Genomic DNA, 274,900 nt, shown 5'->3' with positions numbered 1-274,900 from the left:
TATTTTATATGCAATAGAGAAATTATCACTCCCCATTGTGCTGCTATTATCCACTTCCCCTTCACATGTTCTCCCTAGATCTCCTGATGCCAGAGTAAGGTCTATAGCTGAAACAGTATTATTATATAGATTCACTCTTGTTCTGGAACCATCATTCAAATACATGTAAGATTTCTTTTCTGGGAATGTTTATGTCACTGGCTCATTTTAATCTGTGCTACTACAACCCCACATTGTTACAGTACTATGAGCATTACACATTATGAGCAAGTCTCCACACTATATATTCTTAGTTTTCCTATTTCCACCCACTTCTTCTAATATTTCATAAGTCCATTTTCCACATGGTTTATAATAATGTACTAGCAAAATACCCGCGCTTCGCAGCGGAGAAGTAGTGTGTTAAAGAGGTTATGTAAATATATATATACTGTACATACAATATACATATATACATATATATATATACATATCTACATATACACATATCTACATATACATATATATACATATATACATATATATATATACATACATATACACATCCACATATATATATACATATATATATATACACATATCAACATATATATACACATACATATACACACATACATACACACATACATATACATATATACATATACACATACATACATAGTGCGTTGTAACACGGGCTGTGATTGTTACATGGGAGGGAGACGACAAATCACAGCTTCCCGCTTTCTAATCGGGCCTGTGATTGGTGCTTTGACTGATGCCCAGATCCCACAGTATCTCCCCTTAGGAGAGGCGTTAGGCAAGTGTAATTGAATAGCGGTGCTGCAAGTTTAGCTTTACACCTGTTTTTAAGGTTTATTGACTGAAAGGGGCTTTCATGAAAAAAGTTAGGGCTTTGCTACAGGATACACCCTCCACAAGTTAAGGAAGTAAAAATAAAGGTATATATTTCTGTTTTATTTAAACCTTTTAAGTTTGTATGCGGGCAGTATGGTGGCGCAGTGAAAGGTGCCAGTTAGGAGACCCGGGTTCGCTTCCCTGCGTGGAGTTTGAATGTTCTCCCCGTGTCTGTCTGGGTTTCCTCCAGGTACTCCGGTTTCCTCCCACAGTCCAAAGACATGCAGGTTAGGTGCTTTGGCGATTCTAAATTGTCCCTGGTGTTTGGGTGTGTGTGGGTGTGTGCGCCCTGCGGTGGGCTGGCACCTTGCCCGGGGTTTGTTTCCTGCCTTGTGCCCTGTGTTGGCAGGGATTGGCTCCTGTATTTAGGATATAGCGGGTTGGATAATGGATGGACATTTGTATGCATAGCCCCATTTGCCCGTTTTCGTTTTTTTTCTTTCTTCAGTAATATTTCAGCAAACTCGGAGCTTGTCAGTTCAAATCCTGGTACTGACACCACTGTGTGACCCTGAGGAAGTCACTTCACCTGCCTGTGCTGCAAAAAACAAAAGTAATGTAACAAATTGTACCTCAGATGTTGCAAGTTGCTGGAATAAAGGCATAAGTCAAATAGATAAATATGTATTATACACATAGGAACTATTCATTTATTTTTGATCCAGTATACAGTATCTGAATGCACCCAGCTTATTTATTTTACAAGTTGTCGTTCCATATATTATTTACGATGATATTATTTTGACAATTCCAATATAGTATCATCCTTTTTACAAACCATGGAGGGACTATTGACTGAATAATTGGTGAGATAACAACTCTCTTATAATATCTCTTTTTATAGATTTAAATGTAATTTAACTCATTTTCCCAATACGGGTAAAACTTATTTTATAATTTTGCTTCCAACTGTTTTGCCACAGTAGAATCCTAGGGTGATACTATTCTCCCCTTTATATTCAAACAACAATTGCATGTACATGTTGCTGGATGACAATTACCATGGCCCTTTAATCTTTCTCAAATGAATAGATCTAGCTGGATTCTTATATTTCTTCAAAGCTCCCAATGCATACCATAAATGAGACTGTAGTCTTTCCCACATTTTGGACATTTTGACTGATTTACACCAATAGGTGCAGTGTTTCCACCTACGGTACAGAGAGACAATTATAAAACTCTCATATATTCCTTATCCAAATAAGGACTGTGGGACACTGCAGCCTAGCCCTGGAACAAGAAACACAAGGCAGAAACCAATAGCACATGTACAAACTCCTTTTCTTTTATGTATCATAACTGACCACAGAGCTGTGGGCAGAGGGTGGGGGAGGGGGTCAATACAGGTCCGTGCTACAATGAGATTATTAGACCCGCTATATCCTAACACAGGGTCACGGGGGTCTGCTGGAGCCAATCCCAGCCAACACAGGGCTCATGGCAGCAACAAAGCCCGTGTAGGGCGTCAGCCCACCGCAGAACACACACCAAGCACACATTAGGGACAAGGTAGAATTGCAAAGCAGCAGGGCTACCACTGTGCCACCATGCTGCCCTTAGACTTGGTATTATTATAGTTTAATTTCCAGAGGAAAATTCACAGAGCCAGAAAGTAATAGCATGGAGTCTGTTGCTCAAGCATGAAAATGAGAATGTTATTCTGCTCGTAACAATTTACAATAACTCTGAACACTGCTGATTACATACATTACATTTTTTTTATCAAAGCAAATACTTACATTTTTCAAAGAACCAATGCCATTGCACATCTTCATGTGTACTGGGTGAAAAAGTGTTTTTTTTACAGTTTGTTAAATAAGAAACATAATATTTAATTTGTGTGAGGTGTTAAAATATAAAAAAAAGAGTTATTTAGGTAAGACATGACATTTAACTCAATAAACTGTGTAAACTAGACTACATTGTAAAGCTCACTGGGGAAGGGTAGCTGTTCTGTCAGTGAACTGGCAGATAAACATTTTGGGCAGAAAATGGAAGATGCACATAAAAAACATAGCAAAGTTTTAAAAAGGGATAAAGTAAAACAATACTGAAGCCCAATATGAGAGACAATAATCATGGTCAAGAGAACAAAAGGGTCAAAGCCAAAAGTACACATGAGAAAAGAGCACAAGGATAAACTTTGAATACTTATAAGATCTGGTATCCACAGATCAAATAGGATCAGCACTCATAGCTGTAATCCTTTTATCCTGTCGTTATCGATTATGCAGGTGTCTCCACTTCAGAGGCCATGCCCCAGCAAAGCTGAGAGCGGACCTAATGATGGAAATAAACTCTAGCGGCATTAGAGGACCCCAAATCTTACTAAATCATGACATAACCCCCTATTAAGCTTCCTGGGGATACTTGTTATGAAAAGAAGTGAACAGGCGAAGGATATGAAGTGCATGAAACTGAATCCAAAATAGGTCCGTAGCCTTCCGATAGACAAGATATTCTACTACAGGGATCTCAAACACGTGGCCCCTTAGGCAATTATCTGCGACCCGCAATGACTTACTTGAACTGTGTAAATCTACAGCTAAAATCTGTTTTACTTTGCAGCATTTTCCTCACAATACTGTTTCCTGTCCAACAATTACAATTAAAATACTATTCTTCTTACTTACATCAACATTCGGTGTTGATACTTTTACTTCTAGTGACATCAGTTAAACATAAATAGTCGATGTAAACAACTTTTGTAAATTACTCTGTATAGTTGTTCCTGTTAATTGTATGCCTCATTGTTGATTAAAGTCATTAATGTCATCTTTGTCATCGAAAAAGCTCAAGATTGCTGACGAAAAATTAATATTCTAGGAGAAATGGGAAAATTTATATTTTGTCATGGAGGTCGGAGACAGAGCCCAGTGTATCATTTGTTTGCAGTTTATCTTGGTGTTTAAGGAGTACAGTGTGCGTCGACATTACAATACACTTCATAGAGAACAGTATGGTGCATTATCTGGCAAACTGCATGAGGAAAAGGTTCAGCAACTGAAAGCATCAATTACAAAACAGCAAACCTTTTTCTCGAATGTTAGTTAAGTCAAGCAAAGATTCTGTAAAAGTGAGTTTTGTCCTCTGTAATATGATAGCAAAATCTTCACTGAAGGCCAGTTCATAAAAGATTGTTTTATAAAGTCATGTGAAATTATTTGCTCCAACGAAAAGAAACTGTTGCTAGCAGAATCACTGAATCAGCTAGTACTATTCATCAGCAACTGATTACAGCAGCACAAGGTTTTGAAGCATATTCCATAGCGCTTGACAAGAGTACTAGTGTAACAGATACTGCATACTGTGCTGTGTTCATTCATGAGGTTGATGAAAACCTAAACGTAACTGAAGAATTGGTAGTTTTATTACCAATGAAAGGCACAACAACTGGAGCCTCATGTATAACGGCATGTGTAGAACTCACACTATAACATAGCATAAGCACAAAAACAGAAATGTTCGTACGCACAAAAAAATCCAGCTGCATAAATCTGTGCGAACGGCAGCTTCCACGTTCTTCCGTTACATAAATCCTGGTCTGCGTGAAAAGTAACACACGTGCACGCACCTGCTGTCCTGCCCCGTCTCCTCCCAGAATTATGCCTCTTTGAATATGCAAATCAATATAAATAGCCCTTAAGCTCAGCATTCTATGAAAAGGCAATGGCAAAAGCACGGGGGAAGTAAAAGAATTTCAGCGAATACCAAGTGGAGGCAAGGATAAATATACTATTTATTGGTTTAAACAGTGGTATAAACAACAAAAGGAAATTGATCGAGTGACATAGAGTGTCGGAGAAACTCGAAAGGTCAAGTTCACAAAGTCGCACAGTGCCCAAAATAAAAAAGAAGTTGTCAGATATCAAAGTTGACGTGAAAAGGCGAGTCGTAGCCCACCATCTGAGTGTCATATGAAAGCTTATTAGGGTACAGAGAAAAAAAAAATAGGGACACAGTGGGAAAAAAAGCACAAAATGTCAACTTTAATCCCTAAATTTCCACTTTAATCATGTAGTTTATTTTGTCATTAAAGTAGAACATCATAAACTTCATCTTAAAATCATTTAATTTACAAGTTTCTCAAATCCCATCGTAACTAAAGCAGCATGTTAAATGCTTTGTTTTGTATTTGATCTTCTGTGTGCTCTATGTGTGTGAATCACTACGTGCTTCTTAAACTGGCTTTTTTCTTCCTCCGACAGAACACAGAATCCATTACATTCGTGATATTACAGCTCTCTGAATAATTAAATTACTGAGATGTATACTTGATATCATTTTCATGATGATAGGAGTTAAAACATGAAAACACGGTGGCGCAGTGATTGTTCATGCCTCACGCAGGATGCTTGCTGCGCTGTGCACGACCTTCGATGAAATAATAATTTCAAATGTACTAACCCCCAATTCCTGTCCTTGTTTATCTTTCTCCAAATACCCAATCGCCACACAATCAGCTCTGTAATAGACATTAAGCCATCTGTAAGCTTAGAACACCGATTCTTCAAAACTTTTAAGGAACATTGAAAAATCTTCGTAGTACATGTTAAATTATTCTATCCATCCAGTGTCGCACCAGTCCTAGCAAGAATACAGCGCGAGACAGAAACAATCCGTGAACGGAGCGCCTGCAACACCGTGTCCACACATGTTTATTTATTAACAATATAGATTATGTAGAAGAAGAATGTTCTCCTCAGCACCATGTATTTTGTGTGTTTAGTAAATTAGAATTTTTATAATAACTATTTTGTAACTTGCCAGTGAGAGACGCTTTGGCTTATGAACTAACAATAATATGTTATTCCAGGGTTCAGGAGAAATAGTGTCCACATGAATAAAATCTAAGCTGTTTCTTCTTTTCCCTTTCTCAGAGTGAATGTTTCAGGGACAAGGTCACAAGGCTGCAGAAAGTACATGTAGTTTATGCAAAGGCGTCTCTCCTGTGCTTAGCTTTGAAAACACAGATAATGCTTAGCTCAACAGACATATTGTTTAACTTTACTGTTTTGATAAGGATGTTCTTTCTGTCTTATTAATCATGAGATGCTGAAGTATAAAAAGCCCCTCCTGGCTTTTGATCGGGGTTCAATTGAGCTTTGCGACAATAAGTTATGCTCTTTTGAATCTCTATTTACTGTGACTCCGAATGAATAAACAAGAGAATTGAGAAAAAAATATTATCTGCCTGCTTTTCAGTGTGCCTTTTTCGTCCACAGTTTTTGGCGCCCGAACGTGGGGCAGGAGACGGGCAGACGACTCCCTGAGCGGGTTCGTCCAAGTGGACCGATTTCCGCGGATCAAGGACCAGCTCCGGTAAAAGTTAGGACTGGCCTACCTCAGGCGTTTTCCTGCGTGGGGAGTCGCTGACCTCCTCCTGACCGAAAAGAAAAGCAACTGGATGGGATTTTTCCAGACAGGCAGAAGGAGTCGCGGTGAGTAGATTCGGGGGATTCCCGTTGGTTTGACTGGTGTGCTGGGAGAAATAGACGTATACGGGGAAAAGGAAAAGGAAAAAAGTATGCGGAAAGAATAGAGAATCATACCGTATCGACATAGAAGGGTTTTGGGGATTCATAGAGAGTGATGGCACAGTGTGAATGTTAGTAAGTCACCCCTTAGGATTTCGAGTAGAAAGGACCGAGTGGCACGTTCCTAAATAATAAGAGGAATAGGGGTGAAAGGGGCAGTTAGAGTACGTGTGAAATTTGGAAAAGGGGAGGTCGTGTTTTCCACTTGTCGACTGGTTGGACGACAAGTGGGACGAGAAATAATCGGGGATTGAGTTGCTCTCTGTTGAAGGCCTGCCACTTACTATGGGAAATAAATAGCAAGCCAGTCAAACAGGTCCCCCAGGGTCCTCAAAACCTAATGTTAGAAGGATTATTTTCAGAGAATCACCAGGCTCCTAGTACACCGTCGGGATTGAAAGGCGGGTCCCCTAAACAGTTAATAGAGAAGCAGACTGGGTTGGATTTTAAAAGGCATGTAAGAAGTGGAATAAGCAGAGGCGTAACAACCTGCTGGCTGCTGAAGTCAAAACACAAAAAAGACAAGGAAGAATTATTGCTAGCGTTGCAGAAAATGAAGATAGAGATAGCACCCAAGCCTGAAAGTAAAAGAAAGCAGACCGAAAAGAAAGACCCCCTATACCACCCCCTCCTTACCAAAACTCCCCCGCTTCCACCTCCTGCACCCTCTCCTCCAACTGCACCCCTGTTAACAGACGAACCGTCTGGAGCAGGTTTTTACGATGAACAATATCATTATGACCCGTCCTCACATATTGACCCTGAGGAAGATAATTCAGATCATTCACAAGGTGCTACTGGGTTGCAATGGCAGAAATTAAAAGAGTCATCTGTCTCCCAGCGCACGAGCAGTCGGTGGACTGCAATTTGTGGAGCCATTACAGCAGCTGGATAACATGTATAAAACAAATGCTGCAGAGTGGACACAGGTGCTCCGTCGACAGCTGAGCACCACATGGGCAACTGTAAATCACGGTGATCATAACGGTGTCCCTTGGCGTTGGAATGAAGTCCTTTCCTCGCCGAGTGAGAGCCTTTGAAAGGAACCCTGGCAGAAAAAATATATAAAGGGCACAAACTAGTCACTAATTTTAGCCAGCTCACCGATTGCAAGATCTGATGGCTAATCACTCTGGGCTAGACAATACAAACGATAGAACTCGTGATGCAGTGCCTCCTTTCATCTCGAGACTGAGAAGTGCCATTCAAAGCAAAGTCTGCACGTCCTGCAAAAAGGCTGGAAGACCGCAACGTTCGAGGAAGACAAGCGTCATGCAGAGCATGCTGACAGACAGACTAAATTAAAAGAGTCAGAGACACAGACCAAACTTTTGGCTGCACAAATAAATTACTATACTGGAAGAACTGACCTGGCTAGGGGGAGAGGACGCGGAAAATTCTTTGGAGGTCGAGGGCAAGGGCACGGAAGAGGACGCGGCTTCCATTTATCAAACCCTAATAATACTTTTGCTCAGATGCCTAACCCTTTGGAGCAGACGCCAGCGTCATATGCCTGTTACGGCTGCGGTGAACTTGGACATTTCAGACGCAACTGCCCACACAAGCACCTCCGTCACCCCCTCTCCCTGGGCCTAATGACATTCCTTGGTCCTAAGAATTATCAGGGACCCCAGCCACTTTTTCCAGTTTCCTTTGCTTACTCGTCATGCTGAAACTGATCTTTTATTGACTTTAATGGCAAAGAAACTGTCTTTGAAATGGACACAGGAGCCACGCACTGAAGGAGGTTCCTGCTTCGACAGATAGTGTAAAAGTGCTTACTGCCTCAGGACAGCCTCATATTTTGCTGGTCTAAAACCTCTGCAATTACAGCTCAGCACTAACAGTTTCATTATTGACTCGTTGTTTTCTGTTAAATCATTTGTGCCCTGTGAAACTGCTGGGATGGGATCTTATGACTTAATTGTCAGTCTCAATTTTCTTTAACTGAACAAGGATCTTTGCTGCTCCATTCCTAAGCTCCTGTGCCACACTTCACACCCCAAGCCCTCTTTTACACCCTGGACCCTGAACATCTCCCCGCACACCTTCCTCTTGAAAGCCCTTCATTCTTTCCCCTCATGCCTATTTTCCTCACTTACAAGTCCCGGACACCCTGCCTTGTACTGCCCAGTATTTCCCTACTGAAGTGGACACACCTTGGTTAGAATCTTTTCTTTCCTCCAGCACTTGCCCTGAAACTTTGCACATTCCATGTATTTTTGTTGTCTACTAAAGCTGTTGCTTCAGTGCACCTCACAAATTCACAAAGCGTTTTCTATTTAGGAGATTCGGTTCCCCATGTTTCCTTAGCACTGTGGTCCCAAGGGAAAATGATTATGGAAGGATAGCACACTGTGAGCCACTGGTGATTTTCTCAAAATCTTCCTTCCGCCCGTACCGTGTCTAGGATCCTCTGTCCCCAGAGGCTGGCATCGCTGCCGTACATTCTGATCTCGTGAGGCGAGGAGCGATTATTCCAATTACATACTCTCCAGTCAACTCCCCCATTTTACCTGTAAAAACGGCTGACGGGTCCTGCCGTTTTGTTCAAGATCTACGACAAGTTAACTCTACGGTTTTTCCTAGAACACCTATTGTTTCTAATCCTTCCACTATTCTTTCCACGATACCCCCGTCTGCCCGGTACTTCTCTGTTATCGACCTTGCTAACACTTTCTTTTCCATTCCCGTGCACCCTGATTCTCAATTCTGGTTTGCTTTTACCTTTCAAAACCGCCGATGGACCTGGACCGTCATGCCTCAGGGATATACTGAAGCCCCTTGTGTTTATGGCCAAGCTCTTGCTCAAATTTAGAAGGCTTTTGGCCGGATAAAGATAGTATATTGATACAGTATGTAGATAAGAAAAAAGAAAAGAAAAGAAAAATAAATAAACAACAAGTGCACATGACACTCAGAAAATTGCTATTCTTTTTAGGTGAAAATGGCCATAAAAAAGTGTCGAAAAAAAAAGAAAAAAAACTGCAGTTACTTCAAGCTATCATTAAATATATTTAGGTCATGACATTTCTTGCGATACAAGAGCTCTCTCTAGCGGCCGTTTAACCATCATTCAAAACCTTTCAAGACCGGTCACAAAACAACAGGTTAAGTCAGCATATTTCTCTGTGGCTGCATAGCTTTTGATGGGAATGTTTTCTTGTTATGGAGTTGTGCTGTGTGTTTCCCGAAATGGATTGTCTTTGTTTGCAGCTGGCACTTGGGTCGCCACGGAAATTAGTGTTTCCTTGTTGTCGCTGACCCGGTTCAGCCACAGACTTTTCCATGATCTGGAAGCTAGCATGTATGGCACCACGGTAAGATGAATTCCTAATTTAAAAGTAGTACCAGCTTGCGGCCTGAGAAGTTGTTTGATTGTAAGTTTTTCAGGAGGAGCACAGCCTTTACAAAATCTAGCGAACACTGCCATCTGGCTGCATGCAGTGGAATAGCAGGCTGACAAGGCTCTATGTGATTTAAAAAAAAGAAAATAATGCATTACTCTCACTGACTATTTTCTCGTCCATTCACTCTGTTCGTGGACGGAAAGGGGGGATTTATGAATGCAGTTTTAACGCAACCACATACAGACAAAAAAAGTGCTCATGAGCCACCTAACAGTAAAGGTACCTCACGCCATTCATTCTATTTTAGTACAGGTTAAGAACAGCGCTGGCAAACCGATCCAACATCAAAAGCCGATTGAAACCCTCTTAGAAGCTATAACTAAACCATCAAAGTTAGCGATCGTTAAATGTCAAGCTCACATAGGAAAACAAGATCCTGTCAGCAAAGGAAACGAATTAGCTGATCACTTTGCTAAACAGGCTGCATAAAATAACACACCAATCTCTTTATTCCAACAGAGAAATAACCAGGACCCTGATAATCAACTTGTTTCTTTACAGAGTGCAGCCACGGACAGAGAAAAAAGTAAATGGTCCAAAGAATGGTCCCTCTCTTATGGAGTCTGGACCCATAGGCAAACTAACAAACCTTTCCTCCCAAAGGCTTCTTTCCCAGGTATGGCAAAAATCGCTCATGGGCTAGACCATGCTGGAAAGGACGCCATGATTCAAGATGTTGAAAAACACTGGGAAGCTGTAGGCTTCTCTATATATGCAGAGCAGTTCTGCAGATACTGTGCATTATGTCAAAAGTCTAATGTAGGAAAGGGCACCCAGGTAAGTCCAGGTAAGTCCCGCCGTTACACCTAATCCAATGGGTCCGTTTGAACACCTCCAAATGGATTTCATTGAACTAACTCCGTCTAAAGGTTACCGTTATTGTCTAGTAATTGTTGATGTGTTCTCCCGATGGGTAGAACTTTTTCCTTCTAAACACGCTGATGCTAAAACTGTAGCCAAAGCTTTAATCAAAGAAATTATTCCTAGGTGGGGCATACCACAGAAATTACAAACTGATAATGGCACCCTAAAATCTAAATTAGCAAAAGTCTGTGAGCAGACAAATTTATCCTGGCCGGATGCTTTGCCTCTGGCCTTAATGGGATTGAGGGGAAGAACACACCGGCAATTAGGACTGTCGCCTTTTGAAATTCTGACCGGACGACCCATGCCTGTGGGCATGGTTATGGGAAATGTTAACCTGCATACTGTGGACAATGATCTTCTCTCTTGTCTTACAGGTCTCCGAGCTTCTCTGAAAGAAGTCCACGAGCAGGTTAACCAGGCCTGGAGGACTAATCTTCCATCTAAAGACACGCCGATTCCCTTAGGCACTTGGATCCTCGTCCGTGACACTCGGAGGAAACATTGGCATCAGCCGAGGTGGAGAGGACCGTTCCAAGTTCTTCTGTCCACACCACATGCAGTGAAAATGGAAGGATTGCCCACCTGGATTCACGCCTCACATTGCAAGAGATGGCACCCTTGATTGCTGTGCTACTATATTTTCTTTTCCCTTGTCTACTGCCCTGGTCACCTTGACTTTCCCGTTAGGAATCACCACATCAGTGCAGGTTGATTTCTGCTCTATTATCAACTGTGGGACTGGTCGACAAGTCCAGTGGACCTGGTCTGACAAATACGTGTGTATGACTATTACGAAGTATTATTGGGGAAGTAACTGCGACAACTGGCAATGGGTTTTTGCTAACACTGGAACTGAGAACTGGGGTTATCAACCCTTTGAGGCCCAAAAATATGGTTTGAAAAATCGATTTTCTATCATAAAAGGACATGCCTCTCATGAATGTGCTGACAACCATTGTAACCCCTTGATTTTCACTTTGAAGAACCCCTCTTTACATGACTCAGGAACCTATATATTAGGGGCATATGTATCTGGAACAGACCTTTTAGGGAGATTTCAAATTAAGATTGACAATCCTGTTATTAACACCTCTCATTCTCCTGCACACACACCTGTCTCCCCAACTTCTGGTTCAGACTTTTCTCCTGTGACGATTATGAATATTTCCACCCTTTCATCCATTTTTTCAATTGAAACTGGCTATGGCGATCAGAACCGTTGGTTGCAGTGGGTATTATATTCGGCTAAGCAAGTAAATCAATCTGATTGCTACGCCTGTGCTACGGCCAGGCCACATTTGACTACCGTCCCTTTCCCTCTTTCTAATAACTGCATTACACTTTCTCTCCTCTTCCCCCCCACTCCTCATATGACTCCCCCGATGTTCCAGTCTCATGAAGGCAATTATACCTGCTTCTCTAGTAATTATAGTTCCCCCTTCATGCTTCTCGCCGGAAAGGGGGGTGTATGTGCTATGTTTGGTGATGCGTGCTGCACTTGCATCCCTAATAATACGGCTCCCGATGGCTCAATCACCCGTGCTTTGCCAGGTTTAACTAGACATATTGTGTCCCAGTATTACACTGCCTCCGTGGCCAAGGCGTATATGTTACACGTAGAATGCATGCTTCCAATTTCTTCCTCCTTTTCTTCCACTCCTTCCCCTTCTCCTACTCTTTCCCGCGTTACTCCTATGTCATCCATATTTTTGTTGGTTCAAAAAGGGGGGAATGTAGAAGAAGAATATTCTCCTCAGCACCATGTATTTTGTTTGTTTAGTAATATTAGAATTTTTATAATAACTATTTTGTAACTTGCCAGTGAGAGACGCTTTGACTTATGAACTAACAAAAATATGTTATTCCAGGGTTCAGGAGAAATAGTGTCCACATGAATAAAATCTAAGCTGTTTCTTCTTTTCCCTTTCTCAGAGTGAATGTTTCAGGGACAAGGTCACAAGGCTGCAGAAAGTACATGTAGTTTATGCAAAGGCGTCTCTCCTGTACTTAGCTTTGAAAACACAGATAATGCTTAGCTCAACAAACATATTGTTTAACTTTACTGTATTGATAAGGATGTTCTTTCTGTCTTATTAATCATGAGATGCTGAAGTATAAAAAACCCCTCCTGGCTTTTGATCGGGGTTCAATTGAGCTTTGCGGCAATAAGTTATGCTCTTTTGAATCTCTACTTACTGTGACTCCGAATGAATAATCAAGAGAATTGAGAAAAAATATTATCTGCCTGCTTTTCAGTGTGCCTTTTTCGTCCACAATTATTTAAATTAAGTTAAAGTTTTATCTATATAATATAATAAACATATTTTGCTGCATTTCATCTTAAAAATGATATTGTCATCATATGTAAATACGTGCTTTATAAAGTGGCTCAGGTTGTGCAATATTATAACTGTATCGCAAGTTTACAGTGAGATAATTGTACTTATAAGTACAAACAGTTCTACAAGGAGCACTTGATGGACTGATTGAGTGCGTTTATGGTTCTTGGGATGAAACTGTTTCTGAACCGCGAGGAAAGGCTCTGAAGCGTTTGCCGTATGAGAGCAGTTCAATAGACAGCATGGCTGAGGCAGCGTGTGCTTGATGCTGGATACCGATAATTCTCTTTCCGATCAGCTGCTGTACAGCTGTGATTCTCTACTCAGATACAGTGATACAAATGCTCTGTGTGGTGCAGTGAGGGTAATATGGAGAAAGATGATCCCCTGTGGCAACCCCTAATGGGAGCAGCTGAAAGAAAAAGAAGTAACAACACTAAAACAGCTATTGTATTTAGAATAATTTGACCATTCTGTGGACCATTATATTGTTACAGGTTAATTACAATCAGATGCATTAAACTAATAAACAATATGTGGATAATTTCAGTGTATTTATAAAGCTGCGTCAGGGATGTGGATCTAAAAAAGAAAGGGAAACCAAACAGGAACAATAGCACTGCTTTGACACTGGGTTCCACCAGTTTGCAAAACCGAGTGGAGAACTTGCGTACGCCAGGGTTGGAGCTACCTTGAAAATGTGCGTGGCTTTACACCAAGTTTAGGTTTTATACATAGCGATTTGAGCGTGGAAACATTCATACATAACATTTTTGTGCGTATGCACCGTTTATACATGAGGCCCCTGGTCATGACATTTTTCAAGAATTGCAAGGTTGCATTAACAGAGCAGGACTGCCATAGGATAAACTCATGTCCATGGCAAAAGACAGGGCACCAGCAATGTATTATGAAAATGTTGGTGTTGTGGGATTATTGAAAGCAAAATGAAACCAGCTTTCTTTGCCGGGTCCTTTTACTGCAGTACACTGCATTCTGCATCAGGAAGTGCTGTGTGGCAAGAGTCTACAAATGAAAGAAGTTATGGATGATGTTGTTAAGACAGTTAATTTTATACGAGCACCACAGGCAGTTCACTTCATTCTTGTCTAATATGGACACTGAATATGGAAAGTTGCTATATCATACTAAAATCATATGTTTGAGTCAGAGAAACGTGTTGAAAAGATTTTTTGTTTTAAGGCAGAAGATTGCGCTTTTTATGGCATTGAAGGATACAAATATTTGCCAACTTTCTGATCAGTCTTTTCTATCAGATTTGGTGTTTCTTACACGGAACACCTCAACGCACTGAACTTGAGGCTCCAGGGTCCAAAGCAGGTGATTATGATAATGAACGACAGTGTCAAATCATTCAGATGTAAGCTTTGTTAAGCCAAACAGCAGCAGTCTGGCAATTTGGCCCATTTCTCAGCTATGCAGTCATTGGTACTCATCGAACGAGAACGCTTGAAATATTACTCAGATATCATTTCTCCATTACTTGAAGATTTTGATCTACATTTTATATGTTCTGGGCTCTTGAACCTCAATTTGCACTCATTGTGACTCAGTTTGCGGTGAATGTTGCTTGCGTTTCAGAAGATTTACAGATGAAGATTGTGGACTAGATGAGCTTATGCTTGCAACATTGCAATTGGCTACTAATCTTAACATTCCTGTGTCTGCCAAACGCAGCCAACTGCGCAGTCAGACTGCATTTAACGACATTTGAACTGGAAAACTGGATTTTATAATAATCACTTCGAGTAAACTCATAAACCTAGCTGTATTATTGTAGTAATAGGATTGTAGTTCAAATAATTGATTAACAATAATATTGTATTGTATTTGTATTGTTTAGAAATTAATGCAGCCTGCCGACTAGCACTTTTTACAATTTGTGGACTATATATCCCGTTGAGTTTGAGACCCCTGCTCTACTGTAAATCCTTGTAGACTAGAATCAATGATATACTGAACCTCATAGTCCTCTGTTCTATCTAATGAAGCAGCCTTTGGGGGTTGGCAGGGAGTATAATATGGACTACAGTTAACTGCTCCTAACTGTGACACATGAAAGGTGGACTGGATTTTGAAGTTTGCTGGAAGGGATAAGCTGTATGATACTGGGCTTACTCTATGTCTGATAACATAAGGATCAAGATTGGCGTGATGACACCTGAAGGGGAATGTCCTTGACAGCTAGCCATACACTCTGACCCACTTTTAGGATGGAAGCTTTTATGCACTTTCTGTCAGAGAATTGCATGACCAAAATACCAGATGTCTTTAATTTCCTTAATAGCATGGAGGTCATTGACATAATTGAAAACTCTAGAAATAACAGGTAGCAGAGATGGGAATTCAAAAAGGCTTGGACAAAACCAACAAATACACTCAGATAGGCACATCTTTAAGGCTGAATGGGTTAAAATGTTCCTAGAAGACTCAACTATAGGCAACAAATCCGCCAAATCATCTTGATTTGAATTTCCTACATAAAGGAAATTTTTCTAGACCTTGGTTGACGTGTTCAGTTAGCCCATTCATTTCACGGTCAAATTCATCTTTGCAACCAAACCTTTCACAAAATGACTTCCAGAACCTAGAAGTAAATGGTAGACTTATGTCCAGTATTATGGATGATGGAACCCCATGGAGACATATCGCTTTCTGCAGGAAAATGTCTGATAATACTTTGGCTGATGGTAGCCCTTTAAGGAGAACAAAGTGGACACTTTTAGAAAACCTGTCCACAATAACTCAAATGGTGGTATTACCCTCAGAGCGGGACAGATCTGTGATAAAATCCATAGACATACGCTACCAAGGGCAAAAGGGCTGATTTTTAGACCAACAACAAGTATTGCAAGCTGCAATATAACATCTAGCATTGTTAGTCATACTCGTCTACCGGAAGGTTGTTTTTATAAGATTCAAAGTTTGAGCTACTCTATGGTGATCAAACATAACTGACGTAAATCCAGCATTTGGGCTCAAATGTCATTGGGTACAAATAGCTACCAATAAATGTATATTTCCTTTATATCCGGTATAGTAAGCATACCAATACATATACAATACATACACCTCAGGTATGATAGGTACGGGACCATCCCTACATTCATTCGGCTCAAGAACACAAGAAAAACCATCACCCTTTCCATTCTTGATACCTAGGCGATTAATTACAGAAAAGTTAAAATAACCAAAGAACAAAGCCCACTTGTCTTGTTGTGCATTTAAGGAAGGAAAGAAGGGAGAAAGCCTTTATTGTCATTGTACCAGTATAATGAAATGGTAAAAGGTACAACTGTAAACAGTGCAAGTACATCAAAAAATGACAAAATAATATACATAAATAAATAAGGGACAGGAAATTATTATTCACTAAAGTAATTGTCATGTGTACTGGAGGAAAAAAAACAATTTTAATAGTTCTATGAGCTCCTAAAATTTAAAATTCTGATGGCCCAAGGATACAGGCTATCTGCAGATCTTTTTGTTTTACTTTTATTGCTCTTATACTGCCTGCCAGAGGGCAGTAGTATGAGCAGTGAATGGCCAGGAGGGTATTTTCTCTGCCATGGATATTACTCTCTGCAGAGCTTTCCTGACTGCTGCTGTACATCCAACATACCGTGTTGAAATACAGTATGCTAAAACACTCTCGATGGCTGAAGATCAACAGTAGCTTCTCCTTCATTTCCACTTTCCAGAGAAGTCTCAAGAAATGCAGTTGCTGTTGGGACTTTTTGACCACCACCAGAGTGTTTGCTGTCCAGGACAGATACTCAGAAGTGTAAGTTCCCAGGAACTTAAAGGAGATGACACTCTCCACCAGGTCGCAATTGATGTAAAGAGTTCAGAGAGGGTCATCTCTGCTCTGTGCCTCCTGAAGTCAATGACCATATCTTTAGTTTAGTGGGTGTTGAGTGAGAGTTTGTTCCTGGAGCACCACACTGACAGCTTCTGCACCTTATCCATGTATGCTTACTCATCATCCCTAGTTATGAGACCTACCACTGTGGAGTCATCAGTGAACTTGATGATAGTATTGCTGAAGTAATTAGATGTACAGTCATAAGTGTACAGGGCATAGAGAAGTGAGCTCAGTACACAGCCCTGAGGGGAGCCGGTGCTAAGTGTGAGGGTGGAGGAGCTGTGGGGGCCAATTCTGACAGTTTGTTGGTGCCCGGTGAGGAAATCCTTTATTCAAGTGCAGAAGAAGGGAGAAAGTTCAGGTTATCGATTAGTATGCTAGGGATGATTGTATTAAATACCAAGCTATAACTGACAAATACCATCCTTACATAGGTCCCTGAGTGTTACAGATGGCTCATCACTGTATGGAAGGCTGTACAGAGAGCGTCTTCCGTGCATTTATTTGATCCGTAAGCAAACTGGCGAAGGTCGAAGGTGGAGGGAGGCTGGTTTTAATGTGCTGAGCTATAAGTCTTTCAAAACATTTTGTGTCTGTTGACATCAATGCAATCAGTATGCTATCATTAAGGTTACTGATGACTATGATCAGTGTAAATAACAAAAGGAAACTTGGTTCCTTCTAAATAGTGATGCCACTCCTCCAATGCCAAAATCATCACCAATAATTTGCAATCGCCCATGTCATTGCTCACCTCTGATTGATTTAACATTTTTAGGACATCATTGTTATAAAACAGCACCAACACCAGCACTAGATGTGTTTCCTTCCACACTGAATGGTAATTCTTCTCTCAAACTAAAAGCTATGAGTTGCCCCTCCTTGGACAGCAAAATGTGGGCCAGAAGCTAAGACCCAGTCTTTCACGCCAAAGCTGTGAGCCAGTAGTCTGACAAGGCTGAGAATCCATGACTTCAAGAAGTTAACTTCAGAATCTAAGTTCATGGGCGAGAATGAGTAATATCTTTTCCCTATGAAGTGGCAATAGACAGCAGAAAGCAAGCTGAGGAAGCAGCAGCGCAACATTGACAAGGATCATACAGCAAAGATAAAGAGTGCTCTCCAATGCATGAAGAATCTTCCCTTTGAACTTCGAGAAACAACAAAGCAACAACTCCACACAACATTGGACATCATCCATAAAGACCTGGCTTCATAAAACTATGTATCTGTGCTTAGAGAAAGTAGAACTCTCAACACCAGAAAACAGCCAGCCTATATATTATATGTTTGTCCGTCTAGTCCGTCTGCATCCAGTCTTATATGCCAGCATATATGCATTTTCCTTACTTCTATAATTCTTACCAATTATTTGTATTATTCTTTTTCTTAAAATGAGTGTGCCTAAGTTACCTTAATATAAGTGCAAAGGCTGGAGACACATCTTTTGCAACAGAGAAAGGTAAGATAAAAAAGTAGAATCCTTGCTATCCATCCATCCATCCATTTTCCAACCCACTGAATCCGAACACAGGGTCATGGGGGTCTGCTTGAGCCAATCCCAGCCAACACAGGGCACAAGGCGGGAACCAATCCTGGGCAGGGTGCCAACCCACCGCAGAGAATCCTTGCCAAATTATTGAATTAATTACCGGTATTGCTGAAGGCAAAAGAGATAATTAATTAACCAAATTAAAAATTGCCTTTTAAAATCCCACATTAATATGGTGTCTTCCTTTGGGGATGGCCTTGAGTGGCTATTTTATTGATTATTAATCAATCAAAATTCCTACAATGTTCAAGAAAAATAATTGTCAAAGACTCCTGTCTTTGACAACTTTATACCAGTGTGTAACCTGCCCTTCTCAAGTGAAATACTAGAAAAAGCAGTTTTTAAGCAGTTAAATGATTACTTGAAAAAACATTCTATTCTTGATAAGTTTCAGTCAGAATTTAGAACAAATCACAGTACAGAAACTGCACTGGTTAAAGTAGTAAATGACTTGTGGGATAATTCTGACAGATGCCATATTATCTGTTCTTGTTCTCTTAGACCTGAGGGCAGCATTTGACAAAATAGATCACAGTATTATTATAAATCACCTCAATGGGTGGGTGTGTTATCGTGATATTTCCCTCTGCTTACCCTTTACCTATTTTCTTCAGGGATAAGTTTACTCATCAAGTTCATTACCAGGTTGGTCTACTGTTGCACCTTAAGATTAACACATACATACATATGTATATGCATACACACAGACCCTAACCACAAATGTACCGAGTGAAAGATGTATATACATGCACGTTATTCCCTAGCACTTTAACCCACACAAGTACCGTATCAATAACACATGCACAGTCCTCTTTCTCTAGTATTCCAAAAGGCTTATTTATTACAGACACGAACAATGTGCAATGTCTTAGATATATCTCAGACCTAAATATAAGAAGAATATATTCAAACATACAAAGGCTCAACATCCCTGCCTATAGGCCATTTATCAACAAGTGAATGTTTTACTTTAACGCACTGTTCATTATTGGACAGAGCTCTACATCCTCAGCTACAGCTTAAACCTTACAGTGTAAACCTTACAGCTTGGATCATATGGCACTTCCTCACTGCTCCAGGTACTTACATTATTATTTCAATCACTCTAAATATGAAGAGAACGTATAGAAAGTTAAAAGCAACATGGTATTTATTAAAGATCAATAATACCTGTAGAGAAAAACATAAAAGAAAATGTGGATAGGCTTACGAAAAATTAAAGATGTCAGAGATTAATATCCCAGGGCAGCATTGATTTAGCAATCAAAGTTGTTCATGAAATGCTTTAGCTGACGATCAGATGAAAATGGTCGCACGTTGCTGGTGCCCTCTCTTGTCTTCTCCTCTTGATGTCACTCTCACCCTCTTCTAACATTGCTGCTCCATCCTGTTGTGAGGTTGCAGCTCTGATGAGGCATATTTATTATAAAATTCCACAGGGATTTTGCAACACGTAATTGTTACACACTCTGATTAGCTGGCTGTCAATATGATGGATGAATTTTCTTAAACTCTTTAATATGATTTAGTAGTCAATTTCCCAAACAATAAAATTTTTGAAGTTTGAAGAGCCTTCCTATTCCAAGTTGTAAGCGGGTTTGGCCATTTCTAGTCCCACGACATCTCCTTCTGTTTGCAGGTTGTAAAGTAATCGAATACAGCTTGAAGCATCTGTATGTCTTCCTTTCCCAAGCTACAAACCAATTTAATCCTGGTGCCACAGATGTTACTGCAATTGATACTGGTACAATTCAGAAAAACAGAATGCTTCGATGTTAACACTGCCCATGCAATTGTCCTGTATTTAAGTTCATCTTATTTTGACTTGAGAAAAATATAATGAAACTATAAACAATAATTTGCAGATTTTGCACACCACAACAGTGCTCCTCTCTGGCAGTGTCCTAAATTTGTTTCAGTCTTATTTAATAGGTAGAAAATGATTTGTTAGTTGTTAGTAGATCCATGATATTATATATGGTGCACCACAAAGATCTATTCTGGGTCGGCTGCATTTTTCAATCTACATGCTTCCATTAGGCCAGATTATCTCAAAACACAAGGTGAGCTCCCACAGCTATGCAATGACACACAGCTTTATTTTTTGATATCTACTGATGACCCTGATGCTCTAGGCTTTCTGACCCAATATCTTAGCGGTATTTCTGAATGGATGAGTAGTAACTTTGTCAAAGTTGTTAGTTGTTAGTAGATCCATAATATTGTAAATGGTGCACCACAAGGATCTATTCTGGGTTGGCTGCATCTAATCACTCCTGAACAGCCTTGATTTTAGTATCATCCATGGTTAAACCTGTCTAAGATATTTCATATCCCAAAAATAAGATTTTTTTCCCTGATGACACTCACATTTTTTCAGTTTAATAAATTAATAATTCTGATGAAGTTTTTTAAGTACTTCCTTAACGTGACTAATAATAACCATTTGAACATATCAGAATGTCATCAATATGCACTAAAACACAACTTCCCAATAAGTCTTTAAAGATATTACTTACAAAGGACTTGTATATTGCCAGTGCCTCTGCTAACCAATAAGACATTACCCTTCATTCGTAATGTCCTGTTGTATTAAACGCAATTTTACATTCATCCCTCTTGCGAAAATGGAGATTATAAGAACTCCACAGATCTAGTTTCAAAAAAATGTTGAACCAGTCACTTGATTTAGTATTGAGGAGCTCTTTATAATCTATAGAAGGTTGAAGCCCCCCATCTTTTTTTAACCTTGGCCTCCTGTTCAGGACACGATAAAGCGTAACTCTTTTATGATGAGGAGGCAGTACCTGGGCTTGTTGTACATGAAATACATTAATAAATTCAGAGTACTCGGGGGAAGAATAGAGATGGCACTGCAAACATCTGTTTTGGTGTTGACTTTAAACAGTTGTGAAAACAATACAGACTAATAACAACAACAACAACATTTATTTATATAGCACATTTTCATACAAAAAGTAGCTCAAAGTGCTTTACATAATGAAGAAAAGAAAACTAAAAGACAAAATAAGAAATTAAAATAAGACAACATTAGTTAACATAGAAAAGGAGTAAGGTCCTGATTTCTTTAACCTTCCAGGTGATAGTAGGTTTATGTTTTTTAAGCCAGGGGTATCCTAAAATGATTTGTGGAAGGGGACAATGAATAAAAGGTAATCTTTTCCTCATAAAAGATTCCTATTTCAAATGAAGCAAAGGGATAGTGTAGTCTAAGTGTCCTAAAATAATAGACTGACCATCCACAAATAGGATATCAGTCTTTGAGGGGTACAGAAGTAATAAACAGTTGTTCTACCATGACTAAACCAATATAGTTTTCCGCAGCCATGGAATGAATGTTCTTTTTTTGTTAATAGAACAATAAATAACAAAAAGGTTTTTTACACTGGGTTTGACTACAAATTCTCACCCTACCAACCCAAATGTAAGGTGGGGACACTAGTATAAAACATCTGTACACTAAGTGCCCTGCTTCACCTCAATAGAAACACAGGCACTCTTCTAACAGGTGCTGCCATACTTTATTACTGATCATAGTTTTGCCTGTTTCCATTGGCTCTGGAGTGGTTTTAGCTTTGAGGGGATGATAAATGGGACCCCTTTTCCATCTACATTCAAGTCTTCTTTCAGACAGTCTTGTGGCCACCTTTTGGGCTACTTCTATAACCTCATCAAGAGTATTTACTAAATTATGCATAGTAAGCTCTCAAAAATGACTATTAAGCTCCTTTTAATCTTAAAACGTTTAATCTTTACTTGGAATCAAACACAAACATGAGGCTTTTAAAACAAAACCCCTCCTTGAGACGGGGATCGTGGGGCATCTTCCTCCTTTGTACTGGACTCCTCTGATGTTTGATCATTCTCTTCATTGTACTGGAGACAAATCTGATCATGATGTTGACGCACTACCTGTCCTTTGTTTGTTTGTACTCTCCAAGACACTGGACCTGTTTGTTCAATATGAACCCCTGGCATCCATTTGTCTTCTCCCATTTGATACCCACCAACAAATACTGGCTTTGATTCTTTTAATTTTCGTTCTCCTGCATAATAATCATGGTGCTCCTTTTGCTTAACCTGCACCTTAGTACCTTATGGGTTAGCAATGTGCGAATCAAATCCAAATATGTTCTCATTGGGCTATTCATGAGTAACTCTGCTGGGGTTACACCCTTAATGGTCTGGGGGGTGGTCTAATACTTGAGTAGAAAACATGCCACTATACTCTCCACACAACCCTATCTTTTTTACTCCCTCTTTAAATGTTTGCACTTCACGTTCTGCTAGGCCATTGGACACTGTATTGTACGGAGCTCGAGTTATATGTTTGATTCAATTTCTCTTTAAAAAAAACTCAAACTCTGCACTGACCAAACTTGGACCATTATTGCTTACTAGCACTTTTGGAATTCCATGGGTGGCAAATAAGTTCCGTAATCTTTCAATGGTTATTGCTGCAGTAATTGAAGGCATGGAGAGTGCTTCTGTCCACTTGGAGAGGGCATCATGTGATTAAAGGTCTGTGGCACAGTGCAGGTTTTAAATAAATAATAACGTCCTGAGATCATGCAGGCTCAGATCGGATGCAGGTGTATGCATGACGCCGCCTCTCCGAGGTTGATTGCGGTGCTTGGCTGATTTCACTCACATGCAAATGCATCAGTCAGGTGACTCATTCACACCTCGAAGTGGGTGAAGGGTCACATCTGCTCATGATCAGGCCACAAAAAGAAGCCTGCATGGCAGCGAGGGAAGAGAACAGTACAAAGGAGAGAGGAGCTAAGCCAAACAGTCACACATCAATAACTATAAGAAACATTTTCCCTAAAACTAGAACGCAAAAATTGATATGCAACCTTACCTATCGTTGCCCTGACCACTCCCAATGATCCATTGTGTGGCAGTGTTGCTGCACAGACTCTAAGTCTCTATCCATGGGTGGCCACCATATAACTGCATGCCAAAGCCTTCATGCGCGAAATCCCAGGATGAGCATCATGTACTGTAGCTCTTCCAACATTTTCTGCATTCCCCATGGTAGAATAACTACTCTACACCCCTACAGCACATACCCTTCCTCTATACTCCTTCATCTTTACATCTAACATAAGGCTATAGTTCTGAATCTGTGATTTTAGCTGTCCTTCCTGCTGTACCAACTGACAGACTCATGATAAAACCTAGTCCTGATGAGTCTAAGAATGAATTTGCTGTACTTGCACTGGTGAAATATTTAGATGTTCCAAACATTACTTCCATCATTGTAGTGGTTACTGTTGGTCTCTCTCGAAGGGGAGTCTACTCATTACATCTGCATTTCCATGTTTAGACTTGTTTTAAGGCTAAGGTATACTCCTAGGCTTTCAGCATTAAAGCCCATTTTTAGATTTGAACAACTGTCATGTATGGAATGCCTTTCTTTTCTCTCAACAGCCCAATTAGATAGATAGATAGATAGATAGATAGATAGATAGATAGATAGATAGATAGATAGATAGATAGATAGATAGACACACACACACACACAGACACACAGACACACACACACGCGCGCACACACACACAAGCACACACACACACACACACACACACACTTACTTTATTAATTCCCAAGGGGAAATTCACATACTCCAGCAGCAGCATACTGATAAAAACATTATTATTTAAAGAGTGATAAAAATGCAGTGCAAGTTAAAAAATGCAAGGTGGAGAGTACAAGGCAGGTATAACAGTCAATAACCTTGTATTGTATTCCACCCCTCGGGTGGAATTGAAGAGTCGCATAGTGTGGGGGAGGAACAATTTCCTCAGTCTGTTAGTGGAGCAGGATAGTGACAGCAGTCTGTCGCTGAAGCTGCTCCTTTGTCTGGAGATGATACTGTTCAGTGGATGCAGTGGATTCTCCATGGTTGACAGAAGCCTGCTCAGTGCCCGTCGCTCTGCCACAGATGTCAAACTGTCCAGCTCCATGCCTACAATACAGCCTGCCTTCCTCACCAGTTTGTCCAGGCGTGAGGCATCCCCAGCACACCACCGCATAGAAGAGGGCACTCACCACAACCGTCTGATAGAACATTTGCAGCATCTTATTGCAGATGTTGAAAGACGCCAGCCTTCTAAGGAAGTATAGTCGGCTCTGTCCTCTCTTGCACAGAACATCAGTATTGGCAGTCCAGTCCAGTTTATCATCCAGCTGCACTCCCAGGTATTTATAGGTCTGCACCCTCTGCACACAGTCATCTCTGATAATCACGGGGTCTGTGAGGGGCCTGGGCCTCCTAAAATCCACCACCAGCTCTTTGGTTTTGCTGGTGTTCAGTTGTAGGTGGTTTGAGTTGCACCATTTAACAAAGTCCTTGATTAGGTTCCTATACTCCTCCTCCTGCCCACTCCTGATGCAGCCCATGATAGCAGTGTTGTCAGCGAACTTTTGCACGTTTCAGGACTCCGAGTTGTATTGGAAGTCCGATGTAAATAGGCTGAACAAGACCGGAGAAAGCACAGTCCCCTGTGGCGCTCCTGTGCTGCTTAACACAATGTCAGACCTGCAGTTCCCGAGACGCACATACTGAGGTCTGTCTGTAAGATAGTCCACGATCCATAACACCAGGTATGAATCTACTCCAATCTCTGTCAGCTTGTCCCTAAGGAGCAGAGGTTGGATGGTGCTGAAGGCACTAGAGAAGTCCAGAAACATAATTCTTACTGCATCACTGCCTCTGTCCAAGTAGGAGAGGGATCGGTGTAGCATGTAGATGATGGCATCCTCCGCTCCCACCTTCTCCTGGTATGCAAACTGCAGAGGGTTGAGGGCGTGGCGGACTTGTGGCCTCAGGTGGTGATACAGCAGCCGCTCCATGGTCTTCATCACATGTGACGTCAGGGTGACAGGCCTGAAGTCATTCAACTCACCAGGACGTGATACCTTTGGGACTAGGGTGATGCAAGATATTTTCCAAAGCCTCGGGACTCTCCCCTGTTCTAGGCTCAGGTTGAAGATACGCTGTAGAGGACTCCCCAGCTCTAACGCACAGGCCGTCAACAGTTGTGGCAATACTCCATCTGGACACACTGCTTTGCTGGCAAGAAGTCTCCTCAGCTCCCTACTTACCTGGGCTGCTGTAATTGTGGGTGAGGGAAAAATCTCTCCTATGCTGGTATCAGCAGAAGGATGGGTAAAGGATGCAGTACTCTGAGGTGAGAATGAGAGTGGGTTAGGGTGGTCAAAGCTGCTAAAAAAGTTGTTTATCAGGTTTGCTTTCTCCCTGTCTCTCTCGATGGAGGCACCCCGCTTCTAGCTGCAGCCAGTGATGATCTTCATTCCATCCCACACTTCCTTCATGCTGTTATTCTGCAACTTTTGCTCCAGCTTTCTCCTGTACTGCTCCTTCACCGCCCTGAGCTGGACTCGGAATTCTTTCTGCACGCGCTTGAGCTCATGCTGATCACTGCCTTTAAAAGCCCTTTTCTTCTGGTTCAAAAGGCCCTTGATGTCACTTGTAATCCATGGCTTGTTGTTACCATAGCAGCGTACTGTTCTTACTGGAACTACAATGTCCATACAGAAGTTGATGTCAGTAGTGCAGTCAATAACGTCCTCAATGTTCTCACTATGTGACGCCTGCAGGATATCCCAGTCCGTAGTTCCAAAGCAGTCTCTCAGAGCCTGCTCCGCCTCAGGGGACCACTTCCTGAATAGATAGATAGATAGATAGATAGATAGATAGATAGATAGATAGATAGATAGATAGATAGATAGATAGATAGATAGATAGATAGATACTTTATTAATCCCAATGGGAAATTCACATTCTTCAGCAGCAGCATACTGATACAATAAATAATATTAAAAATAGAAAAATAAAAGTAGAAAAGTACACATACATAAGCGTGTGGTTGTAGGTAGCTCCCTCATTCTTGGTTTGTAGTGAGGCTGAAGCAGAACCAGGTTATGATTTGCTTTCCCAAGCGCAGGCAGCGGGGTGGCACTGTATGCGTCCTTAAAGTTTGCATAAAGTAGGTCAATAGCCCTATTTCCTCGGGTCTTACAATCCACATACTGGGAGAAGGCAGGTAATGTTTTGTCCAGCGTCACATGGTTAAAATCTCCAGAGATTAGCACAAGCGCCTCGGGGTGCTGTGTTTGTAGTTTAGCAACAGTAGAGTGGATGATGTCACCCGCTATCTCCACGTCCACGTGAGGAGGGATGTATACAATAACAACAATGACGTGTCCAAACTCTCTGGGCAAGTAATAGGGATGCAGACTTACGGCCAACAGTTCAATGTCCTTGCAGCAAGTGGAGATTTTGACGTTTACATATCCAGGGTTGCAATACCTTGTGTTCACATAGAGAGCGAGTCCTCCTCCTTTCCGCTTCCTGCAGGTATTTGCGTCTCTGTCCGCTCTAACTGTGCTAAACCCAGGTAGCTCCACGTTAGCATCTGGGATGCTAGTTGTTAGCCACGTTTCACAAAGACACAACAAATTGCATTCTCTGTAGGTCCTGACATTTTTCACCAGCGCAGCCAGTTCATCGATCTTATTTGGTATTGAGTTCACATTTCCCATGATCACAGAAGGCACCGAAGGCTTGTATCACCATTTCCTTGCTAGCCGCTTAGCCTACCAGCGCAGCCAGTTCATCGATCTTATTTGGTATTGAGTTCACATTTCCCATGATCACAGAAGACACCGAAGGCTTGTATCACCATTTCCTTGCTAGCCGCTTAGCCTATAGTTTAGCACCGGCTCTGCTACCATGATACGGCCTTCTTACCTCATCAGGTAAATAGGGAACCACACTGGCACGATCCTTTGTTCTCAGTGCTAGAAGTTGACTACCTGAATAGACGAGTCTTGGCGTGTAAAAATCCATGTCCAAGTAGTAAAAAGTGTCCGGGAAACGAGTCCACATAAAAGAAAGTGGTAGGAGTGATCAGAGAGATAGAGAAAAAGGTAGAAAGATAAAGAAGATAAAGTACTACATGGAGCTGCTAGAAAGGCTGCCACTCATGGCAGCGCCTAACTAACTAACTGTTAGGGCTTATGATCTGTCACATTGCCACAATGGTGAAACATGTCCTTTAGAGTTACTGGTGACATCTCTTTAAACCAAAGATAACGCCTAGAGCCTCTTTTTCCAGTTGTGAGTAGTCTCTTTCTGGTTGTGTCACTGAACTTGACGTGTATTTAATGGGCTTTTCTAGGCCACCAGGGAACAGGTGGGACAAAACTGCACCCAAATCATATGGTGAAACTTCACATGATAGTAGCAGAGGTTTTGTATTATCAAAGTGTAGCAGAAGAGTTTTGACTATCAGAAGACTTTTGGCTATAAACAAGCCTTTGCTTCCTCAAATGCCATTTCCAATTAACCCCCTTCCTCAAAACAACATGCAAAAATTCCAAAAGAGTGGAGACATTTAGTAAAAAATTAAGCATGCCTAAAAAAGCTCTTAGCTGTGTGGTTGATATGTTTGGGTGCCCCTTTGTTCGCCATTACCTTACCTGAAGCTGGATGGATCCCATTTCGATCAATTTTGTAACCCAAGTAAGTAACCTTTACCTTAAACAGAGACCAGCTGTTTCCAGTCTATCAAGTACCATATTCAGATGCAGCAGATTTCCACTTGGGATTAATAAAGTATCTATCTATCAGATGACTAGCATTATTACTTCCAGTGACCAAAATGTCATCCACTCTCACCACTCCTTATGGGATGCCTTGTAACAAATTGTCCATTGTACGTTGAAATATACCTGGGGTTGAGGAAACGCCATAAGGCAGTCTAGTATACTGGTACAAACCTCTATAAGTGTTTATTGTAGTGTATTATTTGAGTACTCATGTAACTTTAGCTACTGATAGGCTTGAGACATATCTAATTTTGAGAACTTTTCAAAAATCGCATGTCACTGCCAGTAATTTGTCAGTTTTTTTGCAATGCGATAATTGTCCAGTTTGGAAACTTGGTTTATTTTGATCTTGTAGTCCTCACATACTGTATCAGTATAGACTGGTCCTGCATTACCAAGGAGACAATTAGGGCAGCCCATTCAGAGAATTCCACTGGCTCAATAATGCCCTCAGTCTGTAATCGTTTCAATTCTGTTTTTTAACTTTATCTCTCAAAGCACATGGGAGGGGCTAGGCTTTAAAATACTGAGAAATGGCATTTGACTGAACATAAATTTTTGTCATTGTTCCCACTATCGTGCCTAATTTGCCACTGAACACTTTTTCATGTGTTCCTAATTATATATCAAGTTTTGAAGAAGACACTGTATTTACGCTGAACAATGCTCTCCAATCTAGTTTGATGTCTTGCAGCCAGTTTCTGCCCAACATGTTGGGACCTGGCCCTTGCACCACAAGCAAAGGCAATTGTGTCTCCTGGGTTTTGTAATTAACCACACTTTTAGCTTTCCCGGTATTCTAACCTTTCTCCCTTGTATATGTTTTCAGACTTACCTTGTTGTGGTGGAGTTTTGCACCTCTAATGTTTCTGTATATTTCTTCATTCACCAGTGTCACACATGCTCCTGTATCAACTCCATCTCCACTCTGTCCATTAATGTTTAGCTCCACTTTAAGATCTCACTTTATCTTTAGGAACTTCAAACAGGTTATATGTATGTTCTACCTCCTCTTCCTCCTCCTCCAATAAATGGGTTCCACTCACTCTTTTCTCTCCAAATCATTGTTTACCTGCATATGTTGATGCAGTGCTGTGACTTTTTCTAGCTAAATGCCCTATCTTGTGGCAAGAATGACACACTGCATCACTAAACCTGTACTCTGCGAGTACTTGATTTCCTCCACATCTATAACATTCCTCTGTTTGCTAGCATTGCTCCCTTGACTTTTGGAGTTTGCGTACTGGATATTTTGGCACTGACCGTAGCTGAAGGTCTGCCATATCTTTAGTGGCTGCCTCCATAGATCTTGGATAGCTCTACAGCCCATTAATTGTAGTTAACTGTAGTTCCTAGAATAACTGCCTTTGAATGCTCTCATTGTTTATTCTGCACACTAGTCTATCTCAAACTATGTCATCCAGGACAGCACCAAAGTCACAACATTCAGTCAGTCACTGCAGCTCAGCTATGAATTCCAAAACTGTCTGCCTAGGTTGGCACTTTTTAGAATGAAATTAAAACCTCTGAACTATGATGATTGATGTCGGAGCATAGTGATTATTAACTTTATCCAAACTTTCAGAGAGAGAAAACTCGAACTGCATTTTGAGCTGGCATACATCTTTTATAACTGCATACTCTTTTCCTGTGCACACACTGAGAAAAACTGTTCTCTTTTGTTCATCCAAATCAATGTTATTGGCTTCAAAATCAATCTCCACACGTTCCATATACTGCATCCAGTTGTCTGTATCTGGACCTAAAAAATTACTCCGTGAAGCTCCTGGTACCTTTTATATTGTTTAACTTTTAATTGGCATCAAGCACAGACTGAAGGCTTTGCAACCAAAAGCGCTGAGCAATTACTTTCTGGAATGTCTTTTTTTTCTCTTGCCCCTTACCCCCACCTTGTTTCTCATACCTTCCTTTTTGGTTGTCCCACACAAATGCCTGCACCAAATGATATAGCTTAAACCTTAACATTGCGGCTAGCTAATTCATACTTAGTTTCATTACTTTAAACCAATTTTAAATACAGGAATTAGAGGCACATCATCCCAACCAGCTTTTGTATCCAAAATTCTGAATTCAACAATTCATTAATTGATTTTATCCCTTGACAGCAACTTAATAATCTATTAGCTGCTACTTCAGAATGAACTGGCACATCAAACATTTTTTCTAAAATCTTTCATAAACAGTTTCAAAGAAAAAAACACAGGTTGTTGTTGTCATACAAAACCGATGCCCATTGAAGCCTTAACAGTGACATAAGAAAAACAGTACATGTTTTTGTCAGGATAAGTTTTGGGTTGAATTTTGAATGCCATATGACACTGATTTACGAATCCCCTACATTCATTAGGGTCCCCTGAATAAAGATCGGGATATGTGGCATGCTAGTGTGACTGCAACTCACCGAAGGGGCTGGATTAGACATGGTGTTAACTGTGTTTGTTAAATTGTTCACAGCTCTTGCTAAATGCTCCAACATTGCCTGCATTTCCATTTGTGTTTCATTGCTTTCAGCTGCACCCTACAAATCCTGCTGTGATGGTGCGGCACTACTCCACACTACCAGGTCCCACTGGGAGGCTCTTCAACCCGCCACCTCAGTCATAACTGTGATGAGCTGAACAGATGAGGACACCATATAAAGCAAGGGGATAGTGCAAAGTGCTCAAGTGCTTTAATTAAAACCATTCAAAAAACAAACAGTGTTGAAAAGTACAGTGCACAGTTCCTAAATAAATAAATAATCCAATTAAAAAGGTAAATTTGTGGAGGTTATAATTCAAATGAATAAATAAATACATTAAAAACGAGGTTAAAACCATCTAGCAGGAAACTGTCCTTTTCTAAGAGTCAGGCGCATCTTTCTTAAAACTGTCATCTCCTCTGCTTATCATGTATGAGCCTTGCAGCAGAGGAGTCACCTTGTCGACAGACACAGCTGACTTTCCACAGGTCCGGGTCCCTGCCATTCCAATGGCTACAGTAAGGCTGCCTTCCCGGACCTATTTCTCGGGTCCCCAAAGGCCATGACACTCACAATAGGGCTCTCAGTCCAAACCTCTGACTCCCGCTGCCTTCCAAGTCTTCTGTGGCCACCTGATCACTTCAGCTCTCCCATGTTGCTCAGCTGGAGCGATACCACTACAGCAGCACCTGGCCATTGACCACCAGGGGCTCTCCAGAGCGCTGCCTGTCTCTACTGGCACACTCATTCTCTCTCACCAGCTCCTTCCGCCTCCTATCTTCTTCTTTCACTTTTTGCCTTTAACCTCTGTTCTCCTCTCTTCCTTACACAAGTTTCCTTTTAGAACTGGGACTTGGCACAGCTTGCAGCAATCAGCAGCTCCTGGCATCAATTTGGGTCACAGGTGATCCTACACCAGCATACTAAGTGCAGGACCGTTCACTCCTACATAGCGCTGGGGAACCACTCTTGCCTGCTATCACGCCCCCACCCGAAGACGCAAGTCTGGCGATTATTTATTTTAAAGATGCCAATAAGCCACGGACCTCACTTTACCACACTTGCATGTCCCTAAAAATACAGCACATCACACAAAGTGATCCAATCTATCAGTTCACTGTATCAGTGAACTGGCTGATTAACATTTTCATCAAAAACTTCAAGATGCAGGTAAAAAACAAAACAAAACAAAACAAAACAAAAAAGGTACAAAGTGAAACAAAATCAAAGCCCAATATAAAAGACAATAATTGTGGTCAAGAGAGAAAGAGGATTAAAACTGAAACTACTTGTAAGGAAACAGCTGAGGAGTGTGATCCCTCTCTCTGGAACATAACAGCTTGTCACTGTTTTTAAAAATGAACCTACATGTAACATATAAGAGGTGTTTTAACCAAAACATCCCAGCATGATCCAGAATTTGTAACATTTCAGGTTAGATATTATCCACCCAGGTGATTTTGCCATTACAGAACTTTTCAAATATAGTTGTGACCCCAGTCACAGAATTAGACCCATCCTCAGCCAATGCTTTCTGGAATTAAATGGTTTTAGAAGTTTATTAAACAGCTCCTTCCATGTCTTTGTGATAATTTCAGTTGAGGTTCCACCCATTCTTTCTAAATGTTGGAATGGCTTGCCAAGACCATTTTCAAGTCTATCTGACAGTAACTCTCCCAGGTATCACAAAACTCTCCTATACATGACCCTTCAATTCACCCATTGCTGCAGCTGCACAGAAGCACTCTGTCTTCAGCTTCACATCTTCTGGAGGTAGAGTGGAACTTGCCCCCAATCAATGAATCATTAACCATTCTCAAAATACCCTCTTCAATCATTATGTTGTTTTCTTGTCTGGCCATGACCAAATGATGATTAGTTAGCAGTTTTGCACCTCTCTTTACCCAAGTGTCGAGGAAATACACCCTTAGGTCAGATGACATCTATTAATCTTATTTTTTTAAATAATTTAAATAATTTTTAAAGTTCTTTTTAGTATTGTTTTAGTTTTTATTAATATTAATAAAATGTATCTATTTTAATGACATCATTTAGTTCCATTTCATTGCAAAAGAAGGACTTGCAAAAGAAGGAGAAGTGGCTGAGAGTTTTTGTGTTTTCTGAGGTGTGAGAGTTAATTAGAAAATACATTTTGTGCCTATAAAGTTTGGGTTTTGGTTGCCTCTAAGGAGCTGTGTGTGAATTTTTTAAAGGTTTTTTCCACTTTAGAAGGATTTTTTTTTTTTGCTTTTTTCAGCCCGCAAAAGAGTAAAAGCAGCAGTTTTGAGGAGCATTTGAAAAATGTATTTGTTGCTTGTACTTGTTATTTATATTCAGACTAGTGTTGGTGAGGCAGGGCAGTAAGAAGTAGTAGCTGACAAAGGCATCTCTGTAAGTAAATAACTGGTGTCCTAGTAAGTAACATAAACAATGATTCCTTGGTTGGAAAAAAGCAGGCAGCTGACTTCAAAGAGGTAAAGAGAAGGGCTTTACGACACATAAGCAGGTGGCTAGCGTTAAGGTGCCCATCAGGCACAAGCTGCTGAAGGAGCAGACAAGACAGTAAGTACTTAACTAGCAGGAGAATTCAGTTAGCAAGTTTATCTAGATTGAACAGTTCTTAGCGGTCAGGAAAGTAGAGCATTTGAGGGTTCATTAATACAGTATGAAGAAATAGAAATGGTGCGAGTGGAGAGATTTTAAATAAGGAATAAGAGGGGCACAAAGTTAGTAGAACAGAGAGAGAGAGAGAGAAAAGTAAACTTCATAGAAGAACAAAGCAGGGAATCAACGGGAAGAATATTATACAAGCTTAAGGGGTCAGAAGGTGTAATATAGCAGCAGTTCTTTAATCATTTTTTGGCTTATTATTTTTTTAAGTTAAATCAATTAATTTTAATAATAAAAAACTTAAAAAAGCAGTTTTGGTAAATCCAAAGTCAAATTTTATTAACCCTTTAACCGCCAACTCCCTAAATATTCCCCAAGCCAGGCGAAATCTGAACAATTTTTGTTTTTTTACTTTTTTACATTTTTTTTACATTTTTTACATTTATTCAAGCAGTATTGACCACTAAATGTTGTGCAAGTTGCCAGTGTATACACGAAATCTATAAATGTAACCTGAATTCTCAGCTAAGCAAAACATCTTGATACCAAACCGTGCCCTTTTCAATGGTAGATACTGTCGAAACTGTAAGCGGCCCTTCCACGACAATAAACTTTCATCAACTGCAACTGACGGTCCTGGCATGTAGGGCAACTGAAATGCTTCAAATAAATGATCAATCAAAGGACGTAGCTTGAACAAGTGGTCGCGGTTTGGATCTTTCTTATCTGGCTCGTTTCTGTTGTCATTCAAATGAAAGAATTTCAGCAGCAAAGAGAATCGGTTACGTGTCATGACAGCTGCAAAAATAGGTGTTGCATACATAGGATCTGTAGACCAGTACATCTCAATATCTGGTTTTCTGATTATTCCCATCAACATCAAAATCCCAATGAATTTTTTCATTTCGTTTTCATCAGTCTCAAACCAAGCACGAACACGGGAATGTGGAGGTAAATTGGGATTTTTCTCAATAAACTGTGCTGCATACAGATTTGTCTGATGAACAAAATGTCTAATCAAATCAGGTGACACAAACAGCTCATAAAACTGCTCAGCAGTGTAATTGTTTACATCAACAATAAAGCCACACGTTCCCTCAAACGAATGCAGAAAAGGTAGTTCACCACGGGCAGCAGCCCAGCTGAGATGCTGGGGATACACCCACTCAGCGCCGTCATCCGATGCGTCTTCATTCACAGTATCATGCAGCGCACGTTGCTGCTCATCACTGTCGCTAAAATCTTCTTCAGAACTGCTACAATCATGATCAGAACTGTCCAAAATCGCCTGCAAAGCCTCACTTGAAGTCAGTTTACGTTTCGCCATATTCACAGCTGTTACATGCGAATCACGTCACATGACCGGCCAAAACAACCACAGACTTGTTGAAATACAACGTAGTAATAATACCCACGCCAAACCGTCAGTTATACTACTTGCCAGGCATTCATATAACCACAGGCAAATGTGCCGGATAATTCCGGCAGTATGGCGTTAGCATTAAAACAGCGGTGCCGGATATATCCGGCAGAGGGCGGTGAAGGGGTTAATGAGGCCAGTGCAATGTAAGTCTTGTTGGATATTGGACTTTTTAGAGAATGGCTTAGAGAAGCCAGTCTTCTATGAGGGTTACATCTGCAGAAGATGCCAGCTGATCGAGCTCAGGGTAGCTGAACTGGAGGGGGAGTTGGGTGGTGTACCTTTCTCAGGTGTCCTTTAGAGAGAGTTAGTGTGCACCCCTAACGTGGTATGGGAGGAGACTCCAGACCAGACAGGTAGAGATAGGTAGAACACAGCCACAAGGTACAAGGTAAAGGGTGCACACTATAAGGGGACAACAACCCCAGAAATGGAAGTGTCAAATCATTTTTAGGTACTTTCAGAGCTGGACGGTATCTCTGAAGATTCTGTGGTGGTATGCAGGGATAATAAGCCTCAAGGTGCCACCTCAAAATCAATTCTCAGAAAGTGACATATAGTGATAGTTGGGGACTCAATCATTACGGGGACTGAAGTGCCGGTTTGCCCCAGAGCACATCCTTCTGGGAGCACAGGTGGGAGACCTCCCTTGAAGAGCTGATAGGCTCTTGGTCAGTGCGGGAGTGGATCCAGTGGTCATTGTCCATGTTGGAACAAATGACATACATAAGGGTAGTCTGTCCATTCTGCAATTCAAATTTAAAGAGTTAGGTGCCAGGCTGAGGAGCAGAACTGACAAGGTAGTCTTCTCTGAAGATCTGCCTCTGCCACGTGCCAGTCCAGGTAAGATGGAGGAGATTAAAAGGCTTAATGCATGGATCAAATCTTGGTGTACAGTAAAAGGGTATAGGTTTATGGGGCTTTGGGACTGCTTTTGTAATTTAAATGCAAGTCTTCTTCAGTTGGATAATGAGCACCATCTTAGTGAGGACATGTGGATTTATCTCAAAAGCATTACAGAAAAAGGCCTTATTTTAGGAGTTTGTTATAGACTGTCCAATTCAGACAATACTTTCAATGCACATGTTTTTAGGAATATTAAAAAGGCGTATTTACAGGGGGATATTATAGTCATGGAGGATTTTAACTACCCAAATATTAACTAAGATAATCTTACAAGTAGCAGAGCACAAGAGCAGGAGTTTTTAGACATAGTGAATGAATGTTTTGTAACACAGTATGTTAAAGCACCAACGCGGGGTAAAGCCTGTCTGGATTTAGTACTTTGTAATAATCAGGTGAAGGAGGCACACAAGATGGATGACTGGCCTAGCCAGGAGTCCAGAAGATCCCTTACACGGATGGGAAGCCCCGAATAAATGGACAGGTTTTTCGACTGGACATGGACTTTATACTTTCCCTGGCCACAACAGAAGATGACAGGGAAATACTGTCCCTGGGAGATGTTTTCCCCCCAGGTGCTAGATGGCAGCAGTCCTCTGTATCAGTGCCAATTCAGGAACCAGCAGGGAATGCTAGGAGTTGTAGTCCAGCAGCACAGTCCTGCTGGGGTCTGTGGGTGCCACAAGGGGGTGTTCCAGGGAGATGTGCTTCCTAAAATAAGGGACTTCCATATGACCCAGAAGTGTTTCCATTGGGCAGTTGCTCTGGCACCGGAAGTACTCCCAGGTCCTTAATAAAAAGGACTGCACTCCCTTATTCAGGTGAGTCAGAGCTGGGAGGACGTGGAGCATCACTCGACTGAAGAAGGGCAGTGCGGTGGTGAGAAAAGAAAGAGTACTGTGAGAATAGAGAATCTGTTATTTGTGCTTGTGCTTTGCAACTCTGAAAGTCATTTTGGTTAATAAACCTTCCATTATTTGAACAGATAAGGTGAAAGATGACCCAAAGAGATTCTTTCAGCTGTTTTAGAACTAAAAGAACAGTCAAGAAGGAGGGGTAGTGCAACAGGAATAGTAAAGGACAATTAAAAATTCATACAATGAAATAGCAGATGCTCTCAACACACAGTTTTCTGAGGTCTTCACATGTGAGGAGGTGGGTAACCTCCCATTGGCAAAAGGGACTACTGAGGTATTGAGTGATTTGGAAATTGTAGAGGGGTAAGTAATGCCTAGAGCAGGGGTGGGCAGATTCAGTCCTGGAGGGCCGCAGTGGCTGCAGGTTTTTGCTCCAACCCAATTGCTTAATAAGAAGCCCTTATTGCTCAAGTAACACTTCAGCTTCACTTTAGTTGTCTCGCTCGTTAAGATTTTGAACCCTTATTGCTTATTTTAGTCTTAAACAGCTGTATTCTTAGTTTTTAATTGCTCCTAATTAGCAATACCATGCAAATGACAAAAGAGACCAGCATTTCTCCATTTAGCTTGTTTTCATTTACACCTGTGTGTATTTATCATGAACTATTTGGTTTAATTAAATACTTGGAAGGAAAGTGAAGAGAAAAAAGTGAAGCACTGAGAATTACTCATCTGTTTTAGACTTCAAATCATTTGGATGATATCCTTAGAAAGGAAAATAAATCTAGGATATGAGAATGACCTGACATGGCAGAGTTAAAGCACTAGAAAGCCATGCAATTAAATAATTGACAAGGATTTGTTTTTAATTAAGCAACTGAGTTGGAACAAAAACCTGCAACCACTGCGGCCCTCCAGGACTGAATCTGCCCACCCCTGGCCTAGAGTAAACAGGTTGAATCAAACAAATCACCAGGACCAGATAATATTTACTCTTGAGTTCTTAAGGAGGTTAGAGAGTACATATATAAACCCTTGACGGATATTTTTAGGAAGTCACTTTGCACTGGGGAAGTTCCATAGGACTGGAAATTGGCAAATATTATTCTGTTATATAAAAAGGGTGACTGGGCAGATCCAAGCAAAAATAGGCCAACAAGCTTAAGGTGCATAACAAATAAATTAATGGAATGAATTATTAAGCATAAGATTGAGCAACATATGACAAGGACAGGAATTTTAATGAATAATTATCACAGGCTCAGAAGAGCTGGGTTATGTTTTACCAACATATTGGAAATCTATGAGGAAACAACAAAAGGATGTGAGCAAAGTGGAGCATATGATATTATGATATTATTATTGATTTTCAGAAAGCATTTGATAGGGTACTACATGAGAGGTTGGGCATCAAACTAAAAGAAGTGGGAGTGCAGGGTGTTGTTTGTTGATGAAACAAAATTGGGTCAGACACAGAAAGCAGAGAGTTATGGGGCAAGGAACCCTACCAAAATTGGCTGACGATAGGAGTGGTGTTCCTCAGGGGTCAGGGCTAAAGGAGGAGGTTGGGAGCATGCACTGATAAAGCACGTTGCCACACCCACCACATGACAAACCACCTCAGGATGCCAAATTAGGACCTGAGTACAGCCATGCAATGTGTGACACCTCAGCACCACACTAGTTTGAATGGAATGGAACAGTGTGAGGTGTTTTACAGTGGCTGGAGTGCCAATCCTGCCTCAAACCTCAGAGTTTTCCCTACAATTTGGAGGACCTGCTTCCAGGGCTGGATACAGGCTAACGTCATACTCAGGATGGAGCAATTGCAGGCCACTGCTATTTCTAATATCTATAAATGATTTGGGTAGAAATATAAGTAATAAGCTGGTTAAGTTTGAAGATGATACCAAGCTAGATGGATTGGCAGATAATCTAGGATCTGTTGAATCATTACAGGGGGACATGGACATCATACAGGCTTGGCCAGATTTGTGGAAGATGAAATATAACATAAATAAATGTAAAGTATTATGTGTAGGAAGTAAAAATGCTAAGTTTGAATACACAATGGGAGGTCTGAAAATTGAAAGTACACCTTATGTGAGGGATTTAAGAGTAGTATTGGACTTGACACTATCAACTGCCGGAGAGTGGTCAGAAGCCGTTAAAAAGGCTAACAGAATATTGGGTTATATAGCATGATGTGTAGAGTATAAGTCCAAGAGGTTATGCTCAAGCTTTAAAATGCACTGGTGAGGCCTCATCTCGAGTACTGTGTACAGTTTTGGTCTCCAGGATACAAAAGGACATAGCAGCGCTAGAAAAAGTCCAGAGAAGTGCAACAAGGCTGATCTCAGGGCTACAATGGATGAATTATGAAGAAAGATTAAACAAAAAGATTAAGAGGAGACATGATTGACATGTTTAAAATTATGAAGGGTATTAGTACAGTGGATCGAGACTGGTATTTTAAAATGAGTTCATCAAGAACACAGAGACACTGTTGGAAACTTGTTAAGTTTAAATGTCACACAGACATTAGGAAGTTTTTATTTACAAAGAGAATGGCCTGTTCTCATGTAGATTGTTCTAAAGTTCATTATGATTTACAGGGTCTGCCATTTAGAGTTTCATTTTCTTGGCATTGGCCATAATGCTTAAAGAAACTGTGTATGTTGCTGGGCATGTAGTTGTAATGGTTTTACACAGAACCTATTTTAGATGATGATACACAGTATCTTATATCCATGCTATTACATAATTCAAAAAATTAAATAAAAATATAATTTCATACCATCAATTACTATATTCAGGGAAAAATATTTTGATGATCTGATTGAACCTTTGCTTTGAATTTTGTCCTATAAGTTTAGTCTACTGAAACCTGCTGTTTGTGTTTGCCGCTACTTCTGATATTAGAACTTTAGCTTGTCCCTGAAGGTTCTTTTTTGGCTCTTCTCTGTGGTATCCTTCATTCCTTGGTCATCTATTACTCATGCCTAATTTAAAAACCATGGTTACTTTTCTCAGTGCTCAAAATAGTTAATATGTTACAGGAAAGCAAGGCCTATCCAATTGGCTTACTTCACAAACAACCTTTGATAATGCACAAGTCAATAACAAGGCAAGCAACAATCTACACCTTAAGAATTGCTCAATTTAAAATTCCCTGATAACCTGACAAAAAACATAATATTCTCAGATCAACTTAATCCAATTTAGAATTGGGAGCTGCTAAAGCCTACCATAACAGCATTGAGTGCAAGGTACTGCCTGATTCCAAATTAGATTTAGCATCTTTGAGAAAGTTATGTTTTAATGCAAGTGTTATTCTGGATTAAATGCATGAATGTGAACCAGGAGGCTAATGCTTTCTTATAAATAAAAAGCACAGGCATTATTATTTTGAAATGTAGGAACAGTACATCAGTCTGAAGAGGCCTTACACAGATCACTAACTACAAGAAAAAAACAAACAACTTTGTTGATTACAGTCTGGTGAATCAGTTAAATCAGTTTTATGGTTGCTTTGAAAGACAATGGGACATACATCTACCTGATACAACAACAACAACATTTATTTATATAGCACATTTTCATACAAAAAGTAGCTCAAAGTGCTTTACATAATGAAGAAAAGAAAAATAATATGGTCTTACTACTACTACTACTACTACTACTACTCTACTCTCCTCTTCATCTTGGCTTCCCCTTCCTGTCATTATTGCAAAAGACACCTGCAGTTTATTCAATAAAAAATATGTTGCAAAAGCTGCAGGCCTGAATCTTACAGGTATTTATCCTTCTACACTAAAGCACTGCACAAACCACTTGTCTATAGTACTTTCTGACATCCTTAACCAATCTTTAGATCTGTGAACTGTTCATGCCTGCTTCAAGACTGCCACCATTATTCCAACAGCAAAAGATCAAAGGTCACAGGCCTGAACGACAACAAACCAGTAACTTTAATCTCTGTAGTAATGAAGGCACTTGAATGCCTTATTTTGAATTATCTCAAGAATGCTACAAAAGACTTCTTGGACCCATTTCAGTTAACATACAGAGCCAACTGTTCTGTGGATGATGCAGTGAATTTAGGTACGTGTTTTATTTACCAACACCTTGATATGCCTGGGGCATATGTGATGATCTTGTTTGTGGACTTTGTGACGATGCGGGTTCTACTCCATGTTCCCATTCAGCTTCTGGGAGCTCTGAACTCAACACCATTGGTAATGTCACCGATGAGCTAGGCAGTGAGGCACAACAAAGCAAGGGGATGGTTCAAAAAAGTGCCAAGTACTTATATTGAAACAGCAAACAAAACAGTGTTCAAATAAATAGTGCAGTGCTTTAAATATACGTCATCAAATAAATAAATAATTCCATAAAAAGTGAAAGGTGGAGGTTAAAATCTGTAAGAAAAAAAATCCATTAAAAAAACAAATGAGGTTAAAACAATGGCTGGAAGCTGTCTTTGCAAAATCAACCCGGTGCCTTTCTACTGGTGACTCCCCTGCTTCTCCCGTCCAGTTTATGCACCAGGGGAGTCACCCTACTGCAGCTGGCAGCTGACCTTCTTCTGCTCAACTGGTCTGGTGGCCTCCCGATCCCTGGCTTCGTTCAGCCCCTGCCAGCCCGAGACTTGGCTTCCCCCAACGGCCAGAACGCTCACGCTGGGGATTCTACTCCAAATCTCTGACTCCCGCTGCCTTCACTGCGGCGAGCCAACCTTCTCTTGGGGGGGATGGGATTAAACGTTAACGTTATTCAAGGTTATTGTCTGTTTTTACTTGCATTTTAATCCCCTTGGGATTAATAAAGTATCTATCTATCTATCTATCTATCTATCTATCTATCTATCTATCTATCTATCTATCTATCTATCTATCTATCTATACGTTTCAGGGCACTGTTTGGTCACAACAACTTAAGTGGGGCAATAATATGACATATATTATTAAGAAAGCCCATTAGAGAATGTTCTTTTTTTGCAGCAGCTGAGGAAATTCAATCTCCCCTAAACAACATTGGTTCAGTTCTACACAGCCATCACTGAGTCCATTCTGACCTCATTTATAACTGTCTGGTTTGGTGCTGCCTCTGTTCAGGCTAAAGCTAATCTAAAGTGCATTATCAGAAACTGTGAAAAGGTCATAGGCTGTAACTTATCACACATTCGAGTCTTGTGTATCCGGGGTAAGGAAGCGTGCCACAAAGATTACCTATTCCAGAGACTTCCCTCTGGCAAACGCCTTTGTGTAGAGAAAGCTAAAACAACTTGTCACTTAAACAATTTTTTCCACATGCAGTTAATCTGCCTAATCAAGTCTGAACCTTTACTCAGTATCTATATATACATGTGCACACAGTGCCAGTGCTTGGTTATTTTGCACCCTAGGTTGAGTTTATAAGTGCACCGACCAACTATTCAGAGCTAACACGTGTGCCTGAATGCCCTTATGATCTGCACCCTAGGAGAATGCCTAATTTGCTCTAATGTGTGGTGCAAGCCCTGCCTGCATACTAGACTACCTGGACTTTTTAAATCCTATATTATTTATTAATATTTTAAAATTGCTGTTGTGTGCTGCATCATATTTTATGATTTTATATATTTTTCTTTTTAAATTTATCTTTTGGATTACATTGTCCTTGTATGTTGTACCAATGCTTCCAAGACAACTTCCTAGTGCACATTAGTGTACCTAGCCAATAAAGTGAATACTAATTCTAATACCAATGTATTTGGAGTAAGGTGAACTACATAACTAAAAAAAACTTTCATTCTCCAATTTGTAATTGCCAGCTAACAGATCTGGGGGATGCACGAGGAAAACCTGAGTACCCGGAGCCGACATGGACACAATGTACAAATCTCACATAGATAACCACTTCGTACTGAATTAGAGTTCAGCATGCTGTAATAGCATTAAAGTAAATACACAATATAATTTATTTTTAGCTCATGATTGTAACTTAATCTCTATACCTCTATACTAGATCTCCGACAACAATAACCCATGTTTCTTTTAGGAAACGGGATAACTTAAAGATAAACTTTTAACATCTCATTACAGTACCTTTTATGTTATTCGAAATTAAAGAAAACAACCGCATGTCGTCGCTCTCCCGAAACAGCACACCTTGAATTGACATTTTCAAATTTGGCGCTGGAATGTGACGTCATATTTAAGCGTCACGCAGAGGCGTTCAGTGGCGCGGGTTTGATCAAATTGATGGTACACGGTGCTGACCGGGTTGTGACACTCCTCACTTGGAAATCAGATACAAATATACATATATATTTTAAAGTGTCCATTTAATTTCTGATAGCCGCAAGTTTAGAGGACGGTGTTTGCAAGATAAGTATCTAAAATGTTTCCACAAAGAACACCTTTGGGGGCATCACGCAAGTCAGTGACCACGCCGGGTTTACAAGTTAGCGGTCGAAAAAGTCTTACAGCCTCGGGGTCGCCTGGTGTATTTTCCCCTATACGCAGAAGTGCAGTTCCTGCAAGGTAGGTGTAATGTGTATCTTTATAAGTTTTATCACTGAAACTGTACTTCTGTTTAAATAAGGTTATGGTCATTAGACGTTTTACCGTGAAATGCCATTTACTGTGTTGTGGAACAGTTTACGTTAATATTTATTGACAGCTAACACTTTACATATTAACATCAAGGCAAATCTCATAGTGTCCTGTTTTGCTCCCTTTCCTTACCATATAGGTCTCTTATTAGTGTTTCAATGGGCATACATTCGTTCTCGAGTGAATCGCGAACATTTCGCGGTAGTAAGGTTGTTTCCGATTTCGATTACAGTAGTGTCATAAATGTGTCAAATATTAAATTATGGAAATAGAAGCTAAGAGACATGGTTATTCGTGTGATTTCTTTTTAAATTATACAATATAAGTTTATTATCCCAAAGGGCTTGGATTTGTCAGCAGGTTTTTTTTAAAGCGTAAGGTATCACATTAAAAACACAGCAAAAGAGCTCAGCCATCCATTATAACTTTGAAATAAGTTAGAAAACATGCATGCCAGATGTTTTTGGCCTGTTCAGTGACAGTTAGCTGATTTGAGCATTATATATATATTACTTACATGTAAAAGGATGTTTGGTAGTGCAGTCAAAAAATTGCTATCGAGTTCTGATTCTGATTCAATACAGTGGCATAGCTAGTGCATTAGGGCCCCCAATGTAATACTAAGGAAAAGAACTATAAAGACAAAAAGGGGGGGGGGGGGGGGGGGGGGGAGTTTAATAAAATGTAGGTACATTTACTTGAATGTTCAGTTTCATTTAAATAAGTTTTGGAATGTCAGGTATTTGATTTTTGTGTAAAAAATATGACATTGTAATTTACATTATTTCAGAAACAGGTAATTTAAAATACATGGTAAATCACTTGTAGGTTATTTATTTCATTGCAGGGACATTTAATGCAATGTAATTAAAACTACTGCAGCATGGAGTTTTTTTATTGAGTGGGTACCACAGGGAGAAGTGGACGTTTAATACTGTATGCTTTCATTAATACTGTATGTATGGTAATATTAATGACTGAAATAATACATTGAATTGCATGCCAGATAACACTGGTATTTGGTGTGTATTTAGTGAAGAAGACAACTGAAGACCTGAAAGGTGTTTTGTTTCTTAAACTACAAACTCTGATGTCTTTATCTGCTTATGCATTTGTACATTTGGGCCTTCCCTTTCATTTTCTATCCTGGTTAGACCTAGTTAGCATTTTTCTTTCAAGACAATAATTAACATCTTTTGTATGAAATCTTAAGTTTCATGGCAATCTTTTAAATGGGATAACCTTCATTCTGCAAAACAAAAAACGATAGTCTGAAATTTTTTTTGAGATAATTGTTTGATATTGGTCATTTTTGAACCCAGAACTGAAATTTAGGAATGCCAGTACAGTACTTTGAAACCCAAGTGAAAAAAGTAACAGGTTTCAGTGGTGCTAATGCATTCAGAAATTAACCTGTAAACAAGACAAAGTACAAGAAAAGGGAGATTATCATTAGGACAAGGAATGCTGCTGAAATTATGTCTTGGACTCGCATGTGAATAATAAGTTAAAAATAAGTAATTTCAAGCAGTAATAGCCATTATAAATACAGGAAATGATTTGTCTATATTTTAAAATCAATTTAATGGTATCTTGATTATAAAAGGAATCAATTTTTATCAAAAACATGAACATTTCTGGGTGGCCCTAAACATTTGACAAATAGTGTATATCATGTCAGTTATTATTTTCTATATTTGATACAGTGATTTACAGTTACTGTAATTTCACACAAACTAGAAATTCCTTGTCAATCATAGTTTCATGTTAACTGTTCTCATAAATGTTAAGTCGCATAGGAAAAGTAATTATACATTCATGTTAGATAGTTATATATTATTATTTTTTTTTGTTCTTTATTTCGCCTTATACAATTTCTTGTATTAGGAATTTGTTAGTTTTCGCATACTCCTTGGGTTCAGTGCGCAGAGTCAGCAATTACATGTTAATGGTCTTGCTCAAGGGCCCAGCAGAGTAGGATCTCTTGGCAGTGACAGGGATTCAAACCGGCAACCTTCTGGATACTAGCACAAATCCTTAGCCTCAGAGCCACCACTCTGCCCTAATTCTATTTTGTAGAATTCCTTGATGTGGCTTACTGTTTTTTTTTTTTTTTTTTTTGTTACTTCTAGTTTCAAAAGAGAGAATTGCCATCAGTGGTAGTAGTATTCTAAACCTAAATAACAAGAAAACAGAAATCGTAGTTATTGGGAAAATGGATATAGTGAGGATGTTAGAAATAAACTTGATCCATTAGGCTAAAAAGTCAAGATGGAGGTAAAGAATTTAGGGGTAATTGACTCTGACCTAAACTTTAAATCATATATTAATCAAATTACCAGTTTATCGGGACATAATTGTTTCACCTAAGGAATACAGCAAAAATTAGATCTCTTATAATTTTGCAAGATACTGATTAATTAGTTCATGCTTTTGTTTTTAGTTGACTACATTACTGTGACACACTCCTTTCAGGATTACCCAAGAAAGACATCAATCGGTTGCAACTAGTGCAGAATGCAGCTGCCAGAATCTTAACTAGGAAAAGCAAATCTGAGTTTTGATGTCATTGCATTGGTTATCCATGCAATTCAAAACTGAGTTTAAAATACTGCTAATAGTTTATAAAGCCTCGAATAATCTCGCTCCATCCTATATTTTGGAATGCCTGTTACCTTACACTCCAAATCATAACCTTAGATCTTTGAGTGTCTGCTTATAATTCCAAGAGCTAAACTTAAAAGAAGTGATGAGGCAGCCTTCTGTTATGCACCTAAAATCTGGAATATGTTACTGATTAAAATTCACCAGTCTAATACGGTGGAGCATTTTAAAAAAACTGCTAAAAACCCATTGTTTTAACATGGCTTTCTCATATCTACATGTTAGTGTGTCCTTGTTAGGCTGTATGTACATTGAATTATCATTTTCACCAAGGCTTCACAATCTATACTAATTCCTGCTGTTCTCTGCTGTTCTTTTCTCATTTTTCACCACCTGATCAAGGCACCATGCAGTTCCTGCATTGATGGATTGAAGGCAGTACCCCAGATGTCCACATGACTATCATCAAATTCTTTCACATGAAGCCTGAAAACCATTAGGACTGATATAGATCATTTCTGTTAGGTGGAACGTCCTTGGGGGCTGGGCAGTCTGTTGGCCTTGGAACTCTGCCGTTTTTTTTTTTCCCTCCAGCCCATCTAGAGTTTTTTTTTTTTTTTTTTTAAATTATGTCCTCCTGGCCATCTGACCTTACTTTATTCTTTGCTACTGAGTATTGCCTAATTATTTTTGTTTCATATAAACTTTTGTTTCTTCATCATGTAAAGCACTTTGAGCTTCACCATTTGTATGAAATGTGCTATACAAACAAATGTTGTTGATTTCCCATCAATAGTTGCGTCACTGATTTCACAGTGTTCAAAACGTCAAGAAAAGCTGATTTTTAGCATGGTTCTGCTGGATCTAATGTTGCTATTCAAGTATAATTGAAACTTATTTAAAAAAAAGTCTTATTTGATCACAGGTCTTTTTTTGATCTTTACTTCCAGAATCATTAATTTCATAATTTTGAATGGTTATTTTGATCTACATTAGTAAAACGTACGTTGTGAAGGTGTCTTTCTTTGTTTTTTTTCATAATCCCACAAGTGTACTTTGAGCAATTTTTCTAAACGCTTTTCTGGTGCCCTGAAAGTATCATTTTGCATCTTATTGTGAATTATTGTGAATTATTGTGAATTTCCCCTTGGGATTAATAAAGTATCTATCTATCTATCTATCTATCTATCTATCTATCTATCTATCTATCTATCTATCTATCTATCTATCTATCTATCTATCTCTGTCCCACTCACACGTAAATTTAAGTATTAAACAACGGTCAGGGATCCAAGACCTTCTTATGGAAGCAAATAAAAAATAACTCCATAATTCTGATTTCTCTTTTATGTCAATGCTTTAAAATCCCCACTTTAAAGAGCCAACATGCTGTGTCCTTAAATTAGTCTTTGTCTTATACAGCTGCCTGTTTGGAACTCAATGCCTAAAACAGTGAGGTGTAATTAAAAATATTCAGGCCACTTGTATGACAATGTTGCTGCATCTTTAAAGGGCAAAAAAGGAGACAGATTGTATGGACCCTGACTTGATGCTGTGGCGATCCCATTAGTCACATGGGAGCCAATTTTTTTTCCCACAGGTGCCGACGGGCTTTTTATTTAAAATATCATGATCGTAACTGTACATTTCCACTGCCCATTGGACACCTCCAAAATAATAAAACAAGCCTGCCTTTGACCTGCTTCCCTCTTGACATCTCTTTTACTTTGCTCGCTATTCTTGCCCTGTCATGGTCTTAATAACTGGCCCATATTCCTTATGGTCGTTGTCACAACAACAAAAGCAGCCACGAAAAGGAAGTTAAATCAATACAAGCCACATGTACTGGTACTGCTCTCTGTTTCATTTTTGTTAATAATTTTTAGTTTGGTCTAGTACTCATCCCCATATCCTTTAGAAATGGTTTGACCCGTGTTCAATGATAACTGCCATAGAAACCATATAATTTAATTGATTTTTTTTGCAATTCGCTCATTTTAGTCATAGTACTAGGCATATTGATTTTCAAGAGTTTTGCACAAGTAGTTTTTAAGATACATAATTTTTTTAAATATATGCTACTGTTCTTGTGTTTCCATTTACTGCTGCTGCTCCACCCTCTTCCTTCTCCTTTTAGACCGACCATTATATTCAAACCTAATATTTTTACTTCCTATTTGTAATACTTTACATTTACTGACCTTAAGTTTCATCTGCCACAAATTTGCCCAAGTTTTATATGCTCTCCAAGTTCCTCTGTAATAATTTAACAGATTCCAGATTATCTGCCAAACCACCTGTCTTGGCGTCTTCTGCAAACTTAACCAGCTTGTTACTTATTTCTATCCAAATCATTTATGTATATTAAAAATCGCAATGGCCCTAGCACTGACTCATATGGAGCACAACTCATATCAACCAATTCCGATGGGGTTTCTTGCACGATAGGCCTCTGATTCGTTTGAGTGAATTTTGCACCCATCTACAAACACCCAAAACTCCCACTCCTTTTACTTTGACGCCCAGCCTCTCATGTGGCACCTTATCATATGCTTTCAGAAAGTCAAGGCAAATAATAACATGCTCCACTTTGATCATATCCTTTTGTTGTTTCTTAACAGAATTTCAGCATGTTGGTAAAATGTGTTCTTCTGAACCCATACTGACTGTTCAGCTAAACTCTTCTTCCCATGTGTTGCTCTTTAATTTTCCTAAGATTTTCCTTAAGTTTACTGGACTATAGTTGCTTGGATCTACCTGGTCACTGTTTTTATGTAACTGAATAATATTACCCATACCAGTGCACAGTTAATAAATAAATAAATACCTGCTAACCTCCTTATAACTCAAGGGTAATTATTATCTGGTCCTGGGGCCTCATGTATAAACGGTGCATATGCACAGAAATGCTGCATAAGAACGTTTCCACGTTCAAATTGCGATGTATAAAACCTAAACTTGGCGTAAAGCCACACACATTTCCACGGTACCTCATACCCTGTCGTACGCAAGGTCTCTGCTTGGTTTTGCAGACTGGCGGCACCCATCGTCAAAGCAGTGCTATTGTTCTTGTGTGGTTACCCTTTCTTTTTTAGATCCACGTCCCTGACGCGGCTTTATAAATACACTGAAATTAACCGCATATTGTTTATTAGTTTAATGCATTTGATTGTAATTAACCTATAACAATATAATGGTCCACAGAATGGTCAAACTATTCTAAATACCATAACTGCTTTAGCATTGTTACTCTCACTGCACCTTCTTCTTCTGTCAGCTGCTACTATTAGGGGTTGCCACAGCGGATCATCTTTTTCCATATTTCTCTCACTGCACCACTCGGAGTATTTATATCACTGTATCTGAGTGTGAATCACAGATGTACAGCGATCGGAAAGAGAATTATCGGTATACAGCATCAAGCACACGCTGCCTTAGCCATTCGCTATTTGAACTGCTCTCATCCGACCAATGCTTCAGAGCCTTTCCTGTTCGGACGTCGCGGTTCACAGTTTCATCCCAAGAACTATACACGCACTCAATCAGTCCATCAAGTGCTCCTTGTAGAACTGTTTGTACTTGCAAGTTACCTTGAGGTAATTGTACTTATGATATAGTTATAATATTGCACAACCTGAGCCACTTTATAAAGCGTGTATTTACATATGATGACGATATAATTTTTAAGATGAAATGCAGCAAAATATATTTATTATACAGATAAAACGTAACTTTTAATACACATTGCTGCAGCGCTAGCGAGAAACTTGAGCTTCGTTCACGGTTTGTTCCTGCCTCACGCTGTGTTCATGCTGTGGCTGGCGCGACACTGGAAGGATAGATGGATAGAATAATTAAACATTGTGAAGATATTTCGATGTTCCTTAAAAGTTTTGAAGAATCTGCGTTCTAAGCTTACAGATGGCTTAACGTCTATTACAGAGCTGATTGTGTGGCGATTGGGTATTTGGAGAAAAAAAAGTAAGGACAGGAATTGGAGGTTAGTACGTTTGAAAAAGACAGTACTTCTGTAATAAAGCATTTCATCAAAGGTCACGCATGGCGCAGCAAGCATCTTGCGTAAGACATGGACAATCACTGCGCCACTGTGTTCCCATTTTAATAACATGCTTTAACTCATATCATCATGAAAATGATATCATGTATACTTCTCAGTATTTTAATTATTCAGAGAGTTGTAATATTACGAATGTAATGGATTCTGTGTCCTGTTGGAGGAAGAGCAAGTAGTGATTCAGGCACACAGAGCACATAGAAGATCAAATACAAAACAAAGCATTTTTGCTACTTTAATTACGATGGGATTTGAGAAACTAGTAAATTAAACGATTTTAAGATGAAGTTTATGATGTTCTACTTTAATGAAAAAATAAACTACGCGATTTTTTTTACACTGTGTGCCTTTTTTTTCACTGTACCCTAATAAGCTTTCATATGACACTCAGACTGTGGGCTACAGGTCACTTTTTCATGCCGACTTTGATATGTGACAACTTCTTTTTTTTATTTTGGGCACTGTACGACTTTGTGAACTTGAGCTTTCGAGTTTCTCCGACACACTATGTCACTCGATCAACTTCCTTTTGTTACTTATACCACTGTTTAAACAAATAGTACGTTTTTCTTTGCCTCCACTTGGTTCGCTGAAATTCCTCTATTTTTCCTCGAACTTTTGCCATTGCCTTTTCACAGAACGCTGAGCTTAAGGGCTATTTATATTGATTTGCATATTCAAAGAGGCATAATTCTGGGAGGAGTTGGGGCGGGACAGCAGGCGCGTGCACGAGCGTTACTTTTCACGCTGACCGGGATTTATGAAGCAGAACAACGTGGAAGTTGGCGAACGCACAGATTTATGCATCTGGATTTTTCTGTGCGTAAACACATTTCGGCTTTTGTGATTATGTCATGTTATAGTGCGAATTCTACGCACGGCGTTATGCATGAGGTCCCTGGTGATTTGTTTGATTTCAGCCTATTTAATCTAAGTAGCACTTCTCCCCTTTACATTTTCCAAATCCCTCAGTACCTCCTTAGTAGTCCTTTTTAATGCTGGGAGGTTTTCCACTTTCTCACATGTGAAAATCTGAGAAAAATTAAAGTTTAGAGCATCTGCTATTTCACTGTCTGTATTTTTAAATTCCCCTTTACTATTCCTGATGTACTTCACCTCCTCCTTTACTGTTCTTTTACTATAAAAATATTGAAAGAATCCTTTGGGTCATCTTTTGTCTTATCTGCTATAAAAAGCAATTAGAGAGAATTGCCTTTTTAATATCCCACATAATGGTTGCCCTCATAGGCCAATTTGTGATGAAATTTAGGTGAATTTTAAGGTTTGAAGTTTTTACTCTAAATGTCTACAGTATACAACATATCCAGTTCCAAGTCAATGTGCTTACGAATAATGCCTTCAATATTGTATTTAAACATCTCCCATACTGGGTTTTGTTATTTTTTATATTAGCCATGTTAATCTCTGATTCCATCTCAAGCACATACACTTTATAGACAAAATTTTGCCACCTAGAGAGAGAAAGAAAAAGGGAGGTTGGGAGCATGTGCTGATTAGGCCTGAAAAGATATCAACAATCAGAAAATAGATTCCGCAGTGTTCTGACAGGTGTGATCATGAAAATCATGGGGGCTTAGGTAGAACAAGGCTCTTAGGTTTGAATCAATGTGCAGACCCCACCTTGCTTTATTAACGGAATCAAGTAAAACAAGCATGTTGTGTCAAGTTTAGGGGTAGTGAGACTTGAATAGCACATGCATAAGAACACTAAACCCTTAATAAGCAGAGTAAGAACAGGTAATAGGAGCATGGACAGCCACAAAACCACAGAAACAGCACCTAAGATTAGGAGCAATATATACACTTTCTAAACTCCCATTATCCAGAGCAGGATCACAGGAAACCTGGAGCCTATCCCAGCAGCTGGTCAGGGTGCCAGTCTATTGCAAAAATACTATGATGATGATCCCTCCTTGATCGCAAGGATTGCGTTCCAGAACCCCCTGCGAAAGGTAAAAATCCGCAAAGTAAAAACCATATGTTTATATGGTTATTTTTATATATTTTAAGCCCTTATAAGCGCCCCCGCACTCTTATACACATTTCCCGCACAGTTATACAGCATAAACCCTTTGTATTCTCTTAGATATTAGGTAAGATTCGTTGAAATTATGTATGTAAACACAGTTTATATACAGTAAAACCTAAATGTTATTTTAAAGATAATGAGCGTCTCCAATATCACATATGTTACAGCCATTACGATAGACAGGCCACCAGCAATAAATACGTACAATGCAAGAAAAATTGTATACAGTAAAATGTGTGTACAGTGACACTAAACATGCGTACATGTACTAAGTACTGTACGTAGAAAATTAATTATGGTTACTCACCAACAATGACATGACGACTTGTCTGATAACGATGAGTTTAACTTTACTGCACAACAAAGAACAGTGTTACAGCTGTTCTAAAGGAGCCTCTTCAGGCGACTGTGTAGCAGCGCCGTCGTTCTTCTTCAGGAAGTCTTCAGTCCAAAAGCAGATTCCATCTGGACTACCGCCTTATTACGTCCACTTACAACTCGTTTTGCGCCCTGGTTAAAGGACACTGCGGCTGTAGATCTTTTCCTCCTTTTTAAACAAAAAGAACCGTGGACTCATTGATGCCGTAATGGCGTCCTACAGCGGCGTAGCTGTTCCCTTCCTTCAACATATCCAAAACTTTTACCTTTTCGGCAATCGTTAGCATTTTCCGTTGGCACTTGGGCATGGCCCCTGAAGCAGTAGCAGGAGCAGATCGTTTTGGAGACATAACGAAGGGCCTGACTATGCACAAAAGTTAACTCTTTACACAGCGAAACACGTTGATGCTGAATGAGCAAGACGAGATTTCCTGGTTAACGCAAAGCGGAATCGAATTCGGCGCTCCATTGCTGAGCCAGTCAGCACCCAGGAACTTAACTGCATGCTCTGATTGGATAGCTTCTCGGCCATCCACCAATAGTGTCCCTTGTATGAGTTCAACTGGGAAAACCAACTGAGGAAGCATGTACCGCAGAAATCTGCGAACCAGAGAAAAATCTGCGTTATATATTTAGATATGCTTACATATAAAATCTGCGATAGAGTGAAGCCGCAAAAGTCGAACCGCGATATAGCGAGGGATTACGGTATACAGTGATCCCTCGCTATATCGTGCTTCGCCTTTCGCGGCTTCACTCCATCGCGGATTTTATATGTAAGCATATTTAAATATATATCGCGGATTTTTCGCTGCTTCGCGGGTTTCTGCGGACAATAGGTCTTTTAATTTCTGGTACATGCTTCCTCAGTTGGTTTGCCCAGTTGATTTCATACAAGGGACGCTATTGGCAGATGGCTGAGAAGCTATCCAGCTTACTTTCTCTCTCTCTCTCTCTCTCTCTCTTGCGCTGACGTAGGGGGGTGTGAGCAGGGGGGCTGTGTGCAGCTGCTTCCTGAAGGACATGCTGCACGGAGCTTCGCATACTTAAAAGCTCAAAGGGCACGTATTGATTTTTTTTATCTCTCTCTCTTCCTGCTCCTGACAGAGGGGGTGTGAGCTGCCGCCTTCAACAGCTTTGTACCGGCGGTGCTTCGCATACTTAAAAGCCAAAAAGCCCTATTGATTTTTTTTTTGACTGCTTGCTTTGCACTCCTTTGAAAAGGAAGATATGTTTGCATTCTTTTAATTGTGAGACAGAACTGTCATTTCTGTCTTGTCATGGAGCACAGTTTAAACTTTTGAAAAAGAGACAAATGTTTGTTTGCAGTGTTTGAATAACGTTCCTGTCTCTCTACAACCTCCTGTGTTTCTGCGCAAATCTGTGACCCAAGCATGACAATATAAAAATAACCATATAAACATATGGTTTCTACTTCGTGGATTTTCCTATTTCGCGGGTGGCTCTGGAACGCAACCCCCGCGATGGAGGAGGGATTACTGTACAGTATATGGAATATGTAGGACATGGCTGATGTTAAGAATAAAAAGAGTATGATATTTCAACTATCTATTTAGAGAGAGAGAGATTGAAAAGAGGGGGACAAATATTTTAAAACATAATTCTGTCACTGAATTATTTTCACAATGTCAGATATTTTGAGCTGGGAGTGTAAAACTAAAAAAAAGATTAATTAATTAATACTGAATAAATACAAAAGCACATTAGTAGGTTTAGTCTCTCTTCACCTACTTACCTATAGTTCAGTAGAGACTTTGCCAACTCAGGGATTTTACAAGATTTGTGTCGCTTCATTGTTGAACAGCCTTTTTAAAGCAAAAGTGATTGGTCAGCATCAATATGCTGATATGGTATATTGACCGAGTCAGTCTCTGAAACAGTGCAATTGTATTTTCAAAAAGGATTTCTCCTGTGCAAAGTGGCATGTGAATTATTGTCAACAAAATGCAGACTCCTGAGAAATAAACTGAAGCATTACTCACTCATGATTTTTCTGTCCATACGCTAAAGCACATTCCAACTTCAGGCGTTTGAAATTACATCTTGATAAAGAAGAAGCACAAACAAATGTGGCAGCTCATCATAATGGACATCAGACTCATGCAGCCTGGAATTTGACTTTGTGTATGCTGCTGTATTGGTTGCTGTGTACATACAGTATCTAGGGCTCAATCAGAATTACAGCTAACGTGCTGTCATTTATGAACAGACTAAAATTCTGTAAGGAATTATCTGCGTCTAATACTTCTCTCTTGAGCCCTGGAGATGCAGTGAATGGCAGCTTTGAAAGTTGACAAGCACATTCAAAGCAATGTCATCACCTTGGTATTCTTCACTAACACTTGACACAGAATCTATCATGCTGTCACTATCTGCTTCTGAAGAACTTTCATTACTATCACACAGTAAATCCCTTTCTTCTTCATACGCCTGTATTCAGCTTGCTCTGTCACTACAAACGCTGTGTCAAAACCCACCCTCCGTCACCAGCCGCCGTTCATTGGATGAAAATATGCGGGCAGTAAATTTTTTTATTTCAGTTAGCCTTTTCAGCTACAACCCCAATCAAATTTAAAATGAGTGAAGATTTGCAAAACAACAATAAAGTTTATCAGTTTGAACATTCAATATCTTGTCTTTGTAATGTATTCAATTGAAAGTAGGTTGAAAAGGATTTGCAAATCATTGTATTCTGTTTTTATTTACGTTTTACACAACGTGCCAACTTCATTGGAATTGGGGTTGTATTTTAATAGTTTTGTTTAGTTTAATTTTTCATTTCGGTTAATTATTTTATTTCAGTTTACGAGAATGTTCTTTTTTTATTAATAGTTTAACTTTTGATTTTATCTTTTGTTAATTATAATAATCTTGCCTCTCTCTTTTTGGGAACTAGTTTTGAGGTGAGGCTCTTCATGTCTGCCTAACTACCTCAGAATCTTCAGAGACATATTTCAGCTCCGCAAGGACTTGAAAATGGTTTGAGACTTCCAGTTTAGGTGTTGATGTCACGGAAAGTGTTATCTGCATTTTCTTCCACAATCTACATTTGTACTATTTTTAGTTGTTAGTTTGGACAGATTTTTCTACTGCACTGCTCTGCTTTTTGGTTTATGGGTGTTCTAACAACATATTTTAACTTTGTTTTCTAGCACCCTAGAAGTACGGTGATCCTGTTGCATTTCACTCTTGAACATCCCTAATATGCTATTGTAAAACCTTTACTCATTGATGATAGCAAACAAAAAGCTGGTTTCTTATCTCATTAAACAAAATTGGATATAACTGATTTAATGGCTTTAAAATCCCTATATTAAACACTGTCTTCATTGTCATTGTCCGCTACCTCAAACAATGCATGTCCTTTGGAGACTGCTGGCTTGACACAATACCTAAAACAAAGGCGAAATACAAAATTAAGGTTACATGTATCAAATTTTGGTGAATCTGTAAAGGGCTGAAAGAATCTCATTTAGCTTAATCCTGTATGTTATTCTTAGATTACCAGTGCCTGCTCTGCACACTTGATTTATATTTTAAAAGCTGTTTTTTTTTTTTTTTTGCTTTTTTATAGCTATAACTTATACTTCATGTGAATTGTTGTAAATTTTGCTATGTATTATTATTATTATTATTATTATTTTTTACTGGGTAGAATAGTTTTTAAATTGTTATAGATAGTATTTGCCAAATAAAAAGAATATGTGGAGGGAATACTTAAAGATCATTACATGTAGTACTTTCATTAAGTCATTTTGTGTACAGTAAAGCAAATTGACTCACTGTACCATGACTTATGCACTGAAACAGCCCATCTATATTTTGTACAAGTCATAAAGTGCTCCAAACAACACACCACGAGTTTAAAAAAAAAAAAAAAAAAAAAAAAAAAAAAAAAAAAGAAGCAATAATGGTGAAGCATACAAGGGCACTTTAAATACAATTGCACCATATGTTGTAGCATATGTTGAATGACAAATGCAATACATATTACTAAAAATGTTTGTAATGCACCATCTTTTAGAATAACTGGTTCGTTGCAACCAGACACACAAATAGACACACTTACCTTTTTATTAAGGTGGATTATTAGATTTTATGTTACAATTTTACCTTTTTCACGTTTTACTGCTCTTTCATCTGTGCTAGTGGTCCATCGAAATGGATTTCTTAAAATAATGGCTTGTATTTGTACCATGGTACTTTTTTTGTAACTTTTGTTTTGTGATAATTACACACCTATTTGGAGATTAATCACTAATACAATAACTAACTATTGTCCCAAAACTTCAATATTTTAGAATGGACTTTAATAGTTAAATTGTTTATTTAAATAGCAGTTAGATTGGTCTATTTTAATCCAAAAAAATCTTATACAAAATCAAACTGGTCTAAAAAGAATATTAAAATGTTTTGTGGTATGGTAGTTTAAGACACTTTCCTAAAGTTACATTGTATCTAGTCATAATCTGATTAGTAATGCTGTTGGAATCCTTTGAACATTAACTACAGAAAGATGAAGAAAATTATTATTTTTTTAATTACAGAGGCAACCTCACAAGGACACAAAATTCTGCTGTCCGTGAAACTTTACATTTTGATGTTCATACTTTTGGATCTGCACTTCCAGTCAAAGTTCTGGAAACTCTGGCAGTGGTTGATGGTAGGTGTTTTAAATTCTTTTTGAGAAGATACAAGCAAGTAACAAGTTTACAATTCCTTCATTATATTTATATTTGTTAGGGAGATGTTTTTTCCCCATTTGTATATACAGCTTTTTCCAAAAAACCATGGTTACTTAAAAACTTATTTCCATTTCCCTTATGTATTGCAGTGATTTGAGCAATAGAGCATTTTCTTCCTATAAGCTGAAGATATGGACTTTTATTCAGTTAAAGAAATACTCCACCCAAAATATTTTTTTTCTATATTATTTACTGGTGTACTTTGTAGCAGTGGCTGAGAAGAATTTTTAATCTCATGTTTTCATGGGGAACTTAGATATTAAAGATTCAAACTCTGTGGAACCAGTTTTGGAAAATGGTAAACCAATGTGAAAACATTCATGGAAAAAATAATTCTTACATAGCTTATGTTACATAATCCACATGTCTCTTATCTGTTTGTATGATCAAAACACACAAAATGTTTGAATTTTGTGTTAAAATACAGTGTTATTAACAGTGTTATAGGAATCACATATTTCCTGGAAATGAAATATCATTTTTGGTGGAATATTCCTTTAAACTTCAAGAATTCCAGTGCTCACAAGACATTTAAATGTCATCATGATCTTTTTCCCAGGCGAGAAAGGCAGAGTTCATAGCAGGGCTGTGGAGTCAGTAGATAAATCCTTCGACTCCTCTGTATTTAATATGCTAATGTATTTTCCATGTTGATTGAAGGAAGGCAACATGCACGTCATTTAACCACAGACCTACTGGCTAGAAAGCTGACTCTCTACCGTATTGGCCAGTTTAAACAAAAGACAAGAACACCTGAACACACATCAGGCCATAGCACACACCTCCACCTACATCATTACACTTGCTTACACTCAGATTAACTTGTTAAACACATTATATCTGAAATAAAATGAAAATGCATATGTGAATGTCAGGTTGTATAATAGCTCAGCTGAACTTCACACTAGTAGTAACACGACTATAACTGTACACTGGGCTTTATTCTTACATCAGAGAAGTACTTAATTATGACTATTGTTTGTGAAATGGGACATTTGAATTTGCTGTATTTTTTTTCATTACAATTTAAATTTATTAGGAGTTGGAGTCGGTACATTTTTGCCGACTCCGACTCCAGGATCAGTTATAGTTTAATGTTAGCTTGGCATCACTTTTCTTATTGAGGCTGTTTAGAAAACTTGAAAGAGTGCACAGAGAGCTTCAGAAAAATTCTTTTATGTACTCCACACTCTCACCGTACATGCTCACCATACGTGTTGTTTCTCAATGAAGTACCGTACACATGGTGCGGAGGAGGAGTGCAGTTTTATATAAGGCAAAGTAAATGAGGTAAGGTTAACTTGTTAGCCCACAGTATTCCTCATACACACACACAATTATTTGAGTAATACCAAATATGGTAGTTAACTTCTGCCTAAAACCCACTTTTACTGTGCACCAAATTGTACATTTCTGTTATGTACATCTGATTTTTTTTTTTGGTGCACAGAAGTATATACGCATTTAAAGCAACAGAGCGCTGATCAGGAGTTGCATAGTGTGATTGTTTTTAATTTTTTATATTAAATTTTATGTTTTGAGAGAAAAACCAGAAAGGTAAAATTGAATATTTTAATCAATGATTAAAAAGCTTGACATACACCCTTGTAACAGTTCGATTGTAAATTACTTTTTCATTGCTTTATAAAACATTGATGTCTCGTTGCTACAAGCTACATTGTTTCTTTGGTTTTGACTATGAAAAATTACTAGTAAGATACACTTAATCAAACAGTTTGGCAGTTTTTCCATTTTTTGAGTTTACCTCCAGCGAGAGGCCAAGAGCTGGAGTGGCAACTGTGCAATTCTCCAAACAGTAATGTCTGACTAATGTGGAAAATTGAAACAAAACTCAGATTTTTATATTGGAATTAATATATGAGGGGGAACCCAAGAATACCCAAAATCGGCCAATAGCAAAGGGGTAGGATGTAGTTATTGGATACGCTGTTAGGTATCATGTGCCTAGAGGGTGGTTGATCACTTCATCAAGTGGAATGTTGCAGTATTGATCAAATACATATTTCTGGCATTTATTTATTTTCCTTGAAGTTATCAAGAAAGATTTTGAAGAGACAATAGTCATTTGTTTTTTGACAGTGACAGACTTGCTCATAAAGAGTTTATGAACAGAATGTTGACCAGTAATGTTACACTGAAGTGCTGAGGCATCTACGGTAAAGTATCAGGGAAAATTTGTTTGGAGCAGTGGTGCATTCAGGATGTGTTTTGCTCCATGACTGCACACTTGAACACACTGCATTGTCAGTCAAAGAGTTTTTAATCAAAAACAATGAGATTATTTTTTTGAATCTTTTGTATTCACCAGATTTTGCTCTCTGTGACTTCTTTTTGTTTATGAAATTGAAATCTAGACTGATGGGAAGATTTGCTATCATGGAAGAAATATAGGGAAAAAAATGCAGGAGACTTCAGACACCTGTAACAAAAAATGAGTACAGGAAATGTTATCAGAAATGTGACTTGACTTAGGAGTCCCAAGACATGCAAGTCCCAAAAAAGCACTAACAAAAAAATGTCCACTACAGAGGAAAACAGCCAAACCTGGCTAGTAACAAGGGCAAACACTTTAAATTTTTTCTTTACATAAGGTTTTACTTCCAGAAGAAAATGTTCTGAAACAAAAGCGAGCTCCTTAGAGCATAAACGGCAAAATGAAGGTGACTTAATCAAAACAAAATCCAGGCAAACAAGGTCCTAATACAGAAAAGCAGAGTTTGAAAATTCAGGAAGTCCAATAACACTGGTCTATTAAAAAAAAAATATAATATTTGTACAGGGAGCTTCAGACCAGCTCTTTCCTAAGTTTTTACACTGATTTCATAAGTGAAATTGGAATTAAGATAGCACATTGTTGACGTTTAGACACTTTTGAATATCAATATATCAACACGATATCTGGAGTTTGAACTATGTCCCACCAAAATTGTTTTGATGTGTTTATTCTGAAAACAAACCAGAAGACAATACCAGAGACACGTTAAAACATGTTTATGTGAAGTTACCTCAATATGAAATTGAGGTTTTCGTGCTAAAAAAATGTTCGAGGCACTTGCTTTTTGCGCTTGCACTGCACATCCGTCTCTCTTTTCAAGAACCAACAGTAGTTACCCATCATGCTTGGAGTAAATTTTCCCTTTTTCCCTTTATAACTTGATGAAATCTTTTCCCAAACAAACAATATCTGTCATACAAAAATAACAATTTGAATAATGGTTTGTTGGTTCCTGCAACACCATGGGTACAGCAAATGTTGTTTTCTTCCATTTGCCATTCAGCCACAATGTCAGACCCAAATAGCAAATACTTCAGCACATGTGAGCTGCTCATGCTTTATCTTGGTCTCCAAGTTTACAACAAAAGTAATGCTTTTATGCAGCTTTAAGTCTGCTGGAAATATTATTTTGCTGGTCTTGTGGCATTATGCACATCCGAATCTGTTCCTCGGAGAGTCGCAGTCAGGGCGGCTGATGGAATGGTCCTTACGGATGACACTGAAGTTGTGACCCGCTGGGCTGGCTACTTTAAGCAGTTGTTCAAAGCTAATCCTCCTGCTAGGATGTTGGATATCTCTGGGTCCACGGTCTTTGAAGCTGATCCTGCAATTAGTTGTGAACCACCCAATCTCACTGAGATTGCACAGGTGGTGAACCAACTGAGGGGAGGAAAGGCTGCAGGAATCTGTGGTATCCGGGATGAACTTCTTCAGGCTGGTGGTAAGGCTGTCCTCCTGGCATTGCAAGCAATCTTTGCTTCCATTTGGGAGACTGGCATCACCCCAACTGACTGGAAAACGGGACTTGTCATCCCTATCTGCAAAGGGAAGGGTGATCGCCTAGATTACAGCAACTACAGGGGGATAACACTGCTCTCTGTGCCAGGTAAGGTCCTTGCTAGGGTTGTCCTCAATAGGATCCGTGATCACTTGCTCACCTACCAGCGACCGGTACAGTCTTGTTTTACGCCTAAGAGGTCTACCATCGACTGCATCCTGGCACTAAGAGTTCTCGTGGAGCGCAAACGCGAATATTGGCAGAGTTTCTTTGCAGCCTTTGTCGATTTTTGTAAAGCGTTCAACTCAGTTGATCAAGCTGCCCTGTGGGACATCCTGAGGGTTCGCGGGATCCCCTTGAGGTTGCTGGATATCATGGGCTGGCCTGTACACTGGTACTGTGAGTGCTGTGCAGAGTGGAGGCAGGACCTCTGTGTTTTTCCCAGTTGATTCTGGGGTTAGTCAGGGGTGTGTTCTTGCTCTTACTCTGTTCAATGCTTGTGTGGACTGGGTGCTGGGCAAGGTCGTGGGGTCCAGCAGCTGTGGGCATCTGTTGGTGAAGAAAGGTTCACGGATCTTGACTTTGCTGACGATTCTGTGATCTTCGTGGAGTCAATGGAGGCTCTGATTGGAGCGCTCCAGAGACTGAGCGAGGAGTCTGAGTGTCTGGGCTTGTGAGTGTCCTGGATAAAAACCAAGATCCTGTCCTTTAACACTAGAATTACCAAATCCTACGATAAAACTTGTAAATCCGGCCCACCTTAAATCCCTTCGCACCTCTCCGTCAGCTTCTTTTGTCCTGTAAATGTGCCGATAAAGACGAGCAGCAAGCAGCTATTCCATCTGCCCACCGCTGCAGAACATGCACAAAGTTCTCCCAGTTCATGCCTTGATTATCTGGGAGTGAAGTGCTGGAGTTGTGAAAATAATAGATCGTTATTTGGAACACATGCATTTCATGTATGTTCCATTTCTACAATAATCTGTGTAAACACATTGTTAAAACAGAAACGTTTTTCATATTTTAGTAATAAATGACAACATGTAGGCATAAACTATATAATGTTTGAAGCCTGAAGTCCAAATATCAAATAAACACTTTCACAAAAGGTTCATGGATGAACAGCTTCCATGGCGAAGCATTAAGAATTGCTGACTTGTAATCAAGAGTCTCCGGTTCGATCCTGACTGCCGCCTATATTTACCGTTTTGAGTAGTGAGCTGCTCTTATTGTTAATATTATACAATAAACACATACATTTGGTTTGTGTGTGTAACAGCCGGTGTACATTTATAATACTTGTAAAAGTTAGCATTTTTTTTCCAGTATTATTCTCTCAGTCATGATCACGATACATACTACCACACCCCCCCCAACACACACCGAGGGATCTGCCGTTGTTAGTTTTTATTTGAAACTGGGAATAACTGTAGACGTGAGTGGTGTTTTGAGGCAATTGAACTGGACATTCTCTGATCTGGATGGATAAAAGCTGACACACAAACGCTGGTGAATCTGCCTTCTTCGTATCTCACCGTCACTTGATTTTTTTTTTTATTCAGTTTTATTGAGTGTTCCTGCTCACGCTGAATTAGTATGCACCTTATGGTCCATGATGTCAAAGCCGCACTGACAAAAAAAAAACAGAGACATAGGTATACAGTAATCCCTCCTCCATCGCGGGGGTTGCGTTCCAGAGCCACCCGCGAAATAAGAAAATCCGCGAAGTAGAAACCATATGTTTATATGGTTATTTTTATATTGTCATGCTTGGGTCAAAGATTTGCGCAAAAACACAGGAGGTTGTAGAGAGACAGGAACGTTATTCAAACACTTTAAACAAACATTTGTCTCTTTTTCAAAAGTTTAAACTGTGCTCCATGACAAGACAGAGATGACAGTTCTGTCTCACAATTAAAAGAATGCAAACATATCTTCCTCTTCAAAGGAAACAGAGAGGAAAGCAAACAAATCAATAGGGCTTTTTGGCTTTTAAGTATGCGAAGCACCGCCGGTACAAAGCTATTGAAGGCGGCAGCTCACACCCCCTCCGTCAGGAGGAGAGAGAGAGAGAGACAAACAAAGTAACAAAGTCAAAAATCAATACGTGCCCTTTGAGCTTTTAAGTATGCGAAGCACCGTGCAGCATACTTAAAAGCTGCACACAGAAGGTAGCAACGTGAAGATAATCTTTCAGCATTTTTAGACGAGCGTCCGTATTGTCTAGGTGTGCGAACAGCCCCCCTGCTCACACCCCCTACGTCAGGATCACAGATAGCCAGCGCAAGAGAGAGAGAAAGAAAAGTAAGTTGGGTAGCTTCTCAGCCATCTGCCAATAGCGTCCCTTGTATGAAATCAACTGGGCAAACCAACTGAGGAAGCATGTACCAGAAATTAAAAGACCCATTGTCCTCAGAAATCCGCGAACCAGCAAAAAATCCGCGATATATATTTAAATATGCTTACATATAAAATCCGCGATAGAGTGAAGCCGCTAAAGGCGAAGCGCGATATAGCGAGGGATCACTGTATATGATATTTGGAATAACTCATTTTATGACCTGTATAGTACATTTTGGAAAACATTGTGGCACAGATGCAATATTATTCACATTCATTCGCAGAATATCTTACGGTTGTAATCAGTGACAGCCAGGTCACCTGGAGATACAGACCTGGCTACAGTCAGTAGTCTGTCTCCATATTGCTCAATATTAGTCATTGTGGAAAGAATACACCTTGAAACAGATAAAAGGTGTGGGGCAGCCTCCTGTATACTTGAAGTATGGCTGTAAAAATAAATAAATGCGAGGACATCTACAGATACGAGTCCAAAACAGAACTGATTGGCAGATGGAATATGACAGTGTTTAAAGTCAGGCAGGGGAAATTGCATCATCATCTGAACTGAAACCAGAAGTGACATCATTGAGTCCAGATGGGTGTTCCTGTGTTTGGTCTGTAGGGACAAAAGAGAAAGGATTAGTGCACTCTGCCATCCCCTGGTTTGGTATAGAAGTACCTTCTTTTGAGCCCTTTAACTGCCTCACATGCACATGTGTGACATCATATACTGAAAGTAATTTTTCTTGCAAAACGACCAATTTACATTTTTTTAGCATGTGTACATTATGTATACTTTGTTACTGAAGACTTTTGCCCGTTACTACTGATAAACTGTTCTGAGGTTGAAATATTACATCTCCAGAAACATGGAGTTTGTCCATTACAAGTCCAATTTTGCTGTTGGCTCATTTTCTAATATGAACTTTCCTTCACCTACTTTCTTCAGAGGAGTCTATCACCCCTGGTTTGAACACTGTGTTTTCCTTCATTTAGGTACATGTTGGTCCATGACAACTTATTCTCTATTGTTCGGTGGAACTCCTCTAAAGAGGACAACCCTCACATCTGCCACACCTTGGGGTTTACCTCAGTGCCACATAACTTCATTGTGAGGTACCTCCTTACTTTAGTCAGCTGAGGTGCAATTGTTATGTTGCATTATTGTGCAATCAAAGTATTCATTACGAATTCACACCAAATTAGGGTAAAACATACATTAGCAAATGTATTTTTGTTTCTTTGTACAGAAAGGACATTGGTGCTTTTCCCACTTTACTAAGTTAAACTTTGTGGAGTTTTAAATAAAAATGTCTCATCACTATAACCATATGTAAATTCAAGCTCTAAGGCAGTGAGACCAGAGTATAACTTGGCCCATATTTCTATTTTCCAAAAATCTTCAATGGTCAGTCAGTTTTGTACGATTGTCAGGCATTGTTTTAAAGAAAACCTTGGAGATCAATCAGTCCACCAGTTACGGACATTAATGTTTTTGGTATTTCAAATAAAATGTTATTATTGAATATAATTTTATATTTGGAATTACTGTAAACAAATACCAAAAATCTCTGAATGTGTCATGTGCAAGTTTTGACCGTGGTAGCGTTATGGTATCATAAGTATTAATACATTAATATTATGTCATTTTAAAATGTAAGCTTTTTTTGTGCATTGTTGTATTTTAGCCACTACTTGTACCAGCCTAGTTTTTTTTTTTTTTTTTATATGCAAGGTAATTTTTAAATATGTTGAATTTTGCAAATCCTTACAATTATTTACACCTTTTTGATTTAACCATTTCAGTAAAAAATATTTTTGCATAAAATCATTCTGCTCAAATTTTAAGGTTTGAAAACATTTATAATTTTTTTTATTTTTCCTCCTGCTTGTTTTTATTTGACATTAAATGAATAAAAAAGGTTTTTTTGAAGATGTTTTTATTGTTTTCATAAATGTACAGTAAATAATGTAGACAAAAGAAATAACAATGTAAATTGTACTAATGGTGAACTCTTCAGTTGAAAATCAAGCATTTGGGTCTCAAATTCTTTTGGTATGTGCAACACCTGAACTAAGAGGAAGTTTAATGATCTGATCCCCTCTCATCAAATTGACTAATCAATATGCCACTTTCTTAGGTTGAATTATATAGCTTTGTGAAAAAGAGTAACCGGCTTTCTCTTTTTCCTTATTGTAAATTTTAAAATACACAGTTTAATCATTTATATTCATATTAGTATTCACTATTTAAATTTACAATATAAAAATACTAAACATTTTTTGCAGTGCTATTTGTATATCATTACCATTTATTTTTCTTTTGTAGCTGACCATCAGATTACTGTTCATGTGGATGAAAGTGGATGGGCATGGTTGGTCTCTGGAGAGAAACTTATTATTTGGAGGATTTTACAGACCACAATGGCCAAGGTACATGACAGCATTTCATCTTGCATATTGCACACCAGATTGTTCACAACCTTTTGCCCCAGGAGTAGTTCAATTTTATATTTACACAGTTGTTTTCTTTATTTCAAAAACATCTACATACAAGAGATAACCTAAGTTAAACAGAAGCTTGGAGCTGCTTATGTTTTAGAAAACTGGTGTTCTATTTTCACTAAGCACATTTTTAAAGCAGAAATTTTCACAGGGCAATTTCCACAGTACGGCACCGATCAGGGGAGACATGGTTGTTTGTTTGCAGCTTATTTGTCTTGTGTTTTTGTCTGTTAACTTTGCTTTATGTAATAAAATGAGGATTGCTTACAGTTGAGATCAGCTACTGACTGTTGGTTGTAGACTTTGAACAGCTTCATGTGAACAAGTACTCTTACTCATGGGATCACTACTTGTGAACCATCTGATGGCAAACTCTAGGTCCTGTAACGTGCTTCCGAATCAGAGTGGGGGGAAGCACGTAGAGTCTCTCATGTGCTTCAGGAGCCAAGGGTTTTGAGCACCTCTTCCTGGTCTGTTGTTATCCAATATCAGACCACTGCAGTACAAAATCATGAAGTTAATTTTCTCACAACAAGTAAGGATTATTTTCTTGTTACTGAATATTGCTTTGTGTAAATGTGGCTTAATGTACTATATCCCTGACTCTGCATTAGAACTGCTGGCTTTCTTGCTTTACAGAGCCCCTAGCAATGCAAATCTTTGCAATAAGTTGAAAGGTGTTGAAATTTACTGCTATATTAATAAAAATTGTTGTGTTGCTATGACATTTCTATATGTTTGAGGCACTGCACTGAAAATCTGGACTTATTTGCTACTAATTTTAAATTATTCTATTCACCATAAGAATTTTCTTCAATAATTTTCATGAGAGTTTGCATCTTGCCCAAGTTCAACACAAATGATGCACAGCAACAGTTGGCAGAATACAGTACAAATGTGGAGAACATTCACACAAACTCCCTGATTATAGTGATGGATAGGGATGTTCTAATCAGATTTTTTTTTTTTTTGGTCCAATACTGATTTCTTGTGACTTAATTGGCAGATTCCGATATTGTTTCCAATTATTTGTTTTCTTCTTTATCCCTTTAAACCACGTAAGCTCCTGCATAACCAGATAAGTAGAAGTATTATGTTCTTTATTAATGTTAAAAGAAAAGAAAATTGCTTCTTCTAATTATAGCCTGCCACATTTTATTTCGCCATTTATCTTAAAAAATCTATGTATATTCTCGCACATTGTTTCAGTTAATTGATAGTGGTATTTGAACAATGCTTAAATTTAAATATACATGCACTTATAATTTTGAAATTATTTTTAAACATTAATTGCACTACAGCTTTTTTTGCTGTTAAAATATACATTCACTATATTTATATGGGTGTTTTTTTCCATTGTACCAGCCAAACATTTTTAATTTTTGAGGCATAAGTGTAAATATGAATTATCATTTTAATTATGCAGTATTTGTTTCTTACCAAAACTTGTACTGTATGACACACACAATAAATAAAACAGTATAACCCCTTAAAAAAGCTGCAGATCTATCAAATGTTCATAAGATGTTTATCAAGAAGATACAAAGCTATCAAGTTTACAAGTAAAATATCTTTTTGAACTTATCCCCTCTTTGCTGTGCAGACTCCCTGTATACTGCCAATTGGGTGCAGATGCTGTCCTCCACCTACTCTGAGGTGTGAATAAGGCACCTGACTGATCTGCTCACATTTGCACATGAATGAGCTATCACCCAAGCACCCCAACTGACCCCTGAGTGGCCAGCATACCCATACCCATTTGGAGTCTGCACACTCTGGGACTCAATTATTTATTTAAAAATCTCTCTTTGCCACAGACCTATTACATTAATATCAGTTGTCATTGGTGGCTCAAGGGTGTTAAAAGGGGATGAATATTATTTACTTCAGAGCATATAAAGGAATAAATATATTTATAAAACAAGAAAATGATTTTTTTTAATGCAATTTAATGACATCTGAGCATTTTGTCAAAGATCTCCAGAGGTTTACTTGCACATGTAAAATAGAAAGCAGGTTTCTGCCTTAACCAGGTTACACACCAAATCCTGGTTTTCTGTGTGCATGTAAGCATACTGACCGTAACATTTTATATCCTCTTCTGTGAAGAGATATGCATTACCAGCAAAACTATCATAATTTATAACAATGAAAAGTCTTAGTTCACCAAAGAAATACAGGTTCTTCACCAAGAAAAATAAACAGGCCATAAAACTGATGATAAGGAAGCCTACAAACTGGTCTGGAATAAAATTACCCTTACAATAAGATAAACTGAACTGAGGGGTCAGTTTTCAGCAAACAATAGCTCTTCTGCATGAAAGAGACTTCAGTCTATCCTCTTTAATAAAACCCCTGTGTGCGTCCAGTGTCCATGTGTGTGTGTGTGTCTTCTGGTGAAGTGCGCATGCGCGGGGCACGGTGCGATGCTTCAAAGGCCGTCTGACGCGTCATACAAGACAGAGGATGGGACCTATAAAATATCGCACGGAAGATCCGATCGGATTTCGGTAAATGAGGTAAGACCTAAAACAGAAAACACAAAAAATCCAATTGGGTACTCGAGATGCGGAGACCAGCTTCCCCATTGTTGTGCAAGTGTTCACTCTGAGGATGTCAGATTTGCAATTAAGAAGCTTGACCCGGTAAAGTAAAAGTAGATCTATTTTCGCGCACATTACATCAGTTGCTGGGGAGAATCTGCTGATTGCCCACTGTTGTGACAGAAAATTAAATGCATATTATGGACAGCAAAGCCAGATAAAATTTCAGGCATTTTACGGAAAAAATTTAATGAGGTAAAGGGTCCCTTGCCATTTAATATAGACTGTTCCTACTAATGTTTATGGACTACTGTTCTAGCGCCTGTTATTGTAACAGGCTTAATGTCTAGTCTATATATATAATTCACAAAGTCGACGCCAGAAGGGGAAGACACCCATGAAAGCACGCACACCAAAACAAGACACCCATGAAAGCACGCAGGAAGAGGCGTGGATTCACTAAGCCGCCGACAAGTAGGAAAGAGCCTCGCCCACCAACTCTGACCATTGGATACGACGACAACTCGAAGAGCCACGCCCACTAACTGGGGCGAAATAAACGGCGTCATTTATGTTCATCTGTTGTACGCTACACATCGACCTCTGAGCCACCTTGAGTTGGGGGCAGCAAGTCTTTGATAGGCTGCAACAAAATGATGAAAGTACGGGCACATTTTTTTACACAAGCTGTGTGTGTGGGTGGGTGTTAGTTAATTTGTTACTCGAAGGATTTCAAGATTTAATATGCACAGGCGGTAACAATGCAAATGCAGCCCAAACGAACCAAAAATCTTCCACAGTCTCCTTACTGTAAAGCAGCAACACTACCACTGCGCTACAAGACAGAGAATGCAGTTACAGAATGCACCAGGCTCAATTTTACTTTCACTTCTGTTTGGACAACTGTGTCGTTCAGAAAGTGTTCACCCATCAATACATAATTATGCGACATATGATACGCCGTGAGTTGGCAAGAGCCACGAGTGTTCAGCAGTGTTTCCCAAACTCGGTCCTTCTGAACCCCTGTGGCTACAGTGTTTTGTTCCAACCAGATTCCTAATCATTAATGCCGGTGAAACTCATCTGGGATAAGTCGGTTTTTCAAACGCAGTCATGTAGCAGATTAGCTGGATGTAATAATCCGAGATGAATGCGCACCTCCGCGCTGAGTGAAAACACAATGTATATTGCTGCAACAAAATGATCAAAGAACGGGCGCATTTTTTTCACACGAGCTGAGTGGGTGGGTGTTCGTTAGTTAATTAGTTACTCAAAGGAATTCAAGATTTAATACGCACAAGCGGTAACACTGCAAAAACAGCCCAAACCAGGAAAGACAGCTGGCAAAAAGTCACCAACAAACTAAACTCGTGTGCATTGTACTTACTGAAAGCAGCGTTACGGATTTTGCAAATGTTCATTTTTTTCCCTCTGCTTAAAAAACATTGAAATACTACGCCGTGGGTTGGTTTCCAGCGTGTAAAACAGTTTGTTTGTCGCGGATAATTTGCTATCCACACAGGGAAGAACCAGGAAGCGAACCCACAATCTTCCACTGTCTCCTTACTGCAAAGCAGCCATACTACTACAGCGCCACAAGGCAGTTAAAGAAGTTATATTTATATTTTTTACACATCACACACTAGAAGCTGCTGACGAACCCTTCTCTTCGTTGTCAGTCTGTAGCTGCGAAAAAATAAAAGCAATATGAGTTTTAACAGACGTCATTCAAGTGTATCATAAGTTTCTGTAACGTTAATCAAAATGGCCAGGAGGTGTCACTAGAGAAGTGAGTGTTAAATGCTTCGAAGCTTCGATACGATTTCCGACACAATTGCTTCAAACGTGTTGATGCTTCGCGAGGCTTGACCCCGCCCATCACTACTCACAGGTTACTGAACGAGAAATCAGCAGACTAGCATGACGGATGGGGCGTAATGGGCGTCCTTCCCCTCTCCTCCGGATTTTTCAAATGTTAATTTTTTCCCTGTGCTTAAAAATCATTAAAAACCCAGCCTGATTATGCGGCGTATGGTATGCCACGGGTTGGCTAGTTAGCTATAAAAGCATATCTCTCTCAGTATTTACTTGAATTCATTCCTCCTTGACAAAATTAGTACTTTTTATAGCAGATCTGTAAAACAAGAACCTGAGTATCTGCAATTCCTTTGCTCTTGCCTTCCTGAAGTGATTCTTATACTAGTCACTTCTTTGCAAAAGCCTCATATCTCCTTTTTTTTTTTACTATCATGGGATACAATGTCTGGAAGCTGTTTCTAAGACAGAAGAATCACTTGCAATTAACACTGTAGGCCATCTTGTTTCTCTCTTCACTGGTATCTTTAGCCAGCCTCATGCACTGTGTACTGTTCTAGGTTGCTTTAAATTGTATGTTGTTGCTCTAGTTTCCATAAAAGATGAAATAAGCCTCCTCAGTGATTACAGGCCCATTCCTCATGCGTCAGTTCTAATGAAAATATGTAAATGGCTATTTCTAATCCATCTGATGTCTGTTACTGCTCCTCATCTTCACTCACACCAGTTTATATTCAGGGGCCAGTAGATTTCTGGATGTTTGAGACATTAGATTAAATTTATTTATATACTAGGGGGTTTGCCCTCTGCTTGCTTCGCTCGCCAACAACCCCCCACCCCCCAAGCCTGCGCTACGCAGCATCCACTTTGCATTTCTGCCACTCATGTTGTGAAGAGGGGGGCTGAACGCACCCCAAGAAGACATGGTCGCTTCTCTGAAACCCCCTCTTAAACAGTGATACAATGAGAAACAAATACAGTGTTTTTTTAACCTCCTCTTTGCTCAATCAGCTGCTGGTTTGCTTTAAAAATTTAAAAGCCTGTACAGCAACTGTCCTACTCTTTTTGTCTTTTATCTCCAGTCCCGGGCGTGGTTAAATCTCTTGGCACAAAGTCTCGTCTTGCGGGACGTGAGTTCTTGATATTTTTTAGTTTATAATTTAAAAATGGAATAAGAATCTGAAAATTTAACATCACATTAAAGTTCGATAAATTATGTAGGATTATGTAGGTATTAAAATAAGCCGATTTAAAGTATGACAAAAAAGTCATGTAAAATTGTTGCACAACATCGTTGCACTTTTAGGCTTAGGATTTTATGTATGTAGAGTGTGTGTGTGTATGTATGTGTATATATATATATATATATATATATGTACAGTGGTGTGAAAAACTATTTGCCCCCTTCCTGATTTCTTATTCTTTTGCATGTTTGTCACACAAAATGTTTCTGATCATCAAACACATTTAACCATTAGTCAAATATAACACAAGTAAACACAAAATGCAGTTTTAAATGATGGTTTTTATTATTTAGGGAGAAAAAAAATCCAAACCTACATGGCCCTGTGTGAAAAAGTAATTGCCCCCTTGTTAAAAAATAACCTAACTGTGGTGTATCACACCTGAGTTCAATTTCCGTAGCCACCCCCAGGCCTGATTACTGCCACACCTGTTTCAATCAAGAAATCACTTAAATAGGAGCTGCCTGACACAGAGAAGTAGACCAAAAGCACCTCAAAAGCTAGACATCATGTCAAGATCCAAAGAAATTCAGGAACAAATGAGAAACAGAAGTAATTGAGATCTATCAGTCTGGTAAAGGTTATAAAGCCATTTCTAAAGCTTTGGGACTCCAGCGAACCACAGTGAGAGCCATTATCCACAAATGGCAAAAACATGGAACAGTGGTGAACCTTCCCAGGAGTGGCCGGCCGACCAAAATTACCCCAAGAGCGCAGAGACGACTCATCCAAGAGGTCACAAAAGACCCCAGGACAACGTCTAAAGAACTGCAGGCCTCACTTGCCTCAATTAAGGTCAGTGTTCACGACTCCACCATAAGAAAGAGACTAGGCAAAAACGGCCTACATGGCAGATTTCCAAGACGCAAACCACTGTTAAGCAAAAAGAACATTAGGGCTCGTCTCAATTTTGCTAAGAAACATCTCAATGATTGCCAAGACTTTTGGGAAAATACCTTGTGGACTGATGAGACAAAAGTTGAACTTTTTGGAAGGCAAATGTCCCATTACATCTGGCATAAAAGGAACACAGCATTTCAGAAAAAGAACATCATACCAACAGTAAAATATGGTGGTGGTAGTGTGATGGTCTGGGGTTGTTTTGCTGCTTCAGGACCTGGAAGGCTTGCTGTGATAGATGGAACCATGAATTCTACTGTCTACCAAAAAATCCTGAAGGAGAATGTCCGGCCATCTGTTCGTCAACTCAAGCTGAAGCGATCTTGGGTGCTGCAACAGGACAATGACCCAAAACACACCAGCAAATCCACCTCTGAATGGCTGAAGAAAAACAAAATGAAGACTTTGGAGTGGCCTAGTCAAAGTCCTGACCTGAATCCAATTGAGATGCTATGGCATGACCTTAAAAAGGCGGTTCATGCTAGAAAACCCTCAAATAAAGCTGAATTACAACAATTTTGCAAAGGTGAGTGGGCCAAAATTCCTCCAGGGCGCTGTAAAAGACTCATTGCAAGTTATCGCAAACGCTTGATTGCAGTTATTGCTGCTAAGGGTGGCCCAACCAGTTATTAGGTTCAGGGGGCAATTACTTTTTCACACAGGGCCATGTAGGTTTGGATTTTTTTTTCTCCTTAAATAATAAAAACCACCATTTACAAACTGCATTTTGTGTTTACTTGTGTTATATTTGACTAATGGTTAAATGTGTTTGATGATCAGAAACATTTTGTGTGACAAACATGCAAAAGAATAAGAAATCAGGAAGGGGGCAAATAGTTTTTCACACCACTGTATGTGTGTGTGTGTATGTATATATATATATATATATATATATATATATATAATATAGTAACCCCTCCTCCATCGCGGGGGTTGCGTTCCAGAGCCACCCGCGAAATAAGAAAATCCGCGAAGTAGAAACCATATGTTTATATGGTTATTTTTATATTGTCATGCTTGGGACACAGATTTGCGCAGAAACACAGGAGGTTGTAGAGAGACAGGAACGTTATTCAAACACTGCAAACAAACATTTGTCTCTTTTTCAAAAGTTTAAACTGCTCCATGACAAGACAGAGATGACAGTTCCGTCTCACAATTAAAAGAATGCAAATATATCTTCTTCTTCAAAGGAGTGCGTGTCAGAAGCAGTGACTGTCACAGAGATAGAGAGAAAAGCAAACAAATCAATAGGGCTGTTTGCTTTTAAGTATGCGAAGCACCGCGGCACAAAGCTGTTGAAGGCGGCAGCTCACACCCCCTCCGTCAGGAGCAGACAAAGAGAGAGAGAGAGAGACAGAGTTTGTTTTTCAGTCAAATATCAATACGTGCCCTTCGAGCTTTTAAGTATGTGAAGCGCCATGCAGCATGTCGTTTCAGGAAGCAGCTGCACAAAAGATAGCAACGTGAAGATAATCTTTCAGCATTTTTAGACGAGCGTCCGTATCGTCTAGGTGTGCGAACAGCCCCCCTGCTCAATCCCCCTACATCAGGATCAGAGAAAGTCCGCGCAAGAGAAAGAGAAAAGTAAGTTGGGTAGCTTCTCAGCCATCTGCTAATAGCGTCCCTTGTATGAAATCAACTGGGCAAACCAACTGAGGAAGCATGTACCAGAAATTAAAAGACCCATTGTCCGCAGAAACCCGCGAAGCAGCGAAAAATCCGTGATATATATTTAAAGATGCCTACATATAAAATCCGCGATGGAGTGAATCCGCGAAAGGCGAAGCGCAATATAGCGAGGGATTACTGTATGTATGTGTATGTGTATGTGTGTGTGTGTATATATGTATATATATATATATATATATATATATATATATATATATATATATAAATAAAATAAATATACAGTACTGTGCAATAGTTTTAGGCAGGTGTGAAAAAATGCTGTAAACAAAGAATGCTTTCAGAAATATAAATAATGATTGTTTTTTGTTATCAATTTACAAAATGCAAAGTGAGCGAACAAAATGTTTTTTTTTTTCTTTTTTTCTTCTAATCAATCCGTTCATGTCAACTTAATTTTTTGTAATCCTTCAGATTTTTGGGCATGATTATCACGTTCTCAGCTAGGAGATTAACACCGCTTCCATCCTTATGATTGCTCAGCAGTGGATGTATTTTCTCTACTGACTATAGTAATTAAATATTTCCTAGCCCATTCTACTATAATTCTACAAAGCTGTGATTGAAGGAATGCTTATATTCTCCATTATTGATTGATTTGATTCTGTAATTGTCCACACCAAAAATAAATTACAGTGTTGTGATTTTTGCTGAGAAAATAATTGGCTGCGCTCTTTCATCTGTTGCAGACCTGTATGTCCCTGTGTCATAAATCTTGTCAAAAGGATCACTCTGGTCATTACCTGTTCTAGAAACTCTTCTCTGGTAAACACTTTAGGTCAATTACAACTAATAAGTAAACACCTAAACAGTATCTTTCCCAGAGCCATAGAACCTTGCAAACCAGTAATGTAGCCAGCCTCCTTACATATTTGTGTGCTCTTTCATATATGAAGGGTGACTGTGAGTATATGTGTCTATGCATATGCATGCACATGCACACTTTCATTTGTATATCTGCTTTAATCTTTTAATCTTTAACGAAAGAAATGTAACCAGTTGTATCTCGAATGTTACAAGTCGGCTTGGATAAAGATGTTAGTCAAATAATAAGTAACAATAATATTAGGTCACTAGATCTGCTTACTCTTGAACATGTTATTTGATCAATTCCTGCTTTACTAAATGATATGCCTTTTGTTGATTGTCATTGCTTAGCATGATTTTATAAGATAATGAATTCTTTTGAATGGAAACATGTAATTGTTAGGGAAAATGTGAAATTTTGATGTATGTAGTATTATCATTACGTGTTTAGGATTTTCACTTGTTTAAGCCTTTCACTCAACATTTTCATTTTGTGCTTTTTGTCAGTTGAATGTGGTACCCCTTTAAAGTCTGCAGACGCAAATGTGTATGTAAAGAATTTTGGAGATTTAGGTGTGGGGCAGGCTTTCTTTCACTTCCAGCATCTGCTATTAGAAGAATGTTAACCATCTTTGCTAAAGTGCTGCCATGCTAGTATTTTATTTAAATTGTGCATAACCTTTAGAAATAAAATTCTCTGTTATGTGTTATCTGAAAAAATATCTGCACAGAAGTAACAGCTGATAAGTGTCCTGAATAAAAAAAACAAATTAATAAACAGTTGAAATTAAAATATTCTCCCCTGTGGCCAAGGACTACTTCTTGCATGGTGTTCTCACCATGTCTTTGTGGTATTTGTAGCATTTCTCACATCTCAAGATCAGTACTGTTTAGGTTTCTAGTTTTAAATTTACCTCCTGTGCTGACCTGTGATGGACTGGTGGGTTATCCAAGGTAGATTCTTGTCTCAAACCCAGAACTGCCAGGATAGCGTCTAGAAACCCAAGACCCTATATTGGAGTAAGAGATTAAAAATGAAGGAAAAACTTCTTAAGCAAATGCCCAAATGGCTAAGTTTAGGTAGATTTTATTATTCTAGAAGGAAATTTGATAGCAGCAGAAAAGTACAAAAACAGAAAACATTGTTACAGAGATCCAAACAATCAGCCAGTCAATCAGTCAGTTGTGGCTGACTGTTGATCAGATGATGATGCTGTCCATCCGTTTGTCCATCTCTGTCACTCTCACCCCCTCCAGTGTGTGTGCTGGTGGGAGAGCAGGCCAAATTGGGAAAGGCAGGCCTGGGGGCATGATGGGCAAGGGAATTGCCCCAGCAGGCTCAGTGGGTTGGTTTCAATGGTGATGTCTTGCCATTCTCTTCTTGTTGATGTGTCCATTGTTGTTCATTTATTGTCCGTCTCCAAAGTGCATGGTCCTCAGCAAGTATCTCAAGCTGCATATGTTGAGTGGAGCAGGCCTTGAGAAAAACACTTCAAGTAGTCAAGGATGAGGAGGATAGATGGAAGGAAGAGATTACGCAAATGAGTTGTTGATATCAGTGGTAGTGAGGGTGCGCTGTTAGGCCCTATGGAATACGTTTTATTTTTCACAAATTCTGTTTTATTTTTTTTGATTTTCGGTTGTCACCGTTTTATTTTTCCTTGATTTGGATTTTTTTTTTTACTGTAAGTAGCAACAGCTACAACAAAACAAACAATAATGAAATGGCACTTTACATTCCTTTTATTGAAACAGCACACAAGCACGACTGAATCTTATTTTGCAGTTCCATCCATTAGGTTGGAGCCCAGATCCTTAATGATGCTGTATGCTGAGACTGCAGTAGGACAGTGAGTGCCCTTCAGAATTGTAAGAGCTGTTAGTAGTTTGCATACTTCTGAGATGAAGGTTAACTTCACTTTTAGGATCTAGGATATTTTTAACAGCCTGAGCTGATGTGTTCTTGACCTAAAAGAAACTTTTTGTAGAGGTGAATATGTTCAGCGAGGTACCCTACTGATTCGAACTAGCTTTTCCACCAGGTGTTCCCTGCTTCATGGGTTCCTGGCAGGCTTCTTGAAGAAGGCAGACTTTACCCACATCACTAAAGTACAGTACACCCGCAAAATTCGCGGGGGTTACGTTCCTAGAGCACTCACGAATTGTGAAAAAGCGCGACTTTTAGATGTGGTTAAAAAATGCCTTTTAAATGCCTAGTTTTATAGTTTAAACCCTAAATACAGTATGCCCCCAAAGCACTTTAATTTGATTGCAAACTCAGCTTAATACATTACCTAAAAAATTACCTTACTACATTACCTAAAAACAATGTAAAGGTAAACCCGTATACTGTACAATACTGTACTGCTATGTCTCCCACGGTGCTAGAATGTAAAATACCGATGTACTGTAATTCATGCAAGCGCGTTTTCTTTGGTATGCGCTGTCGTTTAATTTGTTATAAGTAGAGTAAACACATAATAATTTTATTTAAATAATATACAGCAAAATTTACGGGTACTCACCAATGATGAATGATATTGATGATGATGATGAAGTAGCTGTGCAGTACGATGTGGTGGATTTAAAATTCCTTGGGTGGGGCCTCTTCTTCAGGTGCTTCAGCAGTAGCTGTATCTTTGGACAGGTGGTCTTCTGGTGGGGTTTTGTGCTGGCTTTTCTTTATAGATTTCAGGAACACTGATGGGAAGTTGCTACATTGTCTTCTGTAGCGAACTGTTGGTACAATTTCCGTACTTTCTGATGGATGATGTTAACGTCCAAGGGGATGTTCTTCTTCCTGCAGTCGGTGATCCACAATGCCTTGGCATATTCCATCCTGACGGTATTTTTATTCCTTTATGGTCGTTACCTTTTTGGCACTTTCACAGAAACTTACAGTTACGGCACTCCAGATCGCTGCTTTGTTCTTCTTTATGTAGCGTGCAGTGCTTTCATTAATGCCATAGTGCCGTGCTACTGCAGTATAACTTTTTAGTTCCAGGAGCAAATCCAGTAGTTCAACCGTCTCCTGGAGTGTTTTAAACTTCTTCTGGCGCTTAGGCTCAGTGCCAGAAGCCTGAGAAGGTGCAGGGCGTTTCGGCGACATCTTGTGCGTTTAAGATTAACAAAATGGAAAACACGAGGACACTCAGCTGGAGACGCGTCACAGGGCAGCAGTCGATCAGCAGCAAGGAAATGGAACAACGCTGTTGGATTGGCTACTTTCACCATCCCAAACCGCGTTTCCCTCAGTGGTGGTAAACCCACTTGGCTGGAAACACGTCATAGGGCAGCAGTCAATCAGCAGCAAGGAGAAATGAATACCACTCTCGGAATGGCTACTTTCACCATCCCAAACCGCGTTTCCCTCAGTGGTTGCTTCCTGTTCTCTCTACAGCACAGTATTGCCACGAAAAAAGCAATAAAATATTGTGGAGGATATTTGCGCTTTCTGCTAACAATTAATAGTTAGGTTCTAAGGAAAAATCCGCAAATGACTCAGTCTGCGAACCCTGAACCGTGACTTCGCGTGGGTCTACTGTTTTTATAGCGCTGTCGGGTCTCTCCCACCAAAATGATGACATGACATAAGCAGGTTGAATGTACACTGTTAGGCATGACCCTTTTTAAAACTTCCTGGTATGCTTTCAGACAGTATGATGCATTGTCTGTAACCACTTCTAAAATGTCATTAAGATTCAGCTGGTTGTTGTGAAGGAACTGAAGTGCTGCCTGTGAAAAGGTGTAAAAATTTTGTTCTCCATAAAGAGAACATCTGCTGAAAAGTACTGGTCTTCAGTACCTGTACTTATAATTATGTAAATTATTTCAAACTAGCCAACCCGTGGCGTAGCATACGCCACATAATTATGAATTGATGGGTGAACACTTCCTGAAAGACAAAGTTGTCCAAATGGGGTGGGTTTGAGGATACCACTGTAGGTGAATGAAAAGATGGAACTCTGGAGAGGGCAACATACAATTGTCCGTGACTGACAATTGGAGGACTGCCGTCGCATGCTCATTCAGCGATTCACATCCACGACAAACAAACTGTTTTACACGCTGCATACAGCGATTCACATCAGCGACAAATATGATTCTTCTTAGATGGTCCTGTCGCGTCCACCCTCGCTCTCGAAGCATACACACTGCCTGGTCATGTGCCTACTCTCAAGTGCAACTCACAGAGACCCGCCCACCAACTGTAAGACCATGGGATACCCCTCGCAAACTGTTTTACATGCTGCATACAGCGATTCACATCCGCAACAAACATGCTTCTTCTTAGATGGTCCTGCCGCGACCACCCTCGTTCTTGAAGCATACACACTGCCTGGTCATGTGCCCACTCGCAAGAGCAACTCACAGAGACCCGCCCACCAACTGTAAGACCATGGGATACCCCTCGCAAATTGTTTTACACGCTGCATACAGCGATTCACATCCGCGACAAACATGCTTCTTCTTAGATGGTCCTGCCGCGTCCACCCTCGTTCTCGAAGCATACACACTGCCTGGTCATGTGCCCGCTCGCAAGAGCAACTCACAGAGACCCGCCCACCAACTCTAAGACCATGGCGTGTAAAACAGTTTGCGATGGTGGACGCGGTCGTGCGTCGTAACCGAAAAGAATGATGAAAAGTCAACGTGGCTCAGAGGTGCATGTGGAGTGTAGCAGAGACGAACGCGAATGACGCCCTGTTTTGTGAGTTGCTGCATCCAAGTTGGTGAGCGTGGCTCTGCGAGTTGTCGTCGTATACAATGACGGTGTGTTTTGTGAGTTGCTGCGTCTGAGTTGGTGGCTGTGGCTCTGTGAGTTGTCGTTGTATCCAGTGGTATTAGAGTTGGTGGGCGTGGCTCCATCCTGCGTGCTCCATGGGTGTCTTGCTCGCTGGCGGCTTAGTGAATTATATATATAGATGATTCTTAAACCTTAAATGTTTACAGATTGAAATTGTGCATCAGTACATCTGTAGGTTCATCTACTACATATCTTAAAATAATTAATTACAAAGCAAAAGCAAACTAATCTGCAAGTTGCTAAATCCGGGAATTAAAAAGAACAAAAAGAAAGAGAGACCCGCATCTAAGGGGTTGTTGCTTCTGAGGAGAAGCCTGCTCTTCTGCCCAGGTTTGTAGGTGCCGAGTTTATAACGGAAGAGTCAAATGTGGACTTAAACATTTATTAAATCCAGAAACATCATTGTTAATTTTTAAAAGGGAAACCAGTTTGTTAACAGCCAGCGCCGTTCACTAATAACATTTTCTACGGCAAAGACTGTTAATACCAGTTAAATATAATTTCATGTACAATTAAAACTGCCTACATAAAAGAATTACCATGCAGCCAAATGTTTACTAACCTATCACTATGTTGAGAACTATGTGGTCTTGGCTATCAAAGGTTTCATCAACTGAAACATAAATTTTATTGCTATGAATCTTTTGAAGAACGGCATCCATATGTTGTTCAAAGACACGGGGCAAATCAGCTTGACGACGACTGCTATTTTCTGGCAGCACGCCTCCTTGTTAACAATGCTTAATAAAGAAAGGATGCATCTTCATCATTTTTTTAGTATGTCTAACTCACATGGCCACAAAGACTTCCACAAACTGGCGTCTTGCATCTGACGATTTTGTTTCCTCTATTGCTACCTGAAGGAGTACACTTTTTGATCTTAATTTCTCCTTGTTCTTTAGATGGGTTTTAGATTTGACGTGGTCATTGCAAGTATCTTTTTGTGTGCAGTTTATGGTATGCTGGAAAAACTTTCAGAAAAGTTGTTGTCCAGATTCATAAAAATCGCCGGGATATTGTTGTACCCTCATTTTTTGCAGTTAAACTTGTGTTTCTTAGTTTTTTTGACGTAGTTAGGCTATCTGATACTGCTCACTTTGACATTTCTGTCTCGTGCAGCTACCTAATTCTTGTGCCTTTAATGAGAAAACATACAGGAAACCCATACACAAACAGGTAGAGGCACGACTGAAGTTCTATGAAGAATTGAGTTTGCATGAAAAACAACAAACTAGAAAATAGTATCTGAATGATAGAACTACAGATTATTCAATTATTTATTTTATTGGGAAGTTTTGTAACAGTCACCCCTTCAGTCTCTAAATTCCACACATTTCCGTTTTTAAATCTAAAATCCGTTTTTATGCGTTAATTCCGTGATTCCGTCAGTGTTTTCGGCATCACGGAAATCATAGGGCCCTACGCAGTCCTCAGTCACACCGCTTCAATTTGTGTCGGGAATTCCCGTGGCAAGCCAGGTGCAAGACGACGAGGTACAGCAAGAATTTGCACCACTTTGGTTGGACCCTTGATAGGACAGTGTGTGGGTGGTTGAGTCAGTCTTAGTCATGACCTCACCTCTGACCTTGCTACCATGGGTTGGTCCTACCAGGACGACACGACTCGCGATGACGTCTCTTGGGATCATTGAATCACGTAAACCACTCCGCCTTGTTAAGGCACTGACTTAATGAAGGGAGAGATCCAATAGATACACAAAGGCACAATATTTGACAATAAATGTTATTGCGTAAGCACACACTCAAGATCAGAACAAAAAGGAATAATTACTTTCAATAGTACACAAAATTATAATGCAAAATTTAACATTTACCAGCATCCCTACAAGTAACATAATTTAAAATGGTTATAGGTCTGGGAATAAAAGAGTTCTTAAATCTGTTGCACTTTACCTTTGGAAACCTAAATCTGTAGCATGATGGCAATGGCTGGAATTCTGAGCAAAGACGATGGCTACTGTCTGACAGAATTGAGTTGGCTTTCTTTCTAAACTGTTTGCAATACATTTCAGTAATAGAGGTCTGCTGTGAACCAATAATTTTACTGCAAATTTTTATAATGTTGTTAAGATGATTTATATTATTTTTGCTGAGGTTGCCAAACCAACAAAGAAAAACAAATGTAACAATGGATTCTATAAAGGACTTGTATAAAAAAGTGTCATTGTGGTTTTGTCCACCTTAAAACAGTTGAGTTTGCTAAGAGAGAAAAGTCGTGACAAGCCCTTTTTTTTTTTTTTTTCAATTTTTACGCTGTGTTAAGGTTAAAGATTAGTTTATCATCAATGATTTTTCCCATGTGTTTGTATTGCTCTACCATCTCTACTGTCTCCCCTTTTATTAAAGTTGAGACAGTGGATGGTGGTAAGCACCTGAAATCTACAGTCATATCTTTTGTCCTAGAAATACTAAGTCGAAAATTAGAGTGATCACACCATTGTACAAACTCATTGACAACAGGTCCTTATCTTGTAGGTGACTCACAATGACAGAGTCGTCTGTAAATTTCAGGATGTCTATCCTTGTGTAAACTTCTGCAGTCATTTGTATACAGGATAAACAACATGGCGCAGTGCCCACAGATGTACTTGGCATCCTTTGCCACGGAAGACTCCATGTTGATCTGTAGAATTGTTACTAGAAGTCTCTTAAACTGTGTTTTTAAGGGCTACAAAAATTGTTTGATGCTAATGAATTTTCATTAATTGTTGAGCTTGACTATCTAGTTTAGAGTTGTGAATGTTGGGTTCACTTCCCAGTAGTACTGGTTTGAAAGGCAGATATTAATTCTAGATGGGGTGCCATTTCATCGCAAGGTAAGATTGTATACACATATACACACAGCACAGTTTCCTGTACTGGTTTAATTTAGAGTTGGCAGTTAGTATTGTGTACTTGTCTGTGGTACTTGGGAGGAGATTTTTTGAATACCTAGCAAAGCCTCACAGCCCAGAGGAGAACTTTCAAAGTCCATACAGATTGTGTCTGTGTTAGCATGCTAACACTATAAATGTAAGCCAGCAGAGCTAACCACTGAGATGATATTGCTATTAATATTATTGTAATTTCTATGAAATTCTTTTTTTCTAACATTTTGCCCAAATTTTATAGTTTAAATTAGTGGTCATAATTCTCATTTCAGTTTATGCTTATTAAGTAGGCTTATACTTAAAATTTCATGGGTAACTACCAGCATGGCAGCGTTTTATATTTTGGCTGTTTGAAAGACAGATGATGAAGAATTCAGAACTGTATGTTGTTTTATATTCCCGATACTTACTTATGCATCTTTATTGTAATATTTTTTTTTTTAGTCATCTGTCTGCAAAGAAATGCATCTTCCACCTAGCCAGTTTGCATGTTTTGCTGATTTGGTTGCTCTCTCCTTTCAAGATGGCAATGGAGAAAATGCCTCCATACAGGTAATGTCACTTTCTACTTAAAATTTAGCTTGTTTTAAATTACTTTATTAGTGCAATGTGTAAAATGGCTATTGTTTTCCATTAAGGTCTGCAGACTAGAATACATATTATGAGTGTAATGTGTTAAAAGTAAAAAATTGTATATTAAATTAAATATGACTAAAAAAGTTAGCATCATATAAGCAGTTAAAGATTTAAATATAATTAATTTATATTTAAATATTTAAAAAATACATGTAATCACTAGTATTTAACTATCTGTGACAACGTTTTTGTTTTAATCTTTAATCTTTAACACAAATTGCAAGATTATCAAGTGACATTAAGAAACTGGCACTCGTGGACATAATTTTAATCTTACTCTAATGTTGTTCTGGCATGTTGTACACATTTCTGACTTTTAACTAACCTGGACTTCAACCTGGGATCTTCTTGTTTTGAATTTGTATTTTCTAATGACAAATGAACATTAAATGCTGTTCACTCAATGTTTTATATAATTGAAGTGTTTCTAGTCAAATTTATACAATTTGATGCACATGGATAATCTTAAGAAAACCTGTTTTCTATGAAGTGTTCCAAAACATTTTTGTTACTTACCTTGTGTAAGTACTACACTAGTACTACTCTATTCTAGTAGCGGTGCCCAAGAAGACTTTTACTCCCATTTTTCATGCATATTGGAGAGAAATAAGTTTGTCACAGAACAGAACTCGGTGGTCTTCAGTTCTGTACAATGGCAAACAGTGTCTCTATTCTGCTTAACACTAGAATCCCTGAAGCCTTCGAAAAAACTCGTAATCTTGGCCCATTAAGGCTGGGTGATATATTGAGTGGGTGATATACTGAGTTTTTAAAAAATATCAACAAATTTTCATACGAGATATAGGATAAGACAATATCGTTTATATCAACTCTATGTTGCGTTAAAATTATTCTTGTACAGCCACCAGTTCGCCTTTCTCTTCTCTCTCTTTGTTCCATGCACAATCCTGCCCCACCTCTTTCCCTCTCTGAACACAACTCACCCCTCCCTCATCACTTCACTCTGTAGCTCTGCAGGCAATGACAGGATGGAGACAGATAAAGACATGAAGGAAGCTATTGAAGAAGAGCTGGTTGATAAAAATAAAAACAATGGCTCAATTATTTGGAGATGGTTCGGGATCAAAGTGTCAGATGAGCATCAGAATAATGTATTCTATACAGAATGCAGAAAACAAATCCTAACAAAAGCTTCGAGCGCTACAAATCTTTTCCACCATTTACAACAACTCCTTAAAGTGCAGTATGAAGAGTGTGTGAAAATGCATGCTGCAGCCCAGAGCGTGAAACCTTCCCAGCCTCCTGCCCTGAAACAAACCTTAAAATGAATATACCTGTGCTGTGCCTTATGAGAGAAAAAGTGAGAACTGGGGCAACAATACTAAAGCAGTGGCTTATCACTGATCCCCCAATCCCCAACCCCCCCCCCATTTTCTCCCAGGGCTGAATATTTTTCCAAAAACCTCAGGTTTCTATAAAGCACACAAAGCAATAGTTTCTCACATAAATCAACATAAAGCGTTAGTTGTGCTGCGTGGTAGAGATCTGGCAGTGGCAGGCAGCGGCTGGGCGATTCAGCTGGCTATCGATCAGCTGATGCCAGTACTTCAATTTTGTTTCAGATCTCAATCTCCAGGTTACTTGTACCAAATAATAGTCCAGCAAGACAGAATCCAATTCAAAAATAATAAAATATACGCAAAATGTCATCTGCGGAGTATTTTGCTTTGCACATTCGCTTCACTGTCTCGCTCGATATTGATGCCATTGTAGACGTTGTTTATGCTACTCACACATGCAGGGATTCAATGTCAAGTCAATGAGTCTAACAGTCCTCCAAACAAAGAGGGTCTACCTATAACATAATGGTGTTTTTTTGACATTTGTAGCTTTTTTTTTGCCCTCTGCCCGCCCTGAAATAGTTAAGTAAAGTAGTTTTATAGAACCCACTTACAGAGCTAAATATGCCTATTCACCTCAAGATAATCTATTTGAAATGTTTAAGCTTATACAGCTACCACTTAAGAAATAGTTTATGCAACAAAGTTTCAATCAGCCTTATTGGAGTATGTGCATGTGTGAGATAGACTGAGGATTGTGACACTGAATGAGAGCCCCAGCTGAGAAAAGATGATAAGGAAAGGGGTGTGTGCGCTGTGTACAGCGCATGGTTATACCCGTCGCACATGATGCGCAACGGGTGATGCCTCGGTGCCATGCAACTCCGTGTGGAGCGGTGTGAAGGTTTTTACGGCAGCTGGAGTGCCAGTTCTGCCACCAATCCACAAGTTTTCCTTACATGTTGGAAGGCCACTTGCAGGGCCAGATGCAGGTTAACGTCATACCCAGGACGAAGCAATTGCAATTAAGGGTCTTGGTCAAGTACCCAAAGAAGTGTTCTGGCAGTGGCAGGATTCAAACCTGCGACTGCCAGCAAATCCTTACCACCAGATCCACCACTCTGCTTAAGAAGAGACAGGGATGCATTTTAAATTCAGAAGTGTTTGAGATTGAAAAGGTCTATAAATATATACCTGTTTCACTCATTTGCTGGTGATTTTTATCAAAATGATTTAACTTAAATCATTTGTAGGTTACACATTACACAACACAGTTTATACACATAGTTAAATCTTATGCATCCTTACTAAACACAGATGGATGTTAATTTGCCTTTGGGTGATCTACCTCTTTACATAAAAATGAAAGTGATTTTAAAAGTTTTTATTTTGTGTGTTACAGGACATGGTATGGATGATGCCCGCATCACCCGGGCCATTTGTCTGTGTAAGAAAGTTGTCACTTGTTTCATTTTGCAGGAAAAGAACATTATTTTATTCAAGGAGCATTATTATTTAATATATGCCAAAAGTTTATTTTTAAGCCATTTCTCATGTACATCTACAGCTGTATGTTAATAAAAGTGCCTGTGTGACATTTGAGACATGTGGCTTTGACTCAGAACTGTCTTTTGTTATTACTTTATGGGAAGAATATATTGTATATCGCCATTCAGCTAAAAAATATCAAGATATGATTTTTGATCCATATCACCCAGTCCTATGGCCCACCATAAATTCCTTCGCACCTCTCCATCAGCGTCTTTAGTTTTGCAAATATGTTGATCAGCACAAGTAGCCTGCTATCCCATTATTTGGAACACATGCATTTCATGTGTGTTCTGTGTCTACAACGATATATATAAATGTAGAATGAAATGTGAGGCAGGAATTGTTGAACACATAACTAAAAAAGAAATGTTTCTCATATTTTAGTAATTGACAAAATGTAGACATGAAGTGTATAATGCGTGAAGGCTGAAGTCCAAATATCAAGTAAACACTTTAACAAAATGTACAAATATATCAAAACAAGTGCACTTTTATTCATTTTATAACCTTGATGTTATAAAATATGCTTATAAAATAGACCTGCACCTTTAATACTCAGACGATTCTAATTGTGCTGTAGAACAGCATATATATATATATGTAATATACAATACTGTGCAAAAGTTTTAGGCAGGAGTGAAAAAATGCTATAAACAAAGAATGCTTTCAAAAATATAAGTAATGATTGTTTATTGTTATCAATTTAAAAAATGCAAAGTAGGCGAACAAAAGAAAAATATAAATCAAATCAATATTTGGTGTTACAGTAATCCCTCGCTATATCGCGCTTCGCCTTTCGCGGCTTCACTCCATCGCGGATTTTATATGTAAGCATATTTAAATATATATCGCGGATTTTTCGCTGCTTCGCGGGTTTCTGCGGACAATGGGTCTTTTAATTTCTTGTACATGCTTCCTCAGTTGGTTTGCCCAGTTGATTTCATACAAGGGACGCTATTGGCAGATGGCTTTTCTCTCTCTTGCGCTGACTTTCTCTGATCCTGACGTAGGGGGATTGAGCAGGGGGGCTGTTCGCACACCTAGACGATACGGATGCTCGTCTAAAAATGCTGAAAGATTATCTTCACGTTGCTATCTTTTGTGCAGCTGCTTCCTGAAACGACATGCTGCACGGTGCTTCGCATACTTAAAAGCACGAAGGGCACATATTGATTTTTTTATCTGTCTCTCTCTATCTCTCTCTCTCTGCTCCTGACGGAGAGGGTGTGAGCTGCCGCCTTCAACAGCTTTGTGCCGTGGTGCTTCGCATACTTAAAAGCCAAACAGCCCTATTGATTTGTTTGCTCCTTTGAAGAGGAAGATATGTTTGCATTCTTTTAATTGTGAGACTGAACTGTCATCTCTGTCTTGTCATGGAGCACAGTTTAAACTTTTGAAAAAGAGACAAATGTTTGTTTGCAGTGTTTGAATAACGTTCCTGTCTCTCTACAACCTCCTGTGTTTCTGCGCAAATCTGTGACCCAAGCATGACAATATAAAAATAACCATATAAACATATGGTTTCTACTTATTTCGCAGGTGGCTCTGGAACGCAACCCCCGCGATGGAGGAGGGATTACTGTACTATCTTTTGCCTTCAAACCAGCATCAATTCTTATAGGTACACTTGCACAAAGTCAGGGATTTAGTACCTGTAGGATTATAGTCAGGTGTATGATCAACCAATTATACCAAACAGGTGCTAATGATCATCAATGTCACACGTAGGTTGAAACACAGTCTTTAACTGAACAGAAACAGCTGTGTAGGAGGCTTAAAACTGGGTGAGGAACAGCCAAACTCTGCTACCAAGGTGAGGTTGTGGAAGACAGTTTCATGTCATGGCAAGATTGAGCACAGCAACAAGACACAAGGTAGTTATACTGCATCAGCAAGGTCTCTCCCAGACAAAGATTTCAAAGCAGACTGGGGTTTCAAGATGTGCTGTTCAGGCTCTTTTGAAGAAAACAAAGAAACGGGCAACGTTGAGGATCGTACATGATGTGGTCGGCCAAGGAAACTTAGTGCAGCAGATGAAAGATACATCAAGCTTATTACCCTTCGAAATTGGAAGATGTCCAGCAGTGCCATCAGCTCAGAACTGGCAGAAACCAGTGGGACCCAGGTACACCTATCTACTGTCCAGAGAAGTCTGGCCAGAAGTGGTCTTCATGGAAGAGTTGCAGCCAAAAAGCCATACCTCCGACATGGAAATAAGGCCAAGCGACTCAAGTATGCACGAAAACATAGGAACTGGGGTGCAGAAAAATGGCAGCAGGAGTCAAAATTTTGAAATATTTGGCTGTAGCAGAGGGCAGTTTGTTCATCGAAGGGCTGGAGAGCGGTACAATAATGAGTGTATGCAGGCAACAGTGAAGCATGGTGGAGGTTCCTTGAACGTTTGGGGCTGCATTTCTGCAAATGGAATTGGAGATTTGGTCAGGATTAATGGTGTTCTCAATGCTGAGAAATACAGGCAGATGCTTATCCATCATGCAATACCATCAGGGAGGCGTATGATTGGCCCCAAATTTATTCTGCAGTAGGACAACGACCCCAAACATTCAGCCAAAGTCATTAAGAACTATCTTCAGCGTAAAGAAGAACAAGAAGTCCTGGAAGTGATGGTATGACCCCCACAGAGCCCTGATCTCAACATCATTAAGTGTGTCTGGGATTACATGAAGTGACAGAAAGATGTGAGGAAGCCTACATCCACAGAAGATCTGTGGTTAGTTCTCCAATATGTTTGGAACAACCTACCAGCCGAGTTCCTTCAAAAACTGTATGCAAGTGTACCTAGAAGAATTGATGCTGTTTTGAAGGCAAAGGGTGGTCACACCAAAAATTGATTTGATTTAGATTTTGTTCATTCACTGCATTTTGTTGATTGATGAAAATAAATGATTAACACTTCCATTTTTGAAAGCATTCTTTGTTTACAGCATTTTTTCACACCTGCCTAAAACTTTTGCACAGTACTGTATATATAATAAAATAAATATATATATATAAGAAGGTGATCCGCTGTGGCAACCCCTAACGGAAGCAGCCAAAAGGAGGAGAAGAAGAGATATACTAAATGGGTGTGTGTGCTGTTTACTGTAAGTATATAAACATTTCCCTTTGCAATATTTCCAAATATTTATTTTTACCTACTTCAAATTAATTAAATGTCAGCATCAACTGGAATATATTACTTCCCAGATTTTATAAATACATACAAACACAAGGCTGTGCACTATTATTTATTCATTCTTATTGTGCTTTCATTTTTATTCTACCCCTCTTGATTATCTGTGCAGCCGTCTCAGACCATGGTAAAGGTGCTATATAAGTAAGTGAAATGCATTATTATTTGTTATAATTATCATTCAATAGAATGGGCAGGCAGTTTCTGTAAGTGCGATTTTAACTCTGCTTGTTGACCATGTGTTCCATGACAAATCAATCCTTCATTAAACAGTTTTTGTTTAATGAAAAAAGAAAAATAAACAGCTACATCTGCAATGTAGGATTCAAACCACCGTTCGCTGAAGAGAGTTTTTTTTTTTTTTAGAGATATACAGTATTCTTCCATTCAGCAATGTGCCATGAGCGGGATTCGAACCTGGGTCCCTGCAATAATTTCTGGTAGATCATCTCTCAAGAATCACAGCTATACTTTGACTAATACGCGCAATCGTTGGCGCAGCGGTAAGATCAAGAGATCACTGGTTTGATTCCGAGGGTGTCCGTTTTGGGTAGTGAACTGCTCTTATTGTTAATATTATAGAATAAAAACATACATTTAATTTGAGTCTTTAACAGCCGGTGTGAATTTATAGTACTTGTAAAAGTTAGTTGTTTTTTTTTTTTTTTGTTTTTTTTTATTGCGTTTTATTCTCTCAGTCACGTTCACGCTCCTCCTGATCTGACACTGCTAGTTTTCAAATAAAGACATGCTATAACAGAGGTGAGGTCAGATGAGGATGAGGATTCTACATCAGAGCAAGAAAACAGAAGACCTCCCTGCAAGAAACGTCCACTCACACATAAGAACAACACAGCTGCACCAGATGTAAAGGCGAAAGATGGCACCGTTTGAATGCAGCAACAGGTTGGGCGTCATCCTGCCAGTCAGTCTGCTCCACACCTGTCCTTCAAAGAAAAAAAGCAGGGTTTACAGAGCTTGCCAATGTATTGTGCAAAGTCCTGTTTGTGATTGTTTTGTGATGGTCTTTACATTAAAACATTTATATGTTACTTATATAAAAGCCAGATTGAATGTTGTTTACCTTGATTTATTTATGTATCTTCCTACAGCGTAAAGTCACAAGTAAGCTGCACAGCTTCCTCTGTTTGATCGACACGGGCATGCTCACAAAATACATGTGTACTGAAAGGACTTTAGCTGCAGGTGGAAGCTCCTGTCACACCCTATACAACTGTGTTTGATTTTATTCAGGAAAAGACTTTCCGAGACTAAGGTTATAAAGCTTATGACACCGATTCTGGACAAAGGCAGAACCGTAATAACAGTTGTGTGGAGCTTCTACCTGCAGCTAAAGTCACTTCAGTACACATGTACTTTGTGAACATGCCCGTGTCGATCAAACAAAGGAAATTTACTTGTGACTTTACGATGTAGGAAGATACATGCTCTACTCCCATCCACCTGCTTCTTTTCTCTACACTAGCTTGCATTCTTTCTCTTTACTGCCTGCTTGCTTCTTCTCCTGTCCTTTAACCTCTGCTCTATTCATCTTTTTTCTTTCTTCCTCTTGACCCCTGCAGGCTCTTTTTAAGTCTGCTGCCTAATTGGTTGCAGTTGTGTGGCGCTGCTCCCTCTGCAGCATCGTTGAAGTACCTGACTGACCTGGTTGCCTCTGCACGTGTGTGCGGTGTGGCCAGCCAGTCCCTCCACTAACTGTGGAGCAAAAGCCACTTACAGTGCATCCGGAAAGTATTCACAGCGCATCACTTTTTCCACATTTTGTTATGTTACAGCCTTATTCCAAAATGGATTAAATTCATTTTTTTACTCAGAATTCTACACACAACACCCCATAATGACAACATGAAAAAAGTTTACTTGAGGTTTTTGCAAATTTATTAAAAATAAAAAAACGGAGAAATCACATGTACATAAGTATTCACAGCCTTTGCTCAATACTTTACGATGCACCTTTGGCAGCAATTACAGCCTCAAGTCTTTTTGAATATGGTGCCACAGGCTTGGCACACCTATCCTTGGCCAGTTTTGCCCATTCCCCTTTGCAGCACCTCTCAAGCTCCATCAGGTTGGATGGGAAGCGTCGGTGCACAGCTATTTTGAGATCTCTCCAGAGATGTTCAATCAGATTCAAGTCTGGGCTCTGGCTGGGCCACTCAAGGACATTCACAGAGTTGTCCTGAAGCCACTCCTTTGATATCTTGGCTGTGTGCTTAGGGTCGTTGTCCTGCTGAAAGATGAACTGTTGCCCCAGTCTGAGGTCAAGAGCGCTCTGGAGCAGGTTTTCATCCAGGATGTCTCTGTACATTGCTGCAGTCATCTCTCCCTTTATCCTGACTAGTCTCCCAGTCCCTGCCGCTGAAAAACATCCCCACAGCATGATGCTGCCACCACCGTGCTTCACTGTAGGGATGGTATTGGGCTGGTGATGAGCGGTGCCTGGTTTCCTCCAAACGTGACGCCTGGCATTCACACCAAAGAGTTCAGTCTTCGTCTTATCAGACCAAAGAATTTTCTTTCTCATGGTCTGAGACTCCTTCAGGTGCCTTTTGGCAAACTCCAGGCGGGCTGCCATGTGCCTTTTACTAAGGAGTGGCTTCCGTCTGGCCACTCTACCATACAGGCCTGATTTGGTGGATTGCTGCAGAGATGGTTGTCCTTCTGGAAGGTTCTCCTCTCTCCACAGAGGACCTCTGGAGCTCTGACAGAGTGACCATCGGGTTCTTGGTCACCTCCCTAACTAAGGCCCTTCTCCCCTGATCGCTCAGTTTAAATGGCCGGCCAGCTCTAGGAAGAGTCCTGGTGGTTAGAACTTCTTCCACTTATGGATGATGGAGGCCACTGTGCTCATTGGGACCTTCAAAGCAGCAGAAATTTTTCTGTAACCTTCCCCAGATTTGTTCCTCGAGACAATCCTGTCTCGGAGGTCTACAGACAATTCCTTTGACTTCATGCTTGGTTTGTGCTCTGACATGAACTGTCAACTGTGGGACCTTATATAGACAGGTGTGTGCCTTTCCAAATCATGTCCAATCAACTGAATTTACCACAGGCGGACTCCAATTAAGCTGCAGAAACATCTAGAGGATGATCGGGGGAAACAGGATGCACCTGAGCTCAATTTTGAGCTTCATGGCAAAGGCTGTGAATACTTATGTACATGTGCTTTCTCAATTTTTTTTTATTTTTAATACATTTGCAAAAATCTCAAGTAAACTTTTTTTCACATTGTCACTATGGGGTATTGTGTGTAGAATTCTGAGGAAGAAAATGAATTTTAATCCATTTTGGAATAAGGCTGTAACATAACAAAATTTGGAAAAAGTGAAGCGTTGTGAATACTTTCCGGATGCACTATACACACCCTTGCACCCGCTTAGAGCCTGTACTTACACGGTGCTTGATTATTTATTTAAAACCGGCACAGCACCATGGTCCACACATCACACTCTAACCTTTGTTATGCCCACACCTTATATACAATGAGGTCTTGCAGAACTTATGGCTAGGCTAAGAGCAGTGAGCGTGATTGAGAGACCTCCGACCTGAGGTGTTCAAGTGTTTATAAAGGAAGGAATAGACATCTTGCCATTGGTCTCTTTGATGTTAATATGCCCATCCTTTTAGGTTGACTGTTGGAGCAAAAGTTTGTTTATCAAGGTTGCTAATTGTTGAGCTATTGTCCTTTGTTTCTTAGCAAGTATATAGATGTTGCCTCACAGAGACATCTCTTGGGTGTCACTTGACTTATGACTCATCATTTTATCAGAAAAGGTACAGAGACTGCATTTTGAAGAGGCAATGTAGAGAGTAACTTATTCTCTTTACCTGACAGAGTTTGTGGCCCCAGCTTTTTAAGCCAGGATAATGCCATGGTGTCCTACACCATTCTGTCACCTTCATCTTTGTTCAGATCTTATGCTAAAAGTGCAATTTCAGTTTCTCTCACTATCCCTGTGACAGTCCATCTGCAAGTGCATGTTTTTTCTTTCCAAGTTCAGTAACCTGTGTCCGTATTAAAACTGTTTTTTTTTCCAGCTCTCATATGGCTTTTTCTTGTTGAATGTAGGCAGGATTCTATAGTTAGCAGCCATCCTCTACTTACAATGTTAAACTTCAATAAAGATAAAAATTTGTTGCCAACATCAATTGGGTTTTATTTCTCACTCACAAGCACTCTTATAATTGAAAAAGCCCACTCACTCCTTATCAAGGCCATAAAACTCCCAGCAGGGACACAGTGCCATAATACTTTATTTGAGAGCACATATATACATAGTATAGAACTTGACAAAAGAGTCAGACTTTACAGAGAGAGGATGTTAAATAGACAGGCCGCCTTTGCCAGGTTGAGCTGGGTGTGGTGTTCCTTTACTCAAGTTGAGATATTAGTGATACAAGCCAAGATTCTAGCAAAGACCTCTGAATGGAACAACAGGTACAGCTGAGTATTATCGTTATTTGACCAAATGATAGGGCCTAGTGAGGTGTTGTACAAGCAGAAGAAGACACGACCCAGCTCCAATCCTTGGGGCATTTCTAGATCTGTGATATCTCTCCTGTCCTGGAAACATGGTAGGATCTTCCCAAGAGTAGGATTCCATCCACCTGAGAGACCTAGATTGAAAGGAGAAAGGCAGAAAAAAAAGTCAAGGGGCATGAGGACCGATCACATGGTGATAGCCCTATCCAGCTGTATCATTTCAGCAACAGTCTGTAGATCCAGACATTGTTGGAATTGAGCAATCTGTTCTGTGAGAGGAAAAAGAGACTTGGTTAGATGTCATATTATTTTTCTTTTTTCTCAATATGGTTTTATTCTGCGCAAAATGTTCATTCCCGATTTAATAATTTGATATTCATTTACAGGTATAAGCAATGTTTTTGTTTCCCCTAAGATTGAAGCTTTGACAGTGTTAACTACAAATGAAGTGAGTGATTGTCATTAATTAACGTCCACTGAACTTGTTTGTTTCTTTTATTTTGAATAAAGAGCAAGTTTTTAACATAAAGTGGTGGAACAACCAGAGTGAAAATTTGAAAACATATTGTTCTTTGGCGGAACGATGCTTTAAAGCCGCTCAGTTTGCATGACATCATATGCTAAAACTGTGGCAATGACAGTTGTTTGACTTCGCTGAGGAATTTCATTGTAGGTTCCATATACCGAACAGGTACCAAGAGAGACATTTATGGTTGGTTCTAATAACCTTTCTCATGGATACTGATACTGGGGATAAGTGGCATTTGATAGTAAGCAGTGCTTTCACCATTTTTCTCATTCCAAGTTATTTTGTTAGGTTAAGTGTTTTAATGGTATGTGTATGGAAATGATTTTTGAATCCAGGTTATACTTAATTCTTAAGCTAAGCAAAAAAAAAAAAAAAAACCCTTGCATAGTACTAATATTTTCTTTTGTCTTCAATTATAGTCCGTCTCTGCCATGGCTGTCACCCAGGAAGGAAATGTACGCTACTGGCCCTCTTTGGCACATGAAGGAACCTATGCAGAGACAACAGTGGACTTTGGTGGACACTTCTGTAATTTTTTAACTGCTGTTAAGGTGACATGACCATTTAATAGCTAACTTTTTATCTTGCTTTAAATGTGCAATAGGCATAATTCTCCGAGCATGAAGAAAATTGTGGATGCACTCTGGAATATTTTAAGATTTACTTTTTTTTTCTTCTTTTCATTTTAAATGTTTTGAGGGGTGACTAAACAAATAAATGAATGAAGAGTTTCAGCTTACTTAAACTTAAGTTTAAATAGATACTCTCAATGCAGAGGAATTGGATAAACCTCTGGTACTATCAGAATTACTAGATGCTATAAACTCAGTTCATAGTGGCAAAGCAGCAGGTCCTTATGGCTACCCTGCCGAATTTTATAAAAAAAATTCTCAGTTTGACTAGCTCCCCTTTTATTAGCAACATTTACAGAAGCTAGAGACAATGAAATTCTACGTCAGACTTTTCGCCAAGCAGTAATTGCCGTCTTTCCTAAACAAAATAAGTTTCCAATGTACATCATACAGACCAGTTTCACTTCTGAATAATGATGTTAAGATACTCTCAAAAGTCCTAGCTAGAAGGATTAAGAAAGTGCTTCCTTCGGTTATATCACAAGACCAAGCTGGATTTATTAAAGGCAGACACTTAGCTTCTAATCTTCGACGCCTGTTTAATATATTCACCCACAAAATCTAACACCCCGGAGATATTATCGTTGCATGCAGAAAAAGCATTTGATGTGGTTGAATGAAATTACCTTTTCACTACATTGGAGAAATTTGGGTTTGGCCCAAACATTTGTGCATGGATCAAACTACTGTATACCAGTTCAGAAGCTTCAGTTTGTGTTAACAACATTAATTCAGACTACCACTGCTTTTTGCAATTGCCATTGAGCCACTGGCAGTTCACTGTCAAAAAGGTTTATGAGATAAAGGGGATTATTAGAGAAGGATTTGAACAGAAAATTTCTCTATATGCAGATCATATGGTACTGTATATATCAGATCCACAAAATACTGTGCCTGCAGTCCTAACAGCACTAACAGAATTTCAAGATTTCTGGTCTCGGAATTAATTTAAATAAAAGTGTGCTCTTTCCAGTGAATTCTCAAGCACACAATATTATATTGGATACCTTCCCTTTAATCGTCGCAGATCAGGTTAAATACCATGGGGTAAGCATCATAAGCAAACATAAAGCTCTTAATCAACAAAATTTTGCCATCTGTATGGAAAAAATTAAGCAAGACTTGCATAGTTGGTCTACCCTTCATCTCACTTTAGCTGGAAGAATTAATATTGTGAAGATAAATATCCTACCTAAGCTTCTTTTTTTATTTCAAAACATTCCAATATACATCAATAAATAATATTTAAGAAATTAGATTCAACCATAACCTCATTTATTTGGAATTCAAAACATCCACTTATCCAAAGGGCAACCCTACAAAGACCTAAGGCGGAAGGTGCCATGGCTCTACCTAACTTTCAATTTTATTACTGGGCAGCAAATATACAAGCTATAAAAACCTGGACATGGACACAAACGGATGAACATACATAGGCTTGGTCCGCAATAGAAATAAAATCCTGTAGTACAGTGGAACCTCGGTTCACGAACGTCTCGGTACACGTACAACTCGGTTTACGACCAAAAAGTTCACCAAACTTTTGCCTCGGTTCACGACCACACACTCAGTATACGAACAAGCAAGTTTCCCTTTCGGTTTATACATGTTCAGTCTGTCCCTGTGCATTTCCTGTGCAGCAAGAGAGAGAGCGAGAGAGCGTGACCAGGGGTGTGGAAATCAAATTTCTTTCTACTTGTCCACGGACAAGTAAACTTAGAAAATCCACTTCTCCGCCAGTTAAATTCACTTGCCCATAAACAAATAACAAAAGTTAAAAATAGTTTATTTTTTCTGATCTCTTTTATTGATACCAAAACTGCCTTCCATTTTTAAAACTGAAAAAAGTTCTTTCAGGGAGTAGTATTTTGCCACCTTGCTCTAGAACATTATATAAAAGATTCTCTTATCATTTTAACTCACTAATAAACAATGCCTTCATTATAGCTATACTAGTTCTGTTTCACATATTACAGTTACATAACAGAACACTGTCCTGATTCATTTTTTGCCATGTTCTTCAGCTTTTGTCTTGCAACATCTTCTCCCCCAAGAATCTTTACCATCTCAGACAGCATGGGCTGAATGCTGTTCATTTCTGCTTGAGCTGAACTGCATGGTTCCAGGACTGATGGTCCTGCAGAAGTGGATTGCTGATGACTTGTCAGGTTTTTATGAGTGATGTGCCTGTTGCCAGATGACAGCCAGAATTCCACAGCTGGTAGTGGGTCATACTCTTCTAAAGGTTTGCCATTAACAACAATGCGCATCTGGTTTTGAAGGTTTTCCTGAGTCAGGCGGGTTCTTAGAGAACTCTTTACTAAATTCATATTGGAGAATAATCTCTTACAAGAAGAAAAAATAATCACGTCTAATTGAAGATTTTTATAGATATTTCATAACATTTGGAAACCGTTAGAATGTTTTCTTCTTTATTTTTAACTAGCAAAATACCCACGCTTCGCAGCGGAGAAGTAGTGTGTTAAAGAGGTTATGAAAAAGTAAAAAACATTTTAAAAATAACGTAACATGATTGTCAATGTAATTGTGTTGTCATTCTTATGAGTGTTGCTGTCATGTAGGTAGATATATATATATATATATATATATATATATATATATATATATATATATATATATATATATATATATATATCTAATATACACACACACACACACACACATAAACATATATATACATATATACATATATATACATATCTACATATACACATCTACATATATATATACATACACACATCCACATATATATACTGTACATATATATATATATACACATATCAACATATATATACACACATACATAAACACACACATATACATATACACATACATACATACATACACACACATATATATATATCTACATATATATATCTACATATATATACACATATATATACATATCTACATATATATATATATGTAATTGTGTTGTCATTGTTATGAGTGTTGCTGTCATATATATATATATATATATATATATAGCAAAATACCCATGCTTCGCAGCGGAGAAGTAGTGTGTTAAACAGGTTATGTAAACATATATATATATATCTATATATATATATATATATATATATATATATATATATATATATATATATAGATATATATATATATATAGATATATAGATATAGATATATAGAGATAGATAGATAGATAGATAGATAGATAGATATATATATATATATATATATATATATATATATATATATATATATATATATATATATATATATATATATATATATATATATATATATAGATAGATATATACTGTATATATATATATATATAGATAGATATATACTGTATATATACATATCTACTTATTGGCTCCTGTATTTAGGATATAGCGGGTTGGATAATGGATGGATGGACATCTGTATGCATAGCCCTATTTGCCCGTTTTTGTTTTTTTTCTTTCTTCAGTAATATTTCAGTAAACCCGGAGCTTGTCAGTTCAAATCCTGGTACTGACACCACTGTGTGACCCTGAGGAAGTCACTTCACCTGCCTGTGCTGCAAAAAACAAAAGTAATGTAACAAATTGTACCTCAGATGTTGCAAGTTGCTGGAATAAAGGCATAAGTAAAATAGATAAATATGTATTATACACATAGGAACTATTGATTTATTTTCAGTTAAGTCATCTGCAGCAAACTTTTATAAATGAGGGTTTCTCATTTTTAGATAGTGCAAACTGTTTCTTCTTCATTGACGTTTTCTCTTGGAGAGCTTTTTTCATTTCATTGAAAATTAAAGCAGCAGCTGCCAAAATATGTAGCTTTCTTATTAATTTTTCAACATTGTGTAAAATAAACTTATAAAGTAACATAAAAGGTTTAAATACAGTAATTCCTCCTCCATCGCGGGGGTTGCGTTCCAGAGCCACCCACGAAATAAGAAAATCCGCGAAGTAGAAACCATATGTTTATATGGTTATTTTTATATTGTCATGCTTGGGTCACAGATTTGCGCAGAAACACAGGAGGTTGTAGAGAGACAGGAACGTTATTCAAACACTGCAAACAAACATTTGTCTCTTTTTCAAAAGTTTAAACTGTGCTCCATGACAAGACAGAGATGACAGTTCCGTCTCACAATTAAAAGAATGCAAACATATCTTCCTTTTCAAAGGAGTGCCTGTCAGGAGCACAGAATGTCACATAGATAGAGGAAACAATCTCTGGCAAACAAATCAATAGGGCTGTTTGGCTTAAGTATGCGAAGCACCGCAGCCCAAAGCTGTTGAAGGCGGCAGCTCACATCCCCTCCTTCAGGAGCAGACAAAGAGAGAGAGAGAGAGAGACAGAGTATGTTTTTCAAGCAAAAATCAATACGTGCCCTTCGAGCTTTTAAGTATGCGAAGCACCGTGCAGCTGCACAAAAGATAGCAACGTGAAGATAATCTTTCAGCATTTTTAGACGAGCGTCCGTATCGTCTAGGTGTGCGAACAGCCCCCCTGCTCAATCCCCCTACGTCAGGATCACAGAAAGTCTGCGCAAGAGAAAGAGAAAAGTAAGCTGGGTAGCTTCTCAGCCATCTGCCAATAGCGTCCCTTGTATGAAATCAACTGGGCAAACCAACTGAGGAAGCATGTACCAGAAATTAAAAGACCCATTGTCCTCAGAAACCCGCGAAGCAGCGAAAAATCCGCGATATATATTTAAATATGCTTACATATAAAATCCGCGATGGAGTGAAGCCGCGAAAGGCGAAGCGCGATATAGCGAGGGATTACTGTACTGGTTATCCTTTTACACTAAAATATTACTAAAGAGATACAAAAAAAGTAAAATGGATATGTTCTTTTTCTTTAAGGAGATTAAATATTACTGAAGAAAGAAAAAAAAAATAAAACAGCTTAATGGGGCTATGCATACGAACTTAAAAGGTTTAAATAAAACAGAAATATATATTTTATTTTTACTTGCTTAACTTGTGTAGGGTGTATCCTGTAGCAAAGCCCTAACTTTTTTCGTGAAAGCCCATTTCAGTCAATAAGTCTTAAAAAAAAAGGTGTAAAGATATTGACAATAAGCTACGCAAACCCAGGAAGACATGGAATCGTTTAAATCAAGTATCATTACATCTTCCTTTCTTAAAGAGAAGTAAGGCAGTACTTATAAGCTTATATATATATATATATATATATATATATATATATCTATATATATATATATATATATATCTATATATATATATATATCTATATATCTATATATCTATATATATATATATATATCTATATATATATATCTCTATATATATATATCTATATATATATATATCTATATATATATATATCTATATATATATATATCTCTATATATATATATATCTCTATATATATATATATCTATATATATATATATATCTATATATATATATATCTATATATATATATATATATATATATATATATATATATATATCTATAAGCCGTGCAAGCACACTCTTGAGAATGCAACGTATAGTTGTACAGAAGAAAAGCAATCTTGCCTCAAATGAATGGCAACCTTTTGTAGCTCTATGAACTTAATTTAAACTTTAGGTTTACACGGTGCTTTCTTTCCGAAGTACCTGCACTCATGAATATGTCTCTATGTGTCCGCTTTTAAACTTTTATTAAGAAGAAAAGAAAACCTTTTTAAATTGAAGGAAAATATACTAATAACAGTTTGTTAAGGATCTGTTTTTTTGTGAAGCTGCCTTTACTCGAGTGATCACTTCGACCTGACTTGGTAGCCAACTATAAGCGTTACCTGGTAGGTAACCACCCATACAATCAGATTGTGAATCAGACTACGAATGCCGTGAATGCAATTACACACTCACTGCACTTGCTTACGGTAATCGAACCTCGGACGTCAGCGCTAGAGGGGCTTAGCAGCGGTGAAGTATTGCTTTTAAATTTTAATTAAGAACAAAAGAAAACCTCAGAGGTTCGATTCCCATAAGGGAGTGAAGTGAGTGGCTGGTTACCTACCAGGTAACGCTTATGGTTGGACAGCAAGTGACGTAACATCAGCCACGGTGCCTTCAGTTGTGAGAAGCAGATCATAGAATGATTGAAAATCGTTTTGCATTTACCTTTAGTAAAAGGCGAGCTTTTAAGCCTGAGAAATCACCCTGTAAATGCACACGTTTAATTGCACATGTGTTAATATGTATGGTTACACAGTATTAAAAGACAGTGAAGAACGTCATTTACCTTTGTTCCCGCGTTTGATAAAAGGCGAGCTTTTAAGCCTGAGAAATCACCCCGTAAATGCACACGTTTAATTGCACATGTGTTAATATGTATGCTTACACAGTATTAAAAGACACTCAAAAATTAACGTCATTTACCATCAGCCACTGTGCCTTCAGTTGTGAGAAGCAGATCATAGAATGATTGAAAATAGGTTTGCATTTACCTTTTTAGTAAAAGGCGAGCTTTTAAGCCTGAGAAATCACCCCGTAAATGCACACGTTTAATTGCAGATGTGTTAATATGTATGGTTACACAGTATTAAAAGACAGTGAACAACATCATTTACCTTTGTTCCCGCGTTTGATAAAAGGCGAGCTTTTAAGCCTGAGAAATTACCCCGTAAATGCACACGTTTAATTGCACATGTGTTAATATGTATGCTTACACAGTATTAAAAGACACTCAAAAATTAACGTCATTTACCTTCGTTCCCGCGTTTGACTCGTGCTGTAAATCTCTTCCTTGTTTTTAGTTCACGTGATTACGTAGGCGGCGTGATGACGCGATACGTGACTCCGCCTCCTCCATTAGAGTATATGGACAAAAAACATGTTCCAGTTATGACCATTACGCGTAGAATTTCGAAATGAAACCTGCCTAACTTTTGTAAGTAAGCTGTAAGGAATGAGCCTGCCAAATTTCAGCCTTCCACCTACACGGGAATTAGTGATGAGTCAGTCAGACAGTCAGTGAGGGCTTTGCCTTTTATTAATATGTATAGATAAACTGACAGCGTGAAACCAACTTGATTTATATGAAAAATTCTCTAATCAAAAACTATCTATAGACAGCTCGTCAAAATTGATGTTGTCACGCAATAAATTTCTTAACTCCCCAATATATCACAACCTATGCGAAATCGCAAATTTCAGGAAAGATTAACTGCCTAACAAGCTTTGTTATGTGGTGAAAACATTTGCATTGTAAGTAAAATGACCGCATTTTTATGTAGAAACAATTAATTTTATCAATCGTCTTCTGTAATACGCTACCGTGGCTGTTCGTTTATCTGTCCAGGATTTTAAATCACCTGTAGCTCGCAAACCATTTCACCTATTGACTTGAAATTTGATACACATATACTACGTGACGTCTACTATCTGCTTTCGGGGTGATGATTTGTATTACTCTTCATTTTTATTTTATTGTTGAATCAACTCTCAGCAACGCGCACCAGGGAGGCCATGCGGCGCATGCGTATATGCGCCGTTCTCGTTCCCCACCACCTTCGCTAATCATTCTTGTGGCAGATTGAAGACTTAAGTGCCAGCTTAAGTGAAAAATTAAAGAAAAGCATACTAAGTAATTGCTACACAAAAACTAACAATCAGTTTTAACGCGTAAAGATGCCAACGAAAGAAGAGAAGCAGTGAGCCGCTAGGGTGGAGAAAAGAAGAGCTGCTCAGGAAGCAGCAAGCGCATCAACCTCTGAGCAAACGAATGGTAACTGTACAGAGAAAGAGGATGAAAACTATAAATGCTCAAGTCAAGTGTATTCACTGCACGTTATCGTGCAGTACGCCGTTACTGGTAATATATAAAAGTTATTGATTAAAATGAAAAATCATCAGATTACATCGTAATGTCAGCATGAAAAAAATGACTGCATCTTCAAGCGTGTAAATAGTAGGGTAAAATACTTATGTAAGACCATAAGAGTGCTTCCCCTTTGAAAAATCAGCCGTCATTTTGTAAACAATATTGAAGACCAATTTGAGACATGAAAAACATGCTTAAGTAGACGGTTTCCGCACGAAGTACATACCTAAATTTTTAAAATTTGAAAGTAGTGGTAAAGATGTGCCCTTCACAGCACATATAATTATTTTTTCTCTTGTCTCTTGCACTTGTCTGCGGACAACTGAAACCAGAAAAACACGCTTGTCTGACGGTCAATTTACCCGTGTTTATACAGTGATCAGGTTGTAAGGCTATAGCGCGAACTGCTGCAATGTTACAGAGAGAGAGAGCGGGCTCCCGTGCTGATAAGAGAGAGAGAGAGAGCGCATGTGCAGTTGAGAGCGAGCCAGCGAGCCTGTGCGTGCAGCTGAGCAGGGAGCCTGGGTGTTTGTGTCAGTGTTATTCAATGTTTTTACATTAGTTTACTATTACACTATGCATTCTGTGGTGTAATTAACCATATGTGTGCTTATAAATCTTTAAAAAAGTATATTTACATACAGTTCGTACGGTCTAGAACGGATTAATTGTATTTACATACAATCCTATGGGGGAAATTGCTTCGGTTCACGACCAAATTGGTTTACGACCAGAGGTAGTGCTGGGCGTTATACCGGTTCATACCGAAAACCGCTTTTTATTTTTTTTATGATATGGATTTTTCTTATACCGCAACACCGGTTTAAATTGCCTAAACGCCGTTCGGAACGTGGCGCAGCGGGCTACTGTTCAAGTGGGGACCTTTTTCACTGCTACACCACTAACACAGATTTCTTGCACTAGGGCTCTTTTTCACTGCTACACCACCAAATAGTGGGCGGTAGCATAGGTATGCCGCGCGGTGAAAATGGACAGAGAGCTTTCCGAAACTGAAGCTGATGATAAAGTTGAATATAATGACACAGAAGAAGTTTTGCCGAAAAAAAAGGAATCGCGTCCGTTTCCTGGAGATACTTTGGTTTTAAAAGGTCAGATGTGTAAATACTGTTTCTATACTACTGGATAACACTGCAAGCCAAGTTGTACTTGTTTTTGTACTTGCTAGTGTATGTTTTGCTTGTATTGATCCTGCGATGTGCTGGCGACTCGTTCAGAGATGGGCGCAACTCTGAATGGATGGCATAATTAAACATGTATAACGAAGATATTTTTAAAGTTCTGAACACTCCGTCGGCTAAGTTAATAACTAGTTTTAATTTCACAAAGACGTTTATCTGTGCGGTGATTGCTGCAGGTGCTTGCTGTTAGTGCGGAGGAAGTCAGTTTAAGAAGCGTAGTGATTAACGACTGGGTCGGGGAACACTTAACACAAAGTATTTGATGTGCTGCATTAACTTGTGACAGGGTTTGAGAAAATCTAGTAAATTAAACATTGATTATAGGATGAAGTTTAGTTTACAACATTCTACTTTAATTATAAAATAAACTATGAGAATAAAGTGGAAATGTCGACTTTAATCTTGACATAGTCAACATGTCGAATTTATTCTCGACATATAGTTTGTTTTTTTCTTCCGTGTCCATATTTTTTTTTCTTCACAGTGGCCCTAATGCGCTTCCATAGGGCTATACCACAAACAGCATTATAAATGCAAGTTGCAGTTTTTATTGTTTATGTATATACAGTGGTGTGAAAAACTATTTGCCCCCTTCCTGATTTCTTATTCTTTTGCATGTTTGTCACACAAAATGTTTCTGATCATCAAACACATTTAACCATTAGTCAAATATAACACAAGTACAGTAATCCCTCGCTACTTCGCGGTTCACTTTTCGCGGATTCACGACTTCGCGGGTTTTTAAATACAAGTAATTGCCCGCCTATCGCGGAAGTTATGTTCCAGACCCATCAGCAACAGGAGAAAATCCGCGATATAGAAAGACCATATAAATAAACATTTTTATAGTTTAAGCCTTAAAATACCCATCCCACATGCTTTAAACACATGTAAACTTATAAAACACACTTTGTTAACACATATGATATGTGGATGTCGGGCTAAGGATATGAGTAACATCTCACTATTATAAAACATTTTAACTTCACGCAAGACAAGACAGTGAGACAGGAAAATTGGTGATGTACAGGATTTTAAATTATTGACACGCAGAGCGACAAGCAGCACAAAGCCAGCACAAAGTCCACTTCTCCTTAGCTTTCATTCAGCTCCCCACCCCCTTGACAATGCGAACTGCGCCTCCGGGAAGGGGGGCTTTGAGCGAACGTGCGTTCAGCCCTCACAAAACCACACACACACTCCTCCTCCTTCCGAATGCGCAGAGCGGCAAGCAGGCATTTTGGCAGAAGCAGCACAAAGTCCATTTCTGCTCAGCGTGAGTTCAGCTGCCCCCCTTCACAAAACGAGTGCAGACACATTGACGTCTTATCGCTGCGTGCAGTGTTGGTCTGAGGTGTTTAAGAATGTAGAAAGTGTTTAAGAGCATAGGAAGTGTTTATAAGAGTGTGGGAAAGGTTAACAAGAGAATGAGAAAGGTTTATAACAGTGTGGGAAGGGTTTATAAAGCCTTAAAATATGTTTAAATAATAAAATAAATATAGGTCGCTACTTCGCGGATTTTCACCTATCGCGGGGGGCTCTGGAACGTAACCCCCGCGATAGGTGAGGGATTACTGTAAACACAAAATGCAGTTTTTAAATGATGGTTTTTATTATTTAGGGAGAAAAAAAAATCCAAACCTACATGGCCCTGTGTGAAAAAGTAATTGCCCCCTGAACCTAATAACTGGTTGTGCCACCCTTAACAGCAATAACTGCAATCAAGCGTTTGCGATAACTTGCAATGAGTCTGTTACAGCGCTCTGGAGGAATTTTGGCCCACTCATCTTTGCAAAATTGTTGTAATTCAGCTTTATTTGAGGGTTTTCTAGCATGAACCGCCTTTTTAAGGTCATGCCATAGCATGTCAATTGGATTCAGGTCAGGACTTTGACTAGGCCACTCCAAAGTCTTCATTTTGTTTTTCTTCAGCCATTCAGAGGTGGATTTGCTGGTGTGTTTTGGGTCATTGTCCTGTTGCAGCACCCAAGATCGCTTCAGCTTGAGTTGACGAACAGATGGCCGGACATTCTCCTTCAGGATTTTTTGGTAGACAGTAGAATTCATGGTTCCATCTATCACAGCAAGCCTTCCAGGTCCTGAAGCAGCAAAACAACCCCAGACCATCACACTACTACCACCATATTTTACTGTTGGTATGATGTTCTTTTTCTGAAATGCTGTGTTCCTTTTATGCCAGATGTAACGGGACATTTGCCTTCCAAAAAGTTCAACTTTTGTCTCATCAGTCCACAAGGTATTTTCCCAAAAGTCTTGGCAATCATTGAGATGTTTCTTAGCAAAATTGAGACGAGCCCTAATGTTCTTTTTGCTTAACAGTGGTTTGCGTCTTGGAAATCTGCCATGTAGGCCGTTTTTGCCCAGTCTCTTTCTTATGGTGGAGTCATGAACACTGACCTTAATTGAGGCAAGTGAGGCCTGCAGTTCTTTAGACATTGTCCTGGGGTCTTTTGTGACCTCTCGGATGAGTCGTCTCTGCGCTCTTGGGGTAATTTTGGTTGGCCGGCCACTCCTGGGAAGGTTCACCACTGTTCCATGTTTTTGCCATTTGTGGATAATGGCTCTCACTGTGGTTCGCTGGAGTCCCAAAGCTTTAGAAATGGCTTTATAACCTTTACCAGACTGATAGATCTCAATTACTTCTGTTCTCATTTGTTCCTGAATTTCTTTGGATCTTGACATGATGTCTAGCTTTTGAGGTGCTTTTGGTCTACTTCTCTGTGTCAGGCAGCTCCTATTTAAGTGATTTCTTGATTGAAACAGGTGTGGCAGTAATCAGGTCTGGGGGTGGCTACGGAAATTGAACTCAGGTGTGATACACCACAGTTAGGTTATTTTTTAACAAGGGGGCAATTACTTTTTCACACAGGGCCATGTAGGTTTGGATTTTTTTTCTCCCTAAATAATAAAAACCATCATTTAAAAACTGCATTTTGTGTTTACTTGTGTTATATTTGACTAATGGTTAAATGTGTTTGATGATCAGAAACATTTTGTGTGACAAACATGCAAAAGAATAAGAAATCAGGAAGGGGGCAAATAGTTTTTCACACCACTGTAGCTTAGCTTGAAGCAAGGTCCATATTAATGCAGTTTGCCTAAATGATGGTACAGTTGGTAAGATGTCATCACCAAGTTGCACTTGTTTTATTTTATTTTAATTTGGTGAATACTGTGTAATGCACCTGGGCTTGAAGCCTTGAAGTAATGGTGCAGCTATCAGTAATACTATTATGTATTTTATTGTTGTTATTTATTAGTTTAAATATTATGCAGTTTAATGATGGTAAAATTGTTTAAAAAGTCACTTAAACGTGTCAGTGGACAGAGATTGTTAACATTAACAGAAAGTGTAGTTGGTTTACAAAAAATATTTACTATTTATTCCTTTTCTAAGACGTGTTCAGTGCAATCCAACTTTTGACAAACACCTCTGGATATTTTACTAAGTCTAAATGTCTCTTTGGATGGTTGAAAATATGTTGTCAAAATCATAGTTTAAGCTTTTGCAAAATTTGTTCAATTAAAGGTTCTATATTTTGACTGCATCTGTCATGCAATGTGCTTCCTTCTCTTTAGTGCCACCCCCTTGAAAACTATCACTTTATAGGGCCATGCAAACCTGGATTAATACTTGTGTGCACATTAAAATGTCTTTTTGTACGATGTACATTTCTCATAACAGTCTAATAGGTTATTCTTAGCCAGTCTACTGCAGTAATTGCTGTGGAAAATGTGGTTAACATCCACTCATGCATGGGGAAAAAAATACCGTCTAATACCGTGAAACCGGCAGAATTTAGAAAAATACCGTGATATAGAATTTTGGTCATACCGCCCACCTCTAACCAGAGGTTTGGAACGAATTATGGTCGTGAACCGAGGTTCCACTGTACTTCTTTATATTCCTTGCTTTGTACCCCAATAAGTACAAGTCATCGCCAATATACTAACAACCCAATTGTGCTTCACAATTCAGAATATGGAACCAATGTAGGAAGTATTTTAAGACAGAGAAGCTTTTATCTGTGGCAACTCTGCATGAGAACCACCTTTTTCCACCCTCTCAAACGTACACGTCTGGAAAACATTCTGGATTAAATCACTTGGAGATCTGTACATAGACAACATCTTTGCATCCTATGAACAATTACACTCCAAATTTGACTTTCAAGCAACACATTTCTTTCACTACCTTCAAATTAGAAACTTTGTTAAACAAAACCTGCCCAATTTTCCTCACCTCCCACCTACCTCTATGCTGGAAAAAAAAATATATGTCTTTCTATCTATGTATATATTTATTTAAAGAGCTTCTGTAAAAAGTCAGATTTCTCCCGGGGACAAATAAAGTTCTATCTATAAGTGAAAAAGTAAAATGAAATCTAAATAAATGTAAGATGTGTACAGTAATAAAAAAAAAATACAAATTGCACAATGTAATATTTAAAAAATAAAGTAAAAATGCACATAATAGAAATTTTTAAAAACTGTCTTTTAAAGGTATTACTGTTGTCTACAGCAAATACAGCCAATATATCCACAAGTTCCAAAGATCTTTGAACATTTAAGCTCTGTTAAAATTAAAGGCAGTACTGAAGAGCTCCCCTGGCACATAGTAGATCTCAATTATTATTTAATGAGCCACAAAGATGAAAAATGTCTTTAACCAGAGGCAGCAGTGATAGGAAGAGTCAGGACTGCTGAAGGACTATATTTTAACTTCTTAGCCCACTGTCTCATTGTTACCCATTCCTCATTTGACTGAAATGGAGCCGCTGATGTTGGCCACATACTGACTACGGTGGGGCCTTGCATAAACTGAATGAAGTCAAATCAGAAGTGGCCAAATTGTCTGAACAAACCAAGTTAATACAATTTTTTCTTCCAGATTATATTTAATCCTGGATTATTTAAAGAGGTTAGTGAGTGCATATATAAATCTTTGACACTTGTTTTTGAAAAGTGGTGCATGCAGGGGAAAATCCTAAGGACTGGAAACTAGCAATTATCCCATTATTTAGAAAGGTGATCAGGCTGATCCAAGGAACTGTAGACTGGAAAGTTTAACGTACATAGCAGGTAAACTGACGGCTACAACTACCTTGGACGATTAAGGTTTTGTTTCTTGAACTTTTCTGGAAATACCTTATGAATGTTTTCCTGCTGATTACAAAAACTACCCTTAAATTTTCTTATCACATAACATTTTAAAGGAAATCACAATAAAATCGTAAGTCTACTAATATTTTGCCCACAAAAGCTGTTTTGTTTAGTCCAGGCAGATTGTTCAACATGCAATTAAAATACTAAGGCTTAGGTATACTTAGTCAGGAGAGAGACTGTCTAAAAATGTTTGTTTTAAGAAATTGTTTTTTTAGAGAGAAATCTATAAATTGCCATACAGGTGCATCTCAGTAAATTTAAATATAATCGAAAAGTTAATTTATTTCAGTAATTCAGTTCAAAAAGTGAAACTCCTATATTATATAGATTCATTACACACAGTGATATATTTCAAGTGTTTATTTGTTTTCATTTTGCTGATTATGGCTTATAGCTAATGAAAACCTAAAATTCAGTATCTCTGAAAATTAAAATTTTCTGAAAAAGTTCAATATTGTAGACTCCTGCTGTCACACTCCACTTGACTAATTAACCCAAAACTCCTGCAAAGGTGTCCTGAGCCTTTAAATGGTCTCTCAGTCTGGTTCAGTAGGCCACACAATAATGGGGAAGACTGCTGACTTAACAGTTGTCCAGAAGAGTCATCGACACCCTCCACAAGGAGGGTAAGCCACACAAGGTCATTGCTAAAGAAGCTGGCTGTTCAGAGTGCTGTATCCAAGCATATTAATAGAAAGTTGAGTGGAAGGAAAAAAATGTGGCAGGAAAAAGGTGCACAAGCAACAGGGATAACCGCATCCTTGAGAGGATTGTGAAGCAAAAGTATCCGGGACATGGGCAACTACTGTCGCATTCCTTGTGTCAAGCCACTCCTGAACAGAGATAACGTTAGAAGCGTCTTACCTGGGCTAAGGACAAATCAGACTGGACTGTTGCCCATTGGTCAAAAGTCGTCTTTTCAGATGAAAGTAAATTTTGCATTTCATTTGGAAATCAAGGACCCAGAGTCTGGAGGAAGAGTGGAGAGGAACAGAATCCAAGTTGCTTGAGGTCCAGTGTGAAGTTTCCACAGTCAGTGATGATTTGGTGAGCCATGTAATTGCTGGTGTTGGTCCACTGTGTTTTATCAAGTCCAAAGTCGGCGCAGCCATCTACCAGGAAATTTTAGAGCACATCCTGCTTCCCTCTGCTGACAAGCTTTATGGAGATGCTGATTTCATTTTCCAGCAGGACTTGGCGCCTGCCAACACTGCCAAAAGTACCAAGACCTGGTTTAATGACCATGGTATCACTGTGCTTGATTGGCCAGCAAACTCGCCTGACCTAAACCCCATAGAGAATCTATGGGGTATTGTCAAGAGGAAAATGAGACACCAGGTACATCAATGCAAACGAGCTGAAGGCCGCTATCAAAACATCCTGGGCTTCCATAACACCTCAGCAGTGCCGCAGGCTGATTGCCTCCATGCCATGCTGCATTGATGCAGTAATTTATGCAAAAGGCGCCCCGACCAAGTATTGAGTGTGTACATGGACGTACTTTTCATTAGGCTAACATTTTTGTATTAAAAATAATTTTTTAAGTTGGTCTTATGTAATATTCTAATGTTCTGAGATACTGAGTTTTGAGTTTTCATTACCTGTAGGCCATAATCAGCAAAATGAAAAGAAAAAACACTTGAAATATATCACTGTCTGTAAATGAATCTATATAACATGAGTTTCACTTTTTGAATTGCATTACTGAAATAAATTAACTTTTCGGTGATATTCTAATTTATTGAGATGCACCTGTATTCTGTGTTTTATTTAGTTGGTATTGATGTAAACAAATGTTTTTAATCATATAAATACAGGTATTTTCTTTTAAAAATTTGAAGTGCTGTACTTGCTACTCTTCAGCGATTTGCAGCTACTTTGTTACATAAGCAGAGTAATAGTTGTTTATTTTTGGGTGTGTAATTAAGGTGTGATAATGTCAAAAACACCTTGGTACGTAACCTATGAAGGAAGGCATTTTTGTTTGACCACAAATCAGACTCATCAGTAACAAGCAGTTTAAAGATCTGATGGTGTGATCAGAGGAAATGTCCTTGAAGGTTTTTAAACATGTTCATTCAGGTAGTTGACAACATACTTCAAGTATATAAAACATGAAGTGCAACATATTGCTAAAGATTTGTTTTCTACATTCTCACTTGGACATCTTCTTTGCTAATCTTGGTACAGTCAATGATGAACATGAACTGTTTCACCAATGGAAAAGCAGGGCAAATGGCATCCAACAAGGCTGACTTTCTGTTGTTGGGCACTGAAACAAGAAGCATCAGATGTTGGGGTGCGGGGGAGGGAATTAGCTCAATTGAACTAATACAATGTGTCAGCATCAACAAGCAATTAAACATATTAAAATCAGTAAATGTTAATTTAATGTTTCTCCAGATTCCTATATGATACAGTTGGTGTACTTGTGTTCACTTTAAAGCTGTCTATCATAATCACCAAAGAGTTTCCAAGAATCAAAATTTATGAAAAAAAAATAGTCATCAAATGTTATTAAGGAGGAGATCGAGCATCACATGGTAAAGACCAAGGGTGTTGCTAAGCACTCAAGGTAGGTTCAGATGGTGGGGAGGAGATCAGGATTTATGAGTATAGCGGAATTCTTTGAGGAAGTGGCAAAAGCGTATCACTTGAAAGGCCCATATGTTCGAGAGGTGTTAAATATGTAGCACATAAGAGGTAAACTATCAAACTTAAAGAAGTGGATATTAAAAAAAAGAACAAACAAAAACAAAAACAAAAAAGTACACCGAGATTACAAAATGTGTAGGAACAGAAAATCCACATACATTATAAAGCATATTTAATCTTACATAGTTCTTTGCCAGGTTCTCTTTTTATAGGTAAACTAGCAACTTGGCGCACGCTACGCTGCGCAATGGATGACCACAGTTGAAGGACTCCCTGTTTAAACGCAGTTGCCAGTCATGAACTGGGTCCTTCATCGCACAGCATTTGATTTTTGCATGGGAAACAAAATTTCAAAACAAAACCTATGATTCACGAAGTGTGGGACGCAGACTAATCAGAATGGGTATAAGTTGCCTTACGTTGTGCGGCAGAGACGCGTCGTTGAGCTAATCTGTGTGAATGCTGACTGTCCGTTTCTTGCGAGCGACTGGTACGCCTTTGCCTCTTTGCTTCGTGATGACGCTGTAATGTGTCCTCTCTCGCAGCAGCAGGTTCAGTTGCCTTTCGTATCGGTATTGTTCCGTAAGGTCTCCTCCATACAAGTGCACATGGGCATCTGAAAACGGAAAGGCGTAGTGGGCCGGAAGGGAGAAAATAGAAAATCACGGCTTGAAACACACGAATTGGTGACCAGGGGAACCATCCGACTCAGACGCGGGGCTCGAAATACTCACGTGCACAAAGGGGAAAGAACGGAGGGGGGGTAAGCAGGAATTCTGAGAGGGGAAAGACTGGGGCTTTTCTACGGGGGCGGCTATACAGCCAAAAGGAACCCGGACACGGACGCCGCGCTGGGCTTTTATTATATAGATTATATAATATATTATTTTTCTCTTCATGTGGGGGAGGGAGTACCTTTTTAATTTAAGATTTCATGTTGTAAGACAATAAATAATGGGAAGATTTTTTTTATCTGATCTGTATATACAATGTTTTACCTGTCTTATCTGTAATGCTTTTGAATGTGTCTCTTTTTTTCCCCATTCTAAATAAATCTGGCATTTAGAAGTGTGTTAGAATTATAGTCTTATTGACTTGTAGACTTGCTAGGAATGAAGTTTTAAAAATAAGTAACTTAATAACTTTTTTATTCAATTTTTACAAAACTTTTTTTGTGTAGGGAAGTAGTTTTGTTGTGTCATCCTTCAAAAACCAACTGATACGTCTTGGTCCAGACAGTTGTGGAAGAATTCAGCAACATACTTTGCAGCAAGGGCAGGGTATGCTGTCTGGGATTGGACGTAGGATGTCTACTCTCTTTGGAATTCTAACTCCTCCTACTGATATAACAGTGAGTTATTTGTATGGAAATTATCAGAGTTATGCTTAAGGTAATGCTTTCTTTGTGCTTTTCTTGGTAATATGATGCTCCTTCTCTTAAAGCATACTTCCACTGTATTGGAAATACAGTATTGTTAAAGGACAAAATGAAGTGCAGTTAAAGTGTAAAGTACAGTCATACACTCTAAAATACCAAGTATAATAGTTCTTAATATTGTATATCAAACATTTTAGTCTAACATTCCATTTATCAAGCCCTACTTGAGGCACTCGTCAGTGAATTGTTGTCATGTTTTTAATGTCAGTTTCTTTGTTTACCTAGGTTAGCCAGCTAAACCAACCCATGCTCAGTGGTTCTAAGCATTGTTTGGCATGATACCCATCCTTTTCATATTGTCTGATGCAATCTTCAATCACATCATCTTTGTCCCACCTCTAGGCCTCTTTAACACCTCTTATTTAAGGGATTATTTATACTTCACGCTCAGAACGTGTATGCGCATGCATCACGGCTGCCACACATTCCCAGTGTTCATTTGACGCGTCCTCTGAGTAGGTCCGCAGAAATAAACGTGACGCGTGCGCGAGTTGCAGTACCAGCAAAAAGTCGGGACGCAGTGTGTTAAAAGTTGGAATGCGATGTCAGAGTCTCTGTTTACTATCTACATGTGACAGAAAGCCGCTATGCGGATCCTACGGGATCAATGTGCGCGCTTTGATGTTTGATGAATGGTTTGCATTCATGGTGCTTTTATATTCAAGCGTCACATATTCCCGATTGTAATGATAAGATACATTTTAAAAGTCTCACACACCATCTTTTGTGCCGTCTTTTTTTTCTGGGGCTTCCTCCTGACCTGACCAGTGGCAAACAGCAATAGATCACCACACAAAACACATTAAATGTATGATATTCCAACTCTCTGCACATTTAGTATACTTAAAGTATGTATGTTACATTTTACAGATAAATCGTTAATTTTGTTTAAATAATGAATACTGTTAATAATTACACACATGGGGGTGGCATGGTGGCGGAGCGGTACCACTGCTGTCTTGCAGGAAGTCACGTCGCTTGTATTCCCTGCCTAGAGTTTGCATGTTTTCCTGCTGGGTTTCCACAGTGTGCTCCGGTTTCCTTCCAAAGATATGCAGATTTGGTGACACTAAAATGACGCTAGTGTATGTGAGTGCTTGTATTTATCTTGCGATGAGCTGATGCCCCATGTAGGGATTGTTTCTGCCTTGTGCCCAATGCTTGCTGGAATGGACACATCCCTGGATTGATGGATTTAATCATTAAACATCCTTTTCAGAGATATTGTGGTAAGGTGTCATCGGAATTTAATGTGTGTTTCAGGCAATTCACAACACAGTGAAGCCGAACCTGTTCTCACAGTGATAACATCTCGCACTGCCACCTAGTGAATTCTTCTAGATTTATGTAAAGTACCCGCGCAAGTATAAACCGTAAAACGCTTCCGTAGCAGGAATGTCCACTGGAGCATGCGTCGCGTGAAGTATAAACCCGGCCTAAGTCTTTGTTCTCCTTTTATATACTATCATCCTTTGCCTTTCACTCCAATTGCCCAAACCACCTTAGTCTGTTTCACTAATTCAGCATTTATTTTCATCTTACGTCACAACTCTCTCCACTTTGAATTGAATATTCTTATTCTTTTTTTCTGTCTTTGCTTCATCAGACATATCTTGTTCCTTCACAGTATACTGCTCTTCACATAGCTTTCAAACTTTTTACGTCAATGCCACAGAATAGATATTTACTCCCAGAATTTCTTCCTTCCATCTTTCCCTTTTTATCACTGCATTCAAAATAGCCCTTTTCTATTCCTCCAAAACGACTTCATGATATCTAATTGTATACTTGCTACATCAGCATTCTACACCCTTCTCTTACACTTAAAAAAACATACACAAAAGTTGTACTTAACACTTGCAGACTACCCTACCCACAGCTACATTTTTTTTATGTAGACTCTCCTGACAACCTGTACAGTGGAGTTTCTACCAACAGCTCCAACACACACCATGCAGTTCCCAAACAAACTTTCTATGTCAGTATCTTTTCATTCAGCTTTGCTTTTTGTCATTTATTATTATTATAAGATCTTCAGTACTAGGGTGTTGTGCCATGTTAGCCATTATGGCTGTAATGAGAATTCAAGCAAAATGATACCTTTTATTGTCTAGCTAAAAAGATTAGAATATGCAAGCTTTCGAGGCAACTTGGACACCCTTCTTCAGGCAAGATGTATACAAGAGCTTCCATGGCAATCCTTCATATGCTTATTTGGTCGCCACCTTCATCACTGTCATGAAATGCATTGAAGTCCAAATGCCATCCCTGTTGCAACCTCCCTTACTTCTATTGTGATCTGCTTCCATGCAGTATTCATGCTTTCTCATGCATTGTCATCATCATAGACACTAAATGTTCATCCTCACAAACTTTCTTAGTGCCCAACTCACCAACTATTTTGTGTTACTTTGTCAGATGTTTTTTGCAAATCTGCAGATACATATTGCAGCTTTTCCTCCTTTGCCTGATTACTTTTCCTTCATTTGTCTGGTAGCAAATATCACATTTTCTTACCAGGCATGAAATTGAAGTACATTTCACACACCCTTGTCTGATCCCTAATGTTTAGCGTTCTTTCAACCACCTTCATTACCAGCTCCAAAAGCTTGATCACTTGATATGTCTACACTCCATCTGGTCATCTTGGAGGACCTTTGTTGCTTTTAACATTTCCAATGCCACTGTAGTTGATCCTCCTGGTTTACCCATCCTAATCTTATAAATTGTTAAAAACCCACAGCTCTGTCCTTCTGTTTTTTCACAACAAACAACAATTTCTTCATATACTTCTTCCTGGTTTAAATCCCATTACTGTCAATCATGATATTCCCTTTGGCATTCAAGCAGTTCACACCTACTACATCCGTCTTTCTTCCCTTATTCTGCTAAGTCCTATCTCTTGACTACTTGTGGTCTCACAGCTGCTTTTCCTAGCATTTCACTTTGCTTTATTATACATCACCATGTAGCCCTCTGCCTTTGTTTTCTGACTCTACTTATGGCATCTCTTTGTTTCCTCAGTTGCCATAACTTACTTGGCATTCTTCTGCCATGTTTGCATGTGCCACGGTGGTGCCTTTGTCCATTTCCCGGCATATTAAGTTGTTTTCATTTAGATGTTTTTTTGGTTTTTTTTCCGTGTCATTTGTAATGTTGTTGAAACCTTATATGCTCTTGCTGACATTTTTTTTAAGTAAATTTAGTTCTTATACTCCCTCCTTTATCTTCCAGACATTCAGCCTCATTACATACTTTTCTTCATTTCCCTGACTAAAAGGTCTTCAAAACCCAAATGATGATGTACACAATTTTCTTCTGGACCCAAATTGACATTTTTCCATGCCTCAATAAACTCTAGGCAGGATTAGAAGTTTATCCCAGTGTTGCTTGTGTGCTTGTCATAGAAAAATGTATTGATAAGCTGTTCTGAGCTAAGTACTTGGCTAGCTAGAGAGGTAGCATGGAGGAACTCAGTCTTTATTAAAAATGTGATATATATATATTTTTGTTTGTGTGTGTCTTATTGTATTTAGATTTTTTTTTCCCTCTTCCTAAGCTCCACAGTCTGATATGGGACAGAAGAAGCAGTAGCCTGTATACACTGACGAGTAGCAATGTCAATAAATGGGAAATTGATGATCAATCTGAACGGCAAGTGCTTAGCTGGGATATCCAGAGAAATCTAAATGAGAATATTTGTGATGCAGTCTGGGTGGGTAATACATTTATTTGTGCATATTAATATACAGATATATTTGTCCACCTTAATAAAATTATAAGTGTCCGAATGTCTTCCTGTGTGTCCTTCCAATCGCTATGACTATGTGAAACCCAAAGATGGCATATTGCAAACATTTTTAGTATTGAAATGCATTGCATTTGTCATTTCAACAAATGGTACATCACAAATATTAATACTGTTTTCAGAAATCCCATACCAAGGAACTTATTGGAGAATGAGATCTACTGATGTGCTGATGTTATCCTTGTGTGTAGAAGAGAAACTGCTGAAAGTTTTGTGTTCAGAGGTGTAATAGTTAATTAAAAAAATAAGTCATGCTCTTAAAAACATGTGTTTTGTTTATTGTCAGGTTGTCGTGCGGGAGTTTCTAATGCTTTTTTCATTTTTTTTTCCCTTGCCCACATAGGAGCAAAAATAGCTCGGTCTTTTGGGGGGGATTGTTGGGGTGTACAGAGTCTTTGAAAAAGGTGCTTATTACTGGGGGGATTTGGCATGTAGAGAGTCTTTAAAAAGGTGCTTATTACTTGTGCTTGATCTTGTTCTTGTTATTTGTAGTCAAACTGGCATCAGCAAGGCAGGCCAGTAAGCAGCAGTAGCTGGCACCAGCATCTCTGAGTCAGTAACTTGCATTGTAATGACGAATAGTTAAAAGTAACAAAAAAAAGTGAGGGCATATAAAGAATAAATGGATAGAACACCATATATCACCAGTATAGTCAAGTGTCAATGCTAGTAGAAAAGTAAGGGCACAGTATGTTCATAAGGAAGAAAGTAGGAGGTCATGTTTTACCAAAGTGCTGGAATTCTATAAGGAAGCAACAAAAGAAAATGATTGAAGTAAAGCATATGACATGTTTGATCTTGACTTTCAGAAATCATCATGATAAGTTGACACATGAGAGGTTGGGTGTCACACTAAAAAGTGGGAGTTCAAGGTGGTGTTTGTAGATGGGTGCTAAATTGGGCCAGACACAGGAAGCAAAGGGTTGTGGTGCCAGGAACCTTATCAGAATTGGCTGACATTAAGAGTGGTGATCCACAGGGGTCAGTGAATAGGAATATATGTAACAAGCTGATTGAGTTTGCAGATGATACCAAGCTAGGTGGATTGGCAGATAATCTTGAATCTGTTTAATCATTATACTGTAGATGGACTTGGACAGCATACAGGCTTTTGCAAATTTGTGGCAGATGAAATTTAATATAAGTAAATGTAAAGTATTACACATAGGAAGTGAAAATGTTTGAATACACAATGTGAGGTTTGAAAATTGAAAGTATACCTTAAGAGAAGGATTTAGGAGTTGTAGTGGATTCAACATTATCAACTGCCATTAAGAAGGCTAATAGAATGTTAGGTTATATAGCACAATGTGTGGAGTACAAGTCCAAGGAGGTTATGCTGAAGCTGGTGAGGCCTTCTCTGGAGTACTGTGTACAGTGTTATTTTCTAGGCTACATAAAGGACAGAGCAGCACTAGGCGCACTCTGGTTTTTCATCTTATTTTAAAAATGTCAGCTATCTTTACTCCCTTCATTACAGCCTGCCTTAGAATTCAGTCAGGGAATATTCCTTAAATGCTTAAATTATTATTCTTTTTTATTACTTGTTGACATACCTTAACTTTTTAATGTTTTAAAGTCATTTTATTTTAGTGTTATTATTTATTATTCCTTCAACATTGATGTTTTTTATTTTAATTCCTGTTTTTATTCACTTACTTCATATTTTGTCCCATGTGTTCTAATTTGTATGGTGCATTGAGACCATGCTGTATGGTGAATCTGCAGTTGATTGATTGATTCCAGGGCTACAGACAACAAATTATGAGGAAAGATAAACGAGCTGAGCCTTTTCAGTTTAAGCAAAAGAAGATTAAGAGGAAACATGACTGAAGTGTTCGAAATTATGAAGTAAATTAGTGCAGTGTATCAAGACTATTATTTTAAAATGAGTTAATCAAGAACATAGGTATATACCTTTGGAAAATTGTTTATGTAAAATTTACCCTTAACATTAAGTAGTTTTTCTTTGCACAAAAATCCACAGAGACAAGAAATAAGCTACCAAGTAGCGTAGTAGACAGCAGACTTGATGTTATTTTTTGAGAAATAAGCAGAAAGGAATGATGAGTTTTGTTGGGCTGAATGGCCTGTTCTCTCGTCGTTACAATGCTTGTGTAAAAAAAAAAAAAAAAAAAAAAAAAAAAATATTAACAACAGACATACGCATTGCATGGTGCACTGCAAATGTTATTGTTAAGTTCTATGTTAATTACATAGATTTCAACCCATCTTAGATAGGTAGCACAGAGAGCTGTATTTATATTTAAATATATGCAAGTATGGTCTGCCATTCAGACATTTCGGATCACAAAGAAATTTTCAGTTTCTTGAAAACAATTGATAGTTTTCATTCACTATTATGATTAAATGGTTTTTATAAAACTTAACGAGAGAAATGAATATTATTACAAATGACTATTACTGTTTGAAGCAAGTGTTTTATTATTTTACATTTACATAGGATTACATAGTCCCAAGTCCAACCGCCATTACTGAAGTCTTTAATTAATCTTTGATTATGCTACTATCCTAATTTATTTGTGGAGCGTGTTAAAACCATCGTGCTATTTTAATTATGTATGAAAATGTACAAACTTAGTTATTAGTGGTAAGCTAATAAAATAGCAAATATAAATTCATTTCATGAAACAAACCAATTTCCACTTCCCGTTAGTATGATGGAATGCAAGTGATGCTAATAATTTTTTAAGGGATCAAGACAAAGTCCGATTAAAGAGGTAGTTTTTATCAGTTTTATTTATTTTATTTTTTTTTAATTTTTTTTGAAGTGTGCAACTCTACTGACCCAGAGTATCTCTAACTATAAAAAACTTCTGATTTTTGTGTATTGAAACAAATGATGCTGGACTGAGTGAGAACTGTTCCTTAATCAGTGTAGCGCTGAGGGTGTAATCCAGTTCGTGCTGAGCTGCAGTTGTACTTGCAGCAGGTTGTGTGACTGTAATTTTTCACTTATTTCCTGAGTAAATAAAAGCAGTAGAGATTTCTAGTTTACTGGATAAATAACAAAAAATGCAAGAAAATTATTTTCATTAAAGTGAAACAAACTGTTCTGTTTTAGTTTATTACAGAAATGTGCCTCGAGGGCAGCTTTGGTGTATAATATTTAGTATTATTACCTTTGCACTATATTGACCAGCATAGAATATCTAGTTGAGCAAAGCAATATCCATGCTGTATTTCAGAATTTTATTATTTAGGTGAAAATTCCTGTTAGTGCATTTTTCTAAATGCACTAGCAGGAAATTTCACCTGAATAATAAAATTGTGTGCATCTGTTATGATTACAGAATCTTGAATTATTTTATCGTAAGTGATGGTGTTTACATCGTGTGTAACTAAACTTTTTCATTTCTTTAATACAAAGAAATACAGAGCTATAAGTGTCATACTTTTCTTGGTTATAGACATTAATACCTTCCTCTTTATCCAAAATACCAAGATCTGCCAATATCACATAGAGGGGCTAGTTGCAAATAAGTAGTATTACCTTTTTAGATAATAAGCCCATGTGACTTTTAGTTTAAGTACTGTCTGACTACAAAAATGCTGCAATGTTTACTCTATGGGTTTATAACAGTAATGACTGAATGCAATCTTCCTTCAGAGAAATTTCAGCCTTGGCTTAAATAAGTACATCATTAGGTATACAATACCTTGGGAATTATGTTCTGGCAAAAATTGTTTGTGTATAATACCTTTTAAGGTTTTTCCACTGTAACAGTCTGGGAAAAGGAATTAAAAAATGTGTTTATAGCACAAATGTTTTTACCTTATAGTATTGATACATTTTTTCTTTTTTATTTTATACAGGGATCTGATGGTAATTATGACAAGATTAAAGATGATATCACTGTTATGTACCTATCCATGCAGCCTTGCCAGTAAGTGAACTGTTTTGCTAGTTTTATTGAGGGGTAATACATTTTTTCTGTAACAATATACTAATGGAATTTTACGCCCTGTGTGACCCTTTGGTATGATGAACTGTGTTTAAAGAATAATTTGATACAGGGCTTGAGTTGTATTTGTGGCAGAGGTAGGGTTTTCTGCAAATGCAACAACAATATAGGTTTTTTTGACTTGGGGTTTTATATAGAATTAAATGATTATTATGGACTTCATAATTTATTTTACCGTGTGCATGTACTACTGTAAATTTATTCACTGACATTTTCTGTCCAGTCACAAAAATACAGCTTATAATAGCTACTAATGATAAAAATTCAAACATTATAATATCAATGTGAATTAGTGAGTACCAGGATGTGTGTTTTAAACCCTCAAAGAGAAAGTGAAGTACCACCAGTAACCTGAAGGTGTGGCCAAAGGAAAAGAGTTTATATCAAAGAAAGAAAGCATGCTAAAAATTCTTTCAATGTCTAGAGAAAGCCGACTAGGAAAGGAATAGGGTATAATTCACCTGAAACCATTAGTATTTCTTTGATTCAGAGAAATATAAATTGTAATTTAAGTGCTGGGACAAAGCCAGCTAATGTGCTGTTTTATGATATTGGTGTAACTATAAGGTAATAACCCTGTGATGGACAAGTTCTAGCCATTATGAGTTTCCCATCCTAAATACAGTAAGAAAGTGTAGAGCAGCATACCACACATGCTCTCACTGTCTCACACACACATAGAGTGCATACTCTGTGTGAGAAATTTGAGCCAGTGATGAGGATAGCTGCTGTGAAAAAAACTAATGCCACAGCACAACCACAGGAAACTTAATAATTATTTAAAGAATCTACATTGAACACACGAATTGTGCCTTTTTATATAAGAGTGAGAAAAAGATCTATCTAATCTAAGGGACAGAGGTCATAAGTTATATGCCTTTTTCTATAGGAGAGAAAAAGTTAAACTTTCATATTTTTATGTTTTGGTTTATTATTGTGTTTTGTCTATATCTATATACGTATATGTCAATAGATGTTTACTTGCATATATCCATCTTCTATTATCCATGTTATAAATTAATTTTATTTTCTTTATTTCAACAAGAGTGTGTGGGTTATTTGGGTTCGGGCATGGCTAAAGACTTATTTTCCCAAGCAGTGAAAGTGTTATGTAGACTTTTTCCAATTTATGAATAAAGTTCAGATCTCTTCATATTTCTGGTGTCCGGGTCAGAAAATGAAATGGTGATCGCTCACTCAACCTACATTTAACTTGATGTCCCTTGTGGGGCATTTTGTTGATTTGTTTTAATTAACTAAAGGTAAAACTGATAATTCATTAACTGACAAGTTACAATTAATTCTCTTCCTACAACACTAATTTTTATTTTAGAATAAACATTGGGCAATTAATTTTGTCTCAGTTGTAAACCATTCATAGGTACAGTGGTAAATTTTCAACTATAGCAGCAATTGCCTGTTTTGCCATATAATATTTAGGTTTTCTCCCCACATCCCAGCTTTAATTATCTAATGACTCTAAGCTGGTTACATATGAGTTAGGTTAGTTCCTGCCTTACTTCAAGGTGCCATGGAATAAGCACCACCTTCCTATAACTCCAAACTGGAGAAATCAGTTGGAAAAGAAATGGATAGAAGGACAACTTTAGCTATGTTGATGATCATGAGGCCTCTGTTCTTTTATCGTGGCTATTAATGGTGTTGTATTAAAAGCTATAAATTTAAGTTGCCTCAAAACATGTGCAAATTGTACATTTTTGTCTCTGAACTAATGCCATAATGGGATAAAAATGACACCAGTAAAAGGTTTTTCTTGCCTTGAACAAACAGGAGAATTTTCACATTTTATTAAGTTAAAGACCTCCAGTATATTGTATGTATTCAGTGGCTTATTAAAAAAAATCAATAAATACAAGTATGCTTCCATGGCCCTTTACTTTAGTGTTTCTGTTGTGATGGAGGGCAGAGAGAAAGTAACTTCACATTGGGACAGTAATGTTATTTGCTTTCACATCACATGACAGATTATTTTGTATTGTGATGTCACATCATAACCTGCCTGTGTAAGACAACTGATCAATTAAATACTTAAGTATATAATTTTAGAATTATCCTTTTATTTGGTGAGAAAATTATTTTTTAATACTTTATTATTGTAAATGTCAAAATGACATTGTTAAAATCAGTTCTCTCAGGTACTGGGATCTCAATTAAAAAGTAGTGACCGGTTGGAGAAGCACATCTCATTTATTGAAGTTCTTTGAGGAATTTCTTTATAAAAACACAACATTCCTAACCCCCTAAATCAAACAAAGACAACCCATCTTTACCGTAACACCTTTTAGTGATTATGTAAGCTATCCATCCATCCATCCATCCTCTTCTGCTTATCCGAGGTCGGGTCGCGAGGGCAGCAGATTGAGCAGAGATGCCCAGACTTCCCTCTCCCTGGCCAGTTCTTCTAGCTCTTCCGGGAGAATCCCGAGGCGTTCCCAGGCCAGCCGGACGACATAGTCCCTCCAGCGTGTCCTGGGTCTTCCCCGGGGCCTCCTCCCGGTTGGACGTGCCCGGAACACCTCACCAGGGAGGCGTCCAGGAGGCATCCTGATCAGATGCCCGAGCCACCTCATCTGACTCCCCTCGATGCGGAGGAGCAGCGGCTCTACTCTGAGCCCCTCCCGGATGACTGAGCTTCTCACCCTATCTTTAAGGGAGAGCCCACACACCCTGCGGAGGAAACTCATTTCAGCCACTTGTATTCGTGATCTCGTTCTTTCGGTCACTACCCATAGCTCATGACAATAGGTGAGGGTAGGAACATAGATCGACTGGTAAATTGAGAGCTTTGCCTTATGGCTCAGCTCCTTTTTCACAACTACAGACCGATGCAGAGCCCGCATCACTGCGGATGCCGCACCAATCCGCCTGTCGAACTCACGCTCCATTCTTCCCTCAATTGTGAACAAGACCCCGAGATACTTGAACTCCTCTACTTGAGGCAGGATCTCTCTCCCAACCCTGAGAGGGCACTTCACCCTTTTCTGGCTGAGGACCATGGTCTCGGATTTGGAGGTACTGGTTCCCATCCCAGCTGCTTCACACTCGTCTGTGAACCGATCCAGAGAGAGCTGAAGATCACGGCCTAATGAAGCAAACAGGACAACATCATCTGCAAAAAGCAGTGACCCAATCCTGAGTCCACCAAACCGGACGACCTCCAACACCCTGGCTGCGCCTAGAAATTCTGTCCATAAAAGTTATGAACAGAATCGGTGACAAAGGGCAGCCCTGGCGGAGTCCAACTCTCATTGGAAACGGGTTCTACTTACTTATTTAAGAATGAAAAACAATGCAGTTTTTTTCTTATTTTATTGAGTAAATGTTTATAGTTGCTTGATAATGCCCAATAATTATTTATCATAGATTTTTCTCATTTACAAGTCATGATTTTCAGATAAAACAGTTTGTTTTAGTATTTGTCTGAATAAGCTTTCAAAATATTTATCTTTTGCAGCTCTGTAGCTTAAAGAATAATGCATTTTGTGTTTTAGCGTGTAAGGTCCTATTGTGACCCTATTGTTCGCTTTTATACTCTTTTGTGTAGACTTTAATAAAATGTTTAAAATCCCATACACTTATCACTTTGTGATCAGGTACTTTAGCACTTCCTGCCTCTTTCCCTTCTATATCTGTAACCTCAGGCAATTAGACAGAGTAAAGCACCACGCAAGAGTTAAGTTACACATTTAATTGTGTATTATTGATAAAAAATACCCCAAAATATTAACAAAAGCAGAATGCTGTGTGAATATTGGTACAGTTACAGCCTAAATAGCAGTGTTTCTTGTGCCCATATGCAGCTCTCAGCTTATCTTCAGTCTAGCTTGCTTTGCTACCAACGCAGACTTTCAATTCAGTTGTTTGAGTATAAAAACCCTTCATAGACTTGTTGTCCTAAACATTGAAATAATTAAAATACTATACAGTAATGCTAATATACAGTAAGTGCCCACTATATTGGTTATCATTTTTATTGGGTTCACTTGTCAAGTTATGAGTTGGTGATTAAAGTGTCATAGTAACAGATTGAATTTGTTAGGACAGGACCTTAGCAAAGTGTCAAAAGTGAAACACAGAGATGCTTACTCATGTTGACTCTGGTGTACCCCATATTTTTTGCATGTTATCTTGTGGTGAAACTCCAATCTGAAAAGCTAATTTCCTTCTCATTTCTATTGTGTAAGACCTGAATTTTTTTCTGTTCTAATGTCAAAAACCTTAAATTGGCTAAGAGGCAAAGACAAAGCATATTTTATTTGTCCTCACCACTCTTCAAAGTTATAATGCAGTTTTTAACAAATTAACTAAACAAAATTGTATAGCATGTATCATTAGCATGTATTCTATACTTTTTTGGTTGTCATCAAAAAAAAAAAAATTTTTTTTTTTTTTTTTTTGAAAAATTAACATTTTAATAATAATAATTATTTACATTTATATAGTGCTTTTCTCACTACTCAAAGTGCTCTCCACACAGGGAGGACCCAGGAAGCGAACCCCCAATCTCCTTACTGCAAATCAGCAGCACTACCACTGTGCCACCTGTGAGGATATTTTAAAAAATGTTTTTTCCAAAGGTGGTGATCATATTAGACATTTATGATACTTTATAATAGATAGTAAATACTTCCACTTTTCTTTAATAATTGTTGTAGGTTTTGCTAAACTAAAAGGTTAAAAAAAACTCTGTCTTACAAAAATTGTAATTCTATTTATTATTTCAATATCAGTTTATTTCATTTCTTTATAGGGACGGACTTATTATTTTGGCAGTAGCATGGCATCCAGATGACACTCCCAGAGTGGGTTATTATTGCCTTGTGACAATAAAGGATGAAGGTTATCACTTGTCAGATGAAATATCGGTAGAAGTTACCAAGTACAATCCTGCATTTCAGGTAAAAAAAAATTATATAATATAAAATAATATCTTATTCGGTAATACAGTAGTGTAGTAGTTAAGACTTCAGACCCTGAGGATGTTGACTCAACTCCCACTATTGACACTGTGTGACCATGAGCAAGTCACTTCACCTACCTGTACTTCAGTTTGGGGGAAAAAACAAAGAAATGTCTCCAATGTTTTAAGTCACCATGGATAAGAAAACCTGTTGATGCAAACCCTTTATAAAAGCAGTCACTAGCAGGTATTACAGAATGATGCATGTTTCTTTCCTTGCTTTCTTCAGCTCATTCAGAATGACAAGACACTGAATTATATTTCATATGCTGTGTCTACAAGTTAGAATTATCTCTGGTTTGGATACCATTCTGTTTTGTGGCATATACACACACCTATATAACTAATTCCATTTTGGAATTTTTGCCTTGGTTCTAGGTCTCAAGGGCTGAAGCCTATCCCAGTAGCATCATTTGGAAGGGTGGAATCAATCCTGTATGTTGCTAAAATCCAAAATGGATTCATTTGCACACATTTACACTAGTAATAGACTAATGTGAAGTCACTGATTAATCAAATGCATACATCTGAGAAGACCTAAACTAACAAATCCAGCTCCCCAAAAGAAAATGCTCTGCAATTAAATGAAAATGAATTGAAAAATAAATGTGCCACTGACACAAGCTCAAAACAAAGTAACTATATAGTGGCATCATGGTCTCATTGCTAGAAAACAAGAGTAGTGGCTCCAATTTGACAACATTATTGAGGGGATTCTTAAGGCAGTGGCAAGGGGCAATGCAATACAAAGGCTACCTAAAAATGACAGCAATTGTTTTCACCTTGGGAGAGGAGGAGAAGGCAAAGCTGTAGGATCTCTGTATATTATTATACACAGGGTGACCAAGATCAGGCAGCAAAGGTGACAGCTTTGCCTTTTGAAGTGCCAGTATAAGGCAGCAGGAGAGAAAAAACAAGAGGTATTCGCAGAAATATGATCTGATTTTAGAAAGAAGACAGATTAATACTGTCCACAGAACAGAATGGCACAAAGGGCATTGCTGAAGGAAGACCAGGAAGCTGGAAAAATCATCAGTAATATTTTGAGGTTCACCACGTAACCATCTAGGCAGAAGCACAGTGCAACCTTGCTAACTCTAAGGAGGATATTGACCACCATCTCTACTACACCTGTGTAGCTACACTTCAAGGGAACAGGATTTGGGCCACTGCATCTCCGTGAAGGGAGTTATCACTGGGTGTGCTATTTCTGGTTCAAACAACAAAAGCTTAATGTAGAGGACCTCTGACCAAATCAGGTACCTATTAGCTCTCATTAGAGCTTCCCTGGATGACATGATGGGAAAAACTATACTGGTGTCAATTCATATTTGCATTCTTCAGGGAGAGTGACTTGGATAAAGACAGCTTTAAATCTTCCTAAGTCAAAGTTTCTGGTACTTAGCAGAAGGAAGATAACTGAAATGTTCTGCTTCATTTTGGAAGGCATTGTCCATTCCTACCTTCATTGAGAAGCTGATCAAGCTTAAGGAAAGACATTCAACTATGCTAGGAATCATGTTGTATTTATCCATAACACCATGCTAGAGTCCTATCTGGTAGCATGGGCAACTTGAATGAAGAGCTTATGCTTACTCATGTAAGAGAGGTACTATTATACAGGGAGTCCAACACACAATTTCATGGAGTGGAACTGAAATAAAGACTCGGAGACCTTCCAAAACAGTGTATAATTCTAAGTGCTTTGCAAATGGTAGTCAGAGTGTTTTAAAAGGAGACAAAGAAGAACAGTATACAAATAAACAGTTATACTAAGGGTTAGATGGTCAGCGGTGAAATGGAAACTAAACTCTAGTGGAGAAAAAAAAATTTGGGGTTTCCATGACAAAAATTCGCCACAGGTCTTCCTGGACATGCTATCATATATTTACGATAGAACAAAAGAGAGAAGCAGCCTTTGCAGATACCTTGAAGGGCAGGACCTCAGGATTCTTCTTTCTTTTACCAGCTTCAGGGAAATTTGTCCAGATGGTTGTAGCACAGGGCCATCACTTTTTAACAGATTAAAAAATGAGGTAGGTCAAGGAGCTGTTGTGGCAGGTAGATTTTGCAGGTCAGGCCTGAGTAAATGTCTTTTTATATTAATGCTTAAAACAAGGTCAGACATAATCTGGTCCTAGAGGATTAGTGAGCGTAAGTGAATAAGGTTTGTTCTGGTAAAACTGTAGGGAAGGAGCAGCCCAAGAATGAGACGGAAGCTTTTCTTTAGATATGTAATCTTTGACAACCTGAAGTGATGTTCAGAGGCCATTGATGACTTTCATGCTATGGGCATATTGCCCTTTCAATAGATGTTATCACATGTTTTCAGCACCACAATGTACCTTTTCTCTACTAAACCTCTGGAGATTGTTACTACTCTGTTCGTAGAAACTGTATTGCTGTTGACTATTATTGTTTTGTTCTTTGACCCTGCCTGTCATATTTGTTTTTTGGGTAGTTGGGTTGTGCTGCTATGTTTAGCTTTTTTGCTTTCAGGGAACTTACAGGTAGCCCTTTTGGCTTTGAAAAATATTTGGTGATGCATATTTGTGTCTGCATAGGAAAGTAATTTTAAAGTGCTTGAAGTTGCTAAATAACTTATAATGCCATTTTATATTTATCTTATTTAATTTGTGTAAACCTGTTGATTTGTAACAAGGACGTGCCATAATATTTTGGCAAATGTGATCAGCTATGTTCTGTCCTTGGTTTTCAGACTGCCTTGATTATATACACTCCTGAGTAATACTGGATGTTAGGCATTAGCTGTAAGTAATTTAAACTGGCTATTTATATATCTGCTTTCACACTTCCAAACATCAGCTGTCCTATAATATGTAAAACTGAGATCCCGCTTCAGACAAACTTTGCAACACAGTTAACAAGAAACAAATCCATGTGCTGACCAGACAGCAGCAAAATAAACTAAAAAAAATACACTAACAGGAAGCAAGTTAGAGCATGCACTAATGCTCATCTTTAAAAGCGGTTATTGGCTAGAAGAAAAAGTTAGGTCAGTTACAACTGTGGGTAGCCTGCAAATGAGGGCCGGGTAATTAGTTATGATGCAGTGCTATGTTTGACGAAAGCATTGCGAACAGTGTAAATATTACAGAAATTCTTCAGTGATGGAGAGATATGCTTCCTTTTACACCTTTTTGATCATGGTTCCTCCAATATAGCATGCGTCATATAGGACAAGTGCATGTGCAAACTTACACATAAGGAAACATGAAAGCTTGCACTATGAGTTTGCATTTTCCAGGGCACCACAAGGGCAGCATGTCTTTTATTGGCTTGAAATGTTATTTCTTTTCCATCCACAAAACAAGTAGAGAGCTAAAAGACAAGTTAAACACATTCACACTTACATTTTCATCACCTGGGGTATTCTGTGAAATGCACTTAAGCTGATGTCACATTACGTGACTTTTTGTTGTGGGGTATGTTAGATTTGCCAACTGCAGACGTTGATCTTGTTGCTACACCATGTCCAATTACATGACAGGAAATCGCTGCCCATGTGATCATCCACCGCACTCGTGCTCGATTCGTTTTCTGAGAACCAATTTCATGCTACCTCACAAAGTTGGTGCTGTTTGAAGGGTTAACAGCTGTGGCAAGATCAGCAGCAATCTCTGTCTTTTATTTTTTTATATTCTGTAATAGTATGTAAAAAGATTAATCTCTGCCCTTTACCAAAATGTAAAAATGAAATAATGTTATGTAAAATACAAGACATCAGACAGAGGAACTTCTCTTGTTTTTGTGCTGCCTAATAGAGCCGGTGCTGTATCGGAGCTGTATGAAGGATTAATAGCTATGGTGTGCTCAGCCACAGTCTCTATCCTTTCTTTCTTTTTTCCATTACGTTTTAGTGCATTAAAGACAAGACGTAAAACAGCGCAAGTGTTTGCAGCACTTTAAATTACTGGCAAAGTTTGCACACTCCTATATCTAAAGCACTTGTCGTACTTCGATGTTAAATGGACCTGCAATGATTGAAACATATTGGGTCACTTTAAGAGAGATTCCTATGTTAAACTGCATGTGAATGTAGCCCAGCTCAACATGAATACTAGCAAACTTGGCACTCCCCCATATCTGCAGCACAGGACTATACTATTTAAAAGATACTCAGTGTTAAGAGCAGGTGTTCCCAACCCACAGGGTGTGTGACAAAGAGTAAGGCTGCGTTGCGATTTGCTAAAACTGAGTGAGGTGCTTTGTCTGACTTTATAGTAGTGCAGTCGGTGTCTTGCAGCGTGCCTTCATTTGTAGGTCATTTATTAGTTAGTGCCCCTGTTCTATGGTATGAAAAGAATCAAGGATTGCATGCACAATTTTCACTTGTGAATGAACAACAGAAATGCGTGCTCTTACTGGTTCCTTGCTGCAGATGGAGCATTTGTAAAGCCAAATAGCATTTTTTAAAAGAATGGAATTTAGACCTTGCAATGATCTGTACAGAAGGGCGAGATCTAGTATTGATATATGTGCACGTCCTGATCTTGAAACCGATCATTGAGGATTACTGAGTTTTTTTCTGAGGACCACTCAGATCTAACAGTGGGCCATTTGAATCAGACAGTCAAAAGTTAATTTCCCTTTTCATTTCAGAAGTTTATTTTATGAATGGCATTTATATAAGAAATGCTAAGATTCAAATCCATCGTTTGCTGGGTTTGCATTTCAAATTCTGGCGTATATGCCAGTATGGGCGATGTCCTTAACACTAGAATCCCTAAAGCCTACGAAAAAACTCATAATCCCGGCCCACCTTAAGTCCCTTCGCACCTCTCCATCAGCGCCTTTTGTTTTGTAAATGTGTCGATCAGCACAAGTAGCAAGGAGCATGCTGTCTCATCCCCCGCCTTGACAGAGCTCAGCTTGGGCAAAAAGTTTTCCCAGCTCAATCCAAGGCTCCTTATCTGCATGTGAGGTTCCTGGAGTTGTATAGGGTAAATAATACAGTATATCACTATTTGGAATACATGGATTTCGTGTGTGTTCCGTGTCTACAAAGATCTGAGGAAGTGTAGGATGAAAAGAAATGCGAGGCAGGAAATGCTGAACACATACCTAAAGCAGAAACGTTTTCCATGTTATGCTAATAATGATGTGAAATGTATAATGTGTGAAGACTTTAGTCCAAATATCAAATAAACACATGCACTTTTCTTCAAGAATAAAAGCAAAAAAAACAAAAAAACATTTGATTTACATGTTGCTGGCAATGACCAAGCTCAAATGTCAGTCGACAGGGAGTTTATACGTATTCGTCAATGGTGCAGAGGTAAGAACCACTGCCTTATAACCTAACAGTCCCAGGTTTGAGACTGGGCGCTCCACGTTTTGAGTAGTGCGCTGCTATTTTTATTACTATAATATAATAAAATAAAAACATACATTTGATTTAAGTCTGTAACACCCAGTGTAAATTTTGGCTACTTGTAAAAGTTACCTCTTGTTTTTTTATTATTCAGTTTTATTCTCTCAGTGACATTCATTTGGTACAATGAACTTGCCTCTCCTTCTTTGAGTTTATGGCATTTAACTCCATTGTTTTCACAAGAGCAACTCTGTGGCTGATGCCTGCTCAGAACTATTTGTTTTACCGGCAATCAAAGATACGATATCCCGTGACTGCTATCAGACTGGACAAAAGCAGGACCGTAACAACAGACAACTTCTTCACAGTGCTTTCACTGGCTTATAGACTGCTGTACTCTGCTTGTCACTGTAAAGTAAAATGGGACTTCCACCTGCAGCTAAAGTCACTTCAGTACGCGAGTAATTCACAACACTGCTGTTTAGATCTGGCAGTGCTGGGAGAACTTTGCCCGAGCTGAGCTCCGTCAAGGTGGGGGAAGGGATAGCAGGCAGCTTGCTGCTTGTGCTGATCGACGCATTTACAAACCAAAAGATGCTAATGTAGAGGTGTGAAGGGATTTAAGGTGGGCTGGTATTACGAGTTTTTTCATGGGCTTCAGGGATTCTAATGTTAACCTCCTTAGCGTTCGATCTGAAGGGTAGTTGGGCTGTGAAAACCGTGCTAAAAACGTTCGCCCTGAGTGTTACTTCGGCTGTGAAAACCTTGCTAAAAACGTTAGTCCCGAGTATCTTGTGTAAGCATTGGAACCAAGAATCACTTCAGCTGTCAGTGCTGCTGTTCTTTGGAGAAATTATGTCTGAGTGCAGGTTTTCACTAATTATGAAATACCTGCACTTTACCAACAATGAAGAACACCCATCCAGTACCCAAACTGAAGAAAACTTTGGCGATGTATAAGGCCATTATAGCAAAATTTTGAAACATTTACATTCCGGACAATGATGTCACCGTCGATGAAGGTCTTTTGGCTTATGATGAGCAAGTTATGGTATAAAGTTTTATGAGCTTTGCAAATCTAAAATGGGATATATTTGGAGTTCAGTTCTGTACATAGGGAAAGGGACAATGTTTGATCCGAAATACAATCAGTACTGCGTTGCTGTGTCATTGGTGCTATCTTTGATAGATGCTCTGCTGGATCAAGGTTACTGTGTAACCATGGACAATTTTTATACTTCACCAGAGCTATTTGACATCTTGCAAAGAAAGACTGATGCATATGGAAGAGTGTGTCCCGACTGTCGTAGCATGCCTGAAGACTTTGGCAGAGCTAAATTACAGTGAGGTGCGCTAGTAGCTTGACAAAAGGGTAAAGTGCTTGCACTGAAATGGAAAGGCAAGAAAGATGTTTGTCTTGTTAGCACTGTTCATAATGCAGCTATGGTCACTGTACAGGCACAAAGCAACAAGCAGGTTATGAAGCCTTATGCTGTGGTCAACTACAATAGCACAATGGGCAGCGTACGTCGTGTGGATCAAGAATTGATTTCTATCCCGTTATGCAGAGGCAAACAAAACAAAAAACAAAAACACTACAAAAAGATATTTCATCCTGGAACAGTGGAACAATGCATTAGGACTGAATTTGTTATATACAAACAAAACAAGCAAAACTGTATCTGATGCAAACTTTACATGACAGCTTATAAAATCTGCTGCACATCCAAAGTCCACACTACCACTAAAGAGATGTGGTCATTGCAGCGTATTGTGGATCAATCCAGAGTGTCTTATTGGTAGACATTTTATTGATTATATACCTCCAATAGAAAAAAAAAACAGAATCCAACTTGTACCGGAGTAGTGTGCTGTTCAAAAACTGATAAATCTGGAAAGAAAATCCGAAAAGAAACGCGCTATTATTGTCCCGACTGTGACATTGGATTGTGTCTTTCACCGTGCTTTAAGATTTACCACAGAAAGGACTCATTTTGAGATAATATACTGTTTTGGCATCATTAGTAGTAGTATTATTACATTTTATTATTTTTTTTGTTGTTATTGTTCATTTCATCCATCCATCCATTATTCAACCCGCTATATCCTAACTACAGGGTCACGGGTCTGCTGGAGCCAATCCTAGCCAACACAGGGCGCAAAGCAGGAAACAAACCCCGGGCAGGGCGCCAGCCTACCACAGGGAACACACACACACACACACACACACACACACACACCAAGGACAATTTAGAATTGCCAATGCACCTAACCTGCAGGTCTTTGGACTGTGGGAGGAAACTGGAGCACCCGGAGGAGATGTACACAGACACGGGGAGAACATGCAAACTCCATGCTACCCACTGCGCCACCATTCATTACTATTATTATTATTTGTATCACTATTATACTTTTTAGATTTAATAAAAATGTAATTTTTCATGCAAAAAAAAAAATTACAACTTTTTTACGTTTTTTTTGGAGTAAAATGCAACGCTAAGGAGGTTAAGCAAACTGAGCGATGAAGTATTGTGTAAAGGTGTGAAAAGCCCTTTGTTTCAGCAGGTCACCAGATCTAAATCCCGCTGAGCTGTCTGTGGCTTATATTAGACAGACTGATGAGAAGTCAAGCAAAATAACACCTTTTATTGGCTAACTGAACAGATTACGATATGCAGGCTTTTGAAGCAACTCAGGTCCCTTCTTCAGGCAATTTATAATACAGGAACTGTAGTTCCCTGTGCTTATGTAGACACTAGGGCGGAGACAGCACTGGAAAACCTTTCTTCAATGTAATAATAAAAAAAAATGAACAGATCTCTCTAGCCCAAGATTCATTTAGCTGCTGAATTTTAGAAGAAAAGGAGAACAATGTATAAAAGATCTTTTGATAAGATAACTGCCCAACACAGTCTTTTGAAGATTTTAATGAGTTTTCCATACAATGTTGATCTGTAGTCAAGCTGTCTGGGTTAGCCAGAGAGATGTAAACAACCCTCATGCCTGGTCATGAAACTCTTCTCTCTCATCTATAGGTATAAAAACTACAGGGAGACCCTTTTGCACTAATTTAGTCTATATTATAATTTTGAATTTACATTACAGCATTTACCTAATTTATATCATTATGTTGTGTACAATACTTTGTACTTTAAGTTGTTTGGAAACATTACAGCAGTTTCAGTTCAGTTTTCATATATATCCACAGACTGTTTTGCCATGTCTTTTTTGCTGTGGCCAGATAAAACCTGCCATTTGTAATTCCCAGTGTCTGAAGTACTCCTACTCTCTCATGGGTAGAGCTGCTAGGAGGGTGACACTGCTGTGATTCCTCAGGAAATGATTGCAAGTAGAATTAAAAAGTGTTTTTTTTTTTTTTTTATTATTATTATTATTATTATTGAATATCAAAGAAATGAGCATTTTTCTCTAGTAAGCCTTCAGTGTCCAGGTTTACATACCGCATTTTGATGTTTGTCGAAAAAGATTTCTTTCCCTTCGATTAACTGACGCTTCCAGTGCAGAGCTGCTTGGTAGCTGAAGGCTACCCAGGTAATCATCAGGCGCAATTCAGGAACAATCTCTGAGCAGGGTGCAGGTCCATCTCACGAACACAAACACACACAAAACCACACACAAGCACACACAAGCTAAGCACACATTAGGGCCAATTCAATATCAGCATTTCGATTAACCTGCATGTCTTTGGACTGTGGAAGGAAATCTGAGCACTCTGCGGAAACCCATGCTGACTTGCATGCAAACTCTATGCAGGGAGCATCTGGGACTCCTTACTATGAGGTAGCAGCGCTACCACTGCATTACTGTGCCACGTATGTGTTGAATATTAACATATTTACATGTGTTCTTAATTTAAGAGAAAATACCCATCATTTGAGACTTATTGTACTAACACAGTGAGTCAGTCGGTGGGACAAGGCCAACACTACATGGTCTTTCAGCAAAGAATTACAAATAAGATTAGACAGATAGATACTTTATTAATCCCAAGGGGAAATTCACATGCTCCAGCAGCAGCATACTGATAAAGAACAATATTAAATTAAAGAGTGATAACAATGCAGGTATACAGACAGACAATAACTTTGTATAATTTTAACGTTTACCCCCCCGGGTGGAATTGAAGAGTCGCATAGTGTGGGGTTGGTTTTGGTTTGTAGTGAGGCTGAAGCAGAACCATGTTATGATCTGCTTTCCCAAGCGCAGGCAGCAGGGTGGCGCTGTATGCCTCTTTAATGTTTGCATACAGTAAGTCAATAGTCCTATTTCCCCGGGTGTTACAATCCACATAATGTGAGAAGGCAGGTAATGTTTTGTCCAGCGTCACATGGTTAAAGTCTCTAGCAATTAGCACAAGTGCCTCGGGGTGCTGCGTTTGCAGTTTAGCAACAGCTGAGTGGATGATGTCACTCGCATCAAAAAGCAGTAGTTCCTCTGTAACCACATATTTGCCAGTCAGGGCTTGTGAACCTTGAGTCTGTTTGTAGAAGAGGATTTATTTCCCTGCGATGGACTAATACACAGTGATTGCTGAGATGGGCTCCAGCTTTCCCTTGACCCTGCTCAAGCTAGGGAAGTTTTGAAAATGGATGGATGGATGGATTTCCATCCTTCAAATGTGCAAGTCATGTGAGACATAAGTAGTGTTGGGGAAAAAAATAAAGGAATCTTGAAAAAATTATATTACAGAGAAAAACACATTCAAAATTTGTGTAGGTGTTTCTGGGAAAGACTTGCACCCCAGCACACACACACACACCAGCTGTATTGTCAGTACTGGTATTGGAAAACTGACAATTGTTCTGGATGCATTACATTTATGACATGTGCAATATAATTGTTTGTGCGTGTAGTCTGTCTTTTTAGGATATATAGAAATTTACTGTAAGTACCTGCTGCATGCTGAGTAATATATCCTCCATTTTTTTGTAACAACCCTAATTTCAGGTTAGTTTCATGGTTCTAAACACTTCATTGTTCCACCCATCCATTTATTTCTTGAATCCCCACAAATCAGTTCTATGGGTGCAGAGGGCAGGAACGAATTCCATTAGCATAGAGCAAAACTTAAGGCAGGAACCAGCCCATCAGAGGGAACACCTAAATAATATCAGCTATAATTTTGATCTGTAATAATTTTTAACAGTAATAGAAGATTAGAAATGGTAATTCATAGATTTATTGATTTTTCTTATTTATTATTAAGCGACAATACTGTTTTGTATGACTTCATATTTATTGAGCTGATAAACTTTAACACTGCAAGTTTTGTCTTTAAATTGTGAGCTGCACAGTGGTAGAGTGGTAACGTTGCTTCGTTGGAGTAAAGAGACCAGGGTTTGTGCCCCAGGTCTTCCCTGTGTGGAGTTTATTTTCTCCTCATGTCTGTGTGGGTTTCATCCGGGTGCTCTGTTTTTCTCTCACAGTCCAAAGAGATGCAAGTTAGGTGGATTGGCAATGCTACAGGTGGCGCAGTGGTAGTGCTGCTGCTTTGCAGTAAGGAGAATGTGGAAGATTGTGGGTTCGCTTCCTGGTTCCTCCCTGTGTGAATAGCGCTTTGAGTACTGAGAAAAGCGCTATATAAATGTAATGAATTATTATTATTATTAAATTGAATATACAGCATGTGTGGGGTGTGTGTTTGTATTCAGGCTGTGATAGACTGGCCATGTGCCCTATGCTTGCTAGAATAGGCTCTAGCCCCCCGGTAACCTTGCTCAGTATTAGCAGACTTAGAATATTGTATGGTGTGGTATGGACTTCAAATTGTGTATTTTCTAAATAAACATGGAGGTAAATGTTGCTCAATTGTTGCATAAAAGTATTGATAAGCAAACTTAAAAAGAAGAAACTCCAAATAATAAAAAAAGACTTTATGATCAACACCTTTCCGAACTCCAACTTAGTATAACCTCTGCCTCCATCCCCACCCTTCACCTATATATTGCCTTTGATTCCTGTATGTCTAATTATTTTCTTTTGCTGATGACACTTGGCAGGCTGTTGAAAGCTTTTATATATATATATATATATATATATATATATATATATATATATATATATATATATATATATAATGTGTTAATCATTTATTTTCATCAATCAACAAAATGCAGTGAATGAACAAAAGAGAAATCTAAATCAAATCAATATTTGGTGTGACCACCCTTTGCCTTCAAAACAGCATCAATTCTTCTAGGTACACATGCACACAGTTTTTGAAGGAACTCGGCTGGTAGGTTGTTCCAAACATCTTGGAGAACTAACCACAGATCTTCTGTAGATGTAGGCTTCCTCACATCCTTCTGTCTTTTCATGTAATCCCAGACACACTCAATGATGTTGAGATCAGGGCTCTGTGGGGGCCATACCATCACTTCCAGGACTTCTTGTTCTTCTTTACGCTGAAGATATTTCTTAATGACTTTGTCTGTATGTTTGGGGTCGTTGTCCTGCTGCAGAATAAATTTGGGACCAATCATATGCCTCCCTGATGGTATTGCATGATGGATAAGTACCTGCCTGTATTTCTCAGCATTGAGAACACCATTAATCCTGACCAAATCTCCAACTCCATTTGCAGAAATGCAGCCCCAAACGTTCAAGGAACCTCCACCATGCTTCACTGTTGCCTGCATACACTCATTATTGTACCGCTCTCCAGCCCTTCGATGAACAAACTGCCTTCTGCTACTGCCAAATATTTCAAATTTTGACTCATCAATCCAGAGCACCTGCTGCCATTTTTCTGCACCCCAGTTCCTATGTTTTCGTGCATACTTGAGTCGCTTGGCCTTGTCTCCACGTCGGAGGTATGGCTTTTTGGCTACAACTCTTCCGTGAAGACCACTTCTGGCCAGACTTCTTCCAGACAGTAGATGGGTGTACCTGGGTCCCACTGGTTTCTGCCAGTTCCGATTTCAAAGGGTAATAAGCTTGATGTGTCTTTCATCTGCTGCACTAAGTTTCCTTGGCCGACCACTGCGTCTACGATCCTCAGCGTTGGCCGTTTCTTTGTGCTTCTTCAAAAGAGCTTCAACAGCACATCTTGAAACCCCAGTCTGCTTTGAAATCTTTGTCTGGGAGAGACCTTGCTGATGCAGTATAACTACCTTGTGTCTTGTTGCTGTGCTCAGTCTTGCCATGACATGTTGTCTTCCACAACTTCACCTTGATAGCAGAGTTTGGCTGTTCCTCACCCAGTTTTAAGCCTCCTACACAGCTGTTTCTGTTTCAGTTAATGACTGTGTTTCAACCTTCGGGTGACATTGATGATCATTAGCACCTGTTTAGTATAATTTGTTGATCATACACCTGACTATAATCCTACAAAATCCCTGCCTTTGTGCAAGTGTACCTGTAAGAATTGATGCTGGTTTGAAGGCAAAAGGTAGTAACACCAAATATTGATTTGATTTAGATTTTTTCTTTTGTTCGTTCACTTTGCATTTTGTAAATTGATAACAATAAACAATCATTATTTATATTTCTGAAAGCATTTTTTCACACCTGCCTTAAACTTTTGCACAGTACTGTATGTATGTATGTGTGTGTGTGTGTGTGTATATATATATATATATATATATATATATATATATAATAAACACACACACACACAACAGGATGCAAGACAAGCATTTAACAGAAGAGCTGCCTGTTATCTTGCCACAAAAAGTTTTTGATGGTATCAAGTCTTTAAAGATGGCAATGTTCTGTGAAGTTGTTGTTTTGTCGCTTCTCCCGGGTCAAGTGGAGTATTATTCTTGCTTAGGAGTGCACTCTTTCTCTTTGCGGCATGGTCCTTTGTTCATGGTGTTCTGTGCTTTTCTCAGCTAAGTTCTTTTTACTGTGTCATCTGCCATTTCAAAGGAAAAAGCATTGCCCTTTCTGTCGCAAAGGTTTAGATGCTGAAGTTCCTTTCTTAAAGTAATGGCTGCTTCTTAGTCTTGTTAAACTGCTGGCACAGTTAATCAGCTTGACAAGACGGTATGTCAGCTCTGTGGTCCACAAAGAGAAGAGACTGAAAACATTTAGCTCCCCAAAAAGAGAGAATAGCTCATCAGCTTTTTAGTTTCAAAGAGCAGGTTTCAGAGAGGCCATTTTGGAGAATGTGGCTCTCTTGAGAGTTTCATTAGCATGGCCTCAGAATTTACCTAAGAGATCAATAACTGTATCCAGAGAATCCATTGAGGTGGATACATGTAGTTTTTGACTGAAGGTGCAATCTTTCATGGTTGGATTAAGTTCCCTCCACTTACAAAATCATGGCATGCAAATAAGCAAGTTATCCCATCCGTCAAAATTGTCATTCCTTGAATTATAGGTCTCTGTTCTAACTACAGTCCATTTAACAATAATATTAATAATAATAATTGTAGCTGCGTTTTTCCAAAGTTTCTAAAATTCTGTAGCTCAAACTCAAAAAATGGGATTCAGCAAAGGCCTGAGGCGCAGAAATGATTCCACAGACAAAATATCTTCGTTTTTAAAAGTTTAGTTAAATTTTAAAGTAAAACAGTTCACACAAAAATAAAGGAAGAAAAATTAAAATAGCAAAAAAAAAGGAAAAAATTATAATAAGAAAAATGTAGTTCTGAGCTTAATCTTGTTACAACTTAAATCGTTATTAATTTCTTATAATTTCTGAACCATTTCAAAACGGTCAGAAAACTGTATGCTTATCCCATTTCTAAACTTAAAATGGGTTTATCAAGTCCCTCTTTACTGGGACCTGTTCTAAACACAACTGAGTTCATTATCTCACTGTTTCTCAGTTATAGCAAGAACATTCTATCTCTTACTAACTTATAGGGGGAAAAAGACTATACCATTGTCTATGACTATAGAAGAAATTATGTTCTATTCAAGTAAAGCAAACATTAATATGAGTTTAACTTAAAACTTTAACTTTCTAAAATTGGCTCTTACAATAATTCTTTACATTTATATAGCGCTTTTCTCACTACTGAAAGTGCTGTCCATGCAGATAGAACCCAGGAAATGAACCCACAATTTCCTTACTGCAAAGCAGCAGCGCTACCACTTAGCACTGCAACTAATGATTATTTTGGTAGTCAACTAATCGTTCATTTTTTTTTCCCCCCGATTAGTCACAATTATTTGATGCCTACGACCTTTGGTTGCACATCCTGTTCTGGGCTCCAGTGCATGTTTTACTTCACCTGCTCACGTCTGTCCACCTGTGAATGTCACCCTGATGTCTCTGCACTAACATGATTAAAGTTAATTATAATCAAATTAAAATAACAACCAGAGAAACATGTGAATCTGAAAATAATCAGACGTTTTATATCAGTGTGACCATCACAATAAAAAAGAAATACATTAAACAATTCAAACTAAAGTGCACATTGTCTTTAAACAAAAAAATTTCATTTAACTTAAGCAAAAATGGCCACTGGTGTGTCTTAAAGTCCAAAAGTTTAAATAAAGCTTCAATTCAAATAAAATACAACGATAACGTACAGTTTATAAAAGATTCAGTTCATATATTCCTGATTGCAGTGCAGGAATGTAAGCATTTCGACATGCTCTGGTGTGAGGCTGGCTCTCTTCTTTGAGACAATTTTCCCCGCTGCTGAGAAGAGACATTCAGAGGGAGTAGAGTTAGCAGGAATAGACAAGAATGATTTTGCAGACAGAGAAAGATGTTTTAATCATCACACTCTGAAGGAAAAGTGTTGTAGTTTATCACATCATGTACTATTATGCCATTTCTGTACTATTTTCTTTGTGAATTGTGACGTTTACTCAAAAAGTGCAGCTAAAAAGTATTTGGCATCCAGGGGTGCATTAACCCCCAAGTATGTGTCGGTTTAAGGGCTAACTATCATTGTCGAAACCTTGATATACACATTATAGTACAAACATCAACATTAACACGTGACACTAACTTTACTCGCTAAAACTTACGTCTCAAGAGACGGCAGCATCACAGCTCCAGGATGCTTGTGTTTCAGATGCTCATGCATCGCGGTGGTGCTGCCGTGAAAAGAAAGCTCCACTTTGCATAATCTGCATTCAAATTTTTTTTTTCTTTTTCGGTGAAGTGCTCCCACGCTTCAGAAAGTTTGTCTCAATTTTTCTCCATCTCCTTCCCCCTCCTCTATGCAACTCACCATTGGAACCACGTTTATTTTCCTCTACATTCTTCTTCTCCTCAGGCGTTCTTTCTTCGTTGGTAGGACTGTGTGCAGTCTTGACAAACAATAACAAACGATACTGCCCCTCAGACGTTAATGTAGTGCATTGCAGTTGCAAAAACTAATGTGGTTCTTTGTGACTAGAGCCTCTATTGAAGGTTCTGTTTATGACACGTCGACAATAAAAAATTTGCGTTGCCGATTTTTTGTAGTCGACGTCGTCGATTACGTCGACTAATCGTTGCAGCCCTACCACTGCACCTACCAACCCTGAAAAATTCTCTGCAAAGATGTCAGTGCAACTCTGATTTACACTACATGCTGGTCCTGATATGAAGAGTTTGGCCACTTATTTTGGAATGTAAGAAGGTAATGTTAGAGCTGGATGTCTCCATCTCTGTTAAATGGTCTGGTTGACCACTAAAGTCTTAACAAAAGGGGCAATGCCAGTGTGTGTGGCGTGTCGTCTACCGCTCTCTGTTTTTGATTTTATTTTTGTGTTTTTTTTTGGATGTCCCACTGGCCTTGCAAAGCATTATGGGATACTAGGGAAAAAAAGTTCTCCTAAACCTGACGAATTATCAGTAAATAATGATCAAGGGCGAATGCAGCAAATTCACTGCGAATGACGCTTTGGCGAAATTCGATGATCAACATGATTGATGATGCATTAAACTTTGTATATAATATGTGTTGCAGTAGAAACTGGTGTTTATGAAATTCATTTGAAAAAAGAGAAAATGTTTATTTGTATTATTAGAATTGCATTTCTTATTTTGATTGTGATTCTGGTAAATACATTAATGTTCTTTTATTTTGTTATTTTATTGAATAAAGTTTACTTTTTCTTTGTCCACCTGTTTGTCCATTGATCTCTCTCTTATTACTGCAGTATTGTACAAACGCATAAATTGATAGAACACTGACAATTGAACTACACCATTTTCACCAATTGAAAGAGATCATTGGACATCTGATCAGTGTGACACTGGAGTAGTTCTAATCTAAGTAGGAGTTGTTTGACATCAGGTGCATACTGTACAGTCCATCCTTGAAAGTTGTTGTTTTCCTTATCCCAGGCCAATGAGTTAATAACTCTTACACTGTCATTTGTTTAAACTGTGACCAAAACCTCATTATTTAATGCAGAAAGATTATTACTAACCAATTTGTAACTGAGATAACTTGTCTTGCTTTTTATTTGTTTGTTTACATATTTCTTTTGTGTAATTATAATTTATGTTTACTATTTTAGTGGTAAAGCTAGGCAAATATTTGACAAATATTTCATTCTTAAAATGAGCCATTATTTATTAAACTGATGCATGTTTAGGTGATTTTTAAGGACAGTTTCATAAATGAAATGAGACACTGAAGTTAATGTAGCTAATAATGATCATATCAGCCAGAGGTTATATGTAAAATATTATCATTGCTAATATTTGAATTATTGATTAAATTCCTGCTTTGTTTGTTTTACCTATATGGTTATTTGTTAATTTCCCAGAAAAGAGAAATTGTTAATTCTTTTCCTCTTCACAGGCTGAAGAAGAGCTTTTGGGGTGTCAGTTCTTGGTTCCATGGTTTTCTAGACATACTGCTTACTTGTTCACAGAAGAACTTGTCTTTGTTAGTCCAACTGGCATAGGGAGAGGGTCAATACCAGAAGACAAGATACAGTTCAATTCTTCAGGTTAGTTAAGATGACATTTCAAATGCTAATTTAAATATGGAAATGTAATTTTAAATAATGTTTTCAAAATATAGAATGCAGGATCAGATGTGCACAGTGGGAAAATAAAATCACACTTAAAGGTTTTGCAGTTTTCCAAAACAGTTTTTCAGTTAAGTATATAGTTTAAGAGAATTTATTGATGATTTATTATATCTGTTTTTATAAGAGAAGCTGTCAACTGATCAGAGGCTTAAGTTTAAATTCAGGTAAGTGCAACAGCACATATTTATATTGGGTAGTACTTTTAGTTTGAAAGTGTGACTTGTCCAGCCTGTGCTGTACAACAGGACTTTATTATTATTAAAAAAAATACTTAGTATTGAGTTGACCAGAGTTACCTTTGCATTTCATTCTGAGCATACTTTACTTTTCCATGTTCATGATTTAAATTGACCTCTGTTATAGTAAGTTGTTTTATTTATGGTATTTTCTACATCTCTTACCAAAGAGAGGTTAACTTTGGGCTATGTGTAATCCTGTGGCCTTAACGTGTATCACCACTAGTCAGCTATTGATGATGATGATGATCATGCTTTTACCTTTTAACAATTTTTATTGGTGTATTTATTGGATTATTTATTGACTAGTACTTAAAGCATTTTGGAATACTGTTGCTTTAAATAAAAGCACCTCAACACTTTGCACCAACCTCTTGCTGACTGTGTGTTTCCTCATTTGCCCGGATCATCCTTGGGTGTATTATCGGTGGTTCTGGGTTCAAGAGGCTCCTGAAAGCAACCATGGAGCGTGGAGCCGACCTATTCCATCACTAGCCCATGCCATAGCTAAGTGAAACTTGGCAGAATTTGTCTTGTTTCACACCAAAATTATATACAGAAGATGTACTGTAGCTGACAGTGGGATGAGTTCCCTTTTATTGTTGCTTACAGACCTGTTCTGTATCTTAAAGCATATTTTTGTGATGGGTTGGCATATCAGAGGCCTAGGTTTTTAAAGAAGGGAGTGCCTTCTGCTGTAACTGGAGGGAAGTAGTAAGTTTTACCTGTCACTAGAAACAAGATCCAAGCAGCTTCAAGCTCAGTGATTCAAAAGTTGTAAAATTTTCCCATTAACATCTCATTCCCATTTACTTTTCTGATGTATACTCATAGATATTATTAATAAATACCAGGCAATATAAATTTTCAGAATTCAAGTATTGGCTGAAGTTTTAGAACGCAAAGATTTGTGAACAGTAACCTTACAATAGAGCATATGTTTTATCTTTCTTTGTTTGTTTAAAATTGGAATGATGCTTCACCTGTATAGACTATAGCACGCAGAGCATCTCTGTGTTAAACTTTTAATTTTTTAATTTTTTTTTTTTTTTTTTTTTTAGCTCAAAAGGTGTTACACAACCAACAAGTATGATAGCATGGCCTAAAAAGTCCAGTCATTTACAGTATTTATCAGTGCAAGTGTCTAATGAAATATTTTAAATATGAAGTACACAGTGACAATTCTGGCTGAAACAATTTTGTGGGGATTGAACATTCTAGGTAAATCTGCAGCAGTATGCCACATGAGAATTAACTATATTTTTTACTATGTCATTAAGGTCTCTGTCATTTGTAATTATCTTTACTGTCATCTTGTGTATATACCGTTTATTGTTTATAGGGGACAAGATTCTGGGTGCAGGTTGTTGTGCAGGCCTGCCTATTTTCTTCTCCAGGAATAGTGGTCTAGTTGCAGTCACTGTCAGAGAGAGTGCATCCATGCTTCCTGAAATTGTTGAAAATTCATTGTCATCTTCCATGGGTGGAAAATCAGCAGAGGTAATATTATTAAAATACATAGAATCAGCTTCTTTACTGATAATTACATTAGTAACCTGTGGTGGTTAAGGTTTTAAATATTGTTTTCTGTCATTTTTTTAAATCCGTTTTTCAGCCAAACTTTAATACCAGTGTTAATATTAAAACCAGGAAATGTTGTATGATGTAAATATTTGCATTTTGAATGTGATATAGAATCAATCTATGGATATACAGAAGAGCTTTTGTTAAGGTACTGTGTAAGTTTATAATTTTTATAGAATTTAATTGAAAAATGTAGTAGAGTGAAATTCAGAATTCACTTTAAGATTCAGTGGGGTGGGAAACAGTGGCCTAGGATGAGTTAAGTTTGAAGCATTCCATTAATAAAACTGAGAATTATCTATTATCCACAAAATTAATTTGTTCAGAGGAAACTACTTGGGAGAAGATGAATTTCTGTTCAAATGCTGAAACTTAGTGATATGAGCTATACTGAATGACTGAAGGGCACAGTTCATACTTCACTCTTAATTTTTAATAGATAGTTTCATAACTTGAAATAAATCCTGTAAAGAATCCTAAGTGTAGTCAATACAGTTAAAATCTGTTCTTATCAAGAGCATTATAACAAAGTATATTTGATATTAAAATGTGCAGTGTTTTCAGTATCATATTTGGATCATAAATTGTGCTGTATTTGACACTGAATCTTTTCCAGTATTAAAATTAAGTATTTTAAATTCAGAGTAGCTGTTATTCTCACACTTTGTCATAAATTATTTGATAGTTTACTCTTCACCATGGTGTGGATTTCAGTAATGTGACCATTTCTGTGTTATAAAGACTTAACTGTTATTTACTATACATTAACAATACATGTTTCTAGTCCTGTTGCTCAGTTTTTCATTCCAAGTTTTCTTAATTTTTGATCCACCTATTTATGTTTGAAATTGTACTTGCTGGTGGTGACTTTTATTTGCCATTTATTTTTTTGTGACCATTGGAGTATTTAATTTCAAACAGGGTGCTAGTTTTGTCAATTTCAAAACTACTATATATTTTAATGCCTTGGTTCCGTTTTTCCTATAAATATTGTACTATTCACCCTGGGGAAAATGACATGCTAATTTGAATTGGGGCCATGCATTTTAAGATAGTCTTTATCAGGGGTCTCCAACATGTCACTTGCGAACTACCGGTAGCTCGCAACCCTTTTCCAAGTAGTTCGCCAAAAGGTTAATGAATCCTACATAAATTTGAAAACTTGATAGTCAAATTTGGGGTGGGCGATCTTTCCAAAACATCATATCACTGTCCACAATCTGAATTGCAATCTATTTTTTCAATGTGGCATACACTTAAGAGAATATCTGGACTCAAACTCCTCAAGACCTAAGTAAGACTTTATCAAACAAAGTTGAATTCAATTGTTCTCTCGTTCGCTAGCTAAGCAAGGGTAAGGAACACTCCCCGAAGCTGACGAGTGAGTGAGGAAGGCCCCTCCCCACAGCCGCTGCCTTTTTCTCGGATTCGCTGAAATAAATCGTAATATCATAAGTGAAATATGATACATAGCGAAATGAAAGAAGTTGCAAAATCAACCGGAATGTTCAAGCAAACTATAGAAAAAACCCAGTCTAAATCCGTTAAGTAGTTCTCTCGTGAAAGCGGACAGACATTGGATTTTATATATTATATATTAGTAAACCTTCAAAATAATGTGCAGTTCAGTCTCAAAAGCATTTCTGGAGCTTAGTAGAGCCAGATAACTATAAGAATCTTCACCAAGAAGCTCTGAAAAATGTCTGCTTTGTTTGGGTTTACATACCTCTTTGAGTCTGCCTTTTTCTGTCATGGATGTCATGAAATCAAAGTTCAGAACAAGACTGACAGATGAACATTTAAATGACTCCATAAGAGTGAACCTAAGTGGCTACACTCCACCATACACCTCTCTTGTTGACTCCATGCAGTGCCAGTCATCTGACTAACTAAAAAACACATCACACATGCAACTGGACATGTGAATACTCTTGTGAAGTGAAACAGTGACATGTAACATAATGACAAATGAATAAATAATACCTGTGTATTTGTAATTGCATTGTTTTGTTTTGAAAGCATTTATGTTTTAATTCAATAGTGTGAGATACACTAGAAAATGCATACAGACATACAAAATGCACTTGCAGGTGAACTAAATATCTTTGTGATGTTTTAATGCAAAATGTGAGTTGTGGACACCAACATTTTGTAAATGTTCATGTAAAACAAGCTTATTCTGTTTGTTTGGGTTGAAATAAGCTATGAGAATAAATGTTAGAAAACATGAGTAGCTCTCGGCCATTTTCATTTTGTAAAAGTAGCTCTCATGGGAGGTTGGAGACCCCTGGTCTATATGCAAATATTTAAAAATGTTGATACATTTTTGATGTTACTTTTAAGAAAACAAGTGCATTTATTTGGGAAAAAAAGTAGTCCCTCTTTAAATCTAGTAACCCACCCAAATGCTGAAAAAACTTTCTCAGTATAATGAACTGTACTGTAATTTCCAAAATGCTGTAAGTATTAAATATTTAGCCTTTTCAGTGACCATATGCCACCAGCTTATTCATGATTCATGCTAGGAATGGACAGGGTTGACTCATAATTTTAAATAAAAGTATTCTAATGCTGTTTAAGACATGATCAGCTGTAAATAAAGTACATTATTCCAATAAACTGCACATGGAAACAATTGTCTAAACTGTGCTCCTTTTTTCACAGATTGACATAATTTTTCTTAACGTGTTTTTATGTATAAATGTTTCTTCAAGCGTAGCAACAAGTTATATATTTATGCATCAGAATAGGGATCACTACATTAATACTGTATGTATTGGAATAGTTGTGTTATTCAGAGTTAAACCTATAGGATAAAAGTAATGATGAACAGTCAAAATGTAGAGTGCCCAGTTTCGAACCTGGGACCTTTGGGCTATAAGGCATAGGTTCTTACCTCTGCACCATTCAAGAACACGTATAAACTCCCAGTCGATTGACATTTGAGCTTGGGTTTTTAGCTCATTGACATCAACATGTAAATCAAATGTTTGTTTTTTTTTTTACTTTGATTATATTCTTGAATAAAAGCGTACATATTTATTTGATATTTGGACTAAAGTCTTCACACATTATTCACTTCACGTCATTATTTATTTATGTATTTATTTTATTATAATTTTATTGATTTTTATTGTAATCACACAACATTCCATACAAGTAGATCAGTTTTTACAAAAATACGATTGAAAATAAATCTCACCCCAGAGAAAGAGAGCATGGCCAGCAGAGTAAAACTTAAAGCTAGTAAAAATAAGTAAATAGATGAATTAATAAGTGAATAAAGATAAAAGGGGAGAGAATCTGCTTCCTCAGTGCTTAAAAAGCTTATTCTAAAATGTTATTGATTAGATCCTGCCAGGTTTTGAAAACGTTCTGCACAGATCCTCTAAGTGAGAATTTGATTTTTTCCAATTTCAAATAGTATATACAGTCATATGAAAAAGTTTGGAAACCACCCCTCTTAATTCTTTGGATTTTTGTTAATCATTGGCTGAGCTTTCAAAGTAGCAACTTCCTTTTAATATATGACATGTCTAATGGAAACAGTAGTGTTTCAGCAGTGACATTAAGTTTATTGGATTAACAGAAAATATGCAATATGCATCATAACAAAATTAAACAGCTGCATAAATGTGGGCACCCCAACAGAGATATTACATTAATACTTAGTTGAGCCTCCTTTTGCAAATATAACAGCCTTTAGACACCTCCTATAGCCTTTGATGAGTGTCTGGATTCTGGATGGAGGTATTTTTGACCATTCTTCCATACAAAATCTCTCTAGTTCAGTTAAATTTGATGGCTGCCGAGCATGGACAGCCTGCTTCAAATCATCCCATACATTTTCGATGATATTCAAGTCAGGGAACTGTGATGGCCATTCCAGAACATTGTACTTCTCCCTGTGTTTTGAGTCATTATCTTGTTGGAATATCCAACCTCTGCGTAACTTCAACTTTGTGACTGAAGAATTTGTTGATACTGGGTTGAATTTATCCGACCCTCGACTTTAACAAGGGCCCCAGTCCCAGAACTAGCCACATAGCCCCACAGCATGATGGAACCTCCACCAAATTTGACAGTAGGTAGCAGGTGTTTTTCTTGGAATATCGTATTCTTCCACCATGCAAAACGCTTTTTGTTATGACCAAATAACTCAATTTTTGTCTCTCATCAGTCCAAAGCACTTTGTTCCAAAATGAATCTGGCTTGTCTAAATGAGCATTTGCATACAACAAGCGACTCTGCTTATGGCATGAGTGCAGAAAGGGCTTCTTTCTCATCACCCTGCCATACAGATGTTCTCTATGCAAATTGCACTGAATTGTAGAACGATGTACAGATACACCATCTGCAGCAAGATGTTCTTGCAGGTCTTTGGAGGTAATCTGTGGGTTGTCTGTATCCATTCTCACAATCCTGCGCATATGCCGCTCCTGTATTTTTCTTGGTCTGTCAGACCTGGGTTTAACAGCAACTGTGCCTGTGGCCTTCCATTTCCTGATTAGATTCCTTACAGTTGAAACTGACAGTTTAAACCTCTGAGATAGCTTTTTGTAGCCTTCCCCTAAACCATGATACTGAACAATATTTGTTTTCAGATCTTCTGAGAGTTGTTTTGAGGACACACCTGTCAATAAAGTTCAAGGCTTAACTAGCTAATCCAACCAATTTGGTGTTGCAAGTAATCAGTACTGAGCAGTTACATTCAATCAAATCAGCAAAATTAGAAGAGTACCCACATTTTTGTACAGCCAGTTTTCACATTTTAATTTCATACAACTAAATGCTGCTTCACTAAAAATCTTTGTTTGGAAAACACCCCAGTACTCAGATGTTCCTAGGAAATGAAAGACATACCACTGTTATCTTTTTTGTTGAAAGTAGAGTAAATTATTATACAGGCTGACAGGGGTTCCCAAACTTTTTCATATGACTATAACATCGGTTACCCTCTGACTTAACAGAAGAGAGTTAGGATTCTTCCAGTTAAGCAAGATAAGTCTACGTGCCAATAATGTAGTAAAAGCAATCACAGTTTGTTTGTCGTTCTCCACTTTAAGCCCATCTGGAAGTACACCAAACACAGCTGTTAATGGGTTAGGAGGGATTGTGACACCAAGGCTGTCTGAAAGGCATTTAAAAATTTTGATCCAGAATGATGTTAATTTGGGCGGCACGGTGGCGCAGTGGGTAGCGCTGCTGCCTCGCAGTTGGGAGACCTGTGGACCTGGGTTCGCTTACCGGGTCCTCCCTGCGTGGAGTTTGCATGTTCTCCCCGTGTCTGCGTGGGTTTCCTCCGGGCGCTCCGGTTTCCTCCCACAGTCCAAAGACCTGCTGGTTAGGTGGATTGGCGATTCTAAATTGGCCCTGTGCTTGGTGTGTGTGTGTGTGTGTGTGTGTGTGTGTGTGTGTGTGTGTGTGTGTGTGTGTGTCCTGCGGTGGGTTGGCACCCTGCCCGGGATTGTTTCCTGCCTTGTGCCCTATGTTGGCTGGGATTGGCTCCAGCAGACCCCCGTGACCTTGTGTTCGGATTCAGTGGGTTGGAAAATGGATGAATGGATGGATGATGTTAAATTGGTACAAGCCCAAACACATGACCCAGTGAGGCTGGAACTTGATTGTAGCGTTCACAGGTTGGACCTTGCCCTGGAAACATTTTGGATAATTTTAAACGAGACAGATGTGCTTGATATATCATTTTTAGTTGAATAATTGTATGCATTGCACATGTGGAGCTCGAGTGAATTCTCTGCATTGCTATTTTCCAATCCTTTTCTGAGATGTTGAGTGAGAGATCCTTTTCCCACTGTCCTCTTGGATCTTTGAAAGGGAGGGACTGTAAAATGGTTTTATGTATTGCAGAAATGCTGTCTGAGTCCCAGAAACTGAGCAATATTTTTTCCAGCATAGAGGGAGGTGGGAGGTGAGGAAAATTGGGCAGGTTCTGTTTAACAAAATTTCTAATTTGAAGGTAGTGAAAGAAATGTGTTGCTGGAAAGTTAAATTTGGAATGTAATTGTTCATAGGATGCAAAGACGTTGTCTATGTACAGATCTTTAAGTGATTTAATCCCAAATGTTTTCCATATATTAAAAACTGCATATGTTTCCGAGGGTGGGAAAAGGTGGTTCTTGTGCAGAGGTACCACAGATAAAAGCTTCTCTATCTTAAAATGCTTCCTACATTGGTTCCATATTCTTTTGTGCGTGAAGCACAATTGGCTTGCATAGGCAAGAAATTATCTACAAAGAAATAATCAATTCTTGAGTAGCAATGATGAACTGGTGAGTAGAAGGAAGTTTCTTGAGTTTGGGTTTAGAAATCTCCAGGGGTCTGATAAGTTGTGGTCAGTTACAAACTGTGTAATTGTCTTTGTAGTGTTAGGTCTCCTGTCACAGGGGTGATGTAATAATAAATTGTTTCTGTCTGAGAAGTGACATTACATTAAATTTAGATTGTGATTTTTCGAAGCGCACGACAAAAGTCCTAGGTTTTAAAGGTATTTGATCCCTGTATGTGCTAAGCTTCTGCTATCTCGGTGTCTGATTTAAAGTCCTCTCCAATTATTTTTGTGAATAGTTCAGCTACAAATTTCACTGGCTTTGCACTTTCACGATTCTCAGGTAGACCTTTGATTCTAATATTGTTCCTTCTCCATCTATCTTCCAGAGCAGTAAGTCTGTCTCCGAGTTTTTTGCATTTAGAATTCCCAGCCGTTGCTTTTCCGTCGATGGTGGTTGCCAGATGTTCGGCTGTTTTAATTCGAGTCGTAAATGTTTGCTTAACGTCTTTCAACTGATAATAATAATAAATTTTATTTATATAGTGCCTTTCCCATGCTCAAGGCACTTCACAGAATTTAAGAAAGAACGGCAGAGTATACAGTATATAGCATTATACAAACCAGATAAATAAATAAAGATTAAGACAGTAAATTCAGAGAAAAGCCTAACAGACAACATAATTGATGGTATAGCACACACACATACAGGTTACATGAGCATCTTGACATAGAGGTAAACTGAGAAAAGGATAGTGAAGTCAAGTAGATCTAAAAGCCTTCCTGAGCAGATGAGTTTTGAGTTGTTTTTTTAAAAGAATTCATGGAGCCAGCTGATCTGATTCATTTCGGTAGATCATTCCAGGGTCTGGGCGCTATACAGCTAAAGGCCCTGTCACCCATGAAGTGTAAATTAGTGTGGGGCACAACAAGATTGCGAGAATCAGAGGACCTTAGTGGGCGGACAGGCACATAGTGATGGAGAAGGTCACTGATGTAGTTTGGTGCAAGGTCATTTAAGGCTTTGTAGGTTATTAGAAGGATTTTATATTCGATTCTGTAAGACACAGGGAGCCAGTGAAGGCAGAGCAGGATGGGTGTTATGTGCTCACTGCTGCTGGTTCGAGTAAGGACTCTTGCAGCCGATACAATAATCGATGCGGAATATGATAAAAGCATGGACAAGTTTCTCAGCATTAGAAAAGGAGAGGAAGGAGCGATCACGGGATATGTTATGGAGGTGAAAGTAAGAATGTTTCTTAATGTGATTTATGTGGGCGGAATAAGAAAGGGAGGAATCAAAAATGACACCAAGATTCTTTGCAGTAGAGGCAAGTCTGATGAGATCACCGCCAAGATTGACTGGGAAAGAGCTTATTTTATTACGTTTCATTTTAGTCCCAATTTGCAGGAGTTCAATTTTGTTGCAATTTAATTTTAAAGAGTTCTGCTCCATCCAGGTATTAATTTCACTGTGGCACGTTGTGAGCTGAGAGAGCTCTGATGAAGTTCAACTTTTGACATTGAAATAGAGTTGAGTATCGTCTGTATAAAAATGATAACCCAGTCCATAGCTATGAATAATATGGCCAAGCAGAAGCCTATAAATACAGAAGAGAAGAGGGCCGAGGACAAAGCTCTGTTTTTCCTCATACTTAGACGCATTTTGCTGAATGTGTTCCTCACTTTTTTCCAGCATACCTTTAAAGGCTGCCTCAAAGCAATTAAGTACACGTTTCTCCAAGTCTTTCTTATCTTGTAGCAGCTCCAGCCATAGCTCCACCCGCAGTTTCTCGTTTGCCTTGAGCATACCATTTATTTCTTTCTTTATATCTCTCTTAATCGACAAGCTATCATGACTTGCATCTCTTGCACATTCGCTCCCATTTTCACTCTCGACTGGAGACGATGCAGCGGAGCGGGGTCCTGGGAAGTCTGTGCTTTCGCCTGTCTGTTCCAGGTCAGTCTCTGAAAGGCCGTATGTTCAACTTGGACTTGATGCCTGTCTAGGCTTGGGTGTATCTTTGGATTTCTTTTCCGTTTCTTTCCAAGCCACTTTCTTACCGCTCATTGTTATATATGCTTGCATATACATACTGTAATAGAACTTCCTCGAGTTGGGTAAATACAGGATACCTCGGGATAATAAAAAAAAAAAATTAAAGCCACCACAAACGAAATTCTGCCTTAGAAGTCCATCTCCTGCAATGGACGAGACCAAGTCTCACATCATTATTAGTATAACATGGAAAAAGTTTTTGCTTTAGGTATGTGTTCGGCATTTCTTGCCTCTCATTTCCTTTCATCCTACACTTACCCAGATCTTTATAGACACGGAACACACATGAAATGCATGTATTCCAACTAATGATACAGTACTGTATTATTTACTCTACATAACTCCAGGAACCTCACACGCAGATAGGCAGCCTTCGCTTGAGCAGGTAGAACTTTTTGCCCAAGTTGAGCTCCATCAAGGCAGGGATGGGATAGCAGGCTGTTTGCTGCTTGTGCTGATTGACACATTTTCATAACAAAAGATGCTGATGGAGAGGTGAGATGGGATTTAAGGTGGGCCGGGATTATGAGTTTTTTCATAGTCTTCAGGAATTTTAGTGTTAAAGGTTTACTATTCTTATGCATGGACCATTTAAGTCTCACTGCCACTACCCTTTACACTACATCCTTGTTTTTCTTTGTTTCCCTCAGTAGAACCAGGTGGGGTCTGCACACTGATTCAAGCCTATGAGCCTTGTTCTTCCTAAGCCCCCTTGATTTTCATGATTACACCTGTCAGAACACAATAGAATCTTTTTTTTATTTTATTTTTAATATCTTTTCAGGCTTGCAGGTGTCAAAATTCTGTCTATAAATTGTATGTGCCTGAAATGGAATTGGAGATCAATATGGCTAGCAGAAAGTAAAGCCCAGAATAGGAGATTTTTGAATGCAGTATTGAAGGCATTCATTTTAAGCACATTGTCTTAGAGAAGGACATGTTGTGTGCTGTAGACATTTAGAGTAAAAATCCTCAAACCTTACAATTCACCTAAATTTCAATGCAAATTGGCCTATTCTGGACAATAAAAGGAAAGATGAAAGTGCCAACAGTCAGTGCACATTTGTTCACCACAAATGACATAGAAAATATTTTAAAAATTAAAAAAATGTATAAAATTGTTCATATTCAGTATCTGGTTTTGATTATACTTGTTTTTATCAGACAAACAAAACCACATAGTAAATCATGTAATGTAGCGCAATAAGCTTCCACTGACATTAAACTTGTATTATTTCCAAACCGGTTAAGTGTACAGTTCAGTCTGATTGTGACACAAAACTAAACTCCATAGTAGCTCTTTAACCATATCATAATTAGTAAAACTGAAACTAATACATATATAAAAATAAAATGTATTTGTAAAATAAAAACTAAAAATACATGATGGAAAACTAAAACTATACTGAATTTCCAAGTAAGGTCAAAAAAAAAAAAATATAGAAATAAGAACTAATATAAAAAGGCAAAACTATAATAACCTTAATGCAAAGGCAGCATCACCAGACACTGTTCACTGGCAGATCTGAGTGGACGAGAAGGACTATAGGGCTTCACCAGTGTCTCCGTGTACTCAGGTGCTGACCCATTGACTACTCTGTAGACAGGCATCATGGATTTTAACTTAATGTGTGCTGCTGCAGGGAGCCAATGTAGCAAAATGGAGAGGAGTGACATGTGCCCATCTCAGCTGGTTAAATACAAGACAAGCTGCTGCATTTTGGACCATCTGCAGCAGCATGATAGCAAATGCAGGTACACCTGCCAGAAGTGAGTTGCAGTAGTCCAAATGCAACAACACCAAAACTTGGACCAGAAGTTGTGCTGCATACTGTGTCAGATAAGGTCTGGTCTTGCGGTTGTTGTACAGTATGAACCTGCTTGAACAAGAAACAGTAGAACTATTAGAAAAAGATAACTGTTCATCAGTCATCACCTTGGGGTTGCGTAATGACTTGGTAGGTGTTTGCGACAGTGAGCCAAGCTGTACAGAGATGGAGGAGTTGAGCAGTTTTTTTTGCCAGGTTGAGCTGTAGATTATGGTCCTTCATCCAGATTGTGATATCAATAAGCTGATACCATATTGTCCTCTGGAGGGAATGACAGGTACAGCTGTACATCATTCACAGAGCACTGATAAGAGAAACTATGGTATTGGATGATGGAGCCCAGATGGTGTACAGAAGGAAAAGCAGAGGACCCAACACTGATCTTTGGGGTACACCTATGCATGTCTGGTGCGCCTTTGACAACTCTCCTCACCAGGACACACAGTAGGATCTTCCTAAGATATAGGACTCAAACCATCTGAGAGCAGTCCCAATGATGCCTCAAAGAGGGTGTCAAGAAAGATGTCATTGTTGACCCTATCAGAGGCAGAAGAGAGATCCAGCAGGATCAGGACCGATGACATGGTAATAGCTCTAGCAAGTTGTAGCCAGTTGATCACAATTAGTAGAGCCATCTCAGTCAAGTGGTTCCACTTGAAGTCCACAGGTGGGGATCAAGCAATCCATTCTGTACAAGGAAGGAAGAAACCTGGTTACAAACTGCACTTTCAAGTGTTTTAAAAAGAAAAGGAGGGAGACAGGCCTGTTATTGTTAACTTGGAATGGGTCAAGTGTTGATTTTTTGAGGAGTGGGGTTATCAGTGTGTGTTTGAAGATGGTAGGAAATGCGCCTTAGCTGAATGAGGTGTTAATGATCTATATAATTGCAGAGATCACTGGGGAAGAGATGGCCTGAAGGAGATGTGAGGGGATAGGGTCAATTAAAATATTTTAAGTCCACTGAATGACCTAAAATTTTAAAAGGTAAGCAGTAACTGTCAGAAATTTAAAAAAAAAAAAAATGCAACTCTAAGTGGGACAGTTTCAGGGAATTAGTAATGGGCTAACTTGTAGCCGTTCTGCAGCAATGAAAATTACTTTAGCCTTGAAGTTGATACAAACAGTTCCTTCATGTGTCCCAATTGTTGATTACTCACAAACCCTCTATCTGTGTGTGTGTGTGTGTGTGTGTGTGTGTGCGTATGTGTGTATATGTATATATATGTGTATATGTATATATATATATATATATATATATATATATATATATATATATATATATATATATGGAGTACATATGAAGTACAGTTTTCCATACCATTAGAAGGAAATTGGAAACTGGACAATCCAACAACAAAATACCACAAAGATTGTTACATTATTACTTTAATGTTCAGCAAACTTTAAGTGACTATCCTAGAAAATTCTGTTTTTCCTTCCAAATATTTTTCAAGCATTATCTTAGTGGGGTATATTTTAAAACATGTTTTTATCAATGTCTTCTGTAATGCTTCAGTCTTTTCCTGAAAGAATTTGAAGACTATATTGTGTGGATGATTTAACCACAGATCCATCACTCATTTCTTTGTTTGTTTTGCATGTGTGTGTGTTGTTTTGAGTTTTTAAATCATAAAGTTAACTTGAACCTTTTTTTGTCATCAGAACATTTCCATTTATATTCTGATTTCTTTTTGAAAATGTTTAACATTTCATTTTGCCTGCAGAATTTCAGCAGTATTTGCAAGAATTCTGCATTATGTCAATTAGTATTTATAAATAGATAATTTCTTAAATTATGGTATCAGCAAATTAGAAATAGTAAAGGTGCTCTCAGCTGCCTATTTTGTGATTAAAGAGCAATTCTGACCAATTTTCCATAGTATATGCTTACATATTTAATATATTTGGTTATTGTGACATTTGCTACAGCACATATAGGTTTAATTTATGTAGTCTATTTTCTTTACAGTTGTCTCTACAAGAAAGTTGTATACAACCAGGAACTACAGCTCAAGAAGACATGATCAGTCTACTGAAAGCAGCATTTCTCCAGTATTGTCGGTATGGAAAAATTAAAGTTCAAATTCTTTTGCTCACAATATCTTTTTAAAGCTGCCTACAGAAAATTAATTTGACTTTGTTGTCAAAATGATTACTGCATTGTACTCTTAATAGGAAAAAGTAAATGGTATGATTAGCTTTATTACAAGAATATCCATCTTATCTATAATCTATCTCAGTACTAAAACATCCTGCTTTTTCTGTCCCCAAGATAGTATACAAGTGTAGCTCTTCTGTTAACCTGATATGATGTTGTTTATAAGTATCACCTCTCCAATCCCCCAACCCACCAATGAGGATTTTTAGGTACAGCCTTTCACATTTTCAAATAATTAGCCTCTGGTTGATATGAATATACACATCTACACATGGGATGGTAGTGGTGCCACCTTGCAGTATGGAGACCAGATTTCATGCCAAATTTTCTCCCTGTATGGAGTTTGTGTGTTTTTTTTCCCATGTCTACATGGCTATCCTCTGCTTGGTCTCGTTTCTCCAACAGTCCCAAGACATGCAGGTTAAGTGGACCGGTGACACTAAATTGGCCTCAGGATAAGTGCATGCAAGTGTGTTCAGCCTGCGATGAACTTTGTGCGCTATCTGGGATTTGTTCCTGTCTTGCGCCCTATGCTTGCGGGGTAGGCTCTAGTCCCCACCACCACCCTGCTCAGGATTAACACTAGAATTACCAGAGCCTACAAGAAAACTCGTAAATCCGGCCCACCTTAAATCTGTTCGCACCTCTCCATCAGTGTCTTTTGTCCTATAATTGTGTCAATTAAGACAAGCAGCAAGCAGCCTGCTATTCCATCCCCCCACCATCGCAGACCGTGCAGAGTGTTCTCCCAGCTCATGCCTTGATTGATTATCTGGGAGTGAAGTGCTGGAGCTTTACAGTGGAAATAATAGATCATTATTTGGACCACATGCATTTCATTTGTGTTCCGTTTCAACAGTAATCTGTGTAAATACATTGTTAAAACAAACTTTTTCATATTTTAGTAATAAATGTTACAAAATGTAGGCATAAACTGTAGAATGTGTGAAGCCTGAAGTCCAAAGATCAAATAAACACTTTCACAAAAGGTTCCAGGATGATACAACAGCTTCTGTGGCGTTGCGGTAAGATTTACTGACTTATAATCAAGAGTCCCCGGTTCAATCCTGACTGCCTCCTATATTTGCCATTTTCAGTAGTGAGCTGCTCTTATTGTTAATACTATACAGCAGGCATGTCAAACTCACTAGCATTGGTGGGCCTCTTCGACTGCCATACGTGCGTCAGCGGGCCGCACTGTAACAAATACTATTATACAAAGTTACTGTAGCTTTCTTTCCAATACTGAAAACTTTAAAAAATGTAACACTTAAAGTTTAAAGAAAAGCAATTTATTTCCATACAGTCTCCATACAACAGTGTAGAATTAGAGTCTTAGCCTCTTAGCTAGGTCCTTATTATATTATATTCATTATATTATATTCATTGCTTATATAGGAGCCTTACAGTGTGAGATTTATTTCTTTTGTCCCGACACTTGGCGTCTCTTGTTATTAACCAGCTCGTCAATATCAGGCTTGAAATCTTGTGCAGCTGCAACTTTTATGAGGGATGAAAGGTGCTCGACGGTAAGTCTTGAGTGATGTGGGGTTTTGGTAGCTTTCATTAATGAAAATAATTGCTCACAAAGGTAAGTGCTTCCGAACATTGATAGTACTCTTGATGCCAACTTACGAATCTGCACATACGAGGGTGGCAGGTAAGCATACAAGCCTGGCACACCAACTTCGTTGTATTTTGCCTTCAGAATAGAATCTGACTGCACTTCAATCAGTTCCATTTGGATATTCTCAGGCGCATTCTCAACGTTGTAAGAGAACAGCGCAATGCCCTGTTTGTGTGAACTGAAATCACGAAAATGCTCAGTAATTCAAGTTGGAAAACAAATCCTCCAAAAATCAAATTTTACTTTACTAAGTTTACTTCAAAGTTTATATTGTAAAATAAGCCACCTGACCTACAATAATTTTTCAAACTCAAAATCACAAAAATATGTTAATAAACAACTCACCAACTTCTCACGTCCACTTCAGATCTTCAGCTGTAGTCTGCACTAACTGTTCGTTACAATACTAGCACAAAATTACATGAAACTAGAGCAAAAAAACGTGAAAATATGCGGGCTATTACTACTCGTGATGGTCAGTTCTGCCCAGTGGCCAGTCTCAGCAGCCCAGTCAGTAGTGTAGCCTTAGCAGGGGCGGCTCTAGGCTCGTGGCGGCCCTGGGCAGAGAAAGAATCGATGGCCCCTTCGCCCGCCAATGCCAATATGGTATCTTATGCACGGCGGATGGCTACGTCCGTTGCGGACACTGCATAGCCGCCTCATGCTCATGTCACGCATCTATATGCACGTGTCTGTAACTTGAAAACTAAGTGGCGCGCATGATATTCTCATCACAGCAGAACGTTATAATACTACATATAGCTTACTGCTCCGACTTGAGCGACATTAGTAAATACAGCGTACTAATTAACAACAAACACAATGTTTTTCGGCCACATTGCCGTCAGCTGTGTCGTTATTTTCTCTTTCTGTTTTTTATTCAATATATATTGGTGTGGCAGCCCCTGGGATTTGGCGGCACTGTGCAGGTGCACAGTTTGCACATGCCTAAGGCCGCCCCTGCTGCCCGCTGCTGCAGCCTAGCGCTTCAGTTGTGACGCTGTGGCTCATTAACTTTGGTCAAGGCTCGTGGCTATACTAGCAGATGACGTTTCCGGTACCGTCATGCCATGGGATAACGCGCTTTTGTCAGAAGGCAGAAGTAAGAAAAGTCAATAAGTAACGCCGAAGATGCAGAATGATTCAATCACAAACGATAGTAATCATTTTGTACAAGTTCAGTGCTAACTAGGATCTGTCATGCGGGCCGCATAGATTTCTGTTGCGGGCCGCATGCGGCCCGGGGACCGCGAGTTTGACATGCCTGCTATATAGTACACACATACATTTGGTTTGTGTCTGTAACAGCCACTGTACATTTATAGGACTTGTAAAAGTTACAGTTTTTTTTTTTTCACTTTTATTCTCTCAGTCACGACCCCGATGCATACTACAACCCCACTCAGGGATCTGATGCTGTTACTTTTAACTGGAACTGGGAATAACTGTAGATGTGTGTAGGTGTTTTGAAGCAATGGAACTGTACATTCTCTGATCTGGATGGATATATGATATTTGGAATAACTCTTTTTATGACCTGTATAGTACATTTCGGAAAACATTGTGGCACGGATGCAACATTATTCATATTATTCATATTAATCCGCATAACATCTTGCGGTAGCAATCATTGACCGCGTGGTTTTTTTCCCCCCAATCTTGCCAGTCCCGACATGTTGCTGTATGGTGTTGTTTCTTTTGTACTCCAGGACATGCAGAGGAAAGAATAGTACAGAGAGATCATTTCAGTGCTATATGCAATCATCAGATTCAAATGTTAACAGTTTACACACACGCAAGGACTGTCCTTCCTACATTTATGACATGTGTACCTGTTGCAATGTGCACATGTGCTGTGGTTTCTATTACACACCTGAAACAAAAAGACTATATCTGTGACATTTTGAAGAAATCATTTTATGACCTGAATAGTACCAATCAGAAAACATCATCGCACTAATGCAATATTATTTGAAAACGAACAGTGTCAGATCAGGAGTGAATTTATGCTTAATTCTAGTGTTAAGCAGCCATAGAAAATGGCATGATATATGGTACATCTGCTCGTGACACTGCCTTTTCTGCTCAAGCCCATCATGGTGAGAAAGAAACTGACAGGAATCGCTGCATTTATAAGGTGTTTTTCAACCTGAGAATAAGGGATGTTGGGCCCAGAACTTAAGTGTAAGAATTGCCTGTTTATGATCAAAATAAAAATAACTTGCAGCTGATGAGTGTGATGCATAAGCTGCCCCTTCACTGCCCTTAAGCATCCTTCTGGCATGTGCCATTAATGGCACAGTACTATTTTGTAATATAATAATTAAATGTATATTGATTGTTATTAATATCATGCCATGAAAAATTATAACTCTCTAAGTGTACTTTTATTTAACTTCAGAGTGAGAAGTCTTCTGTTAAAAATAAACAGCGTCTGTGTCCATTTGAATTGTGCATTGAGATATGTCACAGTTACTCAGACTTAATGGTTTAATGAACCAGTGCTGAAAAAAATATCTTCCAACCAAGTACAATAGGTGTGACAGGGAAGCACCTGGTTGTTTATTACATTTTCTCCTGAAATGTTACATTATAGTAAAAGTAACAAATCTTATTACCATTCAGTGTTTCAAACCGAATGTACCTCATGAAACTCATACCTAGAGTTTTTCAATCTATAAATGTTTTTCATACTTCCACTAGCAAATTATCCACATGTGAAACAATATTAAGCTTAATTAATGCAAAAACAGTGCTATATAAAAATTGTTTTTAAAATTGACAGGAAACATTTTAGGAAACAGTCATTTATTCATTGATTTGATCCATCAACATTTTCATTACTAAAAGCTGTATGGGTGAAATACTGTCACGCCCATATCAATTGAATGGCACGTGACAGCCAGGAAATTTATGTAATTTTACATTATTGAATAACTTTTGAGTTTGAGACAATCATGATTGTTCTTAAACCTTTTTCGTGCAACATTTAAGTAGATCACAAAGACCTAGATCAGCATAAAAACAAACTGTCATCTTAGTCATCGTTGTTTTTTTTATTTTTGATAAATAAAAAAAAACTATTACTACAACTAATAATAATAATAATAAATAGTGGGTCAGTTGCAGTGCATACAGTAGAACTGTATTGTTACTTGCATGTCTCTCCAGAACAGTGATAATATAATAAAATACAAAAAATATACATAGGATACAATATACAGCATAGATATATATTCAGGTATACAGTGATCCCTCGCTATATCGCGCTTCGCCTTTCGCGGCTTCACTCTATCGCGGATTTTATATGTAAGCATATTTAAATATATATCGCAGATTTTTTGCTGGTTCGCGGATTTCTGAGGACAATGGGTCTTTTAATTTCTGGTACATGCTTCCTCAGTTGGTTTGCCCAGTTGATTTCATACAAGGGAAGCTATTGGCAGATGGCTGAGAAGCTACCCAACTTACTTTTCTTTCTCTCTCTCTTGCGCTGACTATCTGTGATCCTGATGTAGGGAGTGTGAGCAGGGGGGCTGTTCGCACACCTAGACGATACGGACGCTCGTCTAAAAATGCTGAAAGATTATCTTCACGTTGCTACCTTCTGTGTGCAGCTTTTAAGTATGCTGCACGGTGCTTGGCATACTTAAAAGCTCAAAGGGCACGTATTGATTTTTGACTTTGTTTCTATCTCTCTCTCTCTCTCTCTCTCTCTCTCTCTCTGCTCCTGACGGAGGGGGTGTGAGCTGCCGCCTTCAACAGCTTTGTACCAGCGGTGCTTCGCATACTTAACCCAAACAGCCCTATTGATTTGTTTGCTTTCCTCTCTGTTTCCTTTGAAGAGGAAGATATGTTTGCATTCTTTTAATTGTGAGACAGAACTGTCATCTCTGTCTTGTCATGGAGCACAGTTTAAACTTTTGAAAAAGAGACAAATGTTTGTTTGCAGTGTTTGAATAACGTTCCTGTCTCTCTACAACCTCCTGTGTTTCTGCGCAAATCTGTGACCCAAGCATGACAATATAAAAATGACCATATAAACATATGGTTTCTACTTCGCGGATTTTCTTATTTCGCGGGTGGCTCTGGAACGCAACCCCCGCGATGGAGGAGGGATTACTGTATTTCAAATATTTATACATAGTATTTTTCTTACAATGTTTGTTATTATGACTGGCTGTTCAGTAACTCCACAACTAAAATGCTTTCTCTGAAGCCATACTAAGGGCCATTGGTTCTTTACTATTTGCCCAAAGGGAGGAGTAAGAAAAACAGTTGTGCAGATTGGCTGAGTGTGTAATAAGCTTAGCAGAATGTCTTTTAGATACCCTGGGTAGAAGGAAGCTGGGTGCCAGTAATATTTTGTGGCTTTCACCACCCTCCGCAGTGACCCAAGCATGTGTGCCCTACTAGGATGTGATGCAGCCAGTGAAGATGGACTCTAGACAGCACCTGTGAGACATCTCAGGAAGACATTGGTGAACGTGGCAATAAACAAAACGTGCTGTTCCCTCATCAATTCATCAGTGATTGTTACTGTACGAAATTTAAACAAGCTCATCATTTTCACAGCACCCCACAAAAACAAACCACAGCGTAATCCGTTTTCTGAAGTTTATGACCGGCTCCTTAATTTTCGGACATTAAAGGTCACATTATCCTGGGACCACTGAGTCAGCAGATAGACCTCTTGTCTGCAAGCAATTTCATCATTGTTTGTGATCACGCCTGTGATGGTGGTGTCATTAGCATTTTTAATGATGGAGCTGATGTGGTGTCTGGACACACAGTCACACTGGGGGATTAGCACACTACCTCATAGCGTGCCTGGGTTGTGGGTGAGCATAGAAGATATGATGCTGGCAATCTGCAAAGCCGAGGTCTGTTCACTATGAATCCCCCACTACCCCATAGTGTGCCTGGGTTGCAGGTGAGCATAGAAGATTTAATGCTGGCAATCTGTAAAGCCGAGGTCTGTTTGTTATAAAGTCCAAAATCTAGTTCTGTTGGCACAACATTGTTGAATGCTAAACTACTGTGTAAGAGCAGTTTTTACATTATCCAGATAGACCAAGATGATATGCAGGGGTGTGGAAATCAAATTTTTTTCTACTTGTCCACGGACAAGTAAACTTAGAAAATCCACTTCTCCGCCAGTTAAATTCACTTGCCCATAAACAAATAACAAAAGTTAAAAATAGTTTATTTTTTCTGATCTCTTTTATTGATACCAAAACTGCCTTCCATTTTAAAACTGAAAAAAGTTCTTTCAGGGAGTAGTATTTTGCCACCTTGCTCTAGAACATTATATAAAAGATTCTCTTATCATTTTAACTCACTAATAAACAATGCCTTCATTATAGCTATACTAGTTCTGTTTCACATATTACAGTTACATAACAGAACACTGTCCTGATTCATTTTTTGCCATGTTCTTCAGCTTTTGTCTTGCAACATCTTCTCCCCCTAGAATCTTTACCATCTCAGACAGCATGGGCTGAATGCTGTTCATTTCTGCTTGAGCTGAACTGCATGGTTCCTGGACTGATGGTCCTGCAGAAGTGGATTGCTGATGACTTGTCAGGTTTTTATGAGTGATGTGCCTGTTGCCAGATGACAGCCAGAATTCCACAGCTGGTAGTGGGTCATACTCTTATAAAAGGTTTGCCATTAACAACAATGTGCATCTGGTTTTGAAGATTTTCCTGAGTCAGGCGGGTTCTTAGAGAACTCTTTACTAAATTCATATTGGAGAATAATCTCTTACAAGAAGAAAAAATAATCACGTCTAAGTGAAGATTTTTCTAGATATTTCATATCATTTGGAAACCGTTAGAATGTTTTCTTCTTTATTTTTAATAAACTGACAGCGTGAAACCAACTTGTTTTATAAACAAGTTGTCACGCAATAAATTTCTTAACTCCTCAATATATCACAACCTACGTGAAATCGCAAATTTCAGGAAAGATTAACTGCCTAAGAAGCTTTGTTATGTGGTGAAAACATTTGCATTGTAAGTAAAATGACCGCATTTTTATGTAGAAACAATGAAATTTATCAATCGTCTTCTATAATACGCTACCGTGGCTGTTCGTTTATCTGTCCAGGATTTTAAATCACCTGTAGCTCGCAAACCGTTTCACCTATTGACTTGAAATTTGGTACACATATACTACGTGACATATACTATCCGCTTTCGGGGTGATGATTTGTATTACGCTTCATTTTTATTTTATTGTTGAATCAACTCTCAGCACCGCGCAGCAGGGAGGCCATGTGGCGCATGCGTATATGTGCCGTTCTCGTTCCCCACCACCTTCGCTAATCATTCTTGTGGCAGATTGAAGACTTAAGTGCCAGCTTAAGTGAAAAATTAAAGAAAACGTACTAAGTAATTGCTACACAAAAACTAACTTAATCAGTTTTAACGCGAAAAGATGCCAACGAAAGAAGAGAAGCAGTGAGCCGCTAGGGTGGAGAAAAGAAGAGCTGCTCAGGAAGCAGCAAGCACATCAACCTCTGAGCAAACGAATGGTAAACGTACAGAGAAAGAGGATGAAAACTAGGAATGCTCAAGTCAAGTGTATTCACTGCACGTTATCGTGCAGTATGCCGTTACTGGTAATATATAAAAGTTATTGATTAAAATGAAAAATCATCAGATTACATCGTAATGTCAGCATGAAAAAAATGACCGCATCTCCAAGCATGTAAATAGTAGGGTAAAATACTTATGTAAGACCATAAGAGTGCTTCCCCTTTGAAAAATCAGCCGTCATTTTGTAAACAATATTGAAGACCAATTTGAGACATGAAAAACATGCTTAAGTAGACGGTTTCCGCACGAAGTACATACCCAAATGTTTAAAATTTGAAAGTAGTGGTAAAGATGTGCCCTTCACAGCACATATAATTATTTTTTCTCTTGTCTCTTGCACTTGTCCACGGAAAACTGAAACCAGAAAAACACGCTTGTCTGACGGTCAATTTACCCGTGTCGGACGAGTCGGGCATTGGATTTCCGCACCCCTGATATGGAATATAAGACTTTACTGCTTTACCAGTATGCATCTTGGAAATGATGAAGGGGAGCAAAGTTATGTACTAAGTTAAAAGTTAGTAAGTCTGACTGAGTGCAGTAAGTTATAAAATGAGTTATCACACACACACACACACACACACACACACCCAAACACATATAGTATATATTAATAATCCTGATTTGTAACAAGGCATTGTTTGATACAGTGGTTCTCATTCACTCCCAGGTGCTGCAGATTTTTGTTCCAACTAATTTTTGCCTTTAATTAGACTCCCATCTTGAACTTGCAAGCTAACAGTCTAGTTCTTGAAAATTAAAGTGATGTATCAAAACACAAAGATCATTGTTATAATTACCACATAGGGGAGTATAACCTGTGGGGGTCATTTTAGCACCCAAACCCTTAACACAACCACACACATAAAAGTTGCATGTTCAAATATGAATATATTTTAAAGAAATAAAGCACACAATTCCAGTCAGGACATCCATCCGTGTCCTCCTTCCACTGTATGGGTCTTTTGAGTAGACAAGGAACTATTGAACCAAGTCAGAAAGCCAGTCCATCCCCACCTTTCTTTACAGTGCAAATTTTGAATGAAATTTTAAAGGTCGACAAAATTAAAACAAAACGTATCAACCTAATTGGTAGAACAGCAGCAAATGATGGGAACATTTTTTTTTTTAACGTCATATCTCATCTAGAAATAGGTGCATATCCTTCATTCAGTCAAAAGTAAATAACAAGGAGGACACGACTTCTTCAATATCTTCATCTCCCCTTTGGTCTAATTTTCCAGTTGTAGATGTTACTTCATCCTCGTCCATATACAGAATTCTTGGCCCGAGTACTGTCCCAAGTCGGTCAGAAGCAGTCAGGATATTTTTGATCAGTGAAGATTTTTTTGTGAAAAAGAAAAAAAAATACTGAGTGTTAAGTATTTTATTAGGAATATCAACACATTAACTTCACTTTTATTTAAAGTACAGTCAAATTGGCTTATGAAATAAACACACCAATATGACCAAAGCATGACATAGGAATGCTTAGCTCTGTTGATTTCTCTTGATTTTTGTCTCTACTCCCTGTATTCATGAGGTAGAGTAAAAAAGAAAAAATAAACTTCAGTGTACAACCATAGCAGTTCATCTTCAAGGGAATGTTATGTCTAGTTAGAAACCGTTCAGAAAGTGAAAAAAGCATACATTTTTATCTACTAATACATTGCTGTAAGACCCATTTCAATTCAGTCTGTATGTCTACAGGAATTGTACTTAAGTGAGTACCTGAAAGACAAAAATAGTCCAATTACCACAATATAGTCACTTGTGTTAACAGCAGTGTTAACCTCTTCACCACCATTCCTCTCTGAGATAAAATTAGTTGAATTAAATATCAGAACAGTAAAATTTCTTGTAGGCACTAGCAACAGAATCAGGTAGCATGAATTCATGGAGGTGTGGACCCCACACCCCCGGTTTACATAAGGTTTACAAAAAAAAAAAGATGGAAAGTGATAGAGAGCGATAGACAAGGAACTCATTTAGTCCCTGGTAGCAGCAGAAGAGGGCTGGAAATCACTGCTGATACAGGACTCATTCATATTTATAAAGTTCAGTCTGTCCACAGAATCTGTGGATAACTGGGTTAAGCCTGCTCAGACAGTAATCTGGAAGCTGGGCAACACAGCACTTCCAGCGCATACTGAGCAAGCTCTCAGCTTAAATCCAGCCTCATCACCCAGAACTCCATGGGTCAACAGTTTGCATAGAATCATTTGCACTGATGCACCCCAGGAAGTCACTCACCATGTGGTCCAGCCGCTGGCGGTGACTGCTGCTATTGTCACCCTTTGTCAAACTGGATCATTGAGGCTATAAAAATTCTCTCCACACATCCATCAGATTTCCACCGCCATGGCTGCTGTTGCTGCTACTGACAGCTCTCTGATGGATCTGTGGGGAGGTAGCAGGGTGGTGAAGGTAGGGGTATGCCTCAAGCATGTTACTGGTAAGGACAGAAAAGAGGTGACGCATCCTCTGTTCCTGTTTGCTGTGCTCTATGACCTCCCCCATCTTGGCTTTGTACCAGGGGTTCTGGTAGGGTGGCCACCCAGTAATCATCCCTCTGTTTTATAGCTTAAATCCAGGGGTTCCTCTTAAGGCATTGCAGCATATGTGCAGCCATGTTGTAGAGGTACCCCCTGCCCACCACTTCCAGATTATCTTCTTCATCCTTTTCCTCATCCTCCTGTTGCTCAGTGTCCCTTCACTCCCTGACAATAGGCACTGCCCTTTGCGCCAGCACATCCTCCTGCTGTGAGCACCATGCTGCCTCCTCCTCCTCTTCCTCCTGAAGTGTCCTTGCCCTGCCTGGCTGCCTACTGGGCATGTCCTCCTCCTCTGCACCCTCTCCCACCTTGAGCAGGCCACCTAGTGTCCTTTCCAACAGGAACACTAGTAGGATCACATCATTCCAGCCAGCATTCTCCTGACTGACAGAGTGGTCTTCTGGAAAGGAGCCAGCACCTTGCAGATGTGCTGCATCTGCTGCCACCGGTCCCCAGTAAAATGTTCCAGTGGCGGTGTTTGGCCTCTGGTACCCTGCTCCTCCAGGCAGTTGATCACTACCCTGCACTCTTCCCACAGCCGCTCCACCATGTACAGGGTGGAATTCCACCAGGTTGCTGCATCACAGACCAACCTGTGGAGGCAGGTGGTGCTGCTGCTGCATTTTGCAAGCAACTCTTTTACAGTTGGGGCGTGGCAAAAATTGCTGCAGACCCGCCATGCCTTGCTCAGTAGCTCACCCAACCCTAGGTACTGTTAAGTTCGGAGGAACCTGTGCACTACAAGGTTGAGCATGTGAGCAAATCAGGACACTTGTGTCAATTTGCTGAATCACAGGGCGGCCAGGAGGTTGGTGCCTTTGTCTAACACACGCATGCTGCCCGACTGGAGCCGCTGGAGGTCATCCACTTCAAGACCTAATCCTGGGAGTCAGCCAAGCTCGCAGGCCCAGTATAACTCCTTTCACCCAGACACGCCTGCTTCAGCACTGGCTATGCAGTGCCGTAGCATACAGTAGCTGTGGGGGTGTTTGCTGGATGGCTCGATGAAGTTTATTTATGGGTTTAAGGCAGCTATGCAGTAGGAGGAGGTGGAAGTGGCAGAGAGGGTAGTGGGTCTGGTCTCCCCCGATCGCCCGTGGTGGCACTACCAACTCTAATGGTGCCCCACTTAACGGCACCCTCCTCAGCCACTTGGAGGATGCGTCAATGGGCAGTAAATGATGCATACTGCCCTTGCTTGTGCTTGCTTGTCCATGTGTCAGTGGTAAAGTGGACCTTTCTGTCCACAGCATGGTCGAGTGACAGGCCTACATTCTGTGTCACGTGGTGGTGGAGGGCTGGAACATCCTTTCTGGTAAAATAATGGAAGCTGGGGATCTGCCAGGTGGGGATGCCACAACTCATCAATTGGTGCAAGTGGTCTGTGTCTACTAGCCCATAGGGCAGGAGCTGCAGTGCCAATAATTTTCAACAAAGATATCAATAATTCAACTAACATAAATCCATCATCCATTTATATCTTTCCCTGTCTTTCTACTCCACCCAGCTCTTTTTCTAAATTTTCACCAGTCACATTTGATTTCTTAATGACCTGCTTTGTAAAATGAGGCCCTCTACCTGTGTACTGGACCACATTCCCACTGTATTTCTTAAATCCTGCCTTCATGCCTTAATCCCGACTGTTACAACAATAATAAATACACCCCTTTACACTGGCTTTGTGCCTGCTACTTTTAAAATCGCTTCTGTAACCCCAGGGTTAAAGTCTGGTCTTGATGCTAACAATCTTAAAAAGTTTCGGCCTGTTTCTCATGTACCTTTGCTGTCAAAAATTCTTGAACGTGTTGTAGCCTCCGAAATGCACCAATTACTTTTAATAATTTAATGGAACCCTTTCAGTCTGGTTTCAGGGTACAGCACAGCTATGAAAATGCTGTGCTTCGGGTAACCAGTGATTTGTTAATGGCAGTAGACTCTGGACAAACCAGCATATTAATTCTGTTAGAGCTTAGTGCATCATTCAACACTGTCAGACATGACATTCTACTGTCCAGAACTGAGAATATGCTGGGTATCTCCAACACTGCCCTCCAGTGGTTTAAGTCCTATCTGACTGATTAGGCAAGATTTTGTTAATCTTGGCAAAAGCTGATTCAGCTCAGTGCCAGTCACACAAGGGGTTCCTCAGTGCTCTGTCCTCTGCTCTTCTGTGTCTATGTGATTCACCTTGGCCGTATCGTTCGTAGCTATGGACTGGGTTATCATTTTTATGCGAATGATAATCAACTCTATAACTTCCGTTAGTGAAATTAAAACCTGGATGGAGCAGAACTCTTTAAAATTAAATTGCAACAAAACTGAAGTGCTGCAAATTGGCTAAAACACAACTTAAGAAAATGAGCTCCTTCACAGTCACTTAGTGATCTCATCAGACCTTCTTCAGATGCAAGGAATCTTCGTGTCATTTTGATTCCTTCCTTTCTTGTTCTGACTACATAAACCACATTGAGAAACTTTCCTACTTTCATCTACGTAACATATCTTGTGTTCTCTCATGCCTCTCATTTTCTAATGCCCAAAAACTTGCCCATGCTTTTATCACATCCTGCATAGATTACTTTAACTCCATACTGGCAGGTGTCGCTTCTAATCTTATATCACAGCTCCAGCTGATTCAAAACTCTGCTGCAACAGTCCTAACACGGACCTGCAACAGTGAGCTCATAACACCCACCCTGCTTTGCTTCCCCTGGCTCCCTGTGTTTTACAGAATTGAATATAAAATTCTATTATTAACCTGCAAAGCTTTAAATGGCCTTGAGTGACCTTCTCCATCACTATGCTCCTGTTCGCCCTGTAAGGTCCACTAATTCTGTCAATCTTGTTGTGTCCCATACTATCCTGCACTCTATGGGTGACAGGGCGTTTAGCTATATTGCACCCAGACTTTGGAATGACCTCCCTAAATTAATTAGATCAGTTGACTCCATTCATTCTTTTAAAAAAACAACTTAAAACTCATCTGTTCAGGAAGGCTTTTAACTTAACCTGACATTCTGCCTCTTCTTTCCTCCCTGCCCAGCTACTCAGTATAATTTGTGTGTTATATCACAAATGACATTATTTTCTAGGCTTTCTTTTAGTATTGAATTTAGTATTTTGCCCTGGTTTATTGTCTTTTATTCTATTTAATGCCTTTGTATGTACTGTATCCATCTGTTTTAATGTTCTATTCAGGAAACATCTGTATCCAATGTTACATATGCCTGCTGTTTGTTTATGAGAATGTGTGAAGTGCCTTATACATGTGAAAGGCGTTGTATAAATAAAATGTATATTATTATTAGTGGTTCTTCATGTGGTTGATGATGGGTGTATATGCCTACCTTCTGCTAGCAGAGGTTGCAGATTGCAGTGGCCTGATCCTCTGTCAAATATGCTTAAATAGGCCCATATAGGTGACGGCACATCATGGATCTGGGTGTCTGCTTCTGGCTGCTGCCTGCCAGTGGCACTGCCTACCATGACAGGAGAGTGCCTAGCATTGGCTCTGTGGTGGCCTAGCAGCCCCCTCGCTGCCTCTGATGCTGCCACCTCTACACCTCACTGCCAGAGCTGTTGGGTAGGTGTCACTTTCACCCTCTTCCTCTTCCATAGAGTCAGACCCCAGGTCAACAGAGTCGGCTATAAGAGGAACATGCAGCTGCACCTCTCTTGCTGCTAGGGTCTGGTTCTCAGCAGGTGATGCACTGCCCTTGCCCCATTGTGTCACTGTAGCTGGTGGAAGCTCCAAGTCCTCATTGTCTTCCGCCATAATTGTGCCTAGCACCTCCCCAAAAGCTCCTGCCCGTCACTTTCCAGATCTATTATTGCCTCCTTTTGTTCTTCTTACCATATCAGCACTCAAAAAAAATAAAATTTTGGTATCACCAATTAAAGGAGTACTCTGCACAAAAAGTATGTATTTTTAATCTGTTCCGTACCCCATATTGTTTCTTGTGATGGCCAAGAAAAATATTTAGTCATGTTTTCATTAAGAATGGAAATGACAAATTTTGATACAGCAGGCTTCAAGGTAGCCAAAAATGAACAACAGCAAACAGTATGAAAATTTCCATACAAAAAAGTTTCTAGTCACATATGCTGCATAACCTTTTTTAAAAAATGGTTTTCATTTAATGATGTGTTAAAAAAAAAAAAGTTTGATCACAAAAAATGTTTTTCAAAGAGTCATTAGAATACTCACTGAAAATTCTGTTTTGCAGGAATTCTACTTTAAATTTAAATCAAGGAATGCGTTTCAGAATGTGTAAATACTTGTATGTACAATTTTAAAGAGTAAAAATTTTTTTCTATGATTTTATAACCAATAAAGGTCCTGCATTTTTTTTTCTTCTTCAACATTTCTGTAGAAAGATGTAAGGGGGTGGGGGTAAATGAGATCATAAACTTGTGTCATTTTTTTTAAAGTAGTTTTATACATTGTTAAAATATTCAAAAAGTTTTATATCTTTACATTTAAAAATGTATTTTATCAAAACTGTCTTATTTGTAGGAAAGATTTTATAGGTGCACAAAATGTTGTGGATGGATTATTTCCCTCCGATGCTGGTTTGGATTCCCTTGCTGAGCTTGACAGAAATGTTGCCCAGATAAGTGTTGATTTGATAGATGACTACCCTGCAACTGATCCAAGATGGGCTGAATCTGTTCCTGATGGTGAGCCTGTTTTTTGTCAAAGAAAATCTGATTCTGCTTATAGTCAAAATTTTGAAGCTTATTCTATATTAAATATGCTTTTTATTTTTATTGAAATAATATTATCAGACTTTGATTACATTTGTGTCTTTTTAGATTTTGTGTACATTTTTACAATGCCACTTGTGGACAAACTGCAAATAAATATATATTAAAACAAAAGAAGGAACAATGGTTTAAGAAGGCAGATTAGCAGCAAAATAAAAAAAAATCAGAAAATCAGAAAAAGGCATTTTATTGAGTTCAACAAATTCCTGCAAAACTATTTCTAGCTTTTCACTCTTGTGGTCTGAATGTTTTAATCAGTATTGTTTCCTTATCAGACACAGACATAAGTGTAAGCCTGGGAACAGCAGCATCTGCACACTGGAAAACCTATCTCTGTCTCAGTGATGCCTTAAAGCAGATCTGCTCCATCAAAGTGCTTTTTCTAAAATGCAGACTGCTATTGCAATATATGTGCATCATTTAGCAATACAGTAATACCAATTTAAAAATGAAGTGAAGTTTTTTTTTTGGTGTGTAAACTGCAGTGCATGATGCAACCAAATGTATAATTTATGACACGAGCAGGTGATCATTTCCTACTACACTGCTCAAACAAATTAAGGGAACACTTAAATTACAGATCAGATCTAAATGAATAAAATATTCAGATGGAGAATCTTTAATGAGTAAAACTGTGTAATTCATTGTGAACAAAATGATGTAATGACGGTCAATGGAAACCAAAATCACCAGCCTATTGAGGGCTGGATTCTACATCAGACTAAATATCAAAGTCAAAAACTGAAATCACCGGTTAATCCAACTTGTGTGAATTTCATCACGGCAACTTATAGTGTGACTCGGTAGCATGTATGGCCCCAACATGCATGTATACACTCCCGACAATGTCTAGGCATGCTCCTGAGGATACAGTGGATGATCCCCTAGGGTATATCCACCCAGATCTAGATCAGGACATCAATGATCTCCTGGATAGTCTTGGATGCACCAGTAAATAATGTCCCCAGAGGTTCTCAGTTGGATTTAGGTCAAAAAAATTAAGTGAACACTTAATCATCACAGTCTAACTTCAAGTCAATTAAGCTTCACGGATATCAGTCTGACCAGTTAGGAAGCATAAGTGATTGTGAATCAGCTTCACCTGCTTTGGTGCAAATAAAAGTGACAGCAGGACTGGAGAGGCAACTGCAAAACAACCTCCAGAAATGGAATGGATTTGCAGGTGGTGGCTGCAGACAGTTGCTCTCTCCTATTCCTTCCTGACCGATTCTTCACTAGTATTGTGTTTTGCTTTTAGACAATATTTCATTATTCAGCTAACCAGGAAGCAAAGTAAGTTCATCTAATACTATTAGCTGTCCATTAATTTTAATAAGATGACACAGTGTTCCCCTGAGTCTAGTTTGGATGGTTTGACTTCAAAGTCAACTTAGATTTATTTTTTCCTGTTAGAAGTGCGATTGTTTTGTTTTCCAAAATACTGCATCTCTAGTAACTAAAACGTTTGAAAAAGGTTGCAAATTGGAAGTATGCTCATTTGCAAATTCTGTAGGGTCTTATGTGTTTCAGAGTGCTTAAAATATGTATTGTGTTCTTAGTGTTTTACTATACTTTTTTGAGCAATCTCATTGTACATAGAATCCTACATTGTTATTTGAAATTTTTTGCAGGTATTATGTCAAATCTGTAATGAAATACTGCTTTCTTTTTCTTTGAAAACAGTGACTTTTAAAAGACAAAATGATCTTTCTCCTCAAGATAACCAGTATCTTCATCTTTTTTTGTCTCATGGCACCCTTATTGAGATGTTTTATGTATTGTACTTAATAGAGAAAAGCAATCATGAAAATTAAAAAGAAATTCCATTTATGTGTACTGTATCACAATGGGTTCTATTTTTTTAATGTCAGGAACTAAAATTGTTTGACAGATAAATGGGTAGCTTTGTTTTTTCATTTGATATGTATATTCTGCAGGGTTTTTGGTCATACTTATGTGTAGTGTGAACTTCATTAAATACTTTGTTTTCATTTAATCCGTATGTGCATGTTTTTTGCAAACTTTGTTCACAGAGGCACTTGGATTTAATCAGCCTTCCCTTATTCTTCTTCATCAACTAGAAGATAAACTGAAAGCTCATACATTTTTTGTTGAGTTCCTCAAACATGTAAGTGGTTTTATTTTTCCCCTGCATATCCAGGAAGTTATTATAAATTATATACTTACTGAGTTTAGATTGCTAGAGAGTCTTACCTGTGTTTTGTTTTGTTTTTTTTTGTTTTTTTGCCTGATGAAGGGGCCTGAGTTGCCTTGAAAGTTTGCATATTGTAATCTTTTTAGTTAGCCAATAAAAGGTGCATTTTACTTGACTTCTAACTGCATTCATAATGGCAAACATGGTACAACAACCTAGTACTATATACTGTAGTTGTGAATTTATTTTAGAACCTTATGTTCTTATGCTGAATTACAGACTTTAAACACCTATATCAGTCTTTAAATAGCACTGTCTTGAAAAGGTATTATTACAAAATATTTTATTAATACATTTAACATAATACTACATGATAATCTAAAATGCTTTATGTGTCTTAATGCAGGCACAACAATCAATGATTGATTGGCTAGGTCTCCATGAATAAACAAAATATGTTTCAATTTCATCAAGCCTCACTTACAGGTCCCCATGTATCATAAGATGCATCTCATTTGTTGGCCTGTCTAGACATCATAAGCCTTACACTTGATGACATTAACATACTATGACTTTTATTAACCCTAACTGTATTCTGCACAAGTGCTGATTATTCAGTGTTTTTAAATCCAGAATTGTATTCGTAATGTAATGTTATAAACAAAGTGTATGTTCATGTCCATTAAATATTTCAGACTAAATTCCTCTGCTTCAAATTATGTTTACTATAGTTTATTTCAGAGGGTGAGTGACAATATTTTTGTTTATCTTGCTACAATAGTTTACTTGGAAATGTGCTTTGTTTGTAACATTGCATGTTTTTGTAGTGTTATGGGATATCAGGTACAGCTGGATTTTGACCGTTTGTTCCACTGTTGTCATCGTAATGACATTCTATGAACAAAGTATTTGTAAATCATATGACACTTCATATCTATGCTATCTCTGTTGCATTCCCTAAAATAATAGTGCCGTCAGTTAATCAAATGATGTACTATGTAATAATATTATTAGTTCAGTTGAGCTCCTACTTTTGAACCTGTTACATATAGTCATATGAAAAAGTTTGGGAATCCCTCTCAGCCTGCATAATAATTTACTCTACTTTCAACAAAAAAGATAACAGTGGTATGTCTTTCATTTTCTAGGAACATCTGAGTACTGGGGTGTTTTCCGAACAAAGATTTTTAGTGAAGCAGTATTTAGTTGTATGAAATTAAATCAAATGTGAAAAACTGGCTGTGCACAAATTTGGGTACCCTTGTTATTTTGCTGATTTGAATGCATGTAACTGCTCAATACTGATTACTTGCAACACTAAATTGGTTGGATTAGCTCATTAAGCCTTGAACTTCATAGACAGGTGTGTCCAATCATGAGAAAATGTATTTAAGGTGGTCAATTGCAAGTTGTGCTTCCCTTTGACTGTCCTCTGAAGAGTGACAGCATGAGATCCTCAAAGAAACTCTCAAAAGATCTGAAAACAAAGATTCTTCAGTATCATGGTTTAGGGGAAGGCTACAAAAAGCTATCTCAGAGGTTTAAACTGTCAGTTTCAACTGTAAGGAATGTAGTCAGGAAATGGAAGGCCACAGACACAGTTGCTGTTAAACCCAGGTCTGGCAGGCCAAGAAAAATACATTAGCGGCATATGCACAGGATTGTGAGAATGGTTACAGACAACTCACAGATCACCTCCAAAGACCTGCAAGAACATCTTGCTGCAGATGGTGTATCTGTACATCGTTCTACAATTCAGCGCAATTTGCACAAAGAACATCTGTATGGCAGGGTGATGAGAAAGAAGCCCTTTCTGCACTCATACCAAAAACAGAGTCGCTTGTTGTATGCAAATGCTCATTTAAACAAGCCAGATTCATTTTGGAACAAAGTGCTTTGGACTGATGAGAGACAAAAATTGAGTTATTTGGTCATAACAAAAAGTGCTTTGCATGGTGGAAGAAGAACACCATATTCCAAGAAAAACACCTGCTACCTACTGTCAAATTTGGTGGAGGTTCCATAATGCTGTGTGGCTAGTTCATGGACTGGGGTCCTTGTTAAAGTTGAGGGTCAGATGAATTCAACCCAATATCAACAAATTATTCAGGATAATGTTCAAGCATCAGTCACAAATTTGAAGCTACACTGGGGTTAGATATTCCAATAAGACAACGACCCAAAACACAATTCGAAATCTACAAAGGCATTTATGCAGAAGGAGAAGTTCAATGTTCTGGAATGGCCGTCACAGTCCTCTGACTTGAATTTCATCAAAAATATATGGGATGATTTGAAGCAGGCTGTCCATGCTCGGCAGCCATCAAATTTAACTGAACTGGAGAGATTTTTGTATGGAAGAATGGTCAAAAATACCTCCATCCAGAATCCAGATACTCATCAAAGGCTATAGGAGGCGTCTAGATGCAGTTATATTTGCAAAAGGAGGCTCAACTAAGTATTGATGTAGTATCTCTGTTGGGGTGCCCAAATTTATGCACCTATCTAATTTTGTTGTGATGCATATTGCATATTTTCTGTTAATCCAATACATTTAATGTCACTGCTGAAATACTACTGACCTTGGGTTTTGCTGATAGCCATTGCAAAACATAATTTTCTGGAAACTGTATTGTTTTGAATTGAAACAAGTATGAATGAGATTTTTGGGAGTAAATATAATTTATTCTGTAGAACATCCTGTAAAAATGTCAGATTTGAACGTAATGCTTTAATCTGTAATCTTATACCTTTACAAAGTTTTGGAGTGTTTAGATGAAAAGCACTATATAAGTTGAAACTGGCTTAGTGTATGTAAACAATACCTCAGTGGGCAACTAGAAATCGCAACAGATAAGAACTGAAAAAAAAAAGAAAAAAAACAAACTTACAGAATCTCCCTCCATGGTCCTTCATTTGGCTCTCCACCCTGTTATTTAGTATCACCGTTTGTGTGCCCCTCTATCTCTTTTCCTAGAAGACTTCATTTGCATAAACCAGAAAACCACAAACAGCCAAGTGGCACTGTGTCTGTCCCAGCTCTGTATCAGTACTGAACTGAGAAAGCAACGTGCCATGTTAGTATAGTCTGCACGGTACACTATTATTAACACATATCAAGAAATAGACAAACACGTGTTAGCTAAGTTTTTTTTCTTTCTTTCTAATGTCGCCAAATTCAATCAAATCAGTTTAGATTTTGTACTCCTATGGTGAAATGTCCTTTTTTTAGTGAATACCTACTACCCTAAATATACAATACTGCAAAGTTTTTGCTTAACAGGAAATAGCATTGTTTTTGTGGGATGAGTGAGTTAGTCAGTCAGTGAGTCTCCTTGCATACTGTATATACGATACGATACAGTACAACACAACTTATTTTTTGTAAAGTGTTCTTTACCAACCTGCTCCTGGGTATTCTGCAGTCGGGTCAATGTTGGTCTGCCAATCTGATGGGAGAATCTTTTCATCCAATAATTCCAATGCTTCTTTATCCGAGATGACTTTTCCACATGCAGTAGAGCAGTTGCACCAAGTGCCACATCCAGGTCCTGAGAAGAGAAACAGATTAGAGGATTGTTAGTCACAGTTTAAATATATTGTGATACTTATATTTTTGTACAAATGACTAATGAAAAAGAAATGCAGTATTCACAGCTAATCAGCAGCAGTAGTCAGAGTATGCTAGACTAAAGCACTAAGTCTGCAGCCTGGATGTAAAAGCTGAGACTGTAAGGGCATCTCGTGTATTAGCTGGCAGATCATTCCATAGCTTTAGGGACTTTAACTAAAAGCTCGACCTCCCATTCTTATCTTATTAATCTTTGGAATCTTAAGTAGGCCGGCATCTTGTGCGCTGTGGTTTGTAAGCAATGATAAGCTCAGATAACTAAGCAGGGCCCAGGCCATTTAAGGCTTTATAAATTAAAAGTAGGATTTTGAAATCAGCCCTAAGCTTAACTTGGAGCAAGTGTAAGGAATTGAGAACTGGAATTATGTGTGCAGTCTGCCTGACAGGTAGTCAATTATCCAGGCCATCATAGGCTCATCCACCTGCATATCCCTGAGTTTACCCCTTAACAGGGATGGCTGGATGGTATTGAAGGCACTTAATAGATAAAAAAAATAATAATCCTCACAGTGGTGCCAGCTTTGTCCAGGTGAGAATAAGCCTTTCGGAGCAGACAGATAATGTAATTGAATCCTCCACTTCAGTCTTTGTCTGATAGGCAAACTGCAGTGGGTTCAGGTGGTCTACTACAATAGGACTCCTATAGTCCAGGACCAGTCTCTCAAAGGTCTTCATGATGCAAGATGTAAGTACCACTGGTCTGTAGTCATTAGGTAAAGAGGCGCCAGCCTTCTTTGGAACAATGCAGAGTGTTTTCCACAGCAGCAGCACTTTCTGAAGTCTTAAGTACAGACTGTGGTGTTCTTTGTTACAGGCCTTAAGGAGTGACTTGGTCCTGCAGCTTTTTCTTTGTGTAGCTTCCTCAGTTGTCTCCTCACTTGGTCTTCATTTATTGACAGCCCACACTGATAGTCATAGGTGGACTCTTCACTGGCCATCTCAGTTCATGTAGTAGGGACGGTGTGGGGAGACTTGTCATTGGAAGAAGGTGGCAGTGAGTGGGGAAAAATCTATTAAAAAATGGTTCAGGGCATTAGCTCTGTTGACACCCCTTTTCTAGCACATGGGCCCTGGATCGCTTGAGTCCAGTAAGTATACCCAGTCTATTCCAGACTTCTTTCATTTTATTCTGAGTTTGTTTTAGCAGTGTAAGCATCCTTGCTTGTTCGTTTGTTTATTCAGAGACAAGTAGTTCTCATCCATTCACTCCTTTAATTCACTCACACAATTACAACAACAACATTTATTTATATAGCACATTTTCATACAAAAAAGTAGCTCAAAGTGCTTTACATAATAAAGAAAAGAAAAATAAAAGACAAAGTAAGAAATTAAAATAAGACAACATTAGTTAACATAGAATAAGAGTAAGGTCCAATGGCCAGGGAGGACAGAAAAAACAAAAAAAAAAACTCCAGACGGCTGGAGAAAAAAATAAAATCTGCAGGGCCAAGTCCCCTCTGGGCATTCTACCTAACAAATGACATAGTCCTCTTTGTATTTAAGGTTCTCACAGAAGAACTTGATGAGGATGGTCATGCAGACTTCTGGCTTTTAATCCATCAATGTTGGAACATCACAGTGCTTTGAGTAGATGGTGGTGGCGCAAGCCGCCACCACAAAGAAACCAGATAAAGAAACGGAAGAGAGAGTAGGGGTTAGTACGGATTTTAGAGCCACCATGAATAGTTATTATAATGAATTGGATTTTCAGAGTATCAGGATTAAATTAAAGTGAAGTTATGAGAAAGCCATGTTAAAATAATGTGTTTTTAGAAGTTTTTTGAAATGCTCCATTGTATTAGCCTGGCGAATTCCTATTGGCAGGCTATTCCAGATCTTAGGTGCATAACAGCAGAAGGCCGCCTCACCACTTCTTTTAAGTTTTGCTCTTGGAATTCTAAGGAGACACTCATTTGAGGATCTAGGTTACAAATGCATGAACTAACTTCTCAGTATCTTTCAGTGATATAAGAGGTCTAACTTTTGCTGTGTTTCTTAAGTGAAAAAATGCTGTCCTAGTGGTCTGATGAATATGCGATTTAAAATTCAGATTACAGTCAACAGCTACCCCTAAGCTTTTTACCTCCGTCTTGACTTTTAATCCTAATGCATCCAGTTTGTTTCTAATAGCCTCATTGTATCCATTATTGCCAATCACTAAAATTTCAGTTTTCTCTTTATTTAGCTTTAAAAAATTACTATTCATCCATTCAGAAATACAAGTAAGACATTGTGTTAGTGAATCAAGAGAATCAGGGTCATCAGGTGCTATTGATAAATACAGCTGTGTGTCATCAGCATAGCTGTGGTAGCTCACGTTGTGCCCTGAGGTAAACTGACCTAACGGAAGCATGTAGATTGAGAAGAGCAGCGGACCCAGGATAGAGCCTTGTGGAACACCATATAGGATATCATGTGTCTTTGAGTTGTAATTACCACAACTAACAAAGAATTTTCTCCCTGCCAGGTAGGATTCAAACCAATTTAAGACACTGCCAGAGAGGCCCACCCATTGACTAAGGTGACTTCTAAGAATATTATGATCAATGGTGTCAAATGTGGCACTCAGATCTAGGAGGATGAGAACAGATAAATGGCCTCTGTCTGCATTTACCCGCAAGTCATTTACTACTTTAACGAGTGCAGTTTCTGTGCTGTGATTTGTTCTAAAACCTGACTGAAATTTATCAAGAATAGCATGTTTATTGAGGTGGTCCTTTAACTGCATAATGACTGCCTTCCCTAGAATTTTACTTAAGAAAGGCAGGTTAGAGATGGGTCTAAAATTTTCAAGAGCAGAGGGGTCAAGATTATTTTTCTTAAGTAGAGGTTTAACTACAGCACTCTTAAGACAGTCTGGGAAGACCCCCGTATCTAATGACGAATTTACTATGTCAAGAATATTATCAATTAGCATGCCCGATACTTCTTTGAAAAAACGTGTAGGTATTGGGTCAAGGACGCAGGTGGAGGGTTTCAGTTGAGAAATTATTTTATGTAAATCAGGTAATTCTATCCTAGTGAAAGAATTTAATTTGTTTGTAACGGAGTACTGGGGTTTAGTAGGATCCTCAGTGTTGTGGAGATATACTATATTATTTCTAATATAATTCATTTTTTGATTGAAAAATACAGCAGTAGCCTCACAAGTTTTACTGGAAGTACTTTGGAGGCATTCATTTGAGTTACATGGGTTTAGCAGATGATCAATCGTCAAGAATAAGACTCTGGGATTAATACAATGTTATTGTATTCTGTTATTTTAACCTTTAATATTTCATAGTGGATAGTTAGTTTAGTTTTCCTCTATTTACGCTCAGCTCTACGGCATGTTCTCTTTAGATCAGACACTCTGGGTCTTCCATGGTATAACAATACTAGAAGATTTTTTTTTAACTTTTCAGGTGCAACTATGTCAACAGCAGCTTTCACTTTAGTATTAAATCTTTCCACCTTACTATATACATTATCCTCGCTATTATAGTTGGCACTATAAACGGACTGATTGCTTAGAATGTTTGCAAGTTTTAAAGCTGCTGATGAGTCAAAGAAGTGTTTTTTAACAATATGCTTCTCATGAATGTTTTCTATCAATATTTCTACATTAAATAGTAGAAGAAAATGGTCTGATAGACCAATATCAAGGACCTGCCTTACATCAACTTTTAGTCCTTTAGTAATTACTAAGTCTAACGTATGACCTGCTTTATGTGTAGGCTGATTAACGAGCTGTCTCAAATCAAAAGCGTCCAGGAGGTTCATGAATTCTTTTACTTTTTGGTCACACTGATTATCTATATGAAAGTTAAAGTCGCCGACTATTAAGGATAACATCAGAGAAACATAATTTAGTCTAAAAGAAAGGTATAATTTGGTGTCATCTTAATATAAGTGAAAAATAATGTTATGTTTTTTAATGATAGTTCCCAATGGAAGCATGTAAAGTTAAACCAGTAAAGGTTGTAGTACTGAGCCCTATGGAACATCATATTTAACTTATGAGTATATATAATATATATTAGTATGTGTATTTATGTATTGTGTATGTGTAGTGTATATATGTATTGTATATGTATAATACACACACGTGTGTGTATAAGAGAAATAGAATTGTTAAATATATACGTTTTTAAGTCTCTGAATGACAGTCTGATGATAAGGTCTGTTGGTTAGGTTGGAAAGAAAAATATAAAAAAAAAAAAAACTCCAATTAAGTTTGAAAAGAAAAACCAAAAGCTGTTAACCCTGTTATTCTGGTTAAGAAGGAAATAAACAAAAACTGTAGGGATTTCAGGCTAAAAAAAAAAACTGTCCAGACCTCACTTAGCATTCTGCCTGTTGGTAAAGTGTTCCAGATTTTTGGAGCATAAGAGCAAAAGGCTGCCTCACTTCTTCTTTTATGCTTCACTCTTTGAATAATAAGCAGACCACTATTAGATCATCTAAGGTTACAACTTGCAATGAAATGGACAAAAATATAGGAGGGAGCATGTTTATATAAATTTTAACATCAGTAGTATTTTAATGTAAATTCTTAAACAATCCTAAATGCGTTATATTATTGTATTTCTTAATTAGTCCAGTTAGGAGTGCATCACTGTAATCTAGCCGACTAAAAAGTGTGAAATAATTTCTCAAAATCTTGCAATGTTATTAGATGTCTAACGTTTACAAAGCTCCTTAAATGGAAAAATGCACTCTTAGTAATATGGTTGATACTGTATGTGATTTTAAGTTTAGGTCAGATTCCATGGTTACACTTAAATTCTAACCTAAATAGAATTTTATAATGTTGGTAGAAAGGGAAAGTCAGATGTCCTTTGTATTTTTGCCCTATAGGTATAAAAAATGTTTTCTTTTCTAGTTTAATGTTTAATGCTTTTGCATCTAACTGCATATTTTTGCAAATTGAGCGTCTTCCTGTCACTATCCACGCCTCATAAACACTGCACATTTTGCTAATCACATATTAGCAGTGCATAACCTATATAAACATTATTTTGGAAGTTATTTGCTCAGTTAATTTCATTGCAATTTTCATGATTTTTCTAACCCATTTTGACATTAATTACTCTTGTTCTTTAATCAGGTAGACCTTTTTAAAAGGTTAAGTATTGTTCAAGTACGTGGCATTCCAATGGCAACCAACCTTCTACTCTGTGAACATGCAGAAAAGCTGACCACTGCTATTGTGCTTAAGAACTATCATTCTAAGCTACCACTGTTGGTTAACAAAGCCATTAATGTGGCTTTACAAAAGAAGGGCTGTGATATTCCGCCAAGTCTTACACCAGCCGATATTTTCTTCAGAGAGGTAAGTCGCTTGATAATCTTTTAAGTGAGCACTTAGACCTCATCTGTTTGGTGCTATTTCTGGACACTGAACTACTAACAGCAAAGCCAATCTCTTAAGTGCCATTAATAGACTAACATAGGTCTGTTAATTTACTTGCTGTTTTTCCTTATTGATTACAGTTTTCAAAGCACAGGCATTTTTGGCAGTTTTAAGAAAATCGTAGTAATTGCAAGTAATTATCTGTAATCTATTTTTTCTTAATATTTGTATATCAGTTTAATTCAACACTGGGCTTTTTGAGCTGGCTTCAGGCAAATGGAAAAATTATGCTTTTCCCCCCAAGTACTATACTCAGTTGTTTGTTTCTTTAAGCCCTCACTTTGCAGTTTTTTTCTCTAATCTGTGATTATACCCAATTAAAATTGTATTAAGAATGTTGTGTTAGGGTAGCCCACACAATTTCTAGTGAACAATAATGAACTTTTTTTTTTCTTTCACACTAATGTGGATGCAGCTGCATTTTTGCTACATTAGCTTTTTTGTGTAAACATGGTTGTTGATAGTAAGTAAGCAATGGAGTAACAAGTACACTACAGAACGCTGATATGTCCTCTTTGCAGCTGCTCAATGCATTTATTCTTTGTGGTTATCTGGCATTTCAGCCATCAACCTCTCCTTTTCCAAAATCTTTCTGCACCTCCCAGACCTCTTAAATATTCCAGATTATAATGCAGTAATAAACTGAAACAACAGCACTGCCTCTCACATTTGTGAAACAAATCATACAGAATAGTTTGGTGCTGCATTGCCACTACCTTTTTGGTGCTGATGTCCTTGACTTTTAAATACATGTATGATGCCACATACGTCATCTAAGTTGTAAATTGTCAAAATTTCAACCTGCTACATGCATTTGCATTGTTCGTGAAGATAGTTTCTTCTATTTATATTGTGCTTTGCCCAAACCCTTTAATTAGTCTCCAGTACAGTGAACTGCAGTTCAACAAATGTTTTCATACTTGGGATGCAGAGGCATAAGAAATAAAAGTAAATCTGAACAATGTACATTTTCTTATTGTACAAATCTGGAAGTGTAATGTGTATCATAGTGTCATTTAGAGTTGTGTAATGGGTTGCATTATTTGAGTGAATAAGCAAGTCCATGTTTCATACTGCTCAGTTCTTTAGCCACAAGAAAGCATGATGCATACACCCTATATTCTTGTGGGACATAGATTTTCAATAAAAAAAAACACTCCAGAATTGTGCTGCTACTGTGCAGAAAACTGCTTCTTTGTTTGTTAGTATTTATTAGTGAAAAGCAAAACAACACATTTCAATTAGCCGGGCATGTAACAAATGAAGTAAAATATTTTTTTCTTTTTTGTAGAAATAGATTGAAAACGTACAGTCATACACAAATATTACTGTGGCCATTTGTAAACAGAAAGCAGCATGTATTCTAATTATTAAGCAGTTTGAATCCACAGTTGTCACAAAATATCTTTTGTATATTTACAGTGACACTTATTTTATTTGTTTTATCGTTTATTTTCTGCAGTAAAGCATCTTCCCACCAAGGCTCTTGGGGTTCAACTCTGATCCATTAATGAGTGGGATCATTAAGGATGCTATGACAAAGTGGCTTTACAAAGTGGCACTGATTGGCAAAAAAATGCTTCAATATTTAATCGTAAAAGGCAAAACAACACTTTTCATATAGCTGGAAATATAAAATAGTAAATTAAGTAGAAACTACATTTTTCCATATTAATAATTTATAAATATTATAGTGATACTTCTACTTTCCACAGAATATGCATGTAAAAAGCTATCTCTGCATCTCCATCATATCCTGGAAATGTGCAATTGAATGAGGGCACATTAACTTAGAGCTGGATTAAGAAAAGTTGGTTCATTAGAGGAGCTGATTTCTACAGCTTTATTTAAGGATAAATTCAATATTTTTCAAGTCAAATTGCATTCTGAACTGAATCATATTTTATAAACTTAGAAAAAAATAACTCGCCTGCTTTTGCATTTTATAATGCAGCTAATGGGCACCATGATCCCAATATGGAATATAAGCACTAAAACTTAAATTAATACATACAATGCCTGTGAAGAAATAATTTTGACTTGAAAAATACTAAACTTATCCTTTACATTCAGGTGAAACTCTATTCTTGGCCTTATCTCACTTTGTAAGTAAAAAGTTATCAATAGTATATTATACTCTCTCATGGTTTTACTAAGACAAAAAAAAATCAACTGCAATCTCTTATGTGATAAAGTAGTACATACTAGCTTTTCTTCATTTTATCAACACCATTTTTAGCATTTTTGTGGGCTACAGGTAGTGTACAATGGTACACACATGCACATCTACCCAGCTGTCAACATGTTATTTAGCCTTCAAACAACTCTTGTAAGGTCACTGTCTTCATTGAAATGTGTACATCCCGATATTGGTTTCAGTTTTTTTTTTTTTATTATTAAACAATCTCTCAGATCCCCACTTTCTCATGATATACTGTTCTACAGGAACATTTATTTGTGCATTCTTGTGGTCTTGAAAGGGGAGAAGAATTCTAGAAAAAGAAATTAAAATGGTATGCATACTGAATAGGATGAGAAAAGATGCCATTTTAGGCTTACGTGGCTCATTGCCTCATGCAAATTAAAAGGTGGGGATAGGAGTTTATGCCTACAATGTTTCTAGTATTCTAACAGCAAGAGAGGTGAAAAGTCGATAAATGCTTCAGTGCAAAAATGTATTCTTGGCAACTTTGTCCTATTTATTTTGGTCCAAACTTCAGTCTTTTATATTTCATACTGAATTAAATAGAATCATTTTGCTCATATAAATTGAAAATGTTTTGTTGCAAGGTGCGTATGAAGCTGTTGGAATGCCTTGGGAATCACTGAAAACAAATCGACTCCCGTCATGACTTTACATATTTAGTAGAGGACCACAGATTCTCCTGTTGGCCAATAGCCTTTGTGCAAAGTAAAAACATTAATTTAGTGGTCACATTCCTACTGATAGCTATATTCCTGTTTATTGTTAACTTTGAAAATAAATTAAGAAAAAAAAATTTTCTGAACAAAGCATGTCCTTTTGAATGTACCAGATATTGGTTTTTAGGTTTTGTTTTTTCTGTAACATTATCATCATAAGAAAAATCATTCTGCAAATCCGAAACAACAAATTATAATATTAAAAAATTGAAAAGACTGCATGTTCCTTTTTCAGGTTTCAAAGGTGGACTTAATTTTTGAGTGTTTGCTTGAAGAAGAGGAGCACGTTTTGAAAGACACTCACTTTGAGACAGTGGAATGGGCTCAGATAATCATTGATGTCAACAACATTTTCAAGGTATTTAACAGGAAGACTATAAACAGTATTAATTTTTTGATAAATTTGTCTTGTGTAATGTACAAAGCTTGGCCACAACATTAAAACCACCTGCTTAATATTGTGTAAGTACCCCTTGTGCCACCAAAACAGCCCTGACCTGTTGAGGTGTGGACTCCACAAGACCAATGAAGGTGTCATGTGGTATTTGTCACCAAGACTATAGCAGCAGGTTCTTTAAGTCCTGTATGTTACGAGGTGGGACCTCTATGGATTGGACTTGTTTTTCCAGCACATCCCACAGATCCTTGAGATCTGGGGAATTTGGAGGGCAAGTCAACACCTTGAACTCTTTATATTGTTCCTCAAGCCTTTCCTGAACAGTTTTCGCAGTGTGGTAGAGCACATTATCGTGCAGAAAGAGGCTACTGCCATCAGGAAATATCATTGCCATGAAAGGGTGTACATGGTCTTCAACAATCTTTTGGTAGATGGTACATGTCAAAGTAATATCCACATGAATGCCAAGACACACGGTTTCCCAGCAGAACGTTACCCAGAACATCACACTATCTCTGTTGGCTTTCCTTCTTCCCATAGCACATTCTGCTGCCATCTCTTCTCCAGGTAAATGATGTGCTCACATATGGGGTCTAAAAGAAAATTTGAGTCATTAGCCCAGGCTACCTTCTTCCATTGCTCAATGATCCAGTTCTGACGCAAACATATCCATTGTGTGGAGTTTGAGTGGCGGACGGCGATCAGATGAGTATCCCCATACGCAACAAGCTACATTGCACTTTGTATTCCGACACCTTTCTCTCATGGCCAGCATTAAGTTTTTCAGCAGTTTGTGCTACAGTAGCTCTTCTGTGGGACTGGACTAGACAGACAAACCTTTGCTCCCCACACACATAAATGAGCCTTGGGTGCCCATGACCCTGTCACTGGTTCACCAGTTGACCTTCCTCAGACCTGTTTTGGTAGGTACTAACAACTACATACTGGATACACTACACAAGATCTGCTGTTTTGGAGATGCTTTGTCATTTAGCCATCACAATTGTTTAGCCCCTGTCAAAGTCGCTCACATTGTTACGCTTTCCCGATTTTCCTGCTCCTAAAACAATTCCTTTCAAAAAGTAACTGTTCACTTGATGCCTAACATTTCCCACCCCTTGACAGGTGCCATTTCAACAGGGTTATTCACTTCACTGGCAGGTTGTTCACTTTACCTGTCAGTGATTTTAATGTTATGGCTGATTGGTGTATATGTAAGAAAGTTATGGAGTCAGGATTAAGTCTGCAGATTAATACAGCACCAAATTTGTTCTTAACATGAAAACACACTTTGTAATGCCCACTACAACCATAAAACTATTTATTTCAGCTGACATGACTTGCAGGTGGAAATTACATATTCAAGTAGCCAGAAGACTAAGAACTTCAACTGTTACACAACCATTTTTTCTCTGAGCTGTTTTTTTCCATAGGTTGTTTTAGAATTAAATGGAGCAGATATCAATGCACACAGAAAGGATTTAGATTATTTTGCCAAATAGAGATGTACTATAAATGGCCGTGACGTTTTTTTTTTTCCTTTCAAGCACATTCCTTATAATTTGTTTATAGTATATTTCATTCTGACTTGAATTGCTGGACATTCAATTTCAGTTGAATTGAATTGGACATACTTGACGTCCCTGGCTGTCTGGTTCCACAGTCCACTCTAAAACTGTCAAAATTTATATTATTTCCATGAACCAAATTAGGGGTATCACAAGTAATTGAGTAACCTTATTAAACAAAACCTCAATTAAAATAAATGGTCTAAAAGATTTAAAGCCGTACACAGGACTGATCAGGGTCCCTGCTGGAAGCACTAGAAGGTGTCTGTGGTTTGGGAGCAATTTCCCTTAAAAAGAAAATGTCTGTTGATACTGTAACACTAAATTAGCATTCACTCAAAACATTGCAGCTATACAGCATCTAAAAGAGAGCCATCTAGGTTCAATAAAAACTGATGTCACAAGATATCGGCTATATTTAATTGCTAACTGTGCATAGGTGCGGTGTACTGCCTCGTTTTTGGCATTGTCAGCTTATTATATTGGCTGTGGATATCTGATGGCTCTAGATATTGTTCATTATCTTCATTTCATAATTCCAGTTAACTTAGACAAACCTAGAACTCTTTACTTGCACCTCTGAATGTATTGTAGCCTGCTATTTTCGAAAGTAAAGAAAAAAACATGTTAAATAGGAGTGTTTTTTTTTTTATGAAGCCAAATCACAGAGACATATGACATTTGTCACTCTCTTAGTGTATATAGCAAGTGCCTTGAGCAGAAGCATGTAATTGTTAAATTAATTTTTATAGAGTGCTAGTAATATAGCACATGTTCATTTGACTGTGAAGAATAAACTTTACTGACAAAAAGGTTATGTTCTGCACTTACTTGTGATGATTACATGAAGTAAAAAATTTTTATGGGATTAATGAATGAGTAAATAAATCAGTGCACTCATACAGTGCCTTCCATAATGTCTGAGAGAGAGAGGCGCATTTTTCATTGATGCTCCAAAATTTGTAACTTTAAAATCATAAATATTTCAGATGTGAATGTACATTGCAGACTTTCATTTATGGGTATTTGCTTACAATTCGGTTACACCATGTAGAAATGACATTACTTTTTGTACATGAACCCCCAACTGAGGGCACCATGATGTTTGGGATATAGCAATGACAGGCATATTAAAGCAGTCATATTTAGTATTTTGTTGCATGTCCCTTAACGTACGGTGACTGCTTGATGTCTGTGATTTACAGTCATCACCTAGCGCTGAGCATCTTCTCTGGTGATGCTCTGCCAAGGCTCACATGTAGCCCTCTCCAGCTCCTGCTTGTTTCAGGGAAGGCATCCTCAATTGGATTTAAATCGGGTGACTATCTTAGCCGATCAAGAATTTTCCATTTTTTAGCTTTGAAAAATGTCTGTTTTGCCTTAGCAGTATGTTTGGGACCATTATCTTGTTGTGGAATGAAGTGATATCCAATGAGTTTGGAGGCATTTACTAGAACTTGAGCAGATAAGATGTTTCCATACACCACAGAATTCACTGGGCAACTGTTGTCAGAACTTGCATCAAGTGAAGTGTGCCAGTACTTGTGGCAGCCTTACATGTCCAAGCCATTACACTCTCCCCACTATGTTTAATAGACGTGGTGGTATGCTTTACATCTTTCGCAGTTCCTTGTCGTCCCTACACTTTGCTCTTGCCCTCACTGTAATACAGGTTCATCTTTGTCTCATCTGTCCATGAGACCTTTTTCTAGAATTTTACAGACTCTCTTAGGTAATGGCTATCCTGTTTTTGGGGCTAATTGGTAGTTTGCATCTTGCAGTCTGGCCTCTGTATTTCTCTTCATAAAGTCTTCTGTGGATAGTAGTCTCTGACACATACACATCTGCACATTTTTCTTTACCATAGTGTGGTTCTTCTGTCATCAGCAGTGAAGGTCTTCTTTGGCCTGCCAGTCCCCTTGTGATTACTGAGCTCATCATTTTTCTTTCTATCTATCTATCCATCCATCCATCCATCCATCCATCCATCCATGGTAACCTAGGTAGAGGAGGATGTCATCAGCATATAAGGATATTATGTGACTGGAAATTGTAATAGGAGTTAGAGGTTGGGAATTAACAGATGTTTGAATTAGTCAAGATAACTGGTGGAGGAGGAGTAAAGAGTTTTCACCAGATTAATAAAACTTGGACCAAAGCCCTTTCTGCCCCTGACTTGCTATAAGAATTGCCAATCCATGTGATCAGAGGCCTTTTTGGTATCCAGGGAAAGGAGCGCAGCAGGGCTAGGAAGGGATGGAGCAGATTTAATGACATGTAGAAGTCTTCTCATGTTATCCAAGGCTAACTGTGAATGTATTTAAAGCAGACTGGTCGGGGTGGATTAATTTGCTAATGACTTTCTGTAAGTGACGCGCCAGAACTTTACCTAGCAGTTTTGTATTTGTACATCTGTATAACTGACATGGAGTAGGGTCTTTACATTGCTTCAAAAGTAGAGTAATAACAGCAATATTAATACTAGTGTTTAAATGGCCAGAGGAGCCTTCTGCACTGATCATCTCAAAGAAGGGAAGGGATAAATGTTTTCAGAATGAGGAAATTACCTCAGGTGGAAGCCCATCCATCCCATGGGGCTTTTGTTGTGTTCAATTGAGTCTTAACACCCCTAAGTTCAGGCAAAGAGATGGGAGCCTCTAGAAGAGAAACATCTTCCTTAGTGAGACGGGGGAATGGAAGGGTGTTAAGGAATGATCTGATATCTGAGGGAGTGGTACCAACGTAGTCAGTAAATAGTATAGTAAACCACAAATTCATTATTTATTATCTGGGGATCATTAGAAATCGAGCCAGATTTAGTATGAACAGAAGGAATGATGGCGAAGGAGGATTTTTTTTTTAATCCTAGCAGCAAGAATTCAGCTCATCTTGGCCCCAGAAACATAATCGCGAACCCTAGTATGGTAGATTAAGAATTCAGCTCTTTGCATTAAAAGGCTCCTACTTTTGGATCTCGGGCCTCATGTGTAAACAGTGTTTACACACAAAAATTGCGGAATGGTGGTGGAGATCTGTCTAGCAATAGGTTTAAGGCAGCAATTGCATTAATGTGGACCAGAAGTTCACAGTCAGAACTTAAGAATGTGGTCGGTGAGGACGAGGAAGAAGTAGGGGCTATATGGGGTATAGCCATAGGCAGAAATGAAAAGTGGTTTACAACCTCCTAGATTGAACTTAATGTAACAAAATCGACCTACGTCATTGCTACTCGATTCCAAAACCTTAATTTGCAAGGTGTGGAGCAGTAGAATAAGACTGCCAGAACTTTTAGAATGAGCAGAGAAGGATGCTGCAAATCTGTAGAGTTTATTATTATAGCAGGAAACGTCCGCTGCCAACAGGTGAGACTCCTGAATTAAAGCCACATGCTTGTGGTGACAATGAGTAAATATATAAAACCAGAAGCAAGCTGTGATGGCCCAAACCACCCCCAGTACCCACACTCATCTCCGACCGACCCCCCAAATTACCCCTGGATGCAGGCTTCCCTGGAGCGTAACAAAAACGAACTACCAAAAAATGAAACGAGAGCCCAAAAGCCTCCTACACTCCCCAGTCAGTAATAAAAACATTAGATAAGACAGAAACCTGAATGGCCGCTCCATGGCCAGAACTTGAACTTGACAAACGATGCACAGAATACAATGGTGCAATGAAGTGAATGCAGAGATCTTCATAGCGTGAAAATGCCGGTTGAAATGAATTTGTCAAGTTACTGCAAGTGCATTAGAGGGTGAGTCAAACCGGTGATGCATTGAACCAAGACTTATTTTCAACTTTGCAGGATAATAATACACTTTATTTATATAGCACCTTTCCCATGCTCAAGGCCCTTCAGAGTTTAAGAAAGAACAGCAGGGTATACAATACATAGCATTGCACTAAACGAGATAAATAAATAAAGAAGAGTAAGATAGTAAATTCAGAGAAAAGCCTAACAGACAACATAATTGATGGTCTAGCACACACACACAGGTTATGTGAGCATCTTGACATAGAGGTAAACTGAAAGAAGGGTAATAAAGTCAGGTAGAGCTAAAAATCTTCCTGAACATGGAGTCCGCCGATCTAATTAATTTCGGTAGGTCATTCCAGAGTCTGGGCGCTATACAGCTGAAGGCCCTGTCACCCATGGAGTGTAGATTGGTGTGGGGCACAACAAGATTGCGAGAATCAGAGGACCTTAGTGGGCGGACAGGCACATAGTGATGGAGAAGGTCACTGATGTAGTTTGGTGCAAGGTCATTTAAGGCTTTGCACGTTATTAGTATAGTTTGGTGCAAGGTTGTTTAAGGCTTTGTACGTTATTAGTAGAATTTTATATTCAATTCTGTAAGACACAGGGAGCCAGTGAAGGCGAAGCAGGATGGGTGTTAGGTGAAAGTAAGAATGTTTCTTAATGTGATTTATGTGGGCGGAATAAGAAAGGGAGGAATCAAAAATGACACCAAGATTCTTTGCAGTAGAGGCAAGTCTGATGAGATCACCGCCAAGATTGACTGGGAAAGAGCTCATTTTATTAAATTGCACTTTAGTCCCAATTTGCAGGAGTTCAGTTTTGTTGCAATTTAATTTTAAAGAGTTCTGTTCTATCCAGGTTTTAATTTCACTGAGGCAAGTTGTGAGCTGAGAAAGCTCTGATGAAGTTCCGCTTTTAACATTGAAATAGAGTTGAGTATCGTCTGCATAAAAATGATAACCCAGTCCAAAGCTATGAATAATATGGCCAAGGGGAAGCATATAAATACAGAAAAGCAGAGGACTGAGGACAGAGCCCTGTGAAACTCCTTGTATGACTGGTGCTGTGCTGGACCTGCTGTTGCCAAGACTAACAATCTCTTGCCTATCAGTCAGATAAGACTTGAACCACTGGAGGGCAGTGCCAGGGATACCCAGCATGTTTTCTATTCTGGACAGTAGAATGTCATGTCTGACAGTGTCAAATGCTGCACTGAGGTCTAACAGAATTAATATGCTGGTTTGTCCAGAGTCTGCTGCCACAAGCAAATCATTGGTTACCCATAGCAGAGCAGTTTCACAGCTGTGCTCTGAAACCAGATTGAATGGGTTCCATCAGATTATTAGAAGTTAAGTAGTTGGTGAGGTGGGAAGCTACAACATGCTCAAGAACTTTTGACAGAAAAGGTAAGTGGGAAATAGGCCGAGAATTGTTAAGATTGTCAGCACCAAGATCAGACTTTTTTAACACTGGGGTTACAGAAGCGATTTTAAAAGTGAGCGGCACAAAGCCAGTGTCAAGGGATGAGTTTATTATTGTTGTAATAGTCGGGATTATGGCATGAAGGCAAGATTTAAGTAGTGTGGTGGGGATGGGGTCCAGTATACAAGTAGTTGGCTTCATCTTACAAAGTAGGTCATTAACAAAAGCAGATGTGACTGGAGAGAACTTAGAGAAGGAGGTGGATGGAGTGGAAAAACAGGGAGAGATATAAACAGATGATGTATTTATGTTAGTTGAATTATTTAGATCTTTAATTTTGTTACGGAAAAAGTGGAGGAATTTCTCATAAACTTCAGTAGAAGAGGTAGTTGTGCCAGATGCGGGCTGGAGTAGTTTATTAACTACAGAGAACAAAACCCTTGGGTTATCATGGCCACTTTCTATTATTCTGCCATAATGGGTGTTCTTGGCAGCAGTTAGTACTTCTCTGTAAGCTCTTCGGTGGTCAGAGAAAGCCTGGATGTGCACGGTGAGGCCAGACTTATGTGACATTCTCTCAAGGCGTCGGCCAGCTGCTTTCATAGATCGCAATTGTGAATTACTCCGCAATTGTGAATTATACCAAGGAGCTGAACGCTTAAAGGAAACCTCCTTATGTTTTAAAGGAGCTTTTTTTATCTAATGCTGAATGAAGGGCTGTGTTATAGTGGTCAACAAGACTATCTAGTGTTGTTGGAATAGGTGAAGACAGTAAAAGATCAGAAATAGATCCAGAAAGGATAGAGGGACAGATATTTTTAAGGTTTCTGTAAGAAATTTGTAATTTACAGGTAAGAGGAGGGAGAGGTAATAAGACAGTGAAAAGTACTGCTTTATGGTCAGTGTCCCAACTCAGTGCTGTAAGTGTTGGCAACAGATAATCCAGATGTACAGATCAGATCCAATATATGACCACCAGAGTGGGTGGGAAAATTAACATGTTGTGTCAAGTCAAAACAGTCCAGTAAGGATAGGAATTCATTTCTCAGTTTAGATGTGGGGATGTCAGTATGGATGTTGAAATCACCAAGAAGAATGACTCTCTGGAAAAAGGAACTTAAGTGGGTTAATAGTTCAGTCAGATCAGATAAGAAGGATGCATTGTATTTTGGAGAACGATAAAGAACAACGAGTAAGACAGGACCTGATTCCATTATTAGTTTAAGAGCCAGACATTCGAAAGACAGTGGACAGTCAATTGGGATTCTTTTGATGTTTAACTCCACTCTGACAATTACTGCAAGTCCTCTGCCTTGTTTTGAGCTACGAGGCTCTGTGAGGAAAGTGTAACCAGGTGGTGTCGCCTCCGTGAGAGACGTAAATTCATTTGGTTTTTGCCAAGTCTCCGTTAAGCACAGCATATCAAGTTTGGTGTCAGTGATGAATTCTGACAGCACCAATGCTTTGCCATTAAAAGATCTTAAACAGTGTAATATTAGTTGACGAGACTTCTTTTTGCACAGAGCCATGACCGGAGTTTATTTTCACATACTGTAAATTTGGTACACTGACATTTCTATTTCCAGGGCCATGAGTAGGCCAGCGTATTCCTGAGCAAATGCTGCCGGTGAACTTTTCATTTGTAGCCTGGCGGTGACCTGACCCGTGATGTACATGTTTCAGGCGCCGCAAAATACCGATGTCTTTTAGGATATTCCAGTCAGACCATTTGCTCTGGACAAACTGTTTAATATGAAGGAGTTTGTCACAAGAGTATTTTAGCATGATACTGAGCAATACCCCCCAAAGCGTTTTTTCATAGTGATATTCCATACAGTTCATGCAGGTAATTCTAAGGTTTTACTGATGTCTCTAAAGGTTCAATTCATGTTTTTTCACATTCATAATTGCTTCTTTGACCTTTACTGGCACAGCACTTCTCCTTGTGTTGAACAATAGCAACTATAGACTGCGAAGGGTAGAAGCAATGAATGGAGTTGTTTTATAAATTAGAGTTCTGTTCTGGTTGACTTCCGATAGTAGTAAAAAAATGTTACTAATTTATCCTCTCAAATCTTTACTCTGAGGTCAGTGTGTATTTTTCATATTTTAATTAATACTAGAAACCTTGAAGCTCACAATTTTTTTGTTGTTCCTGACCTCCTTAAATTTTCATGACATATGCAAGGCAAGAAATGCTGAACACACAAAGTACAATACAATACAATGCAATTTATTTTTGTATAGCTCAGAATCGCACAAGGAGTGCCGCAGGGGGCTTTAACGGGCCCTGTCTTTTCACAGCCCCCCAGCCTTGATTCTCTAAGAAGACCAGAAAAAAAAACTCCCAAAAAAACCTCTGTAGGAAAAAATGGAAGAAATCTAGGGGAAAGGCAATTTGAAGACAGACCAGACCCCCTTCCAGGTAGGTAGGGTGTGCTGTGGGTCAGAAAAAAATGGGGTCAGTACACAGAACAGAACACAAGTACAATACAATAGTAATATTACAAATACAGAGCAAAATGCAAGAGTAGATGATATCACACAATACGATTTAGATTTGTTCTGGAGACTTCGCCATCAGGCTGCCTCTCCCCTACTGGTCATTCCACAGTGGTGGGCCGGACAAGATGATGAATTGATCCTTCTAACTGACGATTCCAGTACGCCTTTGTCAGAGATGAAAGTAGAAAATGTTTTCATGTTTTGTAGTAATAACGACATAATTTTTACGTGAAGTGTAAAATGTGTGAAGACTGAAGCCTAAATATCCAATCAACACTTTCACAAAAGGTGTAACAAAACAAAGGCTTTTTTCAAGAATAAAACCAAAGAGAAAGAAATTGCTCAGCTAACATATTGCTGAAGCCCAACTATCAGTAGGTACAAAGTAAAAGAAGTTTGCATACTTATGTCCTTGCGTGTTTCATTTTCAACCAGTTGTCACAGTGGTAAGGCTGTTCCATTTCAGATGGTGCAGTGGAAGAGCTACCGCTTGGCAGTCTTGAGGTAATAGGTTTGAATCTCATGTTGTCTTTACATTTAGTGCTTTGAGTAGTGAGCTGCTATTATTATTATTATGTAATAAAAGCATACATTTGATTTAAGTCTTTAACATCCTGTTTAAATTTATAATACTTGTAAAAGTTAGAGCTGAATGGATAAAAGCAGACTTACAAACGCAGCTCAATCATTTGTTGAGCAAACAGACACCACAATGTCTATGGTGGATGTTATTTTTCCTTGCACATGGACATTCACATCAATGTTTCATTTGAAAGATTTTTTAATTTAGTTTTATTCTTTGTTTCATGAATAAAACTGAATTTTAACAATTTTTTATTCAGTGTTATTCTTGGATTTTTGAATAAAGCTGAATAAAAAAAATCACTTTCTGTTTGATCTGTGTGTTCAGTATGTCTTGCTTCACATTTCATCTGTCATTCTATATTTACACAGATCATTGTAGACACAGAGTACTCATGAAATGTATGTATTTCTAATAATGGTACTTCGTTACTTATATAATTCCTTACAAACTCATCGCCAGATAAACACTTCAGCGCAGACTTCAGCTGTGAGGACTACAGCAGGGATCTGATGCCTTCATCTGAATGACTCAGGTGGGGGTGTAACAGGCTGTGCTAAACCACACAAAAGCAAAACAAAAGCGGGCTAGTAGCACAGCTTCTTGGTGTTTTCCAGGAAAATTTAAGGAGGTCAGAGACAATGAAAAAAATCATAAGCTTCAGTGTTAAGTATAGTAAAAGTGTAAGAGCAGTTTTTTCCTTTTTAAATTTTTGATCAAGACCCTTGATGAGCTATATAAAGAAATTATTAAACGAGTTTATAAGAATGAGTAAGAAAACAACTTATCTCTTCTTGGGATTGTTTCCATCATTTGTTTAAGAGTGTGCATGGTTAGATATGTTTATTTGATAATGAACATAGCCACAAGATGAAAATGAAGCGGCCTGAAATCTTAAGTGATGGTGGAAGATGAGAGAACAACAGGTGAATTTGAGTCGAGCACAGTATGAAATCTATGACTCATTTTTTCTTTCATTTTACTTTCAATATTAACACATGTGCATTGGCAACTTGGAAGTCCTGGATGCTTTTATAAACCTTGAAATGTCCCAAACAAATAATATTGATCAAGAAACATTACTTCCTTCTGTTTTCCAGGCAAGAATATGAAAGTAAATGTTGCTGTGCCAGTTCTTCATGGGCTTTCTATGATTTTGGTTGTATCTAAATTAGAAGCTTCTTTTTCATAGCTTTTAGTCCATCTTCTCACCCCAAATGTTACAAATAACACAGCTGCTGCCAGCAACAGTTTGGAAATTTTGCACACACTACATCACTAGAATTTCATTCCCTATTATACATTATACAAAATCAAGTAAAACAATGGAAACTGCAGAAGCCTTATATGTCACATTCTCTCAAGTAATTAAGCAAAAAATCAATATTACAATGTGTCTCTTTGTTATAAGTATTATTAGGCTAGAGCAGGGATTCTCAAAGTTGGTCCTGGGGACCTACTGTGGCTGCAGGTTTTTGTTCCAACCAGCTTCTGTTTCATCTGTGTATATATAATATCCAATGTCTGTCAGCATGTACAGTATGTCTGTCGGCTTTAAACAAGAAGTGTACGTACCTACCTTCCGCTTGGCCAGAGATACCTTGCCAACTTTTTACATTTTTTTGCAAAGAGATCACAGATACATTCTCACCCCGATAGCAAAACCAAAAATATTGCATATCAAGAAGCCCTCTGATACGAAAGCTATCAATATAAATTCTTCTCAATACAAATTATTACATTTTTAAAAAAAAAATTTGATATTTAAAGTTTGACCTGTTTCAATACTTCACGGGCGGAGCCGCGGGGGACAGCTAGTATTATATATTTGTATGTTCTTCATTACAAAGCTTTGTGTATACATATTTTTATAGTTAAATTTTAAGATTGATTTCTCCTTTGAATATATTACTGGATTAATAAAGTATCTATCTATCTATCTATCTGAAGAAGATTTTTTTCTGTGTTTGACAGGATGTTTTGCAAGCTGCTGGACAGTATCGAGAGTCAAATGCTTCTGTTTACCAAAAAGAAGCTTCATTAGAGAAGGATCCAGAATATTTGCCATGGACAGGTAATTTTATGTAACTGTTTTTTAAAATGGAAAATCTGTATTTAGTGTGTAACATTTACAGAAGCATAAATTCTATAGTGTTTGTACTCAAGCTAATGCAGTGATGGCATCACGCTACATGATTTTTCAAGCAATTTTTTAATTGTAGACTTAATTTACGTAATCTTACCAAAATATGGACATCCAGATCCTTGTGATTGCCAGCTGTGTAGAGCAACATCTCTAGCAAATCCATCATAGAGCTCTGCAGTGAGCACAATAAAATCTAAAAGGGTTTGATTTTTGCCTTATGTCATAAAGATGGGTTTCTGTGTTCAAGAGCTGATAACTGATGAGTGCTCAGCTTGAACTGCAATGCATTTCATGTGGTCACAAGGAAAGAACAAAGGCTTGTCTGTCCACTATCTCATCTTTGTTGATCCATAATTTAATTGAAAAAGATAAGCAGAAACCTCTCCTCACCTGGAAAACATTTGCACAGCCACCATTGTTGCCTGGCAGCATGTAAATTGAATTTCAAAATTTGTATATCTTGCAATACTTTTGAAATTTGATGCTGTACTGTTAGGTCATGAAAGGGTCATGTAATCCAGCATCCCTCCCGTAATTCCTAGTAATGTTATCTGATATACTCAATGCAAGTTAATAACTATGATACATAGTGTAAAAGGAACCTTAAGGTGTGGAAGAGGACTGGAAGCCTTGTAGTTTAAGGTCAAGTGACTTGATCATTACAAAACACTTCAAAGATAGTAATTGTGGCACAGAGAAGGATGCAGAATAAAGGTTTTATTATAAAATTATTGGTGGAATGTTAACATTAATGTCTAATTTTTAATTTTTTTAACTGCTGAAAATGAGTAATATTTTCCCCAATTTTTTTTATCATAAGTAAAAATAAACATCCACGTGTACATTTAAAATTGTAAACCAATTATTGGTGGTACTGTATTGATTTTTTTATTATATAGCTAACACTGTGTATTTTGGTGCAAATTATGAAAATATTAAATGACAAGTAATCTAATTAAACAATGTTTTTTTGTGTGTATTCTGTTATGATATGCAAGAGTAACTGTAGGTCAGAAAAAAAGTGGTATACACTATTAATACTATTGTATTTTTGAATTGAAGACAGAGCTCTTTACCAGTGAAGGAGGGAACTAGGTACAGTGCATCCGGAAAGTATTCACAGCGCATCACTTTTTTCACATTTTGTTATGTTACAGCCTTATTCCAAAATGGATTAAATTCATTTTTTCCTCAGAATTCTACACACAACACCCCATAATGACAACATGAAAAAAGTTTAGTTGAGATTTTTGCAAATTTATTAAAAATAAAAAAATTTAGAAAACACATGCACATAAGTATTCACAGCCTTTGCCATGAAGCTCAAAATTGAGCTCCGGTGCATCCTGTTTCCCCAGATCATCCTTGAGATGTTTCTGCAGCTTAATTGGAGTCCTCCTGTGGTAAATTCAATTGATTGGACATGATTTGGAAAGGCACACAGCTGTCTATATAAGGTCCCACAGTTGACAGTTCATGTCAGAGCACAAACCAAGCATGAAGTCAAAGAAATTGTCTGTAGACCTCCGAGACACGATTGTCTCGAGGCACAAATCTGGGGAAGGTTACAGAAAAATTTCTGCTGCTTTGAAGGTCCCAATGAGCACAGTGACCTCCATCATCCATAAGTGGAAGAAGTTCGAAACCACCAGGATTCTTCCTAGAGCTGGCCGGCCATCAAAACTGAGTGATCGGGGGAGAAGGGCTTTAGTCAGGGAGGTGACCAAGAACCCGATGGTCACTCTGTCAGAGCTCCAGAGGTCCTCTGTGGAGAGAGGAGAACCTTCCAGAAGGACAACCATCTCTGCAGCAATCCACCAATCAGGCCTGTATAGTAGAGTGGCCAGACGGAAGCCACTCCTTAGTAAAAGGCACATGGCAGCCCGCCTGGAGTTTGCCAAAAGGCACCTGCAGGACTCTCAGACCATAAGAAAGAAAATTCTCTGGTCTGATGAGACAAAGATTGAACTCTTTGGTGTGAAATCCAGGCGTCACGTTTGGAGGAAACCAGGCACCGCTCATCACCAGGCTAATACCATCCCTACAGTGAAGCATGGTGGTGGCAGCATCATGCTATGGGGATGTTTTTCAGCGGCAGGGACTGGGAGACTAGTCAGGATAAAAGGAAAGATGACTGCAGCAATGTACAGAGACATCCTGGATGAAAACCTGCTCCACAGCGCTCTTGACCTCAGACTGGGGCGACGGTTCATCTTTTAGCAGGATAACGACCCTAAGCACACAGCCAAGATATCAAAGGAGTGGCTTCAGGACAACTCTGTGAATGTCCTTGAGTGGCCCAGCCAGAGCCCAGACTTGAATCTGATTGAACATCTCTGGAGAGATCTTAAAATGGCTGTGCACTGATGCTTCCCATCCAACCTGATGGAGCTTGAGAGGTGCTGCAAAGAGGAATGGGCGAAACTGGCCAAGGATAGGTGTGCCAAGCTTGTGGCATCATATTCAAAAAGACTTGAGGCTGTAATTGCTGCCAAAGGTGCATCGACAAAGTATTGAGCAAAGGCTGTGAATACTTATGTACATGTGATTTCTCAGTTTTTTTATTTTTAATAAATTTGCAAAAACACTCAAATTTTTTTCACATTGTCATAATGGGGTGTTGTGTGTAGAATTCTGAGGGGAAAAAAATGAATTTAATCCATTTTGGAATAAGGCTGTAACATAACAAAATGTGGAAAAAGTGATGCGCTGTGAATACTTTCCGGATGCACTGTATATCTTCATATCAAAACCTTGGTGTTATTTGTACACAGTTATGCACTACTCTGATTTTCTGGAAGCATTTATTTATTAATATATTAGACTTTTCTCGTGGCATTTTAATATTGTTTGCCGCTGTTCAGTGTAGTGCCCTGCCTAGCCCCCATTGAAGCATGTTGTATCATAAACTTTATTTCCATTCTCCATGAAAGCATGAAACTAAAAAAATACCATCACTAAATATAGCATAGAGTAATTAAAAGATTAAAAAAATGTTTGTTTTTTTAGGTACAATATTCCTCTAAATGTCCCAGTGCTTACATTCACCAATACTGGGGGAAGAGTGCACAAAAAGTAGTGTCACTCTAATCATATATACTGTATTTGCTTTTCTCTTAAGTCTTAATTCTTTTTTGTGAAGGTTTAGTAGCTAAGGCATACCCAAAAGGCCTCACATAAATATGATAATAAATTGTAAAATTTCATAAATACTTGTAGCATTGTTGATTGTCATAATATTTAGGAAGAACACTATACATCTCCACAAAAAAGCCAGATTTACTTGCAGAAATGACCTCACTACATAAAATTGCATAACTATGTATATATACTACTGAGCAAAAGTTTTAGGCAGGTGTGAAAAAATGCTGTAAACAAAGAATGCTTTCAAAAATGGAAGTGTTAATCATTTATTTTCATCAATCAACAAAATGCAGTGAATGAACAAAAGAGAAATCTAAATCAAATTAATATTTGGTGTGACCACCCTTTGCCTTCAAAACAGCATCAATTCTTCTAGGTACACTTGCACACAGTTTTTGAAGGAACTCGGCTGGTACTTTGTTCCAAACATCTTGGAAAACTAACCACAAATCTTCTGTGGATGTAGACTTCCTCACATCCTTCTGTCTCTTCATGTAATCCCAGACACACTTGATGATGTTGAGATCAGGGCTCTGTGGGGGCCACTTCCAGGACTTCTTGTTCTTCTTTACGCTGAAGATAGTTCTTAATGACTTTGGCTGTATGTTTCGGGTCATTGTCCTGCTGCAGAATAAATTTGGGGCCAATCATGTGCCTCCCTGATGGTATTGCATGATGGATAAGTATCTGCCTGTATTTCTCAGCATTGAGAACACCATTAATCCTGACCAAATCTCAACTCCATTTGCAGAAATGCAGCCCCAAACGTTCAAGGAACCTCCACCATGCTTCACTGTTGCCTGCAGACACTCATTATTGTACCGCTTTCCAGCCCTTTGACGAACAAACTGCCTTCTGCTACAGCCAAATATTTCAAATTTTGACTCATCAGTCCAGAGCACCTGCTGCCATTTTTCTGCACGCCAGTTCCTATGTTTTCGTGCATACTTGAGTCACTTGGCCTTGTTTCCACGTCGGAAGTATTGCTTTTTGGCTGCAACTCTTCCATGAAAAACCACTTCTGACCAGACTTCTTCCAGACAGTAGATGGGTGTACCTGGGTCCCACTGGTTTCTGCCAGTTCTGAGCTGATGGCACTGCTGGAAATCTTCCGATTTCGAAGGGTAATAAGCTTGATGTGTCTTTCATCTGCTGCACTAAGTTTCCTTGGCCGACCACTGCGTCTACGATTCTCAACGTTTCCCATTTCTTTGTGCTTCTTCAAAAGAGCTTGAACAGCACATCTTGAAACCCCAGTCTGCTTTGAAATCTTTGCCTGGGAGAGACCTTGCTGATGCAGTATAACTACCTTGTGTCTTGTTGCTGTGCTCAGTCTTGCCATGACATGTTGTCTTCCACAACCTCACCTTGGTAGCAGAGTTTGGCTGTTCCTCACCCAGTTTTAAGCCTCCTACACAGCTGTTTCTGTTTCAGTTAATGACTGTGTTTCAACCTACGTGCGACATTGATGATCATTAGCACCTGTTTGGTATAATTTGTTGATCATACACCTGACTATAATCCTACAAAATCCCTGACTTTGTGCAAGTGTACCTATAAGAATTGATGCTGGTTTGAAGGCAAAAGGTAGTAGCACCAAATATTGATTTGATTTAGATTTTTCTTTTGTTCGCTCACTTTGCATTTTGTAAATTGATAACAATAAACAATCATTATTTATATTTCTGAAAGCATTCTTTGTTTACAGACTGTATGTATGTATGTGTGTGTGTGTATATATATATATATATATATATATATATATATATATAATATAATTGGCTCCAGCAGACCCCCGTGACCCTGTGTTCGGATTCAGCAGGTTGGAAAATGGATGGATGGATATATATATATAAATTTATTTATTTAAAACAAGAAATTCCAGGAAGATTTGTTTTAAATGCTGTCCCTTGTCAATTCCTCAGTCAAATGTTTAACAAATATGGCTGATTAAAACTGTATTTTGTTGTAAGGAAAAAATTCATCTCTTTTCTTGCAGCCACAAGTGGTCCTGGGGGAGTACGTACAGTAATTGCTCAGCAACATAGAAATATTCTAGATGTAGTGTACCCACGTGCTGATACTTCATTTCGTGTTATTCTCATTGAACAACTTGTGGCTCTGCTCGATTCCTACCTTGATGGGTATGTTGCACAACTGAAATCTGTAAACCGGCCCAATCAGTCCGAAAGGTACCATGCCATTGAAATGGAATATATACAAAAGCGCTCTGAGCTACTTTCACCATTACGTAAGTAAATAATAAAAGAGATAATAAAAGTAATGTTAATATAATAGAAGATGATGATAAAAACACAAACAAAAACTTATAGCCATATCTAAAATGACTTCTTACTTTATAGTTTCTTTTGGGCTATATCAATATGTTGCTTCTCTTGCTGAAAAATATTGTGACTTTGACCTGTTGGTGCAACTTTGTGAGAAAACAGACAACCAGAGCAGACTTCAGCACTACATGGCAAAATTTGCAGATCAGGTATGTTTGGTTTTTTTTTTTTGGTTCTTAGAAATTAATTCCTTTTATAAATTTTCCATTTGTCCTTTCTTCTGAACTATAACTTCTGTAACAACTTTTGAACTACTGTACAGTATGTAATCCATGTTTCTCAGTTACACAGAAGCAAAGGTAGGCTGTATAAATTAATAAAAAGATATTTAAGAAATTTGTTTTATTTAGCATCAGAGGTTGCAGTTTTAGCCTATGCACTTACTACTTTTGTTTACGAAGCATTTTATTTTTATTTAAGTCTTAAATAATATGAGTGTTTTCTACAGGGTAATTTTGCACTAAGTGGCTGAAATCCAGCAGCATTTTATAAAGAAATTAAAAATTACAAATTAAGCAGTTTATAGAATTTCCTTTGTATTTTTACCAAGAAAGTAAATACAAAAGCAATATTGATCACCTTAAAACAGGGATGTCCAAACTTTTTTCAAGGAGGGCCAGATTTGATAATGTGAAAGTGCCCGAGGGCCAACAGCCCTGATGACATTATTTTAAACAGTAAAAGATGCATATGAATATCCATCCATTTTCCAACCCGCTGAATCCGAACACAGGGTCATGGGGGTCTGCCGGAGCCAATCCCAGCCAACACAGGGCACGAGGCAGGAACCAATCCTGGGCAGGGTGCCAGCCCACCGCAGGCATATGAATATTCTGTTATTTAATGTTGTCATTTTCACACAACAAAAGAAAAAAAATATGCAAATGTAAGCATTTAGAAATACAGATCACAACATACAAGTTATCTGAATTTCTAGCAGAAATTGAAAACAATCGGAAACTCTGTAAAATACAGCGGTGTCTAATTCTGATAACAGAACAACAGGTAAGCTATTAACACTAATGTGGTGGGTGAAACTGAGATCTGGATTTCAGTACACAGGCCAGGTCTGGTTCGAGAGCAGTGGTAGACATGCGTAATATCACATAGGTGGGAGTCACTAAGTCTTGATCTCAAGCGGTTCTTGTTTAAGTTCAGAACCGAGAAAGTCTGTTCACACAAATATGTAGAGCCAAACAAGCTCAACATTTTCTTTGCAAATGTTCGCATTTCTGGAAACTTGCCTTTATCCAGTTGCTGGTAAAAAGGCACTAGAGAGAGCTGCTGCTGTCGGCTATGGCACTCATCACACTGAAGCTCAATCAGCTCTAGCTGTAGGTGAGCTGTAGCTTTATCAGGGTTCACGCTGAAGGGAGAAGAGAATAGCAACAAGTCCTTTTCGGCAAAATCTCGAAAGCGGTTTTTGAACTCGCTAGCAAGAGATGCGATGATTTCTGCATACCTCTTTGTTTGCACACCCATATTACCAAACATGACATCCCACAAAGCTGGGAAATGTGTGGTGCAGGGCTCCGTTTGTGACAAGTTCTCTGGAAAGTTGCAATTTCATTTTAAAGGCCTTTATGTGTGAATATAGTTGGCTCACTACTGCGTTTTGTCCTTGAAGGCTAACATTCAGCGCATTCAGATGCTTTGTTATGTCAACCAAAAAAGCCAAATCTGCTGTCCACTCAGTATCTGACAGTTCTTGCATTGGCTGTTTCTTTTTAGCCAAATACTGTCCAATTTCCCTTTTAAGAGAGAAAAATTGCTGCAGTGCTGATCCCCTGCTGAGCCACCTCACGTCGTTGTGATATATTACATCTCCATATTCAGCCTGGATGTCAAGCAGGAACTGCTGGCACTGGTGGTGGTATAGAACTTTAGAACGGATGAAATTAATTGCATTTACCACTGGATTCATGACATGATCAAATCTTACATGTTTGGCGCAAAGAACCTGCTGATGAATGATGCAATGGAGTTTAACAGCGTCGCCTCCTTCGTCGCTGACTTTGTTACAGATTAGCGTGGACAGTCCACTTCGTTCACCAGCCATGGCAGGCACACCATCTTTAATAATCCCACTAAGATTGCTCCATGGTAATTTCATGTCATCAACGGCTGAACAAACATGGAATAAATCAGTTCCTTTTGTTTGGCCTTTTGAGGCTTTTGAGGTCCAGCATCTCTTCTGTTATGTTTATGTCACCATCAACACCTCTCAAAAAAATCAGTAACTGAGCAGTGTCTGATGCATCTGTGCTTTCATCGCAGGCTAAAGAAAAAAAAATCAAAATTTGTTGACTTGTCTCCCAGTTGTCTTCTAACATCTGATGACAGCTCTTCAATTCTCCGTACCACACTGTTATGAGCGAGGCAAATGTTGGCAAAGTCTTTCTTCTTTTTGTGGCAGATGTGTTCTATTTTCATGACACAGTCTTTAACAATCTCGCCTTCTGTAAAAGGTTTTCCATGTTTAGCAATTAACATAGCCACTTCATAGCTAGCTTTGGTGATGTTTTCATTTTACTCATGGGCCCACGTAAAGAACCGCTGCTGGGTGGCTAAGCTCTCCTCGAGTTGCTTCACTTTTTCAGCACAGTCAATCGCTGATAGCTTGTCATATGTACTAGCATGTTTTGTCTCGTAGTGTCTCTTCACATTATATTCCTTATACAAAGCTACGGTCTCATGGCAAATTAGGCAGACACAGTTGTTTTGGTTTTCAGTGAAAAAATATTGTAACTTCCACCTTGCCTGGAAGAGGGGTCCTTCATTATTAGCTTTCCTTTTTTTACTTGCTGTAGCCATGACAGTTGTAGGGTCACAGCAAATTTTACACAGCCATACAGTGTTCTTTGAAATTGGCAGCGTACACTTGCAGAATACTCGGTGTTAAACCCTCCCAAGCCCCACAGCATCGTGCGTCCAGCGAAAGCTGTGATTGGTCCATCATTCAATCTTTTTCTGTTTGAGGTTTTATGGCGGTTGGCAGACTCTGTTATAAAGTGCTACCACCATGAGTTCAAAAGAGAAACTGCATGTTGAATTGGTATGATTTATTTATTCTGTTTGTGCATGCTGGCCAAAAATAACACATTTTGAGACAAAAGGCGCAGGCCTATTAAAATCTGATCTTGGGCCGTGATTGGCCTGCGGGCCAGACTTTGGACATGCCTGCCTTAAAAGAAAGCATATTTTATGTAAGTTAGTGGTAATCAAAGTGTTTCTGACTAAGGACCAATTTGCTAAAGTCAAAGGTATAGCACATTATCTATGGCCGTCACTTGTTGGTATAATTCCATCTTATTTTTAATTCATCTTAAGTCCATTAATGTGAAAAAAATTGTTGCTGAATTTGTGTTTCCAAGCACCCAGTATATATCCATTTATCAATAATAACCACTTGGTTGTGAAGATAGTGTAACATCAGACAACCTGATATCAATGATTCAGCGGATTGTTTTGACTGGAGATGAACTCTCATGGTTTATGTCAATGTGAATTTAAAATGGCAACCTATGCAGTAACTGATATCAGTTGATCCTTACTGAGTCTGGGAAGTATTGACAGAGAAGAACAAAAGGTACTGTCACAACAAGCAAACAGGGTCAGCTAAGGAGAGAACTGAATTTAAGTGAATGTTATGTTAGCACAAAAGCTGGATGATGTGCTTCATAGTGGCAGTTTCAGACTTCTTCCTCGAGGATATAAGTTAGTTGCATGGATGTTTAGTGTACAACAGATTGACATACCTGAGAAATTTAAAAATCACTTTGCTCTGAAATGAAAACTGCCAGCTTGTGGACCATAAGAGGTTCTTGGACTAAACTTTGAGATCCAGTGATGTAGGTTTCTAATCTGGTTTGCTAATGTAAAATTTTATCTAGCATTGGATAGCCTGTTAGCTGCTTAAATAAAGTCATTCATTAACCATCATCAGAGAAAGATTAATCATCTATATTAATGTGTGCTGTTTAGATGGTTGAATACTGCAAAGCTACTAACAGAACAATAAGCAGGAGGTAAATTAAGATGAATGAACTAAATAAGAAAAAGAATGGCCATTATTTACAGAACATGGTAGAAAATAATGTACATACCTATGGAGAATACAGATATGATCTACCATCTATACTCACGTATAAGTCTGGTCTTGAAACCCAAAAAATCAATCATAAAATCGGACCCCGACCAATACGCCCGTTCAAAAATGCAACACTTAATTTTATTTATTTATTTATTTTTACATCTTCTTGCCTCCTCCAATCTCACATCAGTTTCTCAGACGCATCAAATTTTGTTGCAGCGCAGTTACCAATTTCTTTCGCTATTTCAACAATGTTTAATTTAAAACCAGCTTCATATTTTCTTCTGATCAAACGCTCCATTGTAGATAAGGGATTCTCTTACAATAAAGGTGTATGAGAGTGTGAGATACAAAAAACACAAATCAGTGCAAAGGTTACTTCAGAATAGTTCGGGTATTACCGTGTGGTCACATAAGCACAATTCCCAGAGAAAAAAGGCAGTGTGCTCCGTGGTGTTACTCTCAGGTGCGCGTTAGCATATCATAATCTCTTGGATCAATAGCATGAGTTTTCCTCATTCGATTTGCATGATTTATAGTCTCTTTTTGGACAGACTGTAAATATAGTTTGAGTGTCTGAGCGAGAAATTTGACAGAAATGCTCTATGAAGTTGGACAATTCAGAGAAAACAGTGCTACCTGAATTTTCCAAGTAACATAACACTGCTCTTTCACCTCAGTCAAGAATATAAAAAAAAAGTATAATCTGGTTAGGCAGAAATGGCATTTGTGTGGTAGAATTGCCTTTGGAATGATGTAGTATACTTTTAATACATTTTGTTTGCTTCTTTCAACAATCCAAGCGGAAATTCACCTGAATGTACACTGAAGTAGGAAGGTGAAAAATCACTTGCTGTCTTCAGTTAAACTTATAACACTTAGCAAAACATTACTACTTAATCTGTAGATGAAGAACAGCTGATTTTATGTCAGTGACTATAAATGCATAGTTAGACCTTTTTAGAAGTGATGATTAAAAAAAACACAAACCGCTCCTTGATTCCCTGCCACATAAAGCTTTTCTTATTCTGTCAATGGAGATGCTGAAATCTTCTTCTCAAATTACTGAAATGTGAATCCCTGATTAATACTTTTATTATTAAAAGTTGGAAGAAAAGCAGTTTTCTTCCTGAACTCTTTAAGATTACTGAAGATTCTTCGCTCAGAGGCAATTCTGAGCCATACTGGCTTGGTCTTTCCTATGCATCTATCATTTTTTTCCATTCTATTTAGTTCATTAAAAGCAAATAAGTAAGTTTATAGGCTTTCATCAATGCCTTTCTGAATATGGTAAAATACACAATTGTAACATTTAATACACGTCCTTAAGAATTATATATTCATTTTCTATACACTATACATAAATCTACATGTGCTATATAGTTTTTTACTAGAATATAAAGGTTTTTTAAGGTTTTTTTAGTTTACATTTTTGCAAAACATATTTTAGAGACATTGAAATATCACATCTACTTTGCTGTTCTTAAGTACATTTTTAATTTAGAAACGTTAAGAAGAAAAGAAGATAGGCTGAGTGGCAGTTAAAAAAAAAAAAAAAAGTAATCTCTACTGTGGATGCTTCAAAACCTGTCAAATTACTCTTTTCACTTTTAACAGCTGCAGTTCCCTGTTTGTCAGTGTTGGACATTCAAGGAGCTCCACTCAAGCTGTTCCTCCTATGGGCTACTGCATATTATTGCTCAGATTTGTGTAAAATAATTTTTACTGTAACATCTTGAAATCAGCTGCCCTAAAAATAGTTCCTAAAAATTTAAGAGATCTTTTAAAGTTTAATTAAACAGGATGAGTTTCAGATAAAAATATTATTCATTATGGATATGGCCATACTATGGAAGACTTGAAGTAGAACATATTTAAGAATATGTGTTTTCATTAACATTCATTAAAAAAAGTTTTTGAAGATGTTAATGATAATGTAAGAAAGATATGAATGAGAGTGTACGGTACTGTACAGAAAAATACATTTATCAAAATTAATTGGAAAAGAATTGCATATAGCGTACAGTATGTTTGAGGCTCTAATAAATAGCCATATTGGGCTGATACTGTACCATTTTGGTCTAGCTCTGCAAGAATTGTCACCCCCAAGGACAGACTTGATGACTTCCTAATAATACTGCCTATCAATCTTCCACCACTAGTTAAAATACTAAATGCAACAGTTTTGAGGATAACAAATTTATATATAATCTTTAATTACTTTTTACTATTCCACCATTCCCCTTTCTAAATCTTGCAACACTGGGTACTTCAGCTAGAAATAATTTTAAAAAGAACTGTAGTTATCTTCATTTGTCAGTGTTAATGCTTGTGTTGGTTTATTATGTAAAAATCTGTGGTATTCATTCAGTGATGCATTTATCATTTTGTATTTTAATTTTCCAATGTCAATTGAAAGATATAGAAATGCTTAATTGTTACTTATGACATTATTGGCTAAAGTGGAGAAGTGCCCAGTGTTTTTTTTTTTTTTCTTTTTTCATTTCTTTTTTTCATTTATCATTTGTTTTGATTGACTTCTACTTTATAATCCTGTGTCAAATTATAACACGGCACAAAATAAGGATGATCTTCTACGTCACCTATTTCTCTTCTGCTTTCAAAAATACTATGTTTTATTCTCATTTAGAATGCTTGTGTAAATCTTAATTTGGTTTTAAAATTAAGGTTTCATTGACGTGTGTCAATTTTGCAAAATTTCCAAGTTTATACTGATTACATTGCATATATGCCTTGTAAATTAACTGTTTATGCTTTAATATTTTTGCTAGCAAAGCCCCTAGAAATTATCTTAAATTTCCACCTATTTTATAGCTGTCAAAAATCAAAACACTGTACCTGGCAAGAAAAGGTACAACTTTCACATTACCAGGAATGCACATAACTGGTGCGAATGTGTGAAGAAAAATAGGAAATTCGTGCATTGTTTCTCCCTGAACTCACAAAAGCACACCTCACACATAGTTAGTTGGTAGACAGCAAAACAGGTAATCTTTACTTTAACTATCGACCAAAATTCATTGGACGCAATGTCAAAAAAGCAACAGACATTAAGTAATTACTTTAGCATTCTGTCACCTATGAAAAAACAGCAGACCAAGACAGAGGATGAGCATAACATGAGTTTTCTCCAAAAACTTTCTCCAGGAGGTACCGTTGCTTGGCTCCGAGATGTGGTGCAAAATTGCCATGAACAGTCGCATCTAGCAGATAAAGCCAGTGCTTTTTATATGGGGACAAAGAATCTCCGGTAACTCAGCATTTGACAAGCATGAAAAGAGTAAAATGAATTCAAACATTGTCCATACTATAGCTAACAAACATGCTAGCCAAGATGATAGCGTCCCACACTTGCGAAGTGGCAAAGCAAAAATAAATGAAAACAACATCAAGCACTTTGTAATATCTTTCTTTTAGTAAAACATGCACGCCCCATGTGTTTCTTCATGGAGGATATTGCTCTCTTGAAGAGGCTCGTAGTGAATGTCAGAGGTGTGTATCATTCACCAGAAGGTGGAACATAAATAATGAAATGTGTCGCCCAGACAATCATTTTGGAACTGAGGGAAAAATCCATTTTGGCTGAATTTTGCAGCATGCTTTTTAATGGATCCAAAGGTATTACCAAAACGGAGCACAGGATTGTTTACATTGTGTCTGTAACCAGTAACAGAGTGTTTAACTCTGATTTCCTCAGATTAATTGCATTGGTTGCGAATTAAACTGCACAGGACATATTTGACAGGCTCATGAAATTTTTCCATGGCTCAGGATTAAATGAATGGAAGTCAGTGTTGGTCTCAGTTTGCACAGATGGGGCTGCTGTCAATGTCGGTGTATACAATGAAATTGTGCCAAAACTATGTCATGAGGCTGTGATTAGGGATTCCTTTGTTCATATTCTGTGCACAGCGCACACCCTCAAGCTGTGCAAACTCAGTTGATCACATGGTTCCTTACTGTGAGACATTTAATCTTTCTGTTGTCAAATTGCTGACACATTATTTACATAAAGGTGTTGCAAAAAAAATGGAAGCACTAAAGAAATTGTGGTGAGAATGGCATTGCCTTTGTGAAATTGGGAAAATTTCCCAATATTAGATGGTCTACTAGGAGCCATGAGACGCTATTAAAATATTAAGGGTATTACCTGCTATTCAAATTCAGCTAGCTACAACTGATGACACGGACCTACAGGAAGTCTGCACAGCGCGTTTTCACTGTTTTCTGGCCAACATGTTGGACATTTTGCAGCTCACATCTGTTATGTTTCAGCAGGAAAGGCTGACAATTGGTGAATGCAAAAACAAACTAATGGTAGCCATTGGACAATTCACACTTTTGTTTGATGGTGAGGGCAAGTACAGGAAAGATATCAGTGTTACCAGTGCTGATGCTGACAGAAATAAGGTTCATGGGCTGAGAGGTTTAATTCACGAGTTTGAAACAAGTCATATGATCCATTTTTAATTTTTGACCCTTCATCTTGGTCAAAGGAAATGCAAAGCCTCTGCAGTTTTGGTAATATAACACAGTAGCTTTTTTCACAGATTTGAGGCCATCTTATCTCTCACACTACTACAAAAGAAGAGCTGAGCTTAAAACAAGCAGAAAAGCATTTGGCAGCCTCCGTATATAAAAAATAAACAAGGTATAATTACTATAGCATTTCAATAATATTTCAGTTTTCAATAAGGACATTAAAAATGTGGATTCTTTGAATTCAATTGGCCTTGTATTTATATGGAATACAAATAACTATCTTTAACATAACATATACAACATATGATCTGTGTTTTCTGTCATATTGACACTTCACATAATTTTTATTAAAGCCACGGTTTTGGAATATATAAGACATACTGGTTTTGAACTACCCGCAGGAAGAATAAACATATATTGGTCCGTCCATTCATCTCTGAATGTTCAGTTTTCTGTGTGTACTGTTTTTTTGGAACAAGCCATGCTCCCTGTCGCTCTTTTATTTCTGTTATTTCCTTCTGTGGCATCTGAACATTTTACCCATGCACTGTAACAATCTCATTGAATCGCTTTCCATTGACTGACACAAGTAAAACTTAGGGAAAATAGGGGGATTGCTGCATGAATGTTATCAGTCATTCTCATTCGTTTATCAGAAATGCATCATGGTCTGGGTAGTGCTGTCACTCGGTCTATGTACACCTTTTAGTGATGCCTGTACTACAGACTTATTTTCGTTTTAATGCCACTCACAGATAAGTTATTTAGCAATTTTGTGATATGACATTGATTCGATCTTCTTGCAGAAAAAAAGCATAATTTTTACATTCGCAGCTCTTTTCTAGCATTGCACCAGGATTGTCATAAACCCTTCCTTTCTCTCCCACTCGCTGGCACCTATGTCAATATGTGTAAATCAAGAAAATGAACACCAGTGCCATATATTGATATGTTGCTTATTGCTGTGAACCATGTAATACGAAATTAAATCTGGTACAGGATGTGTGTGTAATTCTTTAGGTACACACTTAACTTATTGGTATTATTGTTTCGTAATGTTAAAAAAAAAAAAAAAAATTGCGTGAATATTTTCCCCTGACCAAAGCACTGCCTTAAGCATTTGCCTCGTGACAGCCCTGGATGCGACAGTATTTTTTAACACATTAAACAGGACCTATTAATCACAAAAATTAATGAGTGAACTTTTGCAGGCCTACTTTAAAGTAACGATACTTTAATCTTTCCATGGCAAAGTCTTACATATTTGTTTAAACTTTTTAAGTAAATAACCTGCCTACATGTTACATGGGTGAGATTTTATTCCTAATTTATGAGGTGGGGGGCACCCCAGAGATCAGTTTCCAGAGTAAAGTATGACTTTCCATCAGCCAAAATACCATTCAAGAATTTATATGTACTTTTTAGAGGGAGATTTATACATAGTAAGCACAGCAGGATGACGGAATTACTCCAGATATGAGTAAATGTACTGTTATTCTAAAAATGACAGAAATACAGAAGCGTAAGTTATACCCCATATGAGTGGATTAGAAGCCCATAACCTGAAATGGCAACTTAGCATTTTCACACTAAAAGAATGTTTCTCAATTGTCTTTAATAACCTACCAATTGCTTGAATTATATGGCTATTTTGAAGGGCACAACTTGGCGGAGTGAATAAAATGAAAAAAAATAAATAAATAAAACAGTTAAGGTGCATGCAGTACAGCTAAGTATATTTCATTCTCCAAGTATCTTTTTTGTTTAAGATTTTTTTTGTCTTTTTGACAGTTCGTCATTTATTTATAGTTTATCTCCCCTCAAGAATTTTTCAGATTTCCTGTTCCGGTGGTATATGGAAAAAGGAAAGCGGGGCAAACTTCTCTCTCAACCTATTGCTCAGCATGAACAGCTTGCCATGTTTTTGCAGTCTCATGAACATTTGAGTTGGCTCCATGAAGCTCACATTCAGAATTTTGAAAAGGTGTGGTATTTAATGTACCTTCAACTATAAATTTTATAGTTTTTTATTTCGTTTTTTGTTGTCACCTATTCATTTTCTTGTTGTTTTGCTTTTTTATTGCACTAATTGTGGACTCTATTTTTATGTTTTAACATTTACTAAGAATTACCAAGTTGAAGTGCTGTAAACAACACAAGAACTGCTTTAAATGTTAAAGAAATTTTGACATCTTTACCAAAGTGTAATATTATAATTGTATGAAGATGGCATGATGGTGAAGTAGTTAATGTTGCTGCCTTACTGCTTCAGAGAGCTTAGTTGAATTCAAGGCCCAGGTTCAGATAAAGTGAAATTTGCAATTATATCCAGATGGAGTAAAAAAATATCCAATAGACTTGCAATTTAGGTTAATTGGTGGCTATAAATTTTATGCTGGATGTGTGAGTGTGCCCTGTAACTGGTAGGTATGAGGTTCAATGTTGATTCCTGGGCTGGATCTAAAATATATGTGTTTGGCTACAGCAACCTGTGACCCTGTATTGCAATTAATAGATTTTTGTAAAGAATCAATAAATTTCTCTAAAAACTTTGTTTTTGTAATGTATTTAATTTTTCTTTCCCATCTATTGTGTTTTATGTATAGGCGCATAAGACACTGTACGCACTTGCTAACGCAGAGACAAGATATTTTGCTAAGAAGAAAACTCTTCTTGGCTTAAGTAAACTTGCAGTCTTGGCATCAGACCACCATGAGAATTTCATACAAGATATGGTTGAAGGTAACGTAAGCACTGTAAACTATATATTATTGAACTGTTTTGGGTCATTTGGGAAGTAGAATGCCACCACAGAAGAAAACCTGATTGTAGCTTATTAAGAATAAAATTAATAAAATTTAACTACCATACTAAAGTTAATAAAATTTAATTACTGCAATCTGTAAAGAATCTGGGTGCATCACTGTGACTGGACCAACAGTAACCTCTCTGAATCCCATTTCGGAATTCAACATATCCATAATATTAACAAATCTGGAGTTTTACAGTACCTATAGAAAAATGTTACAGTTGAATATTAGTAATTGATGTTATACATAAGCACTGAATTTAAAATGGCAGTCACAGAAAGAGTGGCAAGACAATGTTCAGAGAAACTTTTTTTTTTTTTTTTAGAGAGAACTGATGGTCAGCATCTAAATGAATGTTTTCTGTTTCTTTCTTAATTATCTGATATCTACATTTTTCAGAAATAGCAGAGCAGGAACAGTTTCTCTTGTACCAAGACACACTTCCTAAGGCTCTGCTGGAAGAGAAACAGCTTAATCTGGACACCATGCCTTTGTTGACAGCCCACAGTCTCATAAATGTAAGTCATAAGACACTTATATTTCACTAGCTTTGAAACTGAATATGATACAGTAATATTACATTTATTTGACTATGTAACATGGATATAAACTACAGATTTGTTTTTCTTTTCTGGCAAGTTATATTGATTACACTAAAAGAGTTTAAAAGGTAAGAGTTATATATACTCTATAATATAAACTATGAACATTTTAAAGTAAGCATTTTAAATTAAATCTGCTAAGAATATTGAACTTTGTGGTTATTGTTGAATGAAGGGGCAAGGATTTTTTTTTTTACCTTGGAAATTATCTCATATTCACTAGACCCTTTTTAGGTGTGCCCATACATGGTTTCCAATTTACAAAACATACTGACCACATAACCTTTACCTAGGAAATGTATGAGCAGATGTGTGATAGAGTTTGGTGCTCCCCCGAAAGACTGATGTACCAGATTGTTTCCCTTTTAAGAGTTCTGTAAATTTCAATAAATAAAAATTAAGAGCTATAGTGTATGGACTACTTACATTTTCGCCTTCCTGGTGTCTTTGATTCAATCACCCTCACCTAACTATACAGAAGTGGCGAAGCATTCACCAATTTGTCTTTGTAAAATAGATCAAGCTATGTATGTTGAATTGACAGGATCTGACCAGAAGGACCTAAAGATATACACTTGTAGTTTGCTTATTTTTGCTTTGTGCCCTCCCCCACCATAACCTATCATCTATGGGGAGGAGCAAAACCTTTAGATTCGTGAAAAATTTCAATCTCGGATTTTCAACGATCTCAACATTTATGGGTCCCCTGATACCGAAAACATCAATATCTCAATGATGGGTGTGTGTATGTGTTTCTTGAGGACGGTCTAGAGCTAAAACAACTGGATGGAAAAATACCAAACTCGAAACTTAAGCCTGTTATGAGATGATGATGTGCTGATTAGTTTTTAAACCAAATCGTGCAAGAGAAAGAGGAACTCTAAAGGAACCCTCAAATACCATAATTCTGCAATTAATTATGAATTCTTCTATGCAGTTTGCCATCATAATGACCTATTTTATGATCAGAAAGATTAGTATCAGAGTGGTAAATAATTACTGAAATGTTATAGAATAGTTCGAGTAAGTTGGTTCGTAGGGCGCAAAAACCTACTAACGTTCACGTCCAAATTTTCTACTCTAGTATAACCCTTCAGTAGATGAACTATACTTATTAGGTACATTTTAGAGCTATAAGACTACATAGTCAGTGAGATTCTCATGCAGCACTGATTTCCAAAAAAAAAAAAAAAACCTTCACCCCTTGGAAGTGTTTGCATTTTATTATAATACAACTTTGAATCACAGTGGATTTAATTTGGCCTTTTTTTGACATTGATCAGCAGAAAATGACTTGTTAATGTCAGAGTGACGCATGTCTTTGCAAAGTGATCTAGATTATTTACAAATATAAAGCACAAAATAACTGCTTGTGTAAATATTCATCTCCTTCAGGTCAGTATTTAGTAGATGTACCTTTGGCAGCACTTGCAGTCTTCAATCTTTGTGCACAGGTCTCTATCTGGACACTTCAAATTTTCACCATTCTTCTTTGCAAAACTGCTGAAGCTTTCAGTTTGTCATGGAGATTGTGAGTGAACAGTCCCTTTCAAACCCAACAACAAATTTTCACTTGGGTTGAGATTTGGATTCCATCTTGGCAAATCCACTGCATTAACATTTTTTAAAGCATTCCTTTGTAGCTTTCCTTTATGCTTGGGGCCATTGCCTTGCTAGAAAACAAATTTTCTCCCAGAGGAAGTTTGTAGGTTTCCAGGAGACTGCATCAAATTTTTCCCCAGGATTTCCATGTATTTCGCTGCATGAATATTGCCCTAACCCTTTCAAGCTTTTCAGGGCCTCCTCCAGAGAAGCATCCTCACAGCAAGTTGCTTCCACCAGCATGCTTAACAGCACGAAAAGACCAAATTTGACCTTTTTGGTCAGAAGAATATAGAGCCTCCTTCTAGCTGACTTCAATCTTCCATCAACTCTAGCAGAGATGTCATTTTGTTTTCCTTCTTTTTTTGCCTCTCTCTCATAATGCTATGACTGGTGAAGCAACTGTGTAAAGATTTATTTATTGTATGCACATTCTCTCCAGTCTATTCCACTCTCTACCTCCTCCACCTTCAGTCTTCTTGCATAATCACTCAGTCTTTATGAACGGACAGTCTTACAGCTGTGCCATACTTTTTACAATTTGTAATGATTGACTTAACTGTACTCCAAGGAATATTCAATGACTTTGATATTTTCTTGTATCTATCTCCATTCTTTTCAGTTACTCTTTTACAGAGTTGCTTGGAGTGTTTTTTTGTCGTCTTTGCATAGGTTTGGTCCCAATACTGATTCAACACAAGCTGGACCTCCTAAGTAAAGGTGCATTTATACAATAAAAAATGAAAACCCCTTTATTTATATAGACAGGTTATCTCTGTTTAACTAGATATGTAACATTTTAAAACAAATTAGATGTACCATAGATAATTTAGTGTCTTGTTAAAGTGGTGAAAACTTGTGTGATCAGTTATTTTGTGTTTTATATCTGTAAATAATGGACACCACTTTGCACAGATACTGACTTTGATGGGTAAAAATACTCATGTCAAAAAGTCACACAAAATCTGTTGTGATTCAACGATTAAAGAATTTAATTGGTAAGTGCCAAATACAAGGGTGATTGGGCAAGAGCAGGGCTTAAAGGGACTTTGAACTTTAGATTGTTATGATAAGATAGTGTTTTCCAGGTTGTCATATAGTACAGGCTCCTGCGTGTATCAAGAATGGGTTGCCATCCAGGAAACATCCATCCAAACGCAGTTTAATTTTCAGAATCACATCATTGATGAAATGAACTATAAAGGATAATACTTGTGCAGTGTAAGAGACAGATTACAGCCTGTAAGCTAGTGCCAAGTATATCAATTTTGTTTCAAAGAGTACAGTAATCCCTCGCTATATCGCGCTTCGCCTTTTGCGGCTTCATTCCATCGCGGATTTTATATGTAAGCATATTTAAATATATATCGCGGATTTTTTGCTGGTTCGCGGATTTCTGCGGACAATGGGTCTTTTAATTTCTTGTACATGCTTCCTCAGTTGGTTTGCCCAGTTGATTTCATACAAGGGACGCTATTGGCAGATGGCTGAGAAGCTACCCAACTTACTTTTCTCTCTCTCTCTTGCGCTGACTCTCTCTGATCCTGACGTAGGGGGTGTGAGCAGGGGGTCTGTTCGCACACCTAGACGATACGGACGCTCGTCTAAAAATGCTGAAAGATTATCTTCACGTTGCTACCTTCTGTGTGCAGCTGCTTCGTGAAGCGACATGCTGCAAGGTGCTTCGCATACTTAAAAGCTCAAAGGGCAAGTATTGATTTTTCTCTGTCTCTCTCTCTCTCTCTCTCTCTCTCTCTCTCTCTGCTCCTGACGGAGGGGGTGTGAGCTGCCGCCTTCAACAGCTTTGTGCCGTGGTGCTTCGCATACTTAAAAGCAAACAGCCCTATGGATTTGTTTGCTTCACTCCTTTGAAGAGGAAGATATGTTTGCATTCTTTTAATTGTGAGACGGAACTGTCATCTCTGTCTTGTCATGGAGCACAGTTTAAACTTTTGAAAAAGAGACAAATGTTTGTTTGCAGTGTTTGAATAACGTTCCTGTCTCTCTACAACCTCCTGTGTTTCTGCGCAAATCTGTGACCCAAGCATGACAATATAAAAATAACCATATAAACATATGGTTTCTACTTCGCGGATTTTCTTATTTCGCGGGTGGCTCTGGAACGCAACCCCCGCGATGGAGGAGGGATTACTGTATTTCAAAGTATGAGGCCTGTTCCTTGTCATAGATGAAGTAAGACAGCTAATGACCCAGCATGGTTACACTAAATAGCATTACAGTTATCTAAGAAACACAATTTCTGAAGGATTGGAACTATATTACCTTCTGATGCAGTCAGGATTACAATGTGAAGTTTTGAACTCGGAGAAGGGGAACATAACAATGTTGTTTGCTAGAACAGTTTTTTTCTGATGTGCCACAACTTGGTGTTGTCATGGAAAAAAGTTCTCTCTCTTTAAAGAAGGCAGTCTCGGAGTCTAGAATAAAAATCTTTACTACACAACAGAGTAACAAAAAGACCTGATGATAGCGCAAGTGCTTGAACTATGAAGTGCATCTTTTAATACAGTATTACATTACTTATCATCTATGCAAAATACTCTCCTCATCCTCCTTCTTTTCACCCTTACCTAATGCCCAAACCCACTAATGTCCATCTTCTAGTGTCCATTATCTGACCAAACTTTTCCAACATTACCGCTTTCCCTGAGCAGATGTCTGAGACTTGTTTATTGATGCATTATTTTAAGTTGGAATCAGGAAGACCCACACATGAGATACCTGGCTGCTCAAACAAAAGTTACTTGATGCACAGCCATCAATCAAGGTGAACGTTTTAACCAGCTGCATCTTCAAGACAAGGGTGTTTTAGTTTTCTTATAGTACACACTATTCTTGGCTGGTCATTATCTCATGCTATTGTCCAAATGGGCAGGCAAGAAAGCAGGAGCCTGGCCACTAAAAGTGAAGGCAGGTGGCCTTGAGCTGATAAGCTGTTTAGAAGGAATAAAAACAGGCACAAGCCTTTAATAATTTACTCTTGTATAACCTAAAGTTAACTAACACAACACATTTTGCATTAGCCTGATTAAAAAGTATTATTACATAAACTTAAAGCATTGATCCATAAACTTAAATTATCTCTAGTGTCAGCTTCAGCATAGTCCAGTTAAAGATAAAAAATAAATTTTCTGTTTTTTCATAAATGGGCTTTTTTTCAACTGATTGTAATCAAAATATTAAAAAGAATTCAATCCAAATGCAGTTCTTCATTTTAGTTTTGTAAAGCTGTACTCCATTCTCTGCATAAGAGGTGGAGAATTAATGTTCTAATGATTATTAATAGAATACTGTTGTTCAAAAATTGAAATCTGAGGGAGCTAGCAACTCCTGCTGAAAACAACCTGTTCTGTTAAATCTTGGCTCCTGCCATTTCATTCTGAGGTGACTTAGTTATGACAAAAATTCCATGTATCCTTGGAGCAGTCCTGCAGATTTGCAGAAAATGTATGTATGGTGTTTTCATGGCATATACTGTACTGGGTCTTCTGTGTAATGGTTGAATGTCGCAAGATATTTAAATATTATTGTTCATCAGGTGTATCCTTTCATACCAGCACTGTGCATTTCTGTCAGTGGCCTTATTTAGAAGGATCCATGTTCAAAGTGTAAAAAAGTCCTGAAATGATTCCAAGAACATGATGCTGAATTCAGATTAATGAGGAGGTCTTTCCACAAGGAAGATTGTAATGCATTGGTGAGGTTCTATGTAACATCATGTTCCAAGAGTAGAGATCTACTGATAAGTAATTTTCAACAACTGTGCAATATTTAGAACTAGTGAACTGCACTTTCAACACTTTCACTTCTTGCCGATTCAAACTCAGATGGCAGTAGTCATTATACAGATGTACCAAATAAAGTAGCCATTTCAGTAGTTTGCAGCACTGCAACATGAATGATCTGTAAAGAGCTTTTGGGTTGGTAAATATTCCCAAGAAAGTGGTCAGACCCATTGTCAAGCACCTAAAAGCTTCATAACAACCTACAGCTGTGATTCAACTGCATAATCAACTATAGTGGTAGAAGAAAATATTGATTTTTTTTTTTGTGTTAACACAGAATGCTGTGACTGTCACAAACCAAACATCTATTTATTATCATAATCCCAACCATTAAATGTAGTGGTGTCAGCATCATGTTATCAGGATTGCACATGATGAAAAAAATGTGTGATAGATGTTTGTATGAAGACTAAATAACAAAATGTGATGTACTTTTATACATTGCAGTGCTATGATGCAGATATCTTTGACATTCTTTGCATATAACACTGCATGACTTGAAGTAGACTGCTTTATAAGGAATATTCTTAATGAATTTAATCAGTTGCCTTTACCTATGCATAGATAACCATTTTTCTAATGCTACATATTTTTCTGCTATATTTTTTTAATAGCTCATGACGTTCATCATGTGAATAAGTTTAAAATTAAGCAGTTCGGGAATAAATATTTGTGTTTTAAATATCTGACCGATAAAGCTCTCTGTCTCTCCAACCATCTATCCATTTATCAATTTTTATAACATAACTTTCTCAAACTTAATCCAAATTCAAGTTCTCAGAGACCAAAATGTACCCTGGCTGTATCAAGTATAAGGTAGGAATCAATCCTGGAAGGAGCAAAAGTTAATTTCCTTGTATGTTGCAGGAATAGGCTTCAGATTCCCTCTACCTGGACTGAACAAGTTTGAAAATGGATGAATTTTCTATCTTAGATATAAATAAGAGTTTGTTTAAAGCAAAAATTAATGTATTCTATATAACATCAACATTTCTTTCTCCTTTGGTTTCACCTTCATAAATGTGTTCTGTGGAAATTTTTAGGAATTTAATTTTGAACTAATAAGAAATTAATAAATTAAAGTCTTTTTTTAAGGTTTAAATATTTCATTCCTCTTTTAATCCTCCTTAAAATTAATCCTCAGCTTTACATTTGTGATGATAACAGAAGAGCTAATGAATATGATTTTAAGAAGGCATTAGATCTTCTCCAGTACATTGATAAGGTATGTATATTTTTTCAAATTAGTTATTTTGGTTATATGTAATATATTTTTCTATTTCATTGATCTAATGAAATAGTTATTTTAGAATTTTAGAGATCCATCTGATATATATGGAGCTTTTTTTTTTTTTTTTTCTGGGAAACGATCTTGTGCATACCAAAGGCAGTATAGCGGTTAAGGCTTTGGACCTCAAACCCTAAAGGTGTGGGTTCTAACTGCTACTTGACACTGTTTGACCATAACCAAATCACTTCTCCTGCCTTTGCCCCAATTTGGGAAAAAACAACAAAAAAAATTAACCAGTTGTATCTCTTAAATGTTGTAAGTTACTTTGAATAAAGGCAGGAGGCAAATAATAATATTTATCATCATAATCAAATACTAGTGTATGCTTTCATTTGTTGTTCAATGTTTAAATAACTTACTGCCAGCCTATCTTTTAACCTGGTAAGTGATCTATAAACACATATAGTATCTACTGCATCTGCAATTGTTTCCAAGGAAAAAAAATACACTATGACCCGTTAATGGATCAGTAGGTTGGAATCAGCACCTCCAAATCCGAGACCATGGTTCTCAGCCAGAAAAGGGTGAAGTGCCCTCTCAGGATTGGGAGTGAGATCGTGCCCCAATTGGAGGAGTTCAAGTATCTCAGGGTCTTGTTCACGAGTGAGGGAAGAACAGAGCGGGAGATTGACAGGGGAATCGGTGCGGGCTCTGCATCGGTCTGTCGTGGTGAAAAAGGAGCTGAGCCGAAAGGCAAACCCCTCAATTTACCAGTCGATCTACGTTCCTACCCTCACCTATGGTCATAAGCTATGGGTAGTGACCGCAAGAACAAGATCGCGAACAGAAGCGGCTGAAATGGGTTTCCTCCACAAGGTGTCTGGGCTTTCCCTTAAAGATAGGGTGAGAAGCTCGGTCATCTGGGAGGAGCTCAGAGTAGAGCCACTGCTCCTCCGCATAGAGAGGAGTCAGATGAGGTGGCTCGGGCATCTGATCAGGATGCCTCCTGGACATCTCCCAGGTGAGGTGTTCCGGGAGGAGGCCCTGGGGAAGACCCAGGACACACTGGAGGGACTGTGTCTCTCGGCTGACCTGGGAGCGCCTCGAAATTCCCCCGGAAGAGCTAGTAGAAGTGGCCAGGGAGAAGTCTGGGCATCTCTGCTCAAGCTGCTGTCCCCGTGACCCGATCTCGGATAAGCGGAAGAGAATGGATGGATGGAGGTTTGATAATGAAATGGTGCTGTCTGTGTGTTTATTTTTGGGGGTTTGGCAGCCAAAAATATTGCTTTTACACAAAGTAAATTGACCATTCCATATTTCAAAATATTTCCTAACCATTGAATAACATAATATAGATGAAAACATGTATAATGCAAGATTTTTGATAAAAATAACCCCCATAACTTAATTTCTGTTATGTTAACTAGAGGATAACTGGAAAAAGGTGCTGCAAGGCATGTGCATATTACATTTTTTTCCCTTAGATGCCATGAATATAATTAAATTTAGCAGGCCCAATTTATCAAAGATTTAAAAAAAATAAAAAAAATGCTGGATAGCCATCCAAGCATGAAACTTTTCTGCTTTATATAGGTTTATAGTCCTCTGATATGGTAGATGGTGTTAAAAGTAGGGCTATATTGAATAGTCTACATTATGAATATTGTGGACTATAAATGTTTGAAAAAGTATGTCATATATGTGTGTGTGTGTTTATGTATGTATATGTGTGTATATCTGAATAATCAACAAACTAATACTTGTTGACGACCAAGGATCTGTTTTTTAAAAGGTCTCGTCCCCCATTATCCATTTCTCCCATACAGAAAGAACCCCAGTTCCACTCAATCATCCAACATTTTTACCTGTAAATTAGGAGAACCATCCGCTGTCACACCAACTAACTTTCCCACTGTAGTCCTAACTTTTGCATGCATGTACTGACTTCAGGAAATAAACCCCTATTGGTTGTTGTCCCTTTTACTAACTGCATAGAAGCCAGTTCCTCTGGCATTTCACAGTCTTGTGTTACTCCTTTCACAAAAATCAGCAGCTGCTCTGTGTTACGAACATCACAACTCTCATCTAAGGCCTCCTTCTCGGGGCAAAGGATTTGCCACCCACTCCAATAACCACTCTTTAACAAATTCTCCATCAGAAAACAGTTTGCTTTTTTTGGCAATTTTGTGAGCTAATACTGTATATAGCTGGTTTTTACTGTTCCTTTGCTGTATGAAGCTTTGTAAAAAGACGGCTGTTTTTGCAGTTTAGCTAACAATTCCTCAGTAGCCCCCACCTTCTCCTCCTCCAGATAAATTTCTGTCTTTTAGTGTGCTTGGTGTCAAAGTGACAGCTCAAGTTGCAGTCTTTAAATGCAGCAATGTGCTCGTTCCATACCAAGCATTGCTTTACCGCTAACCTCCCTGAAAAAATACACACAAATCCAGTATTTTTTGAATGATCTGTTTTTCGCATCGAATTTTTGTTTTTTTACCACTCATTTTTATTGTATCACCTTGGCTCTTGCTGCCTGTACCAAAAGAATTGCTTTGCATTTGCAAAATGTAACCATAAGGAAACCTTTAACTTGGTTGAAAAAGATGATTTACACCCTGGATTGTGGTGGTAATATCAAAGGGGACTTTTAAATGCTTTTTTTCTGATTAAGTTTAATTTTTTTAATTACTGTCATATTCTTTTAACAGGAAGATGATGTGGATATTGAAGTTCTGAAAAAGGAAATATTTTGCAAGGCTCTTTTATGCGATAAGTATGGCTCATTGCTCCCCCCACACACCCCCCCCACCCCCAAACTTAGTTATCAATCAATTTTAGTAAAGATTTTTCTTTTTGATTCAAAGGAAAAATATAATTAAAACAACAATACTGTATTTTCAAATTAGAGTTGCACTTGACAGCATTGTTCTGTTCACATAAGAGGCATATTTAAATCTTGTCAGAATCCATACTGCAGCATTTTAAACTTTCTGAGCTTTGTAAGGTTTAGTAAGATGAACCACAACAGAAAGCATTGTAATAGTTTATCAATGAAAATACGAAGCATGTAAACTATTAATTTCTGCATTCAGAGGTGATAAGAGTTGCCATAACTATAATACATACTTTAAAGAAAAAAAAAACCTAAAAGGTTTCAGAGGAGTCTGGAGTAATTCTTTCTCTGTTTTAAACAGCATGACCTAACCAGCAGTCAGTGTGGATGGAGATGACTGGGCACACCCATGTTGCACAGAAAATTATTAACATGCAACTTTCCATGCAAGGAGATGAATTGTGTCCCTAAATGGATTGGCTTTAATAGAAAAAATCCACTAAAACCCATACAAAAAAAGAAGAAAATCAATTAGAATGTGGTGGTCTATTTTCACAAATTTAAGGAAGGCAAAGAGGGAGGGCATCTATCGAATAAGATCTTGTCAATATCAGTTCCATGGGTAGTGCAATCACCCAAAACTGTGTGGCTCTTTATCCATATCTCCAGCTGTAGACGTTTAGCTGCTGTTCACATTGGAAATGAAAACATTTAAATGGAAAAAAAAGAAATGCGCACTGTGCAGAAGGTTTAATGATGTTGTGACACACATAGGAGCTATACACATTTAACACACAATAACTTGACTGATGATGTGAATGCTCAATAATAAGTGGGTGGTTAGATTCTCCAAGACATAATTGTTCATCAGCCGTTTGTAGCATGCAGGTACCATTCTCTGTGCGGTGGTAAAGGTCAAACCACACACTGTCACTTCCACTAGAAAAAATGAAATAAATAATCTAAGCATAATTATCACTTGTGGTGGTAAAAATAAAAAGTTTAATGTGCACACTGAAGAACATACAAAAATCATTCTTTTGAATAAAATACCTTACCCTTATGTTGACGATGATTCCCTGCTGTCTTTTCTGTGAGCCAAAAATGCTTCAGCAGTTGTAGCCAGTAGTCTATTAGTTTAAAACAAAAGTCTCAAAGCTTCACAGCAGCAAAGATTCTTCTTTCACAAAATGTGCTGTGAGACACGCCCGGACGCCACCAGACTGAGACCACATCTTTATAAAAAGCACACGTTTTATTAACACAAACCCGCACAGCACACAATGCTCCTGGCACCAATCACCCCTAATACGGGCCTTTCTCACACTGCCCATTGGGCCGCCTTTTCCTCTCTCCACAGGAGCTTTGTCCTGCACCAACTCCCGACTCTAGCTCCCAAACTGTAGGAAGGCAGCCCCTTTTATGTTCACCCGGACGTGCTCCAGGAGCTCGATGATGTTCTTCTGGCAGCACTTCCTGGTGTGGCAGAAGTGCTGCTCTTGCAACCAGAAGCACTCCGGGCGTCCCTGGAAGAATCTTCCTCCATTTTCCCCAGGTGTGGCAAAAGTGAATGTGTGAATGCTCCATGAGGTTCGGGGTGCCCCCTGGCAGTGGCCACGGGCCCCAACAGGCTTGAGCCTCCTTGGTGCTCTCCCGTTGTCCTCTCTAGATCCAGGGCAATTGCCCCCTTGTGGCCTGGAGGACGTATATGCCACCTCCCGGTCCTTCCAGGCATCCCGGCTGGGTCTGTCCCCCAGACTCCTGTGACAGTTTTAATTACATTGTTTTGTCTGACAACAAGGAAAACTTAATATAATATAATGTTGCCCATATTTTTACCGTATCAAGCTAGTTCTCTGTCAATTGCTGAAGTTTGTTATTATGTAAACAGCAGTAACATGAAAATAATGGAACAGTGTGTGTGGGAAGGGCTAACTGGTACAAAGTCACAAATTATCCAGCCGTGAAATGTGTGTCTGTGGTTGTTACTGCTGAAGTAGCATGTGCAAGAATGTGAAAACCACATTTAAAAAAGTATTTTCCCTATATTTTCCAGCAACCCATTTAATAATCACACCATTCTGAAGCTTTAGAGTTGAATTTCTACATTGCAGCAGTGCATTTCATACAACATGTTGTGATGCTAGGAAGCTGTCGTTTCAGGCCACACTGTAACAGCTAGCCAGCCAGATATATTGCAACTTAACAAGGTCCGTAATCAAAACTTGAAATAACAGTTACCTATTTGGTCCCTATAATCTTGATTATTCTGTAGTTTATTTTCCAAAAATAGAAGAGGTTCTCTGAAGCTGTATGCTTAAAGAGTGAAATGTATCAGCAACACAGATAATGAAAATGGTGTTTTTGCCAGATTCATTCATGCTTTCTAACAAAACTGGTTTCAAGAACTGCCTTGCATAGTTTTAGGTATTGTAACTTGAGATTTCAGGCAGATAGCAACTTGAAACCATTTACATAAATTTGAAAATATATAATGATGAAAGACACCTACAGTAGAGAACCTTTCAGTAGCAGTACAGACTCACAAAAATGGAGTACATCTTTTAGAAAATGCTTTAGATAGTTGTTTAGTTTGTGTCTATTCTGAAGATATGAATCAAAATGCAGTATTGGCTGTTATTGTAAAGCAGGAAGATCTCTTTTTAATAAATGTACTACAGAGATATTGACTTGAATAAATAACAGGATACCACTGTTGTAATAAAATAACTAAACTTAAAACAAATTTATTTTTGAATATTATTTTTGTCTGTGTTCAAATTCTACAAAGAAAATCCCTAAGCCATCCATCCTTTATCAATCATCTGCATTGCCCAATTGAATGTTGTGAAAGCCAGAGCCTAACCAGGCAGCACTGGATGCAAAGCAGGAGCCAGTTTTGGATGGGGTGCTAGTCCACTAGAGATTACACTCTGTCACAGGGCAAATTTAAAGTCACCAGTTACCATAAAATATATGTCATTGGGATGTGGGAGGGAAATCATCAAACCTGAAAACACTAGAACAATGTAACAGTGCAGAATAGGAGGGATGTGCAGATAAACTACTGTGAAGATTAAATCCTTCGGATCAAATTACGGTATTTCAAGTACTTTTCTGAGTGCAAAACAATTCTTTATTTGTAATGTTTCAAAGAAAAAGATTAACCAATTACTGTTTAGTAAAAATGACATTAATTATTGCATCAAACCCCTGTAAATGAAGTTTGTCTACATTTGTTTCTCTTTGATTTTGAAACCACAGAGAAACTTATGGCTTAATTTGATATTGTATGGCTATTTTTTTCAGTTGGTTTTCAGAATGTAATGATGATCCCATTGAAGCTGCAAAGGATAGCATATTTGTCAAGATACTGCAGAAGCTTCTGAAAGAAGGTGAGATTTTTTTTAAATCTGTGTTAGTTACTGATCCTTTATACTATTAGCTTAGTCAATTAAACTTCACTTTCTTGAATAATATCAGAATAAGTCTCTAGCAGGGTTTTTTTTTTTTTCTTTTTTTTTTTTTGTGCCTTCAAGGCACATTCCTTGGTGATCATCAGAACAGGATGCTGGTGGTCCACTCTTAGAGATTCATGAACAATCATACAATCATCCCCATAACCACCCCACCCCCAAACACCATCCGTCCGTGAAGATTTGCCCAATTGTCAGGGTGTGGGGTGGGATTGGGCGCCTTTGGAGAATCAATGCTGAATGTAATAGAGGATCAATGCCGATTGCTTAATCAGCCCGTGGTGTCCCACTTTACAAACCATACACGAGTGAAACAAATACGTTGATGTTCCTATGCACCAGTGGGTAATCTGTGCAAAAGCTGGTGGAGATAGATACACACATTCAGATTTATATATCAGATTTTATTTGATAAATGATTGATCAGTTGCAGAAATTACATTATCTTATGCAAATACAGTAATGGCTAAATAAAATTAGTCATTTGATTTAAATTATCCTATTTTGAAATAAAGCTGATTGTGCACTTAAGCAATCCTGTCCTGGCTTGTACCATAATATTGGAAGGGGGGTACAAAGCAAAGAAAATGTACAGTAATCCCTCCTCCATCGCGGGGGTTGCGTTCCAGAGCCACCCGCGAAATAAGAAAATCCGCGAAGTAGAAACCATATGTTTATATGGTTATTTTTATATTGTCATGCTTGGGTCACAGATTTGCGCAGAAACACAGGAGGTTGTAGAGAGACAGGAACGTTATTCAAACACTGCAGACAAACATTTATCTCTTTTTCAAAAGTTTAAACTGTGCTCTATGACAAAACAGAGATGACAGTTCCGTCTCACAATTAAAAGAATGCAAACATATCTTCCTCTTCAAAGGAGTGCGTGTCAGGAGCACAGGCTGTCAGAGAGATAGAGACAAAAGCAAACAAATAGGGCTGTTTGGCTTTTAAGTATGCGAAGCACCGCGGCACAAAGCTGTTGAAGGCGGCAGCTCACACCCCCTCCGTCAGGAGCAGACAGAGTGAGAGAGACAGAGTTTGTTTTTCAATCAAAAATCAATACGTGCCCTTCGAGCTTTTAAGTATGCGAAGCACTGTGAAGCATGTCGTTTCAGGAAGCAGCTGCACAAAAGATAGCAACATGAAGATAATCTTTCAGCATTTTTAGAGGAGCGTCCGTATCGTCTAGGTGTGCGAACAGCCCCCCTGCTCAATCCCCCTACGTCAGGATCAGAGAAAGTCAGCGCAAGAGAAAGAGAAAAGTAAGCTGGGTAGCTTCTCAGCCATCTGCCAATAGCGTCCCTTGTATGAAATCAACTGGGCAAACCAACTGAAGAAGCATGTACCAGAAATTAAAAGACCCATTGTCCGCAGAAACCCACGAAGCAGCGAAAAATCCGTGATATATATTTAAATATGCTTACATATAAAATCCGCGATAGAGTAAAGTCGCGAAAGGCGAAGCGCGATATAGCGAGAGATTACTGTACATATATATTGCCAGAATGGGTATTTTCATATAATTCTATTTTAGTAAATCTTTAAACATCTTTTTAATGTTAATCAAAATAATTTCTTATATAACTGCAAGATACAATTCTCTCAACGTGCTTAATGTAGTTCAGGGTTACAGGGAGCAAAACATGCATCTACTGCATCAGTTTGAAAGGCAGAAAAAAAAATCCCTAGACATGGTGCTAGTCCATTCGAAGGCCCATTCACCCTTCCATGCATGAGTCCTCAGCCTGGATTTTAAAGCTGAACTGAAGCAGCATCTCTTTTATTAACAGGCAGATCATTCCACAGCTTTGAGGCCCTGTAACTAAAAGCTTGACCTCCCACTTTTTTTTTTTTTATATTAATCCTTGGAATTATAACTAGCCAGCATCTTGAGATCTCAATGTGCGCTCTAGTTTGTAAGTAATAACTTCAGATATGTAAGCAGAGCCTGAGCCTTTTAAGGCTCTATATACCTGTATTAAAAGGAGGATTTTGAAATCAGCCCTAAGCTTAACTAAGAAGCCAGTGCAAGGACTTAAGGACTGCAGTTATGTGTTCATACTTTCTGGTTCATATAATAATTCATGCAGCAGCATTTTGAATTCATTGAATAACAAAGTTAAATGCCCATATTAATAATACAATAATAGTATTTTTAATTTTAATCACTTGACTTTCTTGATTTTTCCCAGATTTGTTTATCTATTGAGGTTCCCTAGGTTTATTAAACTATTGCGTGGTTTTCTTAGAGATAATTTTCACAAGAATGACTAAAACAGATACTGTCTAGCAGAAGTAATAATGCTGCACTCATGTTCGATGAGATTGATTGCAATGACGAGAATTTCAGTGAGATATATAATGTGAACACCCTTCAAAGTGCTAGATGCTTGTGGAAAAAGTAACAGAAATCAGTGCTGCCTGGACAGGCCAACTTGTTAGGCAACATTGTTCTTTTCACTTTGTTTAGTAACATAAAATAAAAATAACTAGGTCAGTCAGAGGTGGTATTTTTATGCTCACAATGTATTTACATTAGTGTGATACATAATTAATGCATTAGTTTGTGTTTTATTTTCATAAAAGTAGGACTGGCACGCTTTTTGGTTTGAATGGCCTGTTCTCGTCTAGATTGTTCTAACATTCCAAAAAGAAAAGAAAATAGACCTTAGCTGTAATTGCATTTTACATGAGCTAAGTAGCAACTCAATAAAGTAGTTGTATTTCTCCCCAAATGCCACCAGACATTAATGTGATTACAACAAAGTAGAAAGGTGAGACATCACAATTGCTAAATTAGAAATTCTCATGAACGCAACATTTATGCCAAAATCTAAACACAAAAACATTCAGCTTTTAGAAACGAAAAACCCTGGACGTCTTCAGTCAGGTTGTTATAACTTTTTGCATCCTAAAATTCTTTGCAAAGCGTAAGGATTTGCTGCTAACAAAAAACTAACACTTATCTGAAACCTTACCATTATACAGGTCACAAAATAGGATGAAGAACACGACAGCTACATTTCTGCTTCATAAGTTCTAAAACCCACAACGTACTGCTCTGTTTTTGGGTCCACTTTTAATGCAATCCAGTCTTGCATTTTATTTGAGAAGCTAATGTTGCTGATAATTTCTGTTTGAACTTTACTTTGATAGCTACGTCCTGAGTTTTTAACAGACAACTTAAAGTGTGTATTTGTGTGACTGCCTCTCTAATAATCTTTTGTCATTCACTGGGTCATCTTAAAGCTACTGTTTTTTTGTCTGTTTATTCTATATAGAAATAACTGACTGAGTTCACACAAGAACTAAGAGTATCTTTAAATTTACAGAAGCTGCTGTATATCCTTGGTTTAGAGATAATAAATAGAAAAATGCATAGATAATATACAGTAAATGTAAGTATATATGAGAGATCACACAACTTAATAAAAAATCATCAACAATATGTCCATTAGTTTCCTTTTACATTGATGTTAATGATCAGATTCCCTTGAAATATAGAAAATGTTTGGCCATTGTCTAATTCCCCTATATTACATATAAGACTAAATTGACCTCTGTTGGTTTGGGAAGGATCTTTGCTGGATACTGTGCCTTGCCTTAAATGGAAGCAGACTTTGCTGTCCTAAATTCGGTCTGGCAGTTGTTGTCACATTACAGTAGCTGTGTGCAGGACTTTTGGTTAATGGTGTTGGCTTTATTTGCATAGTGTTTTAATGGCAACCGTATATTGGTTAAGTTTGGCAAGTATTGTTTTACTCGCTACCGGTTTTCTGGTAGTGATTCTAAGTATGCATAAACTTGTTCAAGGAATGGTTCTTAATTATAATAGTTAAATAATTTTGACCTTAATGTACATTGACTATGCTAATATATATACTTTGCACTAGAGATTCCAGTACGACAACATGTAATTAATCCATTTCTGTTTTTTCACAATGTTTAAGTGGTATGCATGCAAATGGTTTAAGATTGGTCATCGGTCATTTATCATACTCATAATTACAAGGAATTATCTTTAAATTTCTTTTAACATAATTATATAGTTTTGAGTGCTTCCTAAGTGTTCCTGGTCTCTCTTACATACAGTGTTTTAATGTTAAATTATTAGTCTTGACTCTTAGTGGGTGATATTTGGGAGTAGACAATTGAATACTCACTTTTATCCCTTTAGTGTGGAGAGTTGTTTTTTTTTTTTTTGGTCAATAAATACTTCTCAATTGTATACTTTAAAGTTATGTCATCCATACATTTAAATTGATTTCTCTTTTATTACTTTCTACATTTATAAAAAATATTGAAAATCTAATAAATTGTATTGTTTTAAAAATAAGCTTTTTTTTTTTTTCTTTCTTTCTCCTCTAGGAATCTCTCTTCAGAATTACTTACCAGATGTCAAAGAGCTGCTGCAATCTGATGAGATTAAAAAGCTAAAATCAAATTCATACTTTGAATTTGCTTTGCGGGCAAACTATGAACGTTATCAACAGTGTTAGGCAGCTTAAGTGATTTTTTTTTCTGGAAGTGGTTATGTATTTCTCATTTATATTCCTGTAATAAATTTGTTAATGAATTTTTTTATAATAAATATAGTAAAAATAATTTTGCCTCATAGCATTTTTGTTTTATGTAATACACAGTTATATTGTGAAGATTCATCTCCTCCTTCTGCAATCTGCTGTCTTTTTAAATGATAACTTTGACATGAAAAGTGCAGAACATATTTTTTCACAGTCATGGAGTATATTAGATTGCCACATGAAACTGCTTTCTAAACTGAGGCACATTTTATAAATTTAAAAAAATAACAGGCCTGTTCTTGTGCTTTATAATGGACCTAAAGGTTACCGGAGTTCCACTATGATGAAAGCCTTAAGTTACAGAATATCTCAATTTTTCAAGCCATTAATGTTATTGAGTCTTGTGATTATACACATAATGCAAAACTGCATATCCATGTTGCTTTAAGAAGGAAGAAAAGGAAAAAGCAAACCATTCTTATGAGAATTGGCTGTTTTAAAAGGGATACCAGCTATGCACCTCACTTTGCTAAGTTCATCTTCCTCTGCAGCAGAATGGCACCCTTCAGAGCCAGCTGAATGTTGATGTCCAGTTCTGAATGGCTGTCTCAGTTCTATAGACTACTAGACAATAATAACTGGCAAAAAGTTATGCAATCGGTTATATTCCTTAACTATACAGCTATAATTTTTTGTTTTTAAATCTGCAGTTTCACTGCTGCCTCCTGCCACTAGATTGTTAACAGACTTACGTGCATTAGTGAGAAAAAAATGAAGCCGGCATGTAGCCAGGGCTTGAAGTTACCTGTTATAAATAGTTGTGGCATTTCAATGCACCCAAACTGCCTGCAATTCAATATAATATACTTCTAGCAGTGCCCTCAAAACTCCAAGGGGGGGGGGGGGGGGGCCTCCACATCTGCTTGATTAAGAAATAGCATAAAATTTGAAGCACAATTCAAGAACTTAGCACCCTACAAAAGTAGACAGTCCTGCCAATTATTTGTTTCCATTTCAAGCACAGCATTTAGCATGGAATTAAGTGATTCGAACTGAACAGATATTAAAGGCGTCTATCCCAGTTATCCAGAGTGGTGGTGCTGTTCAACTGGAGCCTATTTCAGCAGTCGTCGGACAGAAACAAGGCAGGAACAACACCAGCGTCAAGGAATTTACTCACTCAAAAACGTTGTACTCTGTTCTTTTATTACCATATCCTCAGCAAGAGTGAACCATCATGCATTAAAAAAATGATAATTAATTTGTGGTACTTCATTCTCATCTATTAGACACTTTTCCTTGTTTATTTTGAGTTTTCTGTGTGCAAAAAAAATGTGTGCGTGCAAGACATGCCACAGAAACAGTAGCTTGTCTCTTTCAAAAATGTACATTTTTTATCAAAAATACAATCCAGTGTAATCAGTTTAGTTCATATGCATTTTTATGTGTACCAGGTACAATAAAACTCATTTTCACTTCACTGTACTCGGCATGAATCGCACTCTGTGTGCTTTGTAAAATAGAGAGGGCATGTTTTCTTAAATTGAAATCTTTTCTGCTTCAAAGTGGATGTATTTGACCCCGTTTTAAACTGCAAGAACAGACCTGGGGCCTCATGTATAAACGGTGCGTACGCACAGAAATGTTGCGTACGAACCTTTCCACGCTCAAATCGCGATGTATAAAACCTAAACTTGGCGTAAAGCCACGCACATTTCCACGGTAACTAATTCCTTGGCGTACGCAATTTATCTGCCCGGTTTTGCAGACTGGCGGCACCCAGCGTCAAAGCAGTGCTACTGTTCCTGTGTGATCACCTTTCTTTCTTAAATCCACATTCCTGGCGCGGCTTTATAAATACACTGAAATTAACTGCATATTGTTTATTAGTGTAATGCATCTGATTGTAATTAACCTGTAGCAATATAATGGTCCAGGGAATAGCCATAGTATTCCAAATACCATAACTGCTTTAGCTTTGTTACGCTCACTGCATCTTCTTCTTCTTTCAGCTGATCCCGTTAAGGGTTGCCACAGCAGATCATCTTTTTCCATATTACTCTCACTGCACCACTCGGAGTATTTATATCACTGTATCTGAGTGGGGAATCACAGCAGCAGCTGATTGGAAAGAGAATTATCGGTATACAGCATGAAGCAGATGCTGCCTGAGCCACAGCAAACGCTTTAGTCCCTGTACGGACTTCGCGGTTTAGAAACAGTTTCATCCCAAGAACTCTAAACACACTCAAGTGGTCCTTGTAGAAATGTTTGGACTTATAAGTACAATTACCCCACTGTAAACTTGCACTACAGTTATAATATTGCACAACCTGCGCCACTTTATAAAGGCCGTATTTACATGTGATGACGGTATTCATTTCTAAAACGAAATGCAGCAAAACATGTTGATTATATTATACAGATAAAACTTTAACTTCATTTAAATAATCTGTATTGTTAATAATTAAACATGTGAGGACACGGTGCCGCAGCGCTAGCTAGTTCAGTAATTGTTCCTGCCTTGCGCTGTATTCTTGCTGGTGCTGACGTGACACTGGAAAGATAGACGAATAGAATAATTAAACAGGTACTACTAAGATATTTCAATGTTCCTTAAAAGTTTTGAAGAATCGAAGTTCTAAGCTTACAGATGGCTTCACGTCTATTACATAGCTTATTGTGTGGCGATTGAGTTTTTGGAGAAAGAAAAGTAAGGACAGGAATTGGAGGTTAGTACGTTTGAAAGAGACAGTACTGCTGTGATAAATTATTTAATTGAAGGTTGCGCATGGCGCAGCAAGCCTCTTGCGTGAGACATGAACAAGCACTGCGCCACCGTGTTCCCATGTTTAATAACATGCTTTCATTCCTATCATCATGAAAAAGATATCACGTATACATCTCAGTATTTTAATTATTCAGAGAGCTGTAATATCAAGAATGTAATGGATTATGTGTCCTGTCGGAGAAAGAGAAAGCCCGTTTAAAAAGCAGGTAGTGATTCATACACATAGAGCACATAGAAGATCAAATACAGAACAAAGCATTTAACATGCCACTTTAGTTACAATGGGATTTGAGAAACTAGTAAATTAAACGATTTTAAGATGAAGTTTATGATGTTCTACTTTAATGGTAAAATAAACTACGTGATTAATGTGGAAATTTCGAGATTAAAGTTGACATTTCGTGCTTTTTTCCCCACTGTGTGCCTTTTTTTTGTCTGTACCCTAATAAGCTTTCATATGACACTCAGACGGTGGGCTACGACTCGCTTTTTCATGGCGACTTTGATATGTGATTTCTTTTTTATTTCGGGCATTGTGCGACTTTGTGAAGTTGAGCCTTCGAGTTTCTCCGACACTCTTTTCACTCGATCAGCTTCATTTTGTTGATTATACCACTGTTTAAACCAACAAATAGTACGTTTTTCCTTTGCCTCCACTTGGTATTCGCTGAAATTCTTATATTTCCCCCCGTGCTTTTCCCATTGTCTTTTCACAGAAGGCTATTTATATTGATTTGCATATTCAAAGAGGCGTAATTCTGGGAGGAGTTGGGGCGGGACAGAAGGCGCGTGCACGTGCGTTACTTTTCACGCAAATCGGGATTTATGTAGTAGAAGAACGTGAAAGTATGCGTGCGCACAGATTCCTGCATCTGGATTTTTCTGTGCGTACGCACAATCCCGCTTTTGTGCTTACGCCATGTTATAGTGTGAGTTCTACGCACGGCGTTATACATGAGGCCCCAGGTATTTTTAAATTTATTTTAAAAAATGCTTCACTTTAGAACACAATTTCAAGTGGCAAATTAATATGCAGTAGTGTGGAAAAGTATTCAATCTCCTTAAAAGTCATCATAATTTTCTTCATGACAACAGATTTATACTTACGTTTATCCATTTAGTATTTTAATGTGAACTCTTATGCTGTAACAGCATAAGCACTTTACATTTCCAAAGTAAAGATAACTATTTTCTGTAGATATTTAAATGAGGAAGATAAACCCCAAAAGGTAATGTTTCCTTAATTATTAAAGATCTACACATTAAATATAAAATATTTGTCGAGAACCCTTTTGCTGCAATAACAGCCTTGATTATTTTGGGAGTTGGTATATATTTGTGTTGCACATTGTTCAGCACTGATTCTTCCCCAATTCTTCTTGGTAGAATTTATACAGATCCTCTAGGTTGGTGGGATGACCCTTCTGGACAGCAGTCTTCAAAATAGTGCCACAGATTTTCAATAGCATTAACATCAGGGGCTTTGACTTGGCCATTCCAAAACATTCACCTTTGTGTTTCTGAGCAATTCCCATGTTGCTTTGGCCATATGCTTAGGGTCATTATAATGTTGAAAGATGAATCTTTTCCCAAGCTGTAGGTTCATAGCAGCCTGGAATAAGTTCTCCTGCAATATTGTATGGTATATACATACAGTTAGGTCCATAAATATTTGGACAGACAACTGTTTTCTAATTTTGGTTCTGTACATTACCACAATGAATTTTAAATGAAACAACTCAGATGCAGTTGAAGTGCAGACTTTCAGCTTTAATTCAGTGGGGTGAACAAAACGATTGAATAAAAATGTGAGGCAACTAAAGCATTTTTTAACACAATCCCTTCATTTCAGGGGCTCAAAGGTAACTGGACAAATTAAATAACTGGAAATAAAATGTTCATTTGTAATACTTGGTTGAAAACCCTTTGCTGGAAATGACACCCTGAAGTCTTGAACTCATGGACATCACCAGATGCGGGGTTTCCTCCTTTTTAATGCTCTGCCAGGCCTTTACTGCAGCGGCTTTCAGTTGCTGTTTCTTTGTGGGCCTTTCTGTCTGAAGTTTAGTCTTCAACAAGTGAAATGCATGCTCAATTGGGTTAAGATCAGGTGACTGACTTGGCCATTCAAGAATTTTCCACTTCTTTGCTTTAATAAACTCCTGGGTTGCTTTGGCTGTATGTTTTGGGTCATTGTCCATCTGTATCATGAAACACCGCCCAATCAATTTGACTGCATTTAGCTGGATTTGAGCAGACAGTATGTCTCTGAACACCTCAGAATTCATTCGTCTGCTTCTGTCCTGTGTCACATTATCAATAAACACTAGTGTCCCAGTGCCACAGGCAGCCATGCACGCCCAAGCCATCACACTGCCTCTGTTTTACAGATGATGTGGTATGCTTTGGATAATGAGCTGTTCCACGCCTTCTCCATACTTTTTTCTTGCCATCATTCTGGTAGAGATTGATCTTGGTTTCATCTGTCCAAAGAATGTTTTTCCAGAACTGTGCTGGCTTTTTTAGATGTTCTTTAGCAAAGTCCAATCTAGCCTTTCTATTCTTGGGGCTTATGAGTGGCTTGCACCTTGCAGTGCACCAAGAGCCACAATGGATCGATTCTCTGTTCTTTACATGGCCCTTTCAGGTGACTTGCTATCCTTGCTATCCTTAAAAGGACTGCTGGTCTTTTGCTGCAATAGTTGGAAAAGCACAGCCTTTGCTCAATACTTTACGATGCACCTTTGGCAGCAATTACAGCCTCAAGTCTTTTTGAATATGATGCCACAAGCTTGGCACACCTATCCTTGGCCAGTTTTGCCCATTCCTCTTTGCAGCACCTCTCAAGCTTCATCAGGTTGGATGGGAAGCGTCGGTGAATACTTATGTACATGTGATTTCTCTTTTTTTTTTATTTTTAATAAATTTGCAAAAACCTCGAGTAAACTTTTTGTGTGTAGAATTCTGAGAAAAAAAATGAATTTAATCTATTTTGGAATAAGGCTGTAACATAAAATGTGGAAAAAGTGATGCGCTGTGAATACTTTCCGGATGCACTGTATCTTGCATTGCAAGTGGATAATACTATCCTACACAGCTGGCATGGTGCAACTCAGTGATGTTTGTGAAAAACCCAATCTTCAGCAAATTCACATTGAAAAGCTCCTGTGGCTAAAAACCCGTCAGTGGGCAGAACTAGCAAAGAAGCAGGTAGAGCACAATTCTTCAAAGCCTGCCTTTGTAAAGCCGGAGCCAGTTCAGCACACAGCTCCAAAAGGACAGTTCTTGGAAATCAAAATCAACTTAGAAGCCGGTTGCCATCATCTGTAAATATGCACACGCTTGTAATTCTTCCATTTGCGATGTCTTCTAACAACGCCAACGCAATTATTGTAGTTGGAATAGTTTGGGCATTCCATCCTTTTTTGGGACTCCCCACAACGGGAAGACATACCGAAGAGCATCCTGAAGCGCGATCGCCGTGTCTGTGAAAGACAGCCTATCAGGCAACCGCAGGCTCCCAGCGCTGTAGCAGCTCGCTGTGAAAGCAAATCCAAAAAGATCACGATCACGCCGTGCAGGGAACTAAATGTAGGGAACAGTATTATTTGGCCACTAACCTGGCCACGACCCTGTCTGATTGCTGTGTTTGTGTATAGGAAAATGGTAGATCCCGCTACAATAACCGTGCTGTTCCTGTTTCAAGCTGAATAAAAGCTGGTTTTGTTAAAGTACTGAGACTCAGCCTTGTGTTTTGGGGTATAAGACAGGGACTCACACGTCACAATATTTAATTATTCCATCCATCCAGGGTCCCAGAAATCATCGGGAGCGAGGCAGAACAATCCCTGGATGGGGCTCCTGCTCATGGCAGGGTGAATACAAGCACCCACATACACTAAGGTCAATTTGGCATCATAAAATCCCATAGCCTTTGAAAAGAAACTGAAGCACATCAAGTAAACCCACCAGAAAAACATACAAACTCCAGGTAGCGAACACCCGGGACATGCCCCCCTTACTGCCGAGGCAGCAGCACTACCGCCTCACCACTGTTCCCTCACAAGCTTAATACATGCTTTAATGAATTTCATCATGAAAATGATATCAGGTATTAGATCTTAGTATTCTAAATATTCAGAGAGCCATAGTATCATGAAGTTAATGTATTCTTTGTGGCAATTGCTGCCTGCGGCTCCTCTCAGTTGAAGAGGAGGTCAGTTTTAGAAGCATGTAGTGATTAACAACAAGTTTGGGTAACACTTAATATGAAGCTTTTAATGTGCTACTTTATTTATGACAGGTTTTGAGAAAGTCTAATAAATTTCGCATTGATTTTAAGATGGGGTGGCGCAGTGGGTAGCGCTGCTGCCTCGCAGTTGGGAGATCTGGGGATCCGGGTTCGCTTCCCGGGTCCTCCCTGCGTGGAGTTTGCATGTTCTCCCCATGTCTGCGTGGGTTTCCTCCGGGCGCTCTGGTTTCCTCCCACAGTCCAAAGACATGCAGGTTATGTGGACTGGTGATTCTAAATTGGCCCTAGTATGTGCTTGGTGTGTGGGTGTGTTTGTGTGTGTCCTACAGTGGGTTGGCACCCTGCCCAGGATTGGTTCCTGCCTTGTGCCCTGTGTTGGCTGGGATTGGCTCCAGCAGACCCCCGTGACCCTGTGTTCGGTTTCAGCGGGTTGGAAAATGGATGGATGGATGGACTTTAAGATGAAGTTTACGACGTTCTACTTTAAACAATGTTTTTATTAATCTTGTTATTGTTTTATGAGCTCATTAAATGTTCAGTATATACTGGTTTTGTATTGTTTTAATTTCAGACATATTGCAAAAATAAAAGATACAGTATAGTATCAAATTATTTTTGTAAAACAAGTGTTTTGGTGATCTGTTACTGACAATGCACCATATTTATGTTGCAGAAATGTCAGAACTTATTAAATGTTAGGCCAGTTCATTTTAAATATGGTTAAATGTGCAAATGTGTAGTTTGTTATTGCTGCCATGTCACAATCAATTGTAATATAGAATGAAACATCTTTAATGTTTATTCATTGTAAGCATTTTTTACTTTTGAAAGAACAGATGGTAAACATTTAAGCATTTTCTTTTATTATTTACATTTCTTTCCATATGTTGTGTTGTGATGCATGAAAGTGGAAGGGGCCAATGCTGAGAATATGCAGAATACAGTAATGTGTCATTTTGTGGTCAAGCAGAGAGAAAAATCAATTTTATTATAAGCAGATCAAATACACAGAATGATAAAGCAGAAGTTCATGGAATGTGCCCAGTACAGTATGTTATTCATTTTACTGTCAACACTGTAAGCCACGTACCTTTCATAAAAGCTTATTGTAAAGTAAATAAACTTTGTGAAGTAAATAAGCACAGCAACAAAATGAAAAATATTTTCCAAAAGGACTTTATTTGTGAATTTCAAGAGTGCATATTGACAAATGCCTTTATTTCTCAGTAGAATTTAAATGTTAAGAGTAGCAGAGAAGGTGAAAGCATGTGCCAGAATTGGTTAACCTCAAAGCACTTTTAAATTGAAAGGTAAACATTTTAAACAATATTTTAATGATGTGTACATTTGATCTAAATAAATCAGAGAACATCATCAAGAGCAAAAATGGATAAAGGAAATTAAAACAGAAATAAGTTGTTTCTTGGCAAGCAATTCTATTTGTTATAACCAACTCTGGGTAAAATTCTCAGGCTAAAATAAACATAAAGTTCAACGGCCATCTGTACTGTACATCATTTGGTATCTGCATATGACTACAGTACCCCTAGATGAAAACATCAAGTCACACTTTTACTCTTTGAACAAATATTCATCTCTGCATACATTTTCTGCTGCCTGGTTAGAGAAATTCCACTGGAGCATACAATTGCAGACCCTGTGCATAACAGAAGGATGTCCACACCGGAACCCTGGACTGTGAGATGATCCAATCTGATGAGAACTCCAAACAAGCTACATTTCATCTTCCTGGAAAAAAAAGTGCACTTTTGATTCTAAAGCAGAGGTAGGCAATGTCAGTTCTGAAGGACAGCAGTGGCTGCAGGTTTTCATTCCAACCCAATTCCTCAAGTAGAAACCAATCCTTGCAAATTTCAAACCTTATTTAATTTTATGGCTTGTTAGTCTGCAATGTTAGGTTCTTATATCATGGATTTTGTTCCTTTCCAAGGATATCATCTAAATGATCTGAAGCCTAAATCAAATCATTTTCAGTCTGTTAGTGTTTTATTAAACACCATTCATTATTCAGTGTATGATGAATACATACAGGTGTACATGGAAACAAGTTAGATGGAGAACTGCAGGTTCCTTTGTTATTTGTATCTTATTGCTAATAAGGAGCCTTTAAAAACAAGGAATACAGCTGTTTAAGATTGAAAAAAGCAATTAAGGGCGGGGAACCATAACAAGCGAGACCACTAAATTGAAGCATCAAAATGTCACTTAACTTCTCATTAAGAAATGGGCTTGGAACAGAAACCAGTAGAGCTGGAGTAGTGATGGAGTGATGTACTAAGTAACTGTTCATTCCTTCTAAAATTGTTTTTTATCACTATCCATTGTGGCAGACAGCCAGAGCCAGAGTCCTTACCCGGCCGGGATGCCCAGAGTATGGAAGGACTGGGAGAGAGATACTTTCAGGACAGTTTCTCCCCCAGGCTGACAGAGGGCAGCCCCCTTAGTCTGGGAGCTCAACTCTGCTGGGGTCCGTGGCCACCATGAGAGGCCACATGGACATTTTCAGGGCCATATTTGGCCACACTTCCACCACGCCTGGAAGTGTAGCCGAAAGAAGCTCGTTGGGCACTTGGAGTCCTTCCGGGTGCCCTATAAAAAAGGGCCTGTCCCCACCATTCATGAGCCAGAGTCGAAAGGAGGGAGATGAAGCTTCCCTGGAGGAGGAAGAATGAGAGAGAGAAAAAAGAAGAAAAGGATTCTGTGTTATGCTGTGCTTGGGGACTGTATCTTACTTGTGGGGAACAGGGAAGGTGTTTCCCACGAAAGAAAGAAGAAAATAAAAGGCCTGTGTGCTTGCACTTGTGCCTCCTGCATCTGTTTGTGCCAGGGTTGACTTCACAAGTGGCATCCCAGATGGGACCTCCTGGCTGTCAGTTGGCAGGGGACCCATTTTATATATCTTGTAGCAACCTGACACAGCAGCGCAAGGTGCGCACACAAGGCAGCACAGCAGCATGTGCGCACTTGCAGCTATTTGGCAGCACATGCTGAGGTAGCGCGGAAGGAGAATAGCTGCTGAAAAAAAAGAGGCCCATTGAAGCAACACTCCTGTGACAATGGGGAAGAGAAAGCCCAGGCAAGCTCCGAAGACCATGGGCAGCCACACGCACGCCATTACAAAGGAAGTCCAGATCAGTGTGCTGCAGAGAGGGGCTACCTGACAGGTGGCGCAGTGGTAGTGCTGCTGCTTTGCAGTAAGGAGATTGTGGGTTCGCTTCCCGGTTCCTCCCTTTGTGGATAGTGCTTTGAGTACTGAGAAAAGCGCTATATAAATGTAATGAATTATTATTATTATTATTACCTGGAGGACAGAAGATCCGGAGAACGGGATCCGCAACAAGGAGGTAGACACCAGTCCCAGGGATGATTAGCCCTAGGAATGTATTACTTCTGTTCCATGTGCCTATTTCCTAGATGATGAAGTGCTGGATCCACATTGGTGGCCTAAGCACATTGATCTGTGGGATGATGATGGGGCAAACTCAAGCTCGAGTGATTTTGGTCTGGGCCCGCTGCTCGCCAAAAGACAGTGGCAGCAGGAGGACTGCCTGAACGTTCGATCCAATGGTGCCAATCTGAAGGAGGAGGGGGCAGTGGAGGGTCAGGAAAGGTGGAAACCCAAGTTCACGGCCAGCCAAACCTGTTCTCGACTGTACATGAGCTGGAGGGTGTCCTTCAGCCTGTACAGTCTCTCTTTCAGGTCTTGGGTCTGCTCTAGCAGACAATAGTGAGGCTGGAGAAGCAGGTTGATGCACCCCTGATGGCAGTGCAGGAGTGGCTGAGGCGGCGCGGGCGCTGAACTCTCCAGCCAGAATGATGCGGTGGTACAGGTAGGTGACATCTATACTGTACATGAAAGAGGGGTGCAATGCAAAAGGGCACTGGTATCGGTCAGTTCTGGATGCCAAGTAGCTGCAACCCCTACAGTGGACACAGGTGTGATGACCGATCACTTGGTTGGTGCAGAAATGGCAGAGGAGCATGTGAGGCACCGGCTTATAAGTGCCAGCTGCCAGAGCACTCCACTCCAAGTGCAGGCAGTGGTCTCACCGGAGTCTAAAGGGGTGCAGATGGCGCGGGGTCTATTCACCTCTCACAGGGACCCAGACTGTCGTTGCGCCCCAAAGAAAGATGAAGACCCAGAAAAGGAAAATTGGGTCTTCAAACAAATCAGAGCGAAAGCCCGTCTGCTCTTGTATGGTGGAGGGCTTTGCAGCATGGGGACGGACAGACACACTGATCTCAGCTGGGCACAGAACGAAGCAGAAGTTTCCAACCTGCTTCCATTCACACAGGATATGAACTTTAGGGGACCGACATTGCTATGAGAACAATTATCTTGGCCACCGCTGGAGGTTCTATCTGTTTAGGATGTTGGTAGACGCCAGGAGATGGCGTTGGTACAACATCTCCCCGTCTGTTTCTTGTTTTGCCTTTTCAGGGCTCAGCCATGGACCAGATGATGTTAACTCCCCATCCTGGAGAGAGACAGCCCTCATGGGAAGGGCAGCTTCGCCCCACGAGGCTCAGCTGAGGGAGGGGCAGTGTCGTAAATGGCTGTGGCCCTTGCTTGGCCGGGGCGCCTGCATGCTGGAAGGACCAGGGAAGGAAGCATGGCCAGAACATTAGCAGTAGGTGGCAGCCATCCTGTGTTGCACCAGTGTTTCAAACTCCCGCAAGGCTCCATGGGAATTGGAGTTGGATACAGCCCTGTTGAGATCCGTGGGCGCCACCAGAGGGTGCTGTAGTGGCTGCTAAACCCTTCTTGGCAGTTCTTCCACTGCACGTGAAAGAGCTGTTGGAAATACCTCAACGAGCACCTGGAGCACTTCCGGGTGCATTATAAAAGGGGCCAGCTGACACTATTTGGGGAGCCAGAGTCGGGAGGAGGGAGACAAAGCTTGCCTGGAGGAGTGGAGAAGAAAAGAGATAGAAGAAGAAAAGAACTGTGTCTTGTGCTGTACTGTGCTTGGGGACTCTGTTTGGCTTGTGGGAAACGGAAGAAGGCGTTTCCCACAAGAAAAATAAAAATAAAAAATCCTGTGTACTTTGAGTTGTCCCTTCTGTGTCTGTGTTTGTCAGGGTTAGCTTCACACTGTATAAATTGATGATTATGTTTTTCATATTATTGTCCACAATAAAGTTTATTTCAAAGATAAAAAAATCTATGTCTTATATAGTGCCTTTTACTATCTATCTATCTATCTATCTATCTATCTATCTATCTATCTATCTATCTATCTATCTATCTATCTATCTATCTATCTATCTATCTATCTATCTCACAGAAAAGTCATTAATATTCGTTTCACCAAATGGAGAACACGTCACCAACAAAAAGAACAGATCAGCCTGTTTTACAGTTTTACTCCGCTTAACGCGTTTGTGGCGAGGCGTTTACCTCTAAGCGAAAGGGGAATTCCGTCAGAACACATTTTTCACAGGCGCCATTTGTTACGGCAGATGTTTCGACTGTGACCCTCACACTTACGAAGTGTTTTTTTTTTATCACATGCGCCTTTAGTTTTTCATCCTAGCTACTAAACACCCCGTCGTATTTTGTCCTGACTGCAGTTCACATTGGAAGAGTTGTTTTCTTGTCAAATAGGCGGCCTCCTAAATTTTATTTGTGTTCTGTATCGCGTCATTCTAGGACCGTTTTGTGTGCCGAGGTTACCTTTTCAGTTAGAATTTTCCACTGCTAACAGCGATGTGGCTCAGTACATCTAAATTCTTTCAACGATCACATGCGTTTTATTACTCTTTTAAAATATTACTCCCGTGCATTTGTGCAATTTGTCACCTGAACATAAAGTCTATAAATCTCGATTAATACAACAGCCCTTTGATTCAGTAAAGCAATCTCTTCAAATTAGCAGGCCACCCGGAGCTTCCATTTTAATTTAGAAACACCGATAGGTCATCTTGTCAAATTCTGTGTCGGAGAAAACGCACCTGTTGCTGCTCTGTGGAACTGCCGGACCTGCTGATCTGTCGACAAAATTTATGACAGGAGCTGAAAATGCAGTGCGTCTGGAATCGGTCCTGCAAGCCTCACAGGCATTTCAGCAGGCCGGCCATATTAAAACGGGCTTGAAGCGACCTTAAAATTAGCCGCTGGCGAAGATTCTACCTTACTCTCTAAAATTAAATTATGCAACACATGCAATCGCTTTTCTAACTGATCATCTCTTACATCACACATTCGGTTCCTGAAATACGTTTTGCACTTAATTTCTGTTCTGTTGATTGTCTTTCCTTAAAAATTCGACACACACACTACATTCTCTGTGACTTGTAGCTGATTTGACTCGAGCTGTTGCCGGCCATTCATCAACATCATCAGCGCCTCAGATGATAGCGCTGCCTCAGCACTTTAACGCGCCGCCTGTCTTCTCGCTCATGCTATGCTGAGTCAGAAGAAACTGAACAGTCGTAAGGGCCAAGTGTTTCTGCTGCTTCGTTTCTAACAACGTGTGTGAAGATAAACAATCTCTCTCATTACAACTTATTGCTTTGCACTTGATTCGGTGATTTAATTAAGAACCGTTATACGTCACTTTTTTCATTCCTCTTTTTGGGAGTCGTGGCGACAACACGTGTGGGAAAGAAACGTTTAATTCCTTACGGGAAATTCCTAGCACAGCTCTGTCTCTGTGTATGGACAGTTTATACTGTATACAGTGGATGTTGTAACGACTCGATGACAAGGAAGATAGCTGAAGAGACATCAGAAATTGTTAAATGCTTTCTTTATTGTATGCTTTGCCGTCTTGAACTCAAGATGTATGACCAAGGGAGAAACCAAATAGCGCAGACCTCTAGAGGATCGTCTCTATAGGTAGCTGTGCTGGTCCCAATTATGTCACTCATCAGTAACACCTCTGTTCCCTCCTCGTCTGCTGCACGGACCTCACCTGTGTAATTTCCTCGGAGGTCTAGTGTTACAATGTAAATGACATACCAGAGGCGAAGGTTTCCTACCAACAAGAATCTCACAGATTAAAAAACATTGAGATGAAAGAGTGTGAGAGGTATTGCCTCAGTCCTCCATGACAGAAGAAAGATTCCAGTCAAGATCCTCCTTACAGACAAAGGAGTGTGGCTTAGTGCTGTGCAAAACGATTCTTTTTAGTGATTCATTTCGTTCAGTTCACCAAAATGATTTGAATCTCTGAATCACTGATTCATTCACTTCAAAAATAACAACCAAGGTATATTCTAGTTTAAAATATAGAATAGTATCATAACAGTGTAACAACTTTAACCACCAAACCATACAAACAGTGTAAAAAGCAAGCAACAAAATAAGTAATTCACACATAATAATTTGGCAAAAAAAAATAAACAATAAAAAAAAATTATACAAATAGAACCTTAGAATAGTACGGGCGGCACGGTGTCGCAGTGGGTAGCGCTGCTGCCTCGCAGTTGGGAGACCTGGGGACCTGGATTCGCTTCCCGGGTCCTCGCTGTGTGGAGTTTGCATGTTCTCCCCGTGTCTGCGTGGGTTTCCTCCGGGCGCTCCGGTTTCCTCCCACAGTCCAAAGACATGCAGTTTAGGTGGACTGGCGATTCTAATTTGGCCCTAGTGTGTGCTTGGTGTGTGGGTGTGTTTGTGTGTGTCCTGCGGTGGGTTGGCACCCTGCCTGGGATTGGTTCCTGCCTTGTGCCCTGTGTTGGCTGGGATTGGCTCCAGCAGACCCCCGTGACCCTGTGTTCGGATTCAGCGGGTTGGAAAATGGATGAATGGATGGAATAGTACACACATCTCGATAAAACTATGAGAACATTGAAATACAGTATGACTAAATAAAATTATTTTTCAGGTTTGGATTAATCTCCCACAATTTACTTCTTTTATATCCCATCCTTTCTGATACAGTAACATCAGTGAACTGAACTGCAATTCAATATACTGTGAGTCTCTTGTCTGCAGTTCAGTATGCAAACTGATTCTTTCAGTGGACTAGTTCAGTGTACTGTAATTCAAGACAAGACAAGTCTCTTGTCTGCAGTTCATGAAGGAACTTCTCCAGATCAGTAGGGGGCATACTGGTTCATTCAGTCAGTCCGTGTACTGAGATGGTCATAGTCAGTCAGCGTGCTTGGTATCATCTAGCAAGTCAGTCAATGGCTATTTGTTTTCATGACCATTTCGCTGAAACAGTTCACTTTCCCGAAGACAGCAGCTGTTTAAGTGAAGTTAAGATGATAGCTCCTTACTGTCACCGAATGCTATATAAAATGTAGCACAGTCTGTGCATGCCTCAAAAAGATTCGTTCTTTAATGTCATTGAACCACTCTGTTCATTCAGAGACTAAGACAAGAACAAAAGAATTAAGTTTGTTTGTTCATTGCACATCACTAGTATAGCTGACGAGAGCCCCGGACCTCCTTCACCACTACAAATCCCTTGATTTCGTCAAATCAATCCAACGGCACATTATAAATCATTTTTAAGTGGCAAAATGTATATAGTTTTAATTACATCGTACAGTTGTTCATGATGTAATTTATGATTTTATCTATGCAATACTATCATAATATTTTTATGATTTTTTTTGGCTTTTACAGAAGATAAGGTGTACAACAAGTTATATTGAATGAATACTATATTCCTAAATACACAATAATGCCACTTCTAGACAGATGGAATTTATTCTATTGCTCATATTTTCCTGTATTTTTTATGAGTTTTTTCTAGAATTTCTGTAAAATCTGTAGTAAACTTAGTACTTAAATGTTTCTCCAGGTCTTTTATATCCAGATGCTGTTTCTCATTTTTCTTGTTTAGGTCCTTTATTTCCTTCTTTATATACTTCTTTATATAACTCTTTATACCACTTATGTCACCACCAAATGCAGCAATCATTTCCTTCAGCTCGGAAAGTGTGTTTCGGTCTTCTCCACACTCTTGGGGTTGATACGACTCAAGGGCAGGTATTAGTTGCAGTTGCCACAATGATGAAAGGGCCATGCTCAGTTCCAATAATCCTCCTGGAATCAACGATTCCTCGTTGCCTGCTTAGCTCGCAGTTTTGCTCCCACTTTCGCTTTCAGATCTATTCCATCTGTTCCAGGTCAGTCTCTGGTAGGCCATATCATGAACTTGAGGCCAGTTTTGACTTTGATGAAAGTTTATGTAGGGAAATTAATTCTGCTTCTCCTTGTGGTATTAATGGCTTGACTGCCATTACCTACTATTGTACATCAGACAACTGGTTCAGCTGTTGGCCAGTTTAAGGTAGGGTCCCCTTTTTCATCATATAGCCATACAAGGTTGCCAGGGGATACTGGGCCCCCTGTGTCAGAACTGTTCCATACCTTTTTCTGTTGATCACCAGTATCCTTCTGACCATTCTGAGGTATTGTCAGCAATACACTTTACAACTTGGGCATTATTTGAATTGCAAAATTAATATGTTGAGTACTGCCCGCTTCATATTGTTATAATAATATTTGTCTTTACACATGTTGAAAATAAAATGTACTCAGTTCTAAAGTTAAATTTACATTCATTTACCTAATATCTGTAGCAAACTACTAATTCTCCTTGAAATTATTATTTAGGAATTGTGAAATCCATTGTAATAAATATACACCTATAGTCCACATAAAATTCATACATGAATATGAATATATAAATCAGTTCCTAATCCAACAAAACTACAAGATTTCATACAAAAAGTTATTTAGGCAAAGCTATTTCAAAAGGTAAAACAGCAATGATCCTAACTTTTAAAATATTTGAGTTTCATAAAGTTTCATATGATAGGCCAGGTGTGTGTGTTGGTGCAGGGGTGGGCCTGGGACAGCAATAATTGCTAGAGTCATCCCTATGCTGCAGATACCTCCATAAGCAACATCCGGGTCACATATTCCTCCAGCTCGCCTCTGCTGTTTGCTTTCGATTCAGAAAAGCAGCAGCTCTTCTCTGTGATCCAGAGCTAGTGAGAATGGGAAGATAGGCCAAACCCTATACCCTTGTACCATCTACAATAGGATACCATCTACAAAGAGCCCACAGATTTTTGCAGGGCAAGGTTCTGCTCAGCCATTAAATGAATCCATCCATCTATTATTGGCACTTGCTCAATGCATTTCAGACATGTCCCTTCAGCATTGCCTGGATGGTGAAAACCAATCTTGCTTGCTGGGACACCAACCCATCACATGGTCTACTTGATCTCTTTTGGGGTCAGTTCAGTATTGCCAACTAACCTAACATGTCTGTAGAAGATAAACCCTCGGAAACACAAAGAGAACATACAAACTGCAAGCACTGACCAGGACATGGTTCAGTCCATTATTTATCTATCAGTTTAGAACTATTTAGATTTACTTTACTTAAAACATACACTGTACTGTAGTACTGCCAAGAAAACATATTCACCTTCTTTCTAATTTCCTATGAATGTTTTCAAGTCTTCAACCAAAATCAATATTTGGTAAAGGGCACCAGAGTGAACAGTTATAAAGTACCAACTGGCTTCTTCTTATTCTTCTTTCTCTTCATCTTTTCCTACTTCTATGTGGGGTCGATGTGTTTGATCAATCTTCTCTACACAGCTAGGTCCTGCACCTCTTCACTAGTCAATCTATTTCCTTTCAGATCTTCTTTTACTTTATCCATCCACCTCCGCTTTGGCCTCCCTCACGTTCTCTTCCCCTATACTTCCATTCCCTTCACTCTTTTGACCACATATTCATTGTCTCTCCTCATCACTTGTACATACCACTTCAACCTACTTTACTGTACTTTCTTGGAAATCTCTCCCACTTTTATTGTACCTCTGATTGTCTCAATTCTCATTATGTCCTTTTGTATTTACACACATCAATCTCAACATTCGCATTTCTGCCAAATCTAACTTCTTTTCCTGTGCTCCCTTTACTGCCCATGTCTCCAGTCTATACATCATTGCTTGTCTTACCACGGTCATAAAAACCTTACCTTTAGCCTTTGCTTTAATTCTTCGATAAGACAATACTCCTGATATTTTTTTCCTATTGTTCCAACCGCACTGCACTCTACTTTTTATCTCTACATTTAGTTTTCCACCTTGGGCTACCACTGATCCTAGATATTTAAATGTATCCACTTTTTCCAGTAGCTCTCCTTGCAAGTTAACTTCTGAATCCTGATCATCATTAAACCTTCTGTCTCAACCCTCTATCTTCCAAAGCCTTCTCCACCTTCCTCTCCACTTCCTCTTTTCTGGTGCTACACAACATAATGCCATCAGCTAAAAGCATGCACCAGGGGGAATTGGTGTTTTATATCATGATTCAACACATCCATAACCAGATTGAAGAGGAAAGGACTTAAAGAAGAACCCTGGTGCAGATCTACTCTAACCGGGATCTTGTCTGTTACCCCAACACTGTTCTTAACCCATGCCATGTCCTCACTCTCTCATTCATATCCTGGACAATCTTCACTTACTTATCTGGTACTCATTTCTCTTACATGCACCTCCAGGCCACTTAACACGGCACTCTATCATATGCATTCTCCTAATCAGTAAGCAATCATATGCAATCCTTTCTATTTATTTATTTTTTGATGCTTTTCTACCAGCTGTTTCAATGCAAAGACTGCAACAGTTGTTCCTTTCCCTAGTATAAAACCAAACTGCTCCTCCACTATGGTGATCTCTTCTCTAGGCCTCCTCCCTATAACCCTTTTCCGAATTTTCATTGTGTGTGACATCAGCTTTATCCATCTATAGTTTCCAACTGGTGCTATTTATCAAATATTTGCCTCCTTATACTTAATAATTGGTTACGATATCCTGCTCATTTCTGGCCTGTCCTTAATTCCATTGACTATTATCCTGATACTGCGGTGGGTTGGCACCCTGCCCAGGATTGGTTCCTGCCTTGTGCCCTGTGTTGGCTGGGATTGGCTCCAGCAGACCCCCGTGACCCTGTGTTCAGATTCAGCGGGTTGGAAAATGGATGGATGGATTATTCTGATAACGGTCTCCTACAAGTTCTCCAGTTTTATGAAGACAGTGACATACATGTCAGCCACAGTCTGTTTGAGCTGACATTCCTTTACTCTTTTTCAGACTGAGTAAAGTATTGTAGAAAGTATCCTACAGTATTTGGTGAATTATGTAAAACATTCAGTTGCAATCACTGCAACCAAGTGCTTTCTAGAATCCACCATCTTGGACTGTTTTTTGTGAACATGCAGGATGCTTTGTTTTGTTTGCATACTCAAGTCAATCAAAAACGTTCCAGTTCTGTCTCGTCTGTCCACAGAATATTCTCTAAAAATTAATGGGCATTGTCCAGGCGCTACCTGTAAAATGAAAGACAAGCATTTGAGGTAGCTATGGTTTCTTCCTTGCTGTTCTCCAATGAAGCCCATTTTTGTCCAATGTCTTGATATGGATTTTTTTAGGATCCTTTATGACTTTCTGCATGATTTTACTCTACACCCATCGAGTATTTTTGTAAGGAAGCCACTACTGAGAACTACCTCATTCCAGGTTAGACATAGGCACTATCTGTGTGAGTGTGCATGTTTTCCTCATATGTAAGTGCATTTTTGTCTGAATGAGTTGACTGTGCCCATTAATGAAATGGCATCCAGTGCTTTATTGGTTCTGGCCTTGTGCTCCATCCTACCAACGCAGACTCCAACTCTCACAACACTAAAGCTAAAATAATGGGCTAAGAAAATGGATGAAAGGACATTTGTAAATGTGCTTTTTTCTGATTTTGCTATCGGTAAGTTCATTCATTCATATTCAAAAAGACTAGGGTTTCCCCTGATGTTCTGGCTGAATTGCCTATTTCAGCCTCATCCATTCTGCTCCTAATAATCCCCCGTCTCTAACTGGCTAAGTATCTCTCTCACCACACCATAGCTAATGTGTGGTGAGCATACTGGTGCAAGAATGGCTGTCGTTGCATCAGCCATGTGCATTCTACACAGTGTTGGTTATAGTGGCTTACCATTGTCTATGTAAATGGCTTTGAATAGTTAGAAAAGAGTAAAATAAATGTAATGATTTATTATAATCTGTGAGGCAGAACCAGTAACCACTGTGCCACAATAACATGGAGTTTTATTGTAATACATTTACCTTTGACCCTGGGGAACTGTGGAGAAAAAAATAATCAATCATGCATGAAAAATGTAAAGGGGCAAAATAAGATTAGACTGAATGAAAGCAATGGAATACAAATTTTAAAAGATACAATGAATGGTAAAAAATGAAAAAAAGACACCTCACTCAGAACTGTGGAAGAGCCATTCAGATTAAGCTGGTGAAAGTGAGGGGATGATCTAAGCATCAATGCCAAATTCCTGTGACAGTGCAGGTCAGCTCCATGCTCCCATTCCTGTTTGGGTGCCTCTTGAACCCTCCACCACAGATACCGTTAACCATGATGAGATGGGAAGATGAGGACACATTAATGAAGCAAGGGGTAGGTGTGAAAAAGTGAACAGTGCTTTTATTAAAATCCAACAATCAAAATCATGTTCAAAAATTGCAGTGTATAGAAATTCAATAAATAAATAATCCATTAAAACTGTCCTCATGGAGGTTAAAAACAAGTCCCATAAATAATCCTTTAAAAGCAAGTGTCTATCCTTTAAAATCAATTCCCTGGTGCTTCCCTTTAAAATGGAGCTTACCCTGCTTGGGTCCTGCTGCCTGGAGAGACATAAAACCAACAGGTGCAGCCTACCTTCTTCTGCAGGTCCAGGCCCCTGCTGTCCTATGGCTCCCCAGCAGGTCTCCCAGTCTGATCCCAGGATTAGGTCCCTACTGTCCATGGCTCTAACAGGGCTCCCCATCCGAGCCGAGCCTTGATCCTTCCAACTCCTGTGGCCTTCCCTAGACTTACACGTGAGCAAGCACAGAGAAAATCAGCTGGAGTGGCCTCCTTCAGGCCCTGAGCGTCTGCCACACGCTCCCGTGAGGGCTCTCCTCATGGCTGCCTGCTTGTTCTCTCTCACTTGCTCACTTACTTGCTCTTGCACCAGTACTCTCCTATCTTGCTGCCTATTTCTCTCTCTCTCTCTGTCTCTCTTTCTCGTCTTCTAACCTTCCAATCTCTCTTTCTGTTTCTTGTTCTATTTATTCTCCCTTCTCACTGCTGTGCAGGCTCCTCTTAAACTCTTGGGTGCTGGTGTGGGGAGTCACTCCCCCAGCGGCATCATTGAGGTGCGTGACTGATCAGCCTGCCTCAACAAGTGTATACAATGTGGCCAGCCAGCGCCTCAATAAACTTGCACACCTGTGCCCAATTCAAGCCTGAACCTTCTTTGGGGTGCAATTATTTATTTAAAAATTGGCCAGTTTTTGTTTAGCTATGGACCCACTATTTCACAATTCCACGTATTATGAACTTTAAGCAGAAACACTGAAAAATGAAAAACAGAACTGTAGCTAATAATGACAAGTGACTTCAGAAGAGATTAATAATTAGGAGTAGGGAAGAAAATGCTAGAGAACAGTGACTAGTCAAATGTAGGCAACTAGTTACAGTAAATAAAAACAGAAAATGTACACTTATAATGGTCTTTAATGTTGAGAGAAGATACTTACAAAGCAGATCAGTCTTTGATCTTTCTGTATAACTGGTAATCCATATAAATGTGGACAGCAAAAATCATAATTTTACCAAAGCAGTCTGATTAATTCATTAACAAATAATTTTCATTTTGGTCCTTGAAATAAACAGACTAGCCCGAGTATAAGGACACAATTTAATGTAATGATTGAAATATATTAATAATTTTTAAACATTAACAAATGATTCATATTTACTGTGTCCATGTCAGTGTAGGCAAAGAGCACAACATCACCATCCACTCAATGCACGATCTCAGAGAGTTTGTCAAGTCAGATGTCAGCTAGACAGCCAGGAGCGAATATGAGATGTGTCATCAATCCATTTTAAATGTCATACTGGCCACACAGCTCCCCAAAGTTCACTGATCAAAATTGGATCATTTCAGGTGTGGTGAAATTGTGATTTGCATATGCTATAACACACAAAGATAAACTGTATGCAGTCATGGGTGGCATATGTGCAGGGCATGAAAGATTTGTGAAAACTGGATGCACCACAATAGGTGGAATAATATGGGAAACACTTCAAACACTGAAAGGTGCCATCACACTGATTTGTCTAAGTAAGAGCAGTAAGTGGTCAACCAATAATTGAAAAATTTCTGAAAAATCATCTGTAGTATGAGCAAATGCCTATGAATGCTCTCCCTTCCATAATAATTGAAGTGATTTACCAGTCACAAACTTTGCTAATATCCCTTGAATTAGGTAGTATACTGACCCTGAATATAACATTCCTTACCAATGATATTTTGTCTACAGGCCTGGTAACATTTACTGGCGTATAGACGGAGAGTGGAAATGAACAAAACACTTTTTTCAAGCTGTGAAGGTGCTCAGATAAAGCACAAGGCAGATGTACCACAAGAACATTATCAAAATAAGTAAGACAATGAAAACCCACACAGTACCAGCTTCACTATTCTTTGAAAAGTGAAGGGAGTATTTGTTAACCCCATTTCCATACCTTTGGAGGGATGCAGAACACTTTACATATTGAAATCATTTCTTTTCCTGTTCTGAGGCTTACATTCTTACTGGAGTTGACCAGTCTCCACTGAAAAAGCCATTGTACTGAACCAACATGCCCCAGAAAATGATATGGCAGAAAGTATGAATCGTTATTTGTGAATGCTTTCTGTTCAATATTAAATCTACAGTTTATACAAAATCAATTGCTGTCATTCTTTTCCTTTACTATAACAATAGGGGAAGATGAAGGACTACAATTTTCTTCAGTAGGGTCATGAGAAAGGAGCTGCTGAAACTGCTTGTCTATTTCAGTACACATGCATAGTGAAGTCAAATAAGAGCATCTTCTGTTCTTTTAATATGCCTAATCGCAGAAGTGCGGTCAAAGTCATGGTCATAGGCATTGACAATATCATAACACGAGAAAAGAATTTTCTCCAGCTGCTGCTGTTGTTCACTGGTCAAACCTGACTCTATAAGGTTAACTTTGGACATGTACTGAGGTTGAATCTGAATCTGGACTTCACCTACTATGGCTTCTAGGACTAAGAATCTGTTACCCTTCTGGCTGACCAAAAACTGAAACTATTTAATTCTAATGTCACATGGTATATGTAAGTTATCTTTTCTGGGATTAATGAAATGAACACATAAAGATAACAGTCTACCTGATAGCACAAGTTATTGTACACAACAAAGGTCAAGTTCTATAAGGCCTATGTACTATATATGGGCATGACACCAAACTAAGGTAAAAGGATCTGAACCCTTGACAAAATGTCCATAGTGTGCCCTAATTGGAATGAGATTAGAAGCTACAGGCACAAGACTACATTTAAAAGTGCCAGTCTGACTGATATTTAAAAAGAAAATCCCATCCAAGAATGACAGAGTGAATGTCATTTCAAACTACCTGAACATCTGTTCTCATGATGATGGTCCACATGCCTAAACTGGCAAGGTATTCAGTCACCAGTTAATGCCAGTATATAGAAGTTCTGAAATGGTCTTTTAATGAAAGAGAGCACTTACTGTATATCTTAGACCTTCACTAATTAATGACGTTTCAGACTTTGTGTTTGGAAATACCTGAACCATACAGTTCAGCAAACACATGGGATGTTGATGTGTCAGATGAATCTACTGGTTCTGTATACTGGGCCCTGTTCTTAAGAGTAGCAGAAACTTGGCCTGTAAGATATGCTTCAATGCATTTCTCAGTAAAGCCTGGGCTGATTCAAATAAAATATTTATTGGGATGCAGAAAGAATACCCCCAGAAACAAAGATTTGTATTCAATTGTCATAGTAACTTTTATAAATAAAAAATAATATTAAAAAAGTCAAAAATGAAATCAAGCTCCAATTTTCACCTCAGTGTGTTTAGGCATTAAAACACCTTTGTGTTACTTACAAAATAAAACATTCGTCTGTGAAAGGGAGTTGAATTTTCACAGCTGACGTCTTTAGGTTTTGTGAGACATGTTTTACATTTACATTTTACATACTATACGTCTCTAAGAACTTTAACAAATGGACAGTGTGAAGGCATAATACAATTTAATATCTAAAACTGGATTTTGATTGGTAGCAGAAATTCCATGGTGCCTAGTTCAATTCTCCATTTTTTTTACTTCATTTGAGGAGGAAAATGATAATATTAAGAAGATAATGCAGATATGTAAAGCAGTTTGTATTCACTAGTGTACCATAGTTGTAAAAATAGTTTTTCCTTTTAATGTTAATAAACGTGTTAGCTACTCTGTGTAATATACACTTATGGACTGATCCACCTGCCGGGATGGAAGATCCTGCCTTGCTTACCCAGAAAGACACAATGCTAGTGGGAGCAGTGAGATTGATGGGAGTCCTGGCCAGGATGAGTGCTGCTGTGGACCATGGGAGACTACTCTGAGGGAGCAAAGAGTCCCCTAGTGGACTAGGTGTCCATACTCCACTGGCGGACCCCCAGTTTGGGCTCCCACAGAGGTTCATGGAAGCTGTAGTCCAAGAGGACAGCCCTGCTGTGTTCCCCGGGGCACTGACGGGTGAGACCTCTCCTGGTTTATGATTGTTAGGCCTGCAGTTCTGTGGCACTGGAAATGTTCTGTGTCTGGCATAAAATGAGTAAGCCTACCTCATTCAGGGAGATGGAGTTGGTAGAAGGTGGACAAGGCTTGCCAAGGAGGAGTGGAAGGAGAGAAAGGGGGAAGGATTGAAATGTGTGATATTGCATTGCATCATACTGTGCTGTTCTGGACTGACTGAGGGATGCCTGGAAAGGTACTCTATAAAATAAAATAATTTCATGTTAACCCGGAACTGTATGTTTGGCAGTTGTGTCTTGTATTTGAAGCTCTACTACACCCCTTACAGGCCACATCTCCTTCTTTGAAACAAATACATTAATTTGTGTAGAAGGTTCTGAAATATACTCAGAATTCAGAATGGACTGCAACTCCTTCATAGGACACCTTCACTTAAATCATGCCAATTTTTCATTTTGCCAGTCAACCTAAGCTACACATTTTGGGATATGTGAGAAGATCTCATGCAAACATGGAAAGATTGTGTAATTTCAACATAGTCCCTGGATAGGCACGGATTTGAACCCTTAACTAAAGGATCCCTGAGGTAGCAGTACTCACCAATTGAAAATAATGTCCATAGAGAAATGTAACTGTACCACAGGTAATAAACATACTGCTAATGCAAGTTTTATTTCAGTATAATAAATATTTTATACTACAAAGCACACCAGAAATGGATGATTTCAAAAAGAATACAATGCATTAAATGAAAGGAAAACTCTTCACCTCTCCTCCTTCCTACTTATTCTTTGTCAGCATTGTCCCAACAATAGACTTATAGAAACAGAATAGTCTTTAAACCCCACTTTTCCTACAGTTAACTTCCTAGGGAAATATTGCCCTGGGCTTCTTGCCATCCTGCTCACTGGAAGGTCCTATAAAAGGTGTACCACTGAGTGTGCCACTGAGCCAACTCAAAGCCTCTGTATTGGGCTGGAAGAGCGTAGCTGTTTCACGTACTGTATGTGGCTCCTCTGCTGCACTGTTTTGCCTAAAAATACTAAGTAATTTCCTTCCCCCCAGTGTCCCCTCTGGTGCTCACCAAGGCTTTACCTCTAGGAGAGCCACTTCAATTATAGGAATTATTAGTCTCCTACTGGCTCTTAGAGGCTCTCTTCTTCTAAACAGAGCTACTGTTCTATGCTACTTTACTCTACTGGCAACACCTTTTCAGCCAGGCCACTAATTACATTGTAAATAAATTCTCTCATTACTAGCACACTGTTATTGAGGTCAAGTGTAATAGCAAGGTTATATGAATGAAAAAACACAGCTAAGAAAACATACCATTAAATATATATTTTAGGATTCTGAAAATGATGTCTGTCAATTCAAGAATGCTATACTTAGACTGCATAGAACATAACAGACCCAGACAGGCACATTGCAAGGCCCAATCACAAATGACAACAACAAAAACAATTTATTTCTTGTATAGCCCAAAATCACACAAGGGTTTTAACATGTATTGGTTTTTGACAGCTTTCCCAGCCTTCACTCTATACAAAGACAAGAAAAAAACTTTAAAAAAAAGGGAGGAGGCAGGGGGGAATGGAAGGAATCTTGGGAAAAGCAATTCAGAGGGTGACCCCCTTCAAGGTCGGTTGGGTGAGCAATGGGTGTGAAAAAATGGGGTAAATACGACACACAAAACTGAACAAAAGTAATCCTCATCCCACAAGTAGATGGCCAATCTGTCACTGCCATGTGCCCAATGTGGATAAGCCGATCAACCTAAATGACATGTCTACAGCATATTTATATACAGTATATAAACTTGCATGTCCTTGAATGACTGACTAACTGAAAAGAAAGTCTTGGCTATTTGCAGACAAACTAAGAAAAATGTTGTATACCAATGGATTGATCTCAGGGCCCTGATGTCCAGAAAAATACATTCTCGTCATAAAATGTATTTAATGATGAAACAATGATGTGCTGCATTAGATAGTCAGAAAGGGTGAACTTAGTGCTTGTCTACAGTGGTTGCAGAATACAGCTGATAGAAGTATGTTTTTAATCTCATTTAGGCTTTGCACATCGAAATATATGGAGAATAACAGCTATCAACAGTACATAAATGATAAACAAAATCTAAAATTAATAGACTTTTACCATAAATTACCTCTTATCATTGAATAATATTCTCCAACATTTTTGTAAGAATTTTAAGATACACTGTTCAGTTTTCACTTCTGTCTGTTTCTTAGATTTTAAGATGTGCATATATTTTAGATTGTTTTATTGTCTTGAAGCATAATAATATCTTTTATCTCCCTTGAATTTTCCATTGCCATCTTCTGCATACTATAATTAAGCCGATTACATTAGAAATGTCCCTTATGAAATAAGAAGTATTTATTCTACATTGCTCTTTATTTCTTCATATGTTTAACTTGCTGCTGCAAAATTATTATAGCTGGGAGTTTGAAATTATTTCTCCAGTTCATAAGTACAGAATTAGTATTCCATATACTTTTTTGTTTCTATATATATATACTATCATGATAACTGTTATTCTTTCCATGAGAGTAACAAAATTACTTGCAGTATTTAAGCCATAATTATTACTAATATATATATATATATATACATATACATATATATATATATATATACATATATATATATATATATACATATATATATATACACACACACATATATATATATATATATATATATATATATATATATATATATATATATATATATGCATATATATACATATACATATATATATACTCATATACATATATACATATATACATACATATATATATATATATATACACATATACATATATACATATATACATACATATATACATATATACATACATATATACATATATATATATATACACCTATACATATAAAGTACATATACATATACACTAGTGGTCAGTAGTTAGGAATTACACAGAACCCAGAATTTGTCATGTTTTAGATAGAAATTCATACATTTTTATGAAAGTACTATTATACTCATTTAAAAATATAGCCAACGTGTTACTGGTGTCGTCAATGGCTGTAATTGCTTGAAATGACTGATTTATAATTTATTTTTCACATACTACTGCAATTGCTCCAATGTCCCATTGGTGGGTTATTTTAGCTCATCTGTAATTAATCATGCTTTAATGCTAATTGATTATTAGATAAACCTTTGTAATTGTGGTATCATAGTCAAAGCATGGTATTCTATTCAATAAAATAAGTCAGTTGTCTTTCCATGGGTTTCAAGGTACTGGCCTTCCTAAGTTTCAATTCTGACTTCAAAAATGGCCAAAATAAAGCAGCTTTCTTAGGAATCGTGTCAGTTGTTCTGCAAAACTATGGCTAGTCTATGTGACAGATTGCCAAGAAACTGAAGATTTTACAAAAAAGGCGTGTACTATCTTCAGAAAGAAAGCAAACTGGATCTAATCAGGACAGAAAAAGAAGTGGAAGTCCGAGACATACAACTGAGAATAAAGACATTTAAGTCGGTATAAGAAGCAAACATGTAGCAGGTGCTCAGGCGGCGACTTCCTTGAACAGTACAAAGCAAATAACTGTGTCATCTGCATCAGTAAAAAGATGACCCCAGGATACTGGCCAAAATACACTTTTCCCTCCCATGTTTGTGTTGTTTTGGCCATTTTAACGTTTTCCTTTTTATTTGCCAGTTTCAAATAAAACGTTTTTTTTTTTAAACTCTGCCTTTAAGGCCATGTTCCCAATCGTTTTTTTTACCTCTTGCAGATGACACTGGTATTTGATGTGTGTTTAATGAAGCAGCCAAGCAAGGACCTGTAAGGTGTTTGTTTTCATATTGCAGACTCAGATGTTCTTATCCTTACAATTAGAAAAGGTAAACACAAGAGAAATTCGTGTAAGATAGGTACAAAACGAGACTGGGCACATTTAAAATTAAAAAGGAGTGCTGTTAACAAAAGTACTGAAAAATCATGCCTTACACGATATATAATAGTCTCTAGCGGATGTTTCCCTGAGTGTAACCTGCCACTCCACTGGTATGTCTGACGCCCTGAGGGAAAGAACGAACCAGCGGCTCGCCAGTAATGGAGCTTTGCTGACTGTTCAAAATGACCTGCGTGAATTCTTTTTCTTACTCACATGCAACTAGTACTTTACAAACGAAAGAAACGCCTTTACGAAAATAAGTATTGAAATAAAGGGGAACGCTATGGTGTAAAGTCGTATGCGTGCATGAGCGTATCCTGCGATGGACTGGCACCAATCCCGTTGGGTTGGCTCCAGCCTTGAGCTGTATACGACCATGAATGGGAATCCTCATGACCAGAAACTGGACAGATAGCTGGTTTCAGCAAATTGGTGCATGAAGGGCATTAAAAAGACAATAATACGCAAAACAGAGCAGGCATCCCAGTTCAAAACTAATACTTTAAAATGGTTATTATTTTTGAAATATTTTTTCTGAAACGCACACTGCCATTGAATTGGAGTAGGCGGTAGTAAGGGGCGCTAGTGCGACCCACCACGGAAAAGGCATTGACTTTAAAAGTGGCACGCACATTTTCATATTGTTTGCTTACCTAGCACTGTACTGAAATATCAGACATTTTACAGTCTATTTCCTGCCAGATTTTAATTTTGAAATAATTTATGCGATTGTTTGCTTCTTCAACCATTCTTATAGTTTAAAAACTCACGAGAAGGGCGCTATATAAAAACCGCACAGCAGTTGTTTTATTATCTGCAGGCGTAGTTGAACTGTCAGTATGCAAGTCTTCGCAATCATCGGCGTCGCGCTTGGCAATGTCGGTGTAACTTTTCTTTCCACGCAATTACCGTTAATTGTCCCCCCAGACCCTGCGAATTATTTGTACATACATAACCCATGTTTTTACAGGCCATGTACGCACGCCTTAGATGACACGTCCGTCTAGTACAGAGAACAGGTGGAGCAATTCTCAATGTCCAGCCTTGTTGTGACCACTGCTGCCAATTTCCAAATGATTCTGAGCCCATTTTCGTTTCTTGCCATCCGATGAAAAAGGCAATGGTTTTCTTGATCTGTCCCTCTCTGAAGTCAAGTTCTGTTCAACTGACTAAAGGAAGGCTGTCAGGAAAGACAGAGGTGCTGCCTTGTTTGACCACTCTATCTCCTGCGAAGGAGTAAGACAGATTGCAGACGTGTCACTCTCCATATACGGACGGAGCTCCGTGGTTGGGATTCGGGGCGATCGCTCCTTTTTTGGGCAGCCCTGCGCACTCCGAACCGGGGCGCTCCCACGGCTTTGGAAGCGATCGACCCTCCAAGAGCCAAATATGGAGAAAGGCGTCGTGAAATTCCAGCGGAATGCACAGACTTTTCCTGGTACTCCACGAAAAGAAAAGGAGCGCTGGTGGATATAAAAGAGCACCGGTTGGCCGAGGAGCTGTAGCTGGAAACCAGTAGCAGTGTGCTCTACTGCCTCTGAGCTTCTCCTGTTCGGACAGACGACACCCAAGGTAAGGAGAGTGGAGCGCCGGAGCGACTGAAGGGAGAGAGTCCGTAGTTTGGGGGGCATAGAAGAGCTCGCGCCGGGGAGAGGACAGTTCCATGGTTATGCGGGACTCAGCAGTGTTAGTCAATAAGTAATTAATTAATTAAATAAATAAATAGGCGTTTGACTTAATATACAAAGAAGACAGAACTAAGCGGGATTTCATCGAATTATGTGTTCAGGACTACCTGATATATACTAATAAATAATAATCCTAATAAATATTTGTATACAGCATAAATGCTGTACATAACCAACTAAACTGTTCAGAGAAGTGCTTCAAATCGCACAACTGCAATTTAGGTGTACAAATAGATATACAGATGAAGATGTGCGTATACTCAAAATGCAAGACACTGAAGTGTAAAACGATAAAAAAATATATAGCAGGTAGAAGTAAAGTGGGTTTAACCATACAATTCGCTTCAAATGTAAAAAGCGTTATTTCTATAATTAACAATAACTTATATTAACTTATCAGAATTCACGTTCAAGCAGAGTTTAAACAGGTGTTTGCGACTTAGGATTTCATTTCTTGATCAGCCTCATTATTATAAATTCAACCAAATTTTCTTTTACTGGAATACAATTTATCAAATAGAAATGTATTTAACAATACAACGATCAGATGAAGATGTTTATATTGCTTAAAGGAAAATGACGGCTGAAATTCACAATCTGAAATTAGTACAAGTCATTTATTGCGTTTACAATTCCTAGTAAAAACGATTTAAACAAGAACGCGAAGCTGTCAAAACAAAATTCTAACTTTTTTTGCTTAAATCATTTTTGTATAAGTGTTAATATAGCGCATAGTGATTAGCCGCATCTTTTGCGAAAGAAAGAAAGAAAGAAAGAAAGAAAGAAAGAAAGAAAGAAAGAAAGAAAGAAAGAAAGAAAGAAAGAAAGAAGTGACTTATCGTTAGTCCCAGTCATAACACGAAAAACTGCAATTTCCGCCAAATGACCTGCTGTCCTGTTCCACCGCATGTCTTGTTCCTGACTGCCATGTTTCACTTACAGAAAGCACCAACATGTGTGACGACGAGGAGACCACCGCCTTAGTCTGCGACAACGGCTCAGGCCTGGTGAAAGCTGGCTTTGCTGGGGATGACGCTCCCAGGGCTGTCTTCCCATCCATCGTCGGCCGCCCCCGTCATCAGGTACACTTGCCTGGCTGGACATTTTATTTTCTTTAAGATGTAGGCATGGAATATACATAAATTAGTACAAATTATAATTATGTTCTATGATCGCACCTTTTACTATTTACTCGTGAAAGAACAGAAGCTTTTTGGATTGTTTTTTATTTTTACATATTTCCTAATATAGATTGTTTTATATTGTCACATATACAGTATATAGAGTTAGAGCCATTTTGCACAAAAACCAGATGGCCAATTTCATTTCACAAATGATTGGTAGGGTAACATGGTGGAGCAATGATTAGAGCTGCTGCCTCACAGCTCCTGTGTCTTGGGCATAAATCCCAGTTCAGGATGTGTCTGTGTGGCACCTCCATGTTCTCCCTGTGTCTGCAGGCGAGTGATCCCTGTGTTGAGCTGAGCTGACTCTTTATCCAGGGTTCCATGCCACCTTGTGCTCAATGTGTGCCAGAACTGGAAAAGCAGTATAAAAAGTGGATGAATGTACATTTAGAATGGACATTCAAGTAGGTTATTGCTTTACAAATTTCATTTGTCAAGTAGCCTAGTATTCTTTATTCTGATGACCAAAAAAGCATTCCTTTAAACAGTGAAGAGCAAAAATGATCCAAATGGCTTTTTCATTTTTTTTAAGTCACTTGCTTTAATTTTAAAGATAAATGTTTTTCACATTTTAATTTAGTAAGGAAGATACATGCTACAATTCTACAGCCCCATAGGTTTTTCAGTTGAATTATGTTTTTAGGTTGTGTTAAATTTTGCTTGAAACTGTAAAGTCAAGAACTCATTTTTTTCCCCCCAGGGTGTCATGGTGGGTATGGGTCAGAAAGACTCATATGTAGGTGATGAAGCTCAGAGCAAGAGGGGTATTCTGACTCTGAAATACCCCATTGAACATGGTATCATCACAAACTGGGATGATATGGAGAAGATCTGGCACCACACATTTTACAATGAGCTCCGTGTGGCACCTGAGGAGCACCCAACTCTGCTGACTGAGGCTCCCCTGAACCCCAAAGCCAACCGTGAAAAGATGACCCAGATCATGTTTGAGACCTTCAACGTTCCAGCTATGTATGTGGCCATCCAGGCTGTTCTTTCCCTGTACGCCTCCGGTCGTACCACAGGTGAGGACAAATACTTACAATTTTAAATGTTGTAATTGGATAATTAAATGATTTCAAATGTATTTATTAAAAAAATATTGAAAATATTTTAAATGGTAAAATATGTGAAAATATTTTTAAAAATAATTTTAAACTGTTTTAAAGAATTGCCAATGCTAATCTGTATATTTGTAAATAATGCAAATAAGACTGTCCCTAACACTAAAAGCTGCTTTTGTCAGCCCTGATCTTTTCAGAACGTACTCTTGCCTTTTTCTAGGTATTGTGCTTGATTCTGGAGATGGCGTTACCCACAATGTACCCATCTATGAGGGTTATGCTCTTCCTCATGCCATCATGCGCTTGGATCTGGCTGGTCGCGATTTGACTGACTACCTCATGAAGATCCTGACTGAGCGTGGCTACTCTTTTGTCACAACAGGTCAGTATAGGGGGATTTATTAAGTACTTCTTTGGATTCATTTTCCTCTTCTATAGTCCAAAATCCTGATTAGTTCATTTTTTGTTCAATTGTATTTTGTAAACTAAATTTAGTTTATTTTTATAGCACTGTTCATTGTTTTCCAATTAACAAACCCAATACTGAGACAATATCATGATATTTTTACCTTTAGTAGTTGTTTTATGAAGCGTTACTGGCCTGCTGTGTGTTACGTTGTTATTATTGTTATTGCAACTGGTTCAAGTAATGAGTATTTTATCATTATAGCTGAACGTGAAATTGTGCGTGACATCAAGGAGAAGCTGTGCTACGTTGCCCTGGACTTCGAGAATGAGATGGCAACTGCTGCCTCATCCTCCTCTCTGGAGAAGAGCTATGAACTGCCTGATGGTCAGGTCATTACAATTGGCAACGAGCGTTTCCGCTGTCCCGAGACTCTCTTCCAGCCATCCTTCATTGGTGAGATGCATTTCCCGTCTGCACAGTGTTTTGTTTCAATATTTATTACTTTACCTTGGGCATCTAATTTGGTGATTGCTAAATTCAAACAGGCATGGAATCCGCTGGTATTCATGAGACTGCCTACAACAGCATCATGAAGTGTGACATTGACATCAGGAAGGATCTGTATGCCAACAACGTTCTCTCTGGTGGGACCACCATGTACCCTGGTATTGCCGACCGTATGCAGAAGGAGATTACTGCTCTGGCTCCAAGCACAATGAAAATCAAGGTAACATACTTTTACTGGCATCAGTTATTACTTTTTTTCTCCAAATTACTACTGAAAAATAATTTGTTTTTGGTATTCATTATATTAATAACAATTTTCAGTTAGAGTTATAGCTCCCTATATTGTATAAATGTACTTATTCATTACTATAATTATTAAACTTTACCATGTGAGGTTTCATTTTTAACTTAAATGTTACCTTTTTTCTGTTTTAGATCATTGCCCCACCTGAGCGCAAGTACTCTGTCTGGATTGGTGGCTCTATCCTGGCTTCCCTGTCCACCTTCCAGCAGATGTGGATCAGCAAACAGGAATATGATGAAGCAGGCCCCTCCATCGTCCACCGCAAATGCTTCTAAAGTCATTTCCTTCTCCTTCTCCTTCTCAATACTTGCTCAGGATGACTTTGTAGCACATTGAACGGCTGTTGAAAGACAGCAGAGTTCAATTTCAAATATGTAACAGTTTTTGTTACTGTGAGAAAGCTGCAAAAATAGCATGTTTGTCAACATGTGATTGTAAAATGTACATAACAAGTATTAATTTATTAAATCCACTGTCTTCTATTTTTTGAGAGCAGTGCCACTCTATTTATGGAACAGACCAACAAAATAACAAAGAAACCTGATAAATATTTGGCTGACCCTTTCATTTCCAAAGACTATTAATTAAAAAGTCCAATGAGCTTATGGTTGTCTGAAAAATACAACTCAAAGATGACACCCAGAAATAAATTTTTAAGAACCTTTTCAAATGTTTTGTGCCTTTTGTGATTTTGTGTTACTTTTTGAAAGGGCATCATGAGTGCATGACAAGGGAGCGTATGTTTTTCTGTTGAATGTAAATGTTCTTTACAAGCTGGTCTTATATCCCAGATCTGAGCCAGTCTGCTTGTTTTACTGCATGTTGACAAGGAACAACTCCACAATCAAATTATAGGCCTGTAGCTGAATGGATGGAAGAATGACCAGCAATGGGCCCCAGAAAATATTGAATGGTTTTCCTTCACTATTTCAGTGGTCCAGAAGTGTAATTCACTGCCTGAAATACCACAGTACTTCTTTCAGGACTTTTATGGATGAAAAAAAATAACAGAGTTGCAGTTATCAGCATGAGAAAAGAATTACCAGCAAAAAGAGTCAAGTGTGAAGTAAATCCCAAACAAGAAAGAATCACTGCTATGGAATGTGTTTTATTTTGACTAGAAATCAACATTATGCACTAACATATTTTTATGTCATCAGTCAAAAACCTCTGTCACCTTAAAATAATTCATTACCCTCCAATCATTGGCAAGTCTCCCTTCAAATGGTGATCCTTGAGGAATGTGTGAGATGCACTCAGTGTTGTGCTGACACATGTTAATTAGATAGAAGAGTTCAGTTACGTTTTGTAGGAGTACAGTGAGAGGCTCATTCCAAATACCTTCCTCCACAGCCAGCATCTGATACGGGTTAGCAGTAACTGTAAATTAAGCACAAGTGTTCTCTGACCATGCCTTACTGAGACACATCATCTTTGACTACACAGCATGCCTATTTTTGACCTCCTGGCTTTCTTGATGCCAGCCCACATTCTTCAACTTTAGGAGCCAGACTTATCTTGAGCACCTTGAATGCAAGTTATATTTACTCCCGCATAAATCAAACCTGCCACTTGACCTCCGTTGACTCGCTAATAGTGCTTTCACAAACTGCCTGAAAATTCCTACTCTATACTGTATGTATAACTGTAAATCTTCCAGTCGCCAGGCCAGGGTGCAGAGTATCTTGCAAAGAATTTGGGTCGGCTTTGTTTAATGTGAATATAAATACTAGCACATACGATTCGTTTAAAAATGGCAAATTCTCCTCGTTCACTCCTGAGTTCACTTAACATCATGCCTGGTACTGGAAACCTGTCTCTTCAGAAGAAATACATGCACTGTGAAAAAAACACACTATGAATTTATATTTACACAATTATTTAAAATATACTGAAGTGAAGGACAGCATGGTGTCATGATGGTTAGGATTTATGTGTCACCCTAATCATAACTCTAACATTACTCTTAAGCCCCAACCTCTTTCCAACCAACAGTGGTACCACAATATTGTGAAAAAGGAGTTTCCATGTGCAATTTTTGGTTTGTCTTTCATTTATTCCAGTCTGTCCCACACCACCTCGATTACCCTTCTTACAGCAGGAAATCATTTTCTACTGATATGAACTCTCATATGCAAGGAACTTGTTATTTGATGTTCAGAGTACTTGTAATCTTATCTTCTGCACTGCTTGCTTGAGCAGCTGTAGAGAGAAGCTGAACAGAGTAGATCAGACTACCTTTTCCTTGTAAGTAATAATAAATATTAACTAATAAATTATTAATTCATATCCTTGTGAGAAATTCACATGCACTGTGAGACAAGAAAACATACACAATCCGTATAGCGTGTCATGAGTGCTCCTCTGGGTCACTTCTCTCCAGCTCGAGAAATCTGGTTGCAGAGCCAATGCTGTGGACAGAAGTAACTGACTGTATCTTGTCAGTATTTAAAAAATTCCTACACATTTTCCACCTCCTTGACTGTTATGGAAGTTGTGTCATAAAATCCCAAGAGACGGCTTTCCTTTCTAAGAACCAGTTTCCATTGGATTGTCTGATATGTCAATCACCTGACATGTATCACACTGACCACCACACTTTGGTGGCCACCCATAGGACTTAGTCCAGGGTTGGACCTTGGTATCTTTTCTCCCGGCAAAGTTTTTAATTAATTTATTTATTATAGGGGGTTGGTTTGGGGGCATTACTTTACCTGATTGCTCAACTTTGATGGATTTTCCCCAGATTAACCCTGCAAGGAGAAAACATACCTATAAGTCTATAAACCACATCAAGATCATCAGCTTTTATGGCATTTTTGTTTTCTTTGTTCCACTAATGGTGTTCTAAAACCATTTGAGCATTAGTTTCCAAGCTCCAACAAGTAATAATCTGAGTTTTATCTTCTCGGTTTTTTGTGGGGTTATGTTTAAGCAAGTAGTAGGGTTTACAGAAAGATTAATTGACAGAAAATCTATAACCCTACAGTTTATATGGCGACATGTCATGTCATTTTCTAGGCTGCTTAATTCAGACCAGGATTGTGGGGAGACCTGCAGCCTATCTCAGCGAGCATAGGGTGCAAAGCAAGAACAAACCCTGGACATTTGTCGATTGCAGGGGGAAAACACTCACACAAAAGACATATTAGGGCCAATTTAGCATCGCCAATTGACCTAACCTGAATGTCTTTGGACTGTGGGAAAAAAACCCACAGACATGGTTTGAACATGCAAACTCCATGCAGGGAGGAGGAAGTGAAACCTGGTCTCCTTGATAAGAGGCAGCAGTGCTACCTACCACTGTGTCACCCATGGCAACAAATGTAAATGGAATTAACAGACTAAATTTTTATAGTTAAATACAGGCTCTCCAGATATCAAAGCATTCCCACAATGATGTATAAACTGATCAATTACAAGAAGTAATTAAAGAATATTAAAATCAGATTTATTCCCACAAATTGGTAAATACTAACAGGTCAAGGTTTTTAAGAGCACACCATTATACATTGTCACACACGTGAGCATGGGAGGCAGCTAAAGGGCTGGAGTAAGGGCAGTTCCGAATAATACTGGGATGTGGCAGAGTGCACTGACTCTTTTTCTCCCTTTCCTGCAGACCATTCACAGGAGATTCCACCTGACTCTTTTGACATCACTTCCAGGTCCAAGCCTCCAGCCCCAGTGATGTCACATCCGGGCTCGAACCTATGGCTGAAGACCTTCATGAGCCTGATCCCTCTGACCTCACTTCCTGTCTCCCCCATTAAAAGCCTCCACCTTTTCCCTATTCTCACAGTTCTGGTTTGGACTCGGTTTTGTGCACATCAGTGCTGTATTCACTTTTCGACTTTGCAGCCAGGATACCAATTATATGGGTGGCTGCCCCAAACCTTGCTATGGCTCTGCGTGGAGTTTGTGACAATATAAAGAGAGGAGCATGAAGCTAAAAGTACCTGTCACTTTAGGTAAAACAGGGATCTAGGTAGCAGTGGTTATCGGAGCCTAAAGTACAGAGGGATGTTGCAAGGCAGTACTATTACACATTTTCTAAAAATAGGAAGCCAACCCTAATCTATGCAAAAAGTAAAGTTTTAACTAAAATTAAGGTAAGAAAGTAGGCATGTGGACTAGCCAACCAAATATAGAAAACAGTGTTCCACCTGGCCAATGATGATGATGACAGCATGTTTGTTTTTGGTTTATTTATTTGAAACATGAAGAAGTAAGGTGGTGCATCTCAAATCCAATATGCTGGGTTCAAATTGTAAGCTCCGTTGTAGTCTTTGGGTATCTTGCATGTTCCTCCAATATCTGTATGGGTGTTCTATTTTTGCGCTGGGTATCTCAGAAAAGCCACAACTTGTGTCCAAACATCATGCACTGCAGATCTCTATATACTTGCTGCTGTGATTCAGAGTCATTTTGAGGCTCTCCCTGCTGCCTGTGTAAAATTCACGATAGCTCTCCATCTCCTTTAGCCATCAATGTCCACTTTGCTGAATACTTTATGAAGAGATTGTTCAGAAAAGTCCTTGCAGCCCCACCTCCATGGGCATGCCTTCCAGCTCTGCCTTCAATACTTGCTTACCATTTCTTCATATTTCAAATTGCTTGCCTGATCAATGAGAGTTTGGATTTTTCATGTTCTCCTTTTGTCTGTGTGGGTTTTCCTCAGAGTACTTCAGTTTCTCCTCCCACATCCCCAAAACTGTGAAGGCTGGATTATGTGGCAATTGAAAATTACCCCTTTGTAAGTGGATGTTGTGATGGAATGGCACCTTGCCCAAGCCTGTTTCCTGCCTTACTGTAAGTGCTTCTGTGGTAGGCTCTGGCTCTCCCATGACCACACATTGGATTAAGAGGGTTTGAGAATGTTATGTTTAAATTATAATGTTCCTAAGTAAATCTTAAATAAGCCAAGTCCATTGAGGTAAACCAAAAAATTAAAGTTATAGAGCACCAAATTCCAAATTTGGTCTGCTCACCTCAAATACAAATAATCAGATCTCAACAGTGGACAGCAGGGTCTGAACATGCACCTTGCTCATATTCTGTTACTCCTAAAATCAGCTACTAAAATCAACTGGGCAAATGCATATTAAGGACAATAGTCGGACAATTCTAACTATTCCTGTAATACAGATAGTTAATGCTATTAGAATTACAGAGAAAAAAAGATAAATGTTAACACACACTTTGTAAGAGTTCCAATGCACCAGTAGTTAGCAACTGATAGAAGCAATATAGCAAACCCTTAAATCCCTATTCTGGACTGTTAATAAAATAATTTGGTGTAATTAACTTTACACAGTCACATTTAATTGCTGGTCACTAGTTTATTTAAGTCACATATAGTAATACGTTACATAATTTCTGGTTTATCAAGGCAAGTTTCCTATTTATTTATTTATTAGGTGCCATGCACATACATTCAAGGGACACTACTGCATTTTGTCTTTTTTACCTTATGGCCTCTTTTAGTGGTATATTTGTTAACAGTTGGAGATTAAGACTCAAAATCTGTGAAATACTTGATGTCAAATTATTTACATAATCTGCAGACTCTGGATACAACTACATCTTATTAAAATTCAGATAGCATACTTTAAGTGTTAAGTGTTATGGGAGATGGATGTCTGAAGTGGAGCTCCATTGCAGTGGCTTTATTTTTTTCTCTTATTTTTTACTATCCCGAGGTATCCTGTATTTACACAACCCGAGGAGTTTCTACTACAGTATATAAACATGAGTAACAAGAAACGGGGTCAGAAAGAAATGGAATAGAAACCTAAAGCTACACCCAAGTCTGGACAGGCATCAAGCCCAAGTGCAAGATACGGCCTTTCAGAGACTAACCTGAAACAGGCAGGCGAAAGCACAGACTTCACAGGACCCCGCTCCACTGCATCATCTCCAGTTGAGAGCGAAAATGGGAGCAAAGCTGCAAGAGATGCAGGTCACGATAGCTCGCAGATTCCAGAAGATCACTTGAAACTAGAAACGGCCTTGCAGTCCGCGCTTTCATCTACTCCTCGCGAGCCGGAGGAATTGGCTGTAACTGGAGTTTCCACTTCACCTGTGGAGCCCAAAAGCTGAAACGATTTGTCCGAACTGAAGGAAATGACTGCAACATTGGCCACGGCCATGGCCATAAGAGAGCTCAAGAAAGACATTCAGAAAAATATGAAGAAAGAAATAAATGGCTTGCTCAAGACAAATGAGAAGCTGCGGCTGGAGATGCAAGAGCTGCGGCAGGATAATAAAGACTTGGAAAAATGTATATATAATCATTTTGATGCAACCTTTAAAAGCATGCTGGGAAAAATTGAGGAACACATTCAGGAAAATGCGTCTAAACTAGGAGAACTTATCGATCAGCTGGAAGACATTAAGCAGACATTCACGACTCGAATTGCAACAGTGGAACATTTTGCAGCTACCGCGGATGGAAAAGCTACAGCTGCGAATTCCGAATGCAAAAAACTCGGAGACATACTTGCGGCTCTGGAAGATGGATGCAAAAGGAATAATATTAGAATCGAAGGTCTACCTGAGAATCGTGAAAGTCCAAACCCAGTGAAACTCATAGCCGAACTATTCTCAAAAATAATAATTTAAAAAAGATATCGAGATAGCGGCAGCTTATCGCATAAGTGGATCAAATACCTCTAAACCTATGATTCTAATTGTCCGCTTCGAGAGATTACAATTTAAGCTTAAAGTAATGGAACTTCTCAGACAGAAACAAGAGATTATATTTGAAAATAACCACATTCGTATTTTCCCTGATTACTCACCCTCAACAGCTGCTAAACATGCAGCTTTTTAAAACATTAAACAGCGGTTACAGAAAGCCAATATCAGATACAGCCTCTTGTATCCTGCCAAACTGAAAGTGGATATTCAAGACAAATATTACATCTTCTCCACCAAGGAGGAAGCAGAAAATGAGTTAAGAAAGCTGATCCCGACACTTTTCTGAA

The 274,900-nt window shown here is 38.4% G+C and overlaps 2 protein-coding genes across 2 annotated transcripts; both read left to right on the top strand.

Moving 5' to 3' along the window:
• The first annotated feature begins 42,638 nt into the window (after positions 1-42,638).
• On the top strand, positions 42,639-234,196 carry nup133 (nucleoporin 133). The gene is made up of 26 exons (XM_028797315.2): positions 42,639-42,951; positions 56,699-56,814; positions 65,363-65,466; positions 82,678-82,785; positions 94,367-94,498; positions 112,625-112,795; positions 116,442-116,597; positions 120,528-120,598; positions 125,448-125,595; positions 142,719-142,869; positions 144,532-144,689; positions 156,917-157,008; positions 172,406-172,569; positions 174,690-174,784; positions 183,535-183,759; positions 186,998-187,120; positions 198,972-199,071; positions 204,287-204,538; positions 204,651-204,784; positions 215,057-215,215; positions 215,838-215,973; positions 216,441-216,559; positions 223,196-223,276; positions 225,988-226,052; positions 229,422-229,507; positions 233,960-234,196. The coding sequence occupies exons 1-26, from the start codon at positions 42,809-42,811 to the stop codon at positions 234,088-234,090; spliced, it is 3,420 nt and encodes a 1,139-aa protein (XP_028653148.2). The 5' UTR covers positions 42,639-42,808; the 3' UTR covers positions 234,091-234,196.
• Positions 234,197-264,160: 29,964 nt separating this feature from the next.
• LOC114648333 (actin, alpha cardiac muscle) lies at positions 264,161-268,581 on the top strand. The gene is made up of 7 exons (XM_028797313.2): positions 264,161-264,324; positions 265,383-265,522; positions 266,328-266,652; positions 266,912-267,073; positions 267,362-267,553; positions 267,646-267,827; positions 268,043-268,581. The coding sequence occupies exons 2-7, from the start codon at positions 265,394-265,396 to the stop codon at positions 268,184-268,186; spliced, it is 1,134 nt and encodes a 377-aa protein (XP_028653146.1). The 5' UTR covers positions 264,161-264,324; positions 265,383-265,393; the 3' UTR covers positions 268,187-268,581.
• The last annotated feature ends 6,319 nt before the right edge of the window (positions 268,582-274,900 follow it).

Source organism: Erpetoichthys calabaricus, chromosome 3 (genome assembly GCF_900747795.2).
Source record: "Erpetoichthys calabaricus chromosome 3, fErpCal1.3, whole genome shotgun sequence".
In the NCBI taxonomy this organism is placed as follows: Eukaryota; Metazoa; Chordata; class Cladistia; order Polypteriformes; family Polypteridae; genus Erpetoichthys; species Erpetoichthys calabaricus.
This window is presented reverse-complemented; position numbering and strand designations above follow the sequence as displayed.

Coding starts and splice junctions, on each gene's coding strand:
- nup133 (XM_028797315.2), top strand. CDS start 42,809: ATGTTTCCACAAAGAACACCTTTGGGGGCATCACGCAAGTCAGTGACC. Junction 142,870..144,531: donor GATACAGTTCAATTCTTCAG/GTTAGTTAAGAT, acceptor TATTGTTTATAG/GGGACAAGATTCTGGGTGCA. Junction 229,508..233,959: donor GCAGAAGCTTCTGAAAGAAG/GTGAGATTTTTT, acceptor TTTCTCCTCTAG/GAATCTCTCTTCAGAATTAC.
- LOC114648333 (XM_028797313.2), top strand. CDS start 265,394: ATGTGTGACGACGAGGAGACCACCGCCTTAGTCTGCGACAACGGCTCA. Junction 265,523..266,327: donor TCGGCCGCCCCCGTCATCAG/GTACACTTGCCT, acceptor TTTTCCCCCCAG/GGTGTCATGGTGGGTATGGG. Junction 267,828..268,042: donor CAAGCACAATGAAAATCAAG/GTAACATACTTT, acceptor TTTCTGTTTTAG/ATCATTGCCCCACCTGAGCG.